The 282,507-nt window shown below is 43.3% G+C and overlaps 4 protein-coding genes, 1 long non-coding RNA gene and 1 pseudogene across 30 annotated transcripts in view; 2 read left to right on the forward strand and 4 right to left on the reverse strand.

Annotated features, from left to right (window-relative positions):
* Positions 1 to 27,591: 27,591 nt before the first annotated feature.
* LOC110521001 (dedicator of cytokinesis protein 7) lies at positions 27,592 to 112,519 on the forward strand. 18 transcript variants are annotated; one of them, XM_036969141.1, is made up of 50 exons: positions 27,623 to 27,731; positions 29,321 to 29,568; positions 33,557 to 33,656; positions 35,853 to 36,028; positions 39,925 to 39,993; positions 40,161 to 40,290; positions 40,424 to 40,636; positions 47,590 to 47,675; positions 47,793 to 47,859; positions 48,309 to 48,458; positions 48,685 to 48,765; positions 48,931 to 49,093; positions 49,459 to 49,695; positions 55,087 to 55,249; positions 69,645 to 69,762; positions 70,118 to 70,188; positions 73,148 to 73,286; positions 73,485 to 73,673; positions 74,869 to 75,097; positions 75,365 to 75,529; positions 75,658 to 75,824; positions 83,565 to 83,663; positions 84,817 to 84,906; positions 85,977 to 86,072; positions 86,660 to 86,800; positions 87,011 to 87,124; positions 88,536 to 88,703; positions 90,468 to 90,607; positions 95,230 to 95,399; positions 95,694 to 95,866; positions 96,016 to 96,198; positions 98,939 to 99,101; positions 99,264 to 99,360; positions 99,695 to 99,712; positions 101,047 to 101,115; positions 101,373 to 101,469; positions 101,945 to 102,079; positions 102,245 to 102,397; positions 102,648 to 102,806; positions 103,071 to 103,171; positions 103,247 to 103,439; positions 103,681 to 103,824; positions 104,088 to 104,219; positions 104,550 to 104,564; positions 106,783 to 106,908; positions 107,230 to 107,319; positions 107,502 to 107,738; positions 109,509 to 109,759; positions 109,903 to 110,070; positions 111,999 to 112,519. In XM_036969141.1, the coding sequence occupies exons 2-50, from the start codon at positions 29,555 to 29,557 to the stop codon at positions 112,039 to 112,041; spliced, it is 6,492 nt and encodes a 2,163-aa protein (XP_036825036.1). In that variant the 5' UTR covers positions 27,623 to 27,731; positions 29,321 to 29,554; the 3' UTR covers positions 112,042 to 112,519. The 18 variants fall into 18 exon arrangements, 15 of the variants coding, with proteins under 15 accessions (XP_036825031.1, XP_036825034.1, XP_036825039.1 ...); XM_036969136.1 differs by lacking the exons at positions 29,321 to 29,568; positions 101,047 to 101,115 and having other exon boundaries at positions 27,592 to 27,731; XM_036969139.1 differs by lacking the exons at positions 29,321 to 29,568; positions 83,565 to 83,663 and having other exon boundaries at positions 27,592 to 27,731.
* Positions 60,813 to 65,908, reverse strand: LOC110521809 (angiopoietin-related protein 3). Its single transcript, XM_021599686.2, has 6 exons — positions 65,221 to 65,908; positions 64,810 to 64,920; positions 64,424 to 64,646; positions 63,628 to 63,723; positions 62,200 to 62,472; positions 60,813 to 62,029 (listed from the first exon to the last, which is right to left on the reverse strand). Exons 1-6 carry the CDS (start codon positions 65,743 to 65,745, stop codon positions 61,839 to 61,841), a joined length of 1,419 nt encoding a protein of 472 aa, XP_021455361.2. The 5' UTR covers positions 65,746 to 65,908; the 3' UTR covers positions 60,813 to 61,838.
* Positions 112,520 to 113,516: 997 nt separating the features above from the next.
* LOC110521002 lies at positions 113,517 to 170,343 on the reverse strand (annotated as a pseudogene).
* Positions 148,718 to 242,679, forward strand: LOC110521810 (KN motif and ankyrin repeat domain-containing protein 4). Of its 6 annotated transcripts, XM_036969483.1 has the most exons (11): positions 209,161 to 209,269; positions 213,933 to 214,002; positions 221,189 to 222,696; positions 223,132 to 224,089; positions 227,330 to 227,426; positions 233,020 to 233,286; positions 234,645 to 234,729; positions 236,583 to 236,802; positions 237,102 to 237,244; positions 237,750 to 237,950; positions 239,047 to 242,679. In XM_036969483.1, exons 2-11 carry the CDS (start codon positions 213,987 to 213,989, stop codon positions 239,203 to 239,205), a joined length of 3,654 nt encoding a protein of 1,217 aa, XP_036825378.1. In that variant the 5' UTR covers positions 209,161 to 209,269; positions 213,933 to 213,986; the 3' UTR covers positions 239,206 to 242,679. The 6 variants fall into 6 exon arrangements, with proteins under 6 accessions (XP_021455367.2, XP_036825376.1, XP_036825375.1 ...); XM_021599692.2 differs by lacking the exon at positions 209,161 to 209,269 and adding an exon at positions 148,718 to 148,946 and having other exon boundaries at positions 221,189 to 224,089; XM_036969481.1 differs by lacking the exon at positions 209,161 to 209,269 and adding an exon at positions 203,636 to 203,863 and having other exon boundaries at positions 221,189 to 224,089.
* On the reverse strand, positions 175,847 to 178,874 carry LOC110521811. Its single transcript, XR_002473218.2, has 2 exons — positions 178,488 to 178,874; positions 175,847 to 177,501 (listed from the first exon to the last, which is right to left on the reverse strand). It is a non-coding gene; the product is annotated as an uncharacterized LOC110521811 (long non-coding RNA).
* Positions 242,680 to 258,465: 15,786 nt separating the features above from the next.
* Positions 258,466 to 282,507, reverse strand: part of LOC110521812 (low-density lipoprotein receptor-related protein 8) — a 259,084-nt gene continuing 235,042 nt past the window's right edge. Inside the window, exons 15-19 of one of the 4 annotated variants that reach the window (XM_036968637.1) lie at positions 280,415 to 280,567; positions 279,528 to 279,926; positions 268,002 to 268,070; positions 266,248 to 266,420; positions 258,466 to 264,769 (exon numbers count right to left, since the gene is read on the reverse strand). In XM_036968637.1, the coding sequence (XP_036824532.1) occupies positions 264,731 to 264,769; positions 266,248 to 266,420; positions 268,002 to 268,070; positions 279,528 to 279,926; positions 280,415 to 280,567 (833 nt within the window). In that variant the 3' untranslated portion in view covers positions 258,466 to 264,730. Of the gene's footprint in view, positions 266,439 to 268,001; positions 268,071 to 279,527; positions 279,927 to 280,414; positions 280,568 to 282,507 lie in introns of all 4 variants that reach the window. The other 3 variants (XM_036968636.1, XM_036968635.1, XM_036968634.1) reach the window with 3 other exon arrangements.

Consider the following 282,507-nt stretch of genomic DNA (forward strand, 5'->3'; position numbering starts at 1 on the left):
ATATCACAGATAAACATATACCTAATGAGATATCTAGCTAGCTAATAATACTAGCTTCCCTCTCGCTTTCTTCTGGCTGGCAGGCTAGTAGCTACAAATCCAAATATAAGCCAGTTTGTTTTAGCTCTAATACCTAATGACAAATACTCTTCAAATAGTCAATTTGAGCATTTTATTTTGTACAGTCGTCAAAGAAAACCGAAATGTAAAAAAGACTAGATGTAAGCTAAATCAAGTAGGCTACCTTGGTACATTTTGGGTGACTTACTCTGACTGCAGCTTGAACAACAGTAAACAGGCTAATGTTAGCTAACAGACTTTGGTAGCTAGCAACCTAGCTAACATTTTCTGAGGAGACAGATAATGAGAGGCCTGGAAATACGATGACATTGCTAAAGTAGGCAAGTCATTAGTATGAAACAACTTTGCAATCATTATGTCATCAAATTTACATTAGAGAGATGGCAATTGCCATAGCTATAAAAGTTAGTCAAAAAATATCTAGCTAGCAACACTAACGTCATTTAGCTAAAATCCAGTACTGTCCCGTAATGTTAGCTAGCTAGACTCTTTTAGAATGTGAGAATACAATACTAACACTACCGTCTCTAACATGTAGGCTCGGCATTCCTGAACAGTCCTATTCCAAGTCAGAATGATGAACAAACTTCATTTCAATTTACTTTCCCTGTTTCCACCGATTTTGTCCCTATGTCGGTGTAATCTTATAGAAATTATCCACGAGGAAGTCTTATCAACCCTACCTTCATTAGATAGTTTGTATTACCGGTTTTATTTTCAATACTGATGCAATTCACACGTGACAAACACTTGCACAATATGGCCAAGCCTAACCGAACCACAGATCGAATGAGAAACACTTCCAGCTGATTGCGAGGAAACGCGCTTCTGTCAACTACGTTAGGTTACATTCGGCTACTGTTTATATATTGTGCAATGAGTCAAGAGATAGAAAATACAACCGACAAACCTACCGGCATCGCAAAAAGTAGGGTAAACAACACTGTCCTGTGGATACCCTATCTCCACCTCCTACCGTACAAGCGGTAATAAGTGTAAGTATAATTGTATTCAACATTCGGGGTTGTAGAGATTATTGCCTCTTTTCTAGGGCGACTTCGGTCAGTCCGATGCAAGGTGTGCTGTGCTGTGCAGGAGATTCCACTGAACTTTTCTGACAGCCAAATCAGAAAAAGTGATTGTTCAAATCAAATTTTATTGGTCACATACATGCTTAGCAGATGTTATTGCGGGCGTAGCGAAATGCTTGTGTTTCTAGCTCCAACAGTGCAGTAATATCTAACAAGTAATATCTAACAATTTCACCACAATACACACAAATCTAAGGTAAAGGAATGGAATTAAGAATATATAAATATTTGGACAAGCAATGTCAGAGTGGCATAAACTAAGATACAGTAGAATATAATAGAATGCAGTATATACATATGAGATTAGTAAAATATGTTAAAATTAGTGGCTAGTGTTCCATTATTAAAATGGCCAGTGATTTCAAGTTTATGTACACTACCGTTCAGAAGTTTGGGGTCATTTAGAGATTTCCTTGTTTTTGAAAGAAAAGCTAATTTTTTGTCCATTAAAATAACATAAAATTGATCAGAAACACAGTGTAGACATTGTTAATGTTGTAAATGACTATCGTAGCTGGAAACAGCATATTTTTTAATGGGATATCTACATAGGCGTACAGAGGCCCCATTATCAGCAACCATCACTCCGGTGTTCCAATGGCACGTTGTGTTAGCTAATCCAAGTTATAATTTTAAAAGGCTAATTGATCATTAGAAAACCCTTTTGCAATTATGTTAGCACAGCTGAAAACTGTTGTCCTGATAAAAGCAGCAATAAAACTGGCCTTCTTTCGACTGGTTGAGTATCTAGAGCATCAGCATTTGTGGGTTTGATTACAGGCTCAAAATGGCCAGAAACGATGCACTTTTAAAAAAAAAATCGTCAGTCTATTCTTGTTCTGAGATATGAAGGCTATTCCATGCGAGAAATTGCCAAGAAACTGAAAATCTCGTACAACGCTGTGTACTACTCCCTTCACAGGACAGCGCAAACTGTCTCTAACCAGAATAGAAAGAGGAGTGGGAGGCCCCAGGGGCACAACTGAGCAAGAGGACAAGTCCATTAGTGTCTAGTTTGAGAAACAGACACCTCACAAGTACTCAATTGGCAGCTTCATTAACTTCTTAAGGTATAGGGGGCAGCATTTTCACTTTTGGATAAATAGCGAGCCCAATTTCAACTTCCTGCTACTCATGCCAAGAATATAAGATGTGCATATTATTAGTGGATTTGGATAGAAATTTGAAAAAGTGCGTCCCACTTGGCCAAAAACCAGGGAAAATGCAGCGCTGCAAATTTAAATAAATTGATATAAAAATCAAACTTTCATTAAATCACACATGTAAGATACTCAATTAAAGCTACACTCGTTGTGAATCCAGCCAACATGTCAGATTTTAAAAAGGCTTTTCGGCGAAAGCATAAGAAGCTATTATCTGATGATAGCACAACAGTAAACAAAGAGGGTAGCATATTTCAACCCTGCAGGCGCTACACAAAACGCAGAAATAAAATATAAAACATGCCTTACCTTTGACGAGCTTCTTCTGTTGGCACTCCAATATGTCCCATAAACATCACAATTAGTCCTTTTGTTCGATTAATTCCGTCCATATATATCATATCCAAAATGTCAATTTATTTGCGCGTTTGATCCAGAAAAAAACAGCTTCCGTCACTACAAAATATTTCAAAAGTTGCCTATAAACTTTGCCAAGATATTTCAAACTACTTTGTAATACAACTGTAGGTATTTTTAAATGTTAATAATCGATCAAATTGAAGACGTTCTATCTGTTTTCAATGCTGGTGATTTACCGCCGCTCTGATATCCAAAAGACATTCCCGGCTGTATGTAATAACACTAAAAATAATAATCTAAGAAATAACACATAAAAAAAAAAAAATACTGCAAATTTGTCTGGGAACTAGAAGAACGGCTGCCCTATCTATCGCCACCATCTTGTTTGGATGGAATACAGTTCAAAGGCAGCCATACTGCACAATATCGCTTACCTTTGAGCGGGACCAGCACAAAACTAGGAGGGAATATGTAAATAAAAAATGAATGTTCATTGGTCTATTATAATCAGATCACCTTTTGACGCTATGCACCAGCCAAATATTATATTACACCTGAACAGGCTGAAATTCCAGGCAATTTTTTTCTAACAGCTATTACACAAAAGGGGCATTAGCATAATTTTCCCAATTTCAGTTTTCGACCTCAAAGTGTGAAATGATCATAAAAAAAACTAGAAAGCATGTTAACTGCAAAAGGCACTCATTTATTGTAAAGACCCAATTACTCAGCCATATAGAGATGTGGCCAAGTATATTGGCAACACAGTAATACCATTCCCTCCATTCCAACCATTATTGTGAGTCGTCCTCCCTTCAGCAGCCTCAAGTGATTGGGACCCTTGCACTTTTCTAAAAATAAACTCAGCAAAAAAATAAACGTCCTCTCACTGTCAACTGTGTTTATTTTCAGCAAACTTAACATGTGTAAATATTTGTATGAACATAATAAGATTCAACAACAGACATAAACTGAACAAGTTCCACAGACATGTGACTAACAGAAATTGAATAATGTGTCCTTGAACAAAGAGGGGGTCAAAATCAAAAGTAACAGTCCGTATCTGGTGTGGCCACCAGCTGCATTGAGATCCGGGCTCTTCGCTGGCCATGGCAGAACACTGATATTCCTGTCTTGCAGGAAATCACACACAGAACGAGCAGTATGGCTGGTGGCATTGTCATGTTGGCGGGTCATGTCAGGATGAGCCTGCAGGAAGGGTACCACATGAGGGAGGACGATGTCTTCCCTCTTACGCACAGCATTGAGATAGCTTGTTGTCATTGCAGGCAAAGTCCAATGATGCTGTGACACACCGCCCCAGACCATGATGGACCCTCCACCTCCAAATCGATCCCGCTCCAGGGTACAGGCCTCAGTGTAACGCTCATTCCTTCGATGATAAACGCAAATCCAACCATCACCCCTGGTGAGACAAAACCGCGACTCGTTAGTGAAGAGCACTTTTTGCCAGTCCTGTCTGATCCAGCGATGGTGGGTTTGTGCCCATAGGCAATGTTGTTGCCAATGATGTCTGGTGAGGACCTGCCTTACAACAGGCCTACAAGCCCTCATTCCAACCTCTCTCAGCCTATTGCGAACAGTCTGAGCACTGATGGAGGGATTGTGCGGTCCTGGTGTAACTCGGTAGTTGTTGTTGCCATCCTGTACCTGTCCCGCAGGTGTGATGTTCGGATGTACCGATCCTGTGCAGGTGTTGTTCCACATGGTCTGCCACTTCGAGGACGATCAGCTGTCAGTCTTGTCTCCCTGTAGCTCTGTCTTAGGCATCTCACAGTACGGACATTGCAATGTATTGCCCTTGCCACATCTGCAGTCCTCGCAGTGGCAGTCCATGTATAACAACACCTGCACAGGATCGGTGAACAGGGCATCTTTCTTTTGGTGTTTTTCAGAGTCAGTAGACTGAAAGTGTCCTAAGTTTTCAGAACTGTGACCTTAATTGCCTACTGTCTGTAAGCTGTTAGTGTCTTAACGACAGTTCCACACGTGTGCCTCAGTGTGTGAATTTCGGCCAGCGAGAGGCTACTTATAGAGTAGCTTGTACCCAATTCCCCCCCCACACACTTTTAATTTCCTTAATTTTGTCAAATACTTTCTGTGGTACACATCAGAGTCAAATACTTTCTATAGAACAAACTTCACGTCAGGACAGGCACCCAAACTTATTAATTAATGTATGTGTATTGTATTAAACATACAGGAGGGACTAAAATGTTGGCAAGCAATAAACGTTTCAGCACAACTATGGCTGAATTATCCTTACACTTTCAAAAATACTTGTTGAAAAAGACGTGAGAGATGACGAATTTTGGCAAAGAGATTTATTTATAGACTAATACAAATCAGTAGCGGACCCTGGGCGCCATACAAGCTAGAACCGCCACATACACTTGAAACAAATACCCAAACCAAAAACTGCAGACCAAAAATGCTTTCTGCTACTAAGATCAGTGAAATGTAGACTAAACTGACAACGGAGTGAAGAGCAGTTATCTAGACTAGCAAGCAAGTCGCAGCAATGAGGAACGCGAGGGGGGGGAGAATTCTGGCAGGGGGGAGATTTTCGGTACAACACCTGTACAGCGCTCAGTCGAGGACTGTACTGTATTCAACCAAATACTAGCTCCGAGGTGCCAATCATTTTGTCCATGCCATTTGTATTTTTTTTGGGGGGGGGGGGGGGGGGGCTCCAGGGGGAGTGGAGGATGCTGACACCCACCTGAAGGAGGCCTACCACCGCACCCAAGTGTCCTGGCTGGGGGACTTAAGTTACAAAAATAAAATTGGTTCTGCAATGTTAAAAAAAGTACGGCCCACGGGCACTTCAATCCGGCCCGCGAGACATAAAAAAGAAAATACATATTCTTTTTTTTACACTTTTTTCTCCCCAATTTCGTGGTATCCAACTGGTAGTTACAGTGCCTTGCGAAAGTATTCGGCCCCCTTGAACTTTGCAACCTTTTGCCACATTTCAGGCTTCAAACATAAAGATATAAAACTTAATTTTTTTTGTGAAGAATCAACAACAAGTGGGACACAATCATGAAGTGGAACGACATTTATTGGATATTTCAAACTTTTTTAACAAATCAAAAACTGAAAAATTGGGCGTGCAAAATTATTCAGCCCCCTTAAGTTAATACTTTGTAGCGCCACCTTTTGCTGCGATTACAGCTGTAAGTCGCTTGGGGTATGTCTATCAGTTTTGCACATCGATAGACTGACATTTTTTCCCATTCCTCCTTGCAAAACAGCTCGAGCTCAGTGAGGTTGGATGGAGAGCATTTGTGAACAACAGTTTTCAGTTCTTTCCACAGATTCTCGATTGGATTCAGGTCTGGACTTTGACTTGGCCATTCTAACACCTGGATATGTTTATTTTTGAACCATTCCATTGTAGATTTTGCTTTATGTTTTGGATCATTGTCTTGTTGGAAGACAAATCTCCGTCCCAGTCTCAGGTCTTTTGCAGACTCCATCAGGTTTTCTTCCAGAATGGTCCTGTATTTGGCTCCATCCATCTTCCCATCAATTTTAACCATCTTCCCTGTCCCTGCTGAAGAAAAGCAGGGCCAAACCATGATGCTGCCACCACCATGTTTGACAGTGGTGATGGTGTCTTCAGCTGTGTTGCTTTTACGCCAAACATAACGTTTTGCATTGTTGCCAAAAAGTTCAATTTTGGTTTCATCTGACCAGAGCACCTTCTTCCACATGTTTGGTGTGTCTCCCAGGTGGCTTGTGGCAAACTTTAAACGACACTTTTTATGGATATCTTTAAGAAATGGCTTTCTTCTTGCCACTCTTCCATAAAGGCCAGATTTGTGCAATATACGACTGATTGTTGTCCTATGGACAGAGTCTCCCACCTCAGCTGTAGATCTCTGCAGTTCACCCAGAGTGATCATGGGCCTCTTGGCTGCATCTCTGATCAGTCTTCTCCTTGTATGAGCTGAAAGTTTAGAGGGACGGCCAGGTCTTGGTAGATTTGCAGTGGTCTGATACTCCTTCCATTTCAATATTATGGCTTGCACAGTGCTCCTTGGGATGTTTAAAGCTTGGGAAATCTTTTTGTATCCAAATCCGGCTTTAAACCTCTTCACAACAGTATCTCGGACCTGCCTGGTGTGTTCCTTGTTCTTCATGATGCTCTCTGCGTTTCTGACGGACCTCTGAGACTATCACAGTGCAGGTGCATTTATACGGAGACTTGATTACACACAGGTGGATTGTATTTATCCTCATTAGTCATTTAGGTCAACATTGGATCATTCAGAGATCCTCACTGAACTTCTGGAGAGAGTTTGCTGCACTGAAAGTAAAGGGGCTGAATAATTTTGCACGCCCAATTTTTCAGTTTTTTATTTATTAAAAAAGTTTGAAATATCCAATAAATGTCTTCCACTTCATGATTGTGTCCCACTTGTTGTTGATTCTTCACAAAAAAATACAGTTTTATATATTTATGTTTGAAGCCTGAAATGTGGCAATAGGTCGCAAAGTTCAAGGGGGCCGAATACTTTCGCAAGGCACTGTATAGTCTTGTCTTATCGCTGCAACTCCCGTATGAACTCGGGAGAGGCAAAGGTCAAGACTCATGCGTCCTCCGAATCATGACCCAGCCAAGCCACAATGCTTATTAACACAAGGCCCGCTTAACCTGGAAGCCAGCCGCACCAATGTGTCAGAGGAAACACTGTACACCTGGTGACCGTGTCGGCTTGCATGCGCCCGACCAGCCACAGGAGTCGTTAGAGCGCGATGGGACAAGGAAATCTCGGCCTGCCAAACCTTGTCCTAACCCGACGATGGAGGGCCAATTGTGCGCTGCCTCATGGGTCTCCCAGTCACGGCCAATTGTGACACAGCCTGGGATCGAACCTGGGTCTGTAGAGAAGCCTCAAGCACTGCGATGCAGTGCCTTGGACAGCTGCACCACTTGGGAGGCCCCGGCAGATGGGTCCCTCTGTTGAATTTTAAAATCCCGATGTGGCCCTCGAGCCAAAAAATTTGCCCACCCCTGCCCATAGAGCAACTTCTCTACTCAACTCTCTCACCAAGGCCTCTAATCATAAGTGTGTCTGTATTCTGTAGTGGTGTGAGAGTGTAATCCACTGCTGCTGTCCACCTCTCTCATCCTTATAGTGCCCCACTATTGTACCTGTACTGCTCTCTTCACACACTGGGAGAGTCAAGATCCTGCAGCTCTCATCTTAACACTCTATTTTCTCTCACACAACCAGTCCCAATCACTTGCTATTGAGAATAATTACTTTACTCAAAATCCAAGATATTGGAGGAAGGAGGAGGATTTAGGATGAGGGGTTGGAGGAGGCGTTAACCTCCTGCCACGTCTCTACCTTTCTACCTGCTCTCCATCTATCCTCTATCTATCCCAGCTCTTAACTATTATCCCTCTCTCTATTCCAGCTCTACAGTTATATTTATTGTCCCTCTAAACTGTGTTTCTTTGTGTTTCTCCTCATGCGGGGTCTGACTGGGTGAGGTGCCCAGAACCTCGGCCCATGGAGGCTCGTCTGTCATACCTGTACAGTCCTGGGAGGCATCAACAGTTATACCCGCAAGCCCAGGGTCTGCTGTCCCCCCATCCAGGACACCAGGGTGCGGTGGTAGACAAAGTCAAACTTATACGCTGACACCCATCCCTCAGGTGGGTGTCAGCCTCCTCCACAACTCCAGGAGCCCCCAGAGAATGGAGCAGCGGCCCTGCGTCCAAGGGCCTCTCCCACTGTAACAAGGCTTCCAGGCTGGCCACCAGACGCTTGGCTGCACTGGTAGTTTAGATCTCTGTGAGTTTAGAGGCTAGAGGGTCAACGCCTCAAACCAGTCTGAGGAACACAGACAGAGGAGGATCAGGTTTTTTAACACCTAATATATATTTTCCAATTTGAACACTGCTATGAAAGGAAACTTTTAATGATCAGATCATTTATTTAATGTGCCTTGTTGAAGTATGTTTTGCAAATATACCAAAATCATCAGACAACTAAATGTAGGCTGCATTCAGCGCAAGAAAGACTAAAGTTACAGCAAATGGTACCGGTGTTCTGGCTGTCAGCTCAAATGTGACATTGAACCACATTCTCCAGACCAAAGACTCTTAGAACAAAGACTCTTTCAGAAGTCATGAAATAAAGACTTGCCTTAAATCTTCTGCTATAACAGATACAGTCCCGTTTGACTTTAAATAAGAGAATGAGAAAACCCTATGGTATAATAGTCCAATTATAGCTTCTCAGTATGTCCTGTATTTCACTTTTACAGCGTTTTAGCCCTACAAACAGAGTGGGCACGTGGGTGACGAGAGTGGGAGTGGCCAAGGCCATAAAAGGAGCCGGACTAGGGCATGAGGCATTAACATAATGCCCTTGCAGAGTGAATGAAAGGGAAATTGATCAATAAATATCTTTAAGTGGCCATTAGTAATTTTATAGTGAGAAAGAAAGATTTCTTTAATGACATATTTCAGAATCAGTGGAAGAACAAGTTAAGGCTCAAATATTGTTTTCTAAATGGCTGCATAAAAATCAAATGAGGTTCATATTTATCATTGTGTGGGTCTCAAGAGGTCAGACTCCAAAGAACAGAGAAGCCACTTTGTTTAGGAGCCAAGAACGTTGCAACGCATTCTCTGGAGTGATGAATCACACTTCACCATCTGGCAGTCCGACGGACGAATCAGGGTTCGGCAGATACCAGGAGAATGCTATCTGTCCCTATGCATAGTGCCAACTGTAAAGTTTGGTGGAGGAGGAATAATGGTCTGAGGCTGTATTGCATGGTTCGGGTTAGGCTACAGCATACAATGACATTCTAGACGATTCTGTGCTTCCAACTTTGTGGCAACAGTTTGGGCAAGGCCCTTTCCTGTTTCAGCATGACAATGCCCCCGTGCGTGCACAAAGTGAGGTCCATACAGAAATGGTTGGTTGAGATCGGTGTATAAGAACTTGACTGGCCTGTACAGAGCCTTGACCTCAACCCCATCGAACACCTTTGGGATGAATTGGAAAACCGACTGCAAGCCAGCCCTAATCGCCTAATATCAGTGCCTGACCTCACTTATGCTCTTGTGGATGAATAGAATCAAGTCCCCACAGCAATGTTCCAATATCTAGTGGAAAGCCTTCCCAGAAGAGTGGAGGTTGTTATAGCAGCAAAGGGGGGACCAACTCCATATTAATGGCCATGATTTTGGAAATTATCAATGACACCCAGGATATATTCATAGCCACCTCAGCTGACCTCTAAATACATGTAGTCAATAGACACAAGTTCCAAAGGTGAACTAGTAGTAATGCTGCCTATTGGTGCTCTGGGTGTGTAACCGGCTTCTTTTGCTTTATACAGTGGCACCGTCGGGTTACATGCTTTTCGATGTCTCTCTTCATTAATTGGGCCAGTAAAACCGGTGCCTTGCCAGGATAAGAACTCTCTCAGTTCCGACAGTTGTCTTCTCTGGCATGTCTTCCGGTATAGTAGTCCATTGTCGAGGTGAAGTTTCCCCCATTCATGCATCACCTTCCTTATTAAAGGACCACTGGCTCCACGTCTGTCATTACTGGTCAGGACTGTGTTGGCTTCTTTCAGTCTGATTAGTTCTCCAATGGCCTTATCCATTCTCCTCACAAACTCATTGTGGCTGATCGTCGGCAAGGGTCCCCTTGAGTCTGGTTCCGAGTTCCCTTGTGACAGGTTAAGAGTGGCCACCCAGGCTATGTCTTGTCTCTGGGCAGCTTTGCATTCAGCGACATACTTGTTGATGTCCAGTGGCAACCGAAAGAGTGTGTCCGCATCCATGTTCACCTTGACTCGTCTGCATCTGCTGTCAGATCTGAAGTTGGCAAGTTCACCAACACATCTGTGACCCACTGTACTCAGCTTAGAGGAGCTCATGATCTACAGTACCAGTCAAAAGTTTGGACACACCTACTCATTGAAGGGTTTTTCTTTATTTCTACTATTTTCTACATTGTAGAATAATAGTGAAGACATCAAAACTATGAAATAACATATGGAATAATGTAGTAACCAAAAGAGTGTAAAAGTGTATATTTTTCATTCTTCAAAGTAGACACCATTTGTCTTGATGACAGTTTTGCACACTCTTGGCATTCTCTCAACCAGCTTCACCTGGAATGCTTTTCCAACAGTCTTGAAGGAGTTCCCACATATGCTGAGCACTTGTTGGCTGCTTTTCCAACTCATCCTAAACATCTATATTGGGTTTATGTCGGGTGATTGTGGAGGCCAGGTCATCTGATGCAGCACTCCATCACTCTCCTTCTTGGTCAAATAGCCCTAAGACAGCCTGGAGGTGTGTTTTATCATTTTGAAAAACAAATGATAGTCCCACAAAGCACAAACCAGATGGGATGGACAGTCCATGGACACTCACAGCTGCCCACTGCACTGAGGCTAGGAAACACTGTCACCACCAATAAATCCACGATAATCAAGAATTTCAACATGCATTTCTCTACGACTGGCCATGCTTTCCACCTGGCTACCCCAACCCTGGCCAACAGGCCAACCCCCCGCAGCAAACTGGCCCAAGCCCCCCCCCCCATGGAGAATAAGAGCACCCCCTCCCAGCTGCCCACTGCACTGAGGATAGGAAACACTTTCACCACCGACAAATCCACGATGATTGATCACTTCAATAAGCATTTTTCTACGGCTGGCCATGCTTTCCACCTGGCTACCCCTACCCCTGCCAACATCTCAGGACCCCCTGCAGCAACTTGCCCAGTCAAATCGGAGGGCCTGTTGTCCGGACCTCTGGCAGTCTCTATGGGGGTGCCACGGGGTTCAATTCTCGGGCCGACTCTTTTCTCTGTATATATCAATGATGTTGCTCTTGCTGTGGATGATTCTTTAATCCATCTCTATGCAGACAACACCATTCTGTATACATCAGGCCCTTCTTTGAAACACTGTGTTAACAAACCTCCTAATGAGCTTCAATGCCATACAACACTCCTTCCGTGGCATCGAACCTCACTTAAATGCTAGTAAAACTAAATGCTTGCTCTTCAACCAATCGCTGTCCGCACCCGCCCGTCCGACTAGCATCACTACTCTGGACGGTTCGGACTTAGAATATGTGGACAACTATAAATACCTCGGTGTCTGGCTAAACTGTAAACTCTCCTTCCAGACTCATATTAAGCATCTCCAATCCAAAATTAAATCTAGAATTGGCTACCTATTTCACATCAAAGCCTCCTTCACTCATGCTGCCAAACATACCCTCGTAAAACTGACTATCCTACCGATCATCGACTTCGGCGATGTCATTTACAAAATAGCCTCCAACACTCTACTCAGCAAATTGGATGCAGTCTATCCCAGTGCCATCCATTTTGTCACCAAAGCCCCATATACTACCCACCTCTGCGACCTGTATGCTCTCGTGGGCTGGTCCTCGCTACATATTCATCGCCAAACCCACTGGCTCCAGGTCATCTATAAGTCTTTGCTAGGTAAAGCTCCGGCTTATCTCAGCTCACTGGTCACCATAGCAACACCCACTGTAGCACGCGCTACAGCAGGTATATTTCACTGTTCATCCCCAAAGTCAACACCTCCTTTGGCCGCCTTTCCTTCCAGTTCTCTGTTGCCAATGACTGGAACAAATTGCAAAAATCACTGAAGTTGGAGACTTATATCTCCCTCGCTGCAGCTGTACACAGCCCATCTGTAAACAGCCCATCCAACCAACTACCTACCTCATCCCATATTTATTTTTGTTTTTCTGCTCTTTTGCACACCAGTATTTCTACTTGCACATCCTCATCGGCACATCTATCACTCCAGTGTTTTATTGCTAAATTGTAATTACTTCGCCACTATGGCCTATTTATTTCCTTGTCTCCTTTCTTCATTTGCACACACTGTATACAGATTTTTCTATTGTGTTATTGACTGTACGTTTGTTAATCCCATGTGTAACTCTGTGATGTTTGTGTCACACTGTTTTTGATTTATCTTGGCCAGGTCTCAGTTGTAAATGAGAACTTGTTCTCAACTGGCCTACCTGGTTAAATAAAGGTGAAATAAAAAACAAAATAAAAATGGCATATGGCTGCAGAATGCTGTGGTAGTGCAGTGTCACCATCAAAGCACCCCACACCATCACACGTCCTCCTCCATGCTTCCAGGTGGGAACCACACATGCAGCGATCATCCGTTCACCTACTCTGCGTCTCACAAAGACACGGCGGTTGGTACCAAAAATCTCATATTTGGACTCATCAGACCAAATGACAGATTTCCACCGGTCTAATGTCCATTGCTCATGTTTCTTGGCCAAAGCAAGTCTTTTATTCTTATTGGTGTCCTTTAGTAGTGGTTTCCTTGCAGTAATTCGGCCATGACGGCCTGATTCACGCAGTCTCTTCTGAACAGTTGATGTTGAGATGTGTCTGTTACTTGAACTCTGTGAAGCATTTATTTGGTCTGCAATTTCTGAGGCTGATAACTCTAATGAACTTTATCCTCTGCAGTAGAGGTAATTCTGTGTCCTCTCCTGTGGCGGTCCTCATGAGTGCCAGCTTCATCATAGTTCTTTATGTTTTTTGCCACTGCACTTGAAGAAACTTTCAAAGTTTTGACTGATCATGTCTTAAAGTAATGATGGACTGTCATTTCTCTTTGCTTATTTGAGCTGTTCTTGCCATAATATGGACTGGTCTTTTACCAAATAGGGCTATCTTATTTAAGAAATAAATTCAACACATTAACATTTAACAAGGCACACCTGTTAATTGAAATGCATTCCAGGTGACTACTTCATGAAGCTGGTTGAGAGAATGCCAAGAGTGTGCAAAACTGTCATCAAGGACAAGGGTGGCTCCTTTGAAAAATCAGAGAGTAATGAAAGCTGTCATCTGTCGAGATCCTTCAGCCATAAAACCTTGGTGATAGGCTTTTCCTTGGTCCAGAACTGAAAATCAGCTGTATTCTCCCAGGGTGTCTGTGAGATCCTGAATGGGTGGTAGAGGATGGCTGTCTGCCACATTATTGTGATTGGGTAGCCTGTAGTCGATACACAACCTGAGTGTTCCATCCTTTTTCAGGACACAGACTACCGGTGTGGAGCAAGGCGATTTCGACTTCACTATCCATCCATTAGCTGTAAGGGGTGCGTAACTGGTGGCAGCAAAGTCAGACGCAGGAGAGCAGAACTGGGTAATAACCAGAGCAGTTTAATATATGTATGTATATATATACAGTGCCTTGCGAAAGTATTCGGCCCCCTTGAACTTTGCGACCTTTTGCCACATTTCAGGCTTCAAACATAAAGATATAAAACTGTATTTTTTTGTGAAGAATCAACAACTAGTGGGACACAATCATGAAGTGGAACGACATTTATTGGATATTTCAAACTTTTTTAACAAATCAAAAACTGAAAAATTGGGCGTGCAAAATTATTCAGCCCCTTTACTTTCAGTGCAGCAAACTCTCCAGAAGTTCAGTGAGGATCTCTGAATGATCCAATGTTGACCTAAATGACTAATGATGATAAATACTGTGTAATCAAGTCTCCGTATAAATGCACCTGCACTGTGATAGTCTCAGAGGTCCGTTAAAAGCGCAGAGAGCATCATGAAGAACAAGGAACACACCAGGCAGGTCCGAGATACTGTTGTGAAGAAGTTTAAAGCCGGATTTGGATACAAAAAGATTTCCCAAGCTTTAAACATCCCAAGGAGCACTGTACAAGCGATAATACTGAAATGGAAGGAGTATCAGACCACTGCAAATCTACCAAGACCTGGCCGTCCCTCTAAACTTTCAGCTCATACAAGGAGAAGACTGATCAGAGATGCAGCCAAGAGGCCCATGATCACTCTGGATGAACTGCAGAGATCTACAGCTGAGGTGGGAGACTCTGTCCATAGGACAACAATCAGTCGTATATTGCACAAATCTGGCCTTTATGGAAGAGTGGCAAGAAGAAAGCCATTTCTTAAAGATATCCATAACAAGTGTTGTTTAAAGTTTGCCACAAGCCACCTGGGAGACACACCAAACATGTGGAAGAAGGTGCTCTGGTCAGATGAAACCAAAATTGAACTTTTTGGCAACAATGCAAAACGTAATGTTTGGCGTAAAAGCAACACAGCTGAACACACCATCCCCACTGTCAAACATGGTGGTGGCAGCATCATGGTTTGGGCCTGCTTTTCTTCAGCAGGGACAGCAGGAAGATGGTTAAAATTGATGGGAAGATGGATGGAGCCAAATACAGGACCATTCTGGAAGAAAACCTGATGGAGGCTGCAAAAGACCTGAGACTGGGACGGAGATTTGTCTTCCAACAAGACAATGATCCAAAACATAAAGCAAAATCTACAATGGAATGGTTCAAAAATAAACATATCCAGGTGTTAGAATGGCCAAGTCAAAGTCCAGACCTGAATCCAATCGAGAATCTGTGGAAAGAACTGAAAACTGTTGTTCACAAATGCTCTCCATCCAACCTCACTGAGCTCGAGCTGTTTTGCAAGGAGGAATGGGAAAAAATTTCAGTCTCTCGATGTGCAAAACTGATAAAGACATACCCCAAGCGACTTACAGCTGTAATCGCAGCAAAAGGTGGCGCTACAAAGTATTAACTTAAGGGGGCTGAATAATTTTGCATCCCAATTTTTCAGTTTTTGATTTGTTAAAAAAGTTTGAAATATCCAATACATGACGTTCCACTTCATGATTGTGTCCCACTTGTTGTTGATTCTTCACAAAAAAATACAGTTTTAAATCTTTATGTTTGAAGCCTGAAATGTGGCAAAAGGTCGCAAAGTTCAAGGGGCCGAATACTTTCGCAAGGCACTGTGTGTATATATATGTATATGTGTGTATATATATATATATATATATATATATATATCACCACCGGGATCCAGAATAATACAGAATGGGTACAAAGCCCGTTGTGCAACAGACAACAAATGTGCACAAGCACTTACAACAAACAATACCACACAAAGACATGGGGGGAACAGAGGATTAAATACACAACACGTAATGAGGGAATGAAAACCAGGTGTGTGGGAAAACCAGACAAAACAAATGGAAAATGAAAAATGGATCAGCGATGGCTAGAAGACCGGTGACGTCGACCGCCGAACACCGCCCGAACAAGGAGAGGAACCGACTTCTGCAGAAGTCGAGACATTAGCGAGCAGGAGGGCCTATGACTGGGATATCGTCCTATAAGTTGAATGCCATCTGGAGGCTGAGGATGCTTCCTATATCAGTACTGTCGTGGGAGAATGCACATGATTCTTAACAGGGCATCTGCTTGACAATCTTTTGTTACTCTTCGTCAAGATGACTAATATTAATTGAGAATGTGTTCTCAGTCAACTCACCTGGTAAAATAAGGGTTAAATAAATGCATTTAAAAAACTGGTGGGTGCCAGAATGTTGCTGTCTCATCTCTGTCACCTTTGGGGTTAGATTATGAGCCAAGGCTGTTTACTTCAATGACAGTTTGCTTGTGGCAGACCAGTTGGTCTGTCTGCACAATTTTAGCTACTGGCTGGATGCTGCCTAGAGCTGTTCTTCTACAGTAGGTAGAGTCACATCATGTTTGGTATGATTCCCTATTGGCACTTCAACGTAAGGTCTTTCTGTCTGGCAGATCTCCATTAGTCCCTCGCCGATGTCAAACTTGTCCAATTACAAGTTCTCTTCACTGAGTTCACATAACACCACTGGATTGGAGATGTCAAAGCTATAGATGGCACCTTACACTTGCTACAGGCAACTTGACCAGGGTGAATGACAACATCTTGTAGACCTACTTTCACCATGGCATACTCACCATGGCATACACAAAATTCCTAAATTGTCATACTTGAGTAAAAAATGAAAATGACTCAAGTAAAAGTCACCCAGTAAAATACTACTTGAGTAAAATCGTAAAAGTATTTGATTTGAAATATACTGTACTTAAGTATTCGAATGAAATGTAATTGATCAAATATACTTATCAAAAGTAAAAGTAAAAATCATTTCAAAATCCTTATATTAAGCAAACCATATCAAACTATTTTCTTGTTTTCATATTTACTAATAGCCAGTTAGCCTACAATTAGTGAATGTGTATTTGTATTTTAAGTGGCCTGGTATTAGGGAATTGTTTATATTTTCATAATTAATTGGGCAACACATTACCTTTAGCTATACAGAATTTCTTACCACCATGCGTTTCCATCTCCTCGTCTCTTCTTTTTCTATGGCATATTGTCGATTGCACTAATTCATGGGCACCCTGCCACCGACAGTGCGGGATGGAAACAGGATTCCAAGAACTTAACGACAAAAAAACGACCAAACCACTAAAAATAAATAAATAACTTCTCTGTAAAATAATAAAACAGCTCTGATCACTACACATGTTCAACTCGAACCTAGGAGGGCGGGTCTTCTGGCGCCAGTACTGCTTTCGAGGTCTTCAGATGTAAAATCCTTTAGTCCCAAAAACTTTTCTGCCGCAGCCACATTAATGTCAAGTTTCTTAGACTTCTTTGAGACTTGTGTCGTACATTTTGTAACTGTGGCAATGAGCGCCACAAAATCCACCTTTTAAACACACATGGTATCTTTTAACTGCCAGCAAACGTTTACAATAGGCTGTGGCGCGTCCACCTCCACATGTTAGCTAGTATCACTTGTTTTCTCAGTACTTTTAAATCGCCTTCTCATAGGAGATTCGATTTACCGCTCTAACTTTTGCCACCTCAATCTCCTTCACCCTTACAGGGCACTCCAAGAACTCGGGATCATGACCCCCACCACAGTTATAACACCATTGTCCTTCTACACACCATTCTTCAGTATACTCTGTCCGTCTGCACACACTTGAAACTTTACAATTCTTACACTGCAATGGTTTGGGGATGAAAGCTCTTACAGCGTAGCGTATCTTACATAACAAAGCTTCACATGCTAGGTATTTGCTCTTTATAAAAAAATCGTATATTTATTTCTCAGCTACACATAATAAGCACATGCTCCACTATAAAAGTGAAGTAGCCTACAGAACGGACAGGCGGGAAAGTGCAGAGCCACCATTCCCTATTCAAGTGGTAGTGGGGCACACATGTTTCTTGTGTTATTAAAAATAAGGTAGCACATGCTAAGGTAGTTGAAGTGTACAGCTACATTTCAGATCCATTTTTGTACAGCTACATTTCAGATACATCTACCTTGTTTTATTAGGCCTCTAAAGCAATACTATTACTGAACAAAAATATAAACGCAACATGTAAAGTGGTGTCCAGACACACAAAAATATTCTTTAACAAAAGAAAATCCCACAAATTTGTTTACATTCCTGTTAGTGAGCATTTCTCCTTTTCCAATAAAATCCATCCACCTGACAGGTGTGGCATATCAAGAAGCTGATTAAACAGCATGATCATTACACAGGTGCACCTGGGCTGGTGACAATAAAAAGCCACTCAAAAAATGTGCAGTCCAACATAGCTGTTGCCAGGGAGAATTTGGCAGTACATCCAGCAGGGCTCACAACTGCAGACCTCATGTAACCACTCCATGTCTGTAATAAAGCCCTTTTGTGGAGAAAAACTCATTCTGATTGGCTGGGCCTGGATCCTCAGTGGGTGGGCCTGGTTTCAAATTGAATAAACCTATGCCCTCCCTGGTCCACCCATGGCTTCGCCCCTGCCCAGTCATGTGAAATCTATAGATTAGGGCCTATTGAATTTATTGGTTTCCTGGTTTCCTTCTTTGAACTGTAACTCAGTAAAATCTTTGAAATTGTTGCATGTTGTGTTTATATTTTTGTTCAGTATGGTTGTGCCCCCCCATGGACTTATAAAATGCCCCCCTCAGGCATGTCATCCTGGAGCCTGACCTGGCCCCATAATCTGCAAACAGGGAGAGGCCAACACCAGGCCCGACATCCTGGAACATGTCATTCAGCATTATACCAAACAAAACTGGACTAATTACACTTCCCTGGAGTGTCCCATTCTCTATCTCAATGGACTCAGAATAGGCCCCATCAACTCTGACCTGGAGAGTCCGGCTCTTCAAGAAATAAAATAAAATAAACATTTGTTGGTTGCATACACTGATTTGCTAGTAACAAATCAAATCAAATGAATTTATATAGCCCTTCTTACGTCAGCTGGTATCTCAAAGTGCTGTACAGAAACCCAGCCTAAAACCCCAAACAGCAAGCAATGCAGGTGTAGAAGCACGGTGGCTAGGAAAAACTCCCTAGAAAGGCCTAAACCTAGGAAGAAACCTAGAGAGGAACCAGGCTATGAGGGGTGGCCAGTTCTCTTCTGGCTGTGCCGGGTGGAGATTATAACAGAACATGGCCAAGATGTTCAAATGTTCATAAATGACCAGCATGGTCAAATAATAATAATCACAGTAGTTGTTGAGGGTGTAACAAGTCAGCACTTCAGGAGTAAATGTCAGTTGGCTTTTCATAGCCGATCATTAAAAGTATCTCTACCGCTCCTGCTGTTTTCTACAGCAGGTCTGGGACAGGTAGCACGTCCGGTGAACAGGTCAGGGTTCCATAGCCGCAGGCAGAACAGTTGAAACTGGAGCAGCAGCACGGCCAGGTGGACTGGGGACAGCAAGGAGTCATCATGCGAGGTGGTCCTGAGGCATGGTCCTAGGGCTCAGGTCCTACTCCGAGAGAGAGAGAGAGAGAGAGAGAGAGAGAGAAAGAAAGAAAGAAAGAGAATTAGAGAGAGCATACTTAAATTCACACAGGACACCGGATAATATAACAGACTGACCCTAGCCCCCCGACACATAAACTACTGCAGCATAAATACTGGAGGCTGAGACAGGAGGGGACAGGAGACACCGTGGCCTCATCCAATGATACCGCCGGACAGGGCCAAACAGGCAGGATATAACCCCACCCACTTTGCCTAAGCACAGCCCCCACACCACTATAGGGATATCTTCAACCACCAACTTACCATCCTGAGACAAGGCCGAGTATAGCCCACAAAGATCTCCGCCACGGCACAACCCAAGGGGAGGCTCCAACCCAGACAGGAAGATCAAGTCAGTGACTCAACCCACTCAAGTGACGCACCCCTCCTAGCGACGGCATGGAAGAGCACCAGTAGGCCAGTGACTCAGCCCCTATAATAGGGTTAGAGGCTGAGAATCCCAGTGGAGAGAGGGGAACCGGCCAGGCAGAGACAGCAAGGGCGGTTTGTTGCTCCAGAGCCTTTCCGTTCACCTTTACACTCCTGGGCCAGACTACACTCAATCATATGACCCATTGAAGATATGGGTCTTCAGTAAAGACTTAAAGGTTTAGACCGAGTCTGCGTCTCTCACATGGGTAGGCAGACCATTCCATAAAAATTGAGCTCTATTAGAGAAAGCCCTGCCTCCAGCTGTTTGCTTAGAAATTCTAGTGACAATTAGGAGGCCTGCGTCTTGTGACAGTAGCGCACGTGTAGGTACTGTATGTACGGCAGGACCAAATCGGAAAGATAGGCAGGAGCAAGCCCATGTAACGCTTTGTAGGTTAGCACTAAAACCTTAAAATCAGCCCTTGCCTTAACAGGAAGCCAGTGTAGGGAGGCTAGCACTGGAGTAATATGATAATTTTTTTTGGTTCTAGTCAGGATTCTAGCAGCCGTATTTAGCACTAACTGAAATTAATTTAGTGCTTTATCCGGGTAGCCGGAAAGTAGAGCATTGCAGTAGTCTAACCTAGAAGTAACAAAAGCATGGATTAATTTTCCTGCATCATTTTTGGAAAGAAAGTGTCTGATTTTTTCAAAGTTACGTAGATGGAAAAAAGCTGTCCTTGAAACAGTCTTGATATGTTCGTCAAAAGAGAGATCAGGGTCCAGAGTAACGCTGAGGTCCTTCACAGTTTGATTTGAGACGACTGGACAACCATCAAGATTAATTGTCAGACTCAACAGAAGATCTCTTTGTTTCTTGGGACTTAGAACAAGCATCTCTGTTTTGTCCGAGTTTAAAAGTAGAAAGTTTGCAGCCATCCTTATGTCTGAAACCCAGGCTTCTAGCGAGGTTAATTTTGGGGCTTCACCATGTTTCATTGAAATGTACAGCTGTGTGTCATCCGCATAGCAGTGAAAGTTAACGTTATGTTTTCGAATGACATCCCCAAGAGGTAAAATATATAGTGAAAACAATAGTGGTCCTAAAACGAAACCTTGAGGAACACCGAAATGTATAGTTGATTTGTCAGAGGACAAACCATTCACAGAGACAAACTGATATCTTTCTGACAGATAAGATCTAAACCAGGCCAGAACTTGTCCGTGTAGACCAATTTGGGTTTCCAATCTCTCCAAAAGAATGTGGTGATCGATGGTATCAAAAGCAGCACTAAGGTCTAGGAGCACGAGAACAGATGCAGAGCCTCGGTCTGACGCCATTAAAAGGTAATTTACCACCTTCACAAGTGCAGTCTCAGTGCTATGATGGGGTCTAAAACCAGACTGAAACATTTTGTATACATTGTTTGTCTTCAGGAAGGCAGTGAGTTGCTGCGCAACAGCTTAGTAACAGTGACTAATGTTCAAGGCAGGGTACTGGGTGGAGGCCAGCTAGTGGTGACTGTTTAACAGTCTGATGGCCTGAAGATAGAAGCTGTTTATCAGTCTCTCGGTCCCATCTTTGCTGCACCTGTACTGTCTCCCCCTTCTAGATGGAAGTGGTGTGAACAAGCTGTGGCTTGGGAGGCTGAGGTCTTTGATGATCTTCTTGGCCTTCGTGTGACATTATGAGCTGTAGATGTCCTGGAAGTCAGACAGTGTGCCCCCGGTGATGCGTTGGACGGACTGCACCACCCTCTGGAGAGCATTGTGGTTGCGGGCGGAGCAGTTGTCATGCCAGGCTACAGCCTTACAGAATACTTTTGATGGTGCATCTGTGGTAGTTCGTGAGGGTCTTAGGGGACAATATACATTTCTTCAGTCTCCCAAGGTTGAAGGTGCTGTTGTGTCTTCTTTACCACGCTGTTGGTGTGGAGGGACCATTTCAGGTACTTAGTGTTGTGTACACATAAGGAACTTGAAGCTTTTGACCTTCTCCACTGCAGCCCCATTGATGTGGATGGTGTGTGCTCTCTCTGATGTCTCCTGTAGTCCACGATCAGCACCTTCGTTTTGTTGAAGTTGAGATTATATTCCTGTCACCACTCTTACAGTGTTCTCCCCTCCTCCCTGTAGGCGGTCTTTCCGTTGTTAGTAATCAGGCCTACTACCATTGTTATGTCATCAGCAAACTTTTGAGTTGGAGACATGCATGACCATGCAGTCATGGGTGAACAGGGAGTGCAAGAGGGAGGGGGCTGAGCACGCACCCCTGTGGGGCCCCCGTGTTAAGGATCAGCGTGGAGAGGTGATGTTGCCTACCTTCACCACCTGGGTGCCTGTCAGGAAGTCTAGGACCCAGTTGCACAAATCTAGGTCCCAGTTGCACAATCCTGGATCCAATTTAACAGGTGACCCCGCACCCCAGCATCATGCAGCCTCAGCAGCAGTCCCCCTTTCCAGAGCATGTCGTGTGCCTTTTCAATGTCCAGTAATAATGCCACCACTTCCTCCTTGATGGCCATCGCCTTCTTTATATCACAGTCCAGTGCTAGCACCGAGTCCATGGTTAATCCGCTCTGGTACGGAGAAAAGAGACCAACACTTTCACACATATGTACTTGTCTGTTACCATTCTTTCCATTACTTTACACAGTACAGAGGTCAACTCTACTTTTTTCTACTTTTTTCCCCGGTTTCACGATTGGAACTATGGCATGTTTCCAAGCTGCTGGTAACGTCTCCTACTCCCATACTATATTCAATAATTCCAATACCTCCTCCAGTACCAAATCATCCAGGTGTTTAAGTCTGCCAGATCAGAGGTAGTAGGGATGACCAGGGATGTTCTCTTGATAAGTGCGTGAATTAGACAATTTTCCTGTCCTGCTAAGCATTCAAAATGTAACAGGCACTTTCGGGTGTCAGGGAAAATGTATAGTAAAAAGTACATTATTTTCTTTAGGAATGTAGTGGAGTAAAAGTAAAAGTTGTCAAAAATATAAATAGTCAAGTAAAGTTTAGATACCCCAAAAAACGACTTAAGTAGTACTTAAAAATACTTTACATCACTGGTGGATAGCCTGAAACGTTTTGACACATACAAGTAAGCCATCTTTATATCTTCTCCATCCTCCAACACCAGCATACCCAACCGTCTGCAACTTCCCAACATTCGCCAATCACCGCCCACACATCCCCCACCGGTGTATCTGCCCCCAATCTCACACAATATTTCTCCAACACTCCCACTTAGCTCGCTTAATGACCTTCCCCACCTCCCATAGCTTTAATACTCCACCGCTGAACCCTCCAATATATGTTGTGTCAGGGCCCTGTATTCCAAATTTCGGGCACGAACTGCAGCATCACAATCCTTGTTCCTCCGTGTTCTAGGGGCATTATCTGTGGGATAGTAAGCACAGAAGCTTGAATTGGCATTGAACACAGGAATTCATTCCATTCTTCAACAGATCAGTCACTGTGAACCTCACTGAAACATTCTGCGCATTACTCTGCAAATTCCTCCCATCAAGCTTTTCCAAAGTCCATGGGTATATGTCTTTCATCCACTTCCAAAAGTTTCCGGCCAAACCAGCTCAGAATTGGGAAATGGTCGCTCCCAATTGTACAGTATACCGGTCCATTAAATCCCAATCCCCTCTTCTGGCCAGAACGCCTGATGCCAGCGTCAGATAATGCATGACATAGTTGCCCTCCCAATTTGAAATCTGGTTGGGAATCCATCTTTTATGCAGACTAATCTGTAGTTGTAAAAGTTAAGTACTGTAATTCTGCACTGGACACGGCACACTTCAACCGTTATACATTCCAACTCAGTTCTCAACATTACTCTTCCACTGTACACCTAGTTTCAGAAACATCACCCCCCCCTCCACTCGCTCTTCCCGATCAGCCCATGTGGCCACATACCCAGGCAAAACAAAATCCAAACATGGTTTCCTGCGCATACTGTCTCATGCGTATCTTTATATACATCCACAAAAGTCTTATATTCTTTCCCATTAGAGATGAAACTTCTCGCACTCTACGGCACTATCATAAACGTCATTCCATATCATCCGATTCTGACACTTCCCCAACACCACCGTCCTCCTGAGATCCACCTCTCCTCACTGCCTGTATATAGGAGTGCAAACTCACCACTGATTTATCCTTGATCTCTAAGAATGCCTTTGCTTGCTTAATCCCTACATCTTTCAGGCCCGGAAGACATGTTCACCTGTCTCGCTACCCAAAACACTTCCACCATAAAGGCCAAGAACTCCTTCTTGATCAAGTACGAGTCAGCTGGAATCACTGATATTGGTGAAGGGGCCATCCATGGAACCCCCACTAACAGCAGCGCACACACCTGCATCTGTGCAGCAGTGCTGCCCACAACTCGCTGCCCTCTTCATACGATACTCTCTCCTCCACTAAAATCTTCTATACCTGCTCAGCTTGAACATGGTGTGTTCACAACCTCGTAATGCTGCCACAAGGTTTCCCCCACAATTACAACACTTCTGCTTTCCTCCTGCACACTCTGAGTACTCATGATCTCCTCCACATTTCCCACATCTTCTTGTCCTCCTGCACACCGCTACCAAATGTCCATACCTCTGGCATGTAGAGCACCGCAAGTGAGGCTGCACATTTGCCTTGACAGTGAAGCTCAGGAATCCAAGGTTCACTCTCTGTGGCAAGATCTCCTCGCTTCTCTGTTCATTTCGAGTCCCTTTTGTTGGAATCGGGCTAAACTTTGAACATTGAGATATTAAAGACATTATAGATTAGAAGCATAGAATATAAGGAGTGAAAGAGAATGGGTTTTATGTCAGAAGGTAACGGGTCTCTGTAGAAAGTGGACGGGAGGAGATCACAGGATTGCTATAGGGGTTCGGATGGACATCTATGGATTAGGAGAAGGAGGGGTTGAGGTCAGGTCAGATCCCCTGAAGGGAGTAAAAAGGGTTGATTACCCTATTACCCTCTTCCTGTGGAACCATAAAATGTAAGGATTGGAGAGAAGGAGGAGTGTCTAAAGTGGGGTATATATACTTGTGATGGTGATAAATTATAATTTTTTGTCTGAATACGGCTGTGTCGACCCTTTGGGAAGAATTACACTTGGTTAAGCTTCTCTAGTGTCCGTGAGTTGTTTACTCTGAAAAATAAGAACCTAACACCTTGAACAGGAAGACATGTACGATTCGAACCCCCTCCAGATTGTTCCTCAACTCATCCTCCGTTATATCCAGAGTTACCCCATAAACGAGTCCCTTGGCTCTTTGGTTCAGTCCTGGGGCATAGCACTCCACTGCCTTTCCCCCCAGCGTTTTCAGTCTCAAAGCTTTGGTCCATTTGGCAGGATTTTTGTATTGAAAATGTCTCCAATCTCTTTGCACAAAACGTCTGATACTTTAAGAGGGTTAATGCTACTGCCCTTCTATCTCCTCCTAAACTTCACAATAACCTTAAACTCCGCCCCCCACTTTCCTCAACCCTCATTGAGGAACCTTTCCACTCGAGCCACCTAGGACTGCCACTCTCCCTCTCCCTCTTTTTCCGCTTTAGTAAACTCTTTAGATTAGCTACCTCCCAACCATCTCCCTTCCCCTCTTTCCCACTTCCTGGCATGATGTTGGTCTAACTGACCGACTGACCACTTCCCACAGGTATACAGCCCCTTACAGCCCCACTAACAAACACTGCTACCATGTGTGACCTCCCTGTCTCAACGACCTTTTGCCCCAGGTTGTCTCTCCTCTCCAGAACATGAGATACATGGACCTGCACGGCTACTTCTTCTTCTTAAGTTTTATTGGCGGCTCGCAACCAACTGAAAGGTGCATACACCGCCACCTACTGTACTGGAATGTGAGGCTGGTCACGGCCTCCCTATTCATCTATAGTCTCTTATCTAGCCCTGTGTTTCCGCCTACTGTTCTGGGGTGTGAATTCACTACACTTTGTGTCACAGAAATGGGAGGGAAAATGGATGAGGAAAGGGGAAGAAAAAATTGCCCTACCAACTAACCTACACCCATTAAAACCTCACCACTTTCCCACTACTTGGCCTTATCTGATCCTATACCAGGCCGTAGCTTGGGAGGACTGAACACTATCGTTCAACACACCTAGTAACTCCGCAGGAAAATCGCAGTAAAATCCAAGTACTTCTCTGCAGCTGCCACCACAACATCCATTTTTGCAGTACAGTTGATAACCATGGCTATGAACACTAAGAATCCAACATTCTACCAGGCTACAAGCACATTCATTCATTCCATTAAGTTGCTGGTGTTATAATAATTTAAAAATTGATCCACGAGTTAAAATCATAGAAATATAATATATTTATGCTTAAAATGCACTTGTATTGTGTCATAACATTACATTTCCATAAATGTATATTCAGACAGTGTATGGGTAGAATAAATGGGATTTGCAATGTCTTGTCAATGAAAAAAATATATTTCAACTTTATTTAACCAGGTAGGCTAGTTGAGAACAAGTTCTCATTTACAACTGTGACCTGGCCAAGATAAAGTACAGCAGTCTGACACATACAACAACACAGAGTTACACGTGGAATTACAAACATACAGTAGAAAAAAGAAAAGTCTATATACAGTGAGTGCAAATGAGGTAAGATAAGGGAGGTAAGGCAATAAATAGGTCATTGTGGTGAAGTAATTGCAATATAGCAATTAAACACTGGAATGGTAGATGTGCAGAAGATGAATGTGCAAGTAGAGATACTGGGGTGCAAAGGAGCAAGATAAATAAATAAATACAGTATGGGGATGAGGTAGTTGGATGGGCTGTTTACAGGTGGGCTATCTACAGGTGCAGTGATCTGTAAGCTGCTCTGACAGCTGGTGCTTAAAGCTAGTGAGGGAGATATGAGTCTCCAGCTTCAGTGATTTTTGCAGTTCGTTCCAGTCATTGGCAACAGAGAACTGGAAGGAAAGGCGGCCAAAGGACGAATTGGCTTTGGGGGTGACCAGTGAAATATACCTGCTGGAGCGTGTGCTACGGGTTGGTGCTGCTATGGTGACCAGTGAGCTGAGATAAGGCGGAGCTTTACCTAGCAGAGACTTGTAGATGACCTGGAGCCAGTGGGTTTGGTGACGAGTATGAAGCGAGGGCCAGCCAACGAGGTCGCAGTGGTGGGTAGCATATGGGGCTTTGGTGACAAAACGGATGGCACTGTGATAGACTGCATCCAATTTGTTGAGTAGAGTGTTGGAGGTTATTTTATAAATGACATCGCAAAGTCAAGGATTGGTAGGATGGTCACTTTTACGAGGGCATGTTTGGCAACATGAGTGAAGGATGCTTTGTCTGAAATACGAAGCCGATTCTAGATTTAATTTTGGATTGGAGATGCTTAATGTGAGTCTGGAAGGAGAGTTTACAGTCTAGCCAGACACCTAGGTATTTGCAGTTGTCCACATACTCTAAGTCAGAACCGTCCAGAGTAGTGATTCTGGACGGGCGGGCAGGTGTGGGCAGTGATCGGTTGAAGAGCATGCATTTAGTTTTACTTGCATTTAAGTGCAGTTGGAGGCTTGGTGTTGGAGTGAGATTTGAAATAACTATTTGAAAATGGACTGAAATAAACGGAATTTCTTTCAACAGCAAATACGTGCCAAATTGCATTTTGAAACTTGTGTTAGGCGAATGAAGTGTTTGGTGTCATACAAAAACAGTCTGTCTGACTTGTGGCAGGGTGTGTTCGTGTGCGCCTGCTTTATGATATTTACGGTAGCTATTCCAGACTCATTGTTTTCCTTGGGAGAAAGCAGCGGAAAGTCTGGGAACCCAAGCACATCAGCGTCTACAGTCATGGCTGAGCGCCGCGCATTCGCCCAAAAAATCAGCAGGTAAGGGCGTTACTTCCAATTTTAACACTGACAGAACTGAGTCCCTCGTTCAAGCTACGCCGTTTTCAATATTTAAAAAACTCGTCTTCTGCCCTCCGTTTCAAGGCAAAGCCATCCCCAAATAAGGCCCTGCCAGCTAGCTAGTTATGTTTAGCCATATCAAAGATGCCCCAGTGCCAGTCATAGACCCGCCATATAGTACAGCGCTGTCTGTTTCTCGCAATGTTATTTTTGTGTATTGTGCCGTTGCATGCATACGGGGTTGAAGTTTAGCTACGTTTGACATCTATCATACTATCAAACCCAACCACTATCGGTCTTTACAGGGATTTAGGTAAGCATTAGTTGGACTGACTAGTAAATCCGTAGTAGACAGTTGCGGTAACTTGTTGGCTACGGCTGGGTAGCACTGACACATCGACGAGCGAAAGCAACACAGTAGCTATGATGCCAGTTGAGCGCTGCGACTAATGTGGGCAAAATCGAGCTCCGAAGTGGAGCTCTTTACTGTAGGTGCTGATTTCAGTACCCAAAGAATAGCCCGCAATTACACAGAACAATGACTTGTGTAATTTCGAGTTATTCTTTTGGTGATGAAATCACTAGTTTACGAAAAATAATTGTTTTTATGTGATGGAGCTCCAGTTTGCCCAAACTGAGTCGCCGCCCAACTCCATCCTAAATCGTGCTCAACTCCATCCTAAATCGTGGAGTTGAGTTTAAACGGCTTTACAGTGACGTTAACTAACATCGTCATGGACAGTGGTACTTTACCAGCAAAAGCCCTAACATTCAAAGTTATGTCAACCACAGTTAAAGGTAATGCATTCAGGTCTAATGCGTCTATTGAAACGAAGAAAACCAGAAGCGCTGTGTCAATTTCAGTTGCTTGCTGTTCATGCCAGTGGAATTAAAGCTGGATGTAAAACAATGCATTGCATTGTTGTGAAGAAATTGCTCATATGTGACTCACCACCTGGATTCGGTCTTATGTAGCAAAAATTGAAATATATATTTTTTTACATTGGTGCTGCAAAATGGTATATAATACACTGCATTTTTGAGGAACAATGGGAAAGTAATTCTGCATTGAAAGTTGATGAACCTGTGAACTCACTTTTAAGAAAAGGGCCTTTGAATGTTTTGATACCTACTGGAGAGCTCTCCTTTGTCTACACCCATTCAGCATAGTTCACACCCTCTTAAGCTTTAGCCCCACCCATGTCTTTAAGGATTCACATGTGAGTTAATGTGCTAAAAAGTGAGTAGAGTAGTAAAAATTAAGAATAAAAGTGGTAGAAACGTTTGACCCAAGTTAAACCATTTAAAGGCAATGCTACCAAATACTAATTGAGTGTATGTAAACTTCTGACCCACTGGGAATGTGATGAAAAAAGTAAATGCTGAAATAAATCGTTCTCTCTACTATTATTCTGACATTTCACATTCCAAAATAGTGGTGATCCTAACTGACCTAAGACAGGGAATTTTTACTTGGAATAAATGTCAGGAATTGTGAAAAACTGAGTTTAAATGTATTTGGCTAAGGTGTATGTAAACTTCATACTTTAACTGTGTATATAATGTAGGTAGATGACATAATGACTGGGCCGAAGGTTCACCTTCCAACAGGACAACAACCACACAGCCACACAGCCAAGAGTGGCTTCGGGACAAGTCTCTGAATGTCCCTGAGTTGCCCAACCAGAGCCCGGAATGGAACCCGATCGAACATCTCTGCAGAAACCAGAAAATCGCCATGCAGCGATGCTCCCCATCCAACCTGACAGCTTGAGAGGATCTGCAGAGAATAATGGGAGAAAATGCCCAAATACAGGTGTGCCAAGCTTGTAGCGTCATACCCAAGAAGACTTGAGGCTATAATCGCGGCCAAAGGGTCTGAATATGTATGGCAATGGGATATTACTTTAAAAAATAAAATAATAATACAATTTTATTTTTGTGTGTAGATTGATTGGGGGGAGAGAGCAGCAGCAGCAGCAGCAGCAATTTGATCAGTTTCAGAATAAGGCTGTAATGTAACAAAATGTGGAAAAAGTCTTTACTTTCTACGTGCGTAATAGATTATGGTCATTGCAGTAAAATTACCATATTTTATGTGCTGGACTGTAGATTATTGGCCTGTTGGAAACTATAACTCCCTTCTGTGTCACACAGTTCAGGCTGAATCTGATTTATCTCTAGAGAAACAGTGCAATGTGCGCATTGAATTCACTGAAAAAACACGAACAAAATGGAATTCAAATAACTGAACCGACAGGTCAATAAGTTGTTTAAAAAACGAAAAATAACCGACATTTCTGTTAATCAGTTAGCACTAGTATTGACTCGGGTGCAAAGAATTATGTAAATTAGATTTCTGTGTTTTATTTTCAGTAAGTTTGCAGAAATATGGAACACTTTGTCATTATGGGGTGTTGTGTGTAGATGGGTGAGAATTTAAAAAAAATTAAATCTATTTTTGAATTTAGGCTGAAACACAACCAAATTAGGAATCAGTCAATGGGTATGAATACTTTCTGAAGGCACTATAGGTATTACAGACAGTTAGGTAGAGGTTGAAAATGTCAGTGAAGACACTTGCCAGCTGATCAGTGCATGCTCCGAGATGGCGCTACAGTGGATAGTGGCCATTTCACGCTGATCTTAATTTTCTTTGGTACATAATATTTCCTATGACCGAAAACGGCTTCTGGACATCAGAACAGTGAACAGTAACTTCGATTTGAATGAATATGTCTACTTCAACGAGTCAGCAGCTCTAGACGTTCTGCTTACTCCGGACCAAGCCCAGTCTGGCCAGGGACCAGGCCACATCAGGGACCATAATGGTGTCAGAGGGAACCGTAAGGACAGTAAGGCCACCACCAGGGCCAGGGAGAGAGCCCTCATGGCCACAGCATTTTCATATTTTTTTTATTTAACTAGACAAGCCAGTTGGAAACACTGGGCCAATTGTGCGCCACCCTATGGGATTCCCAATCATGGCCGGTTGTGAGACCCTGGTTTGTTCCCAGGCTGTCTTGTGACGCTTTTAGCACTGAGATGCAGTGCCTTAGACCGCTGCGCCACTCGGGAGCCCTTCTAACAGGGACCATAATATATAATAGTAATGTTTGGCCCACAACAGAACGGCTGCCCTTGACTATACTGTACCTGTCCTTCAGAGTGACCAGACTACTGCAGTAAATGAACTGGCCTTATCTGTTAACTTATTACGTCTACACTGCCCTTTTCCACTTTTCCAACCCGTGTGTGTGAGAGACACATCTTTGACTGTAAGCAGCCTGGAGGCAACATCTGACTGTTTTCCATAAGCAAAGCCTAGATTGAATAGATTAAACTGTCAAGTGGCTAGCCTCTGTCTGGACTGAAGGGGTGCCATTTGTTGGAGCAAAGAATTTAGCCTATAACTATGATCTGTCTCTCTGTGTTTTACCTGTTAACTTAATCTTAAGGATCGGTGTCCCGATAGCGGGAAAACTTCCGGTGAAACTGGAGGGAGCGTAATTCAAATAAATTCTAATAGTTATTATGGATTTTAAACATTTAAGTACATACAGTGCCTTGCGAAAGTATTCGGCCCCCTTGAACTTTGTGACCTTTTGCCACATTTCAGGCTTCAAACATAAAGATATAAAACTGTATTTTTTTGTGAAGAATCAACAACAAGTGGGACACAATCATGAAGTGGAACGACATTTATTGGATATTTCAAACTTTTTTAACAAATCAAAAACTGAACAATTGGGCGTGCAAAATTATTCAGCCCCTTTACTTTCAGTGCAGCAAACTCTCTCCAGAAGTTCAGTGAGGATCTCTGAATGATCCAATGTTGACCTAAAATGACTAATGATGATAAATACAATCCACCTGTGTGTAATCAAGTCTCCGTATAAATGCACCTGCACTGTGATAGTCTCAGAGGTCCGTCAAAAGCGCAGAGAGCATCATGAAGAACAAGGAACACACCAGGCAGGTCCGAGATACTGTTGTGAAGAAGTTTAAAGCCGGATTTGGATACAAAAATATTTCCCAAGCTTTAAACATCCCAAGGAGCACTGTGCAAGCGATAATATTGAAATGGAAGGAGTATCAGACCACTGCAAATCTACCAAGACCTGGCCGTCCCTCTTAACTTTCAGCTAATACAAGGAGAAGACTGATCAGAGATGCAGCCAAGAGGCCCATGAACACTCTGGATGAACTGCAGAGATCTACAGCTGAGGTGGGAGACTCTGTCCATAGGACAACAATCCTTTGTATATTGCACAAATCTGGCCTTTATGGAAGAGTGGCAAGAAGAAAGCCATTTCTTAAAGATATCCATAAAAAGTGTCGTTTAAAGTTTGCCACAAGCCACCTGGGAGACACACCAAACATGTGGAAGAAGGTGCTCTGGTCAGATGAAACCAAAATTGAACTTTTTGGCAACAATGCAAAACGTTACGTTTGGCGTAAAAGCAACACAGCTCATCACACTGAACACACCATACCCACTGTCAAACATGGTGGTGGCAGCATCATGGTTTGGGCCTGCTTTTCTTCAGCAGGGACAGGGAAGATGGTTAAAATTGATGGGAAGATGGATGGAGCCAAATACAGGACCATTCTGGAAGAAAACCTGATGGAGTCTGCAAAAGACCTGAGACTGGGACAGAGATTTGTCTTCCAACAAGACAATGATCCAAAACATAAAGCAAAATCTACAATGGAAGGGTTCAAAAATAAACATATCCAGGTGTTAGAATGGCCAAGTCAAAGTCCAGACCTGAATCCAATCGAGAATCTGTGGAAAGAACTGAAAACTGTTGTTCACAAATGCTCTCCATCCAACCTCACTGAGCTCGAGCTGTTTTGCAAGGAGGAATGGGAAAAAATGTCAGTCTCTCGATGTGCAAAACTGATAGAGACATACCCCAAGCGACTTACAGCTGTAATCGCAGCAAAAGGTGGCGCTACAAAGTATTAACTTAAGGGGGCTGAATAATTTTGCACGCCCAATTTTTCAGTTTTTGATTTGTTGAAAAAGTTTGAAATATCCAATACATGTCGTTCCACTTCATGATTGTGTCCCACTTGTTGTTGATTCTTCACAAAAAAATACAGTTTTATATCTTTATGTTTGAAGCCTGAAATGTGGCAAAAGGTCGCAAAGTTCAAGGGGGCCGAATACTTTCGCAAGGCACTGCATGTGTCTTATATCGGCTGAAAGCTTAAATTCTTGTTAATATAACTGCACTGTCCGATTTACAGTAGCTATTACAGCGAAAACATTCCATGCGATTGTTTAAGGACGGCGCTCCACATCAAAATATTTTTCCACCGGCACAGGTTTCACACATTCACACATAAAGATTAAATATTCACTTATTTTTTGTAAATCTTCCTCTGATTTGTCATCCAAAGGTTCCCAGCTATAACATGTAGTGTTGTTTTGTTAGATAAAATCCTTCTTTATATCCCAAAAAGTCAGTTTAGTTGGCGCCATCGATTTGAGTAATCCATTCTTTCAACTTGCAGAGAAAGAAATCTGAAAAATAATTATGGTTGGTTTTTCTTTGGATTTTCTCCTACCATATCTATTGTGTTTATATTCTCCTACATTATTGAAACATTTATACAAACTTCTAATTGTTTTCTTTCCAATGGTACCAATTATATGCATATCCTGGCTTCAGGGCCTGAGCTACAGGCAGTTTACTTTGGACACGTCATTCAGGCGAAAAAGGGGCATAGCCCTAAGAAATTGTTTAATGGTTTGATATTCACTGCTAAGCTTCTCTCTCCTCACCTCCCTACAGGACTGTAGCAGCTGAGGTGAGAAAGCAGATTGCTGGTCAGTATGGGGGCTCCCCACAGCTCCTCAAGAACCTGAACGTGGGTGCCGCTGCAAGCAACACCGTAAGCTTCTAACCACAATGCATCTTGGTGTTTTTGCAGAGGGAGAGGTAGAGGTAAATTTTGGGAGGGGGAAGGGTTTGAGTCTATCAGCTAACAATTAACAGGTCCATTCTTCACATCCTCTCACCCCTACAATCTAATAATTGTCTCTTCATAGATAAATCTGCAAAGCTTGGATTGTTGTATCTCTCATATATATAACATTCTATTGGTTGAAAGAATTTTGTATAATAATTTTAATTGAAAAACTCTGTTTTGAATCTGGCATCGTTTTGTGTATCAGTACATAAACCATGTGCAATGGAAACGGTACATTGAAATCTCTTCCCGACTACACTGAGCAAAAATATAAATTCAACACGTAAGGTTTTAGTCCCATCTTTCATGAGCTGAAATAAAAAATCCCAGAAATTGTCCGTACACACAAAGCTAATTTCTCTCAAATTTTAACATTCCTGTTAGTGAGCATTTTTGCCTTTTCCAATAAAATCCATCCACCTGACAGATGTGGCATATCAATACGCTGATTAAACAGCATGATCATGGGTGACATCTGCTGATGTAAAAAAAGCATGATTAACAAAAAATAATAATAATCTGATTACACAGGTGCACCTTATGCTGGGGACAATTTAAAGGCCACTTTTAAAATGTGCAGTTTCGTCTCACAACACAATGCCACAGATGTCTCAAGCTTTGAGGGTTGCATGCAATTGGCACACTGACTGCAGGAATGTCCACCAGAGCTGTTGCCAGATCATTTAATGTTTATTTCTCAACCATAGTGACCGCCAACGTCACTTTAGAGAATTTGGCAATACGTCCAACCGACCTCAAAACCGCAGACCACATGTAACCACACCAGCCCAGGACCTCCACATCCGGCTGAAGGACAAGGTCCTTACTTTCTCCCCCTTCCACTCCTTTTTTTTCTTTTTACGATAGTGCTATAATTACTTGGTTGTAAATTTTGGATAGAGCAGAAATGTCCATATATTTTTGTTAGCTGCATGTGTGACATAACTCCACCAATCCTTTTTCTGATATAATTTAAGGTTATACAGTTTTACATTTTGTTTTCCAAATTAGTTTTTATCAACTAGTATATTTGAGTTGAACCATTATTTGTTGTAATATTTGTTCTGTCTTGTTGCGGATTAAACTGAAATTGCAACAGACTTTCTGTGGCTTGTTTTAAAAATAGCTATATTTAGAACATTTTGTAAAACAAACAAAAACAGAATGAGAGGTTGTAATCGGGGAAAAAAAGCCATTTTTGAACAGGTGCAATACATTTATAAAATTAAAAAGCTTACATTGACTTGGAAGAGTGAGTGTTGGATAGCCATAGCCAGCTAGCTAACATAGCATCTCTCTCTGTGTGAGCTGGGTGTTTGAGTGGACTATACTAGCTAAGCTAGTTAAGTAAAAATCGAAAGTTATAAAAAAACAAATACTACGAAATATAGCTAGCTCTCTCGCTTCTCCTTCATTTTTGAAGACATTTCTTAAACTGTTCAACTATTGTCTTTGTCAACTACTCACCACATTTTATACACTACAGTGCATAAGCTGTAGCTTATGCTTTCATTACTAGATTCATTCTCTGATCCTTTGATTGAGTGGACACAATGTAAATTCATGTGGCAAGAGCTCTGATAGGTTGGAGGACATCTATGGAATTGGGTGAGAACCATGAGCATCCTAGGTTTTGTATGGAGGTCAATGTTCCCAGAGGAGGATGGGTAGTTCTGTTTATAAAATGGTGCAACCCCACAGAGTGCTGTTGAGGCTACTGTAGACCTCCATTGCAAAATAGTGTGTTTTTAATCATTTTGGTGATTATGTGAATATATTTAGTGTAGTTTTATCAAAAAATTATAGATTTTTTTTTTATGTGACACAATTTTTTAAAATGAAATTCACTGAGGAGAACGGTCCTCCTCTGAGGAGCCTGTCTGCCAATATAGAAAATGCAGTTGCCTGATAATTGGTTTTGAAACGTTCTCAGGATAGAACTTGTCTCAACATTTATCAAGCCACGGCGTTTGCTGACAGCTAAGCCTTGATATTTCTTTGCTAGTAATACAGCTGGACTTTTTGGGGATGATTTTCTGCGGCTAAGGTAGGCCTTTTTCAGATATATTCTCTGATTTTTGTATTCACTCTACCAAAGCCTCTCCTCTCTGTTGCCAGGTGCCTCTCACAGAGGCAGTGGAGCCAGTGGATTTTGAGGAGTATCTCAGCACTCACCCACCCATCATCGAGTCGGGCCCCCTGAGGGACTTGATCGAGTTCCCCCCGGACGACATCGAGGTGGTCTGCACCCCCAGAGAGTGTCGCACAGTGGGACAGGCCGTGCCTGAGGAAGGGTAGGTGCTTGACTGGGACAATACTGACTGGCTGGGTTAGCGTTGGGCCGGAGGAACTCAATCAGATCAATCAATACAATTCATTTAAAGCCTTTTTAAAAATATCAACAGTTATCAAAAATGGCTTTACCATAGACCCCCCCCCCCCCCCCCCCCAAAAGCCCCATACAGTACGAGCTGAGTCTGTATCAGCTGAAACATTATCAGATTCCTCTAGGCCTACATCAGGTCTAACTCAGTTGCAGCAAACAGGATGCATCTCCTCATTTTAACACAATTACACCAATTGATTTACCAAATGAATAAAGCAAATAACTGTTCTGGTTTTGATGTCCGGTTAGGAGGGGTGTGACGTTACGCAATGTTTAGATATAAATATATTGTCTAGAACAGACATGAACTAACAGAAATTACTATTTGTCAGGTAAAATAGCTGGAATTTTTCTGCCATTGAAATCCTTGGGCTGTGGCCCAAGTGTTTGTTTTGTGGTCGCCAATTATTATACATTTTCGGGATGGAAAAACACGTTCACTGTGTACTTAACCGGCTGAAACCAGATAAATTATGTAGAAAAGATCATGGACTTTTTATTTTTTTAATAATATGATCTCTGAGATTAACAATCACACAATTTTATTTTACCTTTTATTTAACTAGGCAAGTCAGTTAAGAACAAATTCTTATTTTCAATGACGGCCTAGGAACAGTGGCTGTTCAACTGCCTGTTCAGGGGCAGAACGACAGCTCGGGGATTTGAACTTGCAACCTTTTGGTTCCTAGTCCAACTAGGCTACCCTGCCGCCCCAAATAAAAGCTAGAGTCAAGGAGAATTTAAATAAAAACAATTCATTTAGAAGTAGGAGTTTTGTTATGATGTTTGAGCAAAATAACACAGCATTAGCCATGGCAAAATGCATAGAATTGCAGGAAATTTGCTTTAAAACAGCAAAAATGTCTCCTCTCCATGGAGACGTTTTGTAGAATTGTAGGGAATTGGCTTAAAAATGCAAAGATTTCTCTACACCACCAAGATGGGGGATGTCACACCAAAAAGTGTCCCCCTCTGCGTCGCAATGGGATTTGATAAACTATTAGAGTTTGTTGCTATATCAACGGTGTGATGACCTAATGATTAGAATTTGAGTTCACTACAGCCTAAATTACGTTATTTTCATCATCGCTATGCGAACAAGGCTGATTTCCGTGACAATTTTGTTGTTTAAACAAGTTTTGTTTAGCTTCCGTACCTCTCCTCGCTTGTTTGGCTGTCATGTTAATATTTTAACCTGCCCTTCCCTTATCTACACTGAAATAATATAATTTCTGTAGTCATTTTCTTTCTATCTTGCATAGCTCATTAGTATAACCTTGTTGTTGAACATAGATAGATATAGATATATATCTATCTCCATATATCTCTATCTCTTCTCTCTCTCACTCTCTCACTCAAAGGATACCTTGAGTCTTACTATGAACACCTTGTGAAACCAACCTGGCAATATTTAAGATTTTAATACATAAACTTTGATAGTTTTTGTTACAGTTGGCATTATTTTCACAGATTGTTTTGGTGGGGACAGTCACATGGAAATCATACTAAAATACTGAATTCTGGTTTGTGGAATTTTAAGGGGGTTGCTGTGTGGGTGGGAGGTTCTGCCTGTCACTTGTTCTCAACAGGCATCCAGTCTCGAAAGGGGGACATGTACTGAGTGTTTGCAGTGCTAGTGTTTTTAGTTCATCTGTGTATCTCACATATTATGTGCCCAGTATGACAGGGCAATAACTTTCTTAGCAGGTAATGACAATAATAGTAGCTGTAAATGTCAATAACAGTAGCTGTAAATGTCAATAACATTAGCTGTACATGTATGTAATGAAATGTTGGAGGGTGGTTGGAAATGGAGTACATCGAAGGGATCCGTCAGGGGGTTGGGCAGAACCCCTAGGTCCTGGTCCTGGAGAACTGGAGCAGAGTTAAAGGGAACGGGGTAGGAGACAGAGACGTAAACAAGCAAAGTTACACTTTACTGCGAGAAAATTTGATGGATTAGTGCAGTGTTATAAATGGGAGCTATGTACTTTTCATAACTTTTGGAAGGTGTAGCCTACCTCAATGTGGTCCCCCTCTGGCTCGGGACGGGACGGGGGGTTGATGGTCCTAAAGTCATTTGGAGAGGTAAATTGAAGAAGATTACCATTTATTGCTTTTTTAAATGTCAACCATTAATCAATTAATTAATTTTTACCTGGTCAAAAACCTTCACATCCTTCTCAGTCCGTGCCTGAAGGTGGTCTTTGAAGGTGTTCTGATCTGGTTTGACAACTTCCACCACATCAGGTGGTGTTTCAGTGATCTGAAAGGACATTATCCAAAAATAGCAATAGACAAACAACAAACAAATCACAAATTTGAAAGACTACAGTGTATGCAATAATTGTATACACAATTGCATTGTTTACCTCAGTCAACAGCTGAGGCACCCGTCCGCACTCGGTGGAGACCTGGATGCAGTTGTTGTGTGCAAAGAGAATTACCTTCAGGTCTTTATCCCACCCTTCCTGGTACCAATCAAGGGACCTGCCCATGGCAGTCTTGAGGGTCTGGTTGGTCCATTCAGAAAACCTGGAGCAGGGGGTAGGAAAGTGATATCTATTGACAATGTAAGATATTGAAATATGTTGAAGATGTCCATCATTGCCTTGGAGTTGGCCTCGCCAGTCTCGTCCTCGTATGATACAAAACGAAAATCTATTTTTGGTTGCAAGCAACCTTTTTTAATGGGTTACAGAAGAAAATGTAGAGTTAAGAACGTACTCGTCCTTTACTGATCTTAATGGGTATTGCCTCCACCCACTTTTTAAAGTGATCGGTCGCTTTCAGACACCAGCTGTTACCATTCCTGGATTTCGTGAAGGGTCCGATGAGGGCCACCCTAACACTTAGTGTTAGGTTCCGTTATTCTTACCCATATCTGTGTCATACAGTATGCAGATTTTAATATTTGTAAGGAGACTGACACACACATTCTATAATATTGAACTCTGCTGTAGTCAAATAACGTAACCATTACAAACAACTTATCAGGGCAAAACTTGAGTTGAGATACTTACCGATCATGTGCCATGGTGAAACGACTATGATGGGCTTCAACTCCGGCGCCACAGTCTTCACCCTCTCAAACTTCTGGCAGGCTAGACAGGGTACTGACCTTCAAGCAAAAAGTGACATTATGTGACATTCATTTAAATCATAATCATTTCCGATATAATAGAACGGGATTGATAAACAAAAGGTTATTTCACTTGCCCAGCTCTCCTCCACCTGGACAATTCCCCGTCAGAAGAAGAGTACAGTAGGTTGATTCTGGCAATCATGCATTTCACTCCGAAATTGCCAGCATACATCTCGGTCAGCACGGCCTCCTTCTGCTCCTTAGTAAATAATCCCCCTCCTGTGTGGCTGGCCATCCTTCCCCTTTAGGTACATATGATTGCCTAACAAGTTGGAAGGGAAGAGTTGAAATACTTGAGTCTACCACTCTCTTCCCACCTCTCTCCCTCTCTCACTTTCATCCTTTATCACTTTCTTCTGTCTGTCTGGTGAAGACACCTAGTTAAGGGCATTTGTAAGCACCATTACTTTTTGTCAGGGGGACACTTTTTGTCATGACAGGGCCTCTAAAATGTTCTCTAAACGGGCTGACCGCACCACCTGCCACGCCCACCACCTAAGCCCCTTTTTGAACTAGAAAGCCCCCAGAAATAGGTAATCAGTAATAGCTCTATGAATTACGTTTCCATCTGCAACATATGAACGTTAAACCTCACTGAACACATCTGGTGTTGAGGATGAGACGTTGACTGTAACGTGCGGTATCGCTTTGCCTTCCAGGCACAATGACGCCCACGTCAGAGACTGTGTCAGGTCCTACACTGAGGACTGGAACGTTGTCAACAGAAGGTAAAGCTCCCTTCTATTATTTAGGGAGTGTGTCCTTTTTAGAAAACCTATAAAACATCTAAACACCCACATTTTAACCCTTATTTTACACATTTTTACAATTACACCTGGCAGCTAGTTATTTATTACACCCCAACACTCGCATTCTGGTCTACTTATTTCAACAGATACCATAAGCTTGGTACTGGGTTTAACCCTAACACCCTGGACAAGCAGAAGGAGAGGCAGAAAGGCCTGCCCAAACAGGTGTTTGAGGCTGATGAGATGCCAGACGTTAGCGCTTATCAGGACGACCAGGTAACCCATAGCAATGGGGCAGTCGACTAGGTAACCCATAGCAACGGGGCGGTCATCTTACACTTTCAATATTTTTATAGTGTGTGTGTGTATATATAGGCCCTCTCTAACCTGTGTGTTTGTCCTACCCCAGGATGACCTGAAGCGTAGGTCCATATCCATAGACGACACTCCGCGTGGCAGCTGGGCCTGCAGTATCTTTGACCTGAAGAACTCTGTACCCGACGCCCTCCTGCCCCATTTGCTGGACCGAGCCCCCAACGAGGAGATCGACCGCCACAATGAGGAGCACCGCAAGTCCAACCGCCATCGCGAGCTCTTCGCCCTGCACCCCGCCCTCGAAGAGGTTAGGACAAAGACGCACTGCTGCATTTCTACAGAGGCGGAAGTGCATTTTGACGTGTCAGGCCAGCGTTTGCTTTGCCAGGGTCTTGTGCATGTCTGTCTCTTCACATTAATGTGTATCGTCAGCCATGATCAGGGTTGTCATGTTCTGCGGTTTTCCCGAAAATTGTGCTAATTTGAAAATTATGTGGCATGTGAAAATGTATTGGTTGCGGGTTTTTGGGCCACTTCTAAATTCCACTGCGGCCTCCTTGGCAATTTCTTTAAAATATATATATTTCACTGTGACCTGCTGCTGACTATCAGGCAGTGTGTTGCTGAGTGACTGAGGTGTGTAAGTAAAGGGCCAGAGTGGTGTCTGTGTTGACACTGAGCGCTTCAAGCAGACAGCGGAGTCAATTGAGTGAGGGGAGACCGAGCAGCAGGTGTCCACTTTGTGATAACTTTTTGCCAGTTGTGGGTAGGCCATTTAGATTGTAATTATGGAGACACCTATTTCCAACCCTTTTCCCATAAAACATATTAACGCGTTAGAACGGATGCGCATCAAGAATGAACGGCCATTAGACTTTAGGCGCGGTAGAGCGCATTAGATACATTTGCTTGAAGGTGGTTTAAACTGCATGATAAACTGGGTGGTTTGAGCCCTGAATGCTTATTGGCTGACAGCCATGGTACAGTGCCTTGCGAAAGTATTTGGCCCCCTTGAACTTTGCGACCTTTTGCCACATGTCAGGCTTCAAACATAAAGATATAAAACTGTATTTTTTTGTGAAGAATCAACAACAAGTGGGACACAATCATGAAGTGGAACGACATTTATTGGATATTTCAAACTTTTTTAACAAATCAAAAACTGAAAAATTGGGCGTGCAAAATTATTCAGCCCCCTTAAGTTAATACTTTGTAGCGCCACCTTTTGCTGCGATTACAGCTGTAAGTTGCTTGGGGTATGTCTATCAGTTTTGCACATCGAGAGACTGAAATTTTTTCCCATTCCTCCTTGCAAAACAGCTTGAGCTCAGTGAGGTTGGATGGAGAGCATTTGTGAACAGCAGTTTTCAGTTCTTTCCACAGATTCTCGATTGGATTCAGGTCTGGACTTTGACTTGGCCATTCTAACACCTGGATATGTTTATTTTTGAACCATTCCATTGTAGATTTTGCTTTATGTTTTGGATCATTGTCTTGTTGGAAGACAAATCTCCGTCCCAGTCTCAGGTCTTTTGCAGACTCCATCAGGTTTTCTTCCAGAATGGTCCTATATTTGGCTCCATCCATCTTCCCATCAATTTTAACCATCTTCCCTGTCCCTGCTGAAGAAAAGCAGGCCCAAACCATGATGCTGCCACCACCATGTTTGACAGTGGGGATGGTGTGTTCAGGGTGATGAGCTGTGTTGCTTTTACGCCAAACATAACGTTTTGCATTGTTGCCAAAAAGTTCAATTTGGGTTTCATCTGACCAGAGCACCTTCTTCCACATGTTTGGTGTGTCTCCCAGGTGAAAGTAAAGGGGCTGAATAATTTTGCACGCCCAATTTTTCAGTTTTTGATTTTTTAAAAAAGTTTTAAATATTCAATAAATGTCGTTCCACTTCATGATTGTGTCCCACTTGTTGTTGATTCTTCACAAAAAAATACAGTTTTATATCTTTATGTTCGAAGCCTGAAATGTGGCAAAAGGTCGCAAATTTCAAGGGGGCCGAATACTTTCGCAAGGCACTGTATATCAGACCGTATACCAAGGGTATGACAAAACATCTATTTTTAATTATGTTGGTAACCAGTTTATAATAGCAATAAGGCACCTCGGGGGGGTTTATAGTATATGGCCAATATACTACGGCTAAGTGCTGTGTCCAGGCACTCCGCGATGCGTTGTGTGTAAGAACAGCCCTTAGCCATGGTATATTGGCCATATACCACACCCCCTCATGCCTTATTGCTTAATTCGAGTGGGAAGTTATTGAACTACCTCGCGTTCTTCTGTTATGCACAGAAGATTAGCCATCTATCTGTCTGTTGGCCATAATTACACTATTGATTTCTATGCTGATGTAGGCTACTGTAATCTGCTGTTTTATACAATAAATAACACTGGAGTCATTGCAAATCAATTTGTGTCACTTGTGCAGCCTTCCTGGAGCGGTCAAATTGATTTATTCAGTGTTGGAAAAAGTAGGCTACCCAATTGTCATACTTGAGTAAAAGTAAACATACCTTAATAGAAAGTGAAAGTCACCCATTAAAATACTTCTTGAGTAAAATTATTTGATTTTAAATATACTTAAGTATCAAAAGTAAAAGTATATACAATTTCAAATCCCTTACATTAAGTAAATCTGATGGCAACATTTTATGTATTTATGCACAGCCAGGGTTTATCTCCAACACATCATTTACAAATGAAGCATGTACAGTGGGGCAAAAAGTATTTAGTCAGGCCCAATTGTGCAAGTTCTCCTGCATAAGAAGATGAGAGAGGCCTGTAATTTTCATCATAGGTACACTTCAACTATGACAGACAAAATGAGAAGAAAAAAAATCCAGAAAATCACATTGTAGGATTTTTAATGAATTTATTTGCAAATTATGGTGGAAAATAAGTATTTGGTCAATAACAAAAGTTTATCTCAATACTTTGTCATTGCCAACAAAGGGTATATAACAGAGGTCAAATGTTTTCTGTAAGTCTTCACAAGGTTTTTTCTTCACCAAGCTGCTTACCTATTGCAGATTCAGTCTTCCCAGCCTGGTGCAGGTCTACAATTTTGTTTCTGGTGTCCTTTGACAGCTCTTTGGTCTTGGCCATAGTGGAGTTTGGAGTGTGACTGTTTGAGGTTGTGGACAGGTGTCTTTTATACTGATAACAAGTTCAAACAGGTGCCAGTAATACAGGTAACGAGTGGAGGACAGAGGAGCCTCTTAAAGAAGAAGTTACAGGTCTGTGAGAGCCAGAAATCTTGCTTGTTTGTAGGTGACCAAATACTTATTTTCCACCATAATTTGCAAATAAATTCATAAAAAATCCTACAATGTGATTTTCTGGATTTTTTTTCTTCTCATTTTGCCTGTCATAGTTGAAGTGTACCTATGATAAATTACAGGCCTCTCTCATATTTTTAAGTGGGAGAACTTGCACATTTGATGGCTGACTAAATACTTTTTTGCCCCACTGTATGTTTAGTGAGTCCACCAGGTCAGAGGCAGTAGGGATGACCAGGGATGTTCTATTGATAATTGCGTGAATTGGACCATTTTCCTGTCTTGCTAAGCATTCAAAATATATTGTGTACTTTGGGTGTCAGGGAAAATGTATGGAGTAAAAAGTACATTACGTTCGTAAAGAAAATAGTAAAGTAAAAATATAATTAGTAAAGTACAGATACCCCCCCAACAACTACTTCAATACTTTTACTTTAGTACTTTACACCACTGGATTTAATAAATAGGCTTTTTTATAACTTCAGTGTGTTGAAGCCTTGTGTTATTATGCAATTATTTAATGGCCATGTTTAGTTAATGAAATTAGAAGTTAGAACTGTGACCATGATCACAAATGATATCGCAATTGCCGATCAGCTGTTTAATAGAATGCATTAGATTGACGGTGACAGTCAGATTAGGCTACAGATTAAATAATAAATAAATACACTGGCTGTCATTGACAAGCATAGGCCTATTCCGTTCATATCCATATTATTAATATTTGCTTCAGTGATTGAAATTACCACCCCATCCTCAGTAGCCTATTCCAGCAGGCTGTTGGGCAAGGGAAGCACTTCTTACCTCGAAATCGCCTCGCTATTCATGTTGACTAAATTAGTCTAGTCAATTAGAACTAAGCAAGCTGCTAAATCATTCATTTTACATATTGCCTAGGCTACTCTAGGATATCTGAAATTAGGTGTAGGCCTACAGTTACTTGTAGAAGTATTAATTCATATTGGCGTTTTTCCTATTTTGTTGCATTAGAACCTGTCATTTTAAATTGATTTTTATTTGGATTTCATGTAATGGACATTCACAAAATAGTCCAAATTGGTGAAGTGAAATGAAAAAATTACTTGTTTAGATGTATTGTTTTTAAATGGAAAAGTGGATCCGTGCATGTGAAGCCACTAAATAAGATTTGGTGTAACCAATTACCTTCAGAAGTCACATAGTTGGATTGCACACAGGTGGACTTTAAGTGTCACATGATCTCAGTATATATACACACCTGTTCTCAAAGGCCCCAGAGTCTGCAACACCACCAAGCAAGCAGCACCATGAAGACCAAGGAGGTCTCCAAACAAGTCAGGGACAAAGTTGTGGAGAAGTACAGATCGGGGTTGTAAAAAAAATATCTGAAACTTTGAACATCCCACGGAGCACCATTTAAATCTATTATTAAAAAAATTGAAAGAATATGGCATCACAACAAACCTGCCAAGAGAGGGTCGCTCACCAAAATTCACAGACCAGGCAAGGAGGGAATTAATCAGAGAGGCAACAGAGACCAAAGATAACCCTGAAGGCGCTGCAAAGCTCCACAGCGGAGATTGGAGTATCTGTGGAGGACCACTTTAAGCTGTACACTCCACAGAGCTGAGCTTTACGGAAGAATGGTCAGAAAAAAGCCATTGCTTAAAGAAAAATAGGCATGTGGGAGAAAGGCATGTTGGAGACTCCCCAAACATATGGAAGAAGATACTTTGGTCAGATGAGACTAAAAGTGAGCTTTTTGGCTATCAAGGAAAATGCTATGTCTGGTGCAAAGTGGTAGACATGTTATGTAAATCAAATGATACAACCCCCCCCCACAATCCATTTTAATTACAGTTTGTAAGACAACAAAATAGGAAAAATGCCAAAGGGGGTGAATACTTTAGCAAGCCACTGTATCAGGGGCTATAGCCTGCATCTTGCTAACCAAACCGTGGCAAAGTTTAATTACAACCATAAACTCAGATTATAGTCAGTAGGCATAGCCTAATTCTGTTGAATGACAAGTCAATCTAATTGGCCATTAATGACGGTTTGTAGTCTTAACATCTGGCACATAATAACAGCACAATTGCCCGAAAATAATTTAACAGCATTATAATTTCTCTTGCTACATATTCAAATTATTTTATTAGTTCACAATAATTATTTTGATGGAAAACCACATTTTTCTTAGGTCATTAGAAGTGAAGTCGATATTCCTTAACTTTCTTGGTGACTGGGGCAGTATTGAGTAGCTTGGATGAATAAGGTGCCCAGAGTAAACTGCCTGCTACTTTGTCCCAGATGCTAATATATGCATATTATTAGTAGTATTGGATAGAAAACACTCTGAAGTTTCTAAAACTGTTTGAATGATGTCTGTGAGTATAACAGAACTCACATGGCAGGCTAAAACCTGAGACAAATCCAACCAGGAAGTGGGAAATCTGAGGTTTGTAGTTTCATTTAAGTGATTGCCTATCCAATATGCTGTGTCTATGGGGACAGATTGCACTTCCCAAGGCTTCCAGCAGATGTTAAAAGTCTTTAGAAAGTTTAGAAAGTTGTTTCTTCTATTGTGGAAGGTGGTCGAATAAGAGCTGTTTCAACAAGTGGACGGCTGAGGCCAATCAGTTGTTTACTGCGCGGTCACGCCGTGCCTTATTTTTTCCTCTGTAATGAATACGCTATTGTCCGGTTGGAATATTATTGAAGATTTATTATAAAAAGACCCTAAGGATTGATTGTAAACATCGTTTGACATGTTTCTACAAACTGTAATGGGGAACTCTTTTGACTTTTCGTCTGGATTTTGCGCTCGGCATTGTGCCTTTGGAATAGTGAACTATACTTGTGGAAAAAAACGAGGTATTTGGACATAAATATGGACGTAATCGAACAAAACAAACATTTCTTGTGGGAGTCCTGGGAGTGCAATCCGACGAAGATCAGCAAAGGTAAGTGAAGATTTATAATGCTATTTATGACTTTTGTTGACTCCACAACTTGGCAGGTAACTGTATTGCTTGCTTTTGTGGCTGAACGCTGTTCTCAGATGATTGAATATTGTGCTTTTGCCGTAAAGCTTTTTTGAAATCTGACACAGCGGTTGCATTAAGAACAAGTTTATCTTTAATTCTATGTAAAACGTGTCTTTCATCAAAGTTTATGATGAGTATTTCTGTTATTTGATGTGGCTCTCTGCAATTTCTCCGGATGTTTTGGAGGCATTTCTGAACATGGCGCCAATGCAAACTGAGGTTTTTGGATATAAATATGAACTTGATCGAACAAAACATACATGTATTGTGTAACATTGAGTCCTGGGAGTGTCATCTGATGAAGATCATCAAAGGTTAGTGATTCATTTGATCTATATTTCTGCTTTTTTTGACACCTCTGTGGTTGGATAATGGCTGAATGCTTTCTGTGACTAGTTGCTGACCTAACATAATGATATGTTCTGCTTTCGCCGAAAAGCCTTTTTGAAATCGGACACTGGTTGGATTAACGAGATGTGTATCTTTAAAATGGTGTAAAATACTTGTATGGTTGAGGAATTTTAATTATGAGATTTCTGTTGTTTCGAATTTGGCGCCCTGCAATTTCACTGGCTGTTGGCGAGGTGGGACGCTAGCGACCCGAACGATCCCAGAGAGGTTAATTCGCTCAAAAACGTTAATCTACTCTCTTGCTGCTGAGAAAAAAAATGGGGTAGTTTTCAGGCCTTCTGTGCGGATTTTGACTAGTCATTTGCCTAGAAATTTTAGCTAGACCTGGCAACCCTATCAATGCTAATGCTGTCACATCACATGTCTTTTTAAAGCGCCGAAAATTCAGTCGACGCTACTGGTTTCACACGAGTGAAAATACTTTTCCTCAGATAGTGTTTATACACCGCATATTCCAATATATAATGTACCATACAAAAACCTATGTTAATGTTTTTCTTATTATTATTATACTTTCTCTGCGTCCTCAGGAGGAACCCATAGAGCGCCACTGCGTGCCTGATGTTCCTAAGGAGCACTTTGGCCAGAGGCTACTCGTCAAGTGCTTGTCCTTGAAGTAAGTGGGGGAACACACCGACAACCTTTAAAAAGCAACCTTTAAAAAGCATTTTAGCTGCACTCTTTTTAACTGCCTTCTGCTTTCTACTGACCCAATCCTTTTTTCCCCTTCAAGGTTTGAGATCGAAATCGAGCCCATATTCGCCAGTTTGGCCTTATACGATGTCAAGGAAAAGAAAAAGGTAAGCTGTTATGTTTTCCTCAATGCCACTCGGCCCGGAGTTGTTGGGTCAGTCTCTGAGAAATCATTAAAAAGGGTTGGAGTCCAACATGAACTAGATGACTGGGCTATAAAAGTTTACATATGAGGCCTGTTATCATTGTGTCAATGCTCTTTAAGTCATACCATGTATCTGTATGAGTAACACTCAATTGTTGCTCATACGCATCAAACTTTAAGAGGGAAACGGTAACCAATTTAAAATGAAGTCCCTCGAAGCCCCTCTTCCATGCTCAGTCAATTTACAGTAAACAAATATTTCAGAGTTTTTAAAACTGCAATGTTGTCAGATTAAGTATTCGTAATGGATTGAGAAATACATTGCACTAACCAATATCAATATCAGACTAGTCTCTTGTCTTTTTACACTGTTTATTCCATTCAAAATGTCACGTCTCTCTCCCTCATCAGATATCAGAGAACTTCTTATTCGACCTGAACTCAGAGCAGACTAAAGGGATGCTGCGCTCCCACAGCCAGACAGCAGCCATCTCTACCCTGGCCCGCTCAGCCATCTTCTCCATCACATACCCCTCCCAGGACGTGTTCCTCGTCATACAGGTCAGCATCACGCACATTTCTAGAGTTGCAAAATTTCCTAAATGTAAAATTTAAATAAATAAAATATCAGAAGGGAATAAGATGTTAGCAAATCATCCAACATGGATTTCTGAAAAACCAGGGAAGTTTTGCAATGTTAACTTAATCACTTCCTGTACATTGGATCTGCCGATCTGTATGTGAGTAGTGACTGATAACTTCCTTCCTGTGTGTTGGCTGTCCCCAGCTGGAGAAGGTGTTGCAGCAGGGAGATATAGGAGAGTGTGCAGAGCCCTACATGGTCTTCAAAGAGTCCGACACAGCCAAGGTAAGAGCGTTCTTAAAAAAAACATTCAAATACGCAATAGACTCAAAGTGAATGGTAATCTTTTCATAGGTTAGGTAGATTACAATGTTTATTGGGTAGGCTCTGTGGTATAGATCATCAAACAGATGGAGGAGGTGCAATGATTTTCTCTCCTTCCATATATAGAACAAAGAGAAGTTGGACAAGTTGCGGAGCCAGTCGGAGCAGTTCTGCACACGTCTGGGTCGGTACCGGATGCCCTTCGCCTGGACAGCCATCCACCTGATGAACATTGTGAACAGCGCTGGCAGCCTGGAGAGAGACACTGAGCTGGAGATGGGACTTCCAGGTCAGAACGCTTGGGGCTCAATAAAGTTGTACAGAGTTGAATTGATTACCATAGAGGATGGCCAGTTCTTCCTGGATGTCAGTGTCAGCTGAGAACAGAACAGGGCCGTGCAGTTTGTCTATATGAGTCATCGGGTGGACATTAGTAAGGTTGCTGATGGAGAGGTTTCATACTGGGGGAGGGGACTCAGGGAACACATCTAGGCCGCTTTTCATAAATTCTTAACTTTATTATCATATGAAATTAAACATTTAATTGAATATAGAGTGTAGAGGCTGCTCTATATGACTACCTCTGACCTTGTGATGTAATGATGATTCTGTAACTCTGACGACCCTGGCTGTGGCTTTCTGTCCCCCCCCCAGAGAGGAAAGGGTCATGGTCGGAGAGGAAGAACTCAAGCATTGTGGGCCGGCGCTCCCTGGAGAGGACCACCAGTGGAGACGAGTCATGTAGTCTGAGCAGCTTCAGACCTGCTACCCTCACCGTCACCAACTTCTTTAAACAGGAGGGGGACAGGTTGAGTGATGAGGACCTGTATAAGTTTTTAGCTGACATGAGGAGGCCGTCTTCTGTACTGAGGAGACTGAGACCTATCACAGGTACAGTAACAACACCATCAGCACTACTCACTGCATCAATAAACACAATCTTTTGAATTAAATCACCATATAAATCCACTAACTAGAAAAGGACCTTTACTGAAGTAAATTGAATGGGATTGAATGTCTCTGCTGTAACTAAGAAGCTTGATCTTGACATCTAGCCACTTAGCTAGCAAGTTAGCAAACCAAATGCATAGCTAGAGCTGAATTTAATTTGACACATCTTAGATTTCTTATTGTTATACTTACAGTTAGTTATAAGCAGTAGTGAAGCATGCACCCCCCAAAACAATATGAATTATTTACCCCCCAAAAGTCTAGTGCCGGCTTTGTATGGATGTGGGTACACTGACCCGCGAGCCACTGTGGCCCATCATGATGAGTTAAGATTTTGTGTGGCCTCCATCCCCATCAAGGGGCGGCAGGGTAGCCTAGTGGTTAGAGCGTTGGGCCAGTAACTGAAAGGTTGCTAGATCGAATCCCCGAGCTGACAAGGTAAAAATCTGTCGTTCTGCCCCTGAACAAGGCAGTTGCTTGTTCGTCATTGTAAATAACAATTTGTTCTTAACTGACTTGCCTAGTTAAATAAAGGTAAAAAATAAAATAATAATTCTAAGTTACACATCCCTGCTCTAGAGGGATTTTAATTTATTTTATTTATTTAATTTATTTTTATTCACCTCTAAACAGATAGCAAATCCACAATAGCTGATTCGCTTGATACTTTTTTACTGCAGCTTTCTGCCCCCCTCATTGTAGAACCATTTTTTTAATTTAACAATTGCTTCTGGTGCTATCCCTAAGATCTGGAAGGCGGCACATGTCCTCCCCTTCACAAAGGGGGATGCTTCTGACCTAGATAACTACCACCCAATTTCTAAACTACTGTAATATTTTTGCAAGGCAAGATACAATCAGTGGCAAACTCTTTTTAACTTCAAATTATATTCTTAATGTGCACCAGTCTGGTTTTAGATCCGGATACAGCACCTTTTCAGCAGCTACACTTGTCTTCAATGATGTGTTTAATTGCTTAGATCATAAGAATCACTGTGCTGCCATATTTATAGACATATCCAAGGCCTTTGATACTGTCGACCATCCCCTACTCATTCAAAGGTTGTCTGAAATGAGCTTTGACCAATTGTCATGCAAGTGGTTTGGAAACTGTGCACATCCTGTCTGACAATGTGCTTTCTGAACGTGTCAAGTTACCGCTGTATTACTAAAGGTGTCCCGCAGGGGTCTGTTTTTATTATTTACAGTGCATTTGGAAGTATTCAGACCCCATGACTTTTTTCATATTTTTTTACGTTGCAGCCTTATTCTAAAATGGATGATTCTTTTATTTTTATCGATCCACACACAATACCCCATAATGACAAAGTGAAAACAGGTTTGTAAAATGTTTCACATTTATACAAAATAAGTATTAAGACCCTTTGCTATAAGACTTGAAATTGAGCTTGGGTGAATCCTGTTTTTATTGATCATCCTTTTAGATGTTTCTACAACGTGATTGGCATCCACCTGTGGTAAATTTAAATTGTTTGGACATGATTTGGAAAGGCACACACGTGTCTATAAAAAGTCCCCCCGTTGACAGTCCATGTCAGAGCAAAAACCAAGCCATGAGGTCGAAGGAATTATACTTCGAGCTCTGAGACAGGATTGTGTTGAGGCACAGATCTGGGGAAGGGTACCAAAAAATGTCTGCAGCATTGAAGGTCCCCAAGAACACAGTGACCTCCATCATTCTTAAATGGAATAAGTTTGGAACCACCAAGACTCTTCGTAGAGCTGGCTGCCCAGCCAAACTGAGCAATCAGGAGAGAAGGGCCTTGGTCAGGGTGGTGACCGAGAACCCGATGGTCACTCTGACAGAGTTCAAGTGGGGAGATGGGAGAACCTTCCAGAAAGACAACCATCTCTGCACCACTCCACTAATCAGGCCTGTAAGTGGAGTGGCCAGATGAAAGCCACTCCTCCAGTAAAAGGCACATGACAGCCAGCTTGGAGTTTGCCAAAAGACACCTAAAGGACTCTCAGACCATTAGAAACAAGATTCTCTGGTTTGAGGAAACCAAGATTGAATAGCGCAAAGTATAGAGATGCTTGATGAAGGTTCACAACGACCCTAAGCACACAGCCAAGACAATGCAGCAGTGGCTTAGGGACAAGTCTCTGAATGTCTCTTGAGTGGCCCAGCCAGAGCCCGGACTTGTACCCAATTTGAACATCTCTGGAGAGACCTGAAAATAGCTGTGCAGCGACGCTCCCCATCCAACCTGATAGAGCTTGAGAGGATCTGGAGAGAAGAATGGGAGAAACTCCCCATGTACAGGTGTGCCAGGCTTGTAGCGTCATACCCAAGAAGACTCGAGGCTGTAATGGCTGCCGAAGGTGCTTCAACAAAGTACTAAGTAAAGGGTCTGAATACTTATGTAAATGTAAAATTTCCAATTTGCTAAAACTTCAAAAGTTTTTTGCTTTGTCATTTTGGGGAATTGTGTGTAGTTTGATGAGGGACAATAACTATTTAATCCATTATTAGAATAAGGCTGTAATGTAACAAAATGTGGGGAAAAAGTCAATGGGTCTGAATATTTTCCAAATGCACTGTATATAAATAGTTTTGGTCTATATGCAAGAACCCATAACATTCAGCTGTATGCAGATGACACTCTTATGTGCACTATTGCTCCTGTTGCTGCCAAGGTTATGTTAGAGCTGCAATCTGATTTTGTGCAATCATCGATTTAATATTGATACTTAATGTGGAAAAAATGTGATATGTTCTTGGTTTACACATTTATGCATTGGATGGTTGCAGGTTCCCGTCCATAAATATATTGACTTTTGGATTGATAAAAATGTGACGATTTAATAAAATAAACATACAGATGAGCTAGTTAAGAATTTGAGATTTCAAGTAGGCTTCTTTTTTTATAGAAATAGATCATGCCTCTCCCTAAACAGCAGGAATCAGATTGTACAGTCAACTTTCCTGCCAGCTCTTGGTTATGGTGGCACCATTTATCAGAATGTAGCAGCCACTACTCTAAAACCCTTGGATGCAGTGTACCATAGCGTGATTCGCTTTATCACAGGTGACAGGTTTAATACTCTTCACCGCATCCTTTATCAAAAGGTCGGCTGGACCTCTCTACATTTCTGTAGATCACTTCATTGCTCCCTTCTGGTTTACAAAGCTCTGCTGCGCGAGCTTCTAACACGTCTCACTTCTCTGTTAAAGTATATAAGAGGCACCAAACCCGCTCACAGGATTGGTTAACTCTAGTTAAATCAGCCTTTAGTTATAACGCCCCACCCACGTTTGGAATCATTTTCAATCCTCATTATTCCTCAATCGCTTGTGTCAATATAGGGCCGTTTTAGAACTCTGATAAGGAATGAATTCACTGAGTGTTGCAAGTGTTTCGGTTGATTGTAATCATTTATTTGTATTGTAATGTATCTAGGAGTATTTTTTGTTGCTGTTTTATTGCATTATAATGTTGAATTTTGAATTGTTTGTTCTCATTGCACCATTTGAGAATGAGACACTGGTCTCAATTGAGTTCCCCTGAATAAATAGAAGTTAAATAAAAAGAAATACAAGTTATAATTCAAATGGTATCAAAAAGCTGTATGCAACCTATTCCAGACTGCGCTTGAAACTTTGAATGGTGTTTCTATCTTAAATGGTGGAAGACTGGTTACGACCGGAATGTTTCCTGTCGAAGTCTATGGCCATTGAAATGCATTAGGATTTATGCAAATATGGTTGTAGTGTGCAAAGTGTAAGTAGTATCAAAAAGCATTTTGACCAGTGCCAATCTGCAAATTTTACAATTATTTTGGTGTTGGTAGCTTTTACAGTTTTAGTGCTGGAGGTTCCAGCGCAATAATAATGATGATGATGATGATAATAATAACAGTTTCTAAAGTTGTGAGACAGTGGGCCTCCCGTCAGAGAAAATCAAGAAAAATATATTCTATTAATTTCTCAAATAAATACAATAGTTTCAATAAAACTGTTGGAGAACAACCTTTTCCTCATGGACACTGTCCTGATTGAAGGCATTAATCCTGAGACCCCAGAAAAAAATAGCTTTTTATTTGTCTGAGTTTCCAGTCTTTTTATTTGGCCTCACAATTAAGTGTTTTACCATTTTATTTTCAGGACAGCCAAGTCTACAAGTGTAACACAAAACAATTTGACATGAGTTTTATTGACAAATGTCAAATTATACATTTTTCCAAAGCAAAAAAACTGATATAAATGAATTTGTGTACAGAAATGTATACTTACAGATATTGTTTGCTCAGTGGAAATTAATATCCAACTAGTCGGCGACAACTGTTTGGAGTTTTGACGGCAACTATGTGAGCTTCTTACAGTATTATAGACACTATTCTCCTGGGATTTCCTATGACCTAAATAGGAGAAACCCTTACTTTCTAACAACTCTAGTGTAGCATCATAGAGCAAAAACATGTTACGTGTTTGAATGTCTCGGCTCTTCATTAGACTACATTTAATAGTCTGTAGCTCAAACCATTCGGACTCTAAATACGTTTTTGTAAAAAGATCCCGCCCCGGGCCCCCTTTGGGATTTGCCCTTGTCTCACAAACACTGCTCTAGCTCAGCCCCCATTAATCACAGACTAATGGTTGGTATCAATGGATGCAGAACAAATAGACAAAATCCAATGGCACAACACAGAAGTCTGTGTTTTAAAGGGGACACGCCCAGAACACGCCGGCGTCACAGTGGGAGGAGTTAAATCATGCTCTGCACAACTTAATGAACATGCAACTGACCTATTAAAAAATAAATCAATGAAAGTGCTTTCAGGATATCCAGGTAAATATTATTTTATCTGAAAATAATCTATTTTGGTTTCTGTTACAAAGTATGTCTGGCATTTTTAAAATGCCGCTGCCCCTTTAATAGTTTGGTTGCGCAGTTGTGCCTAAACCATGCTACAAACTCTGCTTGTATATGTGTTTTTTTTTATGATGCCATGTGCAGACTTCTAGGAGTTGATAGGTAAATGTGGTATCACTGGAAAGCTGGGACACCCCTCTTTTTAAATGTATCCATCAAATCTGCTTTAAAAGGTGTGTTATCCCTGCGATGGTAGATAGAAAAATACCTAATATTTATTTGTTATTAGAGAAGAGAATACAGTTTGACTTTCCTTTCACGCCTCCACTAAAACTATCTGGCGCCCAACACTTTGAAAACCTCCGACTTACGTATAACTTCCAGTGAGAGAGTACCACTGCCATATCAGTCCATTAGGCTTAGATATTTGTTGAGGTGTAGAGCTCTGTGTGTGATGTTGTTTATGTTATTTACCCTGTCTTGTTCCCTCTAGCCCAGCTAAAGATTGACATCTCGCCGGCCCCAGAGAACCCCCACTACTGCTTGACCCCTGACCTCCAGCAGGTCAAGCCCTACCCAGACAGCAGGGTCCGCCCCACCAGGGAGATACTGGAGTTCCCACCCAGGGACGTCTACGTACCAAACACCACCTACAGGTAATGAAACAATACCACTTACAGTTCATTCGGAAAGTATTTATTTTCTACTATTTTCCACATTTTGTTACGTTACAACCTTATTCTAAAATGGATTAACAAAATGTTTTTGCTCGTTTATCGCCACACAATACCCCGTAATGACAAAGCAAAAACAAGTATTTAAAATGAAAAACAAACTTTATTTACATTATGAATACTTATGTAAATGTGATTTCAGTTTTTAATTTTTTGAAATAAATGTTGAAAAAATTAATTACCTGTTTTTGCTTTGACATTATGGTGTAGTGTGTGTGTGTGTGTGTGTGTGTGTGTAGATGAGTAAAAAACAACAACAATTTAATCAATTTTAGAATAAGTCTGTAACGTAACATATGTAGAAAAAGTGAAGGGGTCTGAATACTCTTCGAATGCACTGTACTTTACTTAGCCTTACCCAACACCAGCTACGGGTAATGATTCACTCTACCAACTAGCAGGCAACATAACAAGATGACATGCATGGATATTTATTTAACCTTTATTTTAGCAGGGAAGTCCCATTGAGATGAAGGCCTCTTTTTCAAGAGAGCCCTGCATACAAATACAGCATTTTACAAATGCAATGCAATAAAAACATACAGTACTTACAAGCAATTAATGAAAAGCATTCCTCAACAGTTCAACGGGACTTCTAGAGTTAGCCATCCCTGTGATCGGGCCTGGTAAGTCTGTAGTTTAACAATGAAGTTTGGTGCGGCAGGTAGCCCAGTGATTAGAGAGTAGGACTTAGTAACCGAAAGGTTGCAAGATTGAATCCCTGATCTGACAAGGTAAAAATCTGTCGTTCTGCCCCTGAACAAGACAGTTTAACCCACTGTTCCTAGGCCGTCATTGAAAATAATGAATTTGTTCTTAACTGACTTGCCTAGTAAAATAAAAGTAAGGTACGGTGGAAGTTTGTGCTAGAGGGCTTGAATTTGTAATCCAATACCATCTTTAAACTTACAATCTAATACCACCAACAGGCATTCCTGACACGTTGATATCATTCCCAGTCCTCAAGGGGAATGTGACACACATGAAGTCCTTCCTGTTTTTGAGACTGTATTTCCTTCTAACTGTTCCGATCAAATACACTGGAGCCTGGAGGACACAGACGAACCAAACGGTCTTTCTCCCTTCCACTATCCCTGTCTCGCTTTCATCTGAGCCATAGGGGTAACACTACTGTAACAGAGCAGCACAACACACAACCTACAGGCCTTCCTGTTGATATTAAGCTTTCCTCCTAGCGATGGCGCATCAGGTTCAACATGTAACAATCTGTAACATCACCCCATGTCCCGTGTGAATGCCTGGTCGACTGACTAACTGCACACGGCTTTGTGTTGAGTGGCCTCCTGAGCCCTGCTGCTATTTTAGTCAAGGTCAGAGAGTGAGGGGGAGAGAGGACTTTTATCAGACGCTGTGTTGACATGGCGAGAGAGAAAGCGGGAGATGAAGGGAGGGAGAGAGAGAGGGCTCTTATCAGACACTGTGGTGGCATGGAGGGAGGGAGAGAGAGAAAGAAGGAAAGAGAGCGAGAGGACCCTTATCACAGGTTGTGTTGACATGGCCACTTCAGCTGCCCTGAGGCCTTGTTTGTCTGCTGATAGCAGTCAGGGCCTTCCTAGATTGAGCCCCTGCCAGCTTTAGTAACTCTGCTTTAGTTGCTCTGCATACTTCCTGGTTAAGGAAATTGATGTGGTGCAAACATCCTATTACATTACTAGGGGGGATATATCATAAACCCTCAAAGTTCCAGAATGTTTTGGTAATGGCAGCCATTTTGGTCAGGGAGAAATCCAAACCATTCAAATTGGAATAAATAGGGATGCACGATATATTGGTGAACATATCGGAAATGGCCGATATTAGCTAAAAATGCCAACATCAGTATCGGCCGATGTCTAGTTTAACGCCCAATGTGCAAAATCGATGTCAATGCTGACCTACATACCTATTTAACGAAGGTAAATTACGTAATGACGCCACATAAAATTGTGCGCTATACGTGCAACACAGCATTCCTAAACTAGCCCACAATGTCTGCTGTGTGGATCGAGCAGTCAAGTCAAGCAGTCATTTGAAAGAGTAACAACATTTCAGCGAGATGACTCAAAGGTGAAATCCATTAAAGCCAAGATAATGGAATTCATTACCCTTGACAATCAACCGTTCTCTATTGTGGGTGATGTTGGCTTTCGCCAACTGGTTGAGCACCGGTTAACACTACCAAGTGTGCTATTTTTCTGACGTTTCCCTACCGGAGTTACACAGTAATAGCATCACTGCTATTAGCTTCACAACATACATACTATGGAGTGCCGTTTGGGTCTTTGCGTGTCAAAAAAGACACAGTAGCACTGTCAAAGTTTGCAAAAAAGTAAACAAATAAGCAAACACCAGCCATGAACGATGTGTTTACAATACCGTGTTGGTAATAAAGCATAATTTGTTCGACCGCAACTTCTAGGGTAGCTAGCTTTAGCTTGGTACCTAGCTAGCACCAATACAACCAGCCTGAAAACATTGACCAGTAAAAAATGTAGTCGTTTTCATTATTCTTAGCAATGATTTAGGAATCCTTGTGAGTAAGTATTAGCTAGGTTGCCACTTGTTGTTCGTATATTGAAATTGAACTTGAACAGTTCATGAAAATAAATAGCTAGCCAGCTACTTACCCTGTTGTTCAAAGCAAAAGTTATAAGCAGCCAGCTAGCTTCATCTGGCTAGTGACGCTTGACCGGACCAGGTTATGTGTTGTGAAGCTAGACACAATAATGATTAGGCATAATAGTGGAATTTGTGGTTTGCCTTCAAATTAAAAGTATGTCATTGACAGTGATGCAAATGAATACAAATAGTAGAATTATGCCATACTTATATTTTTTAAAGCTAACTGCAAATTCCACTATTGTGACTAATCCTAATTGTGGCTAGCTTCACATAGATGGGTTCGACCACCATTAATCAAATAAGAGCTGTCTTAGAAATTAGGGTTATTTTAGATGACACCTAGCTATATCGTTAGCTAGCTAACTATAGCTACTGAAACAGATTGTTGTTTTGCTATGTTTTTGGGGAAGAACATTGTTTGCATCCATGAGCTAGCTAGCTTTTTTTTATGACCTGCACTGTAGATGCGCGAGGCAACGTTACCAGCATCATAGCATACGTATCGATGAATCGTTGTGACATATGAAATACGAGTGATAGTTTAATCAATGTGTAATAACTACGTAAAAAATGTATGAACGCGATAAATTATTATGTGAAGTGCAGTCATGTTAGGGTCCTGATTGGTCAACAAGCTTATTTGACACGTCAGATATGTTTTTTGACACGCAAAGACCCAAATGGCGTTCCATAGAAATCCTGGTTGAGAATGAATCGACTGAACGAAACAGCACAGCAAGTAAGTGAAAGAAATAGGTCTTGATTATATTTTACTGGTAATGGGGACATGCGTAAATGCCAACAAAATAACTTTGTGGGTGTGTAACGTTTATTTAACTAGGCAAGTCAGTTAAAAACATTCTTGTTTACAATGATGGCCTACCCCGAACAACGCTGGGCCAATTGTGCGCCACCCTATGGGACTCCCAATCACGGCCAGATGTGATACAGCCTGGATTCGAACCAAGGACTGTAGTGACGCCTCTTGCACTGAGATGCAGTGCCTCAGATCGCTGTGTCCATGTGTGTGTTAACTATTTAACTGTACTAGAATGCTTAAAAGGCTGCTAAAATTGTAAATATCCTTTAATGTAGACCACATGGAGAATTCAATAAGTTTGATTTTTAATATGAAAAAGGTTTGCCAAAGTGCAAAAAATTATCTTCTAGGAAGCTTTCAAACGCACTTAATCCCAAAAAATGTTGGTTTTGCCATCATTGTAAATTATGTTATTATCTAGCTATTTTGTTGCTTTGACAGTAATTTCTGAAGATTATGATTAGTTCTACCCTTGGCAATTTTCTGGGGTGTTGTGGTTGAAAACTGAGCCGGTCGAGCATAACACGTCATCCCTCTTACCCAAAGATAGACGGGTTAGAAATGTTTTAGCAATTACTTTTTGTGACGCTTGCATTCAATTGCCACTTCCCTGTTGCACACGGATTTATGACTGATATAAGATTAAATTGTCAACCCTGTTACTTAATAGGCACCTACTATAGTTACTTCCTGAGATGGGGAAAATATGTCAATGAACCATGTCTACATTTTTGTTTTCTTGAAAAGCTATGAGTGATATTACAATATTAGTACTTGCATTCACAACTTGTCTAAGTCCTATCATCAACTTATTTCAGCCACTGTATGGCTGTGGATTGACTGCGTTGTTTGTCTGGAATGTTGTCGTATTGGCAGTTAATTTGAAGAACTACTGTAATCATTCCACTAAACTTGTCTGGCTAGCTAGCTAACAAACGCACAGTGCAGATAATCTTCAAATTAATTGTCTCACACCATCTTATCACAGCACTGGCTGACCATGGTTGACCAACTCACCAAAATTGCTTACCATTTATACTGTCATAAGAAGGTTAATGTCTATTCTAGTATTCTCATTCCTAATTCTATGGTAGAAAATGCTGTGAGCTCTGAAGTTTATTTACCTATGTACATTTACATGTTGAATGGACAAGCGGTACAGTACATCTGGGTACATTAGCAAATGCAATTTACTCACTGTTGGTTGAGTGTGCTGTATATTGGCCTCTCACTTGCATAAGATAGTTAATGCAAATAATGTTTCAGGAGTGTTGTCAGCATTGCAGGTTGATCAGACTCAACTGTTGACTTTATAGGCCAGGGGTGTGATGACCTGTGGTTGGTAAAGCATTGCCTAAACCTGCTTAGATGGCATTAGATCATTAGCTCAGTTTGTTGGTTTTTCCTTGGCAAAGAATACAAAGGACAGCAGTATATTTGTTTTTGGTATGATGGTTTTATTTGTTATTATAAATATACATTATTTTACCAGAGCCTCTCTGATAAGTAATAGTGCTGAGCGATTAGTCTTTATTTGTAATTTATTTTATTGCTCAATTTTGGTAAAAAAAACAAAAACAAAAAAAAAACATTGAATGTTTGCCTTAAAATGATTTTAGAGCTTTTTAATAAATATTCCAAAGCCAAATATTGAGAACATCCAAATGCCAAAATATTGGAAACATTCCATTGTCTTATTACTTTTTATTCTATTTAATTTGTTAGTCATCTCATCTCATCTAAGCTCTGCTCAGGCAGTAGCAGCCAGTCAGACAACCATCTGAAGTTCTCTCCAATGAGTTATGCTATTTAGCTAAGCTAGTAGCTAGCTGCCTATGCTGTATGAAAAAAAATATTTCCAAGACTGCTAATTACCAAATACTACAACTGTCAATCGGGTAGAGCTACCTCTCAAACTGTCTCTATCCCTTTTGTCGGTATGGAAGGCAGTACAGGCGCGATGGATTATGGGCATTGTAGTTAATTACCATTTATGCGCTGAACTAGGTTAAATATTGTTCTATTGAAAAACTTTCTTTAGCATTTCAGTTCGTTCTTGATCTGATTTCTCTCTTTGTTTTTATTTCTCTAGAGGAACGGCGTGTTGAGCTGACAAAAACAACATGAAATTGAATTCAAGTAATTGAACCAACGTCGGTCAATTAGTTTAATAATGGGGGAAAGAACTACATTTTATTTAATCGCTCAGCAATAATTAGTAAGAAACATAACATATGTACAGTAAGTAGCAGCCGTTTTAAATGCAGCAGAAAGATACGAGTTGGCAGGAGACGAGAGTCAATATGACCAATCTAAATGACCTGACGTCAACTACCCTGGCAGCACATTTAATAGAACATTATCAAAATTGTTTTAAATACAGTATAAAGTTTTTAAAAAGATGGTGAAAACACTAAGCTCATATACATTTGAAGATCTATGCATCATTTTGATATTTTGTCTACTTATGTGTGAATATTTGGTACATTCAGCAACAGCCACTGAATGTGCAGAAATACAATATAGAGTGATAAATCAGTGGATAAGGACATGCCTGAGGATGATGTCTTTGTCACATGCAGTTCATTCATTTAACATAATGAGTAGTAACTTATCTAAAGCAGAGTGTTCTGTCAGTTACATAATTACCTAATTGATTTTTTATTTTTTATTCACCCATTGAAGGTAGCCTAACTTCTCAGTGCTGGGATGTGTTGCAGACCAGGGCAGACAGTGTTGAATCATCTGACATTCCATCCAAACCAAAACTTGGCTCTTATAAAACTGATTACCCAACTCTATATGTGTATCTGGAACAAATTGTGAGGTCATTGACCGGCTGACTGCTATTGCATCATTCTGACGAATCAGCTTATTTTCTCTGTCATACAAAATTGTTGGCTGGCTGTTATTGGCGGCAGACTTTTTTTCTACTGTCAACAGCTTCTCTATCTGTTGCTACCATGCCAACAATGTGTAATGCGAGGGTGGGTAAGTGGAAGGTTACGGCGAGAGGGGGTGTATTTGTTGTTGCCGTACCAACGAGGTGTAATGTAGGTGGGGACGAGGTTAAGGGGGACTTGAGGTGAGGGGGGCGGGTGAGGCGGGCCGTATGGAGATCTTGGTGGTCTTGAGGGAGTAGGAGGTCCCCATAGGTTTCCACTGGATTCCTTTCCTCCTCATGGAACGACCCTTTGACCTCAGCCACATGTACCTGCCGTTCAGGTTGGTGTCACCACAGGCATTGAACCACCAGCCACCTGCCAGAAATGGGTTAAATTATATAACAAGTCTAGAACCCATAGTCAATATCTGTGCTGCCTGCTTGGAAATGTCTTTAACAGGTGTATGGTACCAGACAGTGCTGTGAACCTGTACCAAGTGTGTAGTCAGTACCTGTAGTTGCATCAGGTGTGTGATCAATGCATACCTGTGTAGTTTTTGGCGCAGTTGGAGTCCTGGTGGTTGTCGTTGTCTCTGTCCTTGGTTGAGAACCTCATGCCACTGTGGTTGCCCATGGCATCGGGCAGATCACCAGACAGGTGGGTGAGGTGGAGGGTGTAGTGGGCCTGGGGTCCCTCCATGGTGAACTGGTACTCTACAGACCTCCTCTCCTCCTTCCAGTCCTCCAGCTCAATACGCAGGATAGATTCACCCTGACCAGCAAGGCTGTGGATCTTCCTCAGGCCCAGCCAGAACTCTCCTACAATAACACCGATAGCACACACAAATGTAATTGAATGGCCATAGAGCTACAACACACAGATAAAACACATATTCTCTCAGAGCTGTCCTATGATAACACAGAGAACGCACACATTCTGTTAGAACCCTTCTATAGTAACACAGATCACACACAAATGTCAGAACTCTACTTTAACAGATCACAAACACATACAAAGCCATCAAATGGTCATAAAGCTAGTTCAGATTCTATACTGTAGGCCTAGCTACTTTGTTTTGTTCTGTATGCCATGGCCCATAACCCGTGTTAAATAGTGTGGGCCAAGTTCTGACACTCAATACTATTTTCCCTAGCCCCTGGCTGCATACTGTAGTCATGGGTGTGATGACATAATTACGCTCGTAAAGGACCTGTTGGAATGCAGTAGGATTATATGCCTATGACCTGGGGTCCAAGCCTGGCTGAAGTTAAGTGCAGCTATTGCTTTGTCTAGTCAGACAATGGAGGAAGTCAATCTGTCAAAGGGTGCCTGATAAGCTAATTTACAATAACTGTTTCCTGTCCGCTGTTCCTTCAGGAAGTACTTAAGAGTGGTGGAGTGTGGCTGTATTGGCTGTTTCCTGCTTTATGAATGCCTACAGGCCTTTGTAGAGTATCAGGTATGGGTGCTTGCCGCTGAGTTGAATTGAGCCATAAAGGTTTCATTTGTTTTTTTTGTTCATTATGGATAGAGATGTATTGACTGTCTACTAGATCCCGACTGATATATTGGTTCAACGATATTATCGGCCGATATTGGCCTTTTTATCGCTAGTCCAACGATAACCGACACACAATAAATAGGATGAATAGGATGAAAAAAGTTGAATGCTTATCTGAACACTTGCGGCCATTCTCATGTCATTGTTGTCACAATGTATTTAATCAACATTTGAAGCCTAGAGATTGGACAATTGCTCATTTGGATGGCGATTTATGAGAATTCAGTGGGGAAAATGACACTTTCATTTCCCCGCAGTAAAACAGTATATCGGCAGATATATCAGTATCTGTATGTTTTTTCCCTCCAGAAATCGGAATCTGTATCGAACCCCAACAAAAACGTATCGGTCGGGCTCTACTGTCCACACCACTGACAAAATTTACTGATAGAAAGAAATAAGACAAACTAACTTTCCAGATCCCCAAATCCGTTCTCATACTTCTCCCATGCCTGGTCAAAATCCACAGACCCGTCCTCCCTGCTCTGGATGACTGTTGATCCTCCTCCTGTCGATATGGGAGATGGGACATGTAGTCAATACATGGACAGAGAAACACAGCAACAACAAAATCCAGTTCCTTTCTCTAGACTGATTATGGAAACTCGTAGGAAGCGCTTATTTCCTTCTGATAGCCTGTATGACCCTGTTTCCTATAGACTCGTTTCTGCTTGTCTGTTTTGTCTAGACCATTTAGACTTCTGTAAGAATATGTCAAAGATGTATACACAACGCAGAGGACCAGAGGCCTAGAATTAACAATCAATGGAAATAGATGTTTTTCAGTTCAACATCTGTTTAGAATCTGTTAGAATTGTCAGTCCTGAACTCATAGCTACTTTAGCTGTTTTCATTGGTCTGAATCATCTCTACATTGAGTCTGGAGCAGGATACTTGTTATTTGGTTGTACTGCAAGGAATTCTAATTTGTCAGCCACAGGCTAGTGTGGGAGGGGGGGGTTATAAATTGCTTTGTTCTGTGGAGAGAATCACTGAGGATGAGGGAGCATGAATACCTACTATCTACCTCCCTGCGTGATTTGTTCTCTTTGGTGAATAAACCTATTTTCCTCCTCCTGATTTGCTTTGGGGTTTGTGTTTTTGAAGAGTAACATCAACTGCTAACGCTTGTATGTAATGCAAAGAAATGGCTTGACACATTACTGTCACATAGTTGGTTGAGAATTTGACACGGGATTGTGTCTTACCTGAGGTCAGTTCACAGAACACATTGAAAGGCTCAGACTGGTTTGGCTTGATAGAGTACACCCCGCTGTTTCTCTCTCCTCTGTTGAACAGATCACTGCAGTCCATGGATAGGTCCGTGTCCGGACCAATGGAGTCGCCTGTCAGGTATTCAAACATGTCTGGCGTCTCTGAGTTGGAATCCGCAACTTTGTCAGTTGTGTCCTGGAAATTGTCAATGCTGATCTGGAATAGCAGGCAAAGTTAAAAACGGTATGGTGTTGTCTATTTAAATGTTTTTAGTGGCCTTTTTTATACACTGATTGAACAGGGATGAAAGAAATGGCCATTACCTTTTGGTCTACTGTATACAATTCGATTATCTCTTTAAAGCAACAGAGATGTGTACCTTTTCCTCCAGAGTCCTGATCTTAGTTTTTTGGTGGTTGAGCTGTTCGTGCTGCTCCCTCACAGCTTTCAGCAGGTCCGTGATGGTCCTCTCCTGAGCCGCAATCACATCCTGAAACAGACCAGTTAACACTGTCTCGTTAATGCTCACATTAAAATACATTTCCCAATGGCATAACTTGAAATTGAAATCATTACTACTCATTAAAAAGGTATGTTTTCATTAACTTAAACTTCTCAATTAATTCAGCAAAATAAAATTTGATGCAATATTCAGTAGGAATTGTATATGTTGAATATGTGTGCCAGAAACACTGAATCTTATATTCTAGAACAAAGACATTTCACATTGAAACAAAATAAGTCATAAATCTCAGTACTGATTTAATATGAGTGAAGGTCAGCAGTGTACCTTGAGTGACTTGATCTCGTAGAGCTGCTCTGCGGGCATCATGCTCTCCGACAGTCCCTTCAGTTTCTCCTCCAGCCCTCCTACTTTACTCTGCAGCTGGCTCCTCTCTTGCAGGATACTGTTGATCTTGGAGTTGATCTCCAGTGACAGGTTCCGGATCTCCTCGTTGTTGGCCTTGAGGAATGTGGTGGTCTTCTTCAGCTCCTCCTCTTCCTCCTTTATCTCAGAGGTGACCACAGAGAGCTGGTAGAAAGAGCGGTCAAAGATGTTGAGTTTTTGGAAGATGTCGTTGATCTGGGCCTTGGTCTTGTGGACAAACTCCCTGAGGCTCTGACCCAGTTGGAGCAAGCCGTTGGCAAGGAGACGGACATCGTCCAGCATGGCAAAGCGGGACTTGGCCTCGGCTGGAGGCTGCGTCTGGGGCTGGAGTTGAGAGGGTACAGTGGGGTAGACCCTGGAGGTATCCTGATGAGCTGCTTGAACTGTAGACACACCCAGCAGAAACAAGAGGCAGAAGAGCTTCATGGTCAAATCTCTCTCAGCAATCGTGGAATAGCAAGAAGTAGTCTCTCTCTCTGTTCTTCCTCCGCTGCCCTACTTTCACTCTCCGGCTGTCTGTACACCTCTTACTCTTTCTCTCTCTCCCTCTCCCTCTCTCTGTCACTCTGCTAGAAAGATGTGAGAGCAGCAGGCAGGCAGGCCTGTGTTATATACCCCAGTCCAGCGAGGGAAGGGTAGGTTAGTTGATCATTAAGCCCTGTTATGCTTGAGCTACTGGGCCCCCTGAAATCCCCTCGGCGGCCCCCTCAACCCCCTCCCTTCATAAACAAACAAATCACTGCAGTGAGCGAATAGCAAATACACCCCTTTAGCACAACAGCCCCCCCCTTAACCTCCCAAATCCCCCACCACACCCTACCCAGCCTCCATCTGCAGTACACTGCTTTAGCTGATCAGCAGAAAGCCAACAGTGGAAGGCCATCAGATGATGGCTCATTTGTCCCTATCAATCTCACCTTATAGCAGCCACACCTCACCATGTTTCATAATATGTCACACAATTGTTGTCTATGGGTTTGATTTAACGTCCTGCTGAATCAGCCCAGCATCACTCTCTCAGGTCCCTCTCGCTGGGTCTAGATGAGGTGTGCTGTATGTACTGAGAGAGGCAGGTGGATGTCATCAATGCTATGGTGTTTGCATTGGGGGAGAATAATGTGCTACATGTAGACGACTGTGAACTCATTTTGTTGCCATATTTGACTATTCTAGTTCTGCAATCTGACCGTGCTCACTTTGTGAGCATCTTTTGTTTCTCCTACTTAGCCAAGATTATTTTAATGCTACCAATAATCTGACTACTTTGAGATGTTGGTCAAACTGTCTCGACAACATGTTTCAATGATGGTTCAGTGACTCTAAATCATATTAGTCCTGCTCTATGTTTTATTGGGTGGAGAGGTGTGTGGGTGGGGGCAGAGATTTTGGGGGGGGCCACTAGGACTTTTTAGCAACTTTTTGCCTCTTTAGGATTGTTTGTCCAACTGAAAAACGATGGTTATACTTTATTTTGGGGTCCCCAAAAGTTTCAAATGAAACGCCAATACATAATGAGGAAATGGTGATGGACAGCAACTTCCCTTCAACAGAGGCACATTGTGGGGAGGTAGTTAGCGTCTCCTTTGTCAGAAGTTGCTTTAGCATTTGTGTTACCTGTAAATGCATGACAAAACTCACCATGCCGTTACAGACGCGGGTAACTCTAGTGCAGGGATGGGCAACTGATGGCCCCCATTTTCAAGGCCCTTGGATCACCCCCCCCCCCCCCCCCCCCCCCCTATTTTGAAATGTGTTTGTGCATCAGCAGTTTTTCTCTTATGTCAGTCACTGATAGTCAGTCAATTAGCCCATGCTAACCAATTTATTTTAGATTACTAAGTTAGTTTAGCGGCCAGCTATCTAAACTTATTATCATGGTCGAATTACAGGCCGGGTGGCCCCCATTGATTTTGTTAGTCAGTCTCACTCAAATATCTTACTAAAAACTAAAATTTCTCTCCGTCCCATGGCAAAATGTGTAGTATCCCATGATGAGTTCAGATTTTTTTGGTGGCCCCCACCCCCATCAAAGTTACCCATCCCTGCTCTAGTACATAGCAATGTTCATAGCAAATGCAGATACGCTGGCTATTTGTTCATACAGTACAGAGTCTCTGGCTGCAATATGTCCTTAGTAAATATGGGTTTCTGAACAAACACAACTGGCTACATGATTCCTTACTCCCTATATGTTATCCTTTCTAAATCTGTGGGGAGCACAAACAGGGTACAGTATTCACATTGGGACATGTAGTAGGCCTACAGTGGGAGGACGAGTGTTGACTGTGTGACTCTGAAATAGTGCTTAGGCTTGGTTTGGTTATGCAGCTACTCTGAGTCAAATAATTGATTAACCTGAGATGAATCTGTTGAGGCTGAAGGACCAATAGGAGAGAATTGGCCCCGTGCTGAAAAGGGAGCTGTATCTGGTCCGTATATGTGAGAATGGTTTTTTTTTTCCTGGGGGTTATTGCAATGCAATGACATCATTCAAAAATCACCATGGGTGCCTCAAAGAACAATAAAGCCGATCAAAAAAAAAAAAAAAAGCATCCAGCTCTTCGCCTTCACGGAGAGACACAGCTACTAGACAGGGAAAGGAGGAGGGAGGAACGAAGGGAGAGGAAATTAGATAGATAGAGCGTGAGTGAGGGAGATGAACCGAGAGAGAAAGGATCAGGGATTCCCACGGTTTCAGCCTGTTTGTCGTCACAGCTGTGGTCCTAGGGGGACCTCCCCTGCGGCGGAATCTACGTCAATGTGGTCAGGCCACTGCACTGCGGCTGCCTCGGACGTTCTGGGGTCATAACCCTGGGAACCCTAAAGCGTGCGTGTCCAGCTTGTTAGCACTAGAAAAGCCTGGCCTCATTGGACCTCCCTTCGTGGCAATGACATATCTTTTCAACATTCTAATAGTCTAATAAATAGATTAAATATATGCTATTGTAAAAAAATAAAATAATGTTTGGTTGTGTTTATGAAGGTCTTAGGTAACATTAGAATACGAAAAATTGGTACCACCTTATTTGGATTGGATTGTAATGCATTTACAGATGGAACTGATAGTTAGTCCATTTCAACTATCTACATACTATCTACTAACCCTTGACCTAACCCCAACCCATGTCCCAACTGTAAATTAACCCTTAACCTAACCTTAACCCTTAACCTTATTCTAAATCTAACCGTAACTTAGCAAGCAGTTGTTTATATATAGATAGTTTATTGATAGTATAACCATCTGTATAGTATCTACAGATGGACTATCCAAATAAAGGGACCTCCATAATTATTTATTTTTTTAAATAACGTAGCATGTTAATTTGTTTGTTACTGTAGGTTATATGTAAAAATAAACACTAAAACCACAGTTTCAAGTGTAAAATAAATGCTATTCATGGAGTGTCTTTGTTACAACTATGAAACAAAAATAATGTATGTTGGAACAGAATAAAAGCTTATTTTTTATAACAAAACAAATAAAAATACCCAAACCACCAAGACCCCCGGTCAAATAAAGAAAATATCAGTAGCCTACACATCCGTTTAAGTGCCAAGTGTGCCAATCAGCACAAACGCAATAATGGCATTATACTTTATACCATGATTTAACTTAAAAAATGGCAAAGTAATACATTTTTTAAATTGGTTTGCGTCATTATGACACACTCTGCCTTTCTAGTGTTAACTGAAGCTCCGCTGCTTACTGCCTGTGGAGAAGAGAGGAGGGCTTTTTTTAAACATCAACCTATTGGCTACCACAATATTGTCCAATTGCCACTATAGACACTTAAAATTTTTTTTAAAAAAAGTGTCAAATAACTTTCCATTTTACATATCTATCATCGATGATGAACATTATACCTCTTTGACGGAATTGAACATGCGCAGTTGGCCATGGCATTATTGCACCTTCCCCCAGCAGTGGTGCAGTAAGGCAAATGTTGCCCCCCACCCCCCCACACAACCACCAATCCAGCCCAGCAGAGGATTTAGTTGCTGTGGATCCAGAGTGATTGACAGGACGAGCCTCCCTTTTCCACCAGTCAGTGGCCACAGAGGCCTACCCTGATGGCCTTAGTCACTCCAGTCACTGACCTATTGATAGTACTGTACATGTGTTATATTCAGTACATTATATGTAGGAGGTATGTAAATGTCCTAAGGAAAATGGAGAGGGGACAATGTTGTGAAATTCACTCGGAGCTGTTGATACATACAGTATCAACGGTGCTGCTATGTCAGTTGAGTTCATGTGTTACTGTTTGACGGGAAGGTGGTTTGGTTTCACGATGGGAATGCGTGTCTGTATATGTGTGTTCCAGGAACCTGCTGTATGTGAACCCACACAGCCTGAACTTTGCCAACCGTCAAGGCTCCGCCCGGAACATCACAGTGAAAGTGCAGTTCATGAACGGGGAGGACCCCAACAACGCAATGCCGGTAACAATGACACACACACACACACACACACACACACGAGAATGCTTCTTAGCCCACCCACAATAATTATTCTTAGCTCACCCTCCCACGAGAATTCATTTTAGGGTTATTAGTGTATTTTGGTGCTTTAACAGGTACTGCTGCACAATCCTAGACTGATTTATTGGAAATGGATTGTGAAGAATGGTGTTCAAGTATATTTGAGCTCTGTCACTAAACACATAATTTTAACACATGCAGACAAACATAAGTCTAATGTCCACTGTATGTTGCCTCTCTTCCTCTGGTCCTCTGTAATTCAACCCCTGTATGCTGTTCTTCATCTAAGTTTCTTTCTCATCTCTCTCTTCCCCAGGTGATTTTTGGCAAGTCTAGCTGTGTAGACTACGCCAAAGAAGCATACACTGCTGTAGTGTATCATAACAGGTGAGGGACTCAGATCCAGCTCTCAGACAATTCACTGATGTTTCCATTTTGTATGAAGTGTGCTTAGGCCCTTTCTTAAAAGAAATATACACAGAACCATTCAAAAGTTTGGACACCTACTCATTCAAGGGTTTTTCTTTATTTGTACTATTTTCTACATTGTTGAGCTGCAATTGGTGGACAGAGCCTAACATTCTCCTGCAAAATGTCTTGATAAACTTGAATTCGTTTTTCTGTCGGCGAGTGTACGCTACCCAGGCCCTGAGGCAGCAAAGCAGCCCCAAACCATAATGCTCCGTCCACCATACTTTACAGTTGGGATGAGGTTTTGATGTTGGTGTGCTGTTCTTTTTTCCCATCCACACATAGTGTTGTGTGTTCCTTCCAAACAACTCCACTGTAGTTTCATCTGTTCACAGAATATTTTGCACCTGCAACATCCAGGTGCACTTTCGCAAACTTCAAACGTGCAGCAATGTTTTTTTTGGACAACAGTGTCGTCTCCCGTGGTGTCCTCCCATGAACACCATTCTTCTTTAGTGTGAGTTTTTTTTTTTATCGGGCAAGGCAGCTCTAACCAACATCTCTAATCTCATCTCATTGATTGGACTCCATGTTAGCTGATTCCTGACTCCCAATTAGCTTTTGGAGAAGTCATTAGACTAGGGCAGTGGCCACCAACCTTTTCTGAGTCAAGATCACTTTCTGAGTCAAAATGCATGCCGAGATCTACCGCTCTGATTGTTTTTATTAACATGACTTAAAAAATGTAAGTCTATGCAACATTAACCAGTGAAAAACAGTACTGTAGCAATGAGGTTTGTGTAGTAAGCAATAGGCCCAATGCAATATCACTGCATACTGGCTGCTTGAATTTACCTGCCAATGCATTGTTGTTCTGGACATTTTTTAAAATTATATTTCAACATTTGTGGTAGGCTATATGATCACACCGGTAAGCAATCCATTGTTGTATTACTTGTGAGGAACAGCTGAGTGAGCACACATTAAAATAATTTGCTTTTTATTTTACTGGGCTGATGGTGCCTGCATCTGATGGTCAGTCTCAGTGGAGGGAGAGAGCAGCAGACTGAGGGATCCGTCTCTCAACATCCCTCCGCTCTCCCTTTCCTCCACTCACACTGACCAAAAAGAGACACCGTCTTCCAGCTGATGGCGAAACTCGAGTCACATCGCATTACTTCTGTCTCATGGACAAATTCATGTTGTTTCTCCTATGAACAGAGAAAGTGAAATATTCCTTGATATTGAAAAAGACCCAAGCTGCTAATAATAACAACGCAAGCCTATATATACACTTTCCTCCTCATTCATTACTGCTGCACTGCTTGTTGTAGCGCTGAGTGGAAATAGGAAGAACGTGCATTTTATGGGGTAAAAAAGTGTTGAGTATAAAGTGTTGACAGTGCTGAGTATGAACTTAAACATGAACTCACTCATAAAAACAGCAGCTCTTTGACATATTCGTTGACAGTCTCTCTCTGGTCATGGTTTTAAATGTTTTGAAATCTCACAGTATCAATTTTTGCCGTAGCTTTGTTTCATGCCTGCTGCGTTACTGCAGACTCGGTCATCTGAGCAATCTGATTGGCCAACGGTAGGCCAATAGTGGCACTTGATTTCCTCTCCGGGCCCGCCGGGAAGGCAGAGCTTGTACCTTCAGACACATGAAATGGCAACAGTTTGCCTACCCGGCGAGCAGGGCAGTTGAATTGGCTGCACCTACCACCAACAGCCCAAGACGAATAAAAATAAGAAAACAAGGCTTAATCGTTTTTTTTTTTTTTTTTTTTTACAGAAATGTTTGGCGATTGACTAGAAATGCCTTGGAGATCAACAGGTTGATCGCCATCGACCGTTTGGTGACCACTGGCCTAGGGGTTCACATACTTTCCCCAACCTACACTGTGAATGTTTAAATGATGTATTCAATCTAGACAAGAAAAATGCAATCAGTTGTGTGTTATTAGTTCAAGCACACTATGTTTGTCTATTGTTGTGACTTAGATGAAGAAATTTGATGACCAATTTATGCAGAAATCCAGGTAATTCCAAAGGGTTCACACATACTTTGTCTTGCCTCTGCAACTACGTTATATGGTCTATGAATGGCAAAGGGATATAGGAGATTGACTTTATTCACTCAGTTCAACACCTTTTTATAAACTTGTCAACACTTGCTGTTCGGTCGTCAGTGAAAGGGGAGTGGGAATGACATGTCCTCTTAACTGCTTATAACACAAATTCTGTTTTGTGATATTAAGATGTTGACAATGTGTATTAAAGATCTATTTAGGAAAAGTCAAGGACATGGAGGACACTAATTTAAAAATGGCAGAGTAACAAAACATGTACATTCGTTTTGCGTCCATATGACGCTCCTGGCTTTTCTAGTGTTAAGGTTTAACATAGTTAACTATAATTTTTTTTTATTATCACAGATTTGGAAAGGTTTCACCTTTGGATGTTTGGGGTTTAATTCCCTCGGCCTGTCCAATAATGTTATATTTTCCATTAGGGGGAAAGGTTGCTCAGGCTTCTTCGCTCCAAAGGATGTTTCTACCCTTTATCCACAAACAATCTATTTTGTCTTCTCCATGAGAAAAAGGCTTGCTCTGTACTAATTTAGATGTTTTTTTTTCTATAGCTATTAACCCCTTGCTTCTGTCTTTGGAGTCTTTAGTGTGTTGTTTATTCCTATAAACCTCTGCCCTAACCAACCGTGACATTTAGATGCTTATTCCTGTTCCTTTTACAGCCCTAACTGACCAGGACTCTGTAATGGCTGATGTGCTTCTCAGATCCTCGGACTTCTCCATACTCCTTTTAGATGTCTATTCCTATACGACCCCAGTCTTTCCCAGACGTTTATTTCTTATGAAGCCCTAACCAACCATTAAATCAACTCTGTGCGTAATGGTTGTTGTGTTTCCCCCAGGTCCCCAGACTTCCATGATGAGGTGAAGATCAAGCTGCCGGCTTCTCTGACTGACCACCACCACATCCTGTTCACTTTCTACCATGTTAGCTGCCAGCAGAAACAGAACACCCCTCTGGAGACCCCCGTGGGATACACGGTAACTACTGCACATGTATGCATATGTGCGCACATATGCACAAACGCATGCGCACATGTGCACGGGCATGTCACACGCGTGTGTGTGTGTGTGTGCATGCAAATGCACACACACCGTTTCACACGCACCACACACACGCACATGCCTTTTGCTTTTCAGGCCCTAATCATCTGTATTTCTCTCCTTCTCTCTCCTTAGTGGATTCCTATGCTGCAGAACGGTCGTCTGCGTACAGGAAACTTCTGTCTGCCTGTGTCTCTGGAGAAACCTCCTCAGTCCTACTCTGTTCTCTCCCCTGATGTTCCTCTACCTGGGATGAAATGGGTGGATAACCACAGAGGTGTTTTCAACGTTGAAGTGACATCCGTTTCCACTGTCCACACACAGGTATAGCCTACCACAACCAACATTTTCTAATTATGACATAACATTGAAGGTTGTGCAATGTAACATCAATATTTAGACTTAGGGTTGCCACCCATTCGATAAAATATGGAATGGTTCCGTATTTCACTGAAAGCATAAACGTTTTGTTTTCTAAATGATAGTTTTTGGATTTGACCACATTAAAGCCCTAAGGCTAGTATTTCTGTGTGTTATTATATTATAATTAAGTCTATGATTTGATATTTGATAGAGCAGTCTGACTGAGCGGTGATAGGCAGCAGCAGGCTCGTAAGCATTCATTCAAACAGCACTTTCCTGCGTTTGCCAGCTGCTCTTCACAATGCTTGAAGCACAGTGCTGTTTATGACTTCAAGCCTATTAACTCCCGAGATTAGGCTGGCAATATTGTAGTGCCTATAAGAACATCCATTAGTCAAAGGTATTTGAAATACAAATGGTATAGAGAGAAATAGTCATATAATTCCTATAATATTAACTGGGAATAGTGAAGACTCATGTTAAAAGGAACCACCAGCTTTCATATGTTCTCATGTTTTGAGCAAGGAACTTAAACATTCACTTTTTTTCATGGCACATATTACACTTTTACTTTCTTCTCCAGCACTGTTTTTGCATTATTTAAACCATATTGTTTCATTATTTATTTGAGACTAAATTGAATTTATCTATTATATTAAGTTAAAATAAGTGTTAATTCAGTATTGTTGTAATTGTCATTATTACAAATATATATTAAATCAGCCATTTGCCATTGCTGATAAATATATAAATATATATGCTGATAAAGTGCTGATTTAATCGATATCTGCTTTTTTTGGTATTGCCGTTGAAAAAGCATGATCGGTCGACCGCTAGTCTGTTGTTCTTACCACAGAGCACACAGTTCAAGCACTTCTATTTTGCGGTGGAGTCTCAAATATTTATTTTATTAAAGCCAGGTTTTCTTTGTTACTGACTTCTCCCATCCCCCCCCATCTCTCTCTCTCTCTCTCTCTCTCTCTCTCTCTCTCTCTCTCTCTCTCTCTCTCTCTCTCTCTCTCTCTCTCTCTCTCTCTCTCTCTTTCTCTCTCTCTCTCTCTTTCTCTTTCTCTCTTTCTCTTTCTCTCTCTTTCTCTCTCTCTTTCTCTCTCTCTCTCTCTTTCTCCTTCCATCCCTCCCTCCCTCCCTCCATCAGGACCAGTACCTGGATAAGTTTTTTGCGTTGGTCCATGCCCTGGACCATATGTTCCCTGTGCGAATAGGAGACATGCGCATCATGGAGAACAACCTGGAGGAGGAGTTAAAGTCCAGCATCGCCGCGCTGAACTCCTCCCAGCTGGAGCCCATCGTCCGCTTCCTCCACCTCCTATTGGACAAGCTGGTGCTGCTGGTGGTGCGGCCGCCCGTCATATCAGGACAGATAGGTACCGCATCCAGGCTCATAGGAACTGTAGCCTTTCAATCAGTTCATTTAAATAATTGTATTCCGTCGGTCATCTAACCTTCCAAATGATTAACAATAATAGGAAGATCATAAATGACACACAAATATTCAAAGTGCTCATATTTTAAGAACAAACCTGAAACATGTGCCTTTGAACTTGATTTATTTGTGATGCCATTGAACTGGCACTGAATAAAACGACTGCACTATCTGGTCCTAAATGTGTTGTCCATGTTTGTATGTGTAGTGAACCTGGGCCAGGCGTCGTTCGAGGTGATGGCGTCCATAGTGAACCGGCTTCATAAGTACTTGGATACTAGTCAGGACATGCACGGCAGAAATAGCCTGCTCTCCTCTTATGTATACTATGTCTTCCGCCTGCCTAACATGGACCCCAACTCCCCCTCTCCAGGTACCTTAGATTTATTTTTTTGTTTTACCCGTTTTACTTCTATTAAAATCGAAATTGTAATCGCCATTACATTTGTTGTGGAGCAATAATTACTATTTTCTTCTCTTCCATGTGTGCGTTTGTCTTAGGTCCAGGTCTGGGTGGTTCAGTCCACTATGCCACCATGGCCAGGTCCGCCCAGCGACCTGCCAGCCTAAACCTCAACCGCTCCCGTAGCCTTAGCAACAGTAACCCTGATATCTCTGGCACACCCACCTCCCCTGACGATGAGGTCCGATCCATCATCGGTAGTAAGGTAGGAGACACGTTACAGACCAGCTACTTTTTCCACTTTATATTAACTAGGCTACTTTTCATTTCAAACTTTCAAATCGCTAGTCTGTCGCACCCTTTCCCGCTAGAATGAACGATATGCATCTTCTAGCGATCTATTGGGGTGCCGCCGCCGTGCTGAAGTTTGCAGGTCTGAGTGTCTCGTTAGTTAGTGTAGCCTACCGACTCGCATCGGTGAGAGAGACGTTCATTTGCATAGGCTATCGGTAGGCTTTTTGGAAATTATCTGCAAATAAATTATGAAAACATTAGATGGTGAATCATCACTGCAGGAACAATAGGTAGTGGAGAGCCTCATTCTGGTCCAAATATGATCATGTGGGCCCTCGCGCAATCCAGGCATTGAAACGGAATTCAACAATATAAAAAAACAACAACACATTGACCTTAGTAGGGAATCAACTAAATGTATAGGAAATGTATACATTTCTCCAAGTTTATTGTAAGTCATGAACAGAATGCATCATTGGTTCATATTTCCTGCTACTTTCTGAAGAGGCAATGAGAATGCCCCTGTCTCTGTGTGTACTGCACACTCGTCTACCGCTTTGTGTAGCTGTTAGTGATGATGCTAATGCAAACAGTCTTCTGGAAGTTAGAAAGGCTTTCCCAAAAGCTTTCTCAATTACATTTTTACTGCAAAGTAGCCTATGCTTACCTGGCAGAATTATATCATGATTTGTTTTTGATTAATCCAGTGGGTATTTGTTTAATCTACCGCTACAAAAACACTGCTAAACAACAGCCGCTTGCTATGTGCGCACTTGAATTAAGGGTAACTACACCCCAAAATAATGGGTTTTATAAGGCCCTACCCAAGATGGCGCCGACAGACATGGCATCTCTTTTTATATATATATATATACATTGGGGCAAAAAAGTATTTAGTCAGCCACCAATTGTGCAAGTTCTCCCACTTAAAAAGATGAGAGAGGCCTGTAATTTTCATCATAGGTACACTTCAACTATGACAGACAAAATGAAAAATGAAAAATAAATCCAGAAAATCACCTTGTAGGATTTTTAATGAATTTATTTGCAAATTATGGTGGAAAATAAGTATTTGGTCAATAACAAAAGTTTATCTCAATACTTTGTAATAAACCCTTTGTTGGCAATGACAGAGGTCAAACGTTTTCTGTAAGTCTTCACGAGGTTTTCACACACTGTTGCTGGTATTTTGGCCCATTCCTCCATGCAGATCTCCTCTAGAGCAGGGATGTTTTGGGGCTGTTACTGGGCAACACGGACTTTTAACCCCCTCCAAAGATTTTCTATGGGGTTGAGATCTGGAGTCTGGCTAGGCCACTCCAGGACCTTGAAATGCTTCTTACGAAGCCACTCGTTCGTTCCCCGGGCGGTGTGTTTGGGATCATTGTCATGCTTAAAGACCCAGCCACGTTTCATCTTCAATGCCCTTGCTGATGAAAGGAGGTTTTCACTCAAACTCTCACGATACATGGCCCCGTTCATACTTTCCTTTACACGAATCAGTCGTCCTGGTCCCTTTGCGGAAAACCTTCCCCAAAGCATGATGTTTCCACCCCCATGCTTCACAGTAGGTATGGTGTTCTTTGGATGCAACTCAGCATTCTTTGTCCTCCAAACACAACGAGTTGAGTTTTTACCAAAAAGTTCTATTTTGATTTCATCTGACCATATGACATTCTCCCAATCTTCTTCTGGATCATCCAAATGCTCTCTAGCAAACTTCAGACGGGCCTGGACATGTACTGGCTTAAGCAGGGGGACATGTCTAGCACTGCAGGATTTGAGTCCCTGGCGGCGTAGTGTGTTACTGATGGTAGGCTTTGTTACTTTGGTCCCAGCTCTCTGCAGGTCATTCACTAGGTCCCCCCGTGTGGTTCTGGGATTTTTTGCTCACAGTTCTTGTGATCATTTTGACCCCACGGGGTGAGATCTTGCGCGGAGCCCCAGATCGAGGGAGATTATCAGTGGTCTTGTATGTCTTTCACTTCCTAATAATTGCTCCCACAGTTGATTTCTTCAAACCAAGCTGCTTACCTAGTGCAGATTCAGTCTTCCCAGCCTGGTGCAGGTCTACAATTTTGTTTCTGGTGTCCTTTGACAGCTCTTTGGTCTTGGCCATAGTGGAGTTTGGAGTGTGACTGTTTGGGGTTGTGGACAGTTGTCTTTTATACTGATAACAAGTTCAAACAGGTGCCATTAATACAGGTAACGAGTGGAGGACAGAGGAGCCTCTTAAAGAAGAAGTTACAGGTCTGTGAGAGCCAGAAATCTTGCTTGTTTATAGGTGACCAAATACTTATTTTCCACCATAATTTGCAAATAAATTCATTAAAAATCCTACAATGTGATTTTCTGGATTTGTTTTCTTCTAATTTTGTCTGTCATAGTTGAAGTGTACCTATGATGAAAATTACAGGTCTCTCTCATCTTTTTAAGTGGGAGAACTTCCACAATTGGTGGCTGACAAAATATTTTTTTGCCCCACCTTTTATTTAACTAGGCAAGACAGTTAATAACTATTGTATTTTTACAATGATGGGGGCTGGGGTTAAAAATAAAATATAGTACAAAACACACATCACGACAAGAGATGACACCACACCACTACATAAAGAGAGGCCTAAGACGACAACCTAGCATAGCAGCAACACATGACAACACAGCATGGTACTGTAGCAACACCACATGACAACATGGTTGCAACACAAGATGGCAGCAGCACAAAACATGATACAAACATTATTAGGCACAGACAACAGCACAAAGGCAAGAAGGTAGAGTCAACAATAGATCACGCTTAGCAGCCACAATGTCAGTAAGAGTGTCCATGATTGAGTCTTTGAATGAAGAGATGGAGTTTAATCTGTCCAGTTTGAGTTTTTTTGCAGCTTGTTCCTGTCGCTAGCTGCAGCAAACTGAAAAGAGGAGCAGCCCAGGAATGTGTGTGCTTTGAGGACCTTTAACAGATCGGATGTTGCATGTGATGAGGGCTGCAGTGGGTATCTGAGATATGGGCGAGCTCTCCTTCTAGCTCCTAAGCAACTTTGTAGTATTTTGTTAATTCTTACAAAAAACGTTCTTGGCTATTAATGTCTCACATACAGCCATAAATATATTTTGGATATCAGTGTGACGGTAACTCACCTGCATTACGACCAGGAATATGACTTTCCCAAATTGGATCCTTTGTTCATACCCCCCAGGGCAATTGAACTTATCCCAGAGCCTGCTCCAAGATGCCGCCGGGGGAGAAGAGGTATTCGGAGTGGACTTCTAGTCAGACTTCTAGTCAGACCGCTTTTGAGTATATTACTCGCTAATGTTCAGTCTCTGGACAATAACGTCTATGAGCTCAGGGCGAGGATCTCCTTCCAGAGAGACATCAGGGACTGTAACATACTCTGTTTCACGGAATCATGGCTCTCTCGGGATATACTGTCCCCGTCCATACAGCCAGCTGGGTTCTCAGTACATCACGCAGAGAGGAATAAAGAACTCCCCAGGAAGAAGAAAGGCGGTAGTGTATGTTTCATGATTAACTACTCATGGTGCGATTGTGATAACATACAGAAACTCAAGTCCTTTTGTTTACCCGACCTAGAATACCTCGCAATCAAATGCCGACCGTAATTGTTTTGGGAGGTAATATTATTATTTTTATTTTTTTAACCTTTATTTAACTAGGCAAGTCAGTTAAGAACAAATTCTTACTTTCAATGATGGCCTAGGAACAGTGGGTTAACGGCCTTGTTCAGGGGCAGAATCTTTGGTTATAGTCACAGCCGTGTATACTGCTCCCCCAGGCCAATACTATGGCGTCCCTCAAGGAACTACACTGGACATGCAAACTGGAAACCTCATCCTGGGGCCGCATTTATTGTAGCTGGGGATTTTAACAAAGCAAATTTGAGGAAAATACTACCGAAGTTCTGTCAACACATTGATTGTATTACTCGCTCTGGAAAAACACTGGACCACTGCTACTCCCCCTTTCGAGATGCCTAAAAGGCCCCTCCCCCACCCTCCCTTCGGCAAATCTGATCACAACTCCATTTGGCTCCTCCCTTCCTATAGTCAGAAACTCAAACAGGAAGTACCCATGCTAAGGTATATTCATCGCTGGTCTGACAAATAGGAATCCACGCTTCAATATTGTTTTGATCACACGGACTGGGATATGTTCCAGGTATCCTCTGAGAATAACATTGACGTATACACGGACACGGTGACTGAGTTCATCAGGAAGTGTATAGGGGATGTTGTTCCCACTGTGACTATTAAAACTTAACCAAACCAGAAACCGTGGATAGATGGCAGCATTCACTCAAAACTGAAAGCACAAACTACTGCATTTAACCATTTGCAAGGTGACTGGGAATATGGACAAAAAAACACATGTAGTTATAAGGCAATCAAACAGACAAAATATCAGTACAGAGACAAAGTGGGGTCTTAATTCAACGGCTCAGACACGTATGCGGCAGGGTCTACAGACAATCATGGATTACAAAAGGAAAGCCAGCCACGCCGCGGACACCGATGTCGTGCTCCTGGACAAGCTAAACACCTTCACCTGGTTTGAGGATAACAGTGTCACCAATGTGGCCGTATCCTCAGACAATACGCAGACCAGCTAGTTGGAGTGTTTACGGACATATTCAATCTCTCCCTTTCCCCTTACTGCTGTCTCCACTTGCTTCAAGATGTCTACCATTGTTCCTGTACCCAAGAAAGCAAAGATAACTGAGCTAAATGACTATGGCCCCATAGCACTCACTTCTGTCATCATTACATTCTTTGAGAAGCTAGTTAAGGATCATATCACCTCTGCCTTACCTGACACCCTAGACCCACTTCCCACCCTAGACCCACTGAGACCTGTTTGCTTTACTGCCTCAATAGATCCACAGACGATTACCAACAATGACAAGACATTACAGGGAGGAGGTGAGGGCCTTGGCGTAGTGATGCCAGGAAAATAACCTCTCCCTCAACGTCAGAAAAACGAAGGAGCTGATTGTGGACTTCAGGAAACAGCAGAGAGAGCACACCCCTATCCATATCGACGGGACCGCAGGGGAGAAGGTGGAAAGCTTCAAATTCCTCGGCGTGCACATCAGCTTTATATGCATCTCTGTGTGTTGAGTAGAGTTGATCTATAGTTTTTTTTGCCTTTAGTTGCACAGGAGATATACTGGTAGAAATGAGGGAAATGGTTTCCCTGTATTAAAATCCCCGGACACAAGGATACATCTGGGTGAGCATTTTCTTGTTCGCTTATGGTTTTAGTACCAGCATCGGTTTGTGGTGGCAAATAGATGGCTACGAAAAATATAGATAAACTCTCTTGATAAATAGTGTGGTCAGCTTATCATGAGGTATTCTAACTCCGGTAAGCAGAACCTTGAGACTTCCTCAATATTCGATATCGCACACCAGCTGTTTTGACGAAGATACACCCTCCCCTCAGCTTACCTTAGGCAGCTGTTCTGTTCTGCCGATGTATGGAAAAAACAGCTAGATTTATATTTTCCATGTCCTTGTTCAGACACGAAGCGGTGACACGTAGGGTATATGTTTTTCAGATCACATGGATAGGATAATCTCTAATGGAGCTCATCCAGTTTATATTCCAATGATTTCATGTTCGCCAATAGAATGGAGGGTAATGGCGAATTATCCACTCACTGTCTTGTTAGATATCCTGTATGCCAACCTCTGTCGCCGCCTCCTCCGAGTGACGGGGATTATGTCTGGGATGAGCATTATGTCCTTTGGCTCCTATTCGTTGAAATAGAAGTACTCATCCAAACCGAGGTTCGTAATCGCTGTTATGTACAAAACATTTTCGGATCAGCACGATAATATAATACAAAAATAACACAATTGGTCAGCCTTCCCCTCTGGCGCCATTATTAGATTAAATAATTTCGCTGTATATTTTGGATGGAATCAGTTCACCGGAGGCCACCAAAATAGAGCTCCTTCTGCAAAGAAATATTAAAACACTGATGTTGTTTTACTTTTCAATAAGAAACTAAACTATAGTTCAGTTGTAGTCTGAATTATGTTATATGGGACATATTTTAGATTATAAACTGGGTGGTTCGAGCCCTGAATGCTGATTGGCTGACAGCCGTGATATATACAGTGCTTTCGGTATTCAGGCCCCTTGACTTTTTTCCACGTTACAGCCTTATTCTAAAATTGATTTAAATAAAGAAATCAACACAGAATACCCCATCATGAGAAAGCGAAAACAGGTTTTTATACATTTTTGCAAATGTTTTATATTTTTTACCAAAGTATTCAGACCCTTTGCTATTAGACTCGAAATTCAGCTCCGGTGCATTCCGTTTCCATTGATCATCCTTAACCTCTCCTCTCCTCGCCAACAGCCAGTGAAATTGCAGGGCGCCAAATTCAAAACAACAGAAATCTCATAATTAAAATTCCTCAACCATACAAGTATTTTAAGATGTTTCTACAACTTGATTGTAGTCCATCTGTAGTAAATTCAATTGATTGGACATGATTTGAAAGGCACTTGTCAATATAAGGTCCCAGACTTGACAGTGCATGTCAGAGCAAAAACCAAGCTATGAGGTCGAAATAATTATCTGTATAGCTCTGAGACAGGATTGTGTCAATGGTCTTACTGACAGAGCTCTAGATTTCCTCTGTGGAAATGGGAGACCCTTCCAGAAGCACAACCATCTCTGAAGCATTTCACCAATCCGGCATTTATGGTAGAGTGGCCAGATGGAAGCCACTCGCACAGCCCTCATTTACATGGATTCACTGACTTCAAAGAGGATTGGATTGAAAACCCCCACTGTTTCTGTCTCCACATAAGCGTTCACTGTACCACTGTATCACTTACTGTACACTATGAACCTGAAAGCAGCATTTCTCAACTGTGTGATTGTCAACCCTATAGCTGATGGACAAACATCAGCAGGGAACACCTTATCTCTGTAACCCCTGTATTGGCAACCTGACACACAGAAGAGAGAGGGTAACCTCCGCGACGAAGGCATAGCAAATCATACAGTGGCACACTTTTAGTAAAGTTAAACAATCTTCATGGCTCTGTTAGTTGGGTCATTTCCAGGGGTATCCAAGTGTATTGCAGAGACACTTTGTAAATTAGTTAATAGCATGGACTTTTGCTCTAATGCAGCCATATAAATCGTCAAATTACTTAGTTTGACCCCAAAAGTACTTAACAGATGAGTGAGGGATGAACACTCCCTTCTCGGTCTTTCTGAATAGTCTGGTCTAACGTGATGGATGCTACCCCCATAGAAATAGAATATCCACCCATGATGGCACATCGACTTGAATGGAGATTCCTGTTCAAGGTATCCTAGTGATTCTAGTTCTATGGCTTCCCCTGTGTGATGAATGATACCTACAGTATAATGCTACTAAACTAACCTGTATTCTTATTTCTGAACCAAGGGTGCAGATTATTATGGGATATGCAATCTAATCTGTTCATGCATTTCTGTTTTCATGAATCAGGAGTTTCTAATGAAATTATTTCAGATCTTTAACCAACTGACTTTATTATTCCGCCTTGCTGCTTACGATTCAATCATCTTAACTGTTAACCTCTATGCTATTCCTTCCTCCCCTGTGCTGCTCTGTCCGCTTGTGGCTCCCTTAATCTTGCCTACCCTTTGACTTGGGACCCTTGATGTCTCAGGGCCTAGACCGCTCCAACTCCTGGGTGCACACCATGCGGTGTAAGAGCACCCCTTGGAGATCCAGCCACGGTTCTGCCTCTGACACCGACACCATGCAGGTGCTTCAACAATAACTCCCTTCCTCTCCCAACAAAAAAATACATCACCGTCACTCCCTACCCTTCTTAACCCGCACCTCAACCACCCCGCACCTCACCTACACGCTCTACCAGACTTAGGAAGTCAAAGCTGCCTCTATGAACCTTAAACCGCCATCTTTAGTTCCTTCTTCTTTAGTTATTTCCCTTCTTGTCATCCTTTCTGTTTTTACACAACACCTTTCTCTCTCCATTTTGCTGTAGAAGAAACATCTATGCCCATTCTGAAGTCGTGGCATTGTCACTGTCTTGAAACGAGTGCGGAAGGATTTCTCACTGCACTTACTAATACCCCTAGTGTAGGAGAGGTGTTGCATGTACATTGCGGCCAACTTCCAGCCAAGACCCATGTGACTCCGTTTGTGCCATTTTTCTTTTCTCATACTTGAAATCGATACAATTTTTATTGGCAATCCCAGAGGCGTGCTTCATTTTCCCAACATTCATTTTAATTGGCTTTCTTCACCCTGTCCTGTTTCATTTTCACCATGATCATTTAAACCCATGCATGACCTACGACTAATCTCATTCAGCGTGTGGGATGGGCTTGACATGGAGTGTGCTGGGTGGGTTTGGGAGTGACTGCGAGTGTGTACGTGCTTGTCTTTGTCCTTTTTTTTTTGTCTGTGTTGTGATTATGGTTGTCGTCATTCAGTTGTCATGAAGGGTGTTTTGTGGCTCTAGTCATGTCCAAAGATTCAGTAAAAAAAATCCTATATGCATTTTTATTTAACTGAGGTAAGTTGTACGCACAAGTTAATCCACTTCTGGGGTGTTTGTTGTCATTTCCCCCCCACATTTAATACTGTGCACGAACTGCATGTCTTTCCACTTGTATAAAATGTATCTAATGAGGTGTGTAAGAAATTTAAATATGAGGGAACTCACACACTGCACTTCTACATTGCTACTGTATGTTTTTGTATACTGTAGTTTAGATTATGATGTTTTGTGTGATTTGTTTGTGCTCATGTTTGTTAATTGTGTGTGTGAGAGAGGGATTCTGCTGCAGACACATCTCCTTGGGTTGAGAAGGTGCTACAGCTAGACCCCACACCTGTTGACCCTCACTAACCTGTTGTTGTTGTCACCGTCCCATCCATCCCACCCGTAGGCCATGGAGCGCTGTGGCAACCGCATGTCTTCGCACACTGAGAGCGCCAGTTTCTTGCAAACTTTAACAGGACGGTTACCCACCAAAAAGGTATCTGCCACTGTCTACACCGGGGGAGGGGAGGAGCCATGCAGAATTGCCCCCTCAACTTATTCGCCTGTCTGTCTGTTTGGATGTGTGCCTCTTGTTTGGATGGTGTATTTGGGGGATTGTGGTCTTTTTGGATGTAGAGCAGGGATGGGCAACTTTGATGGGGTTGGGGACCCCAAAAAAATCTGAACTCCCAATGAGGGGCCACAGTGGCTTGCAGGTCTGCATACCTAAATCCATACACACACATTTGTGGACCCCAGGAAGAGTAGCTGCTGCTTCTGGAAAAGATCATGGGGATCTAAATAAGCATGCGGCCCTAAGTGACATTTTGTTTGGGGGGGTCCCCCCACCTTGCGAGCAAAACATTTTTGCAGCCCCCCTCTTGACAGTTGAGAGAATTTTTGTTTTATTAGTTAATTTCCTGTAATTCTACACATTTTGCCATAGGGAGGAGAGAATTGTTTGCAATTTTTAATATGATATCTGATTGAGTGACTAACAAAATCCATGGGGGACCCCTGGTTGGTAATTCAACTGTGATTACCTCAGGTTTAGATAGCTGGCGAGACTAACTTACCGATCTAAAAGAATATATATATATATATGTTAGCTGACATGGGCTAATTGAGTGACTCGGTGACTGACATAACAGGGGAAAAACTGTGATGCTCAACCACATTTTGAAATTTCACCTTGTGTATTCTAACTCTAACCAGTAAGTCGAGGCCTCGACTGACAAAAGGGGTGTCGCTGGACTGCAGTTGCCCTTCCCTGATGTAGAGTGTAGATGTCCCACCTCTTGGCTGTGATTTGAACTGTGTGTGTGTGTAATGTACCACTAACTATAGCACTTTTACTCTTGTTCCGGGAAACGGCACATACTTTTATTTTTATATATTTAGATTTTAATGAAGGCTCCCTTTTCAGTGTTACTACCAACAACAGGTGCACCAAGTGGATTATTTCATTTTTTTGAGCAAATATTACATGATTCAGATAAGCTCAAACTAAATTGATGTGTGTGCCTAACTGTCTGGTCTGTGTGTCTCCATCTCTCTGTGTCTCAGTTGTTCCACGAGGAGCTGGCCCTACAGTGGGTGGTGAGTAGTGGCATCGTCAGGGAGGGAGCTCTACAACAGGCCTGGTTCTTCTTTGAGCTCATGGTAAGACTACACACAGCTGCATCTCTGGCGCCCTTTTCACACTACTAAGCTGTGCCGACCTGTACTGCTCTGGCCTGGTTGCATTTCCACCATAATTGCTTGGTTAGTTTTAAAAACTGATTTTAAGAAGATAAATTGTAGAACTATGTGGCATAGACTTAGACATCACTGTGTCTGTCCCATTATGGAGTCTGTGAGCGCATGGGCAGCACCATTGAGGACATCTTCATTTTGATGTAGTACATTTTCTTCTACTACTTGAGTTGGTAAACAAACTGAAAATGTGCGTACTGCCACCTGTGGTGTGTTGTTTGAACAGGTATCATGCCAAGGTTGGCGATGTATTGCCACCTGCAGTTATGGAATGTTTACTCACAAGTGCAATTCATTGGCTGATCCTTCTTGATGACCTGGATGGAATTATGTGATCCTTCCTTAACCCATATGAAGTTTCATACAGTTACTACTTCAAAATGGTGAAAGTCCTCAATGGCGCTGCCCATGCTAAAACAAGCATTTGGGCCCTAGCGTCCTCTTTCATCTGCTATTGTTGGGCCCTGTCTCACCTTGATGACCTCACTCCTCAGGTGAAGAGCATCATCCACCACCTGTACTTCACCGACCGGCTAGAGTCGCCCAGAAAGAACCGTTTCCCTGAGCGCTTCATGGATGACATCACAGCCCTGGTCAGCACCATCGCTGGGGACATTGTCTCACGCTTTCAGAAGGTAGGAGTGAAAATTTGAGTAAACTTTGTCACCAGCATAGGACACACGGGACACTACAGATCAGGCTTACATCAACACAGCAGTTTCTAATGCCTCTAACCACACAGATACTTCAAATAAATTGACCTTTTCTGGTTCTGAGTAAATCAGATGGAGCAGTGTTCTCGAGACTTTACCCTGACCTCTGACCCTGTGTTTATGTCCAATCAGGACCTGGAGTTGGTGGAGCGTCTGAACACCAGCCTGGCCTTCTTCCTGAATGACCTGCTGTCTGTCATGGATCGAGGCTTTGTCTTCTCCCTCATCAAGACATACTGGAAACAGGTACTGGGAGAGGGAACCTACCCACTTAGCACCCCAACAGCACCTCAATGACAACATCCTTGTAGAATCTGCTTTCATTTAAAAGGCTTGGTGATGAAACCACTATGATCGATTACAGAGTGACTTTGTGCACAGGATTTCGGAAGTAACGCTACAGTAGCTATCCTGCCAATTATCAATCCTGCTATCCTGCCCAAATGATTACCGCTCTGTAGCACTCACGTCGGTATCCATGAAGTGCTTTGAAAGGCTGGACATGGCTCACATCAACACCATCATCCCGGAAACCCTAGACCCACTCCAATTCGCGTACCTGTTCCAACAGATCCACAGATGACGCAGTCTCAATCACACTCTTCACTGCCCTTTCCCACCTGGACAAAAGGAACACCTATGTGAGTATGCTGTTCATTGACTACAGATCAGCGTTCAACACCATAGTGCCCTCAAAGCTCATCACTAAGCTAAGGCCAATGTTACTAAACACCTCCCTCTACAACTGGATCCTGGACTTCCTGACGGGCCGCCCCCAGGTGGTAAGGTTAGGAAACAACACATCTGCCACGCTGATCCTCAACATGGGGGCCCCTCAGGGGTGCGTGCTTAGTCCCCTCCTGTACTCCCTGTTCACCCACGACTGCGTGGCCAGGCACGACTCCAACACCATTACGTTTGCTGATGACACAACAGAGGTAGGCCTGATCACCGACAACAGTGAGACAGCCTATAGGGAGGAGGTCAGAGACCAGGCCAGGACAACATCCTCTCCCTCAATGTGAGCAAGACGAAGGAGCTGATCGTGGACTACAGGAAAAGGCGGACTGAACAAGCCCCCATCAATATTGACTGGGCTGTAATGGAGCGGTTCTCTCTGCTACCACTGTTCTCTCTGCTACCACACGGCAAGCGGTACCGGATCGCCAAGTCTAGGTTCCAAAGGCTCCATAACAGCTTCTACCCCCAAGCCATACGACTGCTGAACAATTGATCAAATTGCCACCTGGACTATTTACATTGAAACACCTTTGTTTTTACACTGCTGCTACTCGCTGTTTATTAACTATGCATAGTCACTTTACCCCTACCTACATGTACAAAATAATTTGACTAACCTGTACCCCCACACATTAACTCGTTACCGGTACCCCCTGTATATAGCCTCGTTATTTTATTGTGTTACTTTTTTTAACTCTTTCTTGAATTGCATTGTTGGTTAATGGCTTGTAAGTAAGCATTTCACGGTAAGGTCTACTACACCTGTTGTATTCGGAGCACGTGACAAATAAGATTTGATTTGAATTACAGTATTGGATATCACTTCACTGACTTGGAGTAAAGGGCCTCAACAGTGCTTCTCCATCAAACCCCGTTTTGGGTACTTTTCTAGACCTCATTCCATGTCTTTCCCCAGGTGTCCACTAAGCTGTACATGCTGCAGAACCCGACTCTGGAGTCCCTGAGACTCGACTTCCTGAGGATCGTCTGTAGTCACGAGCACTATGTCACACTTAACCTGCCCTGCAGTCTCCTCACGCCTCCCGCCTCGCCTTCACCCAGCGTGTCATCCGCAACCTCACAGGTCAGCTATACACCATACATACACACTGGACACACACATACAGCTGAAGTCGGAAGTTTACATACAGCTTAGCCAAATACATTTAAACTCAGTTTTTCACAATTCCTGACATTTAATCCTAATAAAAATTCCCTGTCTTAGGTCAGTTAGGATCACCACTTTATTTTATGAATGTGAAATGTCAGAAAAATATTGGAGTGATTTATTTCAGCTTTTATTTCTTTCAGCACATTCCCAGTGGGTCAGAAGTTTACATACGCTCAATTAGTATTTGGTAGCATTGCCTGTAAATTGTTTAACTTGGGTCAAAGGTTTCATGTAGCCTTCCACAAGCTTCCCACAATAAGTTGGGTGAATGTTGGCCCATTCCTCCTGACAGAGCTGGTGTAACTGAGTCAGGTTTGTAGGCCTCCTTGTACACGACAACGCTTTTTCAGTTCTGCCACACAAATTTTCTATAGGATTGAGGTCAGGGCTTTGTGATGGCCACTCCAATACCTTGACTTTGTGGTCCTTAAGCCATTTTGCCACAACTTTGGAAGTATGCTTGGGGTCATTGTCCATTTGGAAGACCCATTTGTGACCAAGCTTTAACTTCCTGACCGATGTCTTCATATGTTGCTTCAATATATCCACATAACTTTCCCTCATGTAGTCATCTATTTTGTGAAGTGCACCAGTCCGTCCTGCAGCAAAGCACCCCCACAATATGATGCTGCCACCCCAGTGCTTCACGGTTGGGATGATGTTCTTCGGCTTGCAAGCCTCCCCCTTTTCCCCCCAAACATAACGATGGTCATTATGGCCAAACAGTTCTAGTTTTGTGTCACCAGACCTGAGGACTTTTCTCCAAAAAGCACGATCTTTGTCCACATGTGCAGTTGCAAACTGTAATCTGGCTTTTTTATGGCGGTTTTTGAGCAGTGTCTTCTTACTTGCTGAGCGGCCTTTCAAGTTATGTCGATATAGGACTCGTGGACATCGACACTTTTGTACCTGTTTCCTCCAGCATCTTCACAAGGTCCTTTGCTGTTGTTCTGGGATTGATTTTCACTTTTTGCACCAAAGAACGTCCATCTCTAGGAGACAGATTGTGTCTCCTTCCTGTGCGGTATGACGGCTGCTTGGTCCCATGGTGTTTATACTTGCGTACTATTGTTTGTACAGATGAACGTGGTTCCTTCAGGCATTTGGAAATTGCTCCTAGGATGAACCAGACTTGTGGATGTCTAAAAAAAACAAATCTAAGATCTTGGCTGCTTTCTTTAGATTTCCCATGATGTCAAGCAAAGAGGCACATGAGTTTGAAGGTAGGCTTTGAAATACATCCACAGGTACACCTCCAATTGACTCAAATTATGTAAATTAGCCTATCAGAAGCTTGTGAAGCCATGACATCATTTTCTGGAATTTTCCAAGTGTTTAAAGGCACAATCGACTTAGTGTATTTAAACTTCTGACCCACTGGAATTGTGATACAGTGAGTTATAAGTGAAATAATCTGTCTGTAAATGACTGGTGTCATGCACAAAGTAGATCTCCTAACTGACTGGCCAAAACTATAGTTTGTTAACAAGAAATGTGTGGAGTGGTTGAAAAACGAGTTTTAATGACTCCAACCTAAGTGTATGTAAACTTCCAACTTCAACTGTATATACGCACCAGATATACGCACGCACACACGTCCTGGAGTAGTAAGTGGTGTGTGGACAATTTCTCTAAATCATCCCCTGCTTCTGTTTCTCACTCTCTCCATCTCCACAGAGTTCTGGCTTCTCTACCCATGCCCAGGACCAGAAGATTGCCAACATGTTTGAGTTGTCTGTCCCCTTCAGAGAGCAGCACTACCTGGCTGGTCTGGTGCTGACTGAACTGGCTGTCATCCTGGACCCAGAGGGCGAAGCGTCAGTAATCGTAAACTGTGTTACTGTCTGTGTGTTTGTGTGTGATAGGGAGACCGAGAGGTTATGTCATTTGTCTCCTTTGTCGCTCTCGGTCATTCTCGAGGCAGGCTCCTAGGTGGTTAGTACATTGTTACTGTGTGTGAGGGGTACTGTGGTCACTTGAACCTCATTTTTATCTCGGTCATTCTGTACTGTCTGAAGGTCTAGGGGGTACTGTGGTCACTTGGACCTCATGTTTCTCTCGTCATTCAGTACTGTATGAAGGTTTAGGGGAGTACTATGGTCACATGGACCTCACGTTTCTGTTGTCATTCTGTACTGTCTGAAGGTCTAGGGGGGTACTGTGGTCACATGGACCTCATGTTTCTCTTGGTCATTCTATACTTTCTGAAGGTCTAGGGGGGTACTGTGTGTGATGTGCTATTGAGAAAGTGTCTCTCCTTTGACCTATATTGTGTTTCTTTGTCATTCTCGACACTCAAGGCTAAGGGGCAGTACAATGTGTGAGTGACTGTTAATAAGCGGGGTTATCGTTCATCTGACTTATACAATGAGTGTTCAAAATATTAAGAACACTTTCCTAATATTGAGCTGCACCGCCCCCTTTGCCCTCAGAACAGCTTACATTTTTTCGGGGCATGGACTCTACAGGTTGTCGAAAGCGTTCCACAAGGAGGCTGGCCCATGTTGACTCCAATGCTTCCCAAAGTTGTCAAGTTGGCTGGATGTCTTTTGGGTGGTGGACCATTCTTGATACACAAAAATTGAAATTGTTGAGCGTGAAAAACCCAGCAGCGTTGCAGTTCTTGACACAAACCTACAAAAATTACAATGTGAACATCTGCCCCATATAGTGTCAGTTTAAAAGCCCAGCTAATGATGGTATTGGACTTTTTCCCATATAGCCTATGCATGGTCCATATTATCAGGTATGTTATTAGCAGGAAGCGTTATCACTTGTAGCCCAACTGATGCAGCATAGTGGCTATAAATAAATAGGCTGAAGCATGGAGTAGCCTATCTGCATTTACCCTACTGAGCTTATCATTAGATAGATCCCAAATATGATATTTTAACAAGTTAGCATCCTATTGATGCATTTTATGTCCCAAAAGACTTGCATAAACACATTGAATGTAATGTAGGCCTACCTGTTAGGGTAACTTGGGGTAAACTTTCCCTGGGGTATCACTGTGTGTACTTCTTACCGAAACCACCATGTCACCCCCCCAACAAATCAAATCACACTTTATTTGTCACATGCGCCGAATACAACAAGTACACACCTTTAAAAAATAAAGTAAAAAATAATTAAAAGTAACACAAAAGAACAATAACGAGGCTATATAAAGGGGGTACCTAGTCAGTGTGCTGGGGTACAGGTTAGTTGAGGTAATTTGTACATGTAATTAGGGGTGAAATTACTATGCATAGATAATAAACAATGAGTAGCAGCAGTGTACAAAAAAAATGTGGGGGGAAGGTCGTGTCAATGTAAATAGTCTGGTGGCCATTTCATTAATTGTTCAGCAGTCTTATGGCTTGGGGGTAGAAGCTGTTAAGGAGCCTTTTGGTCCTAGACTTGGTGCTCTGGGACCACTTGCCGTGCGGTAGCAGAGAAAACAGTCTATGACTTTGGTGACTGGAGTCTCTGACAATTTTATGTGCTTTCCTCTGACACCGCCTAGTATATAGGTCCTGGATGGCAGGAAGCTTGGCTCCACTGATGTACTGGGCCGTACGCACTACTCTCTGTAGCGCTTTACTGTCAGATGCCGAGCAGTTCTCTGACCTCCTCTCTATAGGCTGTCTCATTGTTGTCGGTGATCAGGCCTACCGCTGTTGTGTCGTCAGCAAACTTAATAATGGTGTTGTAGTCGTGTTTGGCCATGCAGTCATGGGTGAACAGGGAATGTTTATCCTAAAAGTGCATCAACAACGTCGTCCCCACAGTGGAGTACAGGAAGGGACTAAGTACACACCCCTGAGGGTCCCCAGTTGCCTACCCTTACCACCTGGGGAGGCCTGTTTTGTGAAGTCCAGAATCCAGTTGCAGAGGGAGGTGTTTAGTCCTATGGTCCTTATCTAGTGATGAGCTTTGTGGGCACTATGGTGGTGAACACTGAGCTGTAGTCAATGAACAACATTCTCACATAAGTGTTCCTTTTGTCCATGTGGGAAAGGGCAGTGTGGAGTGCGATTGGTGGATCTGTTGAGGCGGTATGCATATTGGAGTGGGTCTAGGGTATCCGGGATTATGCTGTTGATGTCAGCCATTTCCAGCCTTTCAAAGCACTTCATGGCTACCGACGTGAGTGCCACGGGGTGGTTATCATTTAGGCAGGTTACCTTCATTTTCTTGGGCACAGGGACTATGGGGGTCTGCTTGAAACATGTAGGTATTACAGACTTGGTCAGGGAGAGGTTGAAAATGTCAATGGAGACACATGCCAGTTGGTCTGCGCATGCTTTGAGTACACGTCCTGGTATTCCATCTAGCCTTGCGGCTTTGTGAATGTTGACCTGTTTAAAGGTCTCACTCACATCGGCTACTGAGAGCGTTATGACACAGTCTTCCATAACAGCTGGTGCTCTCGTGCAGGCTTCAGTGTTGCTTGTCTCGAAGCGAACATTAAAGGCATTTAGCTCATCTGGTAGGCTCGTGTCACTGGGCAGCTTGCGTCTGGGTTTCCCTTTGTAGTCCGTAATAGTTTTCAAGCCCTGCCACATCCGACGAGCGTCAGAGCCGGTCTAGTATGATTCAATCTTTATCCGCTTTGCTTGTTTGATAGTTCTTATGAGGGCATAGCAGGATTTCATATAAGCGTCCAGATTAATGTCCCACTCCTTGAAAGTGGCAGCTCTAGCCTTTAGCTCGATGCGGATGTTGCCTGTAATCCACGGCTTCTGGTTGGGATATGTACGTACGGTCACTGTGGGGACGACGTTGTCGATGCACTTATTGATGAAGCCGATGACTGAGGTGGTATACTCCTCGATGAATTGGGACATGCTTAACACCCTGGCCATCCTACAATCTAAGCTAGATGCCCTCAATCTCACTCAAATTATCAAGGAACCTACCAGGTACAACCCTAAATCCGTAACCATGGGCACCCTCTTAGATATCATCCTGACCAACTTGCCCTCTAAATACACCTCTGCTGTCTTCAACCAGGATCTCAGCGATCACTGCCTCATTGCCTGCGTGCGTAATGGGTCCTCGGTCAAACGACCACCCCTCATCACTGTCAAACACTCCCTAAAACACTTCAGCGAGCAGGACTTTCTAACCGACATGGCCTGGGTATCCTGGAAGGATATTGACCTCATCCTGTTAGTAGAGGATGCCTGGTTGCTCTTCAAAAGTGCTTTCCTCTCCATCTTAATCAAGCATGCCCCATTCAAAAAAATTTAGAACTAAGAACAGATATAGCCCCTGTTTCACCCCAGACTGCCCTTGACCAGCACAATAACATCCTGTGGCATTCTGCATTAGCATCGAATAGCCCCAACGATATGCAACTCTTCAGGGAAGTCAGGAACCAATATTCTCAGTCAGTTAGGAAGGAGGAGGTGAGGGATCTCGGAGTGCGGTGTCAGGAAAATAACCTCACTCAACGTCAACAAATCAAAGGAGATGATCGTGGACTTCAAGAAACAGCAGAGGGTGCAACCCTTCATCCACATTGGCGGGACAGCAGTGGAGAAGGTGGAAAGTTTGAAGTTCCTAGGTGTATACATTACGGACAAACTGAAATGGTCCACCTTCACATACAGCGTGGTGAAAAGGGTGCAACAGTAACTCTTCAACCTCAGGAGGCTGAAGAAATTTGGCTTGTCACCTAAAACACTCACAAAAATTACCTAACCTCCAGGACACCTACAGCACCCGATGTCACAGGAAGGCCAAAGAAATCAAGGACATCAACCACCCGAGCCACTGCCTGTACACCCAGCTATCATCCAGAAGGCGAGGTCAGTACAGGTGCATCAAAGCTGGGACCGAGAGACTGGAAAAAGCTTCTATCTCAAAGCCATCAGACTGTTAAACAGCCATCACTAACATAAAGAGGCTGCTGCCAACATACAGACTCAAATCTCTGGCAACTTAAATAAATGGACTTAATAAAGGTATCACTAGTCACTTTAAATATCGACACTTTAATGTTTATATCCTACATTACTCATTCTATTCCATCTACTGCATCTTGCCTATGACGCACAGCCATCTCTCATCCATATATTTATATGTACATATTCTTTTTCATCCCTTTACATTTGTGTGTAGAGGTTTGTTTTTGTGAATTTGTTAAGATAACTTGTGAGATATTACTGCATTGTCGGAACTAGAAGCCAAGCATTTCGCAACACTTGCGTTAACATCTGCTAAGCATGTGTATGTGACCAGTAACATTTGATTTGATACCTCACGCTGTCTTTTGTTTACGCAAAAGTTTTTGTGTCAAAAATGACAAAATAATTGTTTAAAATTAGCATCAGCTAGAAACGCTATAATGCAATGCGTCAGAAAATTGTTTGGTCAATGTGTTTGGACTTGTCCCTGTCCAAATACACCAAGAAAACAACAACCTCTGCCTTTCTCCCTCCCTAACCTATAGGATGTTTGGCTTACATAAGAAGGTGATCAGTGTGGTCCATAACCTGCTGTCCAGCCATGACTCTGACCCCCGCTACGCTGACCCTGAGGTCAAGGCCCGTGTCGCCATGCTCTACCTGCCACTCATCGGCATCGTCATGGAAACGCTGCCCCAGCTGCACGACTTCACAGGTGGGTATAAATTCTACATTTAGCCTTCCATGTCCCAAACTTTCAGGAGTATTCTGAGTCTGTAGATATGTGGAGTTTATCCATACTTGAATGGCTGTGTGATTAGATTAAAGGGCTATCAGGTGGCTTTATAAGTCTTTGGGCATCCCACCGGTTCTGGTGCTGCTCAGGAAAAGCACATTAAACAATGTCTGCAACTCTGATGTGTGCTACTCCCGTCTAATTTTGTTTTGTGCTTTTTGATCTTGATTGGTTTCTCTCTCTCTCCCCACCCCCCCCCCCTCATTTCTGTAGATTCTCATATCCAGTGGGGCCGCCCTGGGGGAGCTCAGGGGTCCGCAGATGGGGCCGGGGGGGATGAGTCTGTCGAGGACGGCAACGGCATGATCAGTCAGACTGTTGCCATGGCGATAGCGGGGACCTCATCTCCAATGTCCCGTCCCAGCAGCTTCCTGCTCAACCCACAGGCAACTACAATTCCTGTTCTCTCTTTCTCTATCCCTTCCTCGTCTCTTTCTTTCCTTCTGTTAAGTTCCCCCTTTCTACCTCTTTACTTTCATAACTCTGTTTTGCTCACCTTTTTTCCCTTGGTCTCTTCCCATCTCCCTCTCTCCAGGCCAGTCGTCCGCATGCCACCTTCTCAGCAGAGTCCAGTCGCAGTCTGTTGATCTGTCTGCTGTGGGTTCTGAAGAATGCAGATGAGTGTGTACTACAGAAGTGGTTCACTGACCTGTCTGTCTCCCAGCTCAACCGTCTGCTGGACATGCTCTACCTCTGTGTCTCCTGCTTCGAGTACAAGGTAACGTGACTCCTGGAGCACAGAAAAGGCATGCGCGTGTTGTAGATCTATTGTAGTAATGCCTCAATTCTGTAGAACCACGTCAAGTGTATTGCCTCACTTGACAGTCCATTATTTCGTGCCTGGATAAGACTGGGTGGAAAGAAACTTATTTCAAAAGGTTTTATTCATTTGTACTTCCCAGGCTCTTATGAGTTGGTTTTCAAATTGGTACATGTACAGTTGAAGTCAGAAGTTTACACACACCTCAGCCAAATATATTTAAACCCAGTTTTTCACAATTCCTGACATTAATCCTAGTAAAAATGACCTGTCTTAGATCAGTTAGGAACACCACTTTAGGAACACCACTTTAAGAACACCACTTTTTTAAGAATGTGAAATGTAATAGTAGAATGATTTATTTCAGATTTGATTTCTTTCATCACATTCCCAGTGGGTCAGAAGTTTACATGCACTCAATTAGTATTTGGTAGCATTGCCTTTAAATTGTTTTAACTTGGGTCAAACGTGGGTTAATTTTGGCCCATTCATCCTGACAGAGCTGATGTAACTGAGTCAGGTTTGTAGGCCTCCTTGCTCGCACACGCTTTTTAGTTCTGCCCACAAATGTTCTATAGGATTGAGGTCAGGGCTTTGTGATGGCCACTCCAATACCTTGACTTTGTTGTCCTTAAGCCATTTTGCCACAACTTTGGAAGTATGCTTGGGGTCATTTGTGACCAAGCTTTAACATCGCGTCAATATATCCACATAATTTTCCTGCCTCACAATGCCATCTATTTTGTGAAGTGCACCAGTCCCTCATGCAGCAAAGTACCCCCACAACATGATGCTGCCACCCCCGTGCTTCACGGTTGGGATGGTGTTCTTCGGCTTGCAAGCCTCCCCCTTTTCCTCCAAACATAACGATGGTCATTATGGCCAAACAGTTCTATTTTTGTTTCATCAGATCAGAGGGCATTTCTCCAAAAAGTACCATCTTTGTCCCCATGTGCAAACTGTAGTCTGGCTTTTTTATGGCGGTTTTTGAGCAGTGCCTTCTTCCTTGCTGAGCGGCCTTTCAGGTTATGTCAATATAGGACTTATTTTACTGTGGATATAGATATTTTTGTACCTGTTTCCTTCAGCACCTTCAGCACCCCATAGAACATCTTTGGAGTGGGTTGAAAGTCCGTGTTGCCCAGCAACAGCCCCAAAACATCACTGCTCTAGAGGAGATCTGCATGGAGGAATGGGACAAAATACCAGCAACAGTGTGTGAAAACCTTGTGAAGACTTACAGAAAACATTTGACCTCTGTCATTGCCAACAAAGGGTATATAACAAAGTATTGAGATAAACTTTTGTTATTGACCAAATACTTATTTTCCACCATCATTTGCAAATAAATTCATTAAAAATCCTACAAATGTGATTTTCTTGATTTTTTTTCTCATTTTGTCTGTCATAGTTGAAGTGTACCTATGATGAAAATTACAGGCCTCATCTTTTTAAGTGGGGAACTTGCACAATTGGTGGCTGACTAAATACTTTTTTGCCCCACTGTACAAGTATTTCACACCAATTTAAAGATACACTTCTTGTTAAACCCACCACAGTGTCTGATTTCAAATAGGCTTTTTTTTGTTCGATAATGTCCATAATTTATGTCCAAATAGCTCCTTTTGTTAGCGCGTTTGCTAATCAAATCCAAACTCACGAAGCGCGTTCACTAGGAGCAGACGAAATGTCAAAAAGTTCCGTTACAGTCCGTAGAAACATGTCAAACGAAGTATAGAATCACTCTTTAGGATGTTTTTAACATAAATCTTCAATAATGTTCCAACCGGAGAATTCCTTTGTCTCTAGAAAAGCATTGGAACAGAGTTCGCTCACATGAACGAGCGTCACGAGCTCAAGGCATTCTGGCAGCCATCTGACTCATTCCCCTCTCATTCACCCCCACCTCACAGTAGAAGCATCAAACAAGGTTCTGAAGACTGTTGACATCGAGTGGACGCCTTAGGACATGACCAATATCCCACTGTATCTTCAATAGGGAATGAGTTGAAAAACAACTAACCTCAGATTTCCCACTTCCTGGTTGTTGTTTTTTCTCAGGTTTTTGCCTGCCATATGAGTTCTGTTTTACTCACAGACATCATTCACACAGTTTTAGAAACTTCAGAGTGTTTTATATCCAAATATACTAATAATATGCATATATTTGCAACTGGTACTGAGGAGCAGGTAGTTTACTCTGGGTACATCTGCGCACCTTATTCGTCCAAGCTACTCAATACTGCCGCCAGCCATAAGAAGTTAAAGTCAACTTAGTGTACGTAAACTTCTGACCCACTGGAATTGTGATACAGTGAAATAGTCTGTCTGTAAACAATTGTTGGAAAAATTACTTGTCATGCACAAAGTAGATGTCCTAACCGTCTTGCAAACTATAGTTTGTTACAAGAAATGTGTGTAGTGGTTTAAAAACGAGTTTTAATGTCTCCAACCTAAGTGTATGTAAACCTCCGACTTCAACTGTGTGTGTGTGTGTCTTTCGGAGAGGTTGGGTTACAAGTGGAAGTATCAGTTGGACCTTGTGTGCAGTTGACTAATAAAGTCATCTTAATCGGAGAGCTTTCCTACTCTCTTCGGCTCACCTATATGCCATCTCTATTCCATTTTACCTCTCTTGCTGTGATGGTGTGGCGCAGTAACCCTGTGTAACTTCTCTCCATCCTCATTGTGGAAAAAGGCCCATGTTGTTTTCACCACCATGCAGGGGAAGAAGGCCTTTGAGCGCATGAACAGCCTGACCTTCAAGAAGTCCATGGACATGAAGGCCAAGCTGGAGGAGGCCATACTGGGGAGCATCGGGGCACGGCAGGAGATGGTCCGCCGCAGCAGGGGACAGCTGGGTACACACGGAACACACACGCACACACATTGGGAAAAGTGATCTGAAAATGACCATTCCATCTCTCTCGCCTTCACCTTCTCTTTCGTCCACATCTCTTCACCCTCTCTACGCCTTTGCCTAATTTTTCCCTTCTCTCCTCCTCTTATGTCGTCCCCCGTAGAGAGGAGTCCGTCAGGCAGTGCCTTCGGCAGCCAGGAAAACCTGCGCTGGAGAAAAGACATGACACACTGGCGCCAGCACAGCGAGAGGATGGACAAGTATGCTTACGCTTTTTACACACATACACACACACAGAGCGCGAGATAGAGAGAGATGCATTGCCCACATCGCCATCTCACAATCCACTCGGGCCCTATAGTGGGCTTCTTAAAAGAAACAAGAATCTAGTTTGAACTGAACAAGCCCACACCGAGCGATATGGGTTGGATTCCTGATGCTACAACAGCAGAATACACGCTGATAGACCCTATCCTATTGTTTTTAGATGCTTAAAATGCCTGTAAGGCACATGCGTCTTTTTCCTCTGTCCCATTTAATCTGTTAACTCATTCCTCCGAATGTTCTCTCGTGTCTCACTGTGCCTCTGTATAGGAGCCACAGATCACTCAGGTATTGTATTGAATGGTCCCCCTGGAGTCAGTGTGCTGCAGTGCTCTGAGTTTCTCCTGCTGCTTTGGTGACCTGACTTATTACCTCCGAACCCTGACCTCTGACCCCCTAACCTCTCCTGTAACGGTGCTTGTGGTTTATGTCTGTCTGGCGCCTGCAGTGGGACTGCTGGTCCTTTAACCAGTGTGCAGTGCTCATTTGGGTTCTGACTGATGTGTGTCTATTCCCTATTCTGGGTTTAGATGGGTGAAATCGATGTGATTCTGTCGCAAATGGTAGGCTCTCAATTGGTTGATTCAGCATGTGTGACAATTTGCACAGTAGAAAATGTAGATGATTGCACAGCATGTGTACTTGCCAATTAGACCCGTTTGTAATACTGAATGTCTGTTAATCCCCCCCAAAAAATGGAAAAGCACTTTCATAGAAATCACATCTTCTATAGGTGTGGCCTCTACCCCTACCGCTCTCCATCCAACCAGTGCCCCCCTAACCTTCCTCCTGTCTTACCTCTGCTGCCTAACATGCTGACCACACCACTCGCGTCACGTGTGCGAACATTGCAAAATAAATGTACACATACATGTTATTCAATCATTGCAACCACATTGCTCTCAAGCGTCTACATGGCCAGGCGCTAAAATAGAAATTGGGTATATTTGTGATGCTCAACACGCTGCAAGTCCGGCCTCTATCATCTCCTCATTGGCTTTTAGGACCATATACCCACATGCCATCTCCTCATTGTTTTTTAGGAGCGTATACCCACGTGGGTGGTTGAAAGATGAACTGAGGTCAGCACTCCAGTCAGTTGCAGTAATGTACTGTAAGTAAAGTTGGTTGCCAACCTTCATATAAAGTCCAAAGGGAAAAAAAAACACCTGAAGGAATGAGGAGAGATGATGAGAAACTAATTTGGTTTACCGTTTTATCTGTGGATGAATTGTCGCACTAGTGGACCTTGACCATTTCAGGTAAAATAACAACCCAGTGTTTATATCCCAGGACAAATGAGCTAGCAACAGTAAGCTAGCTAGCTCTATTGCCATACATGCTTAATGCTTTTTGACCTGTTCCCAAATGAATATAATTGGTTCAGAGTTTGTTTTGATATTTCAACCTGCGTGTCCTGATTGCTTCTGATGTGGGTGAACAAAATCAACGTGTGCGCGTTGACGCACGTACGCGTCCGGTTTGGTCAGCATGTAACTAACCCCCCCAAGGGTTGGAGGTGGAAGTGGGTTTGGGTCCCTGGTCCCCTGCTCTCCTCTCAGCGTGTAGCTACCGTGTGCTCTGGACTCTGTGGTGTACTGTGTGAGTACTGTGTCGTGCAGGTTTAGAGACAGCATCCTACTACACAGCCCAAGGAGTCCAACCCAAACCCAGGAGCCTTTAGTAGTTAGGTGTGTGACTCGTCAACTGTAACAAAGCATGTCATGACCCCCCACCACCATCATCCTATTCTTCAACCCCTCCATACACCAAACCCCATACAGTACGTTGCACATGGAAGAACTCCTGTCTGTGTGCGATGGCTCAAATGTGACTGACAGGCATGATGAGTGCTGTGGCATTCAAGGGGACCCCATGAATATGGAGCTGGCCAGCGGCCATTTTGGAGAGTGTCTGACCTTCTGTCACGTCCTGTTTCCTGTGACAGGACCCGAGCGGAGCTGGAGCATGAAGCACTTATTGACGGTAACCTGGCAACGGAGGCCAACCTGATCATTTTGGACACTCTGGAGATCATCGTCCAGGTACAGAGGAATGACGTTTCCACCAGCAGCATTGCAGATATTGTGACGAGAGAGATGCAAGACTTTGCCAGACTCTCACACAGTCGCTAACAGTATCGGCGCATGTGTACGTGCACAGGTTCGCTTCACGCTCTTGCAGCGTGGCAGCCAGGGCACCAAAATATCTGATAAGTATAGCCTCGCGCTTCAACCCTCTTAGTCGTTGTGGAAATGTACCCACTATGCTGTTTACTCTGTGCACCTATGTCATATCGCTGAGTCTACCTTTAAGAGGCACCGGACTCCTCACACACGCACACAGTCAGGTTGAAAGATGGACACATTTGCAAACCAAATTTCCCTCTGGAGACAATACAAATGTGTTGATTGATTGTGGTATGTATTTTTAAATGTTGTTTTATTTAACCTTTATTTAACTCGGCAAGTCAATTTAGAGCAAATTCTTATTTGCAATGACACTATTTGTGTATCCTAGGCGGTGTCTGTGACCGAGTCGAAGGAGAGTATCCTGGGGGGAATGTTGAAGGTGCTGCTCCATAGCATGGCCTGTAACCAGAGTGCCCTCTACCTCCAGCACTGCTTTGCTACACAGAGGGCTCTCGTCTCCAAGGTCAGAATTGACTTCCTGTCTACAATCGTGTCGATATCTTCCATCGAGGAGTTGCACCTTTTTAAAGAGATTTTGTGAGGTCGATTTGTAAAACGTCTGCGTACTGTCATAGTATTGTCTGTTTATCATACCTACGTACATTTCTGTGTGTGTGTGTGTGTGTAGTTCCCAGAGCTGCTGTTCGAGGAGGAGACAGAGCAGTGTGCTGACCTGTGTCTGCGTCTATTGAGGAACTGTAGCAGCAGTATTGGCACCATCAGATCCCATGCCTCCGCTTCGCTCTACCTGCTCATGAGGCAGAACTTTGAGATCGGCAACGTAAGTACAACGTCAGGACAACGCACAGCAAACACGGACACATAAGAATACTGTCTACCTGCCCGCTACTTAACCAATTTCCAATACAACTATTGATCCCTTTAGGGGTCATTGAGTCCTTATTGATGAAACACAGGAGAACGTCTTGTACATATTCCACATGTTCCTCCTTTTCAGGACAGGTTCCATTGTCCATGTAGGTGTTCTATGTTCTCGCCGTTTCTCTGACTGGCCCTGCTCCTTTTTGTAGAATTTTGCCCGGGTGAAGATGCAGGCGACCATGTCCCTGTCCTCCCTGGTGGGAACGTCTCAGAACTTCAACGAGGAATTCCTCCGGCGTTCCCTGAAGACCATCTTGACCTACGGCGAGGAAGACCTGGAACTCCGGGAGACCACCTTCCCTGACCAGGTAACCGCAGCAGACATGCTGGATGTCAATAGATTAGTACGGACTTACTGACATTTAACCCTTTTTAGTTATTGTGGTACTAAGCAGTGCAAGTACTTGTTCAATATATAAAAGTGCTTCAATATACAACACACACAAAAAAACAGATGAAAATGTCGTCAGAAAATGGCTGGCAGGAAAGGGAATACCTTGTCCAATCACGTGAGAGGATGATGTCACCTTATTACCCATGCTTCATGTTTCTATCTTTTGTGTGTACTTTAGGTCCAGGATCTGGTGTTCAACCTGCACATGATCCTGTCTGATACAGTCAAGATGAAGGAGCACCAGGAGGACCCAGAGATGCTCATAGACCTCATGTACAGGTATGGAACACACACACACACACACACACACACACACTGAGCTTTTCTTCAAGGCGTTGCTGCGTCTGTGTCCAGGATCGCTAAGGGTTACCAGACGTCTCCAGACCTGCGTCTGACGTGGATGCAGAACATGGCGGGTAAACACTCTGAGAGGACCAATCACGCGGAGGCAGCCCAGTGTCTGGTGCACAGCGCGGCCCTGGTGGCGGAATACCTCAGCATGCTGGAGGACCGCAAGTACCTGCCGGTCGGCTGTGTCACCTTCCAGGTGAGGACAGAGGAAAATTATATTTTAGGACTGTAGATTTGACTAGGAAATCATCCTGGAGAGACATGGTACTGCAGGTTTAGTCCTAGCTCAGTGCCATCACAACTGACTCAATTTATCAACTGAATATACAGAGTAAGATGTTGTAAAGAAAAAGGCATACCACGATTAACCCATTAGTGTGTTATGTCTGTGTCTAAATAATGAGTGACCTTGTGTGACTCGTCTTTCTCCGTTTCAGAACGTCTCTTCCAACGTGCTGGAGGAGTCTGCCGTGTCTGACGACGTGGTGTCTCCCGATGAGGAGGGTATCTGCTCGGGGAAATACTTCACCGAGGCTGGCCTAGTGGGGCTGCTGGATCAGGCTGCTTCCTCCTTCTCCCTGGTGAGACTCCGAGAAATAACTACTGCTCTTAAGATAGACCAGAGGCAGTCCACAGCTGGTTTATCTGTGACACATGGAGCGTTGTCAAGGCTTAATCTAACCACTCATAGGAATAAATACTTCACATAACCAGACCTGGGTCAAACACTTAAGATGCACTTAATCGTTTTTGCCCGGTATAGTGGAACCAATGGAATAGTCCCAAAAGTGCAAGCCCCAAGCTAAATCAAGCACACCTCAATACTTTCAATACCTTTTCCCAGGCTGGTATGTACGAGGCGGTGAATGAGGTGTACAAGGTCCTGATCCCCATCCACGAGGCCAACCGGGACGCCAAGAAGTTGGCCACCATACATGGTAAACTACAGGAAGCCTTTGGCAAAATCGTGCATCAGGTAAAGCCACATGCTTTTATTTAGCTCTTGCCCTATACATACTGTAGGTATAGAGAACTGACAGACAGGACTGTTACGTGCCCCACCTCTGTGTGGAGGTCGTTTAGGATCTTACCCGTGCATGTCTGTGATTCTGGGACAGAGAAACACGTACTGTGACTGTACTGTGCCATGTGTGTGTTAGGAGCATGGACCCACCAGTGCATATTGTCTGTTGGAGGCATTGCAGGAAAGATCATGCCAAATATGTACACTCTCAGACCGACAGTCACTGCAGTGTACCAACGTGACTGTAAACGTGTTTATATTGTATTTTCTTTGTCACCACAGAGCACTGGCTGGGAGGTAGGTCCTAATGGTTCCTGCTTGGCCTGCTCATTTACTTTTTGTCTCTACTTCATATTTATTATTTGCTAGTTGTGTTGCTCTCTGCTGCTATGTTACATTATACTGTACCATCCATTAACATCTACCTAGACTGGGTGCTGTCCGTTTGTCCCTCCGTCCAACCAACTGTGGGACTGCTGATGCCATGTGACGGGCAGCAACCCTCCTCCTCTTCCTCCTCATTCTCTTCTGCTCTGTCTGCGGAAGAGGTTGTTTTAACGTGACCGTTTTGGCAGGCCATGCATGGGAGCCCCAGTGTGATACTAATGGCAAGTCTTGGTGAATGAGGACTTCACCTACTTGCACCCCTGCCTTGTCAGACCGTCTCTCATCAACAACAAACTGTCTGGTCTGGTCGGGCGTCAACATCTGGTCTGTTGCTCACTCGCCTGTCGTCACAACTCATCTCACAGGGTTCGATTTTAGTCAGATATTCGTGCTGAGGATACACTCCCCCAGGTTGTTCTCTCGATACACACTCCCACAAACCAGAGCCCTTTTGTAATAGAACAAATTAACCACAAACCAGTTTCAACTGGATCCACATTCGGTTAAGAAACGTTGAATTTCAAGAGGGTGCAAGTCCAAGGATTTTGGACTGGCTTGTTAGATTTGTCCCACCTTATTTGGGAAAAAGACAAACTAAATCGACCCCTGAGTTCCTTCATTCATACTGCTGCTGTTGTGTTATTAACTGGTATTAACCTGGTGTGTTGCATGACAAGGACAGAACACTCCTCCTTTTTCTCCTGAGGGAACTTAAGGACTGGGAGTACAGCTCCCTGAATGTTTCCAGGGACTGTGGAGCTCCATCACCACCATGACTGCATTCTCTTTTTTTTGCTCTCTTATCTCTCCCTCTCTCCTTTCACCTCCCTTTACTTCACTCTGTCTTTCTCTGCATGTTTTGTGTCGTGTGTTCTTAAAGTCAAAAGGAATAGTTTGGGTATTGGTGGTTGCTCTCTATTCTATTTGCCTTGGTTTGTGGTGTTCTTGTTTAGTTTCTCTAATGAGTCACCTGGAATCCTGATTAAAATGTGTTCTTGTTTTCTCCTTTTGATTTCCCTGGTTGCCATGCCGACCCCTCCTTCCCACTTTACTAATTGTGTGTTGTGGTAAGTTTCTAGTTTTAGGATTACTTTATTTTTGTTACTTTTTTGAAGGGGAATGTAATGCAATGAACCACTGACAAACAACCACTGAGCCAAATGGCAGAGCAACTGATTACAGGAAAATATGCTATGTATTTCACTCTGTGTTATATACCTATATTGCCAAGGACACGTCAGTTAAGATAGTTGTTCAATGTAACCAATGTAACCAGTACTGGGATCTTGCGGCCTTGAGTTGATCTGGTTGGGCTCATTTCTGTACAGCCACGTGTATATCCTCCTCCCCCTCTTCACACACATACCACACCGACACACACCCGTTTTCCTTAGCTGCTCCCCTCCTTCCTGAAAAACCACAGAGCTCTCTGCTTGACCAGCGCCTGTTCATTTCATTTGGCTCTGTCCGTCCTCATTCATCTGCCAGTTTAAAGCCTCGGGTACCGGGCCATCTGGAACTTAGACCGTGACAGACTTTTTACACGTGTACTCAAATCAAGTCAGATGTTATTGGTCACACACACACATATTTATCAGCTGTTATTGCGGGTGTAGCGAAATGCTTGTGTTCCCAGCTCCAACGGCGCAGTGGTATCTAACCATTCACACGTCAACACAACACCCAGAAATACATACTGTTTCCAGGCCATTGCACATATTCCAATCTGATCAGCGATAACGCGTCATTGGTCAACGTGGTCATTGATAGAGCCTCTGAAAGTTGTTTGTTTATTCAAACATTTACATTCGCCTAATAACGGTGTCTATTACGCCGAAGGTCGTTGGTCTGTGTTCATAGTTGGTGTTGCGATTGAAGTGTTTGCTGATGATGAGAACTTGGAACTTGATGGTTTCACTGAGTTGGATGGATTTCAGCTAATGTATCAATAGTCTGGCTCAGACATAGTCTGTCACCATCCACAGGGTTATTACCGTGCTTTATCCTGACACTTCTGATGACGTTCTGTGTAAAAGCAACATGTTTTTGTTCAAGTAGCATGCATGCATGCGCTTATATTTTACATTTGCCCACGTAAAACATGTTTTCTGCCTCACAGGATGGGAAGAGAATGTTTGGTACTTACTTCAGAGTCGGATTTTACGGCTCTAAATTTGGGGACTTGGACGAGCAGGAGTTTGTGTACAAAGAGCCTGCCATCACCAAGCTAGCAGAGGTCTCACACCGACTCGAGGTAAATGGCAGTTTGTCTCAAACTATCTTTTGGTTATTTTTTTCCAATTAGGCCACTGTTGATAACAGTCCTGAAATGTTTTGCATGTCAGCAGTCAAGTTTTCAAGATGTTGGACTTTCAAGATGGAAAGCGTCTCTTGCTACAGTACGTTATGTTTTGGGACCGTATCAACAGTGGACTAATGAAAGAAATGCCAAAAGATTGTTTTTCAGTGGATTTTTCCTTTAGGTAATGGTCTCTTCTCAGATTGTGAAATGGTCTCGGTCTACTCTGTGAGAGAGCTGGAGCACCGAGTGTGTCCTGTGTGTTTGATCTCTTAGGGGTTTTATGGCGAGCGCTATGGGGAAGACCAGGTGGAAGTCATTAAGGACTCCAATCTAGTGGACAAGTGCAAACTGGACCCAAATAAGGTGCGTGTGGCGGGAGAGAGGGTTTGTGGTTAAAATGTAATTCTAAATAATCACTTATTTGAATATTCATTTAGGTTATTTGAAGGCTATTGGTTATTAATTGGTTATTTATGTGTATTGTGGTTCATGTTGGTAAAACATCATGTTAACCAGGTGTCACTGTGTGTCTTTACTGTGTCCAGGCTTATGTCCAGATCACGTACGTGGAGCCGTACTTTGACACCTATGAAATGAAGGACCGCATCACGTACTTCGACAAGAACTACAACCTGCGGCGCTTTGTCTACTGCACGCCGTTCACGCTGGACGGGCGTGCGCACGGGGATCTGCACGATCAGTTCAAGCGCAAAACCATCCTGACCACCTCGCACGCCTTCCCCTACATCAAGACCCGCATCAACATCATCCACAAAGAAGAGGTGAGGCACTGGCGCCGTGCGCCACATGAAATCCACGATACATCTCATAGAGTGACCATTACAGCGATGTTCTTACTGACAATCATTCGTATGAAAAACAGGCATATACAGTGGGGAAAAACAAGTATTTGATACACTGCCGATTTTGCAGTTTTTCCTACTTACAAAGCATGTAGAGGTCTGTAATTTTTATCTCAACTGTGAGAGACAGAAATCCAGAAAATCACATTTGTATGATTTTTAAGTAATTCATTTGCATTTTATTGCATGACATAAGTATTTTATACATCAGAAAAGCATAACTTAATATTTGGTACAGAAACCTTTGTTTGCAGTTACAGAGCTCATACGTTTCCTGTAGTTCTTGACCAGGTTTGCACACACTGCAGCAGGGATTTTGGCTCACTCCCCCTACAGACCTTCTCCAGATCCTTCAGGTTTCGGGGCTGCCGCTGGGCAATACGGACTTTCAGCTCCCTCCAAAGATTTTCTATTGGGTTCAGGTCTGGAGACTGGCTAGGCCACTCCAGGACCTTGAGATGCTTCTTACGGAGCCACTCCTTAGTTGCCCTGGCTGTGTGTTTCGGGTCGTTGTCATGCTGGAAGACCCAGCCACGACCCATCTTCAATGCTCTTACTGAGGGAAGGCCAAGATCTCGCGATACATGGCCCCATCCATCCTCCCCTCAATACGGTGCAGTCGTCCTGTCCCCTTTGCAGAAAAGCATCCCTAAAGAATGATGTTTCCACCTCCATGCTTCACGGTTGGGATGGTGTTCTTGGGGTTGTACTCATCCTTCTTCTTCCTCCAAACACGGCGAGTGGAGTTTAGACCAAAAAGCTCTATTTTTGTCTCATCAGACCACATGACCTTCTCCCATTCCTCCTCTGGATCATCCAGATGGCCATTGGCAAACTTCAGACGGGCCTGGACATGTGCTGGCTTGAGCAGGGGGACCTTGCGTGCGCTGCAGGATTTGAATCCATGACAGCGTAGGTGTTACTAATGGTTTTCTTTGAGACTGTGGTCCCAGCTCTCTTCAGGTCTTCAGGTCATTGACCAGGTCCTGCCGTGTAGTTCTGGGCTGATCCCTCACCTTCCTCGTCATCATTCATGCCCCACGAGGTGAGATCTTGCATGGAGCCCCAGACCAAGGGTGATTGACCGTCATCTTGAACTTCTTCTATTTTCTAATAATTGCGCCAACAGTTGTTGCCTACTCACCAAGCTGCTTGCCTATTGTCCTGTAGCCCATCCCAGCCTTGTGCAGGTCTACAATTTTATCTCTGATGTCCTTACACAGCTCTCTGGTCTTGGCCATTGTGGAGAGGTTGGAGTCTGTTTGATTGAGTGTGTGAACAGGTAACGAGTTCAAACAGGTGCAGTTAATACAGGTAATGAATGGAGAACAGGAGGGCTTCTTAAAGAAAAACTAACAGGTCTGTGAGAGCCGGAATTCTTACTGGTTGGTAGGTGATCAAATACTTATGTCATGCAATAAAATGCAAATTAATTACTTAAAAATAATACAATGTGATTTTCTGGATTTTTGTTGTAGATTCCGTCTCTCACAGTTGAAGTGTACCTATGATAAGAATTACAGACCTCTACATGCTTTGTAAGTTGGAAAAGCTGCAAAATCGGCAGTGTATCAAATACTTGTTCTCCCCACTGTATCTCTGTTTGTTAATTTTAAATATTGAAACAATTGTCTCTCGTCTGCTTTCTCCATCTGATCGTCAATCCCTGTCTCTCTGACCCTGTGTTAGATCAGCTCCATGCCCATTGAGGTGGCCATAGAGGATATGCAGAAGAAGACCCAGGAGCTGGCCTTCGCCACTCACCAGGACCCCTCCGATGCCAAGATGCTGCAAATGGTCCTGCAGGGGTCTGTGGGGACCACCGTCAACCAGGGACCTCTGGAAGTGGCCCAGGTGTTCCTTTCAGAGATCCCCAGTGACCCTAAACTCTACAGGCACCACAACAAACTACGCCTCTGCTTCAAAGACTTCACGAAGAGGTGAAGTACCAATTTCCGCTCTAGAGGTCAATAAAGTGTATTCAATTTAAAGTACTGTTGTTTGTAAATCAAGATTATGTGCTGTATGCAACAGGTCTTATTGAAGTCCAGTGTTCTGCTCACACCTATTCTCCTCCATACAGGTGTGAAGACGCCCTCCGTAAGAACAAGAGTCTAATTGGTCCAGACCAGAAGGAGTACCAGAGGGAGTTGGAGAGGAACTACCATCGTCTGAAGGAGGCGCTACAGCCACTCATCTGCAGAAAGATACCCCAGCTTTATAAACCTGTGCTGCAGGTCACCTCTCACAGGTGTGTGTGTATGTTGACAAGCAGGAACATGCTTGTGAACATTAGAAACGGTAAAATTTTAAACTAGGGGTGTGCCGATCTCGTCATACTGGAAATTCGGAATCGTATCCATTTTATCACACTTGATACTCGTAATCTGATTGACTCTTGATCGGAAAACCCGGACGTGCGCTTTATATGCTGGTAAGCTCTAAACCTCAAGTGCACATTATTGCGCTATCACTCAGAGTGCATCATTATGTTCCTTGTCGTGGAATTATTCGAATCAAAAGGAGAGACTTGTACATTTCTTCAAAACAAGTAAACGTTCTTATTTAATTACTGCAGTAGTGGAGCTTGTCAACACGCCCCCCCATAGGTGATACGTTGAGTCCAACCAGCAGGACTAAGCCACAGCACTTTATAGCAAAGTCTATCCTCCTGGATGTTCATGACAAACAACAGATGTATGGAATGGGTCACAAGGTTAAGATTCGTATGAAAGATGCTAATAATTCACAGCAAAGGCTATCCGCTGTCGAGACTGTTCTCGTTGTGTAGAAACCAGAGTCTGGCCCCACCAACTCAATACTGGAGCCATCTCCCCATGGTAACCCAGTACAGAAATGGTAACTCATGCTATGGAATGCGGTCTTGTTAGGTTCATCACCCAAAGACCTGATAAATCTTCTGTCAGCATTAAAGCTCCTAGAGGCCCATCCTCAGTAGAACACACACAGATGAAAGTGTTCTGAGAACCCCCCTTATTCTGTTGCAAAAAAACAACCATTTGATGCAATAACAGTATTATAACATAATCTTGCAATTTTCTCCGCCATGTCCTTCATTCATTCACCCACATTGTTAAATGACCCCGACAGATGAAAATGCACATGATTTACTTAGTCCTATTCAATTATCAACGAAATAGGCTAATAAATAGCCTAATGTATGGCTGGCTACTAGTGCCTGTATTTATTCCAGACACAGATTTAAATGAAGATGGGCTAATTCGCTTGCCCCTGTATATTGTTTCACTTTCAAAAGGAGTAAAATTTCTCTCTTACTGACACTTATGCCACAACATTTGTATAATAGAAATAAACTACATTTGTAATTTTATTTTCTAATGACTTTTCACTGACTTGTTGATGCTCGATTCAAAATGTAACAAAGTGGATGATTTATAATAATGCATATAAAATGTTGTAAGTGTAGCCTACATATGAAATGGTGTTTCTGGTCTAGCAGTTACATGAAACTATGCTATTATATATTCAGTATTTTGGGTTTATGTAGAATACTGATGAATCATTAAGTGATCTTGCGAGACGTTGATTCACCTTAAGTTTTACACTTTATTAAACAAGCACCATTCTGAGAAGTGACGAAGCATCGCTCCAGTGCGATCTGGTCGATCTACACCCCTGTATAATAGAATGTGTCGGTCTACGAGAGGATCTCCGAGAAACTCCTCATTTAGATTATATTTGTCATCTTCATTTACACGGTTTTGGCTGCACCCTTCAGCAACACACTATCACAATAAATGTAGGTCTACATTTCAAAGGAAAAAACTATCTCACCTGGGATTAGAAAGATTTTTTGAGACATAGAAACAGTTTAAATGTAAACTGCTTCTAATGTTCACAACTCTTTCTTTGGAGTGTTTATGATGTTAATTTGGGCGTATGAAGTACTCCTATTGCCAATGTTTTGTCATGCATTCCCCTCCACATAAATATGATTTCCTGCTTTTGCTTCTGTTAAATGCAGCAAACGGACAGCTTCACCAGGTAGTTTGGTATTCTGTGATTTGGAATCACCTCTGTAAAACTGTCTGCACTTGGTTTCTATTGGGTGTAAGGTTATATGCATGGCCAATCTGGTATGGCTTGGCTTCTCCATATTTCACTGACTTTGCATTCTGTGTTCTTTTTTCCCCACAGGGATTCCTTCAGCAGAATGAGTCTCCGCAAGCTTGAGCTTTGAAGATGAAGAACATTTTTTTAATTAAGAATCATTGCCTTAGTTTATTCATGTGTAAAGACAGAGTCAGCGTTCCCGATAGCGAGCAGAAGGAAAGATAAAGAAGTGTTACCACGAACTCGGTACGTCATACAAGTGTCTTATTCGTTTACAGGCTGGCAGCCTGTTTACGCAATCAGTGGGTTTAACAAAGTGGATGTTACTACGTATAATGTCAAATCTCTATTCATATTTCATGTGTGCACTTTTTTTATTTACTGTGTATCAATGCATTTTATGACTTGAACGTTTTAATATTTAATAAAAAAATTGGAAAGAAAGAAAACAAAATATGTACCGACACTATTTATCATCATGCTTTCTAATTTGAGCTACATTTTGTTTTTAGTTAGGGAAATGTTTTAAACATTGACAGTGAATAGTTATGTATTTTTTTTGTTTACTTTAACTATTTTACTAAATAAATATTTGAATGTCCTAATGGGTGAGTACTGTTCTTTGGAGACGAAAAAGACAATCTTGAAGAACTCTTGGGCAAACAAAGAAAAGCTTTGCATAAGCTGGTGTTTTATTAAATGTACAAGAGAATCTACAAATTAGGAGGAGCGAGAAGCATAAAATATGTGGGAATAATTCACATGTAAAAGAATCTACTCTGGACTTTTCTGGTTTCAAAACCAAACCATTTATTTGAAATCTTTAGAATATAATATTTTTCACAGCAGGGAAAAGATTCATAGAAATGATGTTGTACATAAGTTACAACTTTATTGCTTATAGTAAATCATCATTCTAGATATGATCTTTCATAGGGCCAGGACTTGTTTAACTGGAATGAGGTACTGCTGTTGGACAGAACTTTACAAGAAAACATCCAATGTAGGCTACATACATCAATCCATGATGCAAAAACATGTCTTCTTCAATACGATGTTGTACTAGCATTTTGTAAAGTGATTGGCTAGGTATTTATTGACTGCTTGAATGTATTTATACAATGTTGTACAAAATAATAAATCGACCAAGAAATGTTATTTTCTACACGTGCAAAAGATATTCCACCGAAGAATTAGACCGAGATGGTCACCTTTATCTGTATCTAACTGAACTTAAACATTATGGACCAAAACTGAGCAGCTTATTTCTGACGGTCCAACAGTATTTGAAGGCATGGAGCCAGTGTTTTCCCTAAGTAAAGCTATGGACTTCCCGGACCGTGGGGGCTTAAAATAAGGTTGCCTAATGAGCTGTATTTTGGTGGCCTCTGGTACGTTATAATGACTTGATTCCATCTAAAATACACAGCAAAATGATTGGCTACTTCATCAAGTTTTCCTCCCAGATTGATAAAATTAGTTGTGGTACGGTACTGTGTAGAAAGACATGGCTTTACAATTTTAAATGACTGCAAATGTATACGAATTCAGTGTATTATTAGTTATTTTGGATGTTGTCTAGGCCTATATGAAAAGACTGGTTTAAAGTCTTACGTACAGTTTTACTGCACGACATGAAGCTGCCTTGTCTGGGTTGGCTGTCTGCTTTTTGGCCCCAAAGTCGTAGCTGGACAGGCTCCTCTGGCCCCCCCAGCAGTCCCACCCCCTCTGTGAGGCCTTCTTGGCCCCCAGCTTGCTGTTTATTGTGGTGCTGGCAGAGTTGGCGTTAGCAGAACCATTTTGTCCTTTACCATTGAGACTGTAAGACACTTCCCCTTCATCATAATCCAACACCTCTTCCTTGGGTTGCGGACCATGCAATTTCCCACCACACTCCTCTTCCTCTCCGCTCTGCTTCTCATCCCCCTTGGGCAGGTGGACCTTGGTGTCCTTGCTGTCCATCATCCTGATGTAGGTGGTGTACTGTCCCCTGGAGATGGTGACAGCGCTGTGAATGACCACAGCAAACAGCTGGTAGTGCTGCCCTCCAGTGGCTGAGGGGTGCATGCACCACTCCTCCAGAGAGTGCTTGAAAGGGGTCTGTAGGGGGGGTATTCACCTTTGAGAGGCCGGAGTACGGGTCCTTCCTGAACAACACAGAGAGAGAGAGAGCGTCAGTTTACACATGCTGAGTAGCTTGAGACACAGAGGTTACAAAGATGGTTGCAAAACCAACACTGAGCTAATCTAAACACACTGAACCTTTACAGCGTCCTTTTTTCGTCAGATCGGCTTACCAAGTACTGATGTATAATGTGGTGTTGCGCTTCTGTGTTATATTATATCTGATTGTGTGTTGAAGTTGTATGTAAGTGGCAAAGTATCCATCCACTGTAACTAGAGTAAGTGCAAAACCAAGCAGACTTGAGACAGGGGGTATTATAAAGGACAGAGAAGCACTTGAGGTGGATGGTGACGACCTCTGGGGGGGGTTTATCAAACGGCAGACTCCTCTCAGCCTCAGTGTAGTGGTGGCAGGTCTCACAGAGGTACTCTCCTACGATCCTCTCCACCGAGGCAAACTGGGAGAGTTTTCAGAGTTTTCAGCTCCAGCTTTGGGTCAGGGGAGACTGGAGGGGTGGAGAGCAGAGGAGAGGGGGTTAGGGTGAGATGGTTGTAATATGAGAGGATATACATTGTGGAGACTGTTGTTTGGGCTGATCTTTGAAACCGCTTGTTTAAGTGGTGACTGTTCATGTATGTGTGACCATGTGCTAACGTGTGTGCGTGTGTGGTAGAGTCTCTAGGCTGCAGGATTGCCGTATTAAACAAGAACCCTGTGTGAGTGTGTGTACACATAGTAACACCCCTCACATTCCGAGCTATTGTCTGGGCCGCGGTGTTCGTCCGCCTGCACTGGGGCACTGATGTCCTGGAAGTCTTCTCTCCTCTTAGCGTGACACTCACATTCCAGACAGCGTGTCCTCAACACCAGAAGGCCCTGGAACAAACGCTCCATCAGGTCCACACACAGGTACTCTGGACAGGGGAGAGGAAAAGAGGAGTCCAGATTCAACATAGTAATAGACAAAACATAATGGCTAAAGCAAGGGTACAAAAAAAATGTGACAGACGGGACACGGTCGATGAAGTGGATTTCCAACGACATGTACTCGGCTATGACCTCACTTTCAGCTTTCTCCTCCGCTTCCTCTCTTACTTTCTCCCGAGGGTTTTTCCTGTGTTCCCCACCATTCTCCTGAGGTTGGCTACTCTGCGTCTCCTCCTGGTCAGGTTCGGCTGTCTCTGTCTTTCCTCCTGTGTGGCAGCTAATCCATCCCATGCTCATGAATTTAGAGAATATACTGGGCTGCTTCCCTGAGGACAGCCAAGCTCAGCTTGGGCCTCTTCTTCACCTCTGCCTCTTTAGGAGCCACCTCTCCTTTCCTTCCACGTCGTTTCCTTCTCTTCTTCCTGCTTGGTCTACCCCTCTTCTTCGCCTTCAAATTTTGGCGCTACAGTGATGTCACTGGAGGACTTCCTCTTGGTTTGGGTGAGAGGTTTCCCGTTTTCAGCCTACGGCTGACGATACTGCCTTCTTGGCCTGCCTCTGTGTCACTCTTCCTCTTACTGCTTGTTTGACCATCATCATGCTGTCCGGTCCTCTGGCAGTCTCTATGGGGGTGCCACAGGGTTCAATTCTCGGGCCGACTCTTTTCTCTGTATATATCAATGATGTTGCTCTTGCTGCGGCGATTCCCTGATCCACCTCTACGCAGATGACACCATTCTATATACTTCCGGCCCGTCCTTGGACACTGTGCTATCTAACCTCCAAACGAGCTTCAATGCCATACAACACTCCTTCCGTGGCCTCCAACTGCTCTTAAACGCTAGTAAAAACCAAATGCATGCTTTTCAACCGTTCGCTGCCTGCACCCGCACGCCTGACTAGCATCACCACCCTGGATGGTTCCGACCTTGAATATGTGGACATCTATAAGTACCTAGGTGTCTGGCTAGACTGTAAACTCTCATTCCAGACTCATATCAAACATCTCCAATCGAAAATCAAATCTAGAGTCGGCTTTCTATTCCGCAACAAAGCCTCCTTCACTCATGCCGCCAAACTTACCCTAGTAAAACTGAGTATCCTACCGATCCTCGACTTCGGCGATGTCATCTACAAAATAGCTTCCAACACTCTACTCAGCAAACTGGATGCAGTTTATCACAGTGCCATCCGTTTTGTCACTAAAGCACCTTATACCACCCACCACTGCGACCTGTATGCTCTAGTCGGCTGGCACTCGCTACTTATTCGTCACCAGACCCACTGGCTCCAGGTCATCTACAAGTCCATGCTAGGTAAAGCTCCGCCTTATCTCAGTTCACTGGTCACGATGGCAACACCCACCCGTAGCACGCGCTCCAGCAGGTGTATCTCACTGATCATCCCTAAAGCCAACACCTCATTTGGCCGCCTTTCGTTCCAGTTCTCTGCTGCCTGTGACTGGAACAAATTGCAAAAATCTGAGACTTTTATCTCCTTCACCAACTTCAAATATCTGCTATCTGAGCAGCTAACCGATCGCTGCAGCTGTACATAGTCTATCGGTAAATAGCCCACCCATTTTTACCTACCTCATCCCCATACTGTTTTTCTTTATTTACTTTTCTGCTCTTTTGCACACCAATATCTCTACCTGTACATGACCATCTGATCGTTTATCACTCCAGTGTTAATCTGCAAAATTGTAATTATTTGCCTACCTCCTCATGCCTTTTGCACACAATGTATATAGACTATTTTTTTCTACTGTGTTATTGACTTGTTAATTGTTTACACCATGTGTAACTCTGTGTTATCTGTTCACACTGCTATGCTTTATCTTGGCCAGGTCGCAGTTGCAAATGAGAACTTGTTCTCAACTAGCCTACCTGGTTAAATAAAGGTGAAATAAAATAAAATAAATAAAAGTCGTTAAGTGAGATTTCTGAAGTTTTGACCTGCTCCTCTGTTGCAGTTTGTTTTGGTGCCCACAGTGGTGGCAGTGTCTGGCTTGACCTCTGACATCATCATCCTGGTCACCCTTCTGTTCCTTCCTGATGAGTTCTCCTGCATGAATCCCAGGATGCATTGGAGCACCTCCTGGGTGTAGTGCTGTAGGTAGCCCTCGTATTTGGGATTCAGCTGAATGTAAAACACTAATCAGAACAGTCAAATATTGAATTGAATATTTATTAATAGAAGTTATTCTCATTGAGAATCCTTTTTTTTAGACTTCTAAAAGAGACATATCAAGTGCCTACCCCTCTCAGCAGTCAGGGGGTCCAGAAGAGGTGGTGCCGAATCACATGGAGTTGCTGGATAGTTTCCACAGTTTGATTACCTGAATGGAACAGCTCCAGTCCAGCTACCTAGTCCACCCTGACAAGTTCACTGAAGGGGAGCTGGCCAAGCCTCCACACAAACTAGTCAACACACTCAGTTCAGACCCCAGCCCTACAGCAAGGCCCCGCAATACTGGGTCACATTCATCAGGTAAAGTGTTTCAGAATGTTCTGATATAATGGTTGTGTAATATGGAGAATGTACTTTAATTTATAGACACAGAGCAGTTTCACTTTTTTTTAATAAATGTTTTTATTACTGACAAAAGAGCAAAGTACAAATACTGTCTCAATAGGTCTGTATAGCAGCAGATCAGGTCTACATTATTTGGGTGGTAGAGCTAGCTAATCAGGTCAAAAAAAACTGGGATATAGGCCAAATCTGGAAACTAAGTGAATATATTGATGAAGTCACCTTGTCCTAGAGAGATTTACATGGTCACCAAAACATCATGCCAGGGTAAGCCTACACAAAGCACAGCCCTTATTTTAAGTGTTTCTAAAATCCCCTATGGGAAAAATGAATGGTGGAAAAACGATTGGAAACATTTCCCTGTTTGACCTCTAGGTTTTATGGGTATTATGACTCAAACTGTGGTACTCTATGGGGCAGGTGGAGGGGGCATCCCATGGCTTATGCTATCCGAGTGACCCAAACATCACACAAACTATGAGGTCCCCATGCCATGATAAAAATATTCCTAAATGCATATTATTTTTTATATTTTGATTCTCCCAGACTGTCCAGCTTTTATGTTGGTGATTGTTAGTTCTCAAAGATTATCTTAGAAAAAAATATATACAGTGGGGAGAACAAGTATTTGATACACTGCCGATTTTGCAGGTTTTCCTACTTACAACGCATGTAGAGGTCTGTAAAATCACATTGTATGATTTTTAAGTAATTCATTTGCATTTTATTGCATGACATAAGTATTTGATCACCTACCAACCAGTAAGAATTCCGGCTCTCACAGACCTGATAGTTTTTCTTTAAGAAGGCCTCCTGTTCTCCACTCATTACCTGTATTAACTGCACCTGTTTGAACTCGTTACCTGTATAAAGGACACCTGTCCACACACTCAATCAAACAGACTCCAACCTCTCCACAATGGCCAAGACCAGAGAGGGTGTAAGGACATCAGGGATAAAATTGTAGACCTGCACAAGGCTGGGATGGGCTACAGGACAATAGGCAAGCAGCTTGGTGAGAAGGTAACGACTGTTGGCATAATTATTAGAAAATGGAAGAAGTTCAAGATGACGGTCAATCACCCTCGGTCTGGGACTCCATGCAAGATCTCACCTCGTGGGGCATCAATGATCATGAGGAAGGTGAGGGATCAGCCCAGAACTACACGGCAGGACCTGGTCAATGATCTGAAGCGAGCTGGGACCACATTCTCAAAGAAAACCATTAGTAACACACTACGCCGTCATGGATTAAAATCCTGCAGCGCACACAAGGTCCCCCAGCTCAAGCCAGCGCATGTCAAGGCCCGTCTGAAGTTTGCCAATGACCATCTGGATGATCCAGAGGAGGAATTGGAGGAGGTCATGTGGTCTGATGAGACAAATAGAGCTTTTTGGTCTAAACTCCACTCGCCGTGTTTGGAGGAAGAAGAAGGATCAGTACAACCCCAAGAACACCATCCCAACCGTGAAGCATGGAGGTGGAAACATCATTCTTTGGGGATGCTTTTCTGCAAAAGGGACAGGACGACTGCACCGTATTGAGGGGAGGATGGATGGGGCCATGTATCGCGAGATCTTGGCCAACAACCTCCTTCCCTCAGTAAGAGCATTGAAGATGGGTCGTGGCTGGGTCTTCCAGCATGACAACGACCCGAAACACACAGCCAGGGCAACTAAGGAGTGGCTCAGTAAGAAGCATCTCAAGGTCCTGGAGTGGCCTAGCCAGTCTCCAGACCTGAACCCAATAGAAAATCTTTGGAGGGAGCTGAAAGTCCGTATTGCCCAGCGACAGCCCCGAAACCTGAAGGATCTGGAGAAGGTCTGTATGGAGGAGGGGCCAAAATCCCTGCTGCAGTGTGTGCAAACCTGGTCAAGAACTACAGGAAACATATGATCTCTGTAATTGCAAACAAATGTTTCTGTACCAAATATTAGGTTCTGCTTATTTGATGTATCAAATACTTATGTCATGCGATAAAATGCAAATTAATTACTTAAAAATCATACAATGTGATTTTCTGGATTTGTTTTAGATTCCGTCTCTCACAGTTGAAGTGTACCAATGATAAAAAATTAGACCTCTACATAATTTGTAAGTAGGAAAACCTGCAAAATCGGCAGTATGATCTTGCGTGGAGCCCCAGATCGAGGGAGATTATCAGTGGTCTTGTATGTCTTCCATTTCCTAATAATTGCTCCCACAGTTGATTTCTTCAAACCAAGCTGCTTACCTATTGCAGATTCAGTCTTCCCAGCCTGGTGCAGGTCTACAATTTTGTTTCTGGTGTCCTTTGACAGCTCTTTGGTCTTGGCCATAGTGGAGTTTGGAGTGTGACTGTTTGAGGTTGTGGACAGGTGTCTTTTATACTGATAACAAGTTCAAACAGGTGCCATTAATACAGGTAACGAGTGGAGGACAGAGGAGCCTCTTAAAGAAGAAGTTACAGCTCTGTGAGAGCCATAAATCTTGCTTGTTTGTAGATGACCAAATACTTATTTTCCACCATCCTTTGCAAATAAATTCTTTACAAATCCTACAATGTTATTTTCTGGATTTCTTTTTCTCATTTTGTCTGTCATAGTTGAAGTGTACCTATGATGAAAATTACAGGCCTCTTTCCTCTTTTTAAGTGGGAGAACGTGCACAATTGGTGGATGAATAAATACTTTTTTGCCCCACTGTATATATCAATCACATATCTCACATGTAAATGTCACACTCCTCCAGTCAATATAAGATATTCAGATTCAATCAAACACGTCTTTCTTCTGCCCAACACAGAATCTAGTGGAATGTAGCTCTTAAAAGTACACAAATTAACTCTAACAAAATGACTATATTCAAGGTTAGAGTCAAGAAATGTACATTCTATTAAATAGTTTACATTTTAACATATCCAAATCATTTAGGGAGCAATATCTGAGGGTTTATACTTGTATCTGATCTATCCAAGTTAATCATCAAAACAAAATACATTTTTTAAATGTTTAATGAGCTGTTGTTATTGGCAGACAGTTTTTGAAATCTCTTTTGTTATTGGACTATTAGGCTAACTATTTCACCGCATGCTGATGTCACCCTGGAAGCCCAAGACTCCCTCCCACCAAAACCGGCAGACATTTCAGGTGTTCTTTCCTAACAGCTCTTACACTAAAAGGACATTGTCATCATGTTCACAATTACACAGTATTATTCCAACCTCATAGTGTAGGAATATATATTTTATTAAACACAGCAAAATCTTTAACTGATTTGAGATTTTTTTTAAAAGAGGAGGCCTATTATTGGTAAGTTTTCATGTGGCATAAACAAACAAAAAATATTGCATTCTCATTCAAAAACATAAGTCAGAACACAGCCATGTGGTTTCAGGTTCTCTGTCGAGGAAAATGTATTTTCACAATTACAACAGTGGCATGTCTTCCCCTACCGTGTATGTATTCTTTCATGCCTATTTAGGTGCCTTAATTTGGGTAAAGCTGTTTTTACACTGGGAGCAGTGGTAGGGCTTATCCCCTCCAGTGTTTCCGATAATGCTTATTCAGGTTCCCTAACTGGGTAAAACTCTTTAAAACACAGGAAGCATTGGTAAAGCTTTTCTTGTGTGTGTGTCCTCATGCATTTTAAGGTGTCCTAACCGGTTAAAAAGATTTCCACACTGGGGGCATTGGTGAGGCTTCTCTCCATTTTGTATTCTCGTGTGGAAACTCATGATCTTTTACATTCCTGAACCAGGTAAAAGTCTTTCCATAATGAGAGTAGTGGTGTCGTCTCGCTGTTTAATTTGCGTTTCTGGGTCTAATTCCCCTGAAGGACTCTTCCCGCTGTCAGATTGAGAATCGGGTCTCTCTCCTGTCAAACACAAACACGGTATTTAGTTGAACAGAGAAACCTAAATTAAACCTCCATAAAATTAAACAATCTTTCTATGAGGTTTAATCTAGACTAGACCCTAAATCTGTAAACATGGGCACCCTCATGGACTTTATCCTGACCAACTGGCCCTCCAAAAAAAAAAAAAAAAAAAAAAAAAAAAAACCTTCAATCAGGATCTCAACGATCACTGTCTCATTGCCTGTATCCGCTACGGGTCCGCTGTCAAACGACCACCCCTCATCACTGTCAAACGCTCCCTAAAACACTTCTGCGAGCATGCCTTTCTAATCGACCTGGCTGGGGTATCCTGGAAGGATATTTACCTCATCCCGTCAGTTGAGGATGCCTTGTCATTCTTTAAAAGTAACTTCCTCACCATTTTAGATAAGCATGTTCCGTTCAAAAAATGCAGAACTAAGAACAGATATAGCCCTTGGTTCACTCCAGACCTGACTGCCCTCGACCAGCACAAAAACATCCTGTGGCGGACTGCAATAGCATCGAATAGTCCCCACGATATGCAACTGTTCAGGGAAGTCAGGAACCAAAACACACAGTCAGTCAGGAAAGCAAAGGCCAGCTTTTTCAAGCAGAAATTTGCATCCTGTAGCTCCTACCTCCAAAAAGTTCTGGGACACTGTGAAGTCCATGGAGAACAAGAGCACCTCCTCCCAGCTGCCCACTGAACTGAGGCTAGGTAACACAGTCACCACCGATAAATCCATGTTAATCAAAAATTTCAACAAGCATTTCTCAATGACTGGCCATGCCTTCCTCCTGGCTACTCCAACCTTCCTCCCCAGCTTCTCCTTTACCCAAATCCAGATAGCAGATGTTCTGAAAGAGCTGCAAAACCTGGACCCATACAAATCAGCTGGGCTTGACAATCTGGACCCTCTATTTCTGAAACTATCTGCCACCATTGTCACATCCCCTATTACCAGCCTGTTCAACCTCTCTTTCATATCGTCTGAGATCCCCAAGGACTGGAAAGCTGCCGCGGTCATCCCCCTCTTCAAAGGGGGAGACACCCTGGACCCAAACTGTTACAGACCTATATCCATCCTGCCCTGCCTATCTAAGGTCTTCGAAAGCCAAGTCAACAAACAGATCACTGACCATCTCGAATCCCACCATACCTTCTCCGCTGTGCAATCTGGTTTCAGAGCTGGCCACGGGTGCACCTCAGCCACGCTCAAGGTACTAAACGATATCATAGCCGCCATCGATAAAAGACAGTACTGTGCAGCCGTATTCATCGACCTGGCCAAGGCTTTCGACTCTGTCAATCACCATATTCTTATCGGCAGACTCAGTAGCCTCGGTTTATCTAATAACTGCATTGCCTGTTTCACCAACTACTTTGCAGACAGAGTTCAGTGTGTCAAATCGGAGGGCATGTTGTCCGGTCCTCTGGCAGTCACAGGGTTCAATTCTCGGGCCGACTCTTTTCTCTGTATATATCAATGATGTTGCTCTTGCTGCGGCGATTCCCTGATCCACCTCTACGCAGACAACACCATTCTGTATACTTCTGGCCCTTCCTTGGACACTGTGCTATCTAACCTCCAAACGAGCTTCAATGCCATACAACACTCCTTCCGTGGCCTCCAACTGCTCTTAAACGCTAGTAAAACCAAATGCATGCTTTTCAACTGTTAGCTGCCTGCACCAGCACGCCCGACTAGCATCACCACCCTGGATGGTTCCGACCTTGAATATGTGGACATCTATAAGTACCTAGGTGTCTGGCTAGACTGTAAACTCTCCTTCCAGACTCATATCAAACATCTCCAATCGAAAATCAAATTTAGAGTCGGCTTTCTATTTCGCAACAAAGCCTCTTTCACTCACGCCGCCAAACGTACCCTAGTAAAACTGACTATCCTACCGATCCTCGACTTCGGCGATGTCATCTACAAAATAGCTTCCAATACCCTACTCAGCAAACTGGATGCAGTTTATCACAGTGCCATCCGTTTTGTTACTAAAGCACCTTATACCACCCGCCACTGCGTCCTGTATGCTCTAGTCGGCTGGCCCTCGCTACATATTCGTCGCCAAACCCACTGGCTCCAGGTCATCTACAAGTCCATGCTAGGTAAAGCTCCGCCTTATCTCAGTTCACTGGTCACGATGGCAACACCCACCCGTAGCACGCGCTCCAGCAGGTGTATCTCACTGATCATCGCTAAAGCCAACACCTCATTTGGCCGCCTTTCCTTCCATTTCTCTGCTGCCTGGGACTGGAACGAATTGCAAAAATTGCTGAAGTTGGAGACTTTTATCTCCCTCACCAACTTTAAACATCTGCTATCTGAGCAGCTAACCGATCACTGCAGCTGAACATAGTCCATTGGTAAATAACCCACCCAATTTACCTACCTCATCCCCATACTGTTTTTATTTATTTACTTTTCTGCTCTTTTGCACACCAGTATCTCTACCTGCACATGACCATCTGATCATTTATCACTCCAGTGTTAATCTGCTAAATTGTAATTATTTGCCTATCTCCAGTGCGGCTTGGTTGGGTTGTGTATCGGAGGACGCATGACTTTCAACCTTCGTCTCTCCCGAGCCCGTACGGGAGTTGTAGCGATGAGACAAGATAGTAGCTACTAAACAATTGGATACCACGAAAAAGGGGTAAAAAAATTAAAAAGTAATACTAAGTGTATGTTGTGTAGTAAGCTGTTTGTAGCCCATTTTCCCTTCTTAATTTTGCCTACTGTTCTGACTTGGTGGTGCACATGTAGCCTATTACCTGTTTTAGAGAAATGTAATCATTGAATATTGTAAGAGCTTTCATTGTCAGCTTATATGCCCCCTTTATTTATCCTACGGTTCTGACTAAGAACGGCCCATGTTCTGAATTCTGTCGCTGTACATTTCAAAAGTGCTGAACAAATAGTTGTATTGACTACAGTACGTCCGTCCTAGCTCGCTCATTAACGTCTTAATCAAAATTATGGATGGCCTCTTTATCTGCTTGTCATCACCTTTTGCCACAGTTTGTACATCTCAATTGTCAGTAGAAACCACATTTTTTTAAAGCAAGTCAGCCATATCAGCTATGTTTTTTTTAAAGGCAGTAAATGAGGCTGAATTAACTGTTTCGCTGCCAGACAAGGCTCCGCTGATAGCCAGGTGTAGCAGTGGTACACTGTTGGGACTTTATGTATGCCCTAACAGTTTGTGAGCACCGTTTGTCACCGTAAAGTGCAATTCATGTATTGTTTAGTGTTGTGTTGTGTAGTGGCTTTGCTGGGATGCATCCCCCATTTTTGGTTTTTTGTTAACACAAGATGGCATGTAGCCCTCTCTAGGGTTCTCAGTCGGATGTATGGGCCAATGTGTACATTTCCGACATTGTTTTAATGTTAAGAAACAATAATCCTCACTTGCGATACAGTTTTGGAAACCTTTGGAACTTAACTTTCATATGACAGACACTGCAGATAGGTACTTGAATGGGTAACATTTGACCCATTGTTAATAACGTTATGTTGGTGGCCCATTCTTAGATGGTATAGGCATCTTACAGGATGGCTTTAACGAATTACTACATTAAAAAACATATTGTACATTAACATCATTAAAAAAACAAGTGTAGAACTTCAGTAGAATGCCCAGATAAAGGGAACATCCAGAATTAGTACATCCATCCATTTTTTAAAACGTTTTATTTAATTAATTAATTAATAATACATGTAACTTTTATAGTGCTATTCATTACAAAGAATCACACAGCAATTCAATGCAATTCATTGTATACATACAAAGGCTATATAGCTATTGATTCTTGAAGAATATAACTTATTATGAAATGGGTTGTTTTGATCCTGGGTGCTGGTTGGAAAAGCAGCGTTCCAAGCCTTACTGTTATTGGCTGTTATAGGCACACTATGCCTGCTAACAGATCAATCTGAAAATTATCACCCTGCCTCATAAGAATGTCATGTTCATGTTGCTGTCCTAATCATCTCTTGTATTCATCTAAACTTGTACATTATTATTTTCTTTTGCTTCCAGCCTAGCATTTAGTTTGGAACAGCTGGGATCAATATAAGCCTAGCTGTCTGCCTATCCGACCTCAGGAACAATGTTTCACCTTGGAATTTCGATCTCTGTACCATACATAAATAGAACTCCTTTCTATTTCTGACACAGATCAAGCTGAAAGTCCTGCCTCTCCCATCTCCTCATTGGTTTATAGAAGCAGGTACCCACGTGCCATCTCCTCATTGGTTCTACCCACGTGGGTGATTGAAAGACAAACTGTTTTGCCGGTCGTCGTGGTAATACTATGAAAGTTTAGATGCCGATCACCATATAAGTTCAAAGATGAAAAAGCCTGGAAGGAGGAGAGATGACAAGAAACGATTTGGTTGGCCGTTTTATGTGTGGATTAATTGTCAGAGTGACCCCATGCATACTTCCAAAGTTGTGGTAAAATGGCTTACTGACAACAAAGTCAAGGTATTGGAGTGGCCATCACAAAGCCCTGACCTCAATCCTATAGAACTGAAAAAGCGTGTGCGAGAAAGGAGGCCTGCAAACCTGACTCAGTTACACCAGCTCTGTCAGTAGGAATGGGACAAAATTCACCCAACTTATTGTGGGAAGCTTGTGGAAGGCTACCTGAAACATTTGACCCAAGTTAAACAATTTAAAGGCAATGCTACCAAATACTAATTGAGTGTATGTAAACTTCTGACCCAGCTAAGACAGGGAATTTTTACTAGGATTAAATGTCAGGAATTGTGAAAAACTGAGTTTAAATGGATTTGGCTAAGGTGTATGTAAACTTCCGACTTCAACTGTAGCTTCTCAATTCTCCTGTGTACCCTAATCGAGAAAGTGCCTTCCCACACTGGGAGCAGTTGTAGGGCTTCTCTCCTGTGTGTATTCTCTTATGCTCCTTCAGGCTCCTTAACCACCTAAAACTATTTCCACAGTGGGAACAATGGTAGGGCTTCTCTCCTGTGTGTGTTCACTCATGCTTTTTCAGGTCCCCTGACTGGGTAAAACTTTCCACAATGAGAGCAGTGGTAGGGCTTCTCTCCTGTGTGTGTTCTCTCATGCTCCTTCAGGCTACCTAACCACCTAAAACTCTTTCCGCATTTGTAGCAACGGTAAGGCTTTTCTCCTGTGTGTGTCCTCTTTTGGATCCCACAACTCAGTAAAACTTTGCACACTGGGAGCAGTGGTGTCGTCTCGCTGGTTTGGACGTCTCTGGGTCTGGTTCATCGGAGGGACTCTTCCTGTTATCATCGTGAGTGTCTGGTCTCTCTTGAGGGTGTGTTCTCTCATGCCCTTTCAGGTTGCCTAACTGGGTAAAACTCTTTCCACACAAGGAGCAATGGTAAGGTTTCTCTCCTGTGTGTATTTTCTTATGCTCCTTCAGGCTCCCTAACCACTTAAAACGCCTTCCACACTGGGAGCAGTGGTAAGGCTTCTCACTTGTGTGTGTCCTTTCGTGCGTTTTCAGGTCCCCTGGCCAGGTAAAACCCTTTTCACACATGGAGCAGTGGTAAGGCTTTTCTCCTGTGTGTATTTTCTTGTGTTCCTTCAGGCTCCTTAACTGGGTACAAGTTTTTCTACACTGAGAGCAGTGGTAAGGCCTTTCTCCTGTGTGTGTTCTCTCATGCCCTTTCAGCTTCCATAACCACTTAAAAACGCTTTCCACATTGGGAGCAGTGGTGTGGTCTTGCTGGTTTGGATGTCTCTGGCTGTGGTTCCTCTGAAGGACTCTTCCTGCTGTCAGGGCAAGAGTCTGGTCCCTCTCCTGCCAAAGACAAATCAAGAATTTAGTTTACCTGAATCGGGTTGGGGAGAAAGCACAGCATGTCGCCTCAATTAGCCTAGCTAGCTAGCTTCTCTAGGCTACTCCAGTCAAGACGGGGCACTGTTATAAGGGATGATAAATAACATTGTGGCTGTTGCGGAGATGCTACTGCATCGCTCTCTCCCTCTGTCTGTTTGCTCCCATCTCACCAGCCCCTACTCACCTGCAGCAAAAGAGCGCCAGCCTCTTTGCCTCATGCAGCAGTGCTCAGGTTAAAAACCTGTATTTTGTATTTCAAATATACGGATAAAAATTAATGATACGAATAGTGAAATTATTTAAAATCCCCATCCCTCGTCCCTCTGGCTCACTGCCAGAGCAACCCAGCATATAAAGATGATATAATAACTACAGGCAGTGAGCACGGTATGCTATACCAATCCCCCTGACTGAACAAAATACTTTGGTGCAATCTCTGCTCATGTGATCAGCTGATACCAGCACTCGGGTTTCCCTTCTGAACCGGCTTCCCTTTATATAAACAGACCTGAATTAACTGTTTTCCTATGAGGTCTAATCCAGACCACATCCCTCAATAACCCGAGGCAAAGCTTTACCACATTTCATCATACATTTTTTTTTTTAAACTTGCAGCCATCATAGTAATAAAGAGTTTCAAATCTAATCCTGCTCTCATGGAATGTCATGTTTTTAGGCTGAGCAGATCTCTATAATAATAGATATTAAGAAACATTTCAGTCAATGTCATTGGATACATTTGATCCATTGTTAATAAAGGGTCTGTTGGTGACCCACTCTTTGATGGTGTAGACATCTTGCAGAGTGTGGCTTTAACAATTCCTAAATTATTCAAAAACACTTAAGTGTAGGGGCACGTTTGAGTTGTAAGGCTAACGCAGAGGACTGTAGACAAAAGTTGACAAATAAAGTCAGGGAGGTGCATTTGCGACAGTCAAGTCTGACACTGTTGTGGTTTTCCAACAGCAAGGCTCAGATCAGCATGGCAGTGTTAACGTAATTGACATTGTTTATAACAGTATTTCTCTATAATTTCAAAATACACTTCTCCCACCCCATATCACACACTCACAAACTGAAATAATATATGTAGCCTACATTGTACAATCAATTGGTGAGAGAGCCCCAAATATCACATTTAAATTTGTATTTATCCACTGTACATGAATCGCGGCAAAGTTGGTTCCTGTTTCAGTCACGTCTTTTGGGCACAGCCGCGTGGTTCAAACTTTAACGCTCTAATGATTGGTTGACAATACAGCCTCCCACAATGCAGGTGATGGCTGCAGGATGAAGCTGGTGAAGAGCAAATGCAGAAACTTGCAATTGACTGCAGTAAAAGAAATGAACTTTGAACACTTGGTTTTTGTAAAGTTTATGCAGTCTGACAATTTTTAATCGCTATAATGTAACACACTTTGAAAGGCGGAGACGAACGATGGTCTCGGACTTGACATAACTGCTCCGCGCGAACCTAGAACTTCAGTAGAATGCCCCTTTAAAGCCAATATCAAGAATTCATTCATTTTGGGACTTTCAAATTAATTACATAGGCCATCAGGGCAGATGTTGACTTGAATAATTACTAATAATTTGTAGACTGCAAATTGACCAAACAGATATAACATTTGACTAAAACATCATTTCAATTTGTATATAACCACATATATATTTTTATTCTCTGTGTTAGGTGTAACAATAGTATTGTTATGTGTTGCAGTGGGGACACTAATGTGTGCCACACTCGCTCCTACCATTCTACTGCAGTGACCAGCGTCTCTATTGATGATGATATGTTGACTGTTAATAAACAATAGTTAAGCAGATTAAATGCTTTAACCGTCCAATCTGAAAAGAGACAGAACATATATGAAATATGGTGTCAGCGCAGACGAACTTGTCGGCAGGAAAATTACTTTCGCCATCGAGAGACTGTGAGTAGCAAACTTGGAAGTGACTCGAAAACAGTGAGCTATGTAGCTATATAGCAAGAAGGCCACCTAAACGGGTGACGCAGAGATAAACCACGTTGCAAGGTGGAGAGCGCGCTTGGATTAAAACCACCAACAACCTCGCGAAGAGCCGGAAATCGTGGAAAGAGGAGTTGACACTCTACCTGGTTCTTACTACACTAGAGGATGCGGAGGAGACCGTGAAAGTGAAACTTTTGTACCATCTCATTGGAGAGAGTGTTAGGAAGCTGTGTGAGACAATGACGTGTTCAATGTCCGCGAGGTCGTCAGTGAACCAGTTTATTGAGGCGTTTGACGCGCAATTGCAACCCAAAATTGAATGAGACTGTTGAGAGGTCAAGGAACTGATGAAGGTATTGATAAATATGTAACATATTTTAAAACGCTAGCCAGTACATGCAATTTCGGTGATACTAAAGACTCGTTGATCCATGATAGAATTGTATGTGGCACATGCGACTTTCATCTTAGAGAGAGACTGCTAAGAGAGGATAACCTGACAGACAAATGTATGCCGATATGTAGATCTGTTCTGTCGATCTCGAGTTGTCACGTAATAACAGTAAAACAATTCAAGGTAATGCAGTTGAGGAAGTACATGCAATAAAACATACAACAAAGAAAGAAAAGGACTAGTATCCAATCTCATGCAAACTCTGTGGGGAAACACATGAGAGGAGTAAAAACAAATGGCCAGCTTTTGGAAGCAGTGTAAAAAGTGTGGGAAGGACAATCGTTTTGCTGCAAAGTGCATGTCAAAGCAAGGGAAAGGAAAATGAGTGCATAATGTGACAGACAGATGAGGACACTGAGTGTTACTACAGACAAGAGACCTAGTCAGTTATTTGCAGCAAATTATCATTGTCAAAGAACTGTAATATTATCCCAATAAATCCTAGTGATGTACAGCACGAGCTCACTACAGTCACTGGGCAAATGCAAGATTCAACTGAGAAATCCAGGAAACAAGATACTGTGCCGACTGTCAAGAGTTTGACGAGGTCTCTACGGTGCCAATACTAGGAAGTAAAGCAGGTCAGGCCATGAACCTAGAGAAATGGCAGTTTACATTTTATTTTTTGCTGTGGGTAGCATTGTGACAGAGGGTACAGACACAGTTGTTCAGTGAAGTATGGAGAACATAAAAAGATGATATTCAGATATCTTCACAGGAGACGATGTCTGGAAGGAAACTACAAAATCGAGATTGACCACAAGGTGGAGCCAGTGAAACTACCTAAAAGAAGTGTTCCAGTCACAATGATGAAGCCATTGAAAGAAGGCAGAGCAGCCTTCAGGACAGGAGGATTATTACACCGGTGGAGAAAAGATCCCGATTGGATAAGCAGCCTTGTGATTGTGAAGAAACCAAATGGTAAACTGAGAATATGTATAGACCCCATACCATTGAACAAGGCACTAAAGAGAAGTCACTTTCCTCTACCAACAATCGATGCATTCTTACTGGGCTTTTTTAAAAGAAAGAGTATTCACAGTGTGTGATGTCAAGAATGGTTTCTGGCACTTACAGCTAGAAGAAGAGTCAAGCTATCTGACTACATTCTCTACACTGTGTGGCAGGTACAGATGGTTGAAGATGCCGATGGGGATTAGCCCGGCACCTGAAATGTTCCAAAGGAAATTGAGCCAAGAGCTGGACATTCATAGAAAAGTGTGACGTCTGCAGGATGCAAAACAACTAAAAGAGACACTTTGTCCACATGAGCTGCCTAGCCGACCATGGGGAAAAGGTAGGCACAGACCTGTTTACCTTTGACAAAAAGAGATTATCTGATTACTTTCCAACTTCTGGGAAATTGACTACTTACCTGTCCACTACTGTGATGCGCAAGGGATACCAGACATCTGTTTCTCTGATAATGGACCTCAGTTTTCCTCCCAGGATTTCAAAAGATTCCGTGAACTGTAGGAATTCAAACACAAGACCTCGTCACCTGATTACCCTCAAAGTAACGGGAAAGCATAGTCAGCTGTGAAGGGGAGGCAGGTAGCCTAGTGGTTAGAGCGTTGGACTAGTAACGGAAAGGTTACGAGATTGAATCCCCAAGCTGACAAGGTCAAATTCTGTTGTTCTGCCCCTGAACAAGGCAGTTGACCCACTGTTCCTAGGCCATCATTGAAAATAAGAATTTGTTCTTAACGGACTTGCCTAGTTAAATAAAGGTAATAAAAAATAAGACGGCAAAACATCTGATGCTGAAAGCCAAAACAGCAGACAAAGACCCTTGCCTGGCTATAGCGGATCATCGCAATACACCTTCGCAAGGACCGAACGCGAGCCCAGCTCAAAGACTGCTGAGTAGGAGAACCAGAACACCTACCCATAAGGGACAGTCTTCTACAACCAGAGATTGAAAAACAAAACAAGGTCTGATTCAAAACCAGAACTAGTTCTGTACGATGGCGGGTGGCCTAAACTGCGTCGTATGCCATTACCTAGAGCAAGTTGTAATCTTAACTGGCACATTTCGAACAATGCTTTTGTGAGGCGCAGTCGGGAACTAGTTCTGTACGATGGCGGGTGGTGGGATCGATAAACCAGAATAATTTGCTGCAAATGAATTACTTAAAAATCATACAATGTGATTTTCTGGATTTTTGTTTTAGATTCCGTCTCTCACAGTTGAAGTGTACCTATGATAAAAATTACAGACCTCTACGTGCTTTGTAAGTAGGAAAACCTGCAAAATCGGCAGTGTATCAAATACTTGTTCTCCCCACTGTACATACAAAATACAAGGTCAGTACCAATATCAATGTAAATGGATACTGGTGATAGCTGAGGTAGATATGTACATCAGGGGTAAAAGTGCCTGAGAAGCAGGAAAAATCTAATAAATAGTAGCAGCAACGTACAGTGCCTTCAGAAAGTATTCACACACGTTGACTTTTTCCACATTTTGTTGTGTTACAGCCTGAATTTAAATAGGATTCAATTGAGATTTTGTGTCACTGGCTTTCACGCACTATGCCATAATGTCAAAGTAGAATGATGTTTTAAGACATTTTTACAAATTAATGCAAATTGAGAAGTTGAAATGCATTGAGCCAGTAAGTATTAGACACCTTTTGTTATGGCAAGCCTAAATAAATCCATGAGTAAAACTGTGCGTAACAAATCACATAATAAGTTACATGCACTTTGTGCAGTAATAGTGTGTTTTTGAATGACTACCTCATCTCTGTACCCCACACAAACAGATAATTGTAAGGTCCCTCAGTTGAGCAGTGCATTTCAAACACAGATTCAACCACAACAACCAGGGTTGAATCTGCCTCACACTGAAGGGCACCTATTGGCAGATGGAAAAAAAGAAGCAGACATGAAGCATGAAGTTTTTAATTACACTTTGGATGGTGTATCAATACACCCATTCACTACAAAGATACATCGTCCTTCTTAATTAACTCAGTTGCCAGAGAAGAAGGAAACTGCTCTGGGATTTCACCATGAGGCCAATGGTGAATTTAAAACAGTTACAGAGTTTAATGGCTGTGATAGCAGAAAACTGAAGATGGATCAACAACATTGTAGTTACTCCACTATACTAACCTAAGTGACAGAGGGAAAAGAAGGAAGCTGGTACAGAATAAAAATAGTAAAATAAACATGAATTCTGTTTGTAATAACGCACTAAAGTAAAACTGCTAAAAATGTGGCAAAGAAAGTACCTTTATATCCTAAATACAAAGCCTTATGTTTGGGTCAAATTCAACACATCACTGAGTACCACTCTTCATATTTTCAAGCAAGGTGGTGACTGCATCATGTTATGGGTATGTTGTCATTGGCAAGGACTAGGGAGTTTTTAGGATAAAAATATACCGAATAGAGATAAACACAGGCAAAATCCTAGAGGAAAACCTAGTTCTGTCTGCTTTCCAACAGACACTAGGAGACAAATTCACCTTTCAGCAGGACAATAAACTAAAACACAACGCCGGTTATACACGGGAGTTGCTTACCAAGATGACACTGAAAGTTCCTGAGTGGCCTAGTACTTAAATCGTCTTGAAAATCTACGACAAGACTTGAAAATGTCTGTCTAGCTATGATCAACAACGAATTTTGGCAAATATTGTGCAATCCAGGTGTGCAAAGCTCTTAGAGACTTAAGGTGCTTCTACAAATGATTGACTCAGGGGTGTGAATACTTACAGTGCTCTACGTAATTATTGGGACAGTAAAACATGTTTTGTTGTTTTGGCTCTACTCCAGCACTCGGATTTGAAATGATACAATGACTATGAGGTTAAAGTGCAAACTGTCACCTTAAATTTGAGGGAATTTTCATCCATATCGGGTGAACCGTAGAGAAATGACAGCACTTTCTGTACATAGTCCCTTCATTTTAGGGGACCAAAAGTATTGGTGTGTATAAAAGTAGTTAAAGTTTAGAATTTGGTCATATTCCTAGCATGCAGTGATTACATCAAGCTTGTGACTCTACGAATTTAGATGCATTTGCTGTTTGTTTTGGTTGTGTTTTAGATTATTGTGTGCCCAATAGAAATGAATGGTAAATAATGTAGTGTCATTTTGGAGTCACTTTTATTGTAAATAAGAATAGAATGTTTCTATACTTAACTAAAATATAAACACAACATGCAACAATTTCAACAATTTGACTGAGTTACAGTTCATATAAGGAAATCAGTCAATTTAAATAAATAAATTAAGCCCTAATCTATGGATTTCACATGACTGGGCAGGGGCGCAGCTGTCTGGGTGGCTGGTGTCAGACGATCCCGTAGCTGAAGAAGCCAGATGTGAGGGTCCTGAGCTGGCGTAGTTACGTGGTGTGCGGTTGTGTGGCTGGTTGGACGTACTGCCAAATTCTCTAAAACGACGTTGGAGGCGGCTTATGGTAGAGAAATTAACATTATATTCTCTGGCAACAGCTCTGGTGAACATTCCTGCAGTCAGCATGCCAACTGCATGTTCCCTCAAAACTTGAAACATCTGTGGCATTGTGTTGTGTGACAAAACTGCACATTTTAGAGTGGCCTTTTATTGTCCCCAGCACAAGGTGCACCTGTGTAATGATCATGCTGTTTAATCAGCTTCTTGATATGCCACACCTGTCAGGTGGATTGATTATCTTGGCAAAGGAGAAATGCTCACCAACAGGCATGAAAACAAATTTGTTTACAACATTTTAGAGAAATATGCTTTTTGTGTGTATGGACATTTCTTGGATCTTTTATTTCAGTTCATGAAATATGGGACTAACACTTTACATGTTGCATTTATTTTTGTTCAGTATACATTAATGTGGACACTACCATAATTACGGATAGTCCTGAATTTATCGTGAATAATGATGAGTGAGAAAGTTAGACAAACAATATCATACCCCCCCCCCCCCCCAAAAAAAATGCTAACCTCTCCTGTTATGGTAATAAGGAAAGGTTAGCGTGTCTTGGGGGTGCGATATTTGAATTCAGGCTGTAACACAAAATGTGAAATAATACAACTTGATGGCAGTAGCTAACTACTGTAGCTACAGTGGGGCAAAAAAGTATTTAGTCAGCCACCAACTGTGCAAGTTCTCCCACTTAAAAAGATCAGAGAGGCCTGTAATTTTCATCATGGGTACACTTCAACTATGACAGACAAAAAATCCAGAAAATCACATTGTAGGATTTTTAATGAATTTATTTGCAAATTATGGTGGAAAATAAGTATTTGGTCAATAACAAAAGTTTATCTCAATACTTTGTTATATACCCTTTGTTGGCAATGACAGAGGTCAAACGTTTTCTGTAAGTCTTCACAAGGTTTTCACACACTGTTGCTGGTATTTTGGTCCATTCCTCCATGCAGATCTCCTCTAGAGCAGTGATGTTTTGGGGCTGTTGCTGGGCAACACTGACTTTCAACTCCCTCCAAAGATTTTCTATGGGGTTGAGATCTGGAGACTGAATAGGCCACTCCAGGACCTTGAAATGCTTCTTACGAAGCCACTCCTTCGTTGCCCGGGCTGTGTGTTTGGGATCATTGTCATGCTGAAAGCCCCAGCCACGTCTCATCTTCAATGCCCTTGCTGATGGAAGGTTTTCACTCAAAATCTCACGATACATGGCCCCATTCATTCTTTCCTTTACACGGATCAGTCGTCCTGGTCCCTTTGCAGAAAAACAGCCCCAAAGCATGTTTCCACCCCCATAATTCACAGTAGGTATGGTGTTCTTTGGATGCAACTCAGCATTCTTTGTCCTCCAAACACGACGAGTTGAGTTTTTACCAAAAAGTTATCTTTTGGTTTCATCTGACCATATGACATTCTCCCAATCTTCTTCTGGATCATCCAAATGCTCTCTAGCAAACTTCAGAAGGGCCTGGACATGTACTGGCTTAAGCAGGGGGACAAGTCTGGCACTGCAGGATTTGAGTCCCTGGCGGCGTAGTGTGTTACTGATGGTAGGCTTTGTTACTTTGGTCCCAGCTCTCTGCAGGTCATTCACTAGGTGTGGTTCTGGGATTTTTGCTCACCGTTCTTGTGATCATTTTGACCCCACGGGGTGAGATCTTGCGTGGAGCCCCAGACCGAGGGAGATTATCAGTGGTCTTGTATGTCTTCCATTTCCTAATAATTGCTCCCACGGTTGATTTCTTCATACCAAGCTGCTTACCTATTGCAGATTCAGTCTTCCCAGCCTGGTGCAGGTCTTTGGTCTTGGCCATAGTGGAGTTTGGAGTGTGACTGTTTGAGGTTGTGGACAGGTGTTTTATATAGTGATAACAAGTTCAAACAGGTACCATTAATACAGGCAACAAGTGGAGGACAGAGGAGCCTCTTAAAGAAGAAGTTACAGGTCTGTGAGAGTCAGAAATCTTGCTTGTTTGTAGGTGACCAAATACTTATTTTCCACCCTAATTTGCATATAAATTCATTAAAAATCCTACAATGTGATTTTCTGGATTTTTTTTTCTCATTTTGTCTGTCATAGTTGAAGTGTACCTATGATAAATTACAGGCCTCTCTCATCTTTTTAAGTGGGAGAACTTGCACAATTGGTGGCTGACTAAATACTTTTCTGCCCTACTGTATATTGCCAGCAAGCAAAATAATTGCAAACGGGTTAGCATCTAAATACTAGCACGTTAGGAACATATTTCCTCCAATGAAAAGGTGCCTCATTCCCAAAACACACATTTTCTGGTGACTTGTGGGCAGAGTGCTGATGACGTCTCCCACTGTATGCACTTTTGGTAGCCTGATTGCATCCAGACTGAGGAGAAATCTGCACAAAATGAGTCCCTGACCACCTCCTGAGGTCAGTCAGATCTGAACACAATCAAACCACAAAGCAACTTTTGTGCATCTAGACCTGTCTTTTCAATGTGATCTTCGTATTCTGATAGCAGAAGTTGCATGTAAGTGTCAAGTGTAGACACGGCCTGATATGATTGTATCCCGCAGTATGAGCCTCTTGTCTTCCTACCCTAGGCTGAGTTAGCAGTTAAGCCCTGGGCTCCACTTTATCAACTCAGATCACCCCTCTTGGTCTATCTCTACTTGCCACAGAGGTTAGCTCACTCCTTCCTACTGTTAACACTTTATGGGTAGTTTGTGACAAGATATACTATGCGTCAGCAGGGGCTATTTTTGTGTACAACACCAAATGAGCAATCCATTATTTATTAATAGTCTGCTCTGCACTATTTTAGCGCGGCCTGGCTCTTACTACATGTTATTTCACCTTTCACGCTGAATAAGTTCAGCCACGGGGTATAATAGCGGCAGGTCCTCCCTTTCTAGTTGACCAAACAACAGCCTCACGGGTGAGTCACACTCTCTAAGTCCCAGGTATAGGGTTTCAGCTAAGACTAATTTCATGAAATGAATTCTTAGCTGAAAGCAGGGGTTCAGCACTTTGTCATTCAGTGCTCCTTTTGTGTGTTTTTGAACCCCCTGAACCTGTAGTTGTTATAATGCTACATTTCTTCTTCAGCACTTAATTCATCAAATAATTTAACTAGTTATTGACAACCAGTAACACTTTTTTTTGGGTTCCACAGTTTCATAATTGATGGATTGTATTGTTTTTTTTATATACCAATTGCAATGCAGTAGCTTCTAAACAATAGTACTTAAGTTATTTTCTTACCTTACCCAATAAATTATTTTAACTTATAATACAACAATCATCAAAATAAAAGCTAGACTGTCAGGGAGAATTGAAAATTCATAAAACAATTAATTTAGCAGCATTGATTTTGTTATTATGTTTGTGCAAAATAACACAGCATTAGCTATGGCAAAATGTGTAGAACTGCAGGAAATTAGATTTAAAACCTTAACAATTTCTCTTAGCTTCATGGAGAAATTTGTAGAACTGCAGGAAACTGGCTTAAATATAAAATAAAAAAAATAGCAAATGTATTAAATTGAAAACTGAAATATCTTACCTACATAAGTATTCAGAACTTTTGCTATGAGACTCGAAATTGAGCTCAGGTGCATCCTGTTTCCATTGATCATCCTTGAGATGTTTCTACAACTTGGAGTCCACCTGTGGAAAATTCAATAGTTTGGACATGATTTGGAAAGGCACACACCTGTCTATATAAGGTACAACGGTTGACAGTGCATGTCAGAGCAGAAACCAGGATTGTGTCGGGGCACCGATCTGGGGAAGGGTACCAAAACATTTCTGCAGCATTGAAGGTCCCCATAAACACAGTGGCCTCCATCATTCTTAAATGGAAGAAGTTTGGAACCACTGAGACTCTTCCTAGAGCTGGCCACCCGGCCAAACTGAGCAATCGGGGAGAAGTGCCTTAGTCAGGGAGGTGACAAAGAACTCGATGGTTACTCTGACAAAGCTCTAGAGTTCTTCTGTGGAGATGTGTGGACCTTCCAGAAGGACAAGCACCTCTGCAGCACTCCACTAACCAGGCCTTTACGGTAGAGTGGCCAGACGGAAGCCACTTCTCAGTAAAAGGCACATGACAGCCCGTTTGGAGTTTGCCAAAAGGCACCTAAAGGACTCTCAGACCATGAGAAACAAGATTCTCTGGTCTGATGAAACCAAGATTCAACTATTTGGCCTGAATGCCAAGCGTCACATCTGGAGGAAACCAGGCACTGCTCATCACCTGGCCAATACCATCCCTAATGTGAAGCATCGTGGTGGCAGCATCATGCTGTGGGGATGTTTTTCAGCGGCAGGGACTGGGAGACTAGTCAGGATCAAGGGAAAGATGAACGGAGAAAAGTACAGAGAGATCCTTGATGAAAACCTGCTCCAGAGCACTCAGGACCTGAAACTGGGGGTGAAGGTTCACCTTTCAAAAGGACAACGACCCTAAGCACACAGCTAAGACAACGCAGGAGTGGCTTTGAGACAAGTCTCTGAATGTCCTTCTGGGGCCCAGCCAGAGCCCGGACTTGAACTCGATCGATCATCTCTGGAGAGACCTGAAAATAGCTGTGCAGCAACGCTCCCCATCCAACCTGACAGAGCTTGAGAGGATCTGCAAAGAAGAATGGGAGAAACTCCCCAAATACACGTGTGCCAAGCTTGTAGCATCATACCCAAGAAGACTCGTGACTGTAATCGCTGCCAAAGGTGCTTCAACAAAGTACTGAGTTAAAGGGTCTAAATACTTATGTAAATGTGATATATACATATATATATATTTTTATCAGTTGCAAATCCTGTTCTTGTTTTGTCATTATGGTGTATTGTGTGTAGATTGAGGGGGAAAAAACAATTTCATCAATTTTAGAATAAAGGAATTTCCCCCTCAATCTACACACAATACACCATAATGTAATAAAATGTTGGAAAAAAGAGAAGGGGTCTGGATACTTTCCCGAATGCACTGTAACATCTGTTTTTTTGTGTTTTGTTGCTGTACATTTTATCATACATTTTATTTTATTTGGGTTGGTAAAAAATCTGAGTAGTGGGTAGATTTTTTTGATATTTATTTTATGCCCTGGTAATTACCGTATTTGGAAATATCCACGGTATGATCTTTCAATACCTTCAATAACGTTGAAACTATTTACTTGTAGCTACTTTTTAAGTAAATACCTGCAGTAAACTTGAGCAATACGTTAGGCAATAAAGCCGATCACATTCTTCATTTCACTGGTCACACGGTCTTTGTTTACAAGCACACAATGACCAGAGACCAGGAGCCTTGAGTCACAGCATGCACCTGGTGATCTAATTACAGTATGAAATTCACAACTAAATGTTTACCAGCTAGATAGCTTATAACTAAGTTAATGGTTTAAAATGTGCTAAATGCTCTGCAGTTGTGCATTTGGTTTGCTAATTCAGTAGCTTGTTATCTAGCTAGGTAAGTGGTTTGCTTCTTACCTGCAATTAGCTTGAATTCTCGTATTTTATTTTTTCTTGTGTTTCTCATACCTATATTATTACGTATATTATTTCCTTTATATTATTTCCTCTCACCTTGATATTGAATACTGCATTGTTGGGAAAGAGCTTGCAAGTAAACATTTTACTGTACTGTTTCACACCTGCTGCTGTACCCTGTGCACGTGACAAATACACTTTGAAACTTAAAATGTGTGTGTGTGACTTTGTGTCTGTGTGCGAGAGAGTGTCGTGTATATTTGTGCAGTTGTAACGGATGTGAAATGGCTAGCTAGTTAGCGGTGTTCGCGCTAAATAGCGTTTCAATCGGTGACGTCACTTGCTCTGAGACCTTGAAGTAGGAGTTCCCCTTGCTCTGCAAGAGCTGCGGCTTTTGTGGAGCGATGGGTAACGATGCTTCGTGGGTGACTTGTTGATGTGTGCAGAGGGTCCCTGGTTTCACACACATCAAGAGAACATCCCTGTGCATCCCTACTGCTTATCTGGCAGACTTACTAAACACAAAAGCTTAATTTGTAAACTATGTCTGAGTGTTGGAGTGTGCCCCTGGCTATCCTGGCTATTCTGGTTTGCTTAATATAATGAATGTGAAATAATTTATACTTTTACTTAAGTATATTTTAGCAATTACATTTACTTTTGATACTTAAGTATATTTAAAACCAAATACTTTTAGACTTTTACTTAAGTCGTTTTTTACTGGGTGACTTTCACTTTTACTTGAGTCATTTTCTATAAATGAATCTTTACCTTTACTCAAGTATGACAATTGGGTACTTTTTTTCACCTTTGTGTGTGTGTGTGTGTGTGTGTGTGTGTGTGTGTGTGTGTGTGTGTTTACGTAGAGTGCTGTGACCATATGAATTTGAGAGTGGTTATGTTTCTCCATCCCCCAGCTGTTTACCAAAAGTGTCAAGGCAGTCATTTTGTTGTTGTAATGAATCCCGGATTGCCCCTTTAAAACCACACCAAGTTCTATAATTGCAGGGGTTGTGTCCCGTTTTTTTTTCAAGACAGTACTCACTAGTCATAATCAGATCTCCAATCTCCTCTTCAAATGACAGTCATCTCCCCTTCCTTCACTCCAAAAACGGTATGCGCCTCTTTCTCTTCTATGACGGTAACAGCCTCCTCTTTCATTATGAATGCGTCTTCCTCTTCTTTCACAGAAACGTTGTTATCTTCTTTCATTGTAACAACCTCACCCTCTACCTCTTTCTTCACTGTGACATCCACCTTGTCCTTCTCTTCTTCCTCCTCTTTAAATGATAGTCATCGCCCCCTATTTCACTCCAAAAACTATACAACCTCACCCTCTACCTCTTTCTTCACTGTGACATTATTCTCTTCCTTCACGACAATGTTCGTTTCAGTACTCTGCTGCCTGTGACTGGAACGAACTGCAAAAATCGCTGGAGACTTTTATCTCCCTCACCAACTTCAAACATCAGCTATCTGAGCAGCTAACCGATCGCTGCAGCTGTACATAGTCTATTGGTAAATAGCCCACCCATTTTCACCTACCTCATTCCCATACTGTTTTTATTTATTTACTTTTCTGCTCTTTTGCACACCAATATCTCTACCTGTACATGACCATCTGATCATTTATCACTCCAGTGTTAATCTGCAAAATTGTAATTATTCGCCTACCTCCACATGCCTTTTGCACACCGTGTATGTAGACTCCCCCTTTTTTTCTACTGTGTTATTGACTTGTTAATTGTTTACTCCATGTGTAACTCTGTGTTGTCTGTTCACACTGCTATGCTTTATCTTGGCCACGTCGCAGTTGCAAATGAGAACTTGTTCTCAACTAGCCTACCTGGTTAAATAAAGGTAAAAAAAAATAAAAAATAAAAAAAAATGTTGAGCCACATACCCCCTTTCTCTGTCCAGAAGCTTTCTTATTTAACAGGAGGGGAGTAGCTTAATGAGCTCATGGTCGGGAATGTCAGCTAGCTATTATTAGCCACTAGGCTAGTGCTAATTTAACGAGCCAGCAAGCTGACTAACAACAACGTAAATATGAAATGAAATGGGGTAACTAGTAGATACGAGACAACTGTGTTCAAAACACAGTGTCTAATATACTCAGGAAGAGTCTAAAGAGCTTGAATCTTTAAGCTATTTTGGCTAGGAAGCTACCGAGGTGGAGGAGACTAGTGTTATACAAAGATGACGTCACGTGTGTATGGTAACGAGGAAACCTTCAAAATAAAAACCCGCATTTCAAATCATTGCAATGCGGATAGATTTTTAAAAATATATATATTGCATTCATGTCTCCTCTCCTTCATTCAGATGGTGTATGAGACAAAGGCTGATACTGGGTCTGTAGTAATCTTTAGTATTGTACCGTATTGTTTATAAGCGTGGAAATCTACCCTGCCGCATGAGCATGCTTTTGCGGCACAGTAGATAGCGCGCCGGACCTCGGGCTCGAAGGTCGAGGGTTCGAGACCTGCTCCCTGCCTGTTTCATTACACTATTATACAGTATTGCACAATGTTTACCATTGATGGTATTGGTATATGTTGGCTTAATAATTTTTCCACAAGGAAAAAGTACATTCATTCACGTTTCTTCTCCTTCAGATAGTGAATGAGATCAAGGCTGATACTGTAGGTCCCATTCTATGCTATCATACAGTATTGCACAGTGTATACTATAGACACAGTAATATTACACTGTTGCCTTCTTTTTCCAGTATTCCAGGCTGAGTTTTCTTGGTCACAATAGTTGATTGGTCACAATAGTTTTATTATATTATTTTAGTTTATGTGTCAGGGGGCTAGGGTCAGTTTGTTATATCTGGAGTACTTCTCCTCTCTTGTCCGGTGTCCTGTGTGAATTTAAGTATGCTCTCTCTAATTCTCTCTCTCTTTCTCTCTTTCTTTCTCTCTCTCGGAGGACCTGAGCCCTTGGACCATGCCTCAGGACTACCTGGCATGATGACTCCTTGCAGTCCCCAGTCCACCTGGCCGTGCTGCTGCTCCAGTTTCAACTGTTCTGCCTGCAGCTATGGAATCCTGACCTGTTCACCGGACGTGCTACCTGTCCCAGATCTATTATTTGACTGTGCTGGACATTTATGAACATTTGAACATCTTGGCCATGTTCTGTTTCCCATGGAAACTCACGTCTCAGCTCTATTACACTGAGGGTTTCAGTGTATAGCTGTGTTTACTATAGTTCTGTTGCACTACTTTACAGTACCGACAGTAACTATCCCTTAATTGGAAACTGACAGCTCTATTACACATTAAAAGAAATCACAGTGTGCAGCCAGGTTTACTATAGTGTTTCTGTTGCACTACTTACAGTAGGCTACATACAGTAACTATGCTAAACTGAACAAAAATATAAACACAACATGCAACAGTTTCAAAGATTTTACTGAGTTACAGTTCATAAGGAAATCAGTCAATTGAAATACATTCATTACGCCCTAATTTAGGGATTTCACATGAACTGGGAATACAGATATGCGTCTGTTGGTCACAGATACCTTTAAAAAGAAAGGGACATGGATCAGAAAACCAGTCAGTATCTGGTGTGACCACCATTTGCCTCATGCAGCGTGATACATCTCCTTCGCACAGAGATCAGGCTGTTGTTTGTGGCCAGTGGAATGTTGTCCCACTCCTATTCAATGGCTATGCGAACTGGCTAGATATCGGCAGGAACTGTAAAACGCTTTCGTACTCGTCGAACAAGAGCATCCCAAACATGCTCAATGGGTGACATGAGTATGCAGGCCATGGAAGGAATGGGACATTTTCAGCTTCCAGGAATTGTGTACAGATCCTTGCGACATGGGGCCATACATTATCATGCTGAAACATGAGGTGATGGCGACGGATGAATGGCACGACAATGGGCCTCATGGTATCTCAATGCATTCAAAAGCTTTTTGCGTATGGAACATTTCTGGAATCTTTTACTTCAGCTCATGAAACATGGAACCAACACTTTACATGTTGCGTTTATATTTTTGTTTAGTGTGAGTATCCTAGTTTCCCTTGGAAACTCACTTTTCAGCTATTACACTGCGGTCTTGCACAGTGTGAAGCTGGGGTTGCTAGTTTCCTTTTGTACTCACAGTTAAGACAGTAACTATCCTAGTTTCCCCTGGAAACTCACATTACTGCTCCATTACACTGCTGTTTTTCACACAGTGCGTAGCTGGGTTGGTGCTCAATAATTTTTAATGTTACACTACTTTACAGTACATACAGTAACCACCCGCAACTCAGCTCTATTACACCGGGGGTTTCAGTATATAGCTGAATTTACTATAGTTCTGTTATATTACTTTACAGCACAGACAGTAACTAGATTACACTGTGGATCTTAGCAGTGTGTAGCTGGGGTTGGCATATTCTTTTGTTACACTGCAGGGTATACACTACCCATCTCTTCTTCCCACAAAGAGAAACTACCATTTCCAGTAGGGCTTTTCACCTTGAGAAATGCGAGGCCCAAAGGCCAAAATGAGAAGTATGTTGAGTCCCCGTGAGCACTGAATATTATAATTTGTTTTACCTTTATTTAACTAGGCAAGAAAGCTACTGGACTGGAGTCTACACCCTCAGGTGGTGTTACAGCTTTGGGACAGGTTCGGGAGAGCACAGATGAACCTGTTTGCATTTCAGGAGAACACTTATCGCTGGTTCATGATGTCGGACCCTTAAGAGTCTGGATGCCCTTGCTCATGACGTGCCCAGCAACAACTCTTTACGTTTTCCCACCATTTCCCCTGATCACAGCTATGCTAGACAGGGTCCTTATGATTGGCCACCAGCTGCTCTTGATTGCTCCATGCTGGCCAATACCACCAGCCTTCTGTTTTCTCTCCTCTCGGGGACCCCATGGCAGCTGCCCCTGAGGCCTGACCTTCTCTCCAGGCTGAGGGGAGGGTTTTCACAGTCACTGTGGGCCGAGTGGCATCCACAATGAGAGTGTATTTTGCCGCTATCTCGACATGCCATGACGAAGGCCAAGAGGGACCCATGGCTGGCTACCCGTTGCTCTCCAAATTTATGATGGCAGTTCGATGTCTGTGTCCTGCAATGGTTCGCTGGGTGCCATACTGGAACGTTGACGTGGTGCTGTGAGCGCTTGTCAAGCTGCCCTCAAGCTCAGAGTGTCGATGACTTTGAAACACCTATCCACAAAGGTGGCATTCCTGTTGGCTATTACCTCCACTAAAGAGGGTGAGTGAACTTCATGTTTTTTCAGTGAGCACTGAATGTTTTTCCGAATGGGACCAGACAAGAGGAGTGTCCAGACTAAGGTCTTAACCCCTCATTGTTGCCATGGGTCCTGTTTGACAGACATGTGAACCATCCCTTATATGCTCCTTCTGTGAGCTGGGTGTATTTTTCCCCAGGTGTGCTGTGCCAGGTCAGGGCCTTGGACACTTATATTAAACAGACAGAGGCAATACGACAGTTTGATCGGATATTTGTTTGCTATGGTGAGAGAGTTCTGGGCCAGATCCTATTGATACAAAGTCTCTGCCGTCTGCTGTAGAGGCGCATTCTACTGGAGGAGTAGCTATATCGTAGGCACTTCTCCAAGGAGTTCCGCTCAATGGCCAGTAGGGCATTGTTTAACACCTTTTTCTAGGTACTATCGGGTCATTGTTGCCCCCGCCACTGAGGTCGGAACTGCTGTGCTGGGTGCTGCTTCCGCTACCCTGAGTGGGGACGGAGGGACATAGCATCTATGACTGCCCTGAGCTCAGTCCTACCGGGACTTTGCTCTCTAACTGGCCCTTATCTAGTTCACAGATGAATCTGGTATTGTCATACCATATTGGAATGATCCAATATAGTGTTACATAACGAAGGCTATGTATGTAACCACAGTTATCTGAGCTATTGGATCACTCCAATCCTCTTTGTCTGTGATCTACGAAAAAGACATGCGGTGGAAGTAGCGCAGCGGCAGCTATTTAAGTGGGTCAGCCCCAGCACGACCCGATACAAGGGACTAATCTGAAATTCTCGGAATGTATCCTGCCGTATCAGGCGGATACCATATTGGAGTGATCCAATAGCTCACATAACCGTGGTAACATACGTAACCTTTGTTTGTGAATTGGACCTCCTCTTCAGATGGCAATCAAACTGCATCCAGTTTTGGTGGGGGTTTACCCTGAGGAAAAATGGCTAGTGCGAGGGCCGAGGGGGGGGAAAATCAACGTTTGAACTGTAGCCAAATTGTTGTTGTGTCACGATGGGTGGTTGTCCATTGGATTATATGTCACGCTGGAAGCGTGGGTAACACAAGTTGAGAGAAGTATATTTTATTTCCAGACAAAAAAATGTATTTTTCATTTATTCCAGTATAGGGCAATCTACAGTTGCTACATCCATTTTTGGACTCATAAATGGGTAGGTTTAATTTACACAAATACATGTTCCACAATGGAGCACTTTGACGGTTTACAATAGAGAACACTGAATTGCAGTGCAGCTTACGTAAGATAAACAAAAACATTTAAATCTGAACAACAAGCCCGTCTAGTGTCAGTTTAAAAGCACAACTAATGACGGTATTGGACTTTTTCTGTAGCGTTCAGTGTTATATCTTTTATTTATTCACTATGCAGATTCTGTCTCAAAACCTTTCTTAAACGGAAGCAAATTAAACTAAACGGGGAGGGACCTACCTGAATTTGTCCAATAGAAACTCTAGTTTTAGGTGCAAAACGCAACTTTTTGGACTAATGGTAGGCTAGCGGTTCAGAGCGTTGGGCCAGTAACCGAAAGGTTGCCGTTTCGAATCCCCGAGCTGACTAGATGAAAAATCTCTCTATGTGCCCTTGAACAAGGCAGTTAACTCTAATTTCTCCTGTAGTCTCTGAATAAGAACATATGCTAAATAATTTAAAAATTATATATATATATTGTGTTGACTGTTTTCCCGTAGTTGCCCACACTCCCTTGTCCTTACTCTGGATTTCTGATCCCTTGTAGGTCAGCTGGATACATTTTTTTTCGACCTCTGCAGCTTGAGACCAAGTTTCAGACAAAGCTCCTCACATCTCTGTTGCAATGAATGATATGTGGGCCGACACATTGATTCTTGAACAATATATCTTATAAATGGATCTTAGCTTAACTGTACCCCCATTAGAACCCAACATATACGTTTGTTTTACTCCAACGTTTGTAACCAAAGTAAATGTAATGAACAAAGCACCGTGGTCCTACAGCCTCAAGACATGGTTAAACCTATCATGTTGATATCATGGCGGGTCAGTCCTTGCATCCATACCCTTGTATCCATACCTCTATGAATTTGAGAGTGGTAACATTTCTCCACACCCATCCCTAAGCTTTTTACCGAAACGGGGGCGGGAAGAACCCTTTGTTTTTGTTTCACTGTGGATCGCCCCAGTAGCCCTTTTTCTGCAGTCAAATGACCTAGTGGCCTCGTGGGTGGAATTGTATTCATATTTTGTATGTTTTCTATGTCAAACGGTTTAGTTATATATTCAGTCTTCTGTGATGTATATAACGTGTAATATTGGGATGCAAACTCAAAATGTAACACATTTCAATTCTATATCTGACGTGGTACAGGTGTCTTCTTTTGTTTAGGCCCAGGACCATGTGTCTGATGTATCTACTTTGAAACAAAAGTATACTTGATTAAGGCTACCAAGAAACACTCTGTGTGACCCACTGCAGCAAAAGGTAGCATAATATTATATGCAAATGTACAAAGAGAAGCATGTGTTGATCAGTGCAGATTCTTAATGAGCAAGAATTTGAAAAATATACCATACCACTGCATTCAAGGCAAATGATTGATTCAGTCAAACGAACAGATACTATAAGCAGCCAGGACCCAAACGACTATCCATCTTCTTGTTTAATGTAGGATATCATCTGGCCAAGATATACATGGAGCACGGAGCCAGTGCATTTGTCAATACGGAGCAGATAATGCAATGCAGGGCATTAGAGCTGCTTCTGTGGTTCCTTGCTTGGTCAGCAAGCCGACGTTTCGATGGAGCTAAGCTGTGTTCTTGGAGAATCCATTCTGGTCGAGGCTGAGCTGAGCGATACGGAGTGATGTGAGGCACCATAGCATACGCATACCGTGGACCCAGGCTCCGGTACGTAACCAGATTGATTCGATTATTCATGCGTTTATTTATCCTATGCTCCTGTAGACTAGCCTACATAAAACATTAACGGATAAGTTCAAACAAATATTACATTAGGTATTCCAGTCATTTAGCAGACGCTCTTATCCAGAGCGTCGTACAGGAGCAATTAGGGGTTAAGTGCTTTGCTCAAGGGCACATTGACAGATTTTTCACCTAGTCGTCTCAGGGATTCAAACCGGTAAACTTTTTGGTTACTGGCCCAGATAGCACGTGATTTTGACACTGTTGTGCAATAATTCACCACGATATAAGAGTATTTAATATAAGGCATGATGTTGTACACTATAGAACTATAATTATTCTATTTATTATAATTCTATGGTTGTAAACCTAGTCTGATGGTGGGCAATTTATGCTATTTAAGGAGATATAGCTGATTCCAGGTCAGGTCTGTGTAGGTGGGTGGGTGGTACAGCAGCTCAGAGCTCCGACATGGCTCCCCAGGGTAGCATCATTAGGGGAAATGCATGCAGAGGGAGACAGGGAGAGAGGGATAGAGCGATAGAACGATAGGGTAGTGCACTCCAAGAATGACAAGTATGTCCTGAAGCCGCTGAAATGAAACCCCCAGCACTGTTTTTCTAATTACAGTGGGCAGTGGGGCTTAGCATTACCCCCCCCCCCCTCCTTTCCCATCAGACACACACATGTGCTACAGTGAGTGCTCAATCATACCCTCACAAACAGTAGGAGCCATGTAGGCTACAGGGTCAAGCTGCCCTGCTTTTTAAATCCCCCTCGTTGTTTTGCTTTTTCATCAGTGGGTTTAGTACCCTTTCAGTCTTAAAGCAGCCACGCCACATTGGCTCTTTGCAGTCCAGCTGAAATCTGTATCTAACAGACACACAGCTGTGCGTGTGTGTGTGAGATCAGAACCTCAGCACTCTCATTGGACCGGCGCTGAGGAAGTGGGTGTGTCCACACAAGCTAATCTGACCCCGTCAGAGCAGCAGTGCTGGTGTTGTGAAGTACTTTCCCTTCCTGTACATTCAGTCCTCTACATTCAATTCAATCATTCCTATGCCTCTGCACCAGACGCTACAGGTAAGCGTGAGAGAAAGGCACAAAGAGAGAGACACACACACAGGGAGAGGAGAGACTGACTGAAGCAATGTGCTGGACTTGGACTTGAGTTCCCATCAACACTTCTGAAGCGGACAGCTGGGAAAATAAGAACCTGCCTTGGAGGTAAGAATATTGGAGAGATTCCTTGCTTCATTCATCTCCTTCTCCCACCCCTCTTCTTTCCTCTCTTCTGCTGGTCTCGGTCTGTTTCCTTAACTGCTACTATCTCAGTCCCCTCATTCCTCTCTTCTTCTTTTCTCCTCGCATTGTTTCTATCTCTGGCCCCCCCCCCACTCTCCTTTCTTCCGGTTCTCTGATATCGTGTTTTATTCTCTCCTTGGGGTTTTCAGACTTTCTGAATGTGGTAATAGGATGCCGCCACACACACACACACACACACACACACACACACACAGCGAGAGATTGACTGCACGCCGTGTAACTAGTATGGTCTGTCTTTATGGTCTATTAGAGATTTTTACCGTCGTTGTATTCCATATTCTATCCCATTTGGCGGTTGGCCGCGCTATGTTATAGTTTACAGTCCTGCTGGGCTGGCTAATGTCTTACAGCTGGCCCTTCTCTCAGCCAACCAGCCTGACACAGTCACACATGTAGCCATACAGGGCAGTGGGGATGGAGTGGGAGAGGGAAAGAGAGATGGGGGGGGGGGGGGGGGGGGGAGCGAGAGAGAGAAATGGAGATGGAGAGAGGTAGGTAGGTGAAGTTGAACGGAAAGAGAGAAAGCGAGGGAAAGAGATGGAGAAAGAGAGAGAGAGAGCATTGCACTAGGCTGGGCTTTATCTTGAGTGCATCCTTTGCTTGGCTGCTCTTTTATAACCTGCATTTATTCACACAGCAAGGCTCTTTCCTCCTGTCTGGTTAGTGAGTCTGTGAGTGAGTGAATGCATCGTCCATTGTCATCTTCTCAGGCAAGGAACGTTCAAGGCAAAACGTTTACATTCTATCTGCTCTCGGCACGGGCTGCCTCTCTACCTCGAATGGCAGAGTGATGCTGAGTTTGTGTTTGACATACATTTTAAAGTGAAAAATCTCAGCATCACTCTGTTACCGTGGAATTGCCCTACTGTTGTTGTTTCTGTGAATGTGGCTATTTTGGTGCGTGTGTTCGTATGTGTTTGTGTCTGTAGGCCTATTTATCTTTGTCTGTAAGGTTGTTTTGGTTTATGTGTGCAGTGGTAAGAAAAAGTATTTTCAAAGATCAAAGTAAAATTTGATCTGATCTTCATCTAGGTCACAAGAATAGATAAACACAGTCTGCTAAAACGAATAACACACAAACAATTATACGTTTTCATGTCTTTATTGAACACACCGTGTAAATATTCACAGTGCAGGGTGGAAAAGTACTATATGTGAAACCTTGGATTTAATAACTGGTTGAACCTCCTTTGGCAGCAATAACCTCAACTAAACGTTTTCTGTAGTTCAGGATCAGACCTGCACAATGGTCAAGAGGAATTTTAGACCATTCCTCTTTACAAAACTGTCAGTTCAGCAATATTCTTGGGATGTCTGGCGTGAACTGCTCTCTTGAGGTCATGCCACAGAATCTCAATTGAGTTGAGGTCAGGACTATGACTGGGCCATTCTGTTGTCGATGTTTTGGGTCGTTGTCCTGAAGCATCACCCAACTTCTGTTGAGTCCCATGTCTTGATAAACTTGGGAATTCATTTTTCTGTCAATGATAGCAAGCTGTCCAGGCCCTGAGGCAGCAAAGCAGCCCCAAACCATGATGCTTCCTCCACCATACTTTACAGTTGGGATGAGGTTTTGATGTTGGTATGCTGTGTGTACCTTCCCAAGCAACTCAACTGTAGTTTCAGCTGTCCACAGAATATTTTGCCTGTAGCACTATGGGTCATCCAGGTGCACTTTTGCAAACTTTACACGTGCTGAAATGTTTTTTTTTTCAACAGCAGTGGATTCTTCCGTGGTGTCCTCCCATGAACACCATTCTTGTTTAGTGTTTTATGCACTGTTGACTCGTCAACAGAGATGTTAGCATATTCCAGAGACTTCTGTAAGTCTTTAGCTGACACTCTAGGAGTCTTCTGTGCAGTGCTCTTGCAGTCATCTTTGCAGGACGGCCAGTCCTAGTGAGAGTAGCAACAGTGCTGAACTTTCTCCATTTATAGACAATTTCTCTTACCATGGACGGATGAACATCAAGGCTTTTAGAGATACTTTTGTAACTCTTTCCAGCTTTATGCAAGTCAACGATTCTTAATCTTAGGTCTTCTGGGATCTCTTTTGTTCGAGGCATGGTTCACATCAGGCAATGCTTCTTGTGAATAGGAAACTTAAATTTTGCGAGTTTTTTTTATAGGGCAAGGCAGCTCTAACCAACATCTCCAATCTTGTCTCAGTGATTGGACTCCAGGTTAGCTGACTCCTGACTCCAATTCGTTTTCGGAGAACTCATTAGCCAAGGGGTTCACCTTCTTTTTCCAACCTACACTGTGAATGTTTAAATTATGTATTCAATATAGACAAGAAAGAATACGATCATTTTTGTGTTATTTGTTTAAACACACTATGTTTGTCTATTATTGTGACTTAGATGAAGACCAGATCAAATTTATGCAGAAATCCAGGTAATTCCAAAGGGTTCACACACATTTTCTCTCCACTGTATGTAGAATGCGTTTTGCATTTCTGTTTGTTTGCGCGGTTTTTATTGTAGTTTACCAGTGTGTGTGTCTGTGTTAATGATTTTCTTTGTGTGGTCACCGACAAGAAAGCTCTGTTCGTAGAACTAATTTTGGTTTAATTACAAGTTGCAACGGTGGAGACACCTTCAGCACCAGAAGCCAAGAAAATGAGAAGTCTCTTATACAGTATATTAATCACACGGCACCGAAGGTTCTGTAAATGCCAGCACGGGAGGCTTGTAGGAAGCCACAATTACAGCTGTTACAGAATCACAGTGTCACAGATACATTATCAGTGTCCTCAAATCCAGTCTGGAGTCAAAACCTTTAACCATAACCTTCAACACTGGCAGACATTTGATGCTGCCAGTTAAACAGGTCAACATAGGACCATCAGTACATAGTCAAAACAGATCATTGTAGACCATGGGTGTCAAACTCTGGCCCGTGGGCCAAATTTGGCCCGCGGGGTAATTATATTTGGCCCGCGAGACAATACCAAATTACTACTAGAGCTGGCCCGCCGGTATTATACAGCGCATTCACCACTAATACTACGAATCCCATAATGCTCTGCTGTTTTCGCGCGCCAATCAGGACAGGACCCAGAAACGCTCTCTCCTCTGTGACAGTAGTCATAGCAACATAGACGCTACAACTGTCAGCGAGCTAACCCTTCCCAAAAATGGCGAAAAGAAAGGCAGAAAACAGGAGCTTTCTGGACAAGTGGGAGGCAGAATATCTGTTTACATATGTAAAAGACAAACCTGTTTGTCTTGTTTGTGGAGTCAATGTGGCTGTAAGTAAGGAGTACAACATTAGACGACACTATGAAACGAAACACCATGACAAATACAAGGACCTGGACATGACTCAAAGGAGCCAGAAAGTAGAGGAGATTAAAAAAAGTTTGGTTTCACAACAGAATATGTTTAAAAAAGCCACATCACAAAGTGAGGCTGCTGTAAAGGCTAGTTATATAGTGGCAGCAGAGATCGCAAAATCAGCCCGGCCCTTTAATGAGGGAGAGTTCATGAAAAAGTGCATGATGAAGGTTTGTGACCTCGTATGCCCAGAGAAAAAACAAGCATTTTCAAACGTGAGCCTGAGCAGGAACACAGTAGCTGATCGCACATGTGATCTTGCCACCAATCTGTATGACCTGCTGATGGAAAAGGGAAAAGATTTTGTTGCGTTCTCCCTCGCTGTGGATGAGAGCTGCGACGCATCTGATACTGCTCAGCTGTCAGTCTTCATCCGTGGAGTGGACTCAAATCTGTGTGTTACGGAGGAGCTATTAGGATTCAAATCAATGCATGGCACAACCACAGGAAAGGAAATCTTTGAGGAGGTTTCCAAATGTGTAACTGAAATAAAGCTGCCGTGGGATAAACTCGTTGGATTAACGACAGATGGTGCGCCAGCGATGTGCGGTAAAATGAGTGGACTGGTGGGCATGGTTCGGGAGAAGATGAGAACTGTGCAGGTGAACTGTGCAGGTGAGCTAACTGTTTACCACTGCATCATACATCAGGAAGCACTGTGTGCCAAAGCCCTAAAGATGGAACATGTTATGACCACAGTAACACAGGTAGTTAACTTTATAAGAGCCAAAGGTCTAAATCACCGCCAGTTTAAATCTTTTCTGGAGGAGTGTGGTTCGGAATACGCAGACGTGCCGTATCACACAGAGGTGAGATGGCTAAGCAGAGGAAAAGTACTGAACAGATGTTTCGAGCTGCGTGAGGAAATATGTCAATTCCTGGAAACCAAAGGGAAGGATACAGCAGAGCTCCGGGAGCAAAAGTTCCTGTGTGAGCTGGCCTTTCTCTGTGACATCTCGAGCCATCTCGATGCGCTGAACCTGCAGCTTCAGGGGCGGGGGCGCATCATCACAGACATGTACGCTGCAGTGAGGGCCCTCAAAACTAAACTGTGCCTGTGGGAGAATCAGATGATGCAAGGAAACCCTTGCCATTTTCCCTGCTGCCAATCCATAAAAGCGCAGATCTCTACCGCCGTGTTCCCATGCGCACAGTTTGCTGAAAAACTCAGTGTTCTCGCCGCTGAGTTTAGCCGGCGATTTGCCGACTTCGATGCCCAGAAATGCAAGTTTGAACTGCTTAGTAATCCCTTCGCAGTTGATGTGGAAAATGCACCAACCAACATCCAAATGGAGCTGATTGAACTCCAGTGCAACGACACGCTGAAGTCAAAGTATGATGCTGTGGGCGCCGCACAGTTTCCACGGTTCATCCCTGACACAATGCCTCAGCTCCGCACCCAAGCTGCTCAGATGCTCTCCATGTTCGGCAGCACTTATCTATGCGAGCAACTTTTCTCCTCGATGAAGATGACCAAAACAACTCACAGGAGACGTCTGACTGATGAACATCTTCGCTCGATACTGAGGATTTCTTCAGCTCAGAGCTTGAGCCCAGACATTGATGAACTAGCATCCAAGAAGAGATGCCAGGTATCTGGCTTGGGCACATCAGATTAGACCAGTGTGCAATAATTAACGTTTTCTTTATGCACTTTTTCTTGCTACAAGGCATGGGCTTGAATGGTTGATTGATTTATTATCATTTTATTTGTAAAATTATTAGCCAGTGGAAAAAGTTTATTTTGGTATTTAAATCAGAAGGCTGCAAATAGAAAAGAGGCATACAATTTTTATTTAAATTTTATTTATTTAATAAATGAATGCCATTGATGTGTTTTTTCATTTGAAATTCGATTTTGCATGTCTCCACTATTAAATTATATATTGTATGGTAATAAGCGATGCTTGTTCCATATTCAATGTTAAAGCAAAACTTGTTTGGGTCCATATTAAAAGGTTAATTTGTTCAATGTTGGCCCGTGACTTTGTTCAGGTTTTACATTTTGGCCCACTGGGTATTTGAGTTTGACACCCCTGTTGTAGACAAACAAGTGAAAACGACTTCATTCAATTTCAGTTTAAGAAAAAAATCTATGGGATGACGTTGAATCAGTATGGAAAACTGGTTGGATTTGCAAAAATCCATCAACGTAAAAGGGCCTTGCGTACTTTTAACATAAATCCCAATGCATGGTGAATTATTTTGTTGATTTGCTTTAAAATTCACATTAGCTGACAACTCCAACCAAATGTAAGTCAAAACTAGATGTTGAACGTCCGTGCCTACTGGGACGTCATCCCGCATTGCAATTTAGTTTATTACGTATCAACAGTAAATTAAATACAGGAAAATAAATAGTCAAACACTAGTAGAACACCTTTACCAGCCCTGTATTAGTGGACAGATATAGCCGTCTGTAGCGTGGGCCTCATTTTATTTTACCGCGCCCTTGGTGGGAAGCTTCGTATACATGGTGCTTGTGTTTGTCCTATAACATTCCTATCTTACACACACCTGGACTTGTGGAGGTGCATGGTTGCCTGTGTGTGCCCTATCACTGTTGGCCAAGCGCCTAACACCTCCAGATGGTTCACATTCTCCAGACTCTGGCTCCCGCTGAATATTACTGTAGCTCCCACTGAGACATATATCAACCTGTAGCATGGTATGTGCGTGTGTGCGTGTGTGTGTGTAGGGATTTCAAATTGTTTTATATTCACAGGATGACTAGAAAAAAGCCAATTTTCTCTCCTTTCACTTACTAGCTCCAGTAGGGCTAAGGAGATTGAATGCCTCTTAATGCCTGCTTGTCTCGCTTCGGGGAGTCAAGCAGCCCAAAACCCCTGGGTGTCAGTCATCAAGGCAGGCAGACAGTCAGGCAGGGAGAGAGGCAGAGAAAAAGCCTCCCAGGAATTTCAGAGAAAGTACAGATCATAACTAAGAAAAAATGCCTTGGGATAGTAATGGGTTAATAATGGGATAGTACGACTTCATATAGATGTCCTTAGATGTTGTTGTGGCTTTGTATCATGTTATTGTGCTGGTGTTCTTCCGATAAGCCCCAAAGTTGTTACTGACCATGTATCGAACTGTGAACACCTTTGGGCCTGGAGTTTTCCTGACCACATGACATGACTTGGTCCTAATTCCTGATGGCACGCTATGTTCCTCCTGTCATTGTTGGAGGCAGTGGGGTTGTGCTCCATCAGGGCTGTTGTCCGGCTGAGCTCACGGTTCTAGCTGTCCTCTATTATGTTCCTTCATAGTAAGTCTGGGAATCATACTTTCCGTGCTCTGCTCTGCTCTGAGGCACTCACCCCAGGCACATCTACTAGAGGGATTTTAGCCCTGCCTCGCAGTGGACTGTACTCTACCAATGTAGAATAGCATTGCAAGGCTACATTGTCACTAGCTTGCCTTGCAGTGTGCACTATACTCTAATAATAGAGATTAGCAGCCCAACATTGTCACTGGAGCAACAATAGCAACACAGAGCTCTAGTACCAGTACATTTCCCTCTCAGGAGACTGAACAGATTTGGCATGGTTCCCCAGATCCTCAAAAGTTTCTACAGCTGCACCATCGAGAGCATCCTGACCGGTTGTATCCCCGCCTGGTATGGCAACTGCTCGGCATCTGACCGTAAGGCGCTACAGAAGGTAGTGCGAACGGGGCTAAGCTTCCTGCCATCCAGGACCTATATAATCGGCGGCGTCAGAGGAAAGCCAATAAAATTGTCAGCGACTCCAGGACTCCAAGTTATAGACTGTTTTTCTCAGCTACTGCACGGCAAGCGGTACCGGATCGCTAAATCTAGGACCGAAAGGCTCCTCAACAGCTTCTACCCCCAAGCCATAAGACTGCTGAACAATTCATAAAATCGCCACCGGGCAATTTACATTGACCTCCCCTCCCCCTTTTGTACACTGCTGCTCCTCGCTGTTTGTTTGTTACCTATGCAACTAGCCTGTACCCCCACACACTGACAAGGTACCGGTGCCCCCTGTATATAGCCTCGTTATTGTTATTCTTATTATGTTACTTTTATTATTACATTTTATTTTAGTCTCCTTGGTAAATATTTTCTTCTTCTTGAACTGCACTGTTGGTTAAGGGCTTGTAAGTAAGCATTTCACGGTGAAGTCTACACTTGTTGTATTCGGGGCATGTGACAAATAAAATGTGATTTGATTTGATTTAGCTGTACAGTGCATTCGGAAAGTATTCAGACCCATTGACTTTTTCTAAATTTTGTTACAATACAGCCTTATTCTAAAATTAAATCTATATTAAATCTAATGTTTTCATCATCAATCTACACACAATAAATACCCCGTAAAAGATAAAGCAAAAACAGTTTTTTAGAAATTTGTGCAAATGTATTAAAAAAAGAAAACAGTCATTCTTTATTTACATAAGTATTCAGACTCTTTGCTATGAGACTCGAAATGAGGCTCAGGTGCAGTTTCCATTGATCCTCCTTGAGATGTTTCTACAACTTGATTGGAGTCCACCTGTGGCAAATTACATTGATTGGACATGATTTGGAAAGGCACACATCTGTCTATATTAGGTCCCACAGTTGACAGTGCATGTCAGAGCAAAAACCAAGGCATGAGTTCGAAGGAATTGTCCATAGAGCTCCGAGACAGGATTGTGTCGAGGCACAGATCTGGGGAAAGGTACCAAAACATTCCTGCAGCATTGGAGGTCCCCATAAACACAGTGGCTTCCATCATTCTTAAATGGAAGAAGTTTGGAATCACCAAGATTCTTCCTAGAGCTGGCCGGCCAGCCAAACTGAGCAATCAGGGGAGAAGGGCCTTGGTCAGGGAGTTGACCAAGAACCCGATTGTCACTCTAACAGAGCTCCAGAGTTTCTCTGTGGAGATGGGAGAAACTTCCAGAAGGACAACCATCTCTGCAGCACTCCACCAATCAGGCCTTTATGGTAGAGTGGTAAGATGGAAGCCACTCCTCAGTAAAAGACACATGACGGCCCGCTTGGCGTTTGCCAAAAGGCACCTAAAGACTCTCAGACCATGAGAAACAAGATTCTCTGGTCTGATGAAACCAATATTGAACTTTTTGACCTGAATGCCAAGCGTCACGTCTGGAGGAAACCTGTTACCATCCCTACGGTGAAGCATGGTGGTGGAAGCATCATGCTGTGTGGATGTTTTTCAGCAGCAGGGACTGGGAGACTAGTCAGGATGTAGGGAAAGATGAATGGGAGCAAAGTACAGGGAGATCATTGATGAAAACCTCCTCTAGCGCACTCAGGACCTCAGACTGGGGCGAAGGTTCACCTTCCAACAGGATAACGACCCTAAGCACACAGCCAAGACAATGCAGGAGTGGCTTTGGGTGGCCCGAGCAGAGCCTGGACTTGAACCTGAACATCTCTTGTCAGACATGAAAATAGCTGTGCAACGACGCTCCCCATCCAACCTGACAGAGCTTGAGAGGATCTGCAGAGAGGAATGGGAGAAACTCCCCAAATACAGGTGTGCTAAGCTTGTAGCATCATACCCAAGAAGACTCGGGCTGTAATCGCTGCCAAAAGTTATTCAAGAAACAACTGAGTAAAGGGTCTGATTACTTATGTAAATGTGATGTTTTCTTTTCTTTTTTATAAATGAGCAAAAATGTCAGAACCTGTTTTTCTTCGTCATGGGGTATTGTGTGTAGAATGATGAGGGGGGGGGGAAACAATTTAATACATTTTAAAATAAGGCTGTAACATAACAAAGTGTGAAAAAAGTTAAGGAATAATTTCCGAATGCACTGTATATATTCTTTGTGGACATGCTCCATAGTGGGTGTGTGAGTTGGAAATGTCAGCTGGGCAAGGGTCACCGTAGTTTGGCAAGGGTTAAAGCATTTCCAGGGGGCAATGAGGGATGGACGAATGGACGAGGGCATGCGGGTGATTGCTTGTCCTTTGTTTCCTGCCTGGGTAGGACATTTCTCAGAGAGTGGGCTGAGGAACAATGGATGAGCTCACTTTAAAGTTGGCCCCCAGAGTCTTAATACTGATCTATAATTGGTTCCTATTAGCGGACAGGAAAAAACAAGCCGTGAGAGGACTGCAGAATGGCCATGGGACTGTGATTTTCTTAGTGGAACCCTCCAAGACCAACTTCCTGTTGGAATCTCCTGTTGGAGCTGGAGGAGACCACTCCCTGCAGCTGTAGCCACTAGGACAGTGTTAAGTGTGTATTGTGTTTGAAGGGTCCAGTGTGTGTCTGAGCACTTGTGTGTGTGTATTTGGCTGTGCGACTATAGTCCCTTGGGACCCGGGGTCTGCCCTGACAGTTGACTGGAGTGTGAGGTGTTCAGAGGAGAGGTGTTCCTCTCCCCGGAAAGACCTGCTGCCAGAAGCACTGATCCTATGGGGGCACAATACAAGAAAACAATTTCCAATCCCCCATATACACTACCCTTCAAAAGTTTGGGGTCACTTAGAAATGTCCTTGTTTTTGAAAGAAAAACACATTTCTATGTCCAGTGTCTGTGTTTTCTTGCCCATCTTAATCTTTTCTTTTTATTGGCCAGTCTGAGATATGGCTTTTTCTTTGGGATGCTGGGCTTCTAGACAGAGTTGCAGAGTCGCCTCTTCACTGCACTGTTGACGTTGAGACTGGTGTTTTGCGGATACTATTTAATGAAGCTGCCAGTTGAGGACTTGTGAGGCGTCTGTTTCTCAAACTAGACACTCTAATGTACTTGTCCACCGGGGCCTCCCACTCCTCTTTCTATTCTGGTCAGAGCCTGTTCTGTGAAGGGTTGCGTTGTGCAAGATCTTCAGTTTCTTAGCAATTTCTCGCATGGAATAGCCTTCATTTCTCAGAACAAGAATAGACTGACGAGTTTCAGAAGAAAGTTATTTGTTTCTGGCCATTTTGAGCCTGTAATCGAACCCACAAATGCTGATGCTCCAGATACTCAACTAGTCTAAAGAAGGCCAGTTTTATTCCCTCTTTAATCCGCACAACATTTTTCAGCTGTGCTAACATAGTTGCAAAATGATCAATTAGCCTTTAAAAATAATGAATTTGGATTAGCTAACACAACGTGACATTGGAACACAGGAGTGATGGTGGCTCTGTATGCCTCTGTATGCCATAAAAAATCAGCCGTTTCCAGCTACAATAGTCATTTACAACATTAACAATGTCTACACTGTATTTCTGATCAATTTGCTGATATTTTAATGGACAAAAGAATAGCTTTTTATTCAAAAACAAGTACATTTCTAAGTGACACCAAACTTTTGAAAGTTACTGTATATATTTGTAAATATACAGTACCAGTCAAAAGTTTGGACACAGCTACTCATTCAAGGGTTTTTTCTTTATTTTTACTATTTTCTACATTGTAGAATAATAGTGAAGACATCAAAACTACAAAAAAAAAACACATATGGAAACATGTAGTAACCAAAAAAGTGTTAAACAAATCAAAATATATTTTATATTTGAGATTCTTCAACGTAGCCACCCTTTGCCTTGATGACAGCTTTGCACACTCTTGGCATTCTCTCAACCAACTTCATGAGGTAGTCTCCTGGAATGAATTTCAATTATTAGGTGTGCCTCGTTAAAAGTACATTTTTGGAATTTCTTTCCTTCTTAATGCATTTAAGCCAATCACCTGTGTTGTGACAAGGTAGGGGTGGTATACAGAAGATAGCCCTAGTTGGCAAGAACAGCTCAAATAAGCATAGATAAATGACAGTCCATCATTACTTTCAAGAACTTTGAAAGTTTCTTAAAGTGCAGTCCCAAACCATCAAGTGCTATGATGAAACTGGCTCTCATGAGGACCACCACAGGAAAGGAAGACCTAGAGTTACCTCTGCTGCAGAGGATAAGTTCATTAGAGTTACCAGCCTCAGAATAAGCTATTAACTGCACCTCAGATTGCAGCCCAAATAAATGCTTCAGAGTTCAAGTAACAGACCCATCTCAACATCAACTGCTCAGTGGAGGCTACGTGAATCAGGCCTTCATGATCGAATTGCTGCAAAGAAACCACTACTAAAGGACACCAATTAGAAGAATGGACTTGCTTGGGCCAATAAATACAAGCAATGGACATTAGACCTTTGGTCTGATGAGTCCAAATTTGAGATTTTTGGTTCCAACCGCCGTGTCTTTGTGAGACGCAAAGTAGGTGAACGGATGATCTCCGTATGTGTAGTTCTCACTGTGAAGCATGGAAGAGGAGGTGTGGTGGTGCTTTGCTGATGACACTGTCTGCGATTTATTTAGAATTCAAGGCACACTTAACCAGCATGGCTACCACAGCATTCTGCAGCGACAGGCCATCTCATCTGTTTTTTGCTTAGTAGGACTATCATTTGTTTTTCAGCACAACAATCACCCGAAACACATCCCCAGGCTGTGTAAGGACTATTTGACCAAGAAGGAGAGTGATGGAGTGCTGCATCAGATTACAACAATCGCCTGACCTCTACCCAATTGGTTTGAGATGAGTTGGACCGCAGAGTGAATGAAAAGCAGCCAACAGGTGCTCAGCATATGTGGGAACTCCTTCAAGACTGTTGGAAAATCATTCCTCATGAAGCTGGTTGAGAGAATGCCAAGAGAGTGCAAAGCTGTCATCAAGGCAAAGGGTGGCTACTTTGAATAATCAAAAAAATGAACCCATTTTTAGTTAATACATGATTTCAAAGTTGTGATGTCTTCACTATTATTTTACAATGTAGAAAATAGTAAAAATAAAGAAAAATCCTTGAATGAGTATGTATTTCAACTTTTGATTTGTACTGCATATTTTTTTATATACACTTGAAGTTGGAAGTTTACATACACCTTAGCCAGATACATTTAAACTCAGTTTTTCACAATTCCTGACATTTAATCTTAGTAAAAATTCCCTGTTTTAGGTCAGTTAGGATCACCACTTTATTTTAAGAATGTGAAATGTCAGAATAATAGTAGAGAGAATGATTTATTTAAGCTTTTATTTCTTTCATCAAATTCCCAGTTGGTCAGAAGTTTACAATTTCTCAATTACCATTTAGCATTGCCTTTAAATTGTTTAACTTGGGTCAAACGTTTCGGGTAGCCTTCCACATGCTTCCCACAATAAGTTGAGTGAATTCTGGCCCATTCCTCCTGACAGAGCTGGTGGAACTGAGTCAGGTTGTAGGCCTCCTTGCTCGCACACTCTTTTTCAGTTCTGCCCGCAAATGTTCTATAAGATTGAGGTCAGGGCTTTGTGATGGCCACTCCAATACCTTGACTTTGTTGTCCTTAAAACGTATTAATGCTAAGGGGAAGTATTTTGACGTCCGGATGAAAAGCGTGCCCAAAGTAAACTGCCTGTTACTCAGGCCCAGAAGCTAGGACATCTACATGTAATTGGTAGATATGGATGGAAAACACTCTAAAGTTTCTAAAACTGTTAAAATAATGTCTGTGAGTATAACAGAACTGATTTGACAGGTGAAACCCCGAGTACAAACCATCCAGGGAAAACCAATTTATTAGGAACCTGGTTGCAGTTCCTAGGGCTTCCACTAGATGTCACCAATCATTAGAAATTGGTCAATGTTTTTCTTTTGAGAGATGAAGAAGTAGTGCTGTTCTTTGTATGTGTCACTCTGAAGGTCCCTAGTCTTTTGTTGCGTGTGAACAGGAGCGTGCTCCGTGTTATTTTTCTTCAGTATTGGAAACAGATCATCCCGTCTTACATTTGATTGATTATTTACATTTTGGAATACCTGAGGTTGGATTAGGAACGTTGTTTGAAATGTTTCGACCAAGTTTACAGGTAACTTATTAGATACTTTGTAGTCATGTTGGGCGAGTTGGAACCTGTATATTTCTGAATCAAACGCGCCAAATTGGGGATTTTGGGGATAAAAAGAAGGAATTTATCAAACAAAACAACCATTCATTATGTCACTGAGACATTTGGGATTGCAAAAAGAAGAAGATCTTCAAAGGTAAGGCATTTATTATATTGTTATTTCTGACGTTTGTGTCGCACCTGCCTGGTTGAAAAATGATTTTCATGTGTTTGTACGCAGGACGCTGTCTCAGATGGTGTGCATGGTGTGCTTTCGCCGTAAAGCCTTTTTTTATATCTGACACAGCGGCTGGAATAACAAGACGTTAAGCTTTATTTTGATGTATTACACTTATATTTTCGTGAATGTTGAATACTGATATTTTTGTTGTTTGAATTTGGCCCACTGCATTTTCACTGGATGTTGTCAAATCTTGGCACCTGAAGGGATCACTAAGAGGTTTTAAGCCATTTTACCACAACTTTGGAAGTATGCTTTGGGTCATTGTCCATTTGGAAAACACATTTGCGACCAAGCTGTTGTTTCAATATATCCACATAATTTTCCTACCTCATGATGCCATCTATTTTGTGAAGTGCACCAGTCCATCCTGCAGCAAAGCACCCCCACAACATGATGCTGCCACCCCCGTGCTTCATGGTTGGGATGGTGTTCTTCGGGTTGCAAGCCTCCCCCTTTTTCCTCCAAACATAACGATGATCATTATGGCCAAACAATTCTACTTTTGTTTCATCAGACCAGAGGACATTTCTCCAAAAAGTACAATCTTTGTCCCCAAGTGTAGTTGCAAACCATAGTATGGCTTTTTATGGCAGTTTTGGAGCAGTGGTTTCTTGCTTGCTGAGCAGCCTTTCAGGTTATGTCAATATAGGACTCGTTTTACTGTGGATATAGATAATTTTGTACCTGTTTCCTCCAGCATCTTCACAAGGTCCTTTGCTGTTGTTCTAGGATTGATTTTAAAAATGCCCACAATCATTAAGCTAGGTAAGAGATTATTAAATATGTTTAAGTGATAAAACGGAACTAGGTCCATGGTAATTCAATAATCAATATAGTGTTGCCAACCCGAGCCGCCTTCACGCCCGACCCCAAACAGTCTAGTCAATAACTCAACTCTCTCCCCAACACAACTTCCTTCCCATCTTTTTTTAATATATCTCAAGGGAAAGGTTTGGAAAACAAAAGTTGAATGAAAACTACACATTAACACACAGAAACAGTACACCCTTAGTATTTATCATAGCATAGGCCTATTAGTACTGTAAAGCTCTTTTTACTTCAGCACAATATAAATGGGTCACCCCCTCCTGACCCTAGGGGGTCCACAGCCCTGTAGCTCCTCAATCCAACACAACCCATTCAGCTTTAGGATCTTAGTGAAACCTTCATGATTGGTTTCAGGTGTGTTAGGCCAAGCCCAGGGTGACAACTGTACAGATCCCCATGGCCAGGACTGAGCAGCCCAGCAGCTAGGGATTGCCTATATCTCCTCTGGCGTGGGCATGTTTTCAATACAGACTCCTTTTGTCATACAGTAGTCCATATAAGGCATCCAAATCTTATCTTAAAACAAATCGAGTGGTACTGTACTTAATTTGACATTTCTTCCATACATTGTGGGAGGATAACCAACCTTCTAATTAATGGAAATGCATTTATGAGCCACTATAAATGTTAGGTTAAACAGTTTCTTCTCATAGCCGTCTCTAGTATCAACATTTCTAAGCAATCAAAAATAGGGAGAGGAGAATCTGTAGACATGCTGAGATAAAAGAACATAATCTTTGCCAGAATTCAGCCAGCCTTCACAAGACCATAACATATTCAAATATGTCCACTTTTGTGCTTTATACCTCCACCAGAATAATACAATTTCTGAGTGCATGATATTCAGTTTCACAGGCATATAGTACGTTCTATGGAGGGTCTTAAACTGGAGTAATTTATGTCTGAGATTATATGAACATGACTGGACATTCTAACATGTCTGTATCCATTCATCATCATCAATAGCGTCTCCTAGGTCTTCGTCCCATTTTTGTTTTACATGTTTTGTGTTATCGGGAAAAGAGTGTATCAATCGTTGATACAGTTTGGAAATGAACATTGGAGGTTTGTCAGACTGCCTTAAAAGGCATATGGCTTGTTCAGTGTTTGCTGGATAGGGAGAATAAAGTGTTGTATCTGCATGTCACGTCTACTCCCGCTCCTCCCCTCCAGCGTTCGACGTTGCCGGTACTCTAACCACTAGTCCTGGGATCCATCATTACGCACACCTGGTATCAATCATTGCGCGTACCTGCACGTCAACATCAGGCACACCTGGACTCCATTACCTCACTTATTAACCCCCCCTATATCTGTCACTCCCTTAGGTTCTTTCCCAGTCAGTATTGTTTAGGTGATTCATGTCTATACGCTGCTTGTGTTTGTTCTATTGTTCGACGTTCCGTTTCTTATTAATCTCACCACCTGCACTTGCTTTCCGATTCCCAGGGTATACGTTGCACTGCAAGAACTCACCTCCGTCACAGACTCATCTTCCCTGGCTGCCTGACTCTGCTGAGACCCCTGTCACCATGTGATCCTCCTAGAATTAGGCAACACAAAGAATTACATTGGTGTACAGTTATACATTATATTACCCAAGAACATAATAAATGGCTAAAAAATGTAAATCATCATTATTTCCAGATCCCAGACTGTTGTCCTGTAGCTACTGTAGGGCCACCCATCAATTCAAGATGGAACTTTGTATCATTCACTGATATTGTTAAAACTTCTTTGGGACTGGGGGGCAGTATTGAGTAGCTTGGATGATTAAGGTGCCCAGAGTAAACTGCCTGCTACTCAGGCCCAAAAGCTAGAATATGCATATAATTAGAAGATTCGGATAGAAAACACCCTGAAGTTTCTAAAACTGTTTGAATGATGTCTGTGAGTATAACATAACTCATATGGCAGGCAAAAACCTGAGAATAAATCCAACCAGGAAATGGGAAATCTGAGGTTTGTAGGTTTTCAAGTCTTTGCCTATCCAATATACAGTGTCTATGGGGTCATATTGCACTTCCTAAGGCTTCCACTAGATGTCAACAGTGTTCAGAACCTTGTTTCAGGCTTCTACCGTGAAGGGGGAGCGAATATGTTTGAAAAAGGGGTCTGGCAGAATGCCATGAGCTAAGTCAGGTGCTCGGCCGTGAGAGTTAGCTGCGTTCCAGACAAAGGAATTGTCTGGTTGAAACATTATGGAAGATTTATGATAAAACCATCCTAAAGATTGATTCTATACATCGTTTGACATGTTTCTAGGAACTAATATAACTTTTTGGACTTTTCGTCTAAACTAAACGCTCGCGCATTATGCATCTGGATTACTGGGCTAAACACGCAAACAAAAAGGAGGTATTTGGACATAAATGATGGACTTTATTGAAGACTGGTCTTTCCTGGCTGTTTGACCCTGTTGGGACCCATTTCACCATCGGATCCTGCTAAGATAGGATGAGCATATTGTTGTGTACTGACTGCATCCCACGGGATGCCTGCGAGACCTGCAGGTCCCGACAGATCATTGCGGCGCGGTCACCACAGATTATTTTGAAACGGTCTTCTTTCTGCTTTGTGTGTGTTAGCCTAACTATTGTATTTAAATCACACATTTGTTCACATTATTCACACACTCAGAATTCGCTGCTTCAACTTCAGTAGCCTAACTCTCCTGGTTGGGCGTGCGAGTTCAAGTGCGCCTAGTGTGTGTGGTCTGCCTACATGGGCGGAGAATCACATGGTAGTTAACTTGAATATGAAATTAACTTAAATATGATTAGACTGTAGTTTACTACAGTGTCTGTAAATAAATATTGATAGTGAAAAGAAGCGGAGGGCGCTTAACCAACTTGAGTCTAAGTTAAAAAACATGTTTTAATCATGATTGAATAGGAAAAGGCACAAGGTTAGGTTAGCGCACATAGGTTAGGCTACTATGGTGACCATAGGTTAGGCTACTAGGGTGAGCGAGCGTTGTGCCTTTTCATTTTCAATTAGTATTGAAGCCAGTTGTCTCTGGCTGCCAATCATCCTCCTAAAAACTAGGCTATATCCTATAGGACTATGCAAAACGTAGCAAGTGTCACTGTCATAATTCTTGCTGTTTCCAGTTCAGTAGCCATACCTGTGAGATCAGGTGTGCATGTGGTCTCAGTTAAATAGAGTAGGGTATAGCCTATGTAGAGAAGCACGGGACACTTATCTTTGAAAGGAAATGTACTTCCTAAATAGGCCTATGATTAGACTATAGTTTACTACATTGCCTAGAAATAGGCCTAAATATTGGTCACCCATATTTCTCCATCTGAAAATCTTCCCACTCCTAAAAGATAGGCTATAAAAATTGCTCAAGAGAAAGTGCAAGTTTCTCCAACTCTGCTCTCTTCAAACTACATTCAGCATATTGATTGATATGGACCTGTGATACAATGTAAGGGCCATGTGAGAATCTCTTGGGACCAGTTCTTGCGGTACCGGGTGGGAGTCGGATTGAAAATCAGCAGATGTGGGCGGGAGCGGAATGAAGAAATCGGTTGGGGCAGGGGGCAGGGGGCAGACCTCTACTGTGCACCATGACACTGAAGCCTGTAACTTTAGAGCTGTTTATTACTGTTTATTACTGTTTATTACAGTATTACTGTGTGTGAAAAGTAGGGAATTAGCTAGGGAAACAGATCAATAGCGTGACATACTGACTAATATAACTCACATTGCGCTGAAAAAACATCAGAATATCAATCTTCAATCGTTTGACCGATGGTTTCATCGTTTGATTCAGGTCTAGTTTGATTGAGGCAAAAATAATAGCTAATATAAGCCAACTTTTGGCCAGCTCTCTATCTCTAACGGTACATCAACTGGCGAAAGCTTGCCAAGTTCATTTACTTCTGAAACGTGACAAAACTAAGTCCATACAAACAACTGCTGTTAGATAGTAATAATAGCCACCTTATATCGCTACCTGACAGATAACTAGAGGCTAGAGCTGACCTGGTTGTGGTAGCTACTCACTAGCATAGCTTATAAATATACCTCAGTCGAGAGGAGATGAAACATTAGCTAACATTACATGTCAGTTACAATACTAGCTCAGCACTGCAAATAAACACTTGTTTTTTATTAAGTTAAACAGCAGTTACCTTGCCAGCTACATCAATCAACTAAAGAGTAGCCAGTTTCTGTTCCTTTTACAACTCGGTGAAAGAGTGCAACGCGTACACTGAACTATGCTCAACTCTCCCGTGCTGGTCCAGCCAGCCTTCCAGAAGCTTTGCCTTCACACAACCTGTCAGCCCGCTCTGTGGTGTCCGCGTGGTCCTAAATCCAGTCATAAACACTCCAAACAGCCTCGGAGGTGTCTGCATGGTCTTAAATCACACTTTTGCCTTGTTTTGTATCACATTCCAATGATACAACTGGGAGGGACATAAATACATATTTCAGAATGTGGGGGGACATGTCCCCGTCTCCAGTGAAAGTTGCGCCCCTATGGGAAACTGTCGACCACAGCTATGTGAGAGAGTAGAAGAGGCTATATTTACCACTGTGGCTTTTTAGGACAATAGTGTGTTTGAGTAGTTTGGCTGGGCTTGTTTTCCACTTTCTTACATTCAGTCGTTTTGGAATTCCTTCAGTCATTCTTCTGGTTATCACTCCTTCTCCCTCTGTCTCTCCTCCTTTGTCTCTCTGTCTCACTGATCCCCCCCCCCCCACCCTCTGTTCCCTTCCCTCCTCCACCTCTCCTCTATCGCAGTAGGTCAAAGGGGTATGTGGAGGCCCCTGTAGTGCCCTTGTGGTGAGGGATAGTGTTGATGTCTTCGGGTAATTAAAGCTGTAAAACATAACATGCTCCACTTCACTACTTCTGCTGTTCTCTCGGGACAACAGAACCGTGCACATGCATTTCTAATCTGATGACTTGCTAACTAATAAAAGTTTTATCTCTCCCATCCGCAACTATAGAGGAAACTTGAGTTTATTGCCCTTTCTCTCATGCGTCCTCTGCAGTGGCTTTGGGTGATAATTGTGTTCTGAGGGCCTAAACATATGCCTACCAATCCTCTGAGAATCCAATGAGAGATGTGAGAGGAGACGGAGAAGAGCAGAGATAGAGTAGGACTTGAGCAGAGAAAGAGGGGGAGAGGGAAGGGAGAAGATGAAAGAGAGAAACTGGTGGGGTTTAACTATTTACCATCTTTCAAATTCTCCCACTCTGCGAAGACACTGCAAACGGTTCGTAGGGAGCAGATTGATAGAATGTGGATAAGCTGAAGCTGGGCAGTAGATCAACAGATGGGGCCGTGTTTGGCTGCCATATATCAGGTCCTCTCTCTCTCTGTGTGTGAAGGCAAGCCAGCCGGGCCCAGGCATGGAGGATAGCCAGTCACTCAGTGGGTATACTATGTACTGTATGTAGTGATGTAGTGTACACACAGGCACAGAGAGCCATGGAAAAAGGAGAAAGAATCCAGTTGGGAGTAGACCAGACCAGACCACACACACAAGTTTGAATTGTTATTAGTCATACATACATGGTATACACTGTACAATTAAATGTTTACTCGCAGGTTCCTTCTCAACAATGCAGCAACAATAAAAAACAAGAAAGATTAGGATATGAGCTTAAAGTAAATGGCTCAGTAGAATAGAATGAACGTTTTAGCATGAGTCTAATACAGGAAGGCTCAATTTATAGTCCAATATTTACACATGTATCAGAAAAAGGGGGATTGAGGGGAAAATTGTGCAGTATTAGCAATAATAAATAATATTCTGGTAGCAGGAATTGTAATGTGTGTGTAGCATGGATTGTGCTTCCAGCTCCAACAGTGCAGTAATAATACCTAGAAATACAATACGCACAAATGAAAAGAAACTAAATTGTGAAATATCAGAACGAGATATATCAGAATGACCTGGCCTCCACAATCACCCGACCGCAACCCAATTGAGATGGTTTGGGATGGGTTGGACTGCATAGTGAAGAAAAAGCAGCCAACAAGTGTTCAGCGTATGTGGGAACTCCTTCAAGACTGTTGGAAAATCATTCCTCATGAAGCTGGTTGAGAGAATGCCAAGAGTGTGCAAAGCTGTCATCAAGGCAAAGGGTGGCTACTTTGAAGAATCTCAAATATAAAACACATTTAGATTTTTTAACAGTGACAAAGGTTCAGGGCAGGGTACTGTGCGGGGCTGGCTAGTGGTGACTGTTTAACAGTCTGATGACACTGGAGATAGAAGTTATTTATCAATCTCTTGGTACCAGCTTTGATGCACCTGTACTGCATCAGCCTTCTAGATGGTAGTGGGGCAAGCAGGCCGTAGGTCAGGTGGTCCTTGATGATCTTCTTGATCTTTCTGTGACTCCCGGTGCTGTAGATGTCCTGGAGGGCGGGCAGTATGCCCCCGATGATGCATTGGGCTGACCACACCACATTCTGGAGAGCCTTGCAGTTGCGAACGGTGCAATTGCCATACCAGGTGGAGATACAGCCCGACAGGATGCTCTCAACTGTGCAATGCTCTTGCACCTTCGTCACCACACTGTCTGTGTTAAGGAACCATTTCAGATCATCAGTGACATGCACGCCAAAGAACTTGAAGCTTTAGACCCTCTCCACTCCCCGTCAATGTGGATGGGGGCGTGCTCTCCCTGCTGTCTCCTGTAGTCCATTATCAGCTCCTTTGTTTTGTTGAAGTTGAGTGAGAGGTTATTTTCCTGGCACCACTTCACCAGAGCTCTCACGTCTACTCTGTAGGTTGTCTCGTCATTGTTGGTAAGCAGGCCTACCACCGTTGTGTCATCAGCAAACTTGATGATTAAGTTGGAGACGTGGGTGGTCACCCAGTCACGGGTGAACAGAGAGTACAGGAGGGGGCTGAGCACGCACCCCTGTGGGGCCCACGTGTTGTTGCCTACTTTCCCCTCTTGGGATTGGCCCGTCAGGAAGTCCAGGACGTAGTTGCACATGGAGGGGTTCAGAACCAGGGCCCTGAGCTTAGTGATGAGCTTGAAGAGAACTATGGTCTTGAAGGCTGAGCTGCAATCGATGAACAGCATTTTTACATAGGAATTTCTCTTGTCCAGATTGGAGAGGGCAGTGAGCAGAGAAATTTTTATTGCGTCATCCGTGGATCTGTTGGGGTGGTATGCAAATTCCCTAGGTTGATGGGTAAGGTGGTGGTGATATGGTCTTTAAATAGCCTTTCAAAGAGCTTCATGATGACAGAAGTGAGTGCTACGGGGCGATAGTCTTTTAGTTCAGTTACCTTCGCTTTCTTGGGTACAGGAACAATGGTGGACATCTTGAAGCAAGTGGGGACAACAGACTGGGATATGGTGAGATTGAATACATGTATATCTGTAAACACTCCAGCCAGCTGGTCTGCACATGCTCTGAGAATGCGACTTGGGATGCCGTCTCGGCCGGCAGCCTTGCGAGGGTAAACATGCTTAAATTACTTACTCATGTTGGCCATTGAGAATGAGAGCACACAGTCCTCATGAGCTGGGGGCCTGCGTCAGCGGCTTGATGTTGATTTCCTTGAAGCGGGAAAAGAAGGTGTTTAGCTTATCTGGGAGCAAGCAGTCGGTGTCCATGACTTGGTTCACAATCCCTTTATAATACGTTATTGTCTGGAGTCCCTGTCACATACATCTTTTGTCTAAGCCATTGAATTGTGACTCCAATTTGTCCCTGTACTGGCATTTTTGTGTATTTGATTTCCCTACAGAGGTCAAAGCTGGTCTTTTTGTACACGTCCATGTTCCCAGTCACCTTGCCATGATTAAATACAGTGGTTTGTGCTTTCAGTTTTGCGCAAATGTTGCCATCTGTCCACAGGTTTTGGTTTGAATAAGTTCTAATCAACAGAGTGGCAACAACATCCTCTATGCACTTCCTGATGAACCCAGTCACCAAGTCAGTGTATAGGTCAATGCAATTCTCAGAGGAAACCCAGAGCATTCCCCAGTTTGCGTGATAAAAACAATCTTGAAGCATAGATTCTGATGAGTTAGACCAACATTGAACAGTCCTTACCACGGGTACTTCCTGTTTAAGTGTTTGCCTATAGGAGGTGGAGTAGCAGAATTGAGGTGTGATCTGATTATCAGAAGGGAGGATGGGGTATGGCCTTGTAGCCGTCCCGGAAGGGGGAGTAACAATGATCCAGAGTTTGTGATGTGCGTGTAGCACAGGAGATGTATTGATAGAATTTTGTTAGCGTTCCCCAGCTACAATAAATGTTGCCTCAGGATATGCGGTTTCCAGTTTGGACATAGTCCAATGTAGATCCTCGAGAGCCGCCATGTTGTCGGGTTGAGGAGGGGATGTATATACAGCAGTGACAATGACCGAAGAAAATTATCTCGGGAGGTATTGCGGTCGGTATTTGATGGTGAGGTATTCCAGATCAAAAGAGCAAAAGGACGTGAGTTCCTGTACCACAATCAAACCATGTCCACCTGATGGAGGGAGAACCCTGCTGGCTGAATGGATGGGGACAATATATCCAGAGAGAGACATGACTCTGTAAAACATATTATGTTAGTCGCTGATGTCTCTCTGTAAGGAGATTCTTGCCCGCAGCCCATCTACTTTATTCTCCGGGGACTGAATGTAATGTACATGGAAGCAGTGGATGGTATGCACGCCGCCTGAGTCTGACTAGGGCCCCACTTCTTCTTCTTCTCCGGTGTTGGCATGTTGATCCAGGTCAGGGAAGTCAAATTTCTGCTGGAATGTCTGGTGAGGGACCACAGATCTAATGTCCAAAAGTAATTTTTGTCTGTACGTAATAATACAAGAATCGTTCTGGGCAAATAATGTCATAAATAACACACACACACACAAAAAATACTGCAAAGTTGGCTAGGAGCTGGAAACACAGTGAATGTGTCTATCGGCACCATCTCGTTGTGTGTGTGCGCATGTGCGTGAGCGTGCGCGTGCACGAGTAAGTGCATGTGTGCTAAGGTGCGAAGAGTCAGTGCAGGTGGTCAGTCCCATTCAAATGTTGAGCAGTCTGATGGCTTGTAGAGCCTGTTCGTATCAGACCTCATGCTCTGATACCGTCTGCCCCACGGTAAGGGAGGGAACAAACTTGATGATGGGGTTGGTGTCGTGGCAAAGCCACGCAATCACGGGTAAACAGGGAGCACAGAAGACGGCTGAGAAACACACCTGAGGGGCCCCCGTGTTAAGAGTTGGTGTAGAGGTGTTGTCGCCAATCCTCACAGCCTGTGGTCTGTCTGTCAGGAAGTCCAGGATCCAGTTGCAGAGGGTAGTGTGCGGACCCAGGGCTCTGAGCTTGGTGACGGACTTGAGGGGGAACAATAGTGTTGAATGCTGGACTGTAGTCAATGAACATCATTCATACATAGGTGTTCCAAACACACACACACACACACACACACACACACACACACACACACACACACACACACACACACACACACACACACACACACACACACACACACACACACACACACACACACAGTCCCGTGGAGCTGAGATGCAACAGCAGTACGGGTGTTCTATAGCTTAAGCAGGACTTCCGCATCATACCACAGTCAGCTCCCTGAGTAACAACACTGCTGCAGCATGGCTAAGCCAACTGAAGCACAGTGTGGTGTGGACGGGAGAGACATTATGGCCTGCGAGAGTGACTGGTCGATGTGTGTGCGCAAGTGTGTACACCTGTCCTGCTGCCACACCTCAGCTCCACGGGACTGGCTGGTTTGTGTGTGTGCATGCTTGTGTGTGCATGCGTATGTGTGCATGCGTGTGTGTGCATTAGTCAGAGTGTGTGTTTGCCCTGCACTTACGTCTATTTATTGAGGCCTGCACTCTCCCTGTCTCTAACATTTCTCTCTCCCGCAAGCCGTTAAGTGTGTATGTGTATGCGTGCGTGTGTGAATCATTTTAAGAGCTCTGTTTCGACCTCTTCAAGCTGTTAAAATAGTGAGTGAACATTCAATCGAGCAATTTGTGCTCTCCTTATTTCATATCCGTTGCAGAGAGAGCCCACATACACAATATAGGTATGCATAAATTGTCTCTTTATGGTCACAATAGACAACATTGTATTTATAAGAAGCTCCATGGAGTGGTGTTTTCATGTAGCTATTTATTAATCCAAATATTGGTGTGTGTTGCTCTGTCTCTGTTCTCCCCAGATACAGCGATAGAGGGAAGAGGTAGGAGGGGCTACTGGTAGATAGGATCATACGCAGCCAATATGAGATCTCAGAGAAAGAGGGTGGGACAGAGGGACAGAAAGAGATATATGTATGTGTATATAAATATATAGAGAGAGAGAGCGGAGAGAGACAGGAAGTGATAAAAAGGAGGGAGGGAGAGAGAGAGAGAGAGAGAGAGAAATATTGCATCTGGGAATATGGTGGCAGAGGTCAGTGTGCGGAGAGAAAGATAGAGAGTGAAACGTAAATGATAATGAAAACGCTTCCTCACACTGATGCCCCATGGTAACCCAGCCCTGTTGTTGGCTGTTTTGAGGGGTCAGAGGTCAGCTATGGGTCCTATAGATGTTCAATCACATCCAAACTCATTATCATTACTCCCAACCATACCTGAGCCCCGCACCATTTGGACCTAACCCTAAAACTGTCTCTCCTGAGGGTTGGATAACCTGATCCACACTGCCAGCAGTACAGCATTGTGTTGTGGCACAGATATGAAAGTGGTCACTAATGCTCAGTTGTTGTTGTTGTTACAGATGATTTAGCAATCCTCTGCATTGTCTACTGTGGCTGACTGGCTATACGCCTCTTCAGTCTTTCTCTCTCTATGGATGATCAGTCTGGCTGTCGGCCACAAATACAGATTATGTCCAAATCATATTGCTCTGGACTGTCAGCGAATATGAAGCGCATAACAACCCAATTTGTCGGCTGAACAGTGGAGCAGATGGCTACTGATTATTGTCTCATTGTGCCAGTTTGGTTCCTTTGACTTCTACATCTGGAGACATGACCCATCTTTATCGGTTTCACTGAAACCTTTACTGCAGTTAACTTACCTCCTCCCTATGGGCTGAATGGTTGTTGTTGGTTATCAGGCCTACAAATGTGGTGTCGTCTTCAAAGTTGGCGATGGAGTTGGTGTCGTGCAGCTGTGGGTGAACAGGGAGTACAGCAGAGGGCTGGGGAAGAAACACCCCGGGATCCCCTGTGTTAAGGGTCAGTGTGGAGGAGGTGTTGTTGCCAATCCTCACAGCATGAATTGCCTCAATGGGATGCTACAGTTTGATATTTATTTGTTGTTTTTCGACTGTGACCAATGCTCCATCATGGCCGTCCAGTTCTGTATCGTAAACAGATACCTAGAGAAAATGTATCTTCCGGAGTCGTGTCATTCTATCAGCCAGCGTTGTCTGTGATTCTGCTGCTGTGGATTTAAAGGTTTGAGCTGTAATCATCGACCAGGAATGCCTCACCAAGCGGGCCTCACACCAACACTGATGCTAACAGATGGGCAGTAAATGGGTTGTGAGAAATGGTGTTCTTCAATGAGGCACTTTCTCTTCACTGCGTTAACAGGAGGTTATTTTGGTCTTAAATGCACTCTGTCTCCCTTTTTCCTTCTAATTCTAAACCTCTACTTTTCCTTCTAATTCTGAACCTCTACTTTTCCTTCTAATTCTGAAGCTCTACTTTTCCCCTCTAATTCTGAAGCTCTACTTTTTCCTTCTGATTCTGAACCTCTACTTTTCCTTCTGATTCTGAACCTCTACTTTTTCCTTCTGATTCTGAACCTCTACTTTTTCCTTCTAATTCTGAACCTCTACTTTTTCCTTCTAATTCTGAACCTATACTTTTTCCTTCTAATTCTAAACCTCTACTTTTCCTTCTAATTCTGAGCCTCTACTTTTCCTTCTAATTCTGAACCTCTAAATATTATTATTATTATTTTATAATTTTTTTGAAAAATATATTATCAACATCCACATCAAATTAAATATTTTTCTTGATCAAATAACATGGAAAACAACCACTTTACAAACCACTTAATATACATGTACATTATTGTATTGTACATAGGCTGGTCATGTAGGTTTGTACCTGTAGCTTTACCATCACCATGAAGAAAAACAATGCACAATAGAGTAATTGAGTACATCGAGACATCATCCAGTTTGTGATGATGTGGCTCAGTTGGTAGAGCGTAACACTTGCGATGCCAGGGTTGTGGGTTCGATTCCCACTGGGGACCAGTACTAAAATGTATGCACTCACTACTGTAAGTCGCTCTGGATAAGAGCATCTACTAGGGTGGAAAAGGAATGAATAGACCATTTCAGTTTTTCACGTAGAAATAAGTATTTCAAGAACCCGGAAAGCATATATCAAGCAAGTTTTTTTTAAATATTCCACAAGTATTATCAGATTAACTGTTTTGTACAGAGCCAAAACAACCAATCTGTGCCACTGTCCCAGTACTTTTGGAGCTCACTGTATTTCACCCATAGTAGGGGAAGTAGGGGTGCTGAGGGTGCTGCAGCATCCCTTGAAAAGTAGTGCACTGGGCATTTACTAGTATTAGCAGACCGATATAGACTTTATTTTTCAGCTCCTCCACTTTGGCAAAAAAGTGAGTTGTATCATTAAGAACAGTATTTTACAGGATTCAGTAGTTGGAATTGTAAGAGATGTTGCCCTGCCCCTTTCTCTGTGATTGACATTCACATCAAATCACATGGAAAACAACCACTTGATGTGCAGTATTCATTTAGCATCCTTACAAACCGCTTCATGTAAATTTACCTTACTATATTGTAGGCTGCTCGTCTGGGTTTGTACCAAGGTCCCATGTAAGCTCAGTTGGTAGAGCATGGTGCTTACAACGGCAGGGTTGTGGGTTTGATTCCCAAGGGGGACAAGTAAGAACATGTGTGCCCTCACTACTGTAAGTCACTCTCCATAAGAGAGTCTACTGAAAATGAATGAATAGACCGTTTCACTTTAATTTAAGAAACTGGAAAACATATCAAGCAAGTATTTTATATTCCACAAGTATTATCGGATTAACTGTTTTGTACGGATAATTATCAGACTCAAGTTACAAATGCTGGTAAACACACAGAAACTTTTAGTTTGCATTCTTTCACAAAAGTAGTTCACTGGGCTTTCACTAGTCCTGTATTAGTAGACCGATACAGATGTCTCCAGCGTGGGCAAAAAAATAAATAATTCTGTATCCCTCTCTCCCACCTCTGAAAAAAAGATTGCAGCCCCCCCTTCCCCCAAAACGAATAATGACTATCGCTAATGTACACAGGGAAACAACCCTACATATCAGATCTACCCTTAGTGAGCTTGAGGAATCGGTGAAATCCTAGATTCTTATACACCTTAGGTTTCACACACCTAATCATTGTGAAATGTCTCATATCACATGGCTGTGTCTGCAGTCGTACTATCTACAGTATGTATACCTGGAGCTTTAGCTGATGCTGTGACTTTAGTGTTGCAGTTTGCACCAGGCAGCGTATTTGTCCTAATCAAAGCTGCTGAGTGTGATTGAATGTGAAGCTCCGAGGAGGGCCACATGTCCTCACGCTAAAGCTGTCTGACGTTTACATTTCAGTATGATGCAAGTGGCCCAGCTGCATGTTAATATGGGGAGAATACGCCGTCAAACAGGGAGAGAAAGACAGGGAGAGAAAAACAGGGAGAGAGAGAGCGAGAGGGAGGGAGGGGGAGAGAAAAAGGGAGGGAGGTAAGGGAGAAAGAAGAGAGGGAGAGAGAGACCCTTCCTTCCATAGGATTACCATGTCAGGCAGGATGGACCACTGCTTAGATTGATTAGAAACTAATCCAGCTGGATAAGCCTGTGTGATTATAAATGCGTGGCCGGCTATCGCCGACACTATCCCCGTCGCTCTTTCTCGCTCTTTCGATTTCTCGATCGTTCTCGCTCTCATTCTTTCTCAACAGACTGCAGGACCTTGAAGGGAGGTGACACGTGAGTGGTGGTAACCTCTGACGCACACATTGGATCCTTTTGGAGGGACAAACTGTCCATTTCTCCATGCAGCGCTTGGGTTGCGATTCATGGGAATCTCTTATTCCTCTGAAACGAGAGTGGAAAAGTGGTCCAGTGCTCTCTGTGGATATAGTCCCAGGACTGTTAGCATGGAAGCAGAGGTTTGTGTGGTCGCTGTGTGTTTGGCCGGGGGTTTGGGAACAGATCTGGGAAAAGAATAGACAGGGTGAAACAGAGGATTAGTGGTATTCTTAACCCAACATGTATGGCCTATGGCCTATAGAGGGGGGAGAGAAAGGGGGGGGGGGAGAAAGGGGACAGAGAGAATGAGAGAGAGAGAGAAGGATAGAGAGGAGTTCAGAAATAAGGTTTCCTCTGTTTTCTACCAGGCATGCGGTGAGAGAATATATATATATATTTTTTAAATGTCCAAACTGTTATAGTGCCCTGAATCTCTCTCTCTTCCACAGAACATCCTCTTCAGTCAACTGTACTGCAGGACCAACTGCTCTTTCAATGTTTACCTTCGGCGAGTTCTTCCAGTGTCCTAAACTACTCTCACGCTTTACCCCAATGAGAAATAGAACACCGATTTTGTGTGTGTGTGTGTGTGTGTGTGTGTGCTCGCGTGCGAGAACGCGGTCCCCGGCCGATCTACTGTTTCTATGGGAATGCAGCAGCAGCTTGAGTCTGTCAAGGTTTTCAGATATTATTTGTGGCGGCGGTGAGGAATTCTAGGAGAGTGTTTTTAATGTTAATAAAACAGATGGGTTGGAGAGAACAGGGCCAAATTTGTACTTAACCAAGCAGCGGTGATAAGAGATGTTCAGGAAATTGACCTGTGTGTGTGTGTGGGCGTGCATGTGCGTGTGTGTGTGTGTGTGTGCGTGCGTGTCTTTAAAGAAGCCTAGGCAGCATCCAGCCCTTTGAAGAGCAAGGGGGAGCCAGTGGGGCCTAAGTGGGGTGAACTACTCCCTCCCAGACTCACTAGCTTCCTGTTGGACGTCCTCTCGCTGAACCCCCTCCGTGACCATGAACACACAGCGAATCCTTCAACATCTAGCACACACTACCTTTCCTCCCCTCCATAAATACCCAAACCCAAAACATGTAATGAAGTGCAGAGGAAAATGCATTGGTTTGGCCTTTTTGTTTAAGCCCTCTCTTTTGGCTTCAGTCGAATGAAACTCACCCTAAATTGATCCCCTTCAAGCCAAAGCATGTTCTCCCTCCATTTTTCTTCTTGACCTCTCACTGTGACTTTGCTTGTTGTTGTTGCTGCTGCGTTGACAGTTGAATTCCACTCTCCTTTCATATTTTTGTATTTCTAATTGACAGACCAAGGGTCCAGGAGAGAGAGAAAGAGAGATAGAGACAGAGAGAGACAGTGACAGAGAAAGTCAGAGAGAGAGAGACAGAGACTCCAAGAGAGAGTGAGAGAGACAGAAAGGGAGACAGAGAGAACCAATTCAAAGAGTAAAGGAGAGGTCTGGGGATGAACAGAGGAGTGAAAGGACATCGGGTAATTTGCCTCTACGGCAGGAACAGAATTACAGCACTCAGCAGCTTCAGCACAACCTTTGTGTTTGGACGTAATGAGTGGCCTCTGAAGCCACAGGGCGCCTCCTAAAATACACCAATTACAGTGGAGCAACCCTCGGGAGGTCCCGCTGAACTTCTAATGCTCTCTGTGTCATGGTTAAATGTGTGTGTGGTGGGTGGGTTGGGATTTTGTTCTATGTGTATTTCTGTGTGTGTTTGTGTGCAATCAGTTGATGTGTATGAGAATATGAGTGAGTGAATATAAGTGTGCATAAGTTGTGTGTGTCTTTGAGTGTGTGCTTATAGCTGTGTACTGTATGTGCCCCCCCCCCACTTCTCTATATGCCTGTGGTTTTTCAGTGTGTGTGTGTGTGTGTGTGTTTCCCAGTGTGTCTGCCTGTTTCTCAGTGTGTTTTGTGTGTAACGTAAGCAGCTCAGAGGAGACCCATCTGTGGGGGGGAGAGAGAGAGGCTGTCTGGTCATGTGACCACCCTGCAGTAGATAATTAACAGACACCCTCACCAGAGGACCCGGTGTCTAACCACACACTCCCCAGGGACTGACTGTGCTGTGCTGTGCTGTGCTGTGTGTGTGTGTGTGTGTGTGTGTGTGTGTGTGTGTGTGTGTGTGTGTGTGTGTGTGTGTGTGTGTGTGTGTGTGTGTGTGTGTGTGTGTGTGTGTGTGTGTGTGTGAACCCTTGGGTTGTGTGTAATTTCTTCCAGGAGAGGAGAAAAGAGTGAGGTGGAAGAGAAGAGAGAGAGAGAGATATCTCTCCCCTGCACTGGGAATACTCTTCCTTTGCCTCAGTATCTGCCTTTCTTCCCCTTGCAGAATCAGAGAGAGATAATGTGAACTGTCCTTGGGAATAATGGCATCACACTTCCATCTGTCCACCCATACTGCATCATTTACATTTTCACAGTTTATCACTTAAACTGTATAGTCAATCAGAATCACAATAAAGGCATAATGTTTGAACATTTGCCCCCATCCTCCCACACTACCATCATTCTAACAGAAAAACAACCACACTCTTGTAATGTTAGCAGTGGCGATTTTAGCATGTCAATCTAAAACTCAACCATTCCTTTTTATGGATGCCAGCGAAGCCACAACACAACGATAAACAATACATCAAATGCACTATAACGGTGCCCACAAACTGTTAGGGTCCACATAAAGCTCTTCCGACAGTGTTGCTTTCCTTTCAGCACCACGGAGTGAATCCTTACCACCGCCACACCTGGCTATCAGCGGAGCCTTGTCTGGCAGCCAAACAGTTTCTTTCTGCCTCATTTACAAACCATAGCTGATATGGCTGACTTGCTTAAATAAATGTGTTTGTTTTTTTACGGACTCCTTGTGGATTTCTGTAACTCGATAAGCACCGCATTGTCCTTCAATAACAATGAATGTTGACACGATGAGTGTTGACTTTTGAACCATACACAAACATTATTACATTTTATGTTCAGTAAATTCATAATATTTGTTCTTATGCCATTAAGCATGTAGCTCTAAGTATAAGCAAGTGCAGGCAAAAGAGCTGTGACGAGGTAGGCTTGTTCGTTCAGCACTTTTGAAATGGACAGCGGCGGAAATTCAGATAGATGTTAGTTCAGATAAATTCAGCAAGATGTTGAGGCCTTAACTTTACTCTTCTTTAAGTCACCACAGACAGAGAGAGAGAGAGAGAGAGGCGGACTCAGCACTTAGCCTACCATTAGAAGTATTTTCATTATGCGGTCTAAAAAAGGAAGGGAAATACAATCACACGGATTCACTTTTATAGACAACATATCGACGCACAAAAGGCTCTTTTTTTTGCGCAAACAGAAACATCTCTTGCGATATGAACTGAAATGACATCGGCCTATTACTGAACTTTTTGTTGAACAAAAATATTTGAATGGGAAGAGACTGTCACCGACAAACGTGGTTACAGACCCAACAACATCATATAGTATCCCCTCTTCGTGGAGAAAAGCACAAACGCTAACTATAAAAACACAGAGTAAGAAAAACAGTGACACAAATTATTCTAACGATGAGAGGATAAGAGGCCAGCTGTAATTTCCATGAAGACATGAGCGAGCTGAGATGGACGTAGTTTGTATGCCTAGCTATTCGTTCAGCCACACAATTTAACGCATGCTATAATTCTGGCAAGAACCTGCCTATTTTTCTCCATCTTTTTTTGGTTGTGATGGTCTATTTGCCATGTCTAGCTGAGCCACCATGTTTGATTTTCCCAGTAATCCGAGTTTAACAGCACAATTCCCATGTTTTGAGACCCTTACAGACAGATGTTTTCAAATCCTTATACCCAGATTTGGACCACACACCCTCTCCACCAAATAGCAGGCAGGCGAAGCAAATAGGTATTGCTTGGCGACACTCACGGTTAGCCACTGACTTCTTCCAAACCACTTATTGTTGAATTTGCGATTTCTGACACGTGTAAATGTTTATGGGCGATTGAGCACCAAGACGTTTTATCTCTAATTCATCTTCATATGACAAGGGTTGAAAAGGATTTGCCAGTAGATTCCTGACGTGATTCAGGATGATGACTGCTAATCTAGCTAGCTAGCTAAGAATGTGAAAATATGATGTTGACATGATGAGTCCAATCAAAGCTACGGGAGATATAAGGTGATTTGAAGTCATTTTTATATGCGGCCAATGACCATTGAGCCTTCTTGGATGGCTGTATAAATCTATGGCATGCCTATCTCTCTCGTAGATTCTGCGGTAAAGTAGTGTCCCCATGAGTGACAGAACAGAGTCAGTCATGGCGCAACCAGAGAAGATGAACAATGCCTTTGCTCTGTGCTTTCGCTGGCTGCCCCTCCACCACAGAAAGCACTGAGCTAAAACACCGAAACAGCTGCATTTCAGAGCCGCCTTACTCAAAGAAATAGACCAATTTTGTATGATGCTTTATCAATTCAAGGAATCGTTCATTTTTTACATTGTTTGCTAAACTGATATGTGACAGGAATTAATGCCAGAATTCCATGCAAAATAGGCCTTATTTAATTGCCCTAAATGACGGGTCGCCACTGTGTTTGAGTATGTTGTTGAGTGTGTGTGTGTGTGCTTTTGTGCATCATGCCTTTGAGTGACACGTGCGTGTGAGTACTTACATCTAAAGTAGCAGCCACTACAGTCGTAGAGTATCTCTCTACATAGTGCAGATAAAGCAGCATGCAAATTGTTGCCAGAAACACTTCCCTGTTATAATGAGTCCAGGAGATGTTGGCTGATTCAGGGCCAGTCTAAACTCTCCCCAGCTGTACAAATTGTATCTGTCTCTGTACTGTTGAGAGGAACCGTAGAGGCTGTGTAGTGGTGATGGGCAGTGGCACTCAATGCTGGGAAAGAGGAGCCACGATAAAACACAAGGCAGAGCAAACAGTAGGGAGAGAGTGAGAGAGACAGACAGACAGACAGACAGACAGACAGACAGAGACAGACAGACAACAAAAACTACTGTCCCTTTGCCAGGGAAAGAGAGGGGAGGTTGCCAGAAAGACAGTGTGCTAGCAGTGGGTCAGAGGGAATGTATGTGAGTGACTGTGAGAGAGAACAGAAGGGAAGGGTGACAGAGTACTCTGCAGGTGACAGCGCCAGACCTCATCACTCATGTATTCCCTGAGCAGCTTCACATCATGTAACATACAGTTGCAAGAAAAAGTATGTGAACCCTTTGGAAATGCCTGGATTTCGGCATGAATTGGTCATAAAATGTGATCTGAACTTCATCTAGGTCACAACAATAGACAAACACAGTCTGCTTAAACTAATAACACACAAACAATTATACGTCATGTCTTTAATGAACACACCGTGTATACATTCACAGTGCAGGGTGGGAAAAGTATGTGAACCCTTGGATTTAATAACTGTTTGACCCTCCTTTGGCAGCAATAACCTCAACCAAACATTTTCTGTAGTTGCGGATCAGACCTGCACAACGGTCATGAGGAATTTTGGACCATTCCTCTTTACAAAATTGCTTCAGTTCAGCTATATTCTTGGGATGTCTGGTGTGAACTGCTCTCTTGAGGTCATGCCACAGCATCTCAATCGGGTTGAGGTCAGGACTCTTGACTGTGCCACTCCAGAAGGCATTTTCTTCTGTTGAAGCCATTCTGTTGTTGATTTACTTCCGTGTTTTGGGTCGTTGTCCTGTTGCATCACCCTACTTCTGTTGAGTTTCAATTGGCGGACAGATAGCCTAACATTCTCCTGCAAAATGTCTTGATAAACTTGGGACTTAATTTTTCCGTCAACGATAGCAAGCTGTCCAGGCCCAGTGGCAGCAAAGCAGCCCCAAACCATGATGCTCCCTCCACCATACTTTACAGTTAGGATGAAGTTTTGATGTTGGTGTGCTGTGCTGTGCCTTTTTTTCTCCACACATAGTTTGTGTGTTCCTTCCAAACAACTCAACTGTAGTTTCATCTGTCCACAGAATATAGCCCTGTAGATCATCGAGGTGCACTTTTGCAAATTTCAGAAGTGCAGCAATATTTTTTTCCGACAGCAGTGGATTATTCCGCGGTGTCCTCCCATGAACACCATTCTTGTTTAGTGTTTTACGTATCGTAGACTCGTCAAAGGAGACGTTAGCATGTTCCAGAGATTTCTGTAAGTCTTTAGCTGACACTCTAGGATTCTTCTTAACTTCATTGAGCATTCTGCACTGTGCTCTTGCAGTCATCTTTGCTGCGCGGACACTTCTAGGGAGAGTAGCAACAGTGCTGAACTTCCTCCATTTATAGACAATTTGTATTGCTGTGGACTGATGAACATCAAGGCTTTTAGAGATACTTTTGTAACCCTTTTCGGCTTTATGCAAGTCAACAATTCTTAATCGTAGGTCTTCTGAGATCTTTTTTGCTCGAGGCATGGTTCACATCAGGCAATGCTTCTTGTGAATAGCAAACTCACATTTTGCGAGTTTTTTTTATAGGGCAAGGCAGCTCTAACCAACATTTCCAATCTCGTCTCATTGACTGGACTCCAGGTTAGCTGACTCCTGACTCCAAATAGCTTTTGGAAAAGTCATTAGCCAAGGGGTTCACACACTTTTTCCAACCTAAATGTAAATGTTTAAATTATGTATTGTTATTGTCTATATTGAATACAACAATTTGTGTGTTATTAGTTTAAGCACACTATGTTTGTCTATTGTCGTGACTTAGATGAAGAGCCGATCAAATTTGATGACCAATTTATGCAGAAATCCAGGTAATTCCAAAGGCTTCACATATACTTGTTCTTGCCTCTGTATTTAGTTATATCAAACATATATTCGTATAGACTCCCATGATACAGAAATGACATGACCTACTGGAGACCTACCGCAGATGTACTGCATGTGTTTGTCTAATGGTTTAGACTGAGACGTCTCTGTGTAGTGTTACAAATTGGCGGAGACCAGCGGCAGCACTAACAAAATGAAATGGTTCCGTAATGGTGACAGTAGTCCTACATGTTGCTATGTTGAAGTCTTCTTCAAACACTGTGCTTAACCAGAGAAAAATGTCTTCTCCGTGAAGCAGATGCAATCAAACTGATGACCCCGTGTCTACATGTATTCACAGAGACAGAGATTTAAAAAAAATGTAAAAAAAGAGAGACTTGAGTTGTGTTCATTAAAAACATTTACAACTTTTAAAATCGTTTCATGGCTTGACATCCCGATCAATCACTTTGTAAACGTTGGAATTTGATGTCCCCTTCCTGGAAAGGGTCGTTAATACATTGAGCAATTCATGGTAAAACTAAACATTGTTTGGGTAATGTCATAAAGCAGCCGTTCATTTGTCAGGCCGGCTGGCACTTACAGATGAATGTGTCGTATTTATACATCAGCCTTCGCCTCAGCCAGGCCAATCAGGAGTTCATTCCATCAGTACCTCATTGCACCATTTACCAAAAAAGACACCCCAGTGATATTACTACGTGATGGATTACTCCCACCAGCAAAAGAGTTGACAATCTATTTTCCTCAGAGAAACCGTTCATTTTTCTTCCTTCCTACATTAACATATTCCACTTCAGCAGCAATGTGATGCAATAAAGACCAAAGCGGTTGTTAGTTTCAGATCAGTTTGGCTGAGGGCGAGTCAGAAAGGGCTGATCATTTTAAAAAGGGAAGCAAAGAAAGAGGAGAAAGAACTTCAAAGCCATGGCAGAGATAATGGTTCTCAGTGGGAAAGACTGTTGCCAAACATATTCTACTCATTACTGAGGAAGAGGGTGCGGGAAGAGAGGGGAGGGGAGGAAGAGGCTGTAAGGGTGAGTGGAAATGTGTTATAAGTCATTAGTGTAATATTTTATAGCCAAAATAATATCATGCTGGTATACTAGACTCAGTGGTGGTGCTAGGAGGTTTTCTCTGGAGGAGCTAAAGGGGGTAGCTTGGTCGACGCATAGGGGGTGCTGACAATTTATGGCGTTCATGCAAGCGTGTGTGCGCTCAAGCGAGCTGCATACCTTTCCTACAACAAATGTTCGGCCATCAGTGCCATGAGTGTTGCAACTTCATTGGGATAAACCCGAAGGTACACAAATGCCATCACAAAGTGTGTCCCCAAGGACGCATAGACATATCAGCACCATGGACAGGTAATGTGGCTTGGCAGCTGTTAGAGCCCGTGAAAGTCGGATCAAAGATTTCAGCAACTGACATCTTCACTCAGAGTCAGATGAAGAGAGAGCAGCTGGAGTAGCAATGTTCTCTGGGTGTGATCCATGTCTCCATCATGGCCAAAAAGTCAATGGACTGAAGGGCAGCATAGGCTGAGGTGAACTCTGCATTTTTACCGCAGATCGGCAGTTCCCAGCTGCCAGAGACCAGGAATTTCACATGGGTGTGTGCGCGCAGGGTACACTAAATTAGGAGGGTTGCAGCCAAGGGGTGGGGAGCATCTGCAAAGCCTACAGGGAGAGGAACAAACAGGTATAGAAAACAAAGACATAGTTGCCAAAGTTACAAACGAGCTCTAAAAATAATTAGGTAAGATACTTAAGCAAGAGAATGGTGAAGAGCCTTCCTCTCTTTCCTTCCTCAAATAACTCGGTGGAACCGTCTTTGTTTCTGCGACGGTTTTATTTTTGTCACGAGACCGCCGCTAACAGCGGCCTCTGAGAAAACCGGGGAGACAGAAGTACTAACACTAATTGCTCATTGCCTTGCAAAGGTGAGGAGCACACCTCCAAGTACTAATTGCCTAGGAGAAGAGAAACCACTCCCCCTCCAAGACAGCCACTGATGACCAAAACAACAACAATCACAAACTGCCCTGTCCCTTAATCCTGGTTGATGTGTGAACAATCATCTGCAAGTTCATAGCAGTCAGCATTTCACAAACCAAATAGGCTACTGGGAAGACAGGCAGGACTTAAAGTAGATGGCCCTGTCTAGCAAAAAGAAAGTACTAGACAACAGACAAATACAACAATTTTACGTATCACTCCTGGAGATATCAGGAGTCCTGTAGCCATAGAATGAAGCACACTCAAATAAAATTGTATTTGTCACATGCGCTAAGGTGTAGACCTTAGTTACAACAGTGAAATGCTTAGTTACAAGCCCTTAACCAACAATGCAGTTAAGAAAATCCCCCCCCAAAAAAAGTAAGAGATAAGAATAACAAATAATTAAAGAGCAGCAGTAAATAATAATAGTGGGGCTATATACAGGGGGTACCGGTACAGAGTCAATGTGTCAATGTGCGGGGGGCTGAGATGAGATGGAGCCTGAAAATCTGGTGATGTACTCAGAAAAGAGTATAGACCATCATACCAAGGACTTCAACGCTCCAAAAGTGGCAGTATCAATACATGCTGAGTGGAATGGGCATATTCGGTGGCTGTCTTAAAAACGTTTGTTTTTGGTCCGGTTTTTATTTCCTGGATTGAGCTATTATACAAACCCTCCAAAGCATCTTTACGAACAAATGGACAGATCTCTGAATCATTCAAGTTATCAACAGGGACGCGACAGGGATGCACTTTGTCTGGTTATTTATTTTCTTTAGCCGCAGAACCCCTAGAATCAATAATTCATAGCTCAATCTGGGGCATAGAGATTGGTGATGAACATGTGATATCATTGTATGCAGATGACTGTTAAGAGATATTTAGAACTCATGCGTGGAAAGGTTAATGATAACACCTTCAAGTCCTGGTTCCAACGTGGCGTCATGAATTTTGAACATGTGTACTGTAATGGATATTTATTATCATTCAATCAACTACAAGAAAGATTTGGATTATCCAAGACCGATTTCTTGAAGTTCCTAAAACTCGGAAATCGCATTCAATTACCAACAGAATTTGGATGAACGTAAGGCACCTAGCATAGACAAAATACTGAAAGAAGCTGTTACGCCAAAGAAGTTGATTGCCAAGTTATATCTAGTTGATTGAAACGTTAACTGATGGTTCAGAACGTATAATGAAAAATGTGGTTATATGACCCATGTGTGGCCCACCTCCTCTCCAGCCAGTCATTTGTATTTTCTTTTTATTATGGATCCCCATAAGCTTCTGCCAAGGCAGCAGCTACTCTTCCTGGGGTCCAGCTAAATGAAGGCAGTTATACAATTTTGAAAACATTACAATACGTTCACAACAGATTTCACAACACGTTAAATGTGTGCCCTCAGGCCACTACTCTAATACCACATATCTACAACACAAAATCCATGTGTATGTGTGTGTATAGTGCGTATGTTATAGTGTGTGTATGCATGTGTCTGTCCCTGTTTTTGTGTCTCTTCACTGTCTCCACTGTTCCATAAGGTGTATTTTTAAATCTAATTTTTCTACTTGCATGAGTTACATAATGTGGAATAGAGTTCCTAGTAGTCATGGCTCTATGTAGTACTGTGTGCATCCCATAGTCTGTTCTGGACTTGGGGGCTGTGAAGAGACCTCTGGTGGCATGTCATGTGGGGTATGCATGGGTGTCCGAGCTGTGTGCCAGTAGTTCAAACAGGCAGCTCGGTGCATTCAACATGTCAATACCTCTCACAAATACAAGTAGTGATGAAGTCAATCTCGCCTCCACTTTGAGCCAGGAGAGATTGACATGCATATGATCAATGTTATCTCTCTGTGTACATCCAAGGGCCAGCTGTGCTACCCTGTTCTGAGCCAATTGCAATTTTCCCAAGTCCCTCCACAAGACTGAACAGTAGTCCAGGTGCGACAAAACTAAGGCCTGTGGGACCTGCCTTGTTGATAGTGCTGCATTATAATGGACAGACGTCTCCCCATCTTAGCTACTGGTGTATCAATATGTTTTGACCATTACAGTTTATAGTCCGGGTTTACTCCAAGCAGCTTGCTCAATTTCCACATTATTCATTACAGGCTTTAGTTGAGGTTTAGGGTTTAGTGAATGATTTGTCCCGAATACAATGCTTTTTGTTTTTTTCTTTTATATTTAGGACTAACTTATTCCTTGCCACCCATTCTGAAAGTGTTAAGTCATCCGCATACATAGACACTGTCACGCCCTGATCTGTTTCACCTGTCTTTGTGCTTGTCTCCACCCCCCTCCAGGTGTTGCCCATCTTCCCCATTATTCCCTGTGTATTTATACCTGTGTTCTCTACTTGTCTGTTGCCAGTTAGTTTTGTTCATCAAACCTACCAGCGTTTTTTTGCCTTGCGCCTGTCTTGTCTATAGTTCCTGTTTTTCTAGGTTTTCTGGTTTTGATCTCTGCCTGACCTGACCCTAAGCCTGCCTGCCGTCCTGTACCTTTGCCCCACTACTCTGGATTACCGACCTCTGCCTGCCCTGACCCTGAGCCTGCCTCCCATCCTGTACCTTTGCCCCACTACTCTGGATTACCAACCTCTGCCTGCCCTGACCCTGAGCCTGCCTCCCGTCCTGTACCTTTGCCCCACTACTCTGGATTACCGACCTCTGCCTGCCCTGACCCTGAGCCTGCCTCCCGTCCTGTACCTTTGCCCCACTACTCTGGATTACCGACCTCTGCCTGCCCTGACCCTGAGCCTGCCGTCCTGTACCTTTGCCCCACTACTCTGGATTACCGACCTCTGCCTGCCCTGACCTGACCCTGAGCCTGCCTGTGTACCTTTGCCCCACTACTCTGGATTACCGACCTCTGCCTGACCCTGACCCTGAGCCTGCCTGTGTACCTTTGCCTGCCCTTGTTCGATTTAATAAACATTTGTTACTTCAATACTGTCTGTAAAGCCATAACGCATATGTTTTTCCAGCAGCAGACTGATCGATAATGTCAAAAGCCGCACTGAAGTCTAACAAAACAGCCCCCGCAATCTTTTTATCATACATTTTTTTCTCAGCTAATCATCAGTTATTTGTGTAAGTGCTGTGCTTGTTGAATGTCCTTCCCTATAAGCGTGCTGAACATCCGTTGTCAATTTGTTTACTGTAAAATAGCATTGTACCACGTAAAACACATTTTTTCCCCAAATGTTTACTAAGGGTTGGTAACAGGCTGATTGGTCGGCTCTGAGTCAGTAAAGGGGGCTTTACTATTCTTAGGGAGTGGAATGACTTTTGCTTCACGCCTGGCCTGAGGGTCCTACTGTATCACACATTGACCACTGAGGGTTCCCAATGTTTGCGGGGGGCCACATTAACATTCCAGCTGTTAATAAGAGGGCATTGTTCTGCACTGTTTGCGTGAAGTTGTGGTCTGTTGACTCCTGGAACGTGGACACGAAGGTGGAGCTAGTGAAGAATCACATTGTCTGTCTTTCATGGATCAATGTATCGCCGAAGTTCTATGAACTTGACAATGACATACACACTGGGTTTCCGCCACTTCTGAATCCCCCAGACGAAGTTCGGCCCACATTCGTTGTCAACGGGAGCATGAGGAGGAGTAATGCACAGGAGATTGTGGAAAGGTGAGTGGTGCGAACCCTGCTAGCGGGGCGATAAAGTAGAGCTTACGCAAATTGCACGCGCCCACCGCTGCCGTTGTCCAATCAGGTGAGGAGCAAATATTTACTTGAAAATCTTCCGTTCGTGAAATATAGTTCCAAAAAAACATGGAGCCAAGAGCTGGAAGTGAGCTCAAAAAGAACGATGGAAAAGTGGAAAAGCTTTGCGGTAGCTACTGACAAAGAAGAACATAGAGGCGAAGCAGCTGCTTTAGAAGTGGGATGCACTGTTGAGCTGTGTCCCAAGGGGTTCCTGCTGATTTTACGAGATTCTGACAGCCGGTTAAATGGGGTCCCTTGAGAAGGCAAGAACAAGATGTATGTCAGGAGAAGTGCAGTATTATCGCAAGGAGACGTATACTTGGAATACAGAGGAGGAATGGAGGGAAAAGGGGAGGCAGAGGAGGTCTTAGAGAGAGAGGGAGGAAGAGGGTGAACTTGAGTCGGTTAAAAATGGCGGGAAAAGGGAGATGGTTTGTGAAAGAACAATGGTAAAAAGTGTAAGCAGAGTGAGCTGAAGACAGGAGGAGAAATGGAAGTGAATGAGGGTGAAGTGTCGGAGGTGGTAGGTGTGGTGAAGTTCTCGGGAGCCCGAGGCTTGCACCGAGGTTCAGGATAAAGATGAGTCTGTGACAGTAGGAGTGAAGTGTTTGAGAAAAGTGGACCCTTGCCTTTTGGCTGATCCATTTGTGGTTTCAGGGTGGGTGAAAACAGAGTTGGGTGCAGTGGAATCGGTGAGGGTATCCAGAAGTGGTCGTGTGATAATTGACGCAGACAGGGTGGCGTGAGTGATGAAACAGAAGAGTCGTTGTCTGTTCTTTTGAATTTTGATGTTGAGTCTTTGCCCGACAAAGTGATGTTAAGATATATAAGTTATCGTGTACGAGCTTTTGTGCCAAATACATTACGTTGCTACAGGTGTTAAACTTATGTGGCAGGAGATTCCTAGGTGTGAGAAGTGTGCAGAAGGGCATGAGACAAAGGAATGTGTAGCATTGGGGAAAGTAGTGGAATGTGTTAATTGTAGGGGTGCCCATGTGACTGGGAATCAGAAATGTCCCGTGCGAGAGAGGCAGGTTGAGGTTTCCAGGGTCAGAGAAGTTGTCATATGCTGAGGCCGTGAAGAAAGTAGAAGGAGAAGGATCAAGGGGGAGGGATCCTGAGAGGAGGGGTGTGAGTAGTAGATCTGTACCAGTACAGAGGGATAGGCCAACAAGTGATATATGTTTCAGTAAGATTGGATTTATAGCAATGGTTATCAACTGTACTGCAGGGATGGAAGGTAAGTCGCTGAAAATTGAGGTTGTGGCGGCAGCTGTAGAGAGGTATTTGGGTGTGAAAGACTTGACATCAGAAGAGTTACAGGGTGTGTTAAGTGGTGGTGTCCCATCCTTTCAGGCTGTAGGCCTGAAGTAGGACTAAATAGATTTAAATAGTGGAGTAGGTTGGTGTTATTTTTTATTATTATAAAATAAAAAAAATGGTGAGTGTAGTGTTAGATGGTAGGGTATTTGTTTATTTTATTTTTTTCAAGCAAAGTATAAGAGAGTTGCACCCCAGTCTAGTAGGTGACGGTAATGCAACATTTATTGGATGCCAATCGCCATTAAACCTCGTCGAACAAGAAGACGGAGTTTAAAACCAATCATCGCTGTGTCTGGTTTTCCAAATCGTTATGATTTTGCTTTGCTAGGATACATCAGCTTAGTGGCATGGAGGAGGATTGCAGAGATTGTTGGCGTTGATGGCGGATGAAGAGAGAACAAGTTTGCTTGTGCTGCTAGCTAGCTGTGAACATCAAGCAACCTAGACCTCAAAACTATGATCAAAGTCAACAAAGGATTAGAAATCACCAGTAACACTAATTTTAACATTGTAAATGATACACTAAGCATGCCTTTCCCATGTAATATGCTACCAATTGGATGATGGTATCTTAACATTATGATTTTCATATATTATAGCTTATGGCTCTTTCATTATACTGGTGTCATGACATTGATGATTATAGCTCACTCCCTGCAAAATACATTGGCCTACATGCACATGAACGGGTAAAGGAAATTGTGGCTTTGACTTGCAAACATTGTTGTGCAAATCTCCTTTTACCCATAATCAACACCAACATCTCTGCAATCCTCCTCCATGCAATTGACCTGTTTTTGTCTCTGTATTCTAAAATTAGTTTTTGTCTCTGTATTCTAAAATATTCTCAGCAAATAAACGAGGCTCCCATGCCACATTATTTCCCTTTTTAATATACTTTTTAATTAGCCTACAAATTGCCAGCTCCTTGTTTTCATGTATGGTACTGTACCTAGAACACAAGGGTTGGATTTGCACAAAACAATGTCAGAAAAATCATGTTGAAAATGTCTGATGGTTAGCCTCATATACATTATCTACTGGTATAATTTTAAATGAGAACATATAGCTAGCATCAACATGCAAAGGATGTGTGAGTTTAGCTATTTTCTGCTGCAGATGTACAATGACAAGGGGCACATTGATTGCACATGCCCATCAGGCCAGTTAATTCATCATCATACTGTAGGACTATGGCCACATTGGTGATGCATACCATTTTGATAAGCTGCAAACTGGGTCCACATGGCTGATACCCTGAGACAGAGTGACAATCAAATAAAACCGATTGGAGAGCTCACAACGGGACAAAAATGTCATGTTCACTTGAGAAAGCAACACAGAAACCACAGACAAATTAGAGACAGATCCCCTTTTGCGTCTTTTTATTGCAGGGTTGTGATCTGTGGTGAATGAACATTGACCCTAGTTCATCTTGAAATGTTTTTAAGTTAACAATTAAAACAAGCTTAAACACTTAACTTCAATGAATCAACATTGAATGAATCCAAAAATAATTTCCAAATGTACAAATAATGTAACTTGTTTGTGAATCTTAGACATCTTAGTAAGAAGGCTATTATTACCAAAGCATCATTTTGGGTGAACAAAAAAGTCCATACCAGAGGTGACCAACCTTGCTCCCCTCCCTGATCTACTTGGTGAGCACACTTCTATTCCAGACCAGCAATAATACACAGTATTATCAACTCATTAGGTTTGATAAGTTGAATCAGGTGTGTTAGTGCTGGGCTGGAACAGAAGCCTGCACACCCAGCATCCCTCCAGGAGAAGGATTGGCGTGATACAGTTGTAATACGTTTGTAGCCTACATTGTGTGACTTAACTGTGCTGTTGTGTACAACATTTGCTAAAATACACATGACCAAAAGTATGTGGACACCTGCTCGTCGATAAAAAAACATGAGTTGGCGCATACCTAGAATAATAGTTTGGGTGGAGGTGCTGACTAACGGCGAATAAACTATAAACTATCAAAATAAAGGAAGTCGCACACTCCCAGCAATTTAATGGGTATTTGCCAATGTTTCGGCATCACCTGCTCGTCGAACATCTCAAATCATGGGCATTAATATGGAGTTGGTCCCCCCTTTGCTGCTATAACAGCCTTTATTTTTCTGGGAAGGCTTTCCACTAAATGTTGGTACATTGCTGCAGGGACCTGCTTCCATCCAGCCACAAGAGCATTAGTGAGGTCGGGCACAGTCGTCGTTCCAATTCATCCCAAAGGTGTTTGATTGAGTAATTAAGGTCGAGGCTCTGTGCAGGCCAGTCAAGTTCTTCCACACAAATCTCGACAAACCATTTTTGTATGGACCTCACTTTGTGCACAGGGGCATTGTCATGCTGAAACTCCCCCAAACTGTTGCCACAAAGTTTAGAATGTCACTGTGTGCTGTAACTTTAAGATTTTCCATCCACTGGAACTAAGGGGCCTAGCCCGAATCATGAAAACAGCCCAAGACCATTATTCCTCCTCCACCAATCTTTACAGTTGGTGCTATGCATTGGGGCAGGTAGCGTTCTCCTGGCATCCGCCAAACCAAGATTTGATTGAAGCGTGATTCATCACTCCAGAGAACGTGTTTTCACTGCTCCAGAGTCCAATGGCAGCGAGCTTTACATCACTCCAGCTGACGCTTGGCATTGTGCATGGTGATCTTAGGCTTGTGTGCGGCTGCTCGGCCATGGAAACCCATTTCAGGAAGTTGCTGACGAACACTTCTTGTGCTGATGTTGCTTCCAGAGGCAGTTTGGAACTCGGTAGAGAGTGTTATAACCAAGGACAGACGATTGTTATGCGCTACGCGCTTCAGCACTCGGCTGTGAGCTTGTGTGACCTACCACTTCGCGGCTGAACCGTTGTTGCTCCTAAATGTTTCCACTTCGCAATAGCAACACTTTTACAGTTGACCGGGCAGCTGTAGCAGGGCAGAAATTTGACGAACTGACTTGTTGGAAAGTTGGGCTCCCGAGTGGCTCAGCGGTCTAAGACACTGCATCTCAGTGCAAGAGGTGACACTACAGTCCCTGGTTCAATTCCAGGCTGTGATTGGGAGTTCCATAGGGCAGTTCACAATTCGTCCTGGGTAGGTCGTCATTGTAAATTTGTTCTTAGCTGACTTTCTTAGATAAATAAAGTTTAAACTGTAAATGACGGTACCATGTTGAAAGTCACTGAGCTATTCAATACAGGCCATTCTACTGCCAAGGTTTGTCTATGGATATTGCATAGGTGTGTGCTCGATTTTATACACCTGTCAGCAACGGGTGGGTGAAATAGCCGAATCCACTAATTTCAAGGGCCGTTCACATACTTTTGGCCATGTAGTGTAAGAACACATACAACCCGTGGCATACAAGGTTGTGCCAGCAGTCTTTTGGGACCTTCACTGGGACCGAAACCAGCTGCAGACAGGCTTTCACAGCTCTCCATATCTGAGGACAGACATCACAAAAAAACGGGCTTCATTTTATTAGTTAGACAGCCCTGACTATTATGTCTGTCTCTCTTCATAGTGTTTCTCTCTAGGGACTAAAACTGGAGAATATTTGCATAATGTCATCCCACAACCTTCCCCATCTAACTAGTACACCTACTCCCTTTTCTGACAGCTGGAGCATAAAATCCTTTCACTGCCTTCCATTGCTGTTATCTACAAATGCATTTGGAGCACGAGTTTTTCATTTACAATGATAAGTAGGCCCACATCAAGATAACAAGCTAATATGAAGTTAACTAGCTGATTAAATTTCTCTTAGCAGCAGTACAGTTGGCAAGCTAGCATCATTCTATAGCTAGAGGTCTCCTGATATCTCCAGGAGTGATAAGTATATTTTTTGTCTTTAGTTTTGACTGTCTAATAGTATTTTTGCCAGCTAGGGCCATCTACTTTAAGAGCTGCCTGTCTTTCCAGAAACCTACTTGGTGTGTGAACTTCTGACTGCTCATAACTTGCAGCTGATTGTTGACACATAAAACAGGCTCAAGGGGCAGGGCAATTTGTGACTTGTGTCGTGACTTGACTTTGACATGAATCTGAAGACTGTTATTTATTGAATCAACTAACTATGTGTAATTGTTTTATTAAATTAATCATGCAACACTTAACTCTAGGATCTGGGGAACCACGAGAGCGGTTCTTTAAAGAGTTACCATCTTAAACTCTAAAAGGTATTTACCTATCACATCTATAAACAGTCAACTTATTAATCATAACCTCGTATCATATCATCATTCTGAACAGTCGTAACCTCCTTGCATCTGAGACAACCAGAGCCTTACTTATGATTCAGTACTACACAAATTGGTTTAATTGTTTATTTACTAACTAATTAAATGGGAACACAGGATAAACACACACACACTGCACCGGTTATTGACAGGAGACGTGATACGCTGAAAGCATGTCCCTAGAGGAATGACAACAACATGGATGCTTGTTAAAGAAGAGATGGAGAGGGAGCGATAGGAACAGGGACACAACATTGCCACTTTCAGAAATTACTCTCACCTACAATAACCATATACTCCATATACCTCCGCCCGTTTGAGCAAGAAATCGTGAATGGATTTACGTGAAATGCCTGGGTTCGCTGGGGATCTCTCGGTGAAGGGGCAGCCTTGGAAAGGGGGTTGGGCCTTTTCGCGGCACGGGTGTAAGGCTCTGATTGTCCGAAATGGTTACAACAATTCTTCTACTGTTGTCCTTCTTCGTCATTGTCTGGTATCAGGTGACTTGTTGTGTAGTCCTGAACAGAACTACATAGTTTATTTTTCTTCCATTCGCTCTTGAAGATGCTTCTTTGAAGATAGGCTAGCCAGTCATATTGATGGTTCCCCAGTGGGGTGATAAGAGTAGCAAAATACGATGCTTTGAGCAGAGCAACAGGATGGTCCTACTTAAATTCGCTTTCAAAGCCACCTTACTTAAGACAGCTAATTTGCCGTACCAGTGATCGTCCGGGAGGTGATTTTATCGTCTCCACCTTGGATTGAGATTCAAAGTTCAAACCACTTTAAACATGTAGCTGCCACTTCACACTTTTTCTGGTTCCATGTGTTAATTCGTAACCCATGATTTATACCTTTTGCTCAAAAGGGGCGGTTCCGGATGGCTGGCACGCTCCCTGACCTCACTTTGGGGCGGTGATTACTCACTGTGCAAAGTTATGGAAAACAATTATCTCTTATAGCTTCTCAAATCGCATCCCTTCCTTAAGGAAATACTGTAACTTGGAAAGTACACACACTAACATAGCTAAGGTTTTCATACTATGAGTTGAGCATGTAATATGAAAAATTATGAAAGTGTTTCTGTTAATAACATTTTTAATGACATCACAAAATAACAAACAAAATGACATTAGTGTTCTATAGATTGCCTCTGACCATTACCCACGTTCTACGTTCGAAATATCGTTCCAGTATTCGCTTTTGAAAGTGTTAGAGTTTCAGCGGGAAAATGCACATTGCTTTGATGAATTTTGAGAGCACAGGTCTGGATCTTCTACCTTCAGGTGAATGGGGGTCTGATTGAAGTTATTCATTGCACACGTGATCTGACCTATTTGGATTTTCGTGGTCAGTCATGACACATGTTTTGGTGGCTGTTTTGGAGGTGGAGTGGTTTCTCCGCTCCTTGGCAATCAGCAATTAGTACAGGGAGATGTGCTCTTCACCTCTGAGAGGCAAATAGCAATTAGTGTTAGTACTTCAGTCTTCCCTTGTTTCTCAGTGGCAGCTGTAAGTGGCTGTCGTGTTAGTGGTGATCACCTCGGCAAAACTAATACTGTCACCGGAGCAAAGACCGTTCTGTCGAGTTATTTGTGGAAGGAAAGCGAGAAAGGCTCCACACCGCTCTCTCACTTTACTATCTTACCTAGTTATTTTTAGATCTCATTTTGTAGCTTTGGCAACTATGTGTGTTTTCTATACATGTTCGCTCCCCTGTAGGCTTTACAGATGCTCTCCACCCCTTGGCTGCAAACCTTCTAATTTACTGTAACCTGTGCTCACAAGGTAACAAACAAAAAGCGAGTCGCAGCAATGTACAAGAGCGGTGGGGTATGTCAATGTAAATTGTCCGTGTGGTGATTTTTATGAATTGTTCAGCAGTCTAATGGCTTGGGAGTAGAAGCTGTTGAGGAGCCTTTTGGTCCTAGACTTGGTGCTTCGGTACCGCTTGCCATGCAGTAGCAGAGAAAACAGTCTATAACTTGGGGTCCTGGAGTCTCTGACAATTTTATGGGCTTTCCTCTGACACCGCCTATTAAATAGGTCCTGGGTCCTGGCAGGAAGCTTGGCCCCAGTGATGTAATGGGACGTTCGCACTACCCTCTGTAGCGCCTTACGGTCAGATGCCGAGCAGTTGCCATACCAGGCGGTGATGCAACCCGATAAGGATCCTTTCAATGGTGCAGCTGTAGAACCTTTTGAGGATCTGCGGGCCCATGCCAAATCTTTTCAGTCTCTTGAGGGGGAAAAGGTTTTGTCGTGGCCTCTGTCTTGGTATGTTTGGACCATGATAGTTTGTTGGTGATTTGGACACCAAGGAACTTGAAACTCTCGACTCGCTCCACTAGAGTCCCATCGATGTTAATGGGCGTTCTGTTAAAATAATAAAATACAAAGAAAAACATTTTGTACTAAGAATGTTCCAAAGCCAACCTACTGGGCACAGACTTCAAATCAACGCAATTTAATTGAAATGACATGGAAACAATGTGATTCAACCAGTTTGTGCCCAGTGGGAAGCAACTATCCTGCACCATTCCCAGAAAGTTGTGATAAGGTTGTATGCAAAATAACCATAGGACAACCACACTCTAAGAAACATATGGTTCTCAGAACGTAGCTGACTAACTGACGGACCATCATCTAGGGGAGCCAAACCACCCTACTCCTAGTGAATGTGATTATGAATGACTCATACAAGCCCATAGGGGATGGTCCAACTTCTCTCCTCCTTCTATTTCTCTTATTATTCTACCCCCTTTTCCTCTTCTGTTTTCTCCCCTCCTCTTTTTCATTCTTTGCTCCTTTCCTCTCTCCTCTATTGTGCTCTTTTCCTTTCCTTAGATTGAGTCTTCTCTCCCCTTTTTTCCTCCCCCACTCCTCCTTTCCTCTTTGTGTCGAGGGGCATGTTCAGCCTCCCACTTCTCTCTGTGTGACCCTGTGGAATACATCACACATAAACAACAGACTGTGGTGGGCAACTTTATCTTCCCAGCTCGCCCGGCCCCATTCTTCACGCCTATCCAATATCCTGTGATGCGCTTTGTGTTTCGCTATGCTTAGCGCACTCCCTAAGGGAGTGGATCAGGGGCCTGACTACAAATCCACGTAGGATGAGAGGCACGGAGAGGCAGGAGTAGTGGCTGGTGAGGTAGGGTAGAGAGGCAGGAGTGGCTAGAGGGGGTAGGAGAGTCGGGCGCTGGGGAATACAGTGCCTTGCAAAAGTATTCAGCCCCCTTGAACTTTGCGACCTTTTGCCACATTTCAGGCTTCAAACATAAAGATGTAAAACTGTATTTTTTTGTGAAGAATCAACAACAAGTGGGACACAATCATGAAGTGGAACGACATTTATTGGATATTTCAAACTTTTTTAACAAATCAAAAACTGAAAAATTGGGCGTGCAAAATTATTCAGCCCCTTTACTTTCAGTGCAGCAAACTCTCTCCAGAAGTTCAGTGAGGATCTCTGAATGATCCAATGTTGACCTAAATGACTAATGATGATAAATACAATCCACCTGTGTGTAACAAGTCTCCGTATAAATGCACCTGCACTGTGATAGTCTCAGAGGTCCGTTAAAAGCGCAGAGAGCATCATGAAGAACAAGGAACACACCAGGCAGGTCCGAGATACTGTTGTGAAGAAGTTTAAAGCCGGATTTGGATACAAAAAGATTTCCCAAGCTTTAAACATCCCAAGGAGCACTGTGCAAGCGATAATATTGAAATGGAAGGAGTATCAGACCACTGCAAATCTACCAAGACCTGGCCGTCCCTCTAAACTTTCAGCTCATACAAGGAGAAGACTGATCAGAGATGCAGCCAAGAGGCCCATGATCACTCTGGATGAACTGCAGAGATCTACAGCTGAGGTGGGAGACTCTGTCCATAGGACAACAATCAGTCGTATATTGCACAAATCTGGCCTTTATGGAAGAGTGGCAAGAAGAAAGCCATTTCTTAAAGATATCCATAAAAAGTGTTGTTTAAAGTTTGCCACAAGCCACCTGGGAGACACACCAAACATGTGGAAGAAGGTGCTCTGGTCAGATGAAACCAAAATTGAACTTTTTGGCAACAATGCAAAACGTTATGTTTGGCGTAAAAGCAACACAGCTGAACACACCATTCCCACTGTCAAACATGGTGGTGGCAGCATCATGGTTTGGGCCTGCTTTTCTTCAGCAGGGACAGGGAAGATGGTTAAAATTGATGGGAAGATGGATGGAGCCAAATACAGGACCATTCTGGAAGAAAACCTGATGGAGTCTGCAAAAGACCTGAGACTGGGACGGAGATTTGTCTTCCAACAAGACAATGATCCAAAACATAAAGCAAAATCTACAATGGAATGGTTCAAAAATAAACATATCCAGGTGTTAGAATGGCCAAGTCAAAGTCCAGACCTGAATCCAATCGAGAATCTGTGGAAAGAACTGAAAACTGTTGTTCACAAATGCTCTCCATCCAACCTCACTGAGCTCGAGCTGTTTTGCAAGGAGGAATGGGAAAACATTTCAGTCTCTTGATGTGCAAAACTGATAGAGACATACCCCAAGTGACTTACAGCTGTAATCGCAGAAAAAGGTGGCGCTACAAAGTATTAACTTAAGGGGGCTGAATAATTTTGCACACCCAATTTTTCAGTTTTTGATTTGTTAAAAAAGTTTGAAATATCCAATACATGTCGTTCCACTTCATGATTGTGTCCCACTTGTTGTTGATTCTTCACAAAAAAATACAGTTTTATATCTTTATGTTTGAAGCCTGAAATGTGGCAAAAGGTCGCAAAGTTCAAGGGGGCCGAATACTTTCGCAAGGCACTGTATGTCATTCAGACGTCCAGTAGAGTGACTGTCTGCAGACCAGATCTTGTCCACATGACAGTCTCAGGCCTTGAGAAACAGTCAGGGATACTCTCCTCTCCTCTACAAACCAGAGGTGAAGGGAGAGCCAAGAGAGGCAATCAGACAAACTCTATAGGAGTAACGGATAATAGGTTACATTCTTCTAGTTTAGAAGGCGCTGGATTTGTACCAAAGTAAACTACCCAAACGTTCCCAAGACGAACAGTTTATTTACTTACAAAGCTATTTTCATTGTTATCAGCAATTAGGCATATCCCCCGAGTCTTTCTCAATGTGGTAGAGTTTAAAAGCGGTGCTTTTCATCTGTTGGTGTGCATGACAAAGATGTATGTCCTGGCGGTTGTTGTTTTTTTGGTGAAAAAAACCTTACGCAAACACAGCTCGGACTCCCTTTGGGCAGATAAAGGCAGCTCTTGTTGTTCTGTAAGCACGTCTTATAATCTACAACAGCAGAGACTCTGCTGCAGTAAGGCAGTGAGATCTGGCCTGTAAAACCATATGGCCCTGTGACACAACACTAATCCTACCATGACAGATACAGATTTCTGTCAAATTGTAAAACGTGAGCAGCGAGCATTATTATATAATTGGATTGCATCGTAAGTAGCAGAAACCAAATGAACCTTCTTGACATCCCTGCTTCCTCTATCCATTATGCTGTACATTTTTCTTAGTGGTTATGTAAGTAGAGATTCCTGGGAAATATTTCAACACACACACACACACACACACACACACACACACACACACACACAACACACACACACACACACACACACACACACACACACACACACACACACACACACACACACACACACACACACACACACACACACACACACACACACACACACGAGAGCGAGTAACTTCCTTTTCCTAACCCATGCCAGGAGACAGAGGTCTAGAATGCCTGATTATGTTGACAATAATGTAGAGTATGGCTGAAAAATGGCCCATTTGTTGAGCTCATTATTTGCTGAGGCAAGGTTAACTGCTTTCGTCAGGGGCTTGAACCTACTGTAGCATGATGCCCCTTCACGAACGTGAACAGTACCCCTCAGGTTACACAGTCATCTTGATATGATAATGAGCTGAGCTACATTCTACATGCCACAGGCCCTCTACCCAGGCTTTACTGTCCTCCTCCAGTGATCTGTGTGTCTGCTGGCCATGACTCTGACTTCTGGCTTTTGCGATTAGCGACAGCAGAGGCTGTTTAGTCTCCCGCCTAGACAGAGTGAAGGAAACAGAGGGGGAGAGGGTGGGGAGACAGAGAGAGAGAGAGAGCGAGAGATCCAAAGAGAGAATAATATAATATATGTAATTTCAGCAGACACTTTTATCCAAAGTGACTTACAGTCATGTGTTCATACATTTGACAAATGGCTGGGCCTGGGAATCGAACCCACTATCCTGGTGTTGCAAGAGCCAAAGCTATGAGCCCCAGACAGACAGACCGAGAGAGACACATGGATGGGCAGACTAAAGCAGAGATCCACAATCACCAAGCAACAACCCACGCTGACTAAATCAATGGCATCATGGCTGTCTGGAGCACTTTGTCATCAGACACATGCCCTACACTGACACTGCTGAAGACTGGTAGGATGGGAGAAGGGCTGTGGAGGAAACAGGATGAAAGAGCGAGTGAGTGTGAGAAACAGACAGAGGACAGATGGAGGAAGGGAGGGAGTGAGAAATTAAGTGAATAGATCCAGGCCTACATTCTTTTTATAAGAAAGGCATTGAGAGAGAACTAAATGTGGGAAAATCGACAGAAAAAGTGAATGACAACAAGGACGTGTGCATAAGAGAAAAGGGGATTGAAAAGAACAGAGAAAAAAATCCTTCCAGCTCTCTCTGTTTCCTGTCATAACTGTTCTGTTCCATTTTAACTAGAGGGCTTCCCTGCTTCCCTTCCTGCCTGCACAGTATGTTGAAGACAGACACAGGAGGAGAGAGAGAACAGTTTGAATTCCTTAGGATGAAAATTATTATTATTATTATTATTGTGGAGGGGGTAGACAGACAGTAGTACTGGAGGGGGTAGACAGACAGTAGTACTGGAGGGGGTAGACAGACAGTACTGGAGGGGGTAGACAGACAGTACTGGTGGGGGTAGACAGACAGTACTGGAGGGGGTACTGGAGGGGGTAGACAGACAGTACTGGAGGGGGTAGACAGACACTAGTACTGGAGGGGGTAGACAGACAGTACTGGAGCAGGTAGACAGACAGTACTGGAGGGGGTAGATAGACAGTAGTACTAGAGGGAGTAGACAGACAGTAGTACTGGTGAGGGTAGACAGACACTAGTACTGGAGGGGGTAGACAGACAGTAGGTCTGAAGGGGGTAGACATACAGTACTGGAGGGGCTAGATAGACAGTACTGGAGGGGGTAGACAGACAGTACTGGAGGGGGTAGACAGACAGTACTGGAGGGGGTAGATAGACAACAGTAGTACTGGAGGGGGTAGATAGACAACATTAGTACTGGAGGGGGTAGACAGACAGTACTGGAGGGGGTAGACAGACAACAGTAGTATTAGAGGGGGTAGACAGAGAACAGTAGTACTAGAGGGGGGTAGACAGACAACAGTAGTACTAGAGGGAGTAGACAGACAACAGTAGTACTAGAGGGAGTAGACAGACAGTAGTACTGGAGAGGGTAGATAGACAGTACTAGAGGGGGTAGACAGACAACAGTAGTACTGGAGGGGGTAGACAGACAGTACTGGAGGGGGTAGACAGACGCTAGTACTGGAGGGGGTAGACACACACTAGTACTGGAGGGGGTAGATAGACAGACAGTAGTACTGGGGGGGGGGTAGACAGACAGTACTAGAGGGGGTAGACAGACAGTACTGGAGGGGGTAGACAGACAAGATAACCATTTGGCAGGACAACAGAAGGCTAGTTTGTGTTTGTGTCATGTTCTAATGCCTGTCAGTCATGGGTCAACAAGGGTATCTCTCTATCTGTCCCCCTTCCACTCTCTCTCTCTTTCTCCATCTCCCCCCTCTCCCTTTCTCTCTCTCTCTCTTTAGTTCAGTGTTTCCATTAGCCTGTGTGTCTCAGGAGCAGTGCGACTCAAAGGCGTCCGTTACAACGTAAACAGTCCTTTCCCTCCGCTGGTCTTATCAGCTCCTCACACTCTGCTCTTCCTCAGGATGTCTGTCCACGCAGGGCCCGACTCTGCCCAATCACAGTCCCGCCCACCACTCTGCTCTTTCCTACCTCACTATAGCCGCCGGTGCTTTAATTTCAGCCCTCTTTATACACACTCAAGCACGTACGCTCACACACGCACATGTGAGCACACACACACACACACACACAAACAGTTTGCCGTCCCACGACATGTACTGTGTTTAACAGTACCTCAGCAGTTAATATAAATATTGTTGCTTTTCTTTTGTCCTGGCCATTTTCAATCATACTCTACCAGTCTTTGAAGTCTCCTCTGTCTAACTGGCGCCCTGGCTCTTCACTCGGTCCGCCCAGAACAATGCAGCAATATTTTGTATGTGGACATATAACTGAGATGATGTTAATGTTGTGTCAGGTGAGTATACGCTGTTACTCTAGTTCATGTATCCTATAGTTACATGAAGCCTGTATATGCACTGCAAAAAGCACATTATTTATCTTATTTCAACATATTTGACCTTAATCGTCATATTAAGGTAAAATATCTAGAACAATATTTTGAAATAAGATAAATTACTTGTATTAAGCCTCTTTTTAGGTTAAAATAAGCCAAATTAACTGCCAATGGTGTTAGATAATTTTGCTTTGTACAAAAAAACAAACAAAAAAAAAAGCGCATTTTAAGTGAATTATCACTAAATGTAAGGTATTTAGGCTTGCTTCCATTTCACTTTTTGTGGACCTACTGATAGTCGGTGTAGTGAGTACCACTAGAGCCTGTTATTACTTCACTGTGGAGACCCAGGAGAATCTGCAAGCAATATCTGGTGTGTGTGTGTGTGTGTGTGTGTGTGTGTGTGTGTGTGTGTGTGTAAGACAGAAAGTGAGAGAAAGAGTGTGTTTGTGTGCGTGTGTGTGCGTGTGTGTGTGTGTGTGTGTGTGTGTGTGTGTGAGACAGAAAGTGAGAGAAAGAGTGTGTGTGTGTGCGTGTGTGTGTGCGTGTGTGTGTGTGTGTGTGTGTGTGTGTGAGACAGAAAGTGAGAGAAAGAGTGTGTGTGTGTGCGTGTGTGTGTGCGTGTGTGTGTGTGTGTGTGTGTGTGTGTGTGAGACAGAAAGTGAGAGAAAGAGTGTGTGTGTGTGCGTGTGTGTGTGTGTGAGACAGAAAGTGAGAGAAAGAGTGTGTGTGTGTGTGTGGTGTGTGTGTGTGTGTGTGTGTGTGTGTGAGACAGAAAGTGAGAGAAAGAGTGTGTGTGTGTGCGTGTGTGTGTGCGTGTGTGTGTGTGTGTGTGTGCGTGTGTGTGTGTGTGTGTGCGTGTGTGTGTGTGTGCGCGCACGTGCGTGTGTGCGTGTGTGTGTGCATGCATTTACTACACGTGTATCTGATAGGAACGGGGTAAAGAAAAGAAAACATGAGAATGGAAAAAGAGACAACAAGCATTCCATCCGCACGAGCTGAAACTGATAAAAATAATCATGCACTGGGTTGCCTATATATGGTGATGAGATGTTTTTCAGCTCACCGGGGTGAATGGTTTACAATACGTTGGGCATGCTGGACCAGTGAAGCACACACACGTGAGTGTTAGACTAAGTGCAGTGGAGACTTCGATCTCAAATACTTGGAGCGTTTGCTTTAGCCTGCCTGGAGTGCCAGGTGGGTGAGTTTGCATTGTTGGGCATTTGTCATTGGTTCCGTTGTGTACAGGCAAACTCAATAAAGCACCGCTAAAAGTATTTGACATGGTTTTCTAGTATCTGAACGCAGGTCTAGTGCAGTGTGCATTGGGCTTCTGCTGCTGAGCTGTGGTGAACTGTACTATGTGTGTCAATGGGCTGTGAGTCTGCCACTTAAAACCTTTTTTAGATACGTGGCAGCATCCCTCACAGCCACGTGTTATTTCAACATTTTTATAAAGCTGTTTTATAAAGCTGTTTATAAAGCTTATTGTCATATGTAGTTTTTATTTTTTTCATACACAATGACTCCAATGTTTTCTTGGTTTCAATGTATTTTTCTGAGGCTTCTGTGCGCACTGTGGGCTACACAGTAGGGTTTAAGGTTGCGGTATTGTAGGCTACCTACCGCACAGCATGGGGTTTAGGTACAGTCAGTAAGGAACGCGTATCTATAGAGTCCATACAGTCCTTGTACATTCACATACAGTCTGTAGATCATGGGTACTCTGTTTTTGCCAGTGGGTGAAAGTCTAAAGATAGCATAACCCTATACTGTGTCCATACACGGCTACAATATATACTACACATGTGCATGTTTTGAAAGCAGACGTGATGTCTTACTGCATTACATGCATCAACAGATACGGGCACAACGTTCACATCTCTGTACAGACAACCATCTCACAGCGTAGACTCCCAGCGCGCCTTTATGGTTCTGCCTGCTGCATCTATGTCTGTGTGACCCATTTTCGGGAACAATCCACTGATAAATTGCAACCCCCATGTTCTCCCCCAAAGGAAACGGGCCCTCTGCGCGTGCGTGCGCGTGTGCATATATGCAGAACTAGCTCTCACAGTCTCACGTCACAATTAGACATTCATCCATGCTTCTCAAGCGTCAAATTTCAAGGTGTTTAAGGTTAAGTTCAGGCATTAACTCTTGCAATCTTAAGGTTAGGCATTAACTCCGAATGGTTAAGGTAAGAGTTAAGGTTTGGGACAGGCTTAAAAATAACTTTCTATCGCTGGAGTCGGAACTCGCAACCTTTGGAATCAGAAGCAGATGCTTACGCCCATCCGCAGTGCCTACAACAGCGCTCACAGTTGCGCCTAGTGGCAGGTTTTCACATCCTCAGACATGAATGGACGTTGGATACTGACTTATATCAGGGGTGGCCTGGCTGGTACATTATGTGTGTGTGTTTTTGTGTGTGTATGTATGTATTTATGAGGAGTCTGGGGACTGTGATAGTATATCTGGTGAGCTTGTGAGACAGAAAGAGGGAAACTTGTTAACGTGTGTGTGGTGGGTGTGGGTGTTTTACACGTGTTTGTATTGGTGTGTGTGTGTGCTCCAGTGATCCCACTGGGCAAAAACTGGTTGAATCAACGTTGTTTCCATGTCATTTCAACAAAATGATTCAATGTGATGGCGTTAAATCAACGTGAAACACTGATTGGATTTGAAAACAGTCATCAACGTCAGGGAATTTAGTATTTTTTTCCACCCACATTTGAACCTAAATCCCTTGTTTCTTTCATTTTCTTTTTAACTTTACCTAACAACAACCAAATGTAAATCGAAACTAGACATTGAACTGACGTCTGTGCCCTGTAGAACGTGATCCAGACTGTCTGTCTGTCTGCTGGGCATGGGGGGGGCCTGCTCTCGATTCCCATTACAGAGGAGAAACTGTAGAACGTGATCCAGACTGTCTGTCTGTCTGCTGGGCATGGGGGGGCCTGCTCTCGATTCCCATTACAGAGGAGAAACTGTAGAACGTGATCCAGACTGTCTGTCTGTCTGCTGGGCATGGGGGGGCCTGCTCTCGATTCCCATTACAGAGGAGAAACTGTAGAACGTGATCCAGACTGTCTGTCTGTCTGCTGGGCATGGGGGGGCCTGCTCTCGATTCCCATTACAGAGGAGAAACTGTAGAACGTAATCCAGACTGTCTGTCTGTCTGCTGGGCATGGGGGGGCCTGCTCTCGATTCCCATTACAGAGGAGAAACTGTAGAACGTGATCCAGACTGTCTGTCTGTCTGCTGGGCATGGGGGGGCCTGCATTACAGAGGAGAAACTGAGAGGGAGAAAACTGCCAATGATTCACAGTTCTACCGGTAGCTCTGTGTGTGTGTGTGTGTGTGTGTGTGTGTGTGTGTGTGTGTGTGCGTGCGTGCGCGTGCGTGTGTCGGGCAGTACTGTTACGTAGGGTGTTTCCAAGTAATCCTGAAGTAAGTTCGGTGCCTACTTCAGTTTAGTGTACCAGAGTTTAGTTGTGAAATACAGCCTCGGCCAGGTCTGACACAGGCAGAGCTGCCTGATATATGGTTCTCACTTCTGTGATTAGACAAACCATGGCCAGACCTCTAAATCAAAATGGGAGCAGGGAAATGGTTCTGTCCAGATGGATTTGCTTATAGGCTTAAAGGTTTATTGCAATTAAGAATTAGAAGGATAGAATGAAAAATAGTCCACTCCAACCACAGGTTGTTGTTTTTTTAGCTGAGAGTACAGTACAGTAAACAGCTTAGAAAATGTGCTGTGTAAATATGGAAGTGTGTCGATATTGACATGATCCTTTCTGTGACTTGTTTATGGCAATTTAATTATATCCTAAATCGCCTTATTTCTCCTGCTATTGCCAGTTTTATGAAAACATCCTGCGTGAGCAGCATCGAGTGCATGCACGCATGCGTTTTGGGTGTGGGTGTGTGTACTTGTGTGTGTGTGTGCGCCTGTTTGCGCACATGAGTGCGTGCGTCCCTCTCTGTGCACAACGCCCTTTATAATAAAGGTGGCTTGGGAATTGTCTTTAGGATTTGCTCACATCCCGCCTGAAGAATTTATGCCGGGGGAAGATAAGAGATACTGTAGTCCTGTTTAATAGAGCCTTGTTTAAACGGCAGTGTGTGTGTGTGCATTTGTGTGTGTGTGTGTGTGTGTGTGTGTGTGCGTGTGTGTGTTTGTGTGTGTGTGTGTGTGTGTGTGTGTGTGTGTGTGTGTGTGTGTGTGTGTGTATTTGTGTGTGTGTGTGTATGCGTGTGTGTGTGTATGTGTGTGTGTGTGTGTGTGTGTGTGTATTTGTGCGTGTGTGTGTATTTGTGCGTGTGTGTGTATGCGTGTGTGTGTGTATGCGTGTGTGTGTGTGTGTGTGTGTGTGTGTGTGTGTGTGTGTGTGTGTGTATTTGTGTGTGTGTGTGTGTATGCGTGTGTGTGTATGCGTGTGTGTGTTAGGGTTGGGCCGATATGATTAAATGTAATATTGGGATATTTGACATAAACAATATATCTTGAAGTAAAAGACAATAACTTCTTAAAACTTTACAAATCAATACTCTCCAGTTTTATTAGTTAGACTCTATCCATATGTGGAAAATTAAGTCTAAATGAATTAACTAAGCATTATCTTGTCACCACACAAAAATGATTTAATGAGAATGTGACGATAATATTTTAAATAAGCAAAAAAAATGGCGGTCTGGTATGATTCAGTCATTAACGGCACAAAACGATTATATCGGATATCACATATTTGCTGTAGAAGAGGTATCCCCAAGTATCGCCCAACCCTAGTGTGTCTGTGTGTGTGAGGTTGTGAGTGATAGGGCTGTGCTTAACAGATAGCGCTTAAACATTGACTCCTGGCCCGACAGTAATGATTAGACCGGTGAGTGGTGGGGCGGCCATACTTCTCAAGACCAGACAGCGAGATGATGGGGAGACGGTAAGAGAGTGTGTGGGCCAATTCTCTTTCCAGGGGAGGGGAGGGGAGGGGAGGGGGGGGGGATACATTCCTTTACAGAAGAACAGCTCACAAACACACGCACTGTAGCGGTGTTGTTTGGCTTGTGTGTTCCTGGGTATTATTCTTTCCTGGTCTTATTTTCCTGGGCCAGCTCATCGCTGTAGGCAGGCAGAGGGTGATCAATCCTACACAGAGCTGCTGCCTGACTATCGCCTCTCTCTCCTTTCCTCTCAGACCCCAACCAACACCTTTCTTTTCCTCACTTCTTTTTTTTTTCGGGTGGGTGGGTGTTGGGTTGAAGTTGTGAGGGAGGGAAGGCAGCGGTAGTGTGTACAGACGGCAGAGAGGAAAGGAGTTGAGGAAGAGAGGAACAGAGGAGCTGGCTGCATAGCAGGTGAGAGGAGTCCCCTCGCTCTCCGTTATTCCCTGTGACTCACCTCCTTTTATCTCTGTTTCAGTCTATTTTCTCCCTCTCTTCCCTTTGACAGTCCTGTCGATTTCTCTCTCTCTCATCTCCACTCTATGTACGCTCTCAGTCCCCCTCTTTCCTTCCTTTTTCTCTGTACCCTTCTTTCTCCACCCCCTCCTCCTCTCCCTCTGCGGGGTACGCGGGGACGCGATGCTCGGAGCAGCGCAGGTGAGAGATGTGTGTGTCAGGCTGTGGAGTGTGTGACTCTTCCACATGCCTGTGTGCGCTAGGGATCGTCTGCGTGTGTGTTTCCGGTTTGCTCTGTGTCAAGTCAGGCTGCTATGATAGCAGAGAGGGGTGGCTCGTTTTAGTGTGTTTCTGCTGTTCCTGTTAGCCGCTGCTGCTGCTGCATTGCAGGAGGAACAGGCAGCCTCTGAGCTCATGTTTCTGGGCTGAGCTCACATACACTAATACACTAATTAACATGCAGTCGGTTTACCCTTACTGGTAACCAGCCAACTAATTTGCCTGCATTTGTGTGTGCGTATGAGAGTGTGCCCCTGTGTTTGTGTGTATATGTGTGTGTGCATGTAGGTGTAAGTGTGTGTGCGGAAACATGGCTCTAGTGTGTGAATTTAGAGAGTGTTGACTCCCTCCTTATTCAAATGGAGGTGCCTGCTCTGCTCCACACTACATCAGTGCTGCTGACTGTTACCATGCAGACTTTTACTACCTGGGGTCTGCTGGCTTTTGTGTGTGTGTGTGTGTGTGTGTGTGTGTGTGTGTGTGTGCGTGTGTGTGTGTGTGTGTGTGTGTGTGTGTGTGTGTGTGTGTGTGTGTGCGTGCGTGTGTGTGGCACGTAATCTGCGTGTGTGCACGTCTGTGTGCTTGAAAATGTGTTTGTGCATATGTGAATGCTTGTGTTTGTTTCTGTTTGTAAATGTGATGTGTGCATTCATGTGTGTTGTTTTTTATGTGCAGAAGGGAGTGCAGGGGATCTGATATAATTTGACAGTGCTGTAATTGATCCAGTCTAATGTGACATGTGCCCAGCCCTTCCTCCTCTCCCTCCATCCCTCGCCATCCCTCTCTCCCTTCTTTATCTTTCTCTCCGCCTTATTGTAAAAGGACCTGTAAGTAAGTCACTGTTAGTCTATACCTGTTGCCTATGAAGCATGTGCCAAATACAATTAGATTCTGTCTCTTTTCTCCACACACAACCCAACTTTGTCATCTCTCCTGACAGCAGTCCCTTCCCCTCTTTCCTTCTCTCTCTTCCTCCCCCGTTCCCTCCATCCCTTCCCCCTCATCTCTTTGCCTAGGAAGCCAGCTCTAACAGGCCGACAATTTCAACATATACTGTAGGGCTAGCCCTGTGGCGCGCTAATTAGAGGTAGCTTTCCCTCAGAAACCCCCATTTCCCTCTGATGGCTAGGTACACTAAGGGTTAGCCATTATGCTAAGTCTGCTAGGCTGGGATAGGGTAGCCATGGGGCTGGGTGAATAAATAATTGATGTTTGTGTTGTTCTTTATCTCTAATGAAAGTGGGCGGCTGGTCTCGCACAAACACACACAGTATAATGTATTACTCCATTCCAGACAGAGAGATGGAGATTTTGTCTGGTCTCTCTGTGGAGTCGATGTGTTCTGTGTTGTGTCATCTGGAGGGAGAACTCCAACTCTGGCAGCTTATTAGAAGAAACCAATTTGGCTGTCCACATGCCCAACCCTCTATTTCCTGCTTAAGTTGCAGACGATTCTTAACAACAAGCAACGAGAACGTTCCAATGAGAAATGTTGAGTAAAGACCCCCTGACTCCTGGATGTGTGTGTGTGTGTACTGTGTGTATGTACGTTTGTGTGTGTATGTTTTGTGTGTGTGTGTGTGTGTGTTTTTGGGGGTGACCAGCTATGTCCACTTTCTCAGGGTTAAGTCGAGGTAAACACAGATAGTGGATATGTGAGGGAGCTGATCAAAGACGTTCTAGAGCTGTGCACCTGGTACAAACCGATGAGAAAGTCCCAGATGTTGTGTTGTTGTCTCGCTCAGCCATTCGTTCGGCTGCCGTTTGCAATTTCTTGCCGCTTGTTCAGTGGGTTTGTTTAGTGATATGACGGCGCAGCTGTCCTCTCCCTCTTTCTCTCTCACCCACCTCTAGACTCATCTCTCCCATCTAATTTCCCCGTCTCTTCTCTTCCTCTCTTGCGTGTGTTATTGTATTAATGTAATTCAATCTGCAGTGTAGCAAAGGGACTCATAACGACCCATGACGTTCAATTAAGGCTTCGCCCCCCTGTGGTTTGCGGGATCAGCTGGCATTTATTAAAAGGCTGTCAGTAGGAGGTTATTTACTGTAACTGCTATGGTGATGTAACATCCATCATTTCCGGCCAGGCGTTACTATAGCGCATGTCAGTCTTCATATCATCAGGCCCAGTCATGCTTCACTGGTTTTAAAACATGGTGTTTGTAGAATGTAGATCACTCATCTCGTTGAGCGTCATGGAAATAGTGTGTGTTTTCTTGTTTTGAAGAAGCTCACGTGTGCGGTTTTGACGTGGGACCCACGGAAACAGACCTCAACCTGTCCGGTACTCGTGGCCTTGTTAGTCTTATTAACTGTTGTGAGGTGATGGGTCCCCCACTCTGGCCCAGTTTCCTCTGTGCCTGCCTATGTGCATATTGAAGTGATGTTCTACGTGTCACCCAGCAGTGATGCGCATTTGCATCACACCTTTGAACATCACGTCACAGTGAGCTGCTCTCACTTAGCTCAAAGGCCCTCGTCAGAGAGGGGCACCTTTAAAGTGACTTTACTGTCGCCATTAAAGGCTCTTAGATTCCTCAAAAGGAGGTTGATGGAAGTTCAGCTGGAGAGAGAGACTCACTAAGTATCTTCGTCCAGGTCTGGCCAGCCTCTGTTTCTCATCTTCCCTGCGCCCCCCCCTCTCCCCCTCTGTGTGTAATTGCCTGTAGGGTCCGTAGCCTCACACTTTACTCAGTGATTATCAACGGCATTCTTCCGCTCGCAAATGAGCCATTTAGGCCTCCAGGTCAGCGAGCAGAATGCGGATTGCCCAGCCGTCACATTAAGGATTTGGAGTGTCAGGGACAGGGATGCCCCTGCTCCCATGGCGACATCCCGGGGACTAGCTACAGTAGCTGTCTGTGTGGTAGGGGAGTACACTGTCAGTCGGATCCCGTGTTTCAGATGACAGTCGTACAATGTGTCACAGCTCACTCCCCGCAAGTCTCTGTCTCACAGCTGAACTGGAGGCAAGTAGGGCCGATGGCTGTGGATAAAACCATGACTGTACAAGATAGAGACACCGGTGGATAGAAACACATCTGCTCTCGATCCCACATTGCTTTATTGTCAGTGTTTGGGGATTATTTATGGAGTGCTCCAGCTGGTTGTTATGGATACATGATCAGGTTCCTGTGTGGATTGGCTGTCATTTGAATTGATGGCCTTGCCATCCAGTGCGGTGTCTGTGTGCTGTAGTGTATTCCTGTGATACACTCTGATGGCAAACAGCCTACCTCTAATCTAAGCACACAGTCTTTGCCCAGCACCATCGTCCCAGTGTGTACTTCTTACAGACACAGGACATTTGTTGCCGGGCAAAAATATGCTTCCTCTGTTCTCTCCACAGTCATCAAAGCAGAATGTGCAAAGGGAAGATTGCCACTTGCCATTTGTTCATAGACTCAAAAGTGTGAATAATTAAGGGATTTGTGATGGTAGGAAAGGGACTAAGAGATGACAATGAAAGTGCTTTGGAACCTACAGTTTTCCATGATAACACATTTAAAATGACCAAGCAATCATAAGGATTGATACAGGTAGCGTCCATGTTTTTCTTTATCTAACCGTAGTTTATATTGCACTGAAATTGATTCCCGCCTGCCGGGTTCAAGACCACACTCAAACTCTCATTAAATCAATGCACCCGGCTAGTAACTGTATCCTCCTAAGGAGCAGATATTTTGTAACCGGAACAAATTAGCATGGCAATTGTGTGAATGTGTGCTTATTTGCTAAATTGCTTTGGCATTTATGTTTTGCTGTCGAGTTAACGTAGCTATTTAAAATGGGTTCAATATGGAAAGCCCACTTAAGGCTGTGGGAACGTTCTAGCCTGGGCTGTGTGTTATTCGTATGATTGGATATTACATTTAAAATCTTTGCATAAGCCTCTAAAAGTTTTGAAATCTCAGTTGTTTTCCCATCCCTGTTGCCTCACCCAAAGCCCTCGTAAAAGAAAACAGGGGCTCTGGTTTCTTGGCAGCTCCAACTGGAACAAACAGCACAAAATGGCACCCAGATGGAACATTTTCCTACTTAGCTGGATGAAACTGTAGCCCCTGTGAGTGTTTGTGGTGGTTTTATATGGCCACCGAGGATCTCTCCCTCTCCGTTAGACAATAACACAGGGGAGAGGTTGTCATTACCAACAAATAGTTATCACGGGTCACTGGTAGAACACAATGAGAAACAGTCGTTTCACAGGCTACGCTACGTTCTTATCTCTTTCCAACACAAATATGTTTAAGACTATACAGAGGTTGTATTAAAACCAGTTGGCCAGTGTCGATATTCAGTGTTATTTCAGTGGCTCACAGACTTCTATTCTCGTTTCCAGGTTGTCAACTCTGACTAGAGAGAAGTAAGTCCATGACCCTGAACTACTACAGCGATGGACAAGAAAAGTGGTAAGTTAAAGCCACATAAAAATACCAGATTACTATAGAATTCCGTAGTTTTTATTTATCAAGGTAAGTTGACTGAGAACACATTCTCAACCTGGAGAAGAGTTACAGGGGAGAGGATGAATGAGCCAATTGTAAACTGGGGATGATTGGGTGACCGTGATGGTATGAAGGCCAGCTTGGGAATTTAGCCAGGACACCGGGGTTAACCCCCCTTCTCTACGATAAGTGCCATGGGCTCTTCAGTGACCACAGAGAGTCAGAACACCTGTTTAATATCCAAAAGACAGCGCCTTACAAAGGGCAATGTCCCCAATCACCACCCTGGGGCATTAAGATATTTTTTGGGGGACCAGAGGAAAAAGTGCTCCTACTGGCCCTCCAACACCACTTCCAGCAGAATCTGGTCTCCCCTCCAGGGACCAACTAGAACCAACCCTGCTTAGCTTCAGTGGCAAGCCAGCAGTGGGATGCAGCGTGGTATGCTACTGTAGTGAACTGTAGTATCCCTCGATCGTGTAGTGCGTACTACACGATCGAGGGACACTGCGCAGGACACGTTTGAGACGCAATCCAGAGCATAGAAAATGCTGACAGCATGGCTTCTAACGAAAACATACCTCCACGCCCGCAGCTTGACAAAACTGGCTCCAGAAGTGAACTATGGGAAAACTTTGATTACAGATCAGATAAGGGCTAGCCTACCAAAAAAACGAAGCAAAAGTTTGCTGATGAGTATTTCTGTCTGTATTAAAGCCCTTTTGTGGGGGGGAAATCATTCTGATTGTCAGGTCCTAGCTCCCCAGTGGGTTGGCCTAGGCCCTCCAAGGCCCACCCATGGCTACACCCCTGACATTCATGTGAAATCCATAGATTAGACTTATTTTCGGTATATGATTACACAAACCAGAAGTCATGTGAAATGCACTTAACTAGACAGCAATACTTCACATTTGTCTGGGCTTGCTAGCAGTAGCCACTAGCACCAGCCAGCAGCCCTGGGCATCCTGGGAAGTGAATGCACTCTTAGAATCATTGAATGCTGTGTAAATTCTATTGTATTTTTATGGTAGACTGCAATATAGAAGTTTCAGAAATGAGCTTCAAAGTATGTAGTTTTGGAACTAAACTATTAATTTAATACATTAAATGAGTTAGCTGTCATGAATTAGAGGTCTAATGTCATTTGACCCAATATTATGGCCATAGATTAGCAAATGAACCCTGATACAGTATGTATCAAATTACATTTTTGAAACAGTTTAAATGTATTTGTACACTTATTTGTACATACTTCCACTATGGTTTTACATATGGAAAATTGGAGGTATTCTGATTTAGTATGGTGTTCATTTTTTGTTGCAAGAAATTGATTATAGAATAGAAGACATTGTATTTGTTCTACCAGTTAACATTGTTCAATGTTTTTTTTAAATTAAGCCCAGTGGTTATTCTGTGACTTTAGCTAATATTTTTTTTTTTTTTTTTTGCCATGGTATCGTTTCAGTATATGAGTATCGTTTCAGTATATGGGTATCGTTTCAGTATATGAGTATCGTTTCAGTATATGAGTATCGTTTCAGTATATGGGTATCGTTTCAGTATATGGGTATCGTTTCAGTATATGAGTATCGTTTCAGTATATGGGTATCGTTTCAGTATATGAGTATCGTTTCAGTATATGAGTATCGTTTCAGTATATGAGTATCGTTTCAGTATATGAGTATCGTTTCAGTATATGGGTATCGTTTCAGTATATGGGTATCGTTTCAGTATATGAGTATCGTTTCAGTATATGGGTATCGTTTCAGTATATGAGTATCGTTTCAGTATACGAGTATCGTTTCAGTATATGAGTATCGTTTCAGTATATGAGTATCGTTTCAGTATATGGGTATCGTTTCAGTATATGGGTATCGTTTCAGTATATGAGTATCGTTTCAGTATATGGGTATCGTTTCAGTATATGAGTATCGTTTCAGTATATGGGTATCGTTTCAGTATATGAGTATCATTTCAGTATATGAGTATCGTTTCAGTATATGGGTATCGTTTCAGTATATGAGTATCGTTTCAGTATATGGGTATCGTTTCAGTATATGGGTATCGTTTCAGTATATGAGTATCGTTTCAGTATATGAGTATCGTTTTGGTATCGAGTATCGTTTCAGTATATGGGTATCGTTTCAGTATATGGGTATCGTTTCAGTATATGGGTATCGTTTCAGTATATGAGTATCGTTTCAGTATATGAGTATCGTTTCAGTATATGGGTATCGTTTCAGTATATGGGTATCGTTTCAGTATATGGGTATCGTTTCAGTATATGGGTATCGTTTCAGTATATGAGTATCGTTTTGGTATCGAGTATCGTTTCGGTATCGAGTATCGTTTCAGTATATGAGTATCGTTTCAGTATATGGGTATCGTTTCAGTATATGGGTATCGTTTCAGTATATGAGTATCGTTTTGGTATCGAGTATCGTTTCAGTATATGGGTATCGTTTCAGTATATGGGTATCGTTTCAGTATATGAGTATCGTTTCAGTATATGAGTATCGTTTCAGTATATGGGTATCGTTTCAGTATATGGGTATCGTTTCAGTATATGGGTATCGTTTCAGTATATGGGTATCGTTTCAGTATATGGGTATCGTTTCAGTATATGAGTATCGTTTTGGTATCGAGTATCGTTTCGGTATCGAGTATCGTTTCAGTATATGGGTATCGTTTCAGTATATGGGTATCGTTTCAGTATATGGGTATCGTTTCAGTATATGAGTATCGTTTTGGTATCGAGTATCGTTTCGGTATCGAGTATCGTTTCGGTATAGAGTATTATGATCCTTGGTATCCACGTCAAAACTCTGGTATCGTGACAACACAACATCTTACCGTCCAGAGGCGGTGTATACAGCAGAAAATACACTCGTATCACCCATGGATCAGTTCATTCCTAAAACATTGTCCATTGAGCCTGACAATTAGCCACCATGCTAGAGTTGCAAATGCCTAGGAATGCTAGTCCCGGGGGTTGTGTATCACGTTCAGCCAATAAGGTTGCAGCAGTCTGTTGTCTACCTCTGGCTGAACGTGGGGGCGCAACATCAGGAAGTTGCATTAGCCACTAGTATGGTAGTGGGAAAGGGTGTTTCAAAGTAAGCATATTTTGGACAGTAAGATGAAACGACAATGTCGCCATCTGCCAGACTTCGGGATAATTATTTTGTATACGGTGTAGAATCCTACTACTGTAGTATCCCTCGATCACGTAGTGTTTGATCGATTAGACCACTAGTTAGCTTTTGTCGATGCCGTTTTGATTTCAACTTGCTGTCCTTGGGGAGCTCATGCTGTGGATTTCCTCTGAGGTTCCCCCTCAATCATGTGGTGCTAACTATAGAATGTTGTAGAATACTATACTCCACACGAGTATACCCTTAATTGATTTGGACTATTTAAATGTTGATATAATGCATTTAGACATTTGTGAAGCATAACACTAAAAAAGTGTCAAATGTATTTCCATTGTGGTCCTAGTTCAAACATCAAACCTGTTATCCATTTACAGCTAACCCACATGAAAATAGTACAGTATACTATGGTCTAAATACCGTAGCATACCATAGTGTTCACTAGTTTTTTTTGTGCGTATTTACTGTAGTATACACTAGTGTTTTCATGGACATTACTAGTATAACATACCCCAGTTAATGTTTAATGACACATGAGTAACACATTAACAAGAGTACATCAAAATGACTTGGATGCTACTTCCACTAGCCTTCTGAAATGGTGCTTTCACAGAGATTCAGCGAACCAACTTCGTGAGATTACCAAAAAGTGACAAGCAATACTGTACTTCCGATGGTAGAAAACAAATAACAGCTACGCTGCATTTACACGAACAATAGATTTTAGAAATACAAATGGACTTTACTTAAAGACAGTCCCCTTTTTGGAGGGTGCTGCCAATAACTGTCTGGACCTCAAACCAGCAAAGCCTCTCCAAACAAACCAATTGAAAACAAAAGTACATAGCAATGGCTTTACACAATGAACATATTGAATATTGCCACATAAATAAGTGCCCTGGGCAGACTCAACACATACCATTCAGAACAATTGACCACATCCCAAACATTTCTTCAAGACAGTATGTCACAAAATGGTTACACACACACACACACACACACACACACACACACACACACACACACACACACACACACACACACACACACACACACACACACACACACACACACACACACACACACACACACACACACACACACACACACACACACAGTGCTTTAATACATTTCCTGCATGTCCTCCCCTAATAAAACATTCACAATATTCTTCAGTTACATGATTGTGACTGGTTGAGGTTAGGTGAGGGTTGTGGTGATGCCGACCTACTGTGGGACTCCAGTTAAAGAGCTGGCAGAGGCAGAGATGTAGTTCCGTTTAAGAGTCTTTATAGATTCAGGTAATGGAGATGATACATGGCAGGGAATGATTTACAGTCGCTGACATGGGACTTGTATTGAATTGAGACTTGGTTGGCATTGTATGGAATAAGGTTTATCTAAAAGGAGACCATGGTGCGAATAATAATGGGCAATAACAGCAATGAATATACATAATTCGATTGTCTGTTAATCAATGGCAATATGCAAATGAATTAAGCATAAAAATGCGTTGTGCATAAATATAGCAGCAGTTAGCCAGAAAGGGGGGTGCAATAGCATGCAGCATGGTAAGATGAAGATATAGCAGGCTAATTTATCCATGTCTACATAGCATAGCAAGCAAACAAAACAACTAACAGAAGTAGGGAGCTTAGCAATAAAGCACCTACTGTTAGCATAACTGTTAGCATAACCAAGGCAATGCACATAACCAAGGCAATGCACAAAAAGCATAACATTTATTACCGTGTCTATTAACACTACAAGTACCAAGAGAACAGATCAAGGGACTCAAAATGTCTGTTTGACTGAGCCGTTAGCATTTCACAGCCACTAGCGAACAATATCTCCTGTACAAAACAATCAATGAGGAGGTAGTCCTCTTCTAATCCTCTGCTGTGAGATAAAACGTCTGTATTTTACATTTCAATGTTATGGTTTGTGAGAGTTGTTTGCCCTGCTCAACTACTCAGCTTCGTCTTGGTGAAGGAACCAGATTGAAAGGAGGCACCCTCGAACCTGCCCGTACCTTGCCATAGAGATGGGTCACGAATACCCTCCCCCACATCCACGTCACCGAGCAGGGAATTGTGAACAAATATATATATTTTTTAAACTGCCAGTTCCTTTTGGTTTTACCAGTATAAATAAATCATCAGCAATCATTAGACCATCAAATACACATACCCAGATAGTGGCTTGCTCTACTCTGACAATCATAAAAATGCTAGGTACATGAAACGATCCTCTTTGACTAGCCCAAGATGTACTCTTAAGGAGCCTACCGTTACTCCTTATTAAGGACAACTTAGGATGTTGGCCAAACAAATACAAAAAGGATAGTGGAAAATGGTGTTTAATAATAAAGAATGTACGCATATTTTCCCTGCAATTAAAGCTAGTTAAGGAGGAGATTTATGCCTTTGAGCCTGAATGGAGGATGCTTTATGTAAGAGTTCACAGGTAACGCGACTGTATCGGCTGCCTAGGTTACTATAATCTTTTGTTTTCTGGTAACGTGTTACCTTCAGACAAGTCACCATTGTGTTCATGAGAATCTCGTCTTTCCGCGTGTTGGTATGGTATTTATGCGTCTGTTACTTCCCCACTTATCATTATTCAGGATTCATTCAGAATTATCCATGGTAGCATCCACATTCATGTAGAAGTATTTCGAAACATATTCTATTCTTATTTGCAATAAACCTGACTCCAAAATGACCCAATACATTATTGACCATTCATTTCTATTGGGCACAAAATACTCTGAAACACAAAACAAACAGCAAATGCATCCAACAAGTTTATTCAGTCAAACGTTTATTGTAGTCATTACGTGCTAGGAATATGGGACCAAATAATTAGCTTTTACTACTTTAATACACATATAAGTGAATTTGTCCCAATCCTTTTGGTCCCCTAAAATGGGGGGGACTATGTACAAAAAGTACTGTAAATACTAAAAGGATCACGCAATATGAGTGAAAATACCCTCAAATGAAAGCTGACAGTCTACACTTTAACCCCAAAGTGCTGGAGTACAGAGCCAAAACAACAAATCTGTGCCACTGTCCCAAAACTTTCTGAGCTCACTGTATTTCACCTATAGTGGGGGAAGTAGGCGTGCTGAGGGTGCTGCAGCATCCCTTGAAAAGTAGTGCACTGGGCATTTACTAGTATTAGCAGACCGATATAGACTTTATTTTTTCAGCTTTTCTTTCAGTGAGTTGTATCATTAAGAACAGTATTTTACAGGATTCAGTAGTTGGAATTGTAAGAGATGTTGCCCTGCCCCTTTCTCTGTGATTGACATTCTAATGGTATCCAGAAAGAACAAAACCCTGTCCTCAAACATTCACATCAAATCACATGGAAAACAACCACTTGATGTGCAGTATTAATTTAGCATCCTTACAAACCGCTTCATGTAAATTTACCTTACTATATTGTAGGCTGCTCGTCTGGGTTTGTACCAAGGTCCCATGTAAGCCCAGTTGGTAGAGCATAGTGCTTACAACGGCAGGGTTGTGGGTTTGATTCCCAAGGGGGACAAGTAAGAACATGTGTGCCCTCACTACTGTAAGTCACTCTCCATAAGAGAGTCTACTGAAAATGAATGAATAGACCGTTTCACTTTAATTTAAGAAACTGGAAAACATATCAAGCAAGTATTTTATATTCCACAAGTATTATCAGATTAACTGTTTTGTACGGATAATTATCAGACTCAAGTTACAAATGCTGGTAAACACACAGAAACTTTTAGTTTGCATTCTTTCACAAAAGTAGTTCACTGGTCTTTCACTAGTACTGTATCAGTAGACCAAAAATAGATGTCTTCAGCGAAAGCCCCACCAAAAAATCTGCATCCCCCCAAAACATCATCGCTGATGGGCTTTGTGTTTTACCCAAGGTCGGACAGTACTGTACAGCATGTTCCTGAATGCATGGGGATGACTGTGAATACTAAAAACTCTCTCTTCATGTTGCAGAAAATGGCTACCCTAGATCCGGAGGAGAGAGTGGAGGTGGGGGTCAGAGGAAGCAGCTGCCCTACTCCGTAGAGACCCCCTACGGCTTCCACCTGGACCTTGATTTCCTCAAGTATGTGGACGATATCGAGAAAGGCAACACCATCAAGAGGGTGCACATCCAGCGCAAGGCCAGAGGCCCTCCTAAGTTCAGCACCCTGCCCAGGAACTTCAGCCTGCTAGGGCATGGAGCCAGGCCGGCCCCTAAGGACACCTGGTCCTCCACCCTAGGGCCCAAGCCCCGGGGCAGAATTACTGATGTCCAGCAGATCTTGGATTTTAGACCCAGTGACGGTGGCACATCTGGTATTCTTAGCCAGAACACTAGGGTGCAAGGGAGTAGCTTTGCCTCTGCCAGGCCCAGGGAGGAGGCAGGTGCTGGGCCTTGGGTGTTAGGCGAACAGCCCCTGGGGAGGCCCAACCTCCTTCGGACGTCCAGCATGCCAGTCACCATCCCGCACAGGAAGGCCTCTGAGTCCGGGGACGAAAGAACGGAGAACGTCTCATCTGAGAACGTGGTCCGCGCTGTTCCCCAGGACCGGTCAGGGCTGCACCAGCAGATCACCGCAGCCCTGAAGAGGGTCAGAGAGCTGGAGGACATGGTGAGGACCATCCCAGAGCTCAAGTCCCAGATCTGCTCACTGAGGGGTGAGAGAGAGCAGCTAATCCTCAGGCTGCAGGTCCAAACCAAGCCACAGCCTCCAGCCCACCCACAAAGTGCCTCGCCCTCCCCAGCCCCAAGCACTGATCCCGCGCCAGCCTCTCAGCCGCCGGGGGCTGAAGCAGCAGTGGATCCCGGCAGAGCAGAGAGCACCGTGTCAGAGGCAGAAACGCAACAGGAATCCTTAAAGAGTAGCGCGCAAGAAGAAGAACCAGATAGGCTTTTAGCAGCACAGGAACCAGAGAGACAAGCACAGACAGCAGAGGGACCAGATAGACTAACAGCATTTCTGAATCCATTAGTGCGCGCAGAGGAAAGGCAAACAGAGCAACCAGAGAACGTTGCAACACCGAAAGCACCAGAACCTTTAGACAGCAGAGTGTTTGTGCAAGTCAGTGTCTGTGGTGAGGAGCACCATCTCAGTGTCGAACAGCTCCAGGCTAAGCTAGTAGCGCTAGAGGCTAAGCTAAGTCAGGCTAGCGAAGACCTGGAGAGAACGAACAGTCTCCTGAAACAACAGGTAGAGGAGAACATGATGAAGGAGGAGAGGATACTGCAGCTGAGCGTGGGAGGAACAGGAGGCGCGGAGGAGGTGTCCAGGCAGAGACAGACAAGTAGGAGGACCAGTGTGGACCAGCAGACCGAGACGGAGAGAGTGGGAAGTGCAAGTCAGGAGACAGAGACAGAGAGGGCGGATATGGTGGAGCAGGGCACGGATACAGAAAGGATAGTCATCTGTTTAACCGGAGAGGGGGCTGGTGGTGTGGAACAGGGGACGGAGACGGAGCGGTTTGACACTCAAGACCAGGTGACAGAGACAGAGATGGTCATTGTATGTCCAGTCAGACCGCGGGCTAATAGTGTGGATCGGGGAACAGAGACAGAGAGAGTGGACACAGTGGACCAGGTGACAGAGACACTGCCCGGAGACAGCTTAGACCAGGTGACAGAGACAGAGACGCAGACAGTCGTCAGTGTAGATCAGTCGACAGAGACAGCACCTGTACGTCCAGTGAGACCAGCGAGACATAGGGCTAACAGTGTGGACCGGGGAACAGAGACACAGACAGTGGATACTGTGAACCAGGTGACAGTGACAGAGACACAGACAGGAGTCCGTGTAGACCAGGTGACAGAGACACAAACACAGACAGCACCTGTACGTCCAGTGAGACCAGCGAGACAAAGGGCTAACAGTGTGGACAGGGGGACAGAGACAGAAAGAGTGGGTACAGTTGACCAGGTGACAGAGACAGTGGTAGCACAGAGTACATATCAGCAGACAGAGACAGAGGGAGACAGAGTTGAGACGACCAATAACCACCATAGGGAAATAGAGATTGAGAGTGCGGCCATAGTAAGTGCGGCCATAGAAAGTGCGGTCACAGAAATTGTGGAAGCAGAACGTGTAGTCTCACGCAGTGTGGTTAAAGAGGGTGAGATCGCTGAGAGTGCAGTACGTTTTGTGGTTATAGAAAGTGTGGGCAAAGAGAATGGGGTCACAGCGAATGTGGTCCCAGGGAATGTGGTCACAGAGAATGTAGTCACGGGAAGTATGGTGAAGAGACAAGTAGTGGTAGTAGAGGAGACTGTCGTTGAACAAATTACATTGACTGAAAGTGTTGTTACACAGAGTATGACCACAGAGAGTACAGTCGTAGAGAGTGCAGCCACAGAGAACTTGGCAACTGAGAGTGAGGTTGTAAAAAACACAGTTACAGAGATTACGGTCACAGGAAGTGAGGTCATAGAATCTCCAGCCCCAGAGAGCCCAGAAGTAGCACCCACTCCCTCTTCCAGCCAGACCCAGATGGGTCAGAAGGAGTCGGAGCAGGCCCAGCCCCAGTCACAGGACTCTCGTCGAGGGTCCAACCCAGCGTTGGCCCAGGCCCCTCGCCAGGGGTCTAACCCAGCCCTGGGCCAGGTGGTAACGCGCCTCACAGGGCTGATCAATGAGCAGTGGGCCCAGCTAGGTAGCAGCCAGGACAAGCCAGACAAGCAGGAGACCACCAGCCCGAGTGCCCAGAAGCCTGCAGAAGGGCAGGGTACGCCCGCTGCAGGGAAGCCTTTAGCGGGGAAGGCAACGGGGAAGTCAGGTCTGTCTAAGATGAGCTCCATCCAGAGCCAGCTGGTCAGCTCCCTCAGTGCCCTGTCTGCCTTCTACTCCCCTGGACAGAAGGCAGCTGCCAGCAAACAACAAGGTAGGTCAATGTTTTTGTACAGTATCAATGTAGTTAACATAGTAAGTACATATGTGGTCCAGGCTGGAATCAAATCCGCTGTACATGTATGTCCCACTTTCATCTCAGACTGGGCCTAAGTAAGCATTTCGCTGTTAGCCTACGCCGGTTGTTTACGAAGCATGTGACAAATTAAATTTGATTTGATTCTAACGTTCCCCAGTCACATGTGGATACACTTTCAAACCCTCTTCTCCAACATGCTCAGGCGTTGTGTACCATGAGGTCACGCCTCTTCGATAGCTTCATCTCCATGATACTGAGCTGTCTCCTGTCTTTGCACAAAGAGCCCATGGCCTGTCTCTGTCTACAGTGGTTCAGGTCAGAGGAATCCTCCATTGACTCTGATAGGCCAGGGGCCTCCATGTGTTTGTGATGGCTATTGATTGTGAGGGCTAGTGGTGGAACACATGTAACGGAGCAGGCTAAATGACATTGTTGGATGACCTCCAAGAACAGATCAAATATGCAGTTTCTTCTCCCTCTCCCTTTTTCCCCCCGTTCCCTCCTTCTTCCCCCTCTCACCTCTCTTCTTCTCCTTGTTGTGTTTTGGCCCAGAAGCTAGAGCACACATACTGTAGCTTATGTGAATGTCAGTGGGGAGAGCATACACAACAGCGTGACCTTTGATTGTCACCCCCCCCCATCCACCCCTCTGCGCTGTGCGTTCAGCTATTGATTGTTCTGGAGAGCGCCATTGACATTTGAGAAAAGGTCTGGCTTAAATTGGCAGTCAAAGACATGTACACTGGATTTAGACCACCAAACAGATTCAGATTCAGATCCAGATCAACTTCATTATCCCACCAGGGGGAAATGAATTTGGTCATGTGCTTAAAAAGATAGTACATAAAACATGAAAACACAGAAAAGACAACAGAATTCATTCAAAGTGCACGTTTAAAGTGAAAGTGCAATATGCTGTATACTGGAGGGACCAACAGACTATCTATTACACAGGCTAATGTCTGTTGAAATGAAAGACTCCCCATATCTATCTGTTTTGATTTTCTTTTGAAGAAGCCTCTTTCCCATTGTCCTGCTGTTGTAACTGAGTTTTGAGTGTAGGAGATGAGTACTGACCTGTAAAATGCTTTCAAGTCTTAGGAGGATGGGTTTTTGTGGCTGATTCTTGATTTATACCAATTATCCTTCCCATCGTCTTGATCAAGCAGTGAAGCTTGACTTGGTCTTGCATTCGCATGTTTCCAAACACACATATCAGACCAAAGGACAGGACACTCTGCTTATTTACACCCCATTACCATCTCTTCAAAATAGGTTACTAAATACAGTCCAGTTTGTAACATTCTCTATGAAAAGTGCTACAGTGAGCTTTGAAAATATATATGTATGTACGTTGTATTTTTTTTTTTAATCATTCAAATGTTTATGACAGTAGTATATATTTTTTTCTGACATTTGAATGTTTATTAGTTATTTTATAATATTACTTTTGGACCAAAATATAAACAAATCTCAAAATTGATAGGTAGATGCAAAAATGCCATTTCAACAAACACTACAACACTTCAACAAACACTACCCTATAAGGTATCATTAGATATTTGTGGACCAAATCCCCAAGCTGGCAAAGTTAAAAATCTGTTGTTCTGCCCCTGAACAAGGCAGTTAACTCACTATTCCCCGGTAGGCCGTCATTGTAAATAAGAATTTGTTCTTAACTTTCTTGCCTAGTAAAAATAAAGGTTACATTTCTTTTTAAAATTCTCTATACCAAGTCCCTTACATGTACGAGCCTCTAGTCATGTCTAGATGGTTTACATCTTATGTCAAAAGTTTAACATGTTTGCATTTTAGCTAACTCTAACCCTTTTCCTAACCTTAACCTAATTCTCTTAACCTGTTATGTTAATTATCCTAACCTGCTGTGTAAATTCTCAGAACCTGCTACAAAAAGTAAATTCTGACATAAGCCGTAAACCATTAGTCAAAACCCATGCCTCTCCGCCATCCCACTGACACCAATGTAACAAATTATATAATAATTAGGTGGGTGCTAACGTTCATCTTATTTCACATGTACAAGTTTGTATTATACACATGTGTGAACTGGAAATGTGTTTTTTTGTATTTTGGTATATCCCACTCACCCTGGGGTCAAGGATCAGACATTATTGATAGTGACCCTTGAGCAATTAGGGTTAAGTGCCTTGCTCAAGAGTATTTCAACATATTTTTCACCTGGTTAGCGTGTGGATTCAAACCAGCAACCTTTCTGTTACAGGTCCAACACTCTTAACCACTAGGGTACCTGCCACCATTCAGGTGGTAATCGCAACCAGGACTGGAACCTGTGTCCAGTGACTGTTAAGCCAACACCTTAGCCATTACACCAAGTGATCTGTACCTCTTTGCAAGGTTGTTCAGTGTTGGGTTAAGGTCACTACAATATTAATTACAGCTCTCTATTGTCACACACTCTTATGTGAGCCTTTCTAAAGACTTCAGAACTGGCAGCGGACATGCTCGTACTTTAATTAACTTAACCATAGGCCACGTAAACACTTCCACTCACAGGTGGCCAAAAATAACTAACTGAAAGCCACGCCTCCAATGATTGTACCTTTATATTCAAAATATTGGGTACAAAAATGTACCATTATACTAGATTATCCGCACATGTGTACCATAAAAGGTACCATAAGAGATCATATCTCTGGTACATTGTGTATTTTGATCGTTTTGTACCACAGGGAACAATACTGTACCCTTACTGTACCCTTTTGTTTACTGAGTAGTGACTGGAGCAGGTGTTGTAATGTCATGTTGTTATCCTCCTTGATGCTGTTAGAATCTTCTTGTTTGACCCAGCAGAAAGTGCACATCTGTTTCAGATTTATATAGAGTAGGTGATTAGTGTATCCATATGGTGTGTGTGTGTGTGTGTGTGTGTGTGTGTGTGTGTGTGTGTGTGTGTGTGTGTGTGTGTGTGTGTGTGTGTGTGTGTGTGTGTGGACACAAGAGACCCTGTACGTGCTGAAGATGGAAAGCACACACTACCCTATTTCCCAGAGGCCTGACAACTCTCTCTCTGTATCTATATCTCGCTCTCTCTCCCTCTATCTCTCTCTCTCTCTCTCCCTCCCTCTCTGTATCTATATCTGCCTCGCTCTGTGTCTCTCTCTCTGTCTCTCTCTCTCTCTCTCGATCTCTCTCTGGCTCTATCTCGTTCTCTAGGTCTGAAATCCATCATGAAGAAGAACGATGCTGCTGACAAACAGGGGAACAGAGGAGGAGCCAAGAAGAACCTAAAGTTTGTGGGAGTCAACGGAGGGTAAAGCTCGTACAGTGCTGTATGTAGGTGTAGCCTATATACATGTACTGTTAGTTGCATTTTTTTTTATTATACTGTATACATTATGCATTACAGAACTATGTTTAGCATATGTTATTTATGCTATAGTACGTATAGCATAATGAATTCGGCATACAATACTATATGGTTCTATAGTATTTACGTTGACTAAAGCAATTGTACATAAGAGGGCGTGCTTAATGACTTTTTTAGCATGGCTGTGTTGCGGTTGTAAGTACGAGGCGGAGCTGAGCACAACCCTGAGTGTACAATTTATTTACCAATTAAATAAATAACGCTAGTTTGATAAATGTATTCATAGGCTACTATTTCATCCCTCCACAAAAATATAGTTTCGACACAAATCTATGGTTGCAGGCCAAGCCAGCTGGTCGATTGGCGTCGTTATCATTCAAACCTACTGGTCGTTCATTCAATTTGCATCATTGCTATGGGCAGGCACTGCTAGTGCTGCTGACAGTGATGGCGCTGTCCGCCGTGCTGAATTTAGCGCATCAATAATCACTCTCATCAAGCAGAAATACCAACACTTGTAGCCTACTGCCGGACCATTTTACAGAAAAGGGAATTATTGTAATCATAAAACTGACACGATTTATTTATTTCCATCATCCACTATTGGTTGTAAACATTAATGTGCACTTTGCCATTCATTGTGCAGCCTTTGAAGTATGCATCTACTGGGGCCTAGTCAGCCGTTTAGCCGGAACTGGCGGGTGGTTCTTGATGTCGGACCTTGTCAGGATGTTGTTCCATCTTGTCCTGCTGTCCTGGGAAGGGGTCCATTAGCTCTAATATCAAAATATGTAGACTATTTATTTCCACAACAAACCTTGCACAGTTGGCGCAGCATGGAACCGTGTGTGAACTCCGACTGGCTCCCGACTGTACCACACACTACAGAGACCACCCGCTTGAGATGCAGGTAGAAGGCTGGAGTGTCTTGCAGGAGCTTGCTAATATACACTGAGTATACATGAAGAACATCTTCTCTTTCCATGACATAGACTGACCAGGTGAATCCAGGTGAAAGCTATCATCCCACACTTGTAAATCCATTGCAATCAGTGTAGATGAAGGGGAGGAGACAGGTTAAAGAAGGATTTTTAAGCCTTGAGACAATTAAGACATGGATTGTGTATGTGTACGTTTCAAAGGGTGAATGGACAAGACAAAACATTTAAGTGACTTTGAACGAGGTATGGTAGTAGGTGCCAGGCACACCGGTTTGTGACAAGAACTATAACTCTGCTTGGTTTTTCATGTTCAACAGTTTCCCGTGTGTATCAATAATGGTCCACCACCCAAAGGACATCCAGCCAACTTGACACAACTGTAGGAAGCATTGGAGTCAACATGGGCCAGCATCCTTTTGGAACGCTTTTGGAACCCCTTGTAGAGTCCATGCCCTGACAAATTGAAGCTGTTCTGAGGGAAGGGAACTCCTAGCTGAGAAACGGTCAACTCCATTCTCTTATATCGAGGCAGAGTTTTGAGTTTTGATAAATGGCCGCATGATTTTCTAGCAACAACATTGAGTCACCTTAAATCAATACTAATCAATTCTGAAAATGCTTACCTGTACCTATGTTTGTCCTGTACAACCGTGGACCTTCCACGGGGTGCTGAAATTCAGACTTTTAATTCAAACTTTTATTGAATACAACCACTTTTTTCTAATTTGCATGTAAACTACGATTCAGTTGGCACACGTGCATTCACGCAGAATTGAGCCACACAAATCTGAAAAAAGTTGGTTGTATTTGTTACAAGTTTGCATTAAAAGTATGAATTTCAGCACCCGCGGAAGGACCACGGTTGTACAGGACAAACATAGGCACAGGTAATCAATCACAAGGCTTGTTTTGACCAGCCCATTGTAGAACACTACAGATGCTATATCTTAATTTTAGCCAGTTTCACACAGCAGGGAAATGTATTGTAATGTTGTTTTAATGGACATTTTCTGTAAGGTAGCCTTGCAGTTAGAGAGGCGAGCCAGAAACCATGAGCAAGGCACTTAACTGATTCAGAGGGGTTGGGTTAAATGCGGAAGACACATTTCAGTTACATTCAGTCGGACAACTGACTAAGTATCCCCCTTTCCCTTTTAACCCCCCACAACAACAGCTCCCCGGGCGCCCATTGTGGCAGCCCCCCGCACCCATCCAAATAAACTGTATGTCTATATGTGTGTGTCTTTCAGAGGGGTGGGTTAAAAGCGGAAGTAATATTTCGGTTAGACCTTGTGTGCAATTGACCAATAAAGTTATTTGAATCTTAATCTTAATTTTCATTAGGGCAAATCAAGACTGAAATGTGCAGGAAAATTCCTGCAATGGAATGATCAAATTAAGATATGGCATCTGTATTTCTTCACACTCCTCACACAGCCTGTGGTGTTCTGGCCTTCTGCTCACTCTTTCTCTGTTTGTCTATCTGCTCCATCTTTCATCCTGTCTGTCCCATAGACACATTGCCCTCACTCTGACACTGTGTGGGTGTGTGTGCATGCTTGTGTGTATGTGTGTGATGCTCTCTGATTCAGCTGTGTTCTGATTGTCAAAGGCCTCTCTCCTGTCTGTGTGATTAGAACAGGCTGGCCTAGCGTTAGTGCTATAGTTAGTATAAGTAAAGGACTTAGCATTAATGCTATAGTTAGTATAAGTAAAGGACTTAGCATTAGTGCTATAGTTAGTATAAGTAAAGGACTTAACATTAGTGCTATAGTTAGTATAAGTAAAGGACTTAACATTAGTGCTATAGTTAGTATAAGTAAAGGACTTAGCATTAATGCTTTAGTTAGTATAAGTAAAGGACTTAGCCAGTACTGCTTCCTCCTGATTCAGCTCACACCAAGGCTCAAACCCAGGACCTCTGCCTTGCTAGCACATGTGACCATCCTCCTGAAGCTTCTTACCAGTCACTGCCACGCAAAAAGCTAGCTATTTGCTGGCACAAATGGGGACACTTCAGGCTGAGGAGTAAGTTTCACACATTCACATGTGCTACAAATACACTACCTGCTGACTGGCCCTCCCACCAGCACACACATAATTACTAAAGCCTGGCCATAACACATTGCTGGGCGTGACAGCAGACAGCAGTCCGCCCCTCTCATCAAAACTATAACAGACAACACAATCAGAATGGATCTACTGATGTACTGATTCTTTGATTTCTTACCTGATGAGGTTCATTCAGATAACAGCTCAAAGGGAGACTCGTATCATGATGCAACAAACTATAATAATTGTGTAAGCTGATCAAAATTAACATTTCTGGAGATGTTTTTTTTATTATTTTTTTTAAATTTAGGGGGTGGAACATCTTTAATATTGCAAATAGTTTGTGGATTCTATCAATGTAATTGTCTGCATGATTTCCAATCCCCCATTTATATTTTTTATAAATACAGTTGAAGTTGGAAGTTTACATACACTTAGGTTGGAGTCATTAAAACTTGTTTTTTAACCATTCCACACATTTTTTGTTAACAAACTATAGTTTTGGCAAGTCAGTTAGGACATCTACTTTGTGCATGACACAAGTAATTTTCACAACAATTGTTTACAGACAGATTATTTCACTTATAATTCACTGTATCACAATTCCAGTGGGTCAGAAGCTTACATACACTAAGTAGACAGTGCTTTTAAACAGCTTGGAAAATTCCAGAGAAGGATGTCATGTCTTTAGAAGCTTCTGATAGGCTAATTGACATCATTTGAGTGAATTTGAGGTGTACCTGTGAATGTATTTCAAGGCCTACCTTAAAACTCAGTGCCTCTTTGCTTGACATCAGGGGAAAATCAAAATAAATCAGCCAAGACCTCAGAAAAAAATGTAGACCTCCACAAGTCTGGTTCATCATTGGGAGCAATTTCCAAACAACTGAAGGTACCACGCGTATCTGTACAAACAATGGTACGCAAGTATACACACCATGGGACCACGCAGCCGTCATACCGCTCAGGAAGGAGACGCAATCTGTCTCCTAGAGATGAAAGTACTTTGGTGCGAAAAGTGCAAATCAAACCCAGAACCACAGCAAAGGACCCTGTGAAGATGCTGGAGGAAACAGGTACAAAAGTATCTATATCCACAGTAAAACGAGTCCTATATCGACACAACCTGAAAGGCCACTCAGCAAGGAAGAAGACACTGCTCCAAAACTGCCATAAAAAAAGCCAGACTACGGTTTGCTGCAGATGGGGACAAAGATCGTACTTTTTGGAGTCCTCTGGTCTGATGAAACAAAACTAGAACTGTTTGGCCGTAATGACCATCGTTATGTTTGGAGGAAAAAGGTGGAGCACGGGGTGAAGCACGGGGGTGGCAGCATCATGTTGTGGGGGTGCTTTGCTGCAGGAGGGACTGGTGCACTTTACAAAATAGATGGCATCATGAGGGAGGAAGATTATGTGGAAATATTGAAGCAACATCTCAAGACATCAGTCAGGAAGTTAAAGCTTGGTCACAAATGGGTCTTCCAAATGGACAATGACTCCAAACATATTTCCAAAGTTGTGGCAAAATGGCTTAAGGACAGCAAAGTCAAGGTATTGGAGTGGCCATCACAAAGCTCTGACCTCAATCCTATAGAAAATGTGTGGGCACAGTAAACTTAGTGTATGTAGACTTCTGACCCACTGGAATTGTGATACAATGAATTATAAGTGAAATAATCTGTCTGTAAGCAATTGTTGGAAAAATTACTTGTTTCATGCACAAAGTAGATGTCCTAACCGACTTGCCAAAACTATAGTTTGTTAATAAGAAATTTGTGGAGTTGTTGAAAAACAAGTATTAATTTGTCCAACCTAAATGTATGTAAACTTCTAACTTCAACTGTATATTATTGCTAATTAGCTGTTCTGTGAATGGAAAATTCTCACATTTTTGTGAGAGGGTTCACTATGTCATATAAAAAATGTAATAGCCTGGTTATGGTTGCCCCTAACCTTTGACCCATACCAGGAAGTGCATGCTGTATACCTCTGTTCAGATGTTTTCTCCATCCATACCCTCCTTGTCCCTCATCACAACCCAACTTTAAGAACACCCACACACACACACACACATTGCCATGAGAACATATCACAGACCTCCCTCCTTCAGACCCTGATCCCATGACCTCTCCTTACACTGCCTCTATTTGCCCTTCTCCTTCTGGAATTCTGTGGCCCCTGAACAAAAGGTCCACAAACATCCATGAAGGAACACTATTCTATGCCAGACCTTAGCCTATCTGACCTTAGTCTTTCTGATCAAGGGCCCTATAGAAGTTCCTTGACAGTGACAAAAACTTACAAACACACATTCCTTTTCATGAACTACCATCTAAATATGCACCTTTCCATGAACCATCTACACCTGACCAAGCCATGTTCTCACTGTTCACAGATGTTAGTGATTCCAAGATGTTACACAAAAATGTTATGTTAGGCCAATGGCCAGCCCACATGGGGTTGGACTTATTTTATCATTTCAATGCTCTTCCAACATCTGTACTCTCACTGATGCTGTTTGTGCTGTTGTTAATGTCCAGGTATGAGACTACCTCAAGTGAGGAGGAATCCAGTGAGGAGGAGAAGGGGGAGGTAGAGGAGGAGGAGGTGGACAGCTCTGAGCCTGAGGAGGAGCGGGAGAAGGAGGAGGGAGCTGGAGCAGCTCAGGGCCAGGGGGAGGCCACAGCTACAGAGGACGAGGCCCAGGGAGCAGGGGCCCAGGCTGGGGAGACAGAGGGCCATGAAGACTCTCAGGACCCAGAGAACAGCCAGGCACTCCTGGAGGAGCAGCCAGCTGCAGCATCAGGGTGTGTAGGGAGATAGAAGGAGAGTGTGGATGTGCGGGGAAATGGATTATCAAAAAATATATGATTATATAAGTAGTGAGATAGAGACGTTGGTGACCAGAACATGTGTTGTTTGACTCCCACAGTGGGCCAGCCACCAGGCAGTTGTTGACCAAGGTTCTTTACCCACATTGTTTCATTAAATATCATCCAGAGGATGACTTCTGAAATTAGAACCGCACACGGTTTTGCCGCAACAGAGTAGAGCAACACCCTTCAATTGATGCGCTGGGAAACAAAAGAAATCTCTCACAAAAACAGATAAAAAATGAAAACACGGATAATTATAAGGGAGCAAAAAAACATATAAATTGCCTACAATATTTACAATAACTTTTCAATCAACAAATTGACAGATTTCCAAGGAAAGCCCAGAGAGTGGTAATACCAGATATTGACATTTTTTAACACCTGCAACTGCCATTTCCTGCCATTTCCTGCCATCTTTTACATAGTGCTGCAACCAGTCCACAAGATGGCACAGCACACCTCTTACATTCATTAGGGACAACCTTGATCCAGGGCTTTCTTCAGGTGAGGTCCAGCTGAGTAAAGCCTGGAACCTACAGTATAGAGCCTGCAGGGCCCAATTAGGCCACAATGAGACAGGTGCTGAGTCAGGCTTTAATATATCAGCCGTCCACACAACTGATGGGGCCCGGCCCCTTCCGCTGCTGACATACCAGACATATACACACATGTATGCACACACACAAATACACACAAAACACACACACACTAAAGTGTGATTCAGTTCCATGGAGGATGTGTTGCGTATGTTGACCTTTGGGCTCTGTCTCAGAAAAGCCCCCAGGGGTTGCGCTATTGTTCTGTCCGTGTTAGTCAGGAAGGAGCAGGCGTGACATCATGTGGGCTCTACGTTGTCGTTGACATCATTACATGCAGCAGCGTGATGAGAAAACAGACATGCCATGATTATATATTACCACAGTGGATAAAGTGCCACAGTGAAGAGAGAAGTGCAGTTGCGCGTGTATTGCTTTCGATGAGTCATCGTCACACAAGTGTATCTTTATCTTTATTTATAGTCTCGGTAAACGTAGTGTCCAAGCGATGTAAGCGATCATGTTTCATAAGGTAATGTGCTTTACATTATGCTACCGTTGGATTTATGTATCTGCTTTTTGCTTTATGTATCTGCTTTTTTTGTATGATTAGGCCTGGCATGTTTTGAGGGACTCGATTTCCCTACTCCGGTTCATGCTAATCTAATCCAGACCATTTCACCACCACATATGTCTGTCTGTCAATATGAATTGCTATGAAAGATAACTTAAAGTTCTGCCATGTTCACACAGGGAGACGATCGATAAGGGCTTCATGGAAGCGTGTGACTACATTGAGGGTCGTATGGCAGAGGTGGTGGCCCCCGATAAAGAAATGGTAAGCACGGTTCCCTTCACACTGTCGTGCCTGAGGTTAATCGTGGTTAAGGCCGACACCCTCTTCACATACAGTACCAGTCAAAAGTTTGGACACACCTACTCATTCAAGGGAGTATCTTTATTTGTACTATGTTACTATATTTACTACATCAAAACTATGAAGTAACACATATGGAATCATGTAGTAACCAACAAAAATGTTAAACAAATTGAACAAATCAAAATATATTTTATATTTGAGATTCTTCAAAGTAGCCACCCATTGCCTTGATGACAACTTTACACACTCCCCCTTGGCATTCTCTCAACCAGCTTCATGAGGTAGTCACCTGAAACACATTTCAATAAACAGGTGTGCCTTGTTGAAAGTAATTTGTGGGATTTCTTTCTTTCTTAACCAATAAATTGTGTTGTGACAAGGTAGGATTGGTAGACAGAAGATGGCCCTATTTGGTAAAAGACCAAGTCCATATTATGGCAAGAACAGCTCAAATAAGCAAAGAGAAACAACAGTCCACCATTACTTTAAGACATGAAGGTCAGTCAATCTGGAACATTTCAAGAACTTTAAAAGTTTCTTCAAGTGCAGTCACAAAAACCATCAAGCGCTATGATTGAAACTGGCTCTCATGAGGACCGCCACAGGAAAGGAAGACCCAGAGTTACCTCTGCTGCAGAGGATAAGTTCATTAGAGTTAACTGCACCTCAGATTGCAGCCCAAATAAATGCTTCACAGAGTTCAAGTAACAGACACATCTCAACATCAACTGTTTAGAGGAGACTGTGTGAATCAGGCCTTCATGGGCGAATTGCTGCAAAGAAACCACTACTAAAGGACACCAATAATAAGAAGAGATTAGGAGTAATGGACATTAGACCGGTGGAAATCTGTCCTCTGGTCTGATGAGTCCAAATTTGAGATTTTTTATTCCAACCGCCGTGTCTTTGTGAGCCGCAGAGTAGGTGAACGGATGATCTCCGCATGTGTGGTTCCCACCATGAAGCATGGAGGAGGTGTTATGGTGTGGGGGTGCTTTGCTGGTGATACTGTCAGTGATTTAATTAGAATTCAAGGCACACTTAACCAGAATAGCTACCACAGCATTCTGCAGCGATACACCATCTCATCTGGATTGCGCCTAGTGGGACTGTCATTTGTTTTTCAACAGGACAATGACCCAAAACACACCTCCAGGCTGTGTAAGGGCTATTTGACCAAGAAGGAGAGTGATGGACTGCTGCATCAGATGACCTGGCCTCTACAATCTCCCGTATTTAACCCAATTGAGATGGTTTGGGATGAGCTGGACCGCAGAGTGAAGGAAAAGCAGCCAACAAGTGCTCAGCATACATATGTGGGAACTCCTTCAAGACTGTTGGAAAAGCATTCCTCATGAAGCTGGTTGAGAGGACGCCAAGAGTGTGCAAAACTGTCATCAAGGCTACTTTGAAGAATCTAAAATATATTTTGATTTGACACTTTTGGGTTACTACATGATTCCATATGTGTTATTTCATAGTTTTGATGTCTTCTCTATTATTCCACAATGTAGAAAATAGTCCAATGTAGTCCTATGTACCTAATTTTTGTACCGCTTTCAATAAAAACTGGGTACAAGTACAAGTGCTATCAAACGTGAACCCTAACCTTACCTTGAATTCCACACCTTGGCTAAACCCTAAACCCTAAACCCACCCATAACCCTAACCCTAGCTTCATGTCCACATCCCAGTACAACCCTAACCCTAGCCTCAACCACAACCCTAACCCTAGCTTCATGTTCACATCCCAGTACAACACTGTGTGTGTGTGTGTGTGTGTGTGTGTGTATGTTCTCTCCCTCTGTCAGAGACATGTCCTGATGGTGTTGTACCAGGAGTGGTTCCGTGTGTCCAGTCAGAAGGACTCTCTGGCTGACACCGTCACCCTCTACCTGAGAGAGGTGGGCATCGCCACGCCGACCCTCCTGCGTTACATCGTGAACCTGGCCGACGGCAACGGCAACACAGCGCTCCACTACAGCGTGTCCCACTCCAACTTCCCTGTGGTCAAACTGCTGCTGGACACCGGTACGGGACAATCATACACCTCTCTCCAACACCCTCACTCTCATCTATCAATTCAATTCTCTCTCACCCCTTCTCAGTCTCTCTAGTGCACCTTTTTTCCCCCTCCATACCCCCTTTTCCCTCATCGAGCCCTTAGCTATTGACTTAAAATGGTCTGTGTGTGAGTTTGTATGTGTCCGCGGCACACTTGAGCACGCGTACGTATGTCTGTGTTTGTGTCTGTGTGTGTGTTCATGTACGCATGCTTTTGGTTTTGTGTACTGTATGTGTGTGTGTGTGTGTGTGTGTGTGTGTGTTAGGTCTGTGTGAGGTGGACATCCTGAACAAGGCGGGCTACACAGCCGTGATGCTGGCCTCCCTAACAGCTGCTGATGGATCAGAGGACATGGAGGTGGCTCTGCAGCTACTGAGACAGGGAGATGTCAATGCCCGCGCTAGCCAGGTACACAAAACATGTACACACTCTCTCAACACCCCCCCCCCCCCCCCCCCCCCCCCACACACACACACACACACACATATTGTACACTCACAGACACGCATTAACACTGAGCCACTGTATAGTCACACTCACCTGCACTCAGGCAGTCACAGACTGTATATTCACTCAGCTATCTCCTGTACAAGCCATTCTATAGACATTGAAACACCTGCACAGTCACCTACCTACAAGTCCTTTTATTTTTACCTCTCCTGCACAAGTTAGTTGTTGTTCACCTTTTAAACCTTCATCATTTTGTTTTGTATTTTCTTGTGTGCCCCCAAAAATTATATATATTTAACAAAAAATACCTATACTCAATACAAACCTACTTACCCAGTCACTCAGGACCAGTGTACCGGACTCTCTTCCTCACACTCATTCTTCCCACCACAAACATATACTGTATCGTTTCCTTCCTGTGCTCTTTTCTTTTCTCTTACTTCTCTCTCTCCTGGTCTCTAAGGCAGGGCAGACGGCTCTGATGCTATCGGTCAGCCATGGTCGTACAGCCATGGTGCGGTTGCTGCTGAGCTGCCAAGCTGACCTCAACATTCAGGACAAAGACGGTTCGACCGCACTCATGTGCGCGTGTGAGCACGGTCACACCGAGATCGCTCGGGTGCTACTGGAGTCTGGCCACTGTGACACCAGCCTCACAGACAAGGTAGGAACGCACGCACACACATGCTGTACACATACACACATCAGGGCATACACACAAACATGAACACATACATACCACAGGAGATTGGTGGCACCTTAATTGGGGAGAATGGACTCATGGTAATGTCTGGAGCAGATTCAATGGAATTGAATATATCAAACACATGGTTTCCATTTGCTTCTGTTCCGTATTATGAGCTGTTCTCCCCTCAGCAGCCCCCTGTGATACATAGAGTACAGTTACTTTTGGACTTCCCAATATTTCAAAACAACACAACAGTGCCACCACATGGCTAAAACTGTGAAGTGCATCATGTTCATTTAATTGAACGAGTACAGAGACCCGCAGAGGATGTCAAATCCCCTAACCTTTGAGCTGCGGGGAATTGACCAGAAACACACTATCCTATTTTACCTCCACCGAGTGATAGCAGCATGGGCATCCAGCTTCTAGGTTAATGACTGGTTTGTAGTGATGTCTCTCTGGGTTTGACACACTAATCCCTCCTAGAAGGTATTACACTGTACAGGATGTGTAGAGGTGTCTGTATGCGAATTGCGTGGCGGCTATGGCTGGAATCAGACCTTGTGCGAGGCCTCCAGGGCAAAGTAGACCTTGGAACCTCAGACATTGCTGTGTGGGTGTGGTGCTGTGGCAGACAGGCTGCAAATATCACTCTCTCTATCTCTTCCTTTCCCATGGTCCTGACATGGTATTATCCTGCTCTCACTCTCGTCCCACAAGCCAGCCAGGAATCGAACCGAGAATCTTCCTATTCCGACATATTATCCATTGCACCACTGGCCCATTGTGCCGATAACCTTTTTTGGGGTGTAGGTTTTGCCTGTACGCTCATTCCCCAGGTCTCCTGTTTCTCCTGTTGGTTCTACTGTGGGAAGGGGAGGGAGCGAGGGAGGGGTCTAAAGCACATATTCTCTGGCTAGTGGAGAGGACAGTGTTCACTGTTCAAACATGATTGACCCACACTGTTTTTGTTTTCTCTAAAAGTGAATCAACATTCTCTCTCTCTCTCTCTCTCTCTCTCTCTCTCTCTCCGCCTTTGCCTCTCTCTCTCTCTCTCGCTCGCTCTCTCTAGGATGGTCAGAGGGCTCTGTCGGTGGCGGTAGCGTCCTCCCACGCTGAGATAGTTGACCTACTCAAGAGCCACTCAGATTCCACCACCACCCAGGCCTCCAACCCCTCTACCACCACCTCTGCCACCATCATCACCACCACCACAGCCTCTCTCCTCTGAGCCCCCTCCAGTAGCCCCTCTCTAACCCCTACCCTACCCAGCCCCGGACCCACCCCCACCCTGGACCCACTATACCCCGAACCCCTTTCCCTGGACCAGAGGAGGCTGGTGGGAGGAGCTATAGGAGGACGGGCCCATTGTAATGGCTGGAGTGGAATAAATGGAACGGTGTCAAACTGATCAATCATATAGAAACCACATGTTTGACTCCATTCCATTCATTCAAATGCAGCCATTACAATGAGCCCGTCCTCCTATAGCTCCTCCCACCAGCCTCCACTGTCATGGACCATACTCTTTTCCAGACTGTCTGGAGGACAGACAAAGGCTGTATTCACCACCACTGCCTATATCTCCCCACCGACCAGAGCTCAGCTCACAGATAGGCCTATTGGACCGGAGCCCCACCGACCAGAGCTCAGCTCACAGATAGGCCTATTGGACCGGAGCCCCACGGACCAGAGCTCAGCTCACAGATAGGCCTATTGGACCGGAGCCCCATTTAGGGAGTGGGAATAATGTGTCAACTGTTTGGCAGCCAGCCAATGTGACGCTCAAAAACCCAGTAGCAGTGGCGACAGTGGTGATTGACAGGTGATCCAGGAAGAGGGCAGAAGGACAACAGAAGGATGATGGTTTGCTGCTTTATAATATAAAACAAGCTATTCAGGCCAAAATCATCTTAAACACATGATCTACCTTAACAATCGGTCATTTTATTATTAACACTATGTTTTTCCTTTTTATACCTGTATCTAAGTTTCCATCCAAACGGCAACAGAATATTTTAAAATCTGCATAATGAAAATATGCACATTTTCCCTCCGGCGGTGTGTTTCAAGCAAACTGACTTGTTGCAGGAACATTTTAAAACGTTTGAACATTTTAATTTTCGCATAAATTCCATCGTTTTTTGTTGTTGTGTGTTTTAAAAGAATATATGTTTAACCTTTATTTAACTAGGCAAGTCAGTTAAGAACAAATTCTTATTAACAATGACAGCCTACCCCCAGCCAAACCTGGGACAATTGTGCACCACCGAATCACAACCAGATGTGATACAGCCTGGATTTGAACCAGGGACTGTAGTGACTTCTCTTGCACAGAGATGCAGTGCCTTAGACCGCTGCGCCAGTTGGGAGCCAAAAGTTCAATCAATCAATTAAGCAATCAATCAAATGTATTTATAAATACCTTTCTCCATCAGATGTCACAAAGTGTTATACAGAAACCCAGCCTAAAACCCCAAACAGGATGCGATGCAGATGCATAAGGGAAAAACTCCCTAGAAAGACCGGAACCTAGAAGAAAATATAGAGTACCAGTCCCTGAAGGCTGGCCAGTCTTCTTCTGGCTGTGCCAGTTGGAGATTATAAGAGTACATGGCCATTAAAGCCAGATTGTTCTTCAAGATGTTCAAACGTTCATTGACCTAAATCAATGTGTTTTCATCGCATTTTACACTAGTTTTGACACAAAAACTGTTGCCGTTAAATATCAAATATACCTACTCTGGTTTTGCCAACAGCTCGCAGATACACTGCGGGTAGGCTAATCTACACAGTGAGAATATTATGGATAAGAATATTTGCATTTGTCAAATGGCAGTCAAGCATCGATCATCATGACACCAGAATAAGACCCTCGATATTTATTCGAACAGAACATCAAGTTCACAGCGCGCACTTTCAACAGAACATCAAGTTCACAGCGCGCACTTTCAACAGAACATCAAGTTCACAGCGCGCACTTTCAACACCCTGTGAAGTTCATCATAATTGACTTAATATGTAGCCTAATAAACTGTACGGTTCCCCGAGTTATATCACTATTTGCGCATAAAGGTGTTTCCAGCGGCATTTCACGCAAAATAAATTTTACCGACACAAAAATATCCCAACATGTCTAACGAACAAATTCTCTGTTGGCATTCATAAAAGTGTTACGAAATGTCCTGTTTGCATCACAGCTGTTGTGATTTTTTTTTATAAGGTCTGACTTTACTCACATGAAAACTGGATGGAAACGTGTTTATTAATGACATCACTATTCTTTTATATTTGGACATGAGCCATTTATTTAACTCATAAAGTTGTTGTGTTATTATAGCGTTTTATAAAATACACACAGTATATTTATTTTGCAATGGAATTTGTTTTACTCTGTTTGACACACGCTGTACATACCCAAGCTTGGTTTTCGTCAGTACGGCCTGACGACTGACTCACTCAGACGTCTTCCAATATGAAGGTTGTACAGTAGGATGCAGCACGCAGCAATATAACAACCCTCGCAGAAGCTACACAGGCTACTACACTGCAGTATGTTGCAGCAACTGTATACTCGACTGAACAATTTACTTTCCCGCTCTATCTCTCTCTCTTTGTCGCTCACACACCTCACGCACACACACACTCTCGCTCACTCCACTGTAATGCATCCCTTCCTCTGTCTGCCTGCTTTTAGACTACAAATTAAATGATGTATGCACACAAATTGCTACAAAATGCACAAAGGATGTCAGGCAATTTTACATTCCAGATACAGTGTCATTCATACTATGGTACAACATCACACCACCGAGCACATGAAGCCTTGCAGTAGACTATTATCCATCACTGGCCATAATGTAATTGTGGTTGTAACATTTTCTGTAACGTTTCAGTCAGTAAATGTTACAACCCCTTGTCCCGTACGGACACACACAGGCTGCTTTCACTGCTAGAAAAGTGGAACGGTTGTTTTTTTAGGTTGATTGCGCCTCTCTCTTCCACACCCACCTCTTCTCTGTATTGAACGACGGCTTAGTGTAGGACACTGGTGTGAAGTAATGGCATGATGAGAATATCCTAGCTTGCCTATCAGAAAATGAAGAGGTGTGTGGCGCAATGTGATTTTTCATACCCGGTCTTTTAAGAACCCAATCCTAAAGGAAAAGGGACTGTACTCACAAGGTGGAGTGGTGCTGTCTTTCTCGCCTGTTCATCAGAAACCAGGCTTAGGAGCTGAAGACTGACCTCTACTGGTTCAAGAAGTATATGGCTAAATACCTGAAGATACAGTATTGTGAAAAATATATCTGGTATTGTCTGACATTTGCTATGTTTAGTATTTATTCAAAATGCTATATTTTTACAATATACAGTATATGCATGGGCCAATAGTCCAATGAACATGTTGGAATTTAATATGTGAATGTATTGGTTCTTCTGGATGGTATATATAAGCTGATTGGTCTACTCTAAAAAGCAATGTGACTGTTAATTGGTTGGGTGGTTCATGCTCGTCTCTTATTGGACAAGGCTGTGTACTGTACTGTGTCAATAGGACTGACTGTTGTAATACTTTATCACAATCAGATGTAAACAGCTGTACCTGCCTGTAATATTCCTACTATCAAATTGGCCTGAATGTTAACCATTTGCAAATCAGAGAATTGCTTCTAAATAAAAATGAAACTATTGGGTAGAAGTATATAATGTGATGATCCAATGGATATTAGCATCTAAGGTGCATTAGCCTCTGAAGGATGTCTGAATAGGCGCACACTTATTTTTCCCCCTTCTTTCCCCTTCTGACCATCTACAGTGCCTTCGGAAAGTATTCAGACCCCTTGATTTTTTTCCCACATTTTGTTACGCTACTGCGTTATTAAAAAATGGATTAAACACGTTTTTTTCCCTCGCCAATCTACACACAATAGCCCATACTGACAAACCAAAAACATATGTTAAAACATCTAATAAAAATGTATTTACATAAGTATTCAGACCCTTTGCTATGACACTCGAAATTGAGATCAGGTGCATCCTGTTTCCATTGATTATCCTTGAGATGTTTCTACAACTTGATTGGAGTCCACCTGTGGTAAATTCAATTGATTGGACATGATTTGAAAAGGCACACACCTGTCTATATAAGGTCCCACAGTTGACAGTGCATGTCATAGCAAAAACCAAGCCATGTGGTTGAAGGAATTGTCCGTAGAGCGCCGAGACAGGATTGTGTCGAGGCACAGATCTGGGAAAGGGTAGTAAAAAATGTCTGCGGCATTGAAGATCCCCAAGAACACAGTGGCCTCCATCAATCTTAAATGGAAGAAGAATGGAATCACCAAGACTCTTCCTAGAGCTGAGTTCACGGCCAAACTGAGCAATCGGAGGAGAAGGGCCATGGTCAGGGAGGTGACCAAGAACCCAATGGTCACTCTGCTAGAGCTCAAGAGTTTCTTCGTGGAGATGGGAGAACCTTCCAGAAGGACAAGCGTCTCTGCAGCACTCCACCAAACAGGCCATTATGGTAGAGTGGCCAGACGGAAGCCACTCCTCGGTAAAAGGCACGTGACAGCCCGCTTGGAGTTTTCCAAAAGGCACCTAAAAACTCTCAGACCATGAGAAACAAGATTTTCTGGTCTGATTAAACTAAGATTGAAATCTTTGGCCTGAATGCCAAGCGTCACGTCTGGAGGAAACCTGGCACCATCCCTACTGTGAAGCATGGTGGTGGCAGCACCCATGTATTGGGGTTGTCTTTTAGCCACAGGGACTGGGAGACGAGTCAGGATCGAGGGAAGTTGAACGGAGCAATGTGCAGTGAGATCCCTGATGAAAACATGCTCCAGAGCGCTCAGGACCTCAGATTGGGGCGAAGGTTCACCTTCAAACAGGACAACGACCCTAAGCACATAGTCAAGACAGCGCAGGAGTGGCTGAAGTCCTTGAATGTCCTTGAGCCAGAGCCCAGACTTGAACCCGATCTAACATCTCTGGAGAGACCTGAAAATAGCTGTGCAGCCATGCTCCACATCAAACCTGACAGAGCTTGAGCTGATCAGCAGAGAAGAATGGGAGAAACTCTTCAAATACAGGTGTGCCAAGCTTGTAGCGTCATATCCAAGAAGACTCGAGGCTGTAAACTCTGCTAATGGTGCTTCAACAAAACACTGAGTATTTAGAGTAAATGTCAAAAAAACTGTTTTTGCTTTGTCATTATGGGGTATTGTGTGTAGATTGATGAGGGGGGGGGGGACAATTTAATCAATTTTAGAATAAGGCTGTAATGTAACAAAATGTGGAAAAAGTCAAGGGGTCTGAATACTTTCCGAATGCATTGTTTTATACTGACCTCACAGGCAGCTGTCTACCTGTCAAATACCTTCACTGAGCCAATTTCACTCTGTCAGACAGACCACTCACCCCAGGGACATCACAGAGGAAATAAAATGCCATGTGGCACCCACTAGTGTGTGTGCGCGTGCATGCGTGCGCAAGTGTGTAGTTTGTGTGTGTGTGTAAAACTAGTTTGCACCAGCAGATGGTAATGTTACCCCAGGATAAAGACAAGAGTGAGGGGTGTCTCTGCATCCTCAGAATGCCAGCAGTACAGTGGCTTCAGAAAGTATTCAAACCCAATTACTTTTTCCATATTTTGTTTGTGTTACAAAGTAGGATTCAAATTGATTTAATTTAATTATGATTTTTTTTGAGGGGGGTCAACAATCTACACAGAACACTCTAACATTTGTATTCATGAAAAATGAAACACTTGTATATCTTGATTAGATAAGTATTCAACCCCCTGAGTCAACACATGTTAGAGTCACCTTTGACAGCAATTACTGCTTTGTCTTTCTGGGTAGGTTTCTAAGAGCTTTCCACACCTGAATTGTGCAACATTTGCCCATTATATTTTTCAAAATTCTTTAAGCTCTGTCAAATTGTTTGTTGATCATTGCTAGAAAACCGTTTTCAGGTTTTGCCATATATTTTCAAGCAGATTTAACTCAAAACTCTAACTCGGTCACTCATTCACTGTCTTCTTGGTAAGCAACTCCAGTGTAGATTTGGCCTTGTGTTTTAGGTTATTTAGGCCTTGTGTTTTAGGTTATTTAGGCCTTGTGTTTTAGGTTATTTAGGCCTTGTGTTTTAGGTTATTTAGGCCTTGTGTTTTAGGTTATTTATTTTCCACCAGTGTCTGGTGGAAAGCAGACTGAACCAGGTTTTCCTCGAAGATTTTGCCTGTGCTTCGCTCCATTCAGTAAAATGTTTACCCTGAAAAACTTCCCAGGCCTTAATCACAAGCATTTCCATATCATGATGCAGCCACCACTATGCTTGAAAATATGGAGAGTGATACTCAGTAATATGTTGCATTGGATTTGCCACAAACATAACACTTTGCCATATTTTTTGCAGTATTACTTTATTGCCTTGTTGCATACCGGATGCATGTGTTAGAACATTTTTATTCTGTACATTCTTTTCGCTCTGTCAATTAGGTTGGTATTATAAAGTAACTACAATGTTGTTGATCCATCCTCAGTTTTCTCCTATCTGTCACGAGTTACTAGGAGCGGAAGGCAGGAGTCAGGCGCAGATAGCAGAGGGTTAAATAACAGATGATTTATTTCTCCGGCACAAAACGGTCACGCCAAACACAGGGCGTAGAAACACTGACCAGCCCAAACACACAGGGCAAAACGATCCGGAGAACAAAAATACATCCACAACCGACAGCGAACACAAAATAATCCCACACAAACCTAAACGGGCTTAACAGGCTTAAATAGACCAGAAATCAAGAAACACAAAAGAAACAGGTGCAACTAATAAGACTAAACCAACAGAAAAGGGAAAAGGGAGCGGTGGCGGCTCCCAAGCACCGCCCGAACAGGCAGGGGAGCCACCTTCGGCGGAAGTCGTGACAGTACCGCCCCCCCTGACGCGCGGCTCCCGCAGCACGCCGCAACCGGCCTCGAGGGCGACCCGGAGGGCGAGGCGCCGGAGGATCCGGGTGGAGGCGGTGGAAGTCCCTCAGAAGTGAAGGGTCCAAAATGTCCCCCACCAGTACCCAGCACCTCTCCTCTGGACCGTACCCCTTCCAGTCTACGAGGTACTGTAGGCACCTCACCCCGCGTCTCGAGTCCAGAATAGCACGCACTGTGTACGCCGGGGAACCCTCGATGTCCAGAGGGGGCGGAGGGACCTCAGGCACCTCACCTTCTTGCAGGGGACCAGCCCCCACCGGCCTGAGGAGAGACACATGAAACGAGGGGTTAATACGATAATAAGTAGAAAGCTGTAACCTACACCTCATTTATCCTCCTCAGGACTTTAAATGGCCCTACACACTGCGGCCCCAGCTTCCGGCAGGGCAGGCGGAGGGGCAGGTTTCGGGTCGAGAGCCAGACCCGGTCCCCCGGTGCAAACACGGGGGCCTCACTGCGGTGCTGGTCAGCGCTCTTCTTCTGCCGTCCACTAGCCTGTCTTAAAGATTCCTGGACGGCTCTCCAGGTATCCTTCGAGCGCTGCACCGATTCCTCCACTGCAGGAGCCTCGGTCTGGCTCTGATGCCATGGCGCCGGGACCGGCTGATAGCCCAACACGCACTGGAAGGGAGACATGTTAGTAGAGGGGTGCTGAAGGGAGTTCTGAGCGAGCTCCGCCCATGGGACGTACCTCGCCCACTCACCAGGCCGGTCCCGGCAATACGACCGCAGAAACCTACCCACATCCTGGTTTACTCTCTCCCCCAGCCCATTACTCTCGGGGTGGAAACCCGAGGTCAGGCTGACAGAGACCCCCAGCTGTTCCATGAACGCCCTCTAAACTCTGGACGTGAACTGGGGACCCCGATCAGAAACAATGTCCTCAGGCACCCCGTAGTGCCAGAAGACATGGGTAAACAGAGCCTCCGCAGTCTGCGGGGCCGTAGGGAGACCGGGCAACAGGATGAGACGGCAGGATTTCGAAAACCGATCCACAACGACCAGGATCGTAGTACTTCCCTAAGATGGGGGAGGTCGGTGAGAAAGTCCACCCGACAAGTGCGACCACGGCCGTTGTGGAACGGGGAGGGGCTGTAAATTCCCTCTAGGCAGGTGTCGAGGAGCCTTGCTCTGAGCGTACACCGAGCAGGAGGAGACATAAAACCTCACGTCCTTAGCCAACGTGGGCCACCAGTACCTTCAGAGCCTTGACTACAGCTAACAACTCAAGCTTCTTCAGAAAAAAAAGCGCAAGGGCGGCGCTTTGGTGGCGTGCCCGAAGGCTGTTATAGCACGGCTGCCACCCTAGCCTCGGACGCGTCCACCTCCACTATGAACGCCAAAGAGGGACGACTGAAAGCTCTGCCCGCCTCTGCTGAAGTAATGGGAGCAGCCACCTGACCAAAACCCCGGATAAACCTCCAGTAGTAATTGGCAAACCCTAAAAAAACGCAGCACCTCCTTTACCGTGGTCGGAGTCGGCCAATTACGCACGGCTGTAACGCGGTCACACTCCTTCACCACCCCAGAGGTGGAATTGCGATAACCCAGGAAGGAAACGGCTTGTTTGGAGAACACACATTTCTCAACCATGAAGTACAGGTCATGCTCCAGCAGTCGCCCAAGTACCTTACGCTCAAGAGACACATGCGCGGTGTGGCAGAATAGATCAGTATGTCATCGATGTTCACTACCACTCCCTGCCCGTGCAGGTCTCTGAGAATCTCATCTACGAAAGATTGGAAAACGGCTGGAGCATTCTTCAACCCATATGGCATGACGAGGTACTCATAATGGCCCGATATGGTACTAAATGCGGTCTTTCACTCATCTCCCCCCGGATACGCACCAGGTTATACGCACTCCTAAGGTCCAGTTTTGTGAAGAAACGCACCCCGTGAAATGATTCCACCGCCGTGGCGATGAGAGGTAGCGGGTAACTAAACCCCACTATGATTGAACTTAGACCTCTATAATTAATGCACGGACGCAGACCTCCCTGCTTCTTCTTCACAAAAAAAGAAGCTCGAGGAGAGGGGTGACGTGGAGGGCCGAATGTACCCCTGTCCCAGAGATTCAGTGACGTATGTCTCCATAGCCACTGTCTCCTCCTGAGACAACGGCTACACGTGACTCCTTGGAAGTGCAGCGCTCTCCAGGAGGTTTATCGTGCAGTCCCCTCGTCGATGGGGTGGTAATTGGGTTGTCTTCTTCTTACAGAAGGCGATAGCCAAATCGCCATATTCAGAGGGAATGCGCACAGTGGAGACCTGGTCTGGACTCTCCACCGTTGTCGCACCGATGGAAACTCTTATGCACCTGCCCGAACACTCCTCTACCCAACCCCGAAGAGCCCCCTGTCTCCATGAAATCATCGGATTGTGATGAGCCAGCCAGGAAATCCCCAGCACCACTGGAAACGCAGCTGAATCAATAAGGAAGAGACTATTCCGCTCCTTATGATTCTCCTGCGTTACCATGTCCAATGGAACCGTGGCCTCTCTGTGCAGCCCTGACCCTCGTGATGGGCTATCTAAGATGTGCACAGGGAAAGGTAGGTCTATCGGCACCAGGGGTCTGGTGCTGACTCACCTGGGATGAATGAGGAGTGCTCTGCTTGCCGTCCCGACTCCCAGACGAGCTCCTCCAGCACCAATTGGCAGTGTGTCCTCTCCGACCACACCCGGTGCAGGAGGAACCTCCTCCTCCGGTCCCCGTCGATGCGCCCCCCCCCCTAACTCCATGGAGATGGGAGGGCCTGGAGGTGGAATCAGGAGGGCCTGGAGGTGTAATTGACAGGGCCCATTCTGGACGCCCGCGGGCAGCCAGCAGGTTGTCCAGTCGAATGGACATGTCGATTAGTTCATCGAGGGAGAGGGTGGTGTCCCGACACGCTAGCTCCCTGCGGACGTCCTCCCAGAGGCTACAACGATAGTGGTCCATCAAGGCCCTGTCGTTCCACCCCGCCCCTGGGACCAAGGTCCAGAACTCCAGTGCAAAGTCCTGTGCGCTCCTCGTCTCCTGTCGCAGGTGGAACAGCTGTTCACCCGCCGCTCGGCACTCAGGTGGGTGGTCGAACACAGCCCGGAGCCGGCTCCGGGTGAACTCGGGGTAGTGATCCCTCGCCGAGTCTGGGCCATTCCACACGACCCGTCAGACAGGAGACGAGGACGCTCACGCTCTCTTAAAAATAGGAGAATCTTCCCACTTAAATTCCCTTTTCTAGATACTAATTGGCCGTACCAGTTATTGTCCGGGAGGTGTCGCTATCGCCTCTACCTCGTGTTTAGATTTCAGAGTTCAAACCACTTTGGGCGTGAGCTGCAGCTACACGCCTCTCTGGTCTAAATGTTTTTTACCAATCCTTTTATACACTCTGGTCGAAAGGGACGGTTCCGTCAGGTTGACACGCTCTCTGACCTCACTCGGGGTGTGGCTACTTACCGTGCAAAGTTTATAGAAAAAACTAATTATCTCTGATAGTTCCTTATTTTAACAAAACTACTTTAATCATTTTTCATATTTCATGCACAACGTAGAGGATGGAGATTTTGTACATGTAGTGGGTATACTTTTCAAGTTAGAGTATTTCCTTTATAACAATTTTATTGACGTCACAAAATAACAACTGAAATCACATCATTATTCTTTAGATCGTCTCTGACAATTCCCCACATTCTACATTAGAAATATTGTTCCAGAATTCGCTTTAGAACGTGTTAGAGTTCGTCTGGAAAAAGTATGTGGAGACAAAGCACATTCATTTGTGACCCTGAATCTCCTCTCCTTTCATTTACAACAGGGCGTGCGGTGTCAACCCCCCACCAGCTCCCTCCTCCCCCTTCTGTGGGTGAGAGAGGGTCTGGTTACTGTCATCCATTGCCAAGCTGATCTGACCTATTTGGATCCTCACAGGACAGTCATGACACTTTTGACACCCCCGATGAACTGAGACATTTCTTATGGTAAAAGAGTGGGGTGCAATGCAATATTAGGCAGGTGTTCCTAATGTTTGGTTTACTTAGTGTATGTTAAATGCATTCAGTATATTTCCTAAAAAAATTGGAAGGAAAATTCTGGAGAATGTATTTTAGAATATATTTTCACATGTATTAGTCAATATTTTTGGTAAATATATTTTTAAAAAAATATTTGAAAATGTTTTGTCAAACATATTCCAACATGTATTTGTAATGTATTTGTGAGAAAAATATTTTAAATTCAAATGTAAGGCAAATATAAAAACTGCCCAAATCATATTGCAACAAAATGGCGACTGTTCATTGGCATCACATGCACTCATGTCAGTATCATTAAGACTGCAGAACAGGCAGCGTACAAGCCTAACCTTTAAAAACAGAACACAACAGAACACATTAACTGGCATGACAATCCGTCTCCTGGGAGGCCAAAAAAGACTCTAACTAATCCAGGCAACCAACAACTCATGCCTCCAAGTCTTGTAATAGGCATACAAAATCTTGCATTGGAAAACCTCCCCATACAAAATAATTTGTATTATATTTGGCACAAAAACACAACAAAAGCACTAACATGCATTCAAATGTAGAAAATAAAATGGGTGCAAACATGATACATTATCGGCAATTTAGTGACTCCATGTCTTTCATGTGCATATAACAAACAAACTTGACAAAAGCATTGCAACCAACGTCAAATGGGCAGAACTTAACTCATACTGGATCATTCCACGAAATAAGTGTATTTTGCGTCCCTTTGATATGTTAAGTAGAAATGATGCGCCAATATTGCATTCTAAAAGCCTGTTATATGAAATGAAGTGCCCTTTAATACAGACCACACGGGTAATTCAATAAATCAGATTTTCCATGTGAATAAGCATTTGCTAAAGTGCCTAAATTCAGCATTTTGACATGTCCCTCTGTGACATCTAGGAATATTTTAACCCACTAACCCCCTAATATACTCAGTGTTTTCACTATCATTGTACAGCCCTAGTTGTTTTGTTGCTTTGACAAAGTCATGTCTGAAGATGATTATTTATTTCACGTGGTTAGTGATTCGTTTATGTCTGTCCCTCATTTTAAGATCAGCCCTCTTTTTTAATATTGTGAAACGTTGAACAATGAACATCTAATAGTCAAATGATTCTCTGGTGTTTTGTTGTGAAAAACTGAGCGGGTTAATCGTAACACGTCCGTCAATCATCATAGACAGGCTAGAAATGTTCAACTATCCTTTTTTTTTTTTGGGGGGGGGGGGGTGAATTGCCCCTCCCTGTGGCACACAACAAGCTTAAATAAGCTTAAATAGATTGAAATAGATGGTTTTCCCATATTGGCAGGTGCAATGGTGAGGTTTTAGCACCGCAGCAGAAACATTCGGCCTCATTCACTCTAAAGCCACTGAAGAAACCATTGTAAAAGCTCCCAAAGGAGAACTCTCATTAGCAACCCCCCGCGGTTTCTAAACACACACATAAACATCAAAAATAAGCAAACACAGCTACACACAACCAAGCCTGCACACACACCGTATATACTGTAAATAACTATATGCTTCCTAATACAGGAGATAATAGAAAATGAAGGTGCGTACAGTAGGACGACCCCACATGATATAACACACCTTCACTCAAAACTTGCTTTTCTCTCCTTCTCTCACATACATGCAGTCCCCCAAACGTGTGCACATGAACGAGCACATAAACACACACACACGCACACACACACAGAGTATACAGAACAAACACTTGCAAAGCATTTGTGTTCCTCAAATAGGAGATCATGAAAGAAAATGATGGGCAAATGATGATGTTGACTCTGAAACCATGAAATACATTGGGAGTCTTTCGATAAACTAGGGTAGAAGTGATGATTTCCAACGCTGGACATCTTCTTACAGCTGTTGGATGATAATAATCTGATAATTCACCAGTTGATTTAAAACCTGTTTAACCCTTTATCATGCCTTGTGTCTTGACAGATTTGTCCAAAATCATGTGACATAATACATACATTTTCTGTCCTTGGATTTATGTCAGTGTTGTTGTTATATCATACTGTATGTTAACCATTAATCAGTTAACTTAGACATTGAACTTGAACCGTGTAAGAATCATGTATCTAGCTGTCCGACAGTTTTTGGTATAGTTTTCGTGGGCACACAAATCCAAAATGATGTATGCAATCGCAAAACCGAAAGCTTCTCACGCAAAGAGTCACCTTACCTAAATCGATACTGACATTAACATGGTTCTTCAATAATTATGCATAATACTTGTTGGATGCACATATGGTGTCCAGCTGATTTAGTTTTAGCTGTGATATTCTCACACATCCAGGAAGGAATTGTCAGATTGACAGTCAAGTGATGTACAGCTGTTGTGATGGCGCATGCATTACAACAACAGCCAAGTGCTGGAAAAAAGGCGGTTCTCGAGGAATGTACCAAATACACACACCCCTTCTCTTCCTTCCTATATAAGCTCTTGACGACAACATAACTATCTGTTCCGCGGATATGAGGGTGATGATCCCATGTCAGAATGGTTCAGATAAAACTACAGAACGAGGCCAACATCAGCATGAGCTTTGGTTGCGAATGGCTCCTAGCCGTTGAGTTAGCGACCGCAGCTGCAAACGCAGGTTAGGAAGGAACAGACAGAGTATCCCTTCTACCACACAACGACGTATATATAAATATTTATTGCATTTTCCTTTTCCAAATGGGCGGTAATTTAGAATGCATAAGATACTGTATTTACGATAGCACAGCTACGCCTTTGTTCTAGTCTCCCGCTCTTTCGCTCAAACCCAGCCCCTTTTCCTTTGTGTAACAAGCTGTCATATCTGTTCCGCCCGCTAGGGAGGTTTTCCTTTATGACGGCAATTTGTAATCAAGTTATAATTTAATTATGTGGAAGTGTGATTCTGTGTGATTAGTTAGGTATTTAGTAAATAGATAATTAAACCCAATTTTGTATTGCTGATTCAACTTGTTAGCCAGGATTCTTGCAGATAACCAAGAATTTACAACTTTCAGATTATGAGACTGAAGTAAGATGACGATTAATGTTGACTACTATTGATGTAAAATATTACTAAATCTTTAAGGGTTTATTCGGAAGATAACAGCTCTATAAATATTATTTTGTGGTGCCCGACTCTCTAGTTAATTACATTTACATGATTAGCTCAATCAGGTGTTATTAATTACGGAGAAATTATTTTATAGATTAATATGTCATAGCAGTTAATCCAGCATAGCCAAAGACACGACACTGTGTTCCGTTGCAAACATTCCTCTAAATACACCTGGAACTGCATAAAAATATTTTTATATTTTGTTTCAAACCATTTTTTTAAATGTTGATCCCAGTGTCACACATTGGCCGCATTATTTGCAGAAAGACCCATACAGTGCATTCAGAAAGTATTCAGACCCCTTGACTTTTTACCCCAAAAATGTACCTCATCAATCTACACACAGTACTCCATAACGACAAAACAAAAACAGGATTTTAGACATTTTTAGCAAATATATTACTTATAAAAACTGAAATATCACATTTACGTAAGTATTCAGATCCTTTGCTCAGTACTTTGTTGAAGCAGCAAGTACAGCCTCGAGTCTTCTTGGCTATGATGCTACAAGCTTGGCACACCTGTATTTGGGGAGTTTCTCCCATTCTTCTCTGCAGATCCTCTCAAGCGCTGACAGGTTGGATATGTGGCTGCACAGCTATTTTTAGGTCTCTCCAGAGATGTTAGATCGATTTCAAGTCCGGGCTCCGGCTGGGCCACTCAAGAATATTCAGTGACTTGTCCTGAAGCCCCTCCTGCATTGTCTTGGCTGTGTCTTGTTGGAAGGTGAAGCTTCGCCCCAAGTCTGAGGTCCCGAGCACTCTGGAGCAGGCTTTCATCAAGGATCTCTCTGTGCAATCTTGGTTTCATCAGACCAGAGAATCTTGTTTCTCATGGTCTGAGAGTCTTTAGTTGCCTCATGGCAAACTCCAAGCGGGCTGTCATGTGCCTTTTACTGAGGAGTGGTTTCTGTCTGGCCACTCTAGCATAAAGGCCTGATTGGTGGAGTGCTGCAGAGATGCTTGTCCTTGTGGAAGGTTCTCCCATCTCCACAGAGGAACTCTGGAGCTCTTTCAGCGTGACCATCAGGTTCTTGCTCACCGCCCTGACCAAGGACCTTCACCCGATTGCTCAGTTTGGCAAGGAGGCCAGGTCTAGGAAGAGTCTTGGTGATTCCAAACTTCTTCCATTTAAGAATGTTGGAGGCCACTGTTTTCTTGGAGACCTTAATGCTGCAGACATTTTTTACTACCCTTCCCCAGATCCGTGCCTCGACACAATCCTGTCTCGGCGCTCAACAGATAATTCCTTCGATCTCATGGCTTGGTTTTTGCTCTGACATGCACTGTCAACTGTGGGACCTTATATAGACAGGTGTGTGCCTTTCCAAATCATACCCAATCAATGTGCAAACATTTCTAAAAACCTGTTTTTGTTTTGTAATTATGGGGTATTGTGTGTAGATTGATGAGGGAAAACAATGTATTTAATCCATTTTTAACCTCTTGAGTGTAGGGGGCAGTATTTTGATGTTCGGATGAAAAACGTACCCGGAGGTGCTGTTTTTCCTGACAGCTCTCTGCTCCATTGCATGCCGTCCCTCCATTTAAAGGGATATCAACCAGATTCCTTTTCCTACGGCTTCCACATGGTGTGAACAGTCTTTAGATATAGTTTCAGGATTTGATTTTGAAAAATGAGCGAGAAAGATCACATCGCGTCATTGGATGGCTGGGTGCCAGCAGCGTTTTGAATGCGCCAACAGAGTGGAGCAGACATTTTCTCTCTCTCTCTCCTATTGAAGAAGCTACAGTCCGGTTATATATATTATCGATTATATATTGTAAAAACAACCTGAGGATTGATTATAAAAAACGTTTGACATGTTTCTACGAACTTTACGGATACTATTTGGAATTTTTGTCTGCCCCGTCGTGACCGTTCGAGCCTGTGGATTTCTGAACATACATGGTATGCTTTCGCCGAAAAGCTTTTTTGAAATCTGACACGCCAGGTGGATTAAGCTAAGCTGTGTTTTGCTATGTTGCACTTGTGATTTCATGAAAATGTAATATTTTTAGTAATTTAATTTGAATTTGGCGCTCTGCAATTCAGCGGATGTTGACGAAAATGATCCCGCTAACGGGATGGGTGCGTCAAGAAGCTTTAAATAAGGCTGTAAGGTAACAAAATGTGGAAAAAGTCAAGGGGTCTGAATACTAAGGCAGTCTTGCACACCCAACCTTTTCATACTGTGTGCTAAAAATTGCTTTCTCTATTGGTCTTCCACACAAACACCACACTACACACAGAGCATACCCCTGCAGTAGGATAATGAGCGAACGATAGGCTCTCCGCCACCTACAGTGCCATAACAGCATCAGCCCTACTCCTAACAAGGACTTCCAGAGAAGAGAGGCACAGCAGACAGACAGAGGGGTAATCGCTCTCTCTCTCTAAAAGTTACAGTTCCATATACAGCAGTTAGGAAGGATATAAACCCAGCAGAGGAAAGAAGGAAAGAGCACATTTACAGTAATCATCGATACAGTATGGCCTCCAGCTGAACTAAGAATGTGCACGCGCACACACGTAATATGCAAAATGCTAAGACACTACGTTTTGATATAAATCCCCCTACTTCTCATTCCCCCCCCCCCCCCCCCATACACACACACTCCTAATCTGAATTAAAGATTCCTTCACTGCCCTGTATGTGGCGCTCCATCTGACAGCATGATGAGGCAGGCTTGTTACCGTGAAGACTTTCAAGAGTAAATAACTCGTAATTACTTTCAGTCCGTCAGTCCGTCCCCCCCCCCACTCTCCCCACTCCCCTGATTTTAAACACTCTAGGAAATAATAGAAAATGTCATCCATTTCGCTGCTGAGGAATGAGGAAAACAGAGAGAAGAGAGAAACCCCCATGGCTGTACTCACATCCAGCCCACAATCCCTTTCCAGTTCCCATTCCCATCGCCAGTGACAGCGAGGCTTGGGAGGATTGGTCCTTGGAAACAAACAGTGGATTAATGTTTCATGGAAGAGGGTGCCAGTCAGATTAATATGGTGTTTGAGGTTTCCTACTGCTCTGCTCCCATTTATTTTTTATTTTTACGATGGCAGTGAGCGCCTCTGGCCATTGGGATACAGGATAATAAATGAGGCTGATAGATGGGGTTCAACCTGAACTCTAGTCTTAACCCTAACCTTAACCATAACCCTCGTCTCAACCATAACCCTCGAACCTGACCCTAGTTTCAACCCTAACCCCAGTCTCAACCCTATCCCTGACTGCTGAAAACTGCTGTGGAAATGCCATGTAGCAATGCAGAGGGGAACCACCTTGTTCCTAACCCTCACCAGCTGTCTTTCTTGGGCATGGCTGTAGGGAGCATCTGAGGTGACATGGAGGGGGGAGTGTGGCTTTGTGTCTGTCGTTAATCTCCAATGAAATGATTAAAATTTGCAATAGATTTAGTGGCCTTCTGGTATCTAGGAGACATATATGACAGAAGAGGGCATGAGGAAGCATGTTCAGTGAAGAGGAACCCTGCAACAACGGCCATCCCACCCTCTGAGCCGTGATATCCACTGCCATCTCTGCGCTCTCACATCCATTAAACCCCCAGCGAGCTGTCATTCTCCTTCCACTGGGGTACCTTATTCTATTCCCCGCTCCACTCGCCTCTCTCTTTCCCTCAACTCGCTTCTCTCTCCTTCTCTATTTCCAGAGAACACCACTCAATATAGAAGCAGGGAAAACACCGGCTGACAGTTTGCACAGGGGTAACTCATCTTTATCAGCCATTAACCAACAAAGAGATACTTTACCTCAGTTCCTACCATCGACCTTGACAACTGATAGAGGCTTTATGGTTACCTGGGAAATCAGAGAGAACCAAGGTACCAAAGTACTAATAACGACGCAACACAAACAAGAGTTGGGCGATTTTTATAAATTTAATATATCAATATATAGAGATATTTATCAACAGCTTGATTTCATAGAAACGTGAGTGAGACCATTTTGGCATACAGTACAGATATTCCATGTAAGTACAGAAGTTGCTAAGTTTAACTCCCCCTCCCCCACACCCCCCTTCCCCTCCCACAGACACAAAACACCAAAACAGAAAGAACCAAGTAAAATATACAGGAGCACAAAACAAGGCACCAATAAATTAAATGATAACCCCTCATTTAAAAATACGAAACAACAAAACCTATCTAACAGAATTAAATACAGTGTAAACAACCTAAATTCTGCAATGCTTTACTGTTAAAAAGCAAAACAAAATTAAAAACAGAGAGGGAAAAAAAAGAGTAAACACTTTGGCAGATTATTAATTTTTAGTTACAATCAAGAAGTAAAGAAACCCAGTGCTCTTGTGTACAAATAAATTCATATGGTCTACACTCCTTTTTAAACCTGGAGCCTGATGTTTATACTTTTTTTTTGTACAGATACGGTGCCTTGCGAAAGTCTACAGACCCCTTGGATTTCATCACATTGTATTGTGTTACAAAGTGGGATTAAAATAGATATGACATTTTTTTGTCAACAATCTACCGAAAATACTCCGTACTGTCAAAGTGGAGGAAAAATGCAATATCTTTGAAGATAAAAAACGTCACAAATAAAATATATGTTTTCAGCCACTTTGTAGAGGCCAGCCTAAATTAGTTCAGTAGTAACCATTTGGCGTAACACATCACATAATAAGTTACATGATTTTTATGACTAACCCTTCCTCAGTCCCCCAAACATACAACATCTGTATGGTCCCTCAGTCAAGTATTGAATATCAAGCACAGATTCAACTACAGAACCAGAGAGCTTTTCGAAAGCCTCAAAGAAGGGCAGTGTATTGGTATTTTATTTATTTATTTAACTAGGCAAGTCAGTTAAGAACAAATTCTACAATGACGGCCTACACCGGCCAAACCCGGACGACTCTGGGCCAATTGTGCGCCACCCTATGGGACTCCCAATCACGGCCAGTTATGATACAGCCTGGATTGGTAGATGGGTAACAAAAACAAATCAGACATTAACTATCTCTTTAAGCATGGTCAAGTTAATAATTATGCTGTGGATGATGTATTAAATCACCCAGACACATCAAAGATACAGTCGTCCTTCTGAACTGAGCTGCAGGACAGGAATGAAACTGCTCAGTGATGTTACGATAAGGCCATTGGTGATTTTAAAACAGCTACTGAGTTCAATGGCTGTGATGGGAGAAAACTGAGGTTGAGTCATAACATTGTAGAGACTCCATAATAATGACCTAAATGACAGTGAAAAGAAGAATACAAATATACAGAATACAAATATTCCAAAACATGCATATTGTATGTAACAAGGCACTAAAGTAATACAGCAAATACATTTTTGACCTGAATGCAAAGCCTTATGTTTGCTGCAAATCCAACACAACACATCACTCAGTTACTGCCTCCTTATTTTCAAGCATGATGGTGGCTGCATCATGTTATGGGTATGCTTGACATCAGCAAATACTGGGGAGTTTTTCAGGATTAAAAAAAACAGGACGGAGCTTAGCACATGTGAAAAATTCTAGAGGAAACTTGCTTCAGTCTGTTTTACACCAGATACTGGGAGAGGAATTTACCTTTCAGAAGGACAATAACCTACAACACAAGGCCACATTTACACTGGAGTAACTTCCCAAGAAAACAGTAAATGTCCCTGAGTGACCAAGTTACAGTTTTGACATAAATGTGCTTGAAAATCTATGGCAATACTTGACATTTGCTGTCTAGCCATGACCTCCAACATCTTGACAGAGCTTGAAGAATTTAGCAAAGAATAACGGGCAAATATTTTCCGCATCCCTGGTCACAGACTCCTATTATTACAAGAGGGGAAAGTTGCACAATCTGATCAGTAAAGTTTTGGGTAAAAGTACTTACAACTGTAATACATGTTCCACTCAAAATAGAAGATTTTCAAAATATAATATTTTTATAATCTAATAATTAAATATCGTAATAAATTTGCCAGAATATGTTACATCTTCATCCCATAATATTGAAGTAAGTACGATGTTACAGCTGCTTATCTTGCATACTGTAGCCACCGAAACTAACAGACGGGAAAATGATCAATCAAATCACCAGGTAGCCTATTATTGTTCTGGCAAAGATGCCTCCGTAGTTGATTTCGAAACCATTTTATATGGATAATATAAACGTAGGCCTGCCCTACTCTCTTTTTGACGATGACTTGCTGCCAGTAGATTCAGAACGGACACCAAATGGACACAAAATGTATCCCCCCCCCCCCAAAAAAAATCTGCTACCGCCGAAAACGGCACTTTGGAGACTGGAAGGGCTGTGCTCTGCACAGGTAGAGCCGTATCTGTGCATGTGCCTGGCTGTAATCAATGCCAAATATGTTTCTAACATGTACTGACTCAGGGAGCTGAATATGTATGTAAGGACTATATTTTAGTTGTTTCATTCTTATTCATCTTAAAAAATAGGTTAGAATTTTTGTTCCACTTTGACGTTACAGAGTATTTTATGTAGATTGTTGACAAAAAATGCCTATTAAATCCATTTGAATCCCACTTTGTAAACACAGCAAAATGTGAAGAAATCCAAGAGGTCTGAATATTTTTGCAAGGCACTGTATGTTTAAAACATTATCAAAAGTTTTGTTGTATAAAAACGTATTTACAAGTTATGATTCAAAACTGTACTGGACTGTAACGATCACCCCTCCCCTCCTATGTGCCCTTTACACAGTGCAGAAGGCTTCTTGAAAAGTTTGTGCAACAAACAACGTACAAAATGTATCCGGTATGATATGGCTGTGGAATGAAGGTTTGACCGAGAACATTTTACATTTCCTTATGAACACCTCTCTCCCTCCCTTTCCTTCCTAAACACTGCCCTCTGAAACCCCCAAAAGCCATTTTACAACACTAACAGGTAAAAAAAAGAAGGATTCTGAACTAGGCATGATCCTTCAAGTATTACACATCCAGTAAAACATCAACTAGTGTTGTTGTGAGGACTGAGGAGGGACAATGACCATATCTTATTCACACAGAGAGAAACCAACCAAGCAGGAGAGTCACTAGGTTATATTAACTATAACAACATACGGCGCATGGAGGAGAATCACTAAGGGTTCCAGAATCATGTTTCTTTCAACAGACAAACACTGTACTGGGGGTCATCTCTGGGTTCCACTTCCGGAGTGTTGGCGAGGGTTCTTGAGCTCGTGGGTGTGTTCCAGTCCATAGTGTTTCCCTTTTCTCCTGTTCTTCCAGTGTGTTTAGTCTACCCTTCCAGAAAGATAAGCCCTTGTGAAAACAAAAGTGTTAATGGCCAAGAGGAGGCGAGAGAGATTGAGCGAGAGTTGCATTGAGAGGTGATATGATGCGAGTGGTGTTAGTCACAATACAGTCTGATGACGGAGCCGCATGGGCCTGGCTCCCTTGAGTGAGGATCCGCCATTAGAACATGCATAGAGAAAAGGATGGGAGACGAGAGGATGGTTAAAAAAAAGAACTAGAACAAACACATCTACTGAGGGTTTGTGCCACTTGTCGACCTAGGAGCCGTGACGAATCCAGAGCCTCGTGAAATCACTGTTCTGTTAGTGTCCATCAGAAACTAAGAGCGACTCCTTCAGTGTTTAAAAAGATCTCTGTGCTTCAACGGCATATAGTAGTGGAGAGATGTTGAAGCATCAAGAGTTTTCTGAACGCTTACATGTTGAGTTGATCACCTCAAGGCTCTGGACACACGCCATGGTTGCCAAGGATACTGGCCACTAGGGTTAAAGACACTAAAACATCCATAGAAAGACCAATGCTCTATATAATGCTCCTAATGTAATGTATACATCACAGCCGAAGTAGCGTAGAGTTCCAGATCCTAACAAAGAGAGTTATCCTAAAGTACATACACACAGAAATGAAAGAAGAATCAAAACACACAAGGTGCCAGTTAACGGACAGGCAGAGCACCATGTGCAGGACACAGTGCCTTCAGAAAGTATTCACACCAACTTTTTCCCACATTTTGTTGTGTTACAAAGTGGATTTAAAATTGATTTAATTGTCATTTTCTTTGTCAACGATCTACACAGAATACTATAATGTCTATAATAGAGTGGAAGAAAAAATTTGAAGTAAAAAATAAAACACATATATTTTTATTAGATAAGTATTCAACAACCAGAGTCAATACATGTTAGCAGCAATTATAACTGTGAGTATTTCTGGGTAATTCTCTAAGAGCTTTGCACATCTGGATTGTACAATATTTGCCCATTATTCTTAAAAAAATTCTTCAAAATCTGTCAAGTTGGTTATTGATCATTCCTAGACAGCCATTGCCAAGTCATGCAATACATTTTCAAGCCAATTTAAGTCAAAACTGTAACTAGGCCACTCAGGAATGTTCAATGTCATCTTGGTAAGCAACTCCAATGTATATTTAGCCTTGTGTTTTAGGTAATTGTCCTGAAAAAAAGTAAATTTGTCTCCCAGTGTCTGTTGGAAAGCAGACTGAACCAGGTTTTCCTCTAAGATTGCCTGTGCTTAGCTCAGTTCCGTTTCTTTTGATCCTTTCTTGCCGATGACAAGCAAACCCATAACCTGATGCAGCCAACATCATGAATGTAAATATGAAAAGTGGTACTCAGTAATGTGTTGTATTGGATTTGCCCCAAACATAACACGTTGTATTCAGGATATAAAGTAAATTGCTTAGACATATTTTTGAAGTATTACTTTAGTGCCTTATTGCAAACAAGATGCAATATTTTTATTCTGTACAGGCTTCCTTCTTTTCACTCTCCGTCAACTTAGTTAGGAAGGACACCTGTATGTTTGTAGTAACTGGGTGTATTGATACACCAGCCAAAGTGTAATTAATAACTTCACCATGCTCAAAGGGATATTCACTGTCAGCTTTTTAAAAACAAAATTACGATCTACCAATAGGTGCCCTTTGCGAATCATTGGAAAACCTCCCTGGTCTTTGTGGTTGAATCTGTGCTTGATATTCACTGCTTGACTGAGGAATCTTACAGATAACTGTAGGTGTGGGGTACAGAGATGGGGTAGTCATTTAAAAGTCATGTTAAACACTATTATTGCACACAGAGTCAGTCCATGCAACTTATTATGGGACTTGGTCAGCACATTTTTACTCTTGAATTTATTTAGGCTTGCCATAACAAAGGAGTTGAATAATTATTCTCAAGAAATTTCAGCTTTTTCTTTTAAATTTGTAAACATTTGTAAAAACAATTCCACTTTGACATTATGGGGTATTGTGTGTAGATCAGTGACACAAAATCTAAATTTAAATCCACTTTAATCTCAGGCTGTAACATAAAAAAAATGTGGAAAATGTCAAGGGGTGTGAATACTTTCTTGTATCTAGATCACCTGGTTTGCCTGAGAGCAAAACCATCGATTAAATCGTCACGTCCGTAAATATACAGATCGTCAGCGGCTGCTCTTAAATGATACCCATAAACAAACTGTCTATGTATAGATGTCTTAAATAAACCAAGCTCAGTCAAGAGGGCACTGTGCACTGTAAACGCTGCATTGTTACTTTGTATTGCCTTTGAGAATTGATGGAGGCCACAAACTACAACCTTGTGTGATGAATAGCGAGAGGCGTGAAGGATAGAAGAACATAGTACAATTTTTAGACGGTCCTTCAGTAAAATCTCCTTCAGTAAAACGTGAGAAGAATACAGTCCTCTGAACACTGCAGCACAGAGACAACTGTGGGTTCCGGAAGCTCTGGGTTCCACATAAATTGGTCAGTTCACTCAATATAAATAAATTCCAATAACCACAAATCCACTTTTATGTGTAGAGTAACACATGGCATGGATCTATATATGGGCACACAACAGTAGTGGAAAGAGACTAACTTCCTATTGAAACCCGCAGACAGTAGCTAGTGTAACGATGCTATAGTAACTGCCTACTGAAGGCTGTGTTGGAAGTGCGTGTCAGATTAACAGGACACCATGTCAGCAGCGTTCTACAGAGATAAATCACTTCCATTCATCTTCAGCAGAGTTCCGGAGCAGAGCGGTCCATTCTGGAGGGGAGGGCAGATCTAATCCTGGAAGACCCTTCCTGTTCCTGTCAGTATTTCTCCCATCCCCCCCACCCCCCGTAGGGACCCTGGAAGCAGACATTTCTATTGGAAGAAAGGGAGCCATGATGTATAGCTATCATTAATCAACCAATCAACCAGTGAGCTGTGCTGTGAGCGCTACAAATGCACCCTGCCAAATTATGTTTGTATGTGTGTGCTTCTTTGGCTGCGTTTAGACATGTAGCCCAATTCAGATCCCTGCCCCCCCCCCCACAAATTTTTCTTTTGACCAATCATATCAGATCTTTTTCAGAGGTGATCTGATTGGTCAAAAGACCAATTAGTGGGGGGAAAAGAATTACAGAATCGGGTTGCCTGAAATGTGTTTTCTTTGTGTCTGTGTGTGCATGTACTAGAATGTGTACCAGCTCAAGCCTATGTGCTTTCTTGCAGAAAACAGATGGAGTAGTTGAATTCAGTACCTTCAATCAGCAGGTTCTCATTTTTCTCATCAACAGTGCAATGACTAACACAGGAGAACTCAGACAGCCATGTTCTGCATCTCCATTGGTTCCTCATATTCAGAATTTTAGCATTATTATGTGACCATTTTCCCTTATATTTAAATCCAGTGCTTGACGTTGGAACAATGACTCACTCACAACAATTCTTCCAAAGTCTTACCTACTCCCAGACAGAGTCCAACAACAGCAGGGCTTGTACAGTTCCTAGTTTCAAAAAAGACCCCCTCCTCTCTCGTCTCCCGCCCCCAACCCCCATCCCAACCCGTCCCCTGTACACCTGTTCATTATCTAGTTACTTTTGTGTATCTCTGATGCCAGCAGAGCGGATTACCCATAATCCTCCCTCCCCCGAGTTCTGCCCTGCTGCTGCTTCTTCTTGTGGCGCTGCCCTCTGGCACAACAGCCCCTCCCTACAAATCCCACTCCCTTAACCCCCCCCCCCCCCCTCACCACCATCCAACTTGGCTCTGCCCACGCGTAGCCTATCCTCAGTGGCACAGGCCTGGTCCGGCTTATCATATTTACACCAGCAAAACACAAACAATAAATAAAATTCAAACACAAAATAATAATTAAAACACAGCTGGCCTTTCCTCTGTTCCTGGCAAAGTAGACTACATCAAGGTGCTCAGGGAGGTCCAGTCAGCATCTATTTATGTGCTCTGATGGGCAACGATGTTAATCATCATTAAGACAGACAGCAGCATTCACCACTACTGGTAACTACAGTAACGTACTAACTAATGGGGGCTGAGAGAAGGGCAGAGGACAGCACAGTAGTAGCTAGTAGTAGTGGTAGTAGTAGTAATGTAGTAGTTCATTTTTAGTTAGGAGTAAGAGAGAGAGAGAGGGACGTGTTTTAGTGACACGGGTTGAGGGGTACACGTATAAGTAAAAGATAACCCCCCCCCCCCCCTGTCCATGGGGGGGTCTACGGTACGGTACGGTACGAGCAGACTCTCTTTCTCTCTCTCTCTCTGTGCCCCTCTCCTCTGCAGTGTGGTCGCCCCGGGATACGGAGGGGGGAGGACGTGGATGGGGACATGGCGCGCCCCTCAGGGGAATCCGTCATCCTCCAGACTGAGCGCCACGCGCTGCAGAGAGCAGATAAAACAATGTTACCACACTGTGTCTGGGTGTGTGTCTGGGGGTGTGTCTGGGGGTGCGAGTGTGAAAAGGTCAGCTAAAAAGGGAGAGAGAGAGAGAGAGAGAGAGACAGAGAAAGGAGTGAGAGGCCAGAAGGCTAAATAGAAGAAAAGGCAGTGGAATTTTTTTGTTGGTGAAGAAAAGAGCAACAGAGGAAAGAGAAATCTGAGAAGCGACAGAGCAGGAGAGAGAAGAGAAGCTCTCCTTGCAGATCCCACACTCCTTTTCCTCCTCGTCTCTCGATCCCCCGCACACTGATTTGGCCGTGACGTGAGGAGAGCTGCATGCGCTTACAGAGAAGGACGCCTGATCCACCTCAGGCCACTTTGACGTCTCTATTTGACTGACACACCATCCAGCTAACATACAGTACGGTAAAGGAGAGGAGCAGTGGAGGAGAAGAGCAAAAGCACAGGTGGAAGCTTGTTCCCCACTACGCACTCTGAAGGGGAGCAGGTTTTCAGCATGGCCTCTCAGCACAACACTGTAGCATACCAACTGTGTGTGTGTGTCTGCGTGTATAACCTGTCACCTACGCCCATCTACCGCTGTCTCTACCACGCGGCGCCACCACAGCCACACGTGTCACCATGCCAACTGGTCCTAGCGCTAACCCATCCCACCTCTTTGTCTTTGTCTGCTCTGGTCCATGTTCATGTTTACCAGCTCGTCTGTATCTAAGATACCTTACAAATACATTGCTAGAAAAACAAAACACTTATTTACATAGAGAAATACATATAAAACCGGAATAATCTGGAATAAATTAATATGATTAAAGATTGTCCCATCGTCTATAAGGTGCAATTTCTGTCCTGGTTTTTGTTCCCCTCGTGCCTAATTTACACTCCAAAGGAACAAAACCAGGGAATGGATTCTCCCTTCACTAAGTCTGAATCTCAAATGGCACCCTATTCCCTATATAGGTCCATAGGGCTCTGATCAAATGCAGTGCACTATATAGGGAATGGGGTGTCACTTGGGATACAGTATAAGTCTTCCGAGGTGAGAAGATAAAGCTCAAAACACCGAGCGCTGTGCTTCCCTAACGCACAACGATAGCACACTAACACACACTGTCAAGTGGTGAATGGAGGGAGTGATAATGTGGTGGTAGACTGGTGATGAAGGGCTCAACGTCAATGTGAGTGTTTTTGACCAAGGGTGGGTTTGGAATGATTTTGTTACTTAAGTGTGTGTGTATGTGTGTGTGAGGATGTAAGCCTCTCCCTTTCTTCCACAGACCTAAGGAGACTTCCGCCGACCCACACACCCAAAACCCTCTCTCTGCTTCCAAGTCCCACCCACTCTCAACTCATTTGCCGGCAGGGTGCACGGGTGCCCCAGAGTACCAATGGGAGTTGCTGTCTGTGATCCCGCCCCCCAGGGGCAGGGCTATGAATGGCTGGTGGGCGCTGCCACTCACAGCGGGGTAGACGTGACCGATGGACTCTCCCGTACGGCCGATGTGAATCTCGTCATCGTCGTCCTCCGTGGTCTTGCGGTAGACAGGGTTGTCGAAGTTCATACTCTTGGTGTTCTTCCGGCGCCAGTTACGCCAGACCAGGAAGCCGGCGGTGCAGAGCAGGCCGATGACCACTGTGGCAAGGATAGGAACTGCGTGTGTGACACACACACACACAGCGACACACACATGGCGGGCACGTTAACACAGCCAGGGGAGGCAGAGCGGAGCTTTTGCATACCCACATATGGTACATGTGCTCTTACACACACAGCAATCAATCTATGCACACACAGTCTCTCGAAAACACACCTGTTCAAATACGAAACAAATACACCCTTGAACAGACACATGAACGTGCATTCACACCCAAACCCAACCACAAACACACTTAGCAAGGAGCATTGCACGTGCACAATCCCACATGGCTATTCTACACACATATGACCACACACATAGCATTCCATTTAATCCATGGCTGGGTATAGTGTTATTCCAGGAACAGGGAATAGGGGGTGTAGTGGTTGGAATGGGAATAGGGAAAAAGATTACGCCATGTCTGGCTGCTGTTCCCAGTCCTAATTTCCTTATCAGGCGGAGGAGCATGGCAGCATTCCCATGGAAGGCCCAGTCGAATTGGTCTATTGTTGGGGGTGGGGGGCACTAGAGACTCTTCCATGATTGAGCCTGAATTCTAAGAAACCCCTTTGTTCTCATGTAAACATTCCTTTGAAAAAAATAAAAATCTGCTTTTTGTCTCCCAATAGCTCAGCTCTGAAGCTCTCCAGAAACATGGAGGGAGAATTAATCGTTTCATTTACCATTGAGAGATATGAGAGGGGGAACGAAGTGAGGGAAGGAAGGAGAGGGTGAGAGACACAGTCGGATGTCTTTAACGGGCCGGGGTTTGGGATATCTCATTTTGAAGAGTCAATTATAGACATAATGTATGCTAGAGCAAGGTCATTTATACACTAAGCTGATCACCAGTCATTTCAGACATAATAGAGGTTTATCCTGGAGTATCCGTACTGGCCATCTTAAGCCAAAGGGCTATATATTGTAGTATGTGATAACATGGGCAATATGTACATCTGACTTAAGAGGGGTTAAGCCCTGATGCCCTATGGTCTTCAGGCACGGTGTTATTTGGATGAGCTCTACGTTGCCACATGGGCTCAATGAAGGATAGATAGATCGCTTTGTATTTCATAACCTACAGTAAATATCATGTGAACACACACACACAAACACTCACACGTGGTCATGATTTACTCACGCATACGTTCACACCACACACACGCCTCTCCTCTTTCTAAATGTCTAATTGAACTGTCCTCTATATAAGTATATGAATATGTATATATGAATAGTGTCTAAATAGTATTTTCAGGTATTTTTTGTCTCTTGATGCCTTGACAATATATTGCTTTGAATTGTAATTGTATTGTAATTGTATTGTAATAATATCTTGTGTTGTTCTTGTCCATAACAGTTCTGTACTCTGTCATGTATTTTATGTTTTCTGGGGACTCCAGGAAGAGTATATCTGCTGCATGTACAACAGTTAACGGGCTCCTGATAAAATAAAATAAACACGCTCACACACATACACACCCATTCTTCAGCCAGGCAAAGTAATTTGTAGGGGTGACGGACGAACGAAGCAGGGAGAAGCAGACAAACATCACATGGTACAGTAGACTTGTACTCACCTACAGGGATCACTATACCCAGGATCGCCACTGTTATGTTGTTACCCAGAAGGTAGTGTTCATTCCCAGCTGAGAGAGAGAGCGAGAGAGAGAGAGAGAGAGAGAGAGAGAGAGAGAGAGAGAGAGAGAGAGAGAGAGAGAGAGAGAGAGAGAGAGAGAGAAGAATGACAAAAGGGAATATAAAGAGAAGAACAATGTTTAGAAGAACAAGTGATAAGCACAGTAAAACACCTCTCCTTCCTCCTTCTATCCTCTCTAGATAGATAGAGTCAACTCCTGCCAGCCTGCACAGCGCGATATCAACCCAGAGCACATCGGACTTCTTTTTCTCCACCACATCTCCGGATTCCTGCCGCAAGCTCTGAACCTTTACTCCGGATCATCGCAACTAGCTAGCTGCTATCCGAGTGGCTACTCCTGGCTAACGTCTCTGTCCCGAAGCAAGCACCAGTTAGCCTGGCGCTAGCCTGGAGCTAGGCCCATCTCCCGGCTAGCCGAAGAGATACATCAAGCAATTCCTGGGCTTCAATGACCTCTTTTGTCAATTGGCCTGGACACGGAGCCCCGCCGATCCATCACGACTGGTCTGCCGACGTAACCATCCGTAGGGGTTTCAACAGGCTCTCCCGTTGCGACGTCCCCCGAGGCCCATCTGCTAGCCTGCTAGCCCAAGCCTGCTAGCTGTCTGAAATGCAGTGCCTCCAGCTCGCCTAGCTACTCAATGGACCCTAATATCACTCGGCTACACATGCCTCTCCCTAATGTCAATATGCCTTGTCTATTGCTGGTAAGTCATTTTTGTCTTATTTCACTGTAGAGCCTCCAGCCCTACTTAATATGCCTTAGCTAGCCCTTTTGTTCCACCCCCCACACATGCAGCGACCGCACCTGGCTTAAATGGTGCTCTAGAGACAAAACCTCTCTCATCGCCTAGGCTTACCTCAACTGTACACACATCCTACCATACTGTATATTATGCCTTGAATCTATTATTCCGCGCCCAGAAACCTGCTCCGTTTACTTTCTGTTCCGAACGCACTAGAAGACCAGAACTTTTAGCCTTTAGCCGTACTCTAATCCTACTCCTCTTCTGTTCCTCTGGTGATGTAGAGGTTAACGCAGGCCTTGCAGCTCCCAGCATCACTCCCATTCCCCGGGCGCTCTCATTTGTTGACTTCTGTAACCGTAAAAGCATTGGTTTCATGCATGTTAACATTAGAAGCCTCCTCCCTAAGTTTGTTATTTTCACTGCTTTAGCACACTCTGCCAAACCGGATGTCCTAGCCGTGTCTGAATCCTGGCTTAGGAAGGCCACCAAAATTCTTGAAATTCCATCCTTAACTATAACATTTCCTGACAAGATAGAACTGCCAAAGGGGGCGGAGCTGCAATCTACTGCAGAGATAGCCTGCAGAGTTCTGTCATACTATCCAGGTCTGTGCTCAAACAATTCCAGCTTCGGCCTGGCCCGGGTATCCTAGAAGGATATAGAGGATGCCTGGTTGCTCTTCAAAAATGCTTTCCTCTCCATCTTAAATAAGTATGCCCCATTCAAAAAATGTGGCGTTCTGCATTAGCATCGAATAGCCCCCGTGATATGCAATTTTCAGGGAAGTCAGGAAGCAATATACTAAGTCAGTTAGGAAAGCTAAGGCTAGCTTTTTCAAACAGAAATTTCCTGTAGCATTAATTCTAAAAAGTTTTAGGACACTGTAAAGTCCATGGAGAATAAGAGCACCTACTCCCAGCTGCCCACTGCACTGAGGATAAGAAACGCTGTCACCACCGATAAATCTATGATAATCGAAAATTTCAATAAGCATTTATACACGTCTGGCCATGCTTTCCACCTGGCTACCCCTAGCAGGGCCAACATCTCAGCACCCCCTGCAGCAACTTTGCCCCCCCCGCTTCTCATTCATCCATATCCAGACAGCTGATGTTCTGAAAGAGCTGCAAAATCTGGAACCCTACAAATCAGCTGGGCTAGACAATCTGGACCCTCTCTTCCTAAAATTATCCGCAGAAATTGTTGCAACCCCTATTACTAGCCTATTCAATCTCTCTTTTGTATCGTCTGAGATCCCCAAAGAATGGAAATCTGCCGTGGTCATCCCCCTTTTCAAAGTGGGAGACAGTCTAGACCCAAACTGTTATAGACCTATATTCATCCTGCCCTTCCTTTCTAAAATCTTTGAAAGTTCGAAGTTAATAAACAGATCACCGACCATTTCGAATCCCGCCGTACCTTCTCCGCTATGCAATCTGTTTTCCGAGCTGGTCATGGGTGCACCTCAGCCACGTTCAAGGTCCTAAACGATATCATAACCACCATTGATAAAAGACAGTACTGTGCAGCCGTCTTCATCGACCTGGCCAAGGCCTTTGACTCTTGTCAATCACCGCATTCTTATCGGCAGGCTTTGGCTTCTCAAATGACTGCCTCGCCTGGTTCACCAACGACTTCTCAAATAGAGGTCAGTGTGTCAAATCGGAGGGCCTGTTGTCCGGACCTCTGGCAGTCTCTATGGGGGTGCCACAGGGTTCAATTCTCAGGCCGACTCTTTTCTCTGTATATATCAATGATGTCGCTCTTGCTGCTGGTGATTCTCTGATCCACCTCTACGCAGACGACACCATTCTGTATACATCTGGACCTTCTTTGGCCATTGTGCTAACAAACCTCCAAATGAGCTTCAATGCCATACAACACCCCTACTGTGGCCTCCAACTGCTTTTAAATGCTAGTAAAACTAGCACCCTCACCCTCCCGCCCGACTAGCATCACGACTCTGGACGGTTCTGACCTGGAATATGTGGACAACTACAAATACCTGGGTGTCTGGTTAGACTGTAAACTCTCCTTCCAGACTCACATTAACCTGTTGAGTGTAGGGGGCAGTATTTTGATGTTTGGATAAAAAACATACCCAAATGAAACCGCCTATTTCTCAGGCCCAGAATCTAGAATATGCATATAATTGTCAGATTAGGATAGAAACCACTCTAAAGTTTCCAAAACTGTCAAAATATTGTCTGTGAGTATAACAGAACTGACCAACCAGGAAGTGCCAAAGAGAAACAAATCTCTCTGTTCCATTGCATGCCTTCCCTCCATTTAAAAGGGATATCCACCAGATTCCTTTCCCTATGGCTTCCACATGGTGTGAACAGTCTTTAGACATAGTTTCAGGCTTTTATTCTGAAAAATGAGCGAGAATGATCACATCGCGTCAGTGGATGGCTGGGTGCCAGCAGAGTTTTGCATGCGCAACAGCTTGGAGCAGACATTTTTTCTCTCTCTCCTATTGAAAAAGCTATGGTCCGATTGAAATATTATCGATTATTTATTGTAAAAACCACCTGAGGATTGATTATAAAAAACGTTTGCCATGTTTCTACAAACTTTACGGATACTATTTGGAATTTTCGTCTGCCCGTCATGACCTGCACGAGAATGTGGATTTCTGAACAAAACGAGCCAACCAAATGGAGGTTTTTGGATATAAAAATAATATTTATCGAACAAAAGGAACATTTATTGTGTAACTGGGAGTCTCATGAGTGCAAACATCCGAATATCATCAAAGGTAAGCAAATCATTTGATTGCTTTTCTGACTTTCGTGACCAATCTACTTTGCTGCTAGCTGTTTGTAATGTTTTGTCTGCTGAGAGAGATGTCCTAACATAAACGCTTGGATAGCTTTTTTGAAATCTGACACGCCAGGTGGATTAACAACAAGCTACGCTGTGTTTTGCTATATTGCACTTGTGATTTCATGAAAATGAAATATTTTTTGTAATTTCATTTGAATTTGGCGCTCTGCAATTCAGCGGATGTTGACGAAAATGATCCCGCTAATGGGATGGGTGCGCCAAGAAGTTAAGCATCTCCAATCCAAAATTAAATCTGGAATTGGCTTCCTATTTGGCAACAAAGCCTCCTTCCCTCATGCCGCCAAACATTCCTTCGTAAAACTGACTATTCTACCAATCCTTGACTTTGGCGATGTCATTTACAAAATAACCCCCAACACTCTACTCAGCAAACTCAATGTAGTCTATCACAGTGCCATCCGTTTTATCACCAAAGCCCCATATACTACCCAACACTGTGACCTGTATGCTCTCATTGGCTGGCCCTCACTACATATCCTTCGCCAAACCCACTGGCTCCAGGTCATCTATAAGTCTTTGCTAGGTAAAGCCCTGCCTTATCTCAGCTCACTGGTCACCATAGCAACACCTGCCCATAGCACACACTCCAGCAGGTATATTGCACTGGTCATCCCCAAAGCCAACACTTCCTTTGGCCACCGTTCCTATCAGTTCTCTGCTGCCAATGACTGGAACAAATTGCAAAGCTGGAGTCTTATATCTCCCTCTATAACTTTAAGCATCAGCTGTCAGAGCAGCTTACCGATCACTCAACCTGTACACAGCCAATCTGTAAATAGCACACCCAACTACCTCATCCCCATATTATTACTGACCCTCTTGCTCTTTTGCACCCCAGTATCTCTACTTGCACATCATCATCTGTACATCTATAACTCCAGTATTAATGCTAAATTGTAATTATTTTCGCCTCTATGGCCTATTTATTGTCTACCTCCCTACTCTTCTGCATTTATACACACTGTACATAGATTTTTCAAATTTTATTTTATTTTGTGTTATTGACCCTACGTTTGTTTATGTGTAACTCTGTGTTGTTGTTTTTGTCACACTGCTTTGCTTTATCTTGGCCAGGTCGCAGTTGTAAATGAGAACTTGTTCTCAACTGGCCTACCTGGTTAAATAAAGGTCAAATAAAAAATGAATTAATAAAATAGAGGCAGTGCCCTCCCTTCTTCCCTACACCTCTCATGTTTTGTCTAATGGTCCCTTGTCCCACCATCTCATCTCCCCCTCTCCCCCATCTCTCCCCTTCACCTCTAACCCAGGTTTGTGTGGAGCTCAGGCCTTCTCGAGGAAATAAATCCAGCCTCATCTCCCCATTAGGGCTGTTGGGCCATTAGCAACACTCTAATTATCCAGCTATAATGGAGCCTAGCCTGGGAGATTAACAGGGCAGATCATAACGACTACAGCCGCATAATGATAGCCTCCACACAATCAGATAGTGAATGAATCTATCACACACAAACACACACACACACACACACACACACACACACACACACACACACGTGAGTGAGTCTAATACTCTAAACTGGAGGTATTGTACAGTAGTTTCTGACTAAGCGAAAGTGGAGGAAATGTCACGTGGTTCCCAAAGCATGAGTGACGTCCAATAGGCTCTAAGACTCCAAAAGGGGATTAATCAAATCATATTAAAATGTGTTATGAAAGAACTGGCCCTGAGGCTCTGGAGGGTGGGAACTGTGGAATGAGGGGACTGAAGTTGCTGAAAAGAGTGAATTTCATTATGGAGTATTATTATCGGGGAGGGATTTTACAGTAGTGCACAGAACATACAAGTGATCCATTTTGACTGTCTCTGAACTTTGACCTGCAGGGTTACTCTCTCTCTCTCTCTCTCTCTCTCTGTGTCTGTGGGTGTGCGTGGGAGCTGTACCAGTGTTTTGTTGCTACCCCACTATCCACTGTTTCGCTTTCATCTTTTAGTTGCAGCGCCTGCGCCTTTTCCGCTCTGCCGCGCACAGCGTAATGCAACGCACGTGTAACAGCTGATGTTGGCAAAACCCTCCGATGTGCATTGTGCACCAACTCGGAATAACACACACAACCTGTGGGTTGGGAAAATCGGGAAAGCAGCTGGTCGTGTCCCATTTTCCCCCGTCCATCTCCCCCCCCTCCCTACGACTGTTTGCGGTGCAGTAGTAGGAGCATTTTTCCTTCTTAGAACATTGGAACATGCTTTTGCTTCTGAAGTCCGGTTTGTTAGGGGACCACAGAGAGACTGCTTACTGGAACATCCCCTCCTAACTCTTCCTAAACCTCTGTCTCCCATTCCCTCTTCTTCCTCTATACATCATTTTCTGTCAGCTCACTAAACTCTCCTCTTAACTCCCATCTGTTCTCTCCGTCCTCTACTCTCTAACTCTTCCTCTCACCCTTAGGCTCTCTCTCTCTCTCCATCACTTTAAACTATACCTTTCTCATCCCTTCTTTCCCCCTCCTCTCTGTACCACATTGCTAAATCCCAACCATCTCCGTACTCCCTCCCTCTTCTCTACTCAACTCTCTGCCCCCCAGCTTCTCTCCCTCTCTCTCACTATACCGTGTCTGTAGAGTGATCAGCAATGGTTCGACCTATATAGTCCAGACTCCAGAGCAGGCTCACCACATTCATAGTTTAGCCTAGCGTGGTTCTGCTGCTTACTTTTTATGAATACAAACCCAGCGACTCTCGCTGTGCTCCTCCTCATAAATAACTACTACACACACTAATCAATATGAACACTTCCCAGAGACTGTCGTAACAAACTCTGGCCTGACGGTGGCGCTCTATCATCTGGGTTATATGGGAAAGTATACACATATACATACACAGTTGAAGTCGGAAGTTTACATACACTTAGGTTGGAGTCATTAAAACTCGTTTTTCAACCACTCCACAAATGTCTTGTTAACAAACTATAGTTTTGGCAAGTCAGTTAGGACATCTACTTTGTGCATGTAACAAGTCATTTTTCCAATATTTGTTTACAGACAGATTATTTCACTTATAATTCACTGTATCACAATTCCTGTGCGTCAGAAGTTTACATACACTAAGTTGACTGCCTTTAAACAGCTTGGAAAATTCCAGAAAATGATGTCATGGCTTTACACTAAGTTGACTGCCTTTAAACAGCTTGGAAAATTCCAGAAAATGATGTCATGGCTTTAGAAGCTTCTGATAGACTAATTGACATCATTTGAGTCAATTGGAGGTGTACCTGTGGATGTATTTCAAGGCCTACCTTAAAACTCAGTGCCTCTTTGCTTGACATCATGGAAAAATCAAAAGACATCAGCCAAGACCTCAGAAAAATAATTGTAGACCTCCACAAGTCTGGTTCATCTTTGGGAGCAATTTCCAAACACCTGAAGTTACCACGAACATCTGTACAAACAATAGTATGCAAGTATAAACACCATGGGACCACGCAGCCGTCACACCGCTCAGGAAGGAGACACGTTATGTCTCCTAGAGATAAACGTACTTTGGTGCGAAAAGTGCAAATCAATCCCAGAACAACATCAAAGGACCTTGTGAAGATGATGGAGGAAACAGATACAAAAGTATCTATATCCACAGTAAAACGAGTCGATATTGACACAACCTGAAAGGCCCCTCAGCAAAGAAGAAGCCACTGCTCCAAATCCGCCATAAATAATACAGACTACAGTTTGCAACTGCACATGGAGACAAAGATCCTACTCTTTGGAGAAATGTCCTCAGGTCTGATGAAACAAAACTAGAACTGTTTGGTCATAATGAGGAAAATTGTTTGGAGGAAAAAGGGGGAGGCTTGCAAGCCAAAGAACACCAGCCCAACTGTGAAGTACGGGGGTGGCAGCATCATGTTGCGGGGGTGCTTTGCTGCAGGTGGGACTGGTGCACTTCACAAAATAGATGGCAGCATGACGAGGAAAATTATGTGGATATATTGAAGCAACATCTCAAGACATCAGTCAGGAAGTTAAAGCTTGGCTATTCTTTAAACGTGCCTTCCTCACCATCTTAAAATAAGCATGCCCCCCTCAAAAAATGTAGAACTAGGAATAGATATAGTCCTTGGTTCACGCCAGACCTGTCTGCCCTTGACCAGCACAAAAACATCCTGTGGCGTTCTGTATTAGCATCAAATAGCTCCCGTGATATGCAACTTTTCAGGGAAGTTAGGAACAAATATACACAGGCAGTTAGAAAAGCTAAGGCAAGCTTTTTCAAACAGAAATTTGTATCCTGTAGTACTAACTCAAAAAAGTTCTGGAACACTGTAAAGTCCATGGAGAATAAGAGCACCTCCTCCCAGCTGCCCACTGCTCTGAGGCTAGGAAACACTGTCACCACCGATAAATCCACTATAATTGAGAATTTCAATAAGCATTTCCCTACGGCTGGCCAGCATGGCTACCCCTACCCCGGTCAACTGCCCGGCATCCTCCACAGCAACCCGCCAAAGCCCCCACCATTTCTCCTTTACCCAAATCCAGATAGCCGATGTTCTGAAAGAGCTGCAAAATCTGGACCCATACAAATCAGCCGGGCTAGACAATCTGGACCCTCTCTTTCTAAAATGATCTGCCGAAATTGTTGTAACCCCTATTACTAGCCTGTTCAACCTCTCTTTCGTATCGTCTGAGATTCCCAAAGATTGGAAAGCTGCCGCAGTCATCCCCCTCTTCAAAGGGGGTGACACTCTAGACCCAAACTGCTACAGACCTATATCTATCCTACCCTGTCTTTCTAAGGTCTTCGAAAGCCAAGTTAACAAACAGATTACTGACCATTTTGAATCCCACCATACCTTCTCCGCTATGCAATCTGGTTTCAGAACTGGTGATGGGTGCACCTCAGCCATAATCAAGGTTCTAAATGACATCATAACCGCCATCGATAAGAGACATTACTGTGCAGCCGTATTCATCGACCTGCCCAAGGCTTTCGACTCTGTCAATCACAACATTATTATTGGCAGACTCGACAGCCTTGGTTTCTCAAATGATTTCCTCACCTGGTTTACCAACTACTTCTCTGATAGAGTTCAGTGTGTCAAATCGGAGGGCCTGTTGTCTGGACCTCTGACAGTCTCTATGGGTGTGCCACAGGGTTCAATTCTCGGGCCGACTCTCTTTTCTGTATACATCAATGATGTTGCTCTTGCTGCTGGTGATTCTCTGATCCACCTCTACGCAGACGACACCATTCTGCGAGCTTCAATGCCATACAACTCTCCTTCCGTGGCCTCCAACTGCTCTTAAACGCAAGTAAAACTAAATGCATGCTTTTCAATCGATTGCTGCCCGCACCTGCTTGTCCGTCCAGCATCACTACTCTGGACGGCTCTGACTTGAATACGTGGACAACTACAAATACCTGGGTGTCTGGTTAGACTGTAAACTCTCCTTCCAGACTCACATTAAGCATCTCCAATCCAAAATTAAATCTAGAATCGGCTTCCTATATCGCAAAAAAAGCATCATTCACTCATGCTGCCAAACATACCCTCGTAAAACTGACCATCCTACCGATCCTCGACATTGGTGATGTCATCTATAAAATAGCCTCCAACGCTCTACTCAACAAACTGGATGCAGTCTATCACAGTGCCATCCGTTTTGTCACCAAAGCCCCATACACTACCCACCATTATGACCTGTATGCTCTCGTTGGTTGGCCCTCGCTTCATACTCGTCGCCAAACCCACTGGCTACAGGTTATCTAGGTAAAGCCCCGCCTTATCTCAGCTCACTGGTCACCATAGCAGCACCCACTCGCAGCACGCGCTCCAGCAAGTATATCTCACTGGTCACCCCCAAAGCCAATTCCTCCTTTGGTCGTCTTTCCTTCCAGTTCTCTGCTGCCCATGACTGGAACAAATTGCAACAATCTCTGAAGCTGAAGACTCACATCTCCCTCACTAGCTTTAAGCACCAGCTGTCAGAGCAGTTTACAGATCACTGCACCTGTACTTAGCCTATCTGTAAACAGCCCATCTATCTACCTACCTCATCCCCATACTAGTATTTATTTATTTTGCTCCTTTGCACCCCAGTATCTCTACCTGTACATTCATCTTCTGCCGATCTACCATTCCCAGTGTTTAATTGCTATATTGTAATTACTTAGCCTCCATGGCCTATTTATTTCCGTAACTTACCTCATTTGCACTCACTGTATATAGACTTTTTGTTTTCTTTTGTTCTACTGTATTATTGACTGTATGTTCTGTTTATTCCATGTGTAACTCTGTGTTGTTGTATGTGTCAAATTGCTACGCTTTATCTTGGCCAGGTCGCAATTGCAAATGAGAACTTGTTCTCAACTAGCTTACCTGGTTAAATAAAGGTGAAATAAAATAAATAAATAAATAAAATAGGTCGCAATTGGGTCTTCCAAATGGACAATGACCCAAAGCATACTTACAAAGTTGTGGCAAAATGGCTTAAGGACAAAAAAGTCAAGGTATTGGAGTGGCCATCACAAAGCCCCGACCTCGATCCTATAGACATTTTGTGGGCAGAACTGAAAAAGCCTGTGCGAGCAAGGAGGCCTACAGACCTGACTCAGTTACAACAGCTCTGTCAGGAGGAATGGGCCAGAATTCACCCAACTTATTGTGAGAAGCTTGTGGAAGGCTACCCGAAACATTTGTCCCAAGTTGAACAATTTAAAGGCAATAATACCAAATACTAATTGAGTGTATGTAAACTTCTGAACCACTGAGAATGTGATGAAATAAATAAAAGCTGAAATAAATCATTCTCTCTAATATTATTCTGACATTTCACATTCTTAAAATAAAAGTGGTGATCCTAACTGACCTAAGACAGGGCATTTTTATTCGGATTAAAGGTCAGGAATGGTGAAAACTGAGTTTAAATGCATTTGGCTGAGGTGTATGTAAACGTCCGACTTCAACTGTATGTACGGGTGAGTCATCCAGTGTGTTTTGCTGAGTGTCTTCATCTAGTGCAAGCTGAAAGAGCCCGATGAGAGTGGTGTAAGTTGAATCATTGATTTTCTATTTGTCTGTTCAGCACACAGTTTTAACCAAGCTCACCGCAGATGTGTTTCCCGTTGTTACAACTATAATCACAACGGACTTTGTTGTCTTAAAAAAGATTGCATAGGAAACACATTTTAAGCAATTTAAGTCATTTTCATTGTCATTTCATCGTTGTTTTCCATATGCAGTATGTTGCTCTCAAGCTGTCGTTGCCAATAAAGCTTGATTGAAAGGAGGACGACAAAAGGAAAAGGGAATGAGTCCTGGAGAGAGGGAGAGAGAGACAGGCAGAGCGAGAGAAAGAAAGAAAAAGAAAGGGATCCCAGGTTTGCAGGACTCAAGATGACAGATGAGGGAAGGGACAATGGGAAGGGACAATGGGAAGGGACAATGGGAAGGGACAACGGGTCTGCAAGCGTAAGTTAGCGCTGGCTTTCTGCATGAGCACTTTGTGACAACTGCTGGTGTAAAAAAAGGACTTGAAAAATCAATGTGACTGATTGATTGACAGGTAAACCACACCCCTCTGATGAGGAGAGGAGAGGCAGGGTGGACAGACGTGATGCACTGAGTGATTCTCTCATACACTGTAGAGAGTGGCCTAGTCTGTCATTACACACTCAAACTGTCTGTCACAGGTAAAGAGAAGAGAGATGGAGAACAGAGGGAAGAGCGCTCGGGAGGAATATTTAGTGGGAGAGTAGCCGCTCCATCGTTGTGACAAGAGTACGTAGTTGTTGATACACATCTGTATCTGTTCATACATGTATACACAAGCCCGCACGGAAACACACACACACACACACACACACACACACACTTCTGAAAGCCACTTACAGCGGTGGGAGAGGTTAGCGTTCTCTCTTTGAATGTTGTTCGGGGGTAGAGGGGGGCTGTGTGTGGAGGTGGAGCGGGGACCAGGGGTGGAGGTTGCAGGCAACGTGGTGGTGGATGAGGAGGTGGAGGGGGGTGTCCTCCATGAAGCTGTGGTCCTGGGGGGAGGAGGAGGGGGGGACGTTGTAGAAGCTGTGGTCGACCGCGTGGTGCTGGGCTGATGTGTGGTTTTGGCCGTATGTGGTCGCGCAGTTGTGGAGGTGGTTGTAGGAGCAGCTGTGGTTGTACTGGTTGGAGTCGTGGTTGTAGAAGTAGCTGTGGTTGTAGTAGTGGTTGTAGTCGGAGCTGGGGTGGAAGTAGTGGAGGTTGTGGTAGGAGCTGCTGTGGTTGTCTTGGGTTTGACTGCAGGGAGGAAGAGCACATTAAACAGAGACCCGAGAGTTATCAGGCTGGCAGCTCGGCTGATAGCACAGACAAGCGTTTCACCGTAAACAGACACAGACAGCTGTACAGTTTACATGAACAGACACCAACAAAAATGGGTCTGAACTACTCAAAACTGCCTTCTCTGCACTTACAACTCAGAAAATGCTTGTCGAGCACACATTATAGGGAATACACCATTTTGTATTTATTTAGTTTCTCTCTGGTACAGAGAGAGTATCTGCAGTACAGTTATGCTGCCCAGTGGCCTGTGTGTGTGTGTATTCTCTCTCTCTCTCTCTCTCTCTCTCGACGTAGAGAGTCTTCAGAGAAGGGGACAGGAAAAGAAACAGTGTTCCCAGAGGAGGACAGTTTGATTGGCAGATGGAATCTTCGTCTGTTTGGCATGCGGGAGAGTTGTAAAGTGGGGGAGGAAAAAGTTGCGCGACGGGGTTTAAACAGTTTACCTGTGACACAGCGCCTCATGTCGGGCCCTAGCTCCATGTCATCGGGGCAGGCGCAGGTGTACTTGGGGGAGTGGTCTGTGATCTGTGGGGCTTTGAGACACAGGTACTGGCAGCCCCCGTTAGGTAGACTGCCCATGTTACAGCTGTCTGGAGCTAGGGAGAAGAAACACCCGAGACATGTCATACATTATTGTGAAGTGGGTAACAGGTGCGGCTCTCTCGCTCGCATTATACAACAATGACTTCAAACAGAATCCCAAGTTCAAGAACACCGGGAGTAGGCAGCACGGCAAAATGTTTTTTGGAATATTATGAAGCGACGTTACAAAACAACCCCCTTCGCATCCTATAAGGCTGCACACACACCTCACTTAGGTCTAAAACTGAGCATCTTTGACATTCTTTGAACTGGGCTTCCAGGGACTGGAGAAAGAGCTTTCGAGTTCCCTATATTATACAACTCTGAAGAGGAGATGGGAGAGGATGACAATAATAAGCGATGGGACGTGTGCTGTTATACAGGAGGACGCTGCAAACCCTGCAGAGAACTCGCAATACTTTGCTCTCACAGAAACTCAACTAGCTTCCAAAGTTCAGTTTCACACAAAAAAAGAAAAGCTGAGGGGGAAATATACTGAACTAAAAAAATGAAACACAACATGCAACAATTCCAACAATTTTATTGAGTTACAGTTCATATAAGGAAATTGGTCGGGCCAATCCGAATGAGTTTTCCCCCACAAAAGGGTGTTATTACAGACAGTAACACTCCTCAGTTTCATCAGCTGTCTCAGGTGGCTGGTCTCAGACGATCCCGCACGTGAAGAAGCCGGATGTGGAGGTCCAGAGCTGACGTGTTTACACGTGGTCTGCGGTTGAGAGGGCGGTTGGCCGTACTGCCAAATTCTCTAAAACGACATTGGAGGCGGCTTATGGTAGAGACATTAACATGAAATTACCAGTTCTGGTGGACATTCCTGCAGTCTTCATGCCAATTGCACACTCCCTCAAAACTTCTGTTGCATTTTGTTGTGTGACAAAACTGCACCTTTTAGAGTGGCCTTTGATTGTGCCCCAGCACAAGGTGCACCTGTGTAATGATCATGCTGTTTAATCTGATTCTTGATACGCCACACCTGTCAGGTGGATGCATTATCTTTTCCAAATGTATATCCTAACAGGGATATAAACAAAATTGTGCATTTGAACATTTGAGAGAAATAAGATTTCTGTGCGTATGGAACATTTCTGGGATCTTTTATTTCAGTTCATGAATCATGGGACCAACACTTTACATGTTGCATTTAAATTTTTGTTCAGCATAAAAAGTATTTTCTGAAATGTGTACATTTAAAAATGCCTGAGAAATGAACGTGATCTTTTCACAGGATATGAAAATAGAACCATTTAAAATGAAGTGTAGGTGTATTGAATGATCTTTCATTTTGGGTTATGAAAAGAGTGCGAGAGAGAGAGTGCGAGAGAGAGAGAGAGAGAGAGAGAGAGAGAGACAGTGCTGCGAGAGAGAGAGAGAGTGCGAGAGAGAGAGAGAGAGAGAGAGAGACAGAGTGCGAGAGAGAGAGAGTGTGAGAGAGAGAGAGAGAGAGAGAGAGAGATAGAGAGAGACAGAGTGCGAGAGAGAGAGTGCGAGAGAGAGAGAGAGAGAGAGAGACAGAGTGCGATAGAGAGAGAGAGAGAGAGAGACAGAGTGCGAGAGAGAGAGAGTGCGAGAGAGAGAGAGAGAGAGACAGAGTGCGAGAGAGAGAGAGAGAGAGAGAGAGAGAGAGAGAGACAGAATGCGAGAGAGAGAGTGCGAGAGAGAGAGAGAGAGAGACAGAGTGCGAGAGAGAGAGAGAGAGAGAGAGAGAGTCAAAGCAAGACAGAGAATAGGGTAGCGAAATCTTCCTGAAACCAATTCTGCAGAGGTGGCACTATGATAAATATTTCACCTTGGAGATACTGTACATGAGGAACTAAATCTGAGTCTCAAATTGCACCCTGTTCCCCATGTCGTGCACTACTTTTGACCAATATGTAGGGAACGGGGTGCCATTTGGGACGCCGGCTAACTCTGCAGCACAGCAGTAGTTCAT

Source organism: Oncorhynchus mykiss, chromosome 30, assembly GCF_013265735.2.
Source record: "Oncorhynchus mykiss isolate Arlee chromosome 30, USDA_OmykA_1.1, whole genome shotgun sequence".
Classification (NCBI taxonomy): Eukaryota; Metazoa; Chordata; class Actinopteri; order Salmoniformes; family Salmonidae; genus Oncorhynchus; species Oncorhynchus mykiss.

Coding starts and splice junctions, on each gene's coding strand:
- LOC110521001 (XM_036969136.1), top strand. CDS start 27,601: ATGATATTTACGGTAGCTATTCCAGACTCATTGTTTTCCTTGGGAGAA. Junction 49,094..49,458: donor GCTGGAGATGGGACTTCCAG/GTCAGAACGCTT, acceptor TCCCCCCCCCAG/AGAGGAAAGGGTCATGGTCG. Junction 86,801..87,010: donor TTGTCTCACGCTTTCAGAAG/GTAGGAGTGAAA, acceptor ATGTCCAATCAG/GACCTGGAGTTGGTGGAGCG.
- LOC110521809 (XM_021599686.2), bottom strand. CDS start 65,745: ATGAAGCTCTTCTGCCTCTTGTTTCTGCTGGGTGTGTCTACAGTTCAA. Junction 62,473..63,627: donor CGGATTTGGGGATCTGGAAA/GTTAGTTTGTCT, acceptor GTGTTATTGTAG/GAGAGTTCTGGCTGGGCCTG. Junction 62,030..62,199: donor CTGCGCCAAAAACTACACAG/GTATGCATTGAT, acceptor CATTTCTGGCAG/GTGGCTGGTGGTTCAATGCC.
- LOC110521810 (XM_021599692.2), top strand. Junction 236,803..237,101: donor CAAACTGCTGCTGGACACCG/GTACGGGACAAT, acceptor TGTGTGTGTTAG/GTCTGTGTGAGGTGGACATC. Junction 237,951..239,046: donor ACACCAGCCTCACAGACAAG/GTAGGAACGCAC, acceptor CGCTCTCTCTAG/GATGGTCAGAGGGCTCTGTC.